Here is a 288,358-nt window from a genome sequence, read left to right as displayed (position 1 = left end):
ACTCATAAAAATGTAACGCTGAGGCCGTGTTCACACGTAGCATAAATGCTGCGTTCTTTCTGCTGCTTTTTTTCTGCAGGTGTGTGCACCACACAACGCAATAACAATCTTCTCTGATTATTACGTGTTTGCTGCGTTTCTTTTATGCATTTTTCCCCTTATTTGATGCGATTTTGGTGCAGATGTGAGTTTTTAATGCTTTTTTAATAGCACAGAAAAGCTTTGATTCTGCACTTAAAAATGCAACAGCATTTTTTTTCAGAAGAAGCCTATAGAGAGAAAATGCACCAAAACTGCAGAGCTCAGCAGCATCTTTATACGCATCCGGGGCGGAGATTTCATGGAATCACATCCACTTTACTTGGACATTTAGACAGTGTTCACATGTAGCGTAAATGATGAGTAATTTCTGCGGCGTTTTTTATACAAAAATTCTGCTGTATTTAACTGTCCAAGCAAAGTGCACAAGGACGCTGCTGAACTGTGCAATTTTGGAATTTTTTCTCTCTCGTTTTCTATGTGGAGCCTAAAAAAATGCATGTAAAAAACTGCAGATACTTCTTTAAGTGCTGAATCAAAGCTTTCCTGTACTATTAGGGTACGTGCCCGCGATCAGGAGCCGCTGTGGGTTTGACGCTACGTATTTATGCAGCGTGTAACCCGCAGTGGCCAGATGTTACAGCATAGTGGATGGTATTTCTAGAAATCCCATGTCCACTATGCGTGCATCTGAAGCTGCGGATCACCCGTGGACACTGATATGCGGTGCGTCTTTCAGGCCGGATCTCTGCTGAGCTCAGGAGCGGTGTCCTGTCACTCACTGAGCGCAGCTCAGGGGCCGCTCGCTGCAGCGGCTCATTCTCCCTGGCTCCTCTGCTGATCGGTCGCATGGATTACAGCGGGGGACTCTTAGGTGAGTATATGGATTTTATATTTTATTCTCATTTTTACAGGTGGACACTGCGGGAGCAGAATACTACTACCCTCATCATTGTCCCTGCTGGCACTGATTGCAGCGCCGGCAGGGAACCATGATGAGGGCAGCGTTCAGCACTCGCGCTTGGGAACAGCGTGAACTGCTGATTCCCAAGCGACGGTACGCATGATCCTGATGCGGCATACGGGCGGCACACGGTTGCCACATGTGTGACACACAGGGACACGGATATCTAATAAATATATGGACCTGTAAAACCGGCCTTACAGTTATTGCTCACTGTACAGTGAGGGTGCTATAAGTACTCCCCGGCACGCTGATTGACAGGCTTCTCTGCACACATACACTTCAGAGCAGGCTGTCAATCAATGTGCATGGGAGTAATTACAGCCACTGCTCCTGCTCACTGTGTAGTGGATGGCTTTAAAATGACGCCATGTGGAAAATGAACATGTTACTTCTTTTAACAGCTTCACGGTTTTCAATCCCTGAAGCAAGTAAAAGAAATTAATAATCTGAGAGCAGCATAATGTAGAGACAGAGACCCTGATTCCAATGATGTGTCATTTACTGAGCAGCTTAGTGTAGTTGTGATAAAATCACTTTTATCAGCAGGAGATGATCACTAGAGGACTAGTAAACCTGCTGCCATATAGTCCTCCACATTCATAAGCTCTGTATAACCAAACCCCCACCACTGATTGTCAGCTTTCTGTCTATGCACAGTGTACACAGGAGCTGCAAATCAATGGTGGGGCTAGGTTAGATCTGCAGCTAAGAAAACAGTGATTTTATCAAAACTGCAGTAAGCAGCCCAGTAACTGATACATCACTAAAGTCTGGGACACTGCCCCTACATCATGCTGCTTTCAGATGGGGCAACAACATCTGGTGACAGATTCCCTTTAATAAAATTTACAAGACAAAATACAGAAAGACCAGCAGCACAAAAAAAATCACAAATAGATCTATTTTCTTTCACAGGCACTAGAAAAAAAGTTCCCTATTTTCCAGGGACTGCCCAGGAATTTACAGATGGTCGTCACTCCTGCCTGAGGCCAATACTGTCGCCTTTCCCACTGGTTTTGCAGATGAACCTGCGATAAAATCATGTGGCCATTTACCAACCTAATAATCAGCGTCAGCGCTGCCGGCCGTTCCCGCACAGACAGCATTTTCTGCATTATATGGCGGTTGTGACACGGCCAGGACGGGGTGACAAATGGCTTCTGCATAAATAAGTGCAGCTCGCACAGATTTCGGCTGCACGGCCCAAATGTAATAAGGTCAATGAACCCCCTTCCCGGCCTTGTACGTACCCAGTATGTCATGGAAGGGAATGACTTCCTGACCTTGGACGTACTGGGTACGTCATGGCAATTTTGTGTGCACGATCGCCACTGGGTGTTCATCTAACATCATAGCTGACACCAGGCTCTCACTGCCAGGCAGTTTAACCCCCTAAATGCTGCGAATGATATCAATCGCAGCATTTAAAAGGCAGGGAGAGGAAGGGGGCTCCCTCTCGTTGCCATGATGACCTGAGGTCGTCATGACGACATCCAGGTGTCATGAAAGGCGTGGGAAAGACTAAGTGCAACATGAAGGGAAGAGGGGGAGGAAGCCCAAACACTAGGGAAAGGGGGAGTGTAGACCCCTATGCAGATCTAATATCACCCTGCCTACCCTACCGGCCCTATATAGGTTCCACACCTATCGCCGAGCAGGACCCTAAACCCTGCATGTCCCTAGAGCTTGGCCCTAGATAGGGAGGGGACGGAGTGAGCACTGGTCAGGCCTCACTACAAACTAAAGACAACAAGGTAAGCAAACACTGGGGATTAACTTAGTTAAGCAGACACCAGAGGAATAACGCCAACAGTCTTCCAAGGGCATCAGAGAAGACGCTAGCCGACTGCTAGTGCTCCAAGCTTATACATAGAAGTATCACCGGCGATTGCTTGGAGAAAACTGAGGGTTTTTAACTCCCATACAAAGGTCTGTCAATCAGCAGCAGGAGGGAGGTAGCGGCTGGGTCTTAAAGGAAGAAGGATTAAGAAGGTGTCTGCAATGCCAAGCGCAGTGACCTTCTACAGCCAGATCCAGAGCGACTGTCTATTCCACCTGACACACCCGTGACACCAGATCACCAGGCTAGCAAGCTTGTTAGACCATGCTCAGTGCATGGTCTAACAAGGTTGTGTGTCAGTGCAAAACTGACAGTTATAATGCATTGCAATGCTCATGCATTGCTATGCTTTATAACAATGATCAGGCACATGAAAGTGAAAGTACCATAGAGGGACTAAGTAAAAAAAAAAATGTAAAAATATTTGTAAAAAAAATCACAAAATAATAATAATAAAATATATACCGGTATATATTGTACCCATAAATTTGTATTTTTTTATGTAAAAAGAAAAAAAGAAACAAAAAAGTACATGTTTGGTTTCACCGGTCCGGAACGACCCGCCCCATAAAAAGGTCATACTAATTAACCACTTGAGTGGACACAATAAAAAAAAATGGGGCAAAAACACAATACTTTTTCATCATACCGCCAAACAAAAAGTGGAATAAAAGGCGATGAAAAAGACGAATGTAAATAAAAATGGTACGATGCAAAAATAATTATTTTTTCTATAAAATAGTTTTGTGTGAAAGCACCAAAACATAAAAAAAAGATATGAATGTGGTATCGCTGTAAACGTACTGACCCGAAGAATAAAGCTACCTTAACAATTTTACCACACGCAGATCGGCATCAATAAAAAAGAAAACAAATCCTGAATTGTTGGTTTTTGTTCATTTTGCCTCCCAAAAATCAGAATAGCAAGTGATCAAAAAATTTTACGTGCCCGAAAATGGTACTAATAAAAACGTCAACTCGTCCCGCAAAAAACAAGCCCTAACATGACTCTGTCAGACAAAATATGAAAAAAATATAGCTCTCAAAATATGGCGATGCAAAGATTAGTTTTTGGAAAAAAAAGCGTCTTTTAGTGTGAGACAGCTGTCAATCATAAAAAAATAATATAAATCTAGTATTGCTGTAATCGCACCGCCCTGAAGAAAAGAGTTGTCTAATCACTTATACCACACAAGGAACGGCTTAAAAAAATAAAACCAAGTCAAGATCGCAGTAAGGCTCGGCTCACATTTATCCTGCGCTCTGCGCTGAGCGCTTACACCGGGGTTTCTGTCTATCAATCCACAAAAAAGCAAGCACCCACTCAGGTCCGTCATCAGTTAACGGAAATATAGGGGGCCTCCATGTTACTGGTAGTGCAAAGGCTCTGGAAAAGCAAAATTGCTCATCGGCCCCCAAAAGAAATTCAGCAAATTCTGTGCTCCCAAATCCCAATGCCCACCTCCCTTTAGTGTGTGTCTAAACCGCAGTTAGCGTCCACGTTTAGCATTTCTGTAGCAATGAGGGAACACCTAATTTACGGGTGCGTGTCTCCAGAAGCATGAGCTGGGCACAACGTACTGTTCACTGCAACGGCAGTGTAGCATCGGCATCTCTGCCCCCTGCTAGGCAGAGACGCCGTCCCCCCAACCGCCGCGGTCCTTCTCCGACGTCTTCCGGCCTGCCTACTGCTGCTGGTGCACGCAGCTTCCCTGGCACTGTGTTTAGGCCGCACACGCGCTCCCTCCCTCTTAAAGGGGCCGCGCACGCTGTCCTAAAAAGTCCCCGACCAATGGCCGGAGGACTTTCTCTTTAAAAGGCACCTCCTCCAATATGGAGGTGCCCGTGCAAGGTTGTTGCTCTGTTATACTTACTTTGCTTCAGCCCTCAGGTCCTCTGCAAGTCAGTCCTGTCCGCCAGTCTGTTCTTCAGTCCAGCCCGACAGTCTGCCTACACTCCAGTCCGCCAGTTTGTCTAAGGGCTCAGCCCGCCTGCTTACCTGGAAGCACCTGCCTGTTACCTGCCGTGCCCGCCAGCCTGCTTACCTGGAAGCACCTGCCGTGCCCGCCTGCTTACCTGGAAGCACCTGCCTGTTACCTGCCGTGTCCGCTTGCCTGCTTACCTGGAAGCACCTGCCTTTACCTGCTGTGCCCGCTTGCCAGCTTACCTGGAAGCACCTGCCTGTTACCTGTTGTGCCCGCCAGCTTGCCTACCCAGAGCACCTGTCTGTCAGCCTGCCTGCCGTGCTCTTCCGGTGTACCGGTCAGTTCCTGCCTTCTGACCCGTGGGAGTCACCTGCTCTCATACAAGGTCGGTCCCAGAGTGGCACCTGGTCCCTCTGCTCGGTCCCTCCATGGTTCACGGAGTCAACTGAGCCGCCGTGCGACCTTGGTCAGGCCGAGTAGATACTTAGTCACGCCCCTCTGGTCCCTCCTTGCACCGCAGCACAGAGGTTCCACCACCCGGATCTGTAACAGTTTGCACGGGCCATGGAACCCGGTGGCTCCCAGGCTCCTTCGCTCTCTGACCTGTACCAGGAGGTTTCTCTTCAGAGATCCCAACAGGAAACTATCCTGACCTACCTGCGGTCTGCCAACTCCCGCCTGGACACGCTGTCCATCCCACCTGTGTCCGTATCGAGCCGAGCGGCACCCGCTCCGGCGGCGCCTCAGCCTACTAGTGTCATGGCATCCGGCCCTGGTCCCCGCCTCTCTGCGCCTCCACGTTTTGGTGGAGACCCCATCTTATGTCGGGGTTTTCTAAACCAGTGCACGCTGCACTTTGAACTCCTGGCACATCAGTTTCCCTCCGACCAGGCCAAGGTGACTACCCGGGAGAGAAGATTTCCTCGTCTCGCTCCTGTATTCCAGAAACCTGCCTCCCAACCAGCAATTCCCCGGGCACGCTCGCCTGAACCCATGCAAATTGACCAGACCAAGATGGTCAAGTCTCGCCAAGAGATGCGTCGAGCCGAGGGGAGCTGCTTCTACTGTGGCAGTAAGGAGCATCTGTTCTGTTCCTGTCCGGTGAAGCCGGGAAACTCCAGTGTCTAGGACCCCTCGGAGAGGTCATCCTAGGCAAGAGTAAATCCTCTCCGTCCTTGACTCTATCCGTTTCTATTTCCAGTGGTGAGACCCGCTTCTTTGAGACCGCCCACCTGGATTCCGGAGCCGCTGGGAATCTCATTTCTCAGGCCCTTGTGGAGCGGTATCAGATTTCTACCAAACGTCTGGCCGAACCATTGGCAGTCGCTTCAGTGGATGGGAGACTCCTTCCGGAGACCATCTTGCTCGTCACAGAGCCAGTAACCCTTCTGGTGGGAATGCTAAACTCGGAGAGGATCTCCTTTCATGTGCTATCCGGACTCTCTCTCTCCCTATTGCTAGGTCTACCCTGGCTACAGAGATATGAACCCGTCTTGAATTGGCGATCTGGTGAGGTGCTCTGTTGGGGGCAGGATTGCCATGAGACCTGCCTGGTTCCTGTTCGTCCGGCTCGAACTCCGTCTTCTCCGGCTAATCTACCTGGTCTGCCGGCACCCTACTGGTCCTATGCGGACGTCTTCGACAAGAAGGAGGCTGAGACTCTACCACCTCATAGGCCGTATGATTGCCCAATCGACCTGGTACCCGGTGCTTCTCCTCCCCACGGGCGTATCTACCCCTTGTCGCGGGCTGAGACCCGGGCCATGTCTGAGTACATTGAGGAGAATCTTGATAGGGGATTCATTCAGAAATCTACTTCCCCGGCTGGAGCAGGATTCTTCTTTGTTAAAAAGAAAGACGGCTCACTACGGCCGTGTATCGACTACAGGGGCCTTAACCAGATTACCATCAAGAATAGGTACCCCCAGCCTCTCATCTCGGAGCTGTTCGACCGCCTTAAAGGCGCGAGGATCTTCACCAAGCTCGATCTTCGTGGGGCGTACAACTTGGTCCGGATCCGCCAGGGAGACGAGTGGAAGACGGCATTCAACACCCAGGACGGTCACTATGAATACCGCATGATGCCCTTTGGTCTCTGTAATGCTCCAGCCGTCTTCCAGGAGCTGGCTAACGACATCTTCCGAGATCTCTTGTATTCTTGTGTAGTGGTGTACCAGGATGATATCTTGGTCTTCTCTCCAGATCTGCCCACACACCGGAGGAATGTTTGTCAGGTTCTGCTAAGTCTCCAGCAGAATCGTCTCTACGCAAAATTTGAGAAATGACTCTTCGAGCAGACTTCCCTTCCGTTCCTGGGATATATTATCTCCTAGACTGGTCTTTGGATGGACCCCGAGAAGGTTTCTGCCATCTTAAAATGGCCCCGACCGGAGGGGTTGAAGGCGATTCAGCGATTCCTGGGCTTCGCAAATTATTACCGCCTCTTCATTCCTCATTTCTCCTCCCGGACTGCTCCCATCTCCGCGCTCACCCGTAAAGGAGCAAATCCCAAGGAATGGACTTCCGAAGCGGAGGAGGCCTTCGTCTCCCTAAAACAAGCCTTCTCCTCCGCCCCTGTGCTGCACCGTCCAGATTGCAACAAGCAGTTCTTCCTGGAGGTTGATGCTTCCTCCTCCGGAGCCGGAGCGGTGCTCACCCACAAATCCCCATCAGGAAGAATGGTAACCTGCGGCTTCTTCTCCAAGCTCTTCTCCTCATCCAAGCGCAACTACTCCATAGGTGATTGTGAGCTGCTTGCCATCAAATTGGCGCTGGAGTGGCGCTACCTGCTGGAAGGGGCTCTGCACCCGGTAATCATCTACACAGACCACAAAAACCTGGCCTATTTACAAAACGCCCAGAGACTCAATCCATGTCAGGCCCGGTGGTCTCTGTTCTTTGCCCGATTCTGCTTTACTCTACATTACCGCCCTGCGGACAAGAACATTAAAACCGATTCTCTATCCCGCTCATTCCTGTCCTCCGACCAAGAGGAGGAGCCTCTGCATATCATCGACCCCTCCAGAGTAATGACTGTGGCCCCGTTTGACCAGTCTCGTCTTCCACCCGGTAAGACTTTTGTAGCTGTTCCGAATCGTAAGAAGGTTCTTATCTAGGGTCATTTGTCCAAACAAGCCGGCCATGCAGGCCAGAGGAAGACTTTCCTGCTCATCGCCCGGCATTACTGGTGGCCCTCTCTATGCAAGGATGATGCGGATTTCGTCACAGCTTGTTCCTTCTGTGCCCGTAACAAAGTTCCCAGGCATCTTCCCGCCGGCCGTTTCTTGCCTTTATCCGTACCTTCCGCCCCGTGGCAACACAAAGCTATGGACTTTATTACGGATCTCCCTGTTTCTAAAATGGCCCACTTCATCCCTCTGCCTGGTCTCCTGTCCGCATCTGCGCTGGCTAAGGACTTCATCCATCACATCTTTCGTCTCCACGGCCTTCCCCTCCACATTGTGTCTGATCGCGGGGTTCAGTTCACTTCGCGCTTCTGGAAAGCTACGTGTAAGCTGCTGGATGTCACTCTGGATTTCTCCTCTGCTTATCATCCCCAGTCCAATGGTCAAGTGGAACGTATCAACCAGGTCCTTACCAGCTTTCTCCGGCATTTCGTCAATGCTTACCATAACGATTGGGTTGAGCTTCTGCCCTGGGCTGAGTTCTCCTATAACAACCATGAGAATGAGTCTTCTTCCAAATCCCCATTCTTTGTGGTCTACAGTTAACACCCCCCGGATTCCATTTCCCGTCTCCGCTTCTGTGGACAATCCTGCCGCGGAGTCTCTGGTCCGCGAATTTTCTACTATTTGGGAAAACACTAGATCCACACTTCTTCTGTCCTCTGAGCGGATGAAGAAACATGCCGATAAGAGATGTCTGGATCCGCCTCAGTTCTGTCCGGGAGACAGGGTCTGGCTCTCCTCCAAACATGTTCGGCTCAAAATACCTTCGTATAAGTTGGGTCCGCGGTTCATCGGTCCGTTTGAGGTTCTCAAGCAAATCAATCCCGTGGCTTACAAGCTAAAACTCCCGGCCACCTTACAGATTCCCAACTCCTTCCACGTATCTCTCCTCAAACCAGTTGTTCTTAATTCTTTTTCTGATGATCCAGGTACCACTCCAGCTCCACTCTCTGCTGAGGACGTCTATGAGGTAGAGAACATTTTGGCCACCAAAAGGGTAAGAGAAAAAAACATTTTTCTGGTGGATTGGAAGGGGTTTGGCCCAGAGGAGAGGTCATGGGAACCCAGGGAGAACATCCATGCCCCTCTTCTTCTTAAAGAATTTCTTGCTGGCCTAAAAAAGAGGGGGCGTAAAGGGGGGGGGGTACTGTAGCATCGGCGTCCCTGCCCCCTGCCAGGCAGAGACGCCGTTCCCCCTACCGCTGTGGTCCTGCTCCGGCGTCTTCCGGCCTCCCTGCCGCTGCTGCTGGTGCACGCAGCTTCCCTCTTAAAGGGGCCGCGCGCGCAGTCCTAAAAAGTCCCCGACCAATGGCCGGAGGACTTTCTCTATAAAAGGCACCTCCTCCAATATGGAGGTGCCCGTGCAAGGTTGTTGCTCTGTTATACTTACTTTGCTTCAACCCTCAGGTTCTCTGCAAGTCAGTCCTGTCCGCCAGTCTGTTCTTCAGTCCAGTCCGCCAGTCTGACTACTTTGCAGCCCAATAGTCTGCCTACACTCCAGTCCGCCAGTCTGTCTATGGGCTCTGCCCGCCTGCTTACCTGGAAGCACCTGCCTGTTACCTGCCATGCCCGCCAGCCAGCTTACCTGGAAGCACCTGCCTGTTACCTGCCGTGCCCGCTTGCCTGCAAGCACCTGCCTTTACCTGCCGTTCCCACTTGCCTGCTTACCTGGAAGCACCTGCCTGTTACCTGTTGTGCCTGCCAGCTTGCCTACCCGGAGCACCTGTCTGGCTATCAGCCGAATCAGCCTGCCTGTCTACCCGGACTACTCATCAGCCTGCCTGCCGTGCTCTTCCGCTGTACCTGTCAGTTCCTGCCTTCTGACCCGTGGGAGTCACCTGCTCTCATACAAGGTCGGTCCCAGAGTGGCACCTGGTCCCTCTGCTCGGTCCCTCCCTGGTTCACGGAGTCGACTGAGCCGCCGTGCGACCTGGGTCAGGCCGAGTAGATACTTAGTCACGCCCATCTGGTCCCTCCTTGCACCGCAGCACAGAGGTTCCACCACCCGGATCCGTAACAGGCAGTTTGCAATTTTCACTCAGTTACATCCACTGCTGCTTGTTTCTGGAAAACACCCATGGAGTCAAAATCCTCAGCACACCTGTAGATAAATTCCCAAAGGGGTATAATTTCCAAAATGGGGTCACTTGAGGGGGGCGATTCTGCTTTTCTAGACCTTAGGGTCTCTGTATATGGAGTCCGCAAACTATTCTAGGAAAATCTGTGCTCCAGACTCCCTCCCGAGTCTTGCCGTGCGGCTAAGCAGTACTGTACAACCACATATGGGGTATTTCTACATTCAACAGAAACTGTGGGACAAATTTTGGTGCCATTTTTACCCATTTTCCTGTGTGAAAATGTAAAATCTGGGGCTAAAATAAACTTTGGTTGTAAAAATGTAATTACGCTTTCTTCACAGCCCAGTGGTGTAAAACTCTATGAGGCACATGTGATGTCAACATGCTCACTGCACCCCTAGATGAATTCATTGAGAGGTGTAGTTTGTAAAATGGGGTCTCTTATGGGGGGTTCTGCTGTTCTGGCACCTCAGGGGCTCTCCCAGTGGGTCATGGCACCCACAAACCATAAAAGTTAAATCTGCACTATAATATGGCGCTCCTTCCCTTCTGAGCTTTGCATTGTGCCTGAAAAGTAGCTCCCGATTACATGTGGGGTATTGGCGTACTCAGGAGAAACTGCACAACAAACTGAGGTCCATTTTTTCCTATTTGCCCTTAGAAAAATTAATAACATTTTAGTGGTAAAAATTTAATTATTATTTCTTCACCGCCCAATGGTGTAAAATTCTATGAGGCACATGTGGTGTCAATATGATCACTGCACCCTTAGATGAATTTATTTAAGGGGTGTAGTTTGTAAAATGAAGTCACTTATAAGGGTTTTATGCTGTTCTGGCACCTCAGGGGCTCTGCCAATGTGACATGGCACCATCAAACCACTCCAGCAAAATCTGCACTACAATATGGTGCTCCTTCCCTTCTGAGCTTTGCACTGTGCCTCAAAAGTAGTTTTCGATCACATATGGGGTGTCGGCGTAATCAGGAGAAATTGCACAACAAATTTTGGGGTCCATTTTCGCCTGCTAAACTTTATTAACTATTTTGTGTGACAAATCTCTCTGATTTAAGGGCTTAAAAATTAAAAGTTTGAAAATTGCAACATTTTCTAAATTTTCGCCAAATTTCCTTTTTTTCCACAAGTAAACACAAGTCATATATAAGAAATTTTACAACCATCATGAAGTACAATATGTCACAAAAAACAGTCTCAGAATCAGGGGGATCCGCTGAAGCGTTCCAGAGTAATTACCTCATAAAGTGACAGTGGTCAGAAAAAAAAAAAAAAAAATTGGCCTGGTCAGAAAGGTGAACACAGCCTTCAGGGGTAAAGGGGTTAAATTGCTGAGAAATCGCAGGAGTCAGTCACGTGACTTGCATTGACATATATGGAAGTGAGATGGGGGTAAGGCTGCGTGCCCACTATGTGTTTTTCAAGTATTTTTGCTGTGGAATTTCCTCAACGAAAACACTTAAAAAACGCTTGGTAATACGTGCCCCATGGTCCCCAATGATAATCCGCATGTGCTGTGCACATGCTGCAGAAATTTCCGCTGCGGATTATCATTGCGGAAAAATCCGCAGCATGTCCATTAATTTTGTGGACACGCAGCATAATTGCCACCATTCGTGGCGACGTAATTGCTCAACCTTTGAGCGTTTTAAGGAACGGGCTCGAGAACTCAAATTAAGGCTGCGTTCACACATTGCGTATTTTCCTGCGTTTTTTTACGCTGCGTATTTTCCTGCTTTTTTTACCTGCGTTTTTTTACGCAGGTAAAAAAAGCACCTCCATTCACACACTGCGTAAAAAAGCGCAGCAAAAAACGCAGTGTGAAAAATGAAGGGTGACATGTGTAATGTCACACTTCATTTCAGTGTGACATGTGTACTGTCTGTGTCTATGCGTCCTGTGTGTCTATGTGTGTGTGTGGATACTCACCTACCCGATGGATGAGAGACGCGTCTGCTCCGTCCCGCGCTTGCAGCATCTGCCGTGAAGCGATCAGCTGACTGTCACGTGACCGGCTTGCAATCAGCTGACCGGAAGCCGGTTACAAGCCGGTTAGCTAACAGCTGATCGGCTCACCGGCAGATGCTGGAAGCGCGGGATTTGAGCGGACCGGACGCCTCTCCCCTGACATCGGGTAGGTGAGTATCCATCCTGCGCCCCCGTAAAAAAGCGATGGAATTACGCAGTGTATGAACACCGCTGCGTAATTCCATCGCTTATAATGGGCACAATAGAGAGAAAGCGCAGGACGCAGCTGCGTAAAGAATTGACATGCCAATTCTTTACGCAGCTGCGCTTTCCCACTGCGTAAAATTACACTGTGTCTGAACGGCAAAGTGAATTTCCCATTCACTTTGCTGGCAGACACAAAGCACATTGCGTATTTTCAAAAAGCGCGCACAAAAAAGCGTGCGAAAATACGCAATGTGTGAACGCAGCCTAAGACTCCTTGAAAGAAGTTATTCAGGGAGAATGATTAAAAAAGCATATAATCATGCCTTAAGAACTGAGAGAAAAGAACTACTGGTCCCCAAGAAGAAGAATAGAGACTAGGATAATTTTGTGAGATTAATTACAGAATACCATGAGGAATGGCAAACAATGTTGGACATATTGAACAAACATTGGGATATTATTCAATCTGATGTCGATCTCAAGAATTGTGTAACACCTCAGGCCCCGTCTGGGTATAGAAAAACTACCTCAGTTTCAAGTCTCCTAGTATCTAGTCACTTCAAGAGAAATAATGTGTCTATAAGAACAAAAGATCCTGGTTTCTTTCCGTGTAAAATGTGTAAGGCATGCCAGATCTTGGTTCCCAAGAAATATTTATAGATGTGTGGCACCCCAGGGGTCTGGTTTCCACAGTAACGGCAATGTTATGTCTGAGAGCAGGTGGGAGGTCTCTTGGTCAGGAATCCTATGCATGCCACACCTCCTGCCCAGTCCTGGGAGGGGAAGAACTTCCCCTAGATAAACCTGGGGCTGAGGCAGGGTTAGAGAGTTCAGAGGGAGAGTTCAGCCAGGAGGGCTGACAGGGAGCTGTGGCTCCGGCTGGGCCCAGCTCCTGGGCCATGCCAGAAGTAGAGACAGAGAAGAGAAGCAGCTATGGGAAGAAACAACAGGAGCTCTGTGGGAGCAGTGTTACAAGGAGTCAGGGGCTGGCAGCTGCAGAGCTCGCCCTGACTGAGAAGATTTCTTACTCGGACCCGGAGTCCGAGGCTGTGGGGACTAACTCCTACCCAGCAGCAGAATCCGTCAGGCAGGGGATTTCAGGTCCTCTGGCCAAGAAACCCGAAGGCACGGTCACACGCATGGGACCAGCACCGCCGTCGTGGAGCGGAAGCTACTAGAAGGCCCCGAGTCACCGGCCATACGGGTGAGCACCACACGGTACACTCAGGGACGTGGGCTACTTATACTCGCCTCTAGCAAGGTAGCCAGAAGAGTACAGTCAGTTTGGGAGGCCTACAACTCCGCCTGGCCAGGGGAGATCCCATCTGCTCAAGGACTGACCAGGCCCCAATCGCTAGCCAGTACTCCGGGAGGGTCTATCGTTGTCACCAGTAAAGACCCTGAACTACACCGTACCGTCTGAGTGGTTCCTGCTACCCCCATCATCCACGTCGGCTGCCCTGAGGCCATACCCCTCCCGTTGGGGGTTATACTATCACGCTGCACAATCCTACCACCGGCCTCAGCGGTCTGCCCTGCAGCAGCAGCTCCTTAGCTGTACTCAACGGGTGGCGTAGTCGTCCAACATCTACCGCTAATACAGCGCCACTTAGTCTGACTCCCTGGGCACGGACCGGATCACCGCCACGAGACTACAACCCTCAAGAGATCCGGCTCCGGGTAAGCTCCCGCATGCGCAACGCAGCGCGACACAGGCCCAGGGGCGCGTCAACTTTTGGCGTAGTCGGCAGGATTTCGTGCCCGCAACCACCGGGTACTGCGTGCCTGAAAAAGACTGTTCAAACTTACCAGTGGTGAAGATTCCCGCCATCCGGCGCCATCTTCAGCCTTCTTCCCGCCATCGGTGAAGATTCCCGCCATCCGGCGCCATTTTCAGCCTTCTTCCCGCCTTCCGTGGAGTTTTCCCGCCGTTGGACGCCATCTTGAAGACGCCGCGCGGGAAGAAGCGGGGCGTGGACTCCAAAAGCGCGCGAGAACTGAAGCCCCGCCTCACGTCCGGACGTTGCGTAAGGTCCTGGAAGGAGCCCAGCAGACGCCGACGTCACAGGAGCGCGACGGAAGGTCCTCAACCCTGACGATCCACTGCGGAGCCGCGGCCTACGGAAGAGGATCATCGCAAGGTAGGCCACGGTCCACTAGGGGGGAGAAGGATGTCGGATACGGAGGAGAGCTTCACCGCTTCAACCCTCGCCAGCGCCACCGCTGTTGCGGTCATGCCTTTCACCATGCCCTATATCCCGGGGGCAGCCTGGCTACCCCAGTACTCAGGGGAGTCACATACCCTGCATGACTTTAGAGAAAAGCTGGATAGCCTCTTCCAGGTGTACCCCCTCACAGAGGAGCAAAAAGTGAGCATCCTGGTGGCCCAATTAACCGGGGCAGCCCAAAGGGAGGTAAAGTCCTGGCCACCTGGGAGGAGGACTGTCGCAGAGATACTAACCCAGCTAACCGAGGAGGAGCTGCAGTACTACCAATACGAGGAAAGCCAAGAGGACCCGGACGGGTCTGAGGACTACCCTCAGGAGGGAGCACAAAGAGGACATAGCTACTGAAGGGAAGTAGCGTGAATAAAGAGCTGTAAATAGTTACCCGTAAGGGTGCAAGGACTGCTGCTAATTAAAATATGGTCCCCGTTGGGATTAGTGAATTGTTCCCCATGTGCCCCTATCTTAAACCAGGCTGAGGACTGTGAGCAGCCATTCCTTATCCCCACTGGCCGAGGACTGAGAGCGGCCATATCCTGTAAATAATTATGTGTTTCTAGTAATTTATGGGAGTCTTTGGTGGATTTACCGGGAATCCTTTGTACATGGTTGGAGCGTAACCCAGGAATGGACTAAAGACTGTTAAGGACTCGGGGCAGGACAGACCCCTACCTGGTTACGTCTCCCTGTTTTGGTGAAATGGACACCTTGCTTTTCTTCAAAGACTGCACCCGGTTGCGGACACGCCGTAACCATCTTTATGTGTTTTTCTTATTGTATTATTATTGTTTATACCTTGTTATGTTTTTCTAAAAATATGTTTAGTCCCGGAGTACTAAATTTCACTAGGGGGGAATGTGGCACCCCAGGGGTCTGGTTTCCACAGTAACGGCAATGTTATGTCTGAGAGCAGGTGGGAGGTCTCTTGGTCAGGAATCCTATGCATGCCACACCTCCTGCCCAGTCCTGGGAGGGGAAGAACTTCCCCTAGATAAACCTGGGGCTGAGGCAGGGTTAGAGAGTTCAGAGGGAGAGTTCAGCCAGGAGGGCTGACAGGGAGCTGTGGCTCCGGCTGGGCCCAGCTCCTGGGCCATGCCAGAAGTAGAGACAGAGAAGAGAAGCAGCTATGGGAAGAAACAACAGGAGCTCTGTGGGAGCAGTGTTACAAGGAGTCAGGGGCTGGCAGCTGCAGAGCTCGCCCTGACTGAGAAGATTTCTTACTCGGACCCGGAGTCCGAGGCTGTGGGGACTAACTCCTACCCAGCAGCAGAATCCGTCAGGCAGGGGATTTCAGGTCCTCTGGCCAAGAAACCCGAAGGCACGGTCACACGCATGGGACCAGCACCGCCGTCGTGGAGCGGAAGCTACTAGAAGGCCCCGAGTCACCGGCCATACGGGTGAGCACCACACGGTACACTCAGGGACGTGGGCTACTTATACTCGCCTCTAGCAAGGTAGCCAGAAGAGTACAGTCAGTTTGGGAGGCCTACAACTCCGCCTGGCCAGGGGAGATCCCATCTGCTCAAGGACTGACCAGGCCCCAATCGCTAGCCAGTACTCCGGGAGGGTCTATCGTTGTCACCAGTAAAGACCCTGAACTACACCGTACCGTCTGAGTGGTTCCTGCTACCCCCATCATCCACGTCGGCTGCCCTGAGGCCATACCCCTCCCGTTGGGGGTTATACTATCACGCTGCACAATCCTACCACCGGCCTCAGCGGTCTGCCCTGCAGCAGCAGCTCCTTAGCTGTACTCAACGGGTGGCGTAGTCGTCCAACATCTACCGCTAATACAGCGCCACTTAGTCTGACTCCCTGGGCACGGACCGGATCACCGCCACGAGACTACAACCCTCAAGAGATCCGGCTCCGGGTAAGCTCCCGCATGCGCAACGCAGCGCGACACAGGCCCAGGGGCGCGTCAGATGCATTTGGGAAAAAGTGTACAATTCACCAACATCTCAATTGTGCCACCAGTGGGGTGGTTTACTGTCTAGAATGTCCATGTGGACTCAAGTACATTGGAAAAACAATGAGAGATTTAAGGACCCGTATAAGAGAACATATCCAAAGTATTGTCAATTATGACAAGGATGAAAAAATGAGTCAGGGACAAAAGAAACTGCTTACGCAAATGCCAATTGCCAGACATTTCAAAAATAAACATCACTTACAGTGGAAGGTGTAACGGGTCTGGGAGGCGGAACCTCTGAGCTACTATACAAGGGGGCGGTCCTTGTAAGGGAGCGGGTGGCGACCAGGCAGGCAGTCACAGCAGGTGACCGGGACAGTCTCTGGAAGAACGGGCAGGAGATCACGGCAAGTGACTGGGGCAGTCTCTGGGTGAACGGGCAGATGGTCACGGCAAGTGACCGGGACAGTCTCTGGGTAAAGGGTTGGTACGACCTGTGGCGGCTGATGGTAGACTTGAGCTCCCAGGTGAGCAGGCGAGAGTCTCTGGATAAACGGGTGGTCACAGCATGTGACGGCGGAGCCTCCAGGAAGACCAACAGACAGGCGGCAGATGAGCGCTCCCAGGTGAGCGGGCGAGAGTCTCTGGATAAGCGGGTGGTCACAGCACGTGACGGCAGAGCCTCCAGGTAGGCTAGCGGACAGGCAGCAGATGAGCGCTCCCAGGTGAGCGGGCAGGAGTCACTGGACAGGCAGGTGGTCACAGCACGTGACGGCGGAGCCTCCAGGTAGGCTAGCAGACAGGTAGCAGATGTGCGCTCCCAGGTGAGCGGACAAGCTGGTCCATAGACAGACTGACAGGAGTAGGAAGGCAGACCGTCGGACCTCAGGCAAGCAGGCAGGTAGCTGAAGTGCGCTCCCAGGTGAGCGGGCAAGCTGGTCCTTAGACAGACTGACAGGAGTTGTAAGGCAGACCGTCGGACCTCAGGCTAGCAGGCAGGTAGCGGAATATCAGGCAGGAATAAGACAGCAAGCTGGCAGGAATCTGGCAGGTATCTGGCAGGTAAACTGGCAACGGGACCTGAGGGCTGAAGCAGAGTAGTGAACAGTGCAACAACATTGCTCGGGCACCTCCATTTTGGAGGAGGTGCCTTATATATGGTGAAGTCCTCCGGCCATTGGCCGGGGACTCCTTAGGACGGCGCGCGCGGCCCCTTTAAGAGGGAGGGAGAGCGCGCGCGCCCTAAGCACAGTGGCGGGGAAGGAGCGCGCGCTGCCAGCAGAGCGGGAGGAGGACGCCGGGCACGGAGCAGGGAGGTGAGGGGAACAGCGTCCCTGCCTAGCAGAGGGCAGGGACGCCGGCGCTACAGAAGGATCTTAAGGGTTGGGCGATCTGTCAGTTAAAATTAGACAGTAGAGGTGGAGATTTAGACTCCATGCTCCTGAAAAGAGAGAGTGAGTGGATTTTCAGGTGTAATTCTGTAAATCCACATGGATTAAATGAGAGCTTCAACTTTGGGTGCTTCTTGTAATTTACAGTTTTGGAGTCCAATGGTCAGTCCATTTTGTCCACAGGAATATGTGGAGAGAAATATATTGTATGTCCCTCGATATGCTGCCTTTGACTCATAAAAGGATTGGCAACATATATTTGAGGGACATACAATTAATATAAAGGATTTTAATAGAATGCTATACCAGTATAATATAGGATCAATTATTTTGTGGTGATAAATTTATATGCTTGGAAATTAGGGTTATGGCTCTGCTCTTCTCTCCCCTTTTTTCTCCCAAGATTGATCTTATGGGAGATTTATTAAATTCCACTATATACTGATGGGGGTTTTAGATGTAATTTCATATAAGAACATTTTCTTCCTGTTTATATAGTGGATCTGATAAGGATAAGTGTTTACATAATTTACAGTTATATGAAAAAGTTTGGGCACCCCTATTAATCTTAAGCTTAATGTTTTCTTAAAATTGGTGTTTTTGCAACAGCTATTTCAGTTTGATATATGTAATAACTGTTGGACACAGTAATGTTTCTGCCTTGAAATGAGGTTTATTGTACTAACAGAAAATGTGCAATCTGCATTCAAACAAAATTTGACAGGTGCATAAGTATGGGCACCCTTATCATTTTCTTGTTTTAAATACTCCTACCTACTTTTTACTGACTTACTAAAGCACTTTTTTTGGTTTTGTAACCTCATTGAGCTTTGAACTTCATAGCCAGGTGTATGCAATCATGAGAAAAGCTACTTAAAGTGGCCACTTGCAAGTTGTTCTCCTGTTTGAATTCCCTCTGAAGAGTGGTATCATGGGCTCCTCAAAACAACTGTCAAATGATCTGAAAACAAAGATTATTCAACATAGTTGCTCAGGGGAAGGATACAAAAAGCTGTCTCAGCAATTTAACCTGTCAGTTTCCACTGTGAGGAACATAGTAAGGAAATGGAAGAACACAGGGACAGTTCTTGTTAAGGCCAGAAGTGGCAGGCCAAGAAAAACATCAGAAAGGCAGAGAAGAAGAATGGTGAGATCAGTCAAGGACAATCCTCAGACCACCTCCAGAGAGCTGCAGCATCAACTTGCTGTAGATGGTGTCACTGTGCATCGGTCAACTATACAACGCACTTTGCACAAGGAGAAGCTGTATGGGAGAGTGATACGAAAGAAGCCGTTTCTGCAAGCACGCCACAAACAGAGTCGGCTGAGGTATGCAAAAGCACATTTGGAGAAGCCAATTTATTTTTGGAAGAAGGTCCTGTGGACTGATGAAACCAAGATTGAGTTGTTTGGTCATACAAAAAGGCGTTATGCATGGCAGCAAAAAAACACAGCATTCCAAGAAAAACACTTGCTACCCACAGTAAAATTTGGTGGAGGTTCCATCATGCTTTGGGGCTGTGTGGCCAATGCCGGCACTGGGAATCTTGTTAAAGTTGAGGGACGCATGGATTCCACTCGGTATCAGCAGATTCTTGACAATAATGTTCAAGAATCAGTGATAAAGTTGAAGTTACGCAGGGGATGGATCTTTCAGCAAGACAATGATCCAAAACACCGCTCCAAATCTACTCAGGCATTCATGCAGAGGAACAATTACAATGTTCTGGAATGGCCATCCCAGTCCCCAGACCTGAATATCATTGAACATCTGTGGGATCATTTGAAGAGGGCTGTCCATGCTCGGCGACCATCAAACTTAACTGAACAGGAATTGTTTTGTAAAGAGGAATGGTCAAAAATACCTTCATCCAGGATCCAGGAACTCATTAAAAGCTACAGGAAGCGAGTAGAGGCTGTTATTTTTGCAAAAGGAGGATCTACTAAATATTAATGTCACTTTTCTGGTGAGGTGCCCATACTTATGCACCTGTCAAATTTTGTTTGAATGCAGATTGCACATTTTCTGTTAGTACAATAAACCTCATTTCAAACTGAAATAGCTGTTGCAAAAACACCAATTTTTATAAAACATTAAGCTTAAGATTAATAGGGGTGCCCAAACTTTTTCATATAACTGTATATACATGGAAAAATCCTTAGGTCCAGATTAGATTGTCATATTGTAGCCATGATCAATGATGTGAGAGATGTGTATGGAAATTGATTGACAATTTGTTTGTTCAATAATATATTCGTATGAGATAATAAATATCTATCTATTTGCTTTCACGCAATTGATTACTACGATGTATGTATATAGGAAAATTGTTCATTCAATTATATTTGTTTCCATTATAAAATGAAACTTTTTGTGCTGAGTAAAATTTGATTGTTCGACCTTTCTTGTCAATCTTGATGGAGAGTATAAACATCCGGAGCTTGAGGCCGACTTTGCCCTTAGAAAAAGCTGATATACCGGCGAAACGCACTTCAGGGACTCTATCCCGTGTTATAATGGTAGTGTTAGGAGGGAATAATGGAATAGCCCTAAGATAGTGTATGCAGCCACGGTGCTTCTATCTAGCAGAGCCGCCGGAGTGCTTTAAGCCATAGCGATCAGCTGCGCGAGTCGGGCACGTCGACCGCATGTGAAGGCAGTGGGATCAGAAGTGTAAGGAATTGTCCGCTACAATACGGACCACTCCTCACCAAGATATCATATCACTGACCGCTCAATGTACAGCAGCTAGGTGATCATCTTTCACCGGCGGCGATCAGCTGTGTCGGCGTGGCAGGCTGACACATGGTATATGCAGCAGCGTTTCTACACTGTACAACCCGCTGCTGCATTGGCCCGTGTCTCGTAACAAACCCATTATAAATTATCAAGCACCCCTATCTGCAATTATAATTACACCATTAATTTACTTAGGTGAGGTTTGAGAGTGGTTTAAGCCTAATACAATTGGGTTCTTCACCTGTGGGCTATATTGTGGCAATCATTTCGCTATTTATCGGACTGGAATGAAAAGGTCTGTTGTTCTATGTGATCCACAGATTATATGATTATTAACGGGGATAAATTCTATCATCTATCCAATGGGAATTCCATGTATAATATATAGCTATAAACCAACTAATCTAGGGACTGGGTTTTAGCATTCCCAATTTGAACTCCAACACACTATTTAACCGGGTCTATCAGTGGGTACCATCTATAAAAACAATATGATGGTTACCCTATATGCATCTGTGGATGCATGAGTAATTGGTACTCACATATTATTTATTTTAATAATTTAATAAAGCATATGTATTTTAAATAATTATATATTCACACCTTCTTTCCTCCTCTTCCCACTTTGATATAATTGCCGCCATTGACTTGCATTGAATCGCTTAATACCCGCATGACTACATGTGCACATGTGGATATTAAGCGATTCAATGTGCGGATGGTACCCGGGTCTGGAGAAGTAGAGACTCTCCTCCAGACCCGGGTACCATAGTACCTGTAAAAAAAAAGAATTTAAAATAAAAAATATACATTATACTCACCTTCCGATGTCCCTTGGTCTCCTTCAGGGGCGGAACTACCGCCCGTGCAGCCGGTTCATTGAACGGGGGCCCCGAGGGAGAGGGGGCCCCTCCAGCCTCCAGCAGGGCCGCCATCAGGGCATGACTGCCCTGACTCCAGTATGGGGCCCGGCCGGTAGGGGCCCCCCTCTTGTGCGTCTCTCTCCTCATGGGGCCCCCGGCCCCATGCTATGCGCCGGGTCCGGGACATTTCAGCGCTGAGCTGCGCTGTTGCAGCAGCGCCTTCATGATTCCCCTGACTTCCGGTCATGTGACGGCGCCGTCACATGGCCGGAAGTCAGGAGAACCTGCTGTCAGCGATTTGGACGAGCGCCAGGATTCTGCAGGGATCGCATGGGGGTAAGTATAACAAGTTTTATTTTTTTTAAAATACAATTAACTAGGAGTGGAGAGATGGGAGAAGCACATGTGTGTGTGTGTGTGTGTGTGTGTGTGTGTGTGTGTGTGTGTGTATGTGTGTGTGTGGGGGGGAGATGGGAGATGCACATGTGTGTGTGTGGGGGGGAGATGGGAGATGCACATGTGTGTGTGTGGGGGGGAGATGGGAGATGCACATGTGTGTGGGGGGGGGAGATGGGAGATGCACATGTGTGTGTGTGTGTGTGTATGTATGTGTGTGTGGGGGGGGGGAGATGGGAGATGCACATGTGTGTGTGTGGGGGGGGAGATGGGAGATGCACATGTGTGTGTGTGGGGGGGGAGATGGGAGATGCACATGTGTGTGTGTGGGGGGGAGATGGGAGATGCACATGTGTGTGTGTGGGGGGGAGATGGGAGATGCACATGTGTGTGTGTGGGGGGGAGATGGGAGATGCACATGTGTGTGTGTGGGGGGGAGATGCACATGTGTGTGTGTGGGGGGGAGATGGGAGATGCACATGTGTGTGTGGGGGGGGGGAGATGGGAGATGCACATGTGTGTGTGTGGGGGGGGAGATGGGAGATGCACATGTGTGTGTGTGGGGGGGGGATGGGAGATGCACATGTGTGTGGGGGGGGGGGAGATGGGAGATGCACGTGTGTGGGGGGGGGAGATGGGAGATGCACATGTGTGGGGGGGAGATGGGAGATGCACATGTGTGGGGGGGGAGATGGGAGATGCACATGTGTGGGGGGGGAGATGGGAGATGCACATGTGTGGGGGGGGAGATGGGAGATGCACATGTGGGGGAGGGGGATGAGAGAGGGGCACATGTGGGGGAGGGGGATGAGAGAGGGGCACATGTGGGGGAGGGGGATGAGAGAGGGGCACATGTGGGGGAGGGGGATGAGAGAGGGGCACATGTGGGGGAGGGGGATGAGAGAGGGGCACATGTGGGGGAGGGGGATGAGAGAGGGGCACATGTGGGGGGGAGGGGGTGAGAGAGGGGCACATGTGGGGGGGAGGGGGTGAGAGAGGGGCACATGGAGGGGGATGAGAGCTGCACATGGGGGAATTGGGAGTAGGGGGATAATGAGCTGCACATAACGAATGTGGGGTGGGGGAGAGTAAATGATAAATGATGATGGGGTGGGGAGAGCACGGACATGATATAATGAATTGGGGCAGGGGGTGCATGTAAATATTAAATGCGGGGAGCAGGAAGTATAGAGTAGGGGGCGTTGCGGATGCAGGAGTGTGACTGGTAACAAATTGGCGGAAAGAGTAGAGGTTCTAATTAAATTATATATTAAGTGCCTATTTACAGTTAATGGGGGCACAGTGGTGGATTACAATTTATATTTGGAATGGTAGGTTGCCTAATAACTAACCATATATTGATGGTGGATGCACGTCTGTATTCAGCTGCGTAATGTAGAAGTTGGGGAATGTGCTCTAGATAACTGTGTTATTTTATGCAGAGACGAGTCCTGGCTGGAAGACGTGATGGCGGTCTGTGCTGGATGAAGGAGAAAAGCGAAGATGAAGGACTTCACCTAGAGACGTCACCGGTGAGTCAGTCTATTACATGTACACTGTGTATAATGTCACTGGTGATCACTGTATTACCTGTACACTGACACTATATACAGAGCTCCTGTGTATAATGTCACTGGTGATCACTGTATTACCTGTACACTGACACTATATACAGAGCTCCTGTGTATAATTTCACTGGTGATCACTGTATTACCTGTACACTGACACTATATACAGAGCTCCTGTGTATAATGTCACTGGTGATCCCTGTATTACCTGTACACTGACACTATATACAGAGCTCCTGTGTATAATGTCACTGATGATCACTGTATTACCTGTACACTATATACAGAGCTCCTGTGTATAATGTCACTGTATTACCTGTACACTGACACTATATACAGAGCTCCTGTGTATAATTTCACTGGTGATCACTAGATTACCTGGACACTTACGTTATACATACCATGTATAGAGCTCCCGTGTATAATGACACTGGTGGTAATATTAGTAATGTAGTGGTAATATGTGGTCTGGTCATGGTGTGGCAGTTTTTCTCCCTTCTGTGTGGTATTATTCGGTCACTATGTTGTGGTAATATGTGGTCTGGTCATGGTGTGGCGGTGTTCCCTGTATGTGGTATTATTGGTCATTTAAAAAAAAAATGTATATGACACATTCCCTTAAAGAAAACTAAATAAAAATATATCTAAAAAGAGTATTGGATATTTTAAGAAAATTTTAATAGGTTAGAGTAGGGCCCGCCCAGAAGAGTCTACCTTATCGTGGTGGCGGCTTTAAAAATCTTTTGGCCAAAACAAAAGCTGATGGCTATGTATGTGGCGCCGTCACATGGCCGAACGTCAGGAGAACCTGGTGGCAGCGACGTGGACGAGCGCCAGGATTCTGCAGGGATTGCATGGGGGTAAGTATAACAAGTTTTATTTTTTTTAAATACAATTAATTAACTAGGAGTGGGGGGAATCAGAGATGCACGGGGGGGATGAGAGATGCACATGGGGGGGGTGAGAGATGCACATGGGGGGGTGAGAGATGCACATGGGGGGGTGAGAGATGCACATGGGGGGGATGAGAGATGCACATGGGGGGATGAGAGATGCACATGGGGGGGATGAGAGATGCACATGGGGGGGATGAGAGATGCACGGGGGGTGAGAGCTGCACATGGGTGGGATGAGAGCTGCACATGGGGGGGTGAGAGATGCACATGGGGAGTTATGTTTACATAACTTTGTTGCCTTATGAAGGGCAGGGGGGGCCCCCCAAAATTTCTTGCACAGGGGCCCACTACAGTCTGTGTCCGCCCCTGGTCTCCTTAGTGATGCGTCCTGGCTCCCCAGCTTTGCGATGGTGTAAAAGGACCTTCCATGACGTCATTTAGTCATGTGACAGGTCAAGCAACCACTGACGTCGGCGGTTGCGTGACCTGTTACATGACTAAATGACATCATGGAAGGTCCTTTTACACTACTGCATGCGTACAAGAGACTGGACGCACAGGAGGAGACCGGGGGCCATCAGAAGGTTGAGTATAATGTGTTTTTTTTTACCATTTTTATTATTTTTTTTAACTATTACTTGGTCACACTATATAAATCCATGCCGTTTGCATGGATTTATATAGTGTGACCAAGATGTCAAGCACTTTCCAAGTGATGCTAAAATTGTTTGGAAAGCGCTTGACAACCCGCATGCGAAATCGCATGTGAAGAACGCTTCACATCTGCTTGTCCCTGGCAGGAAAAACGCATGTACAATCTGCATGTACAATCCGCATGCATTTTTCCTGCCAGGGAGATGCGGAAAAAATCTGCAGCATTTAGCATTTCTGCATCGTGGGCACTAGGCCTAAGGCTATGTGCCCACGATGCAGAAATGCTGCATATTTTTTCCGCTTCTCCCTGGCAGGAAAAACGAATGCGGTTTTTACATGCGTTTTTCCCGCCAGGTAGAAGCGTGTGTCAAGCGTTTTTGCATGCATTTCTGCATGCGGGTTATCAAGCGCTTTTCCAAGCAATTTTAGCATCACTTGGAAAAGTGCTTGACAACTTGTTCACACTATATAAATCCATGCAACCGGCATGGATTTATAGTAGTGTGACCAAGTGAGTTAAAAAAAAAAGAATAAGAATGGTAAAAAATAAAGCTTATACTTACCTTCCGATGTTTTCTCCGCTGTGTCCGGTGTCTTGGGCGGCTCGCGGTGGTGTGAAGGACCTGCAGTGACGTCATGGCAGGTCCTTCACAACACCACGACCCATAGAGCAGACCAGACGGAGGGGAGAAAACACCGGGAGGACATCGGAAGCTAAGTATAATCTTTATTTTAAATTCTTTTTTTTACAGGTTCTATGGTACCTGGGTCTGGAGGAGAGTCTCCTCTTCTCCAAACCCGGGTACCATCCGCACATTGAACCGTGTGATATCCGCATGTACAGATACAGAGATGCGGATGTCACGCTGTCCAATGCAAGTCAATGGCGGCGATTACGCTGCGTGTCCGCAAAATTAATGGTCATGCTGTGGATTTTTCCCACAATGATAATCCGCAGCGGAAATTTCCGGATTATCATTGGGGACCATGGGGCACGTATTACCAAGCGTTTTTTAAGGGTTTTTCGCTGCGGAAATTCCGCGGCATAAAACGCTTGAAAAACGCATAGTGGGCACGCAGCCTAATAACAGGCAGCCAGTGACAGAAATGCCAACACATTAGGAAACAATTGTGTCGGTCTCATTCGCAGGAGGTCGCAATGTGCCGCCATAGAGAATCATTACATGCGATCGTGAAATGTAAACCACAGGTATTGTGTGACCCTGCAACACAGGTCGTGCTAACAAAGGTCCTAATGCCGCAGCTACATCGCAGAGTAATGTGAGTGGAGTCGCAATGCGAACTGCAAGGTAACGGAACACGTCGCAAAAATCCAACTGTTTTGCCTTGTCGCGGAGCCTTGTGGGTGGTGGCGAGCTCCCTCACAAGCACTAAGCACCAGCGCATACAGCGACCTGTGTCCTGAGCAGCGCTGCAGTGGCGCCATCCATCCCGTGGTTCCCATAGCAGCGGCCGACTCGCACAGACGCACAGCAGAACGTCACCGAACGTTAACAGCCTCAGCGCACATTTACCTGTCATTGATACATCTAGAGACCTGTGTGATTGGTTCGGGAACTAGAAAGGGCGGGGTTTATTATTTTGTTCTCCAATGATAACGAAGAGAACTCGGAAGTGCTGGCAGTGGCATCCAATCAGACACCTGCCTGTGAGGCAGCGCTGACAGCTGATGCTGTGTGGAGTGCAGCGTGTGCCGCCTGCTGGTGAGAGCTGCTGACAGCGGCTGACTACGTACAAGGCATATGGCGACCTTAAAGCGGGACTCCAGACTCACCTCCTGGCAGAGCACGCTGTGTGGGGGGCTGGCGGGCGTGCTGAGCCGCTCTGCCACTGCTCCTCTGGACGTGGTGAAGATACTCACGCAAGTGGGGACCTTCCACTCCAGGCAGGGCTTCCTGCGCGCCTTCCCGGTGCTGTACGGGGCGGAGGGCATGAAGGCGTTCTGGAAGGGTAACCTGACCGCCTGTGTGCGCCTGTTCCCCTACAGCGCCGTGCAGCTGGCGGCCTACCAGAGGTAAGTGTAGGGCACTGTGTATAAGGGGGCACAGTGCTGACGCTGCAGGAGACCTGCTCCTCACGTGGGGGGCTGCGTGTTCTCCCACACCCCTCTGTGCATCTGTCTATGTATGCACAGCTGTATCCATCTCTGTGACTAGAGTATAGCTATGTTCACACAGTGCTTTTTTTGCTGCGTTTTTTTTTTCTGCAGGCAAAACCTGCTAGCTTGGCAGTAAAGAAGCAATGTAAAAAAAAAAGCAAAGTTTTTGCTGTGTTGTTTTTTTTAAACTGCGTTTTTGTCAGCTACACTTGTCTCTTTTGCCTGCTGATGACATTTAATACATAAAAAAAAAAACCTGATTCAACTTCATCAGGTTTTGACACCAAACACACAAAGAAACCTGATACCTGCATCTTTTGCTGCATTTTTGCACTACCCGTTACTGTCAATGGGTGAAAAAAACTGAAAATGACATGCTGCATTTTACAAAAACGCGGCTTTTTGACAAAACTTTGTGTGTGTGTGCGCCTGAGATTTCTGAAATCTCGTAGACTTTGCTGGTACTGTAAAACGCAGCTGAAAATTTGCAAAAAAAAACCGCTGCAAAAATGCAACGTGTGAACATGGCCTATATGACGCAGTACATGTGCACATTAACTGCTCTGCCCAGAGGTGGAACTTTCTGGGCCCCAGTCTAAGAGCTCAGTCTTCTCTTTATCATACAGGTGCATCTCACTAAATTAGAATATCATCAAAAAGTTAATTTATTTCAGTTCTTCAATCCAAAAAGTGAAACCCATATTATATAGTTATTACAAACAGAGTGATCTATTTCAAGTGTTTATTTCTGGTAATGTTGATGATTATGGCTTACAGCCAATGAAAACACAAAAGTCATTATCTCAGTAAATTAGAATACTTTATAACAACAGCTTGAAAAAATGTTTTTAAAATCTGAAATGTTGGCCTACTGAAATGTATGTTCAGTAAATGCCCTCAATACTTGGCCGGGCTCCTTTTGCATCAATGCGGCGTGGCATGGAGGCGATCAGCCTGTGGCACTGCTGAGATGTTATGGAAGCCCAGGTTGGTTTGATAGCAGCCTTCAGCTCGTCTGCATTGTTGGGTCTGGTGTCTCTCATCTTCCTCTTAACAATACCCCATAGATTCTCTATAATAGATTCTCTATGGGGTTAAGGTCAGGCGAGTTTGCTGGCCAATCAAGCACAGTGATACTGTTGTTTGTAAACCAGGTATTGGTACTTTTGGCAGTGTGGACAGGTGCCAAGTCCTGCTGGAAAATGAAGTTTCCATCTCTAAAAAGCTTGTCGGCAGAGGGAAGTATGAAGTGCTCTAAAATGTCCTGGTAGATGGCTGCGCTGACTTTGGTCTTGATGAAACACAGTGGACCTACACCAGCAGATGACATGGCTCCCCAAACCATCACTGATTGTGGAAACTTCACACTAGACCTCAAGCAGCTTGGATTGTGGCCTCTCCAGACTCTGGGACCTTGATTTCCAAATGAAAATTGGAACTCTGGGTGCCTTATGGAGTGTGTCAATGACTGCCTTCTGGACATCTGTCAAGTCAGCCGTCTTCCCCAAGATTGTGGAGCCTACTGAAACAGACTAAGGGACCTTTTTAAATGCTTAGGAAGCCTTTGCAAGTGTTTTTTGTTAATTATTTTAGTTTGCTGAGATAATGACTTTTGTGTTTTCATTGGCTGTAAGCCATAATCATCAACATTAACAGAAATAAACACTTGAAATAGATCACTCTGTTTGTAATGACTCTATATAATATGAGTTTCACTTTTTGTATTGAAGAACTTAAATAAATTAACTTTTTGATGATATTCTAATTTAGTGAGATACACCTGTAGATTAGAAATAATCCTGTGTGCTGCAGCATGGAGTATTGTGTGCAGGCCTTGTGCACCGGCCTGAGGTCCAGTGTGTAGAGAGGGCAGGCAGCATTCCAAGTAAAGTGTACAAAAGTGGGGGTACTTTATTAACCCATTAGAGATGGGTCAATGAAGTACCCTTCATTTGGAGTGCTGACTTCTTTATATTTTATACCATACAGTATTTATATCACTGTCATCTTCTGTAGCCTCATGGACCCCCCGACTGCCCCTAAGATTTGGGCTCAGGGAGTGTTACACATCTAGAATAGTTTTCAGCCATATCACTATATTAGCCTTCTGTAGGTTGTGGGGGTCTCTACTTACTGTTGCTGTCAGTGATCTGTAGAGGACTTGGCATAATATTAGTGTTGTGAATATTTTGATAAAACGATTACGCTCTAGCTGAGCATGTGTTCATCACTGTCAGTTCTGTTTATTTCCTCCATGCTCCTGGGTTACTATAGGGCACCCCTCAGTGCCAGGAAGGGAGGACCAGAGCTCACAACACCTCCCTGTCCTCCAATCCTGATCCCGGCTGTATCACATGAGACATCACCCACAGTGTGCCGCTGCCGCCTGCAGGCTGTCTTCTTGGTCTTGTACTGGCATTTTGTTTACTTCGCATGTATTGTGAGTGATTTACAGTGTGAGGAAATACATTGAATCTGCATCTGATCCAAGAACACAACAGCCGAGTGATGAGTGAATCTAGTGCATCTGCATACAACACCGTTTTTTACTGATTTGTCATACAGTAAAAGATTACTGTAAAAATGGTATAACCTCATATTCCTTCCTCTTTTCTGACTGTCTGCTGATTCATGCCCCGCACACCCCAGCAGACTGAATCAGACACCGGCTTAGTTATTGCAGCCAAGTATTTCAGAGAAAACATACTTTAAAATGGCAGCCTGTGATAATGCCACGAGGATACCAATACAAGACTGACAGGTCTCCCCCTCTGGGTGTGGCTGTTGAAGAAACCTGTTGGTCAAAAGGAGAAGCCAGCAGAGACCGGTCCCTTGGATTAGCCATTCAAGTTGCTTCAGTTTTAGGCCACATTCACACGTTCAGTATTTTACATCAGTATTTGTAAGCTAAAACTGGGAGGGGGTGATAAATGCCAAAGTGGTGACATGTTTATTTATATTTATACTTTTCCTCTGATTGTTCCACTCCTGGTTTTGTCTTACAAATATGGAAGTAAAATACTGAACGTGGCCTAAAGGTAAGTTTTCTGTGAAACGCCACATCCATTCAGAGTGAGAAATACACCTCTGCAATAGCTAAGCCGAGCTCTGGGCCACGCTGCCCGTGGTTCAGGCACCATGAGTCAGCTGGCAGGTTCCCAGCTAACCACACAGCCGTGTAGGAGATGGAGCAACCATTTCTTTTGTGGCTCCAAAAAAAAAAAAGAACTTTATTATAATATGCAAATGAGGGAGGTCTGTGCACCCTTGGGCGGAATATTTCAAGTCACACCATGTATCTACATTACCACCATTTCTTCTGTGTTGATTTGACAGTGCTGGCCTGCCCAGAACCAAAGCTTTCTGATGATAAACCTCTGTTATGATTGTACTGTCCCTGTGCAGTAGAGGGCACACATCACTCCTCTCCTCGCTGCTATCACTTCGGCACAGAAGCAAGTGCACACATCACGCTCTCCTCTCTGCTGACAATGTCTGCAGCAAGAAGTGAGCGATCTGTGCACTCCATCCTGCTCAGGGACTGTGCACAGAACGGAGGTTTGTCTTCTTCTGACTGTCCCCGATAGACTTTGATGGGGGGGGGGGGGGGGGGGCAGAAGGATTTGGCATACCCGATTTCGACTGCTGATCCTTTTTTGTTCCACCGCCGGAGATGTCTACTAGCGGCCCTCTCATAGAGACCACAGGAGCGTTCTACCAGCCGAGTGCTCCTGTGTATGGGAGAGTCAGAGAGGGTTGGCCACCAAACCATCGTTTGGCCAGCAGCAATCTAAAGTATATGGGTGGGCTTTACACAACCCTTATTATCTCCGTGAAGCGCATATATTTGTCATCTTAAAAGGAAACTGCCAGTAAGATTAGGCTACTAAAACTAGGGGGTGCTGCTATACTGTATGTTTATAATCATTAATTTACAGATTTTCTGCTCCCATTAAGTAAGATGGGTTACTTGCATTTTTACGCATGAAAAAACTCACCAAAAACTCATTGTGTGAACATAGCCTAAAATCGTCACTCACGGATGTTTACAGTCAAATGGACGGTGCAGCATTGGGATCTAGTCACAGTCCCATGCCCCTAAGAATATGTTCACATGTTGTGTCTTTGCAGTTTTTTTTTTTTTACTGTGTTTTTCTAATTCAAATTTTAAGCTGCGTTTTACAGTACCACAAAGTCTGAGATTTCAGAAACTTCATGCACATACATTTCTCCTGATTTGGCAAACCGCTGAGTTCTTGCAAAATGCAGCATGTCACTCCATTCAGCGTATTTGCAACGTCTTTCACCCATACGCAGGTATCAGGTTTTGCTGCAAAAACCCGAGGAAGTTAAATCATGTTCCGTGTTTTTTTTTTTTTTTTAATGCATTAAACTTTATCAGCATGCACAAGAGACAAAGGTACCCTGACAAAAACTCAGAAAAGCCTACTTTTTGGATGCTTCTTCTTTACTGCCAAGAGAGCAGGTTTTGCCTGTGGAAAAAGAAAATGCAGCCAAAATGCAATGTGTGAACATAGCCTAATGCACCCCCTCAGCTTTGTCCTTTATCCCTGCTAGTATGAGGTGTGTGAGTAGGGAATCTATTAAGCGGAGTAGGTGGGCTAGCAGCAAGGAAACTGATTAGTCCCAGCTGCAGCACCATCCACTTGAATGCAAGGCACAGCGCATGGACTGCACTGTGTGAATTGGCTTCCAGTGCACCATGCACAATAAAGTAAAGCAGTCAGTGAAGCGATCAATCAGCAGTTTTTGGAGGTGCTCAGCAGAAAGCCCATCGTCACATAAATATTTGAATAAGAAGATTGAAACTGCTGCACTCAACAAATAAAATAATTCTTCTACATTGTAGCACGTGCAGGGTGTGTAGTAAGAGCCAGCTGGTGAGTGCAGCCGTTCCAATCTTCTTATTGAAGTATTTAAAAGGAACCTGTCGTGTCAAAAATCGGTATTAACCTGCAGATATGGGGTTAATCTGCAGGTTAATAGCGTTTTAAAGCCGTATGGCTGCCCCTCTATCCTCTAAAGCTCACTGACTGGGCTTCATAAGAGCACCAAGATGTCGGTGATGGCTACTTCACTCGGCCCCCGGCCGCCATTGTATCCCATCAGCATGTTGCATCCATGTCAGGGTACATTGAGGACGATGTACAAGTAAATGCGTCCTCCTCCAAATCGTAACACTTAAATGCGGCTGTCCATAATTTAAAAAAAAAAAGAGTGAAAAAGTTCATAGACTATAAAAGGGACTTGTTTTATACACAAAAGTGGATAGAACGTCGCATAAAACTCAGTTGGATGAATGAGGCCTAACTGGGATTTAGGCTATGTGCACACGGTGCTTTTTTTTTATGCGTATTTTTCCGCGCAGAATTGGCCCCAAAAAGTGTATGCTAATACTTATGCCAGCATTTTCTATCAGAATTTGGAAAATCTGTGCACATGATCAGGAATTTTCCTGACAGTATTTCATGTGCTTTTAAATTGGCAGAACATCAATTCTTCGTGTGTTTTTGTCTGTATTTTTCCTATGTAATGCATTGACAAAAATGCATGGTAAAAACGCGCTGAATTTCAGCAGCGTTTTTGCTGCCAAGAGGTGCAGAAATTTCTGCACAAAATACTGATCGTGCGCACATACCCTTATTTGTAAAGCATCAGTTTCCTAAAGCTGCTTCCAGGGGAAATTGATTTCTTGCAAGAATATAAATTATATGGGCTTGTTCACACTTTGCTTGTTTTTTTTTTCCGTAGCTTTTGCCAAGAAAAACACAGTATTTTGCTATACCAAGTGAATGAGGTTTCTGAAATTTCATGCGCATGCTGCTTACTATTTCCTTACAGATTGGAAGCAGTTTCAAATCTTTAGCACGTCAACTCTTTAATCATTTTAGCAGCATTTTTCACCCATTCAGATCAATAGAACAAGAAAAAAACTTGTATTTTACGCAGCTCTTTTCCTACGAAGACACGTTTGGTGCAGAAATGCCCGCTGCAAATACTTAACGTGTTCACATACCCTAAGGCGGCACAGCTGCCACACCAATGAGGATCAATACATGTGAACATGCGTCTCTACTTAACTTAAATTTTTTTTTCCCCCTCTAGGTTAATTGCACTGTTCATGGATGATTTGGGGCAGATCGCACAATGGCAAGCTATTTTTGCTGGGAGCGTGGCCGGAATGTTGGCGGCTATCGTAATCTACCCGACTGATGTAATCAAGACTCGTCTTATTGTTCAGAACCGCATGGAACCTGTGTATAGAGGCATGATTAATGCTCTATGTTGTGTGTATTATCAGGAAGGATTCCGCTCTCTATATCGAGGGGTTTCCCTTTCGGTTCTTGGTAAGATGTAAAAGCAGAACGACCACTCTTCATTATTTTTATTTTTTTTTTTTAAATACCCTTTCACAGCTGAGATCCATACTTGTTATTTGTGCATTTATCAGGATCAGACTTGTAGAAATCTGACATTGGTCCTAGAACACTTGGCAGTGCCATGTGCATGCACTAGTAAGATGGCATATCGAGTGCTTATGGGCATAAACATTGTGCATTGTGGCTAACCAGACCTATTGCATAACGTTCTAATACAGTTAGGTCCATATATATTTGGACAGACAACATTTTTCTAATTTTGGTTCTAGACATTACCACAATGAATTTTAAACAAAACAATTCAGATGCAGTTGAAGTTCAGACTTTCAGCTTTCATTTGAGGGTATCCACATTAAAATTGGATGAAGGGTTTAGGAGTTTCAGCTCCTTAACATGTGCCACCCTGTTTTTAAAGGGACCAAAAGTAATTGGACAGATTAAATAATTGTAAATAAAATGTTCATTTCTAGTACTTGGTTGAAAACCATTCGTTGGCAATGACTGCCTGAAGTCTTGAACTCATGGACATCACCAGACTCTGTGTTTCCTCCTTTTTGATGCTCAGCCAGGCCTTCACTGCTGTGGTTTTCAGTTGCTGTTTGTTTGTGGGCCTTTCTGTCTGAAGTTTAGTCTTTAACGAGTGAAATGCATGCTCAATTGGGTTGAGATCAGGTGACTGACTTGGCCATTCAAGAATATTCCACTTCTTTGCGTTAATAAACTCCTGGGTTGCTTTGGCTTTGTTTTGGGTCATTGTCCATCTGTAGTATGAAACGACGACCAATCACTTTGGCTGCATTTGGCTGGATCTGAGCACACAGTATGGCTCTGAATACATCAGAATTCATTCGGCTGCTTCTGTCCTGTGTCACATCATCAATAAACACTAGTGACCCAGTGCCACTGGCAGCCATGCATGTCCAAGCCATCACACTGCCTCCGCCGTGTTTTACAGATGATGTGGTATGCTTTGGATCATGAGCTGTACCAACTTTTCTATTTCCATCATTCTGGTAGGGGTTGATCTTGGTTTCATCTGTCCAAAGAATGTTCTTCCAGAACTGTGATGGCTTTTTTAGATGTTTTTTTTTAGCAAAGTCCAGTCTAGCCTTTTTCTTCTTGATGCTTATGAGTGGCTTGCACCGTGCAGTGAACTCTCTGTATTTACTTTCATGCAGTCTTCTCTTTATGGTAGATTTGGATATTGATGCGCCTACCTCCTGGAGAGTGTTGTTCACGTGGTTGACTGTTGTGAAGGGGTTTCTCTTCACCATGGAGATTATTCTGCGATCATCCACCACTGTTGTCTTCCGTGGGCGCCCATGTCTTTTTGCATTGATGAGTTCACCAGTGCTTTCTTTCTTTCTTTCTCAGGATGTACCAAACTGTAGATTTTGCCACTCCTAATATTGTAGCAATTTCTCGGATGGTTTTTTTCTGTTTTTGCTGCTTAAGGATGGCTTGTTTCACCTGCATGGAGAGCTCCTTTGACCGCATGTTTACTTCACACCAAAACCTTCCAAATGCAAGCCCCACACCTCAAATCAACTCCAGGCCTTTTATCTGCTTAATTGAGAATGACATAACGAAGGGATTGCCCACACCTGTCCAGGAAATAGCCTTGGAGTCAATTGTCCAATTACTTTTGGTCCCTTTAAAAACAGGGTGGCATATGTTAAGGAGCTGAAACTCCTAAACCCTTCATCCAATTTTAATGTGGATACCCTCAAATGAAAGCTGAAAGTCTGAACTTCAACTGCATCTGAATTGTTTTGTTTAAAATACATTGTGGTAACGTCTAGAACCAAAATTAGAAAAATGTCTGTCCAAATATATATGGACCTAACTGTATATAATGATCCTGATTTATCAAAGCAAATAATAGCTTGTCATTGTGCAATCTGCCCAAAACTTTGCCTTGGACAGTAATAAAATTGTCTGACTTTCAGCATTTTCATGCCAGTTTCTCCCAGCTTTGTCAAAATGGATGGGGGCATGACGCCACAGCTTGTCTAGTTAATGATGAGCTGTGACGTTCCTTATGCCAATAGGGGACTGGAGTAGCATTTCTGGCATGGTGCACGGAAGTGCACAACACTCTGGTGTCTGATAACCGGCTATAAAATCACTTGTCTTTATGAATCGGGACCATTGTTTTGTAGTATGTGTGTGTTTTCCTCCTCGGATCAAGTGGTCTGTACGGAGCCTTGTCTAATATTGATCCAGGTGTCACATCAAAGATCAAACTCAACAATGCAAGTATATGGGTCTGTGAGAAAAATCAGACGACATTTGGATGACTTCTGAGTGCTATATCTATATATATATATATTTACATTGTTAGATGGTATTTTTTTAATTTTTTTATTTACTTCACATACAATTAAAAAAGCGATGACAATCACTGATTAAACTTGCTCCATTTTCCATGTATAGCTCCAGCTCCAGCTTGCCTACAGTATCAAATACATGTGTAGATCCACATTCATTGTGGTTGATATCCAAACACTATGCAACAGCGCTCTACAAGTAACTTTTAATACTACTGAAGATACACTTGAAGAAAGCTAAACTGTTGTACTTATCTTGTCACAGGCAGGTTAATCTATTATAATTTCAGATGGGACTCTACATTTTACAGACTTGCCTCTATGCCTAAGCCTGGGGAAACACAGGATCCTGCTATACTTTTCTCTAATTAAAACAGTCTGGGAACGACTGGTAGATAACGAGACGCATAGTCAAAGGGGGGGCACACTGCTCCCAATACACAGTGGAAAACTTATAGGAGAAACTCACAAAAGTGTATCTGTGTAGCAGGTGTGATGTCTAAGCCCCAAGGTTTACTGAAATTCCTAGATTGAGAATATCATTACTATAAATTCAGTATTTTACTGTATTGTATTTTTATGTGACTTGTAATTGCTGCAGTAAAAGCATATTGAATGATTGTCTGTTTTAGGAGCTGTTCCATTTTCAGCCGGTCTTTTCTTCATGAATATGAGTTTGGATAAGGTTTGGCAAGAGCCCGGGGTACGTTTATCTGCAGTCCAGAATTTCGTAAATGGATGTCTCGCCGCCGGAGTAGCACAGACGATGTCTTTTCCGTTTGAAACTGTAAAGAGAAAAATGCAGGTAAATTTCTTCTGCTTGAGAATGAAAAATTTTCTGTCCAGATAAACAGCTTGCACAAGTGTTGGCCGGAGTCTGCTCAACGCCGTAATTAAAGGGAGTCTGTCAAAACAGCAGGACTGTTCAAACCAAGCATAGGTACAAGGTCTTACCGTATTGGGGGGGGGGGGGGGGTTAAGAGCACGATCATCTCTGGTGAGGTGCAATCAATATACACTGCTCAAAAAAATAAAGGGAACACTCAAATAACACATCCTAGATCTGAATGAATGAAATATTCTCATTGAATACTTTGTTCTGTACAAAGTTGAATGTGCTGACAACAAAATCACACAAAAATAATCAATGGAAATCAAATTTATTAACCGATGAAGGCCTGGATTTGGAGTTACCCGCAAAATTAAAGTGGAAAAACACACTACAGGCTGATCCAACTTTGATGTAATGTCCTTAAAACAAGTCAAAATGAGGCTCAGTATTGTGTGTGTGTGTGTGTGTGTGTGGCCTCCACGTGCCTGTATGACCTCCCTACAATGCCTGGGCATGCTCCTGATGAGGTTGTGGATGGTCTCCTGTGGGATCTCCTCCCAGACCTGGACTAAAGCATCCGCCAACTCCTGAACAGTCTGTTGTGCAACGTGACGTTGGTGGATGGAGCAAGACATGATGTCCCAGATGTGCTCAATCGGATTCAGGTCTGGAGAACGGCCGGGCCATTCCATAGCTTCAATGCCTTCATCTTTCAGGAACTGCTGACACACTCCAGCCACATGAGGTCTGGCATTGTCCTGCATTAGGAGGAACTCAGGGCCAACCGCATCAGCATATGGTCTCCCAAGGGGTCTGAGGATCTCATCTCGGTACCTAATGGCAGTCAGGCTACCTCTGGCGAGCACATGGAGGGCTGTGCGGCCCTCCAAAGAAATGCCACCCCACACCATTACTGACCCACTGTCAAACCGGTCATGCTGAAGGATGTTGCAGGCAGCAGATAGCTCTCCACGGCGTCTCCAGACTCTGTCACATCTGTCACATGTGCTCAGTGTGAACCTGCTTTCATCTGTGAAGAGCACAGGGCGCCAGTGGTGACTTTGCCAATCCTGGTGTTCTGTGGCAAATGCCAAGCGTCCTGCACGGTGTTGGACTGTGAGCACAACCCCCATCTGTGGACGACGGGCCCTCATACCACCCTCATGGAGTCGGTTTCTAACAGTTTGTGCAGACACATGCACACTTGTGGCCTGCAGGAGGTCATTTTGCTCTGGCAGTGCTCCTCCTGTTCCTCCTTGCACAAAGGCGGAGGTAGCGGTCCTGCTACTGGGTTGTTACCCTCCTACAGCCCCCTCCACGTCTCCTGGTGTACTGGCCTGTTTCCTGGTAGCGCCTCCAACCTCTGGACACTATGCTGACAGACACTGCAAACCTTCTTGCCACAGCTCGCATTGATGTGCCATCCTGGATGAGCTGCACTACCTGAGCAACTTCTGTGGGTTGTAGAGTCCATCTCATGCTACCACGAGTGTGAAAGCACAACCAACATTCAAAAGTGACCAAAACATCAGCCAGAAAGCATTGGTACTGAGATGTGGTCTGTGGTCCCCACCTGCAGAACCACTCCTTTATTGAGGGTGTCTTGATAAGTGGCAATAATTTCCATCTATTGTCTATTCCATTTGCACAACAGCATGTGAAATTGATTGTCAATCAGTGTTGCTTCCTAAGTGGACAGTTTGATTTACTTGGAGTTATATTCTGTTGTTTAAGTGTTCCCTTTATTTTTTTGAGCAGTGTAAATCCCCCTTATATATGTAGATGTATTCATAATCCACCTAAAAACCCTCAATAATAATGGATCTCCCTTCATACAAACCTCCAAAGACCAGAAGGGTACAATAGCCAAGTTACTTGACATATTGTAATTTGACACAAATATATACTAGATTGCAATTAGTGGTGCCATCTGGATGGTTGTATATGGGGGCTATGCTTTCTATTTTTTCACTGTAAGGGTTAAAAAAAAAAAAAAGAATTCAACTGTTTATCAAATTTTTATATTTAAATGTTTTGGTATTTACAGAATATATTTCTTGAAAAAATTGGATATTGCACCCTTATGCTCCTTGTAGGTTTTGATTATGTTGCAGGAGTGAGAATAGCACACAGCAATCGGATATTTTGTTGCTGAAGAGGTGAGCGTATAGATAACACCTTTGGATAGCAGAGACAAGTAGATTGGCGGGTGCCATGATACAGCAGAGTTGAAGGTGAGGATGGGATCTGGAGCAGCAGAGCTGGTAGTGGGATCTGCATAGCACTGGGGTGCAGCTGAGGAGATATTCAGGCACTTGGCTGGACTCCAGGACAGCATGTGATATCGGCGTGCAGCATTACTCGGCATTATATGGTCTTGAATTATGACGTTAAAGGTGCCTGGTGGGATACCGCAGTAACCCAGCACTGAGGGGGCCGGCCTTAAGGGAAGAAGGAAGCGAACCTTGGCTCTGGATCTGGGATAGGTGACTCTCTAGTATTAATACCTTACCATGTGTCAAACGACATCAAGGTGAATAAGAGCAAGACCAGGCCCTGTCAGACGCCCATCCTTGGAAGCTATACAGATGTAACTCTTGGCGCAGAAAGGGGGCCCACAACCGCCCAATATAGTAAAAGTCATGAACAAAGAAATAGTTTAATTTTAAAGAAATTGTCCACTGCTTGGACAACTCCCTGTCATACCCCATGCTTGACCCAGATAAAAAAAAGCTTATACTCCCCTCCTGTGCTGGTGCTGTTCCCGCGGTGTCACCACTCGCTCTCCTCGGGGCCCTTGCGTGTCTGTTGTGACACGTGCCCAATCAGCGCTGGCGTCACTGTCCCCGCTTTCTGTCGAATTGAACGCAAAGAGGTAGTCAGAGATCTGCTGCAGCCCGGACTCCTCTTCATGCTCAATTTGTGCAAAGGCGGCACAGTGAGGCCACCGCCGAATGGCTGGCAGGCTCATGTGTCACAGCAACCGCACGAGAACCCCGGACCGCAAGTGCTGACACCACTGGAATTGCGCCAGCCCAGGAGGGAGTATAGGTTTTTTCTTTATTTTATTTTACCGGGGTCATACATTTAGTTCAAGAAGCGGTTGTCCAAGAAGTAGGCACCCCCTTTAATTTTGCATGGAGTTTAGCAAAAGTAGCAAAGGGGTTTATAATAATTGATAACCACTCGATAAAAGTACGTCAGAGCAAAAAAAGTGGTAAGAGAGGTTAAAACATAACCTTGAATATATATATATATATATATATATATATATATATATATATATATATATATATATATATATATATATATATATATATATATATATATATATATATATATATATATATATATATATATATATATATATAGGTAAAAATAGATGAACAAAAAGTCACTAGGACCTAAAATCAAGTAAGTGCCTTCCAATGGTAGTGAAATGTATATAACTACCCAATGCAAATATATACTCGTTCCAAACAGGAATTGTATGGCATAATACCTAGATATAGCCCACCTGTACCCCGAACAAGATAATGGCAGATAATAGTGGAGCTGTCACTAAAAGCCTCAGCATACATGAACCATGTCAGACAATCAGTGATTTGATGTGAGAGTTCACACTTAACAAATAATACTGGAACAACCTCACCATACACAGTGTCAGTTCACGCTTCTTGCTTAAGACAGCTCACTGTAGTGGGGCATCAACACCTCTTCAGCCACCAACCACATGTGGAACACCACTCCCAACGCGTTTCATCACCTCAGTAACTCGTCAGGGGAGACAAGGGTTTCATTTCCCTTAATGTGATCCTCGGTGTCCGTCGCCAAGCCTAACACAGAGGCGGCGCAACTTACAGATGAACTCGTCATCTTATTTGTATCTGCCCGCGCTCCCTATTCACATGGACGCGTCACTTCCGGTTCCGGCCACCTCACATCTGGCACGTGGAATGCAAGTGCCGGCCGTGACACGCAGGCGTCACATCCGGTGCACGCGTCATGAGTCGCGCACAGGCCAGATGATGCTACATGGGAGTGATCACATCATGTGGGGTAGTGCTGCCCACACGACGATATGGGTGGGACCAAGCAGACATATCATACGGTACCCACCCTCTCTCTAGCCAGGAGGAGTGTCCGTACAAAAACACCACGGGACATGGCTCCGGCTACATGCCACATGCGGCGAAGTATAATTCAACAACGCTACAAATTCCCCAAGTGGTCAATGGTTAAAAAAAAAATCGCCACAAGTTAAGTAAAGTCAGCAGTCATGAAGCACACATCCTACCCAAAAAGAAGTAACACTGGAGGGAACGTAAGAGGCGAGGAAAGAGACAAAGGCAGGGACCACAACTGTAATGGAAAAGAGTGGTAGAGATATAGAGAGCAGGGTCAGTCCGTCCCTAGTAAGGTGCTATCAAATTAGTTCCTACCTACCAGTGGAGGTTGGCACCCTAAAACCTGCGCAGTTGGCGCCCCCACTCCGCAACGGCTTTCCCTACACTCCTCACCCTGTTAATCCCTACACTTATAGGAAAGACCTAAAGGATAATTGTTCATTCAGACCCATTAGTATGGGTGAAAAATGCTGAAGAATTGACATGGTGCAGACTCAAATCTGCTAGGAAAAAGTAAAGAAGGTGTGCATGAGACATCAGGAATCTCATTGCCTTTTCTAGCACTTCGGAAATCCTTGAGGTTTTGTGACAAATCTGTGCATAACAAAAAAAAAACAAAAAACTGCAACATGTGCAAAGACCATTAGGGAGATTCATGTAAACTGTCCTTATCCTCTCTATACCCATGATACCTTTCTAGGGACCAGAAAACATTTTTTTTCCACTGTAGCTTTTTGCTATTAATTTAATTTTAAACTTTATTGCTACATGAGTTAAGATTGAATATAGTCAGCTTGGTATGAAGTGATCTTGTATTACATAGGCAGAATATCTAATATCTGGTCAGTAGTACATGCGATAGATTATGCCTTACTTAATTCCTATGATTTTTGCTTGAGCAGTAAATGTCAGATAGAGGACACATGATGTCGCTGTGACTTCAGGGCTTCAGCTCAGGATATTAATTCGCTAATCCCTGACTGCCCCTAAAGTGACATCATGGCTGGGCAGAGAGCACTAATTGACCACTAGATGGGGCTAGTTGGAAAGTTACGTGTCATTCTGCGTGCCCTTGACAGCTGTTACAGGGACCTTACAGTCAGTGCTTCTTATTCTTGTGCCATGGAGGTGATCCTCATCTTGCTTTGGCACCTGTCTTATTCATGTGTCCGTGGTCAGATCTAGATCTGGTTACTAGTGAAATAAATAGTGGCTGAGAGAAAGTGATTAGACACAAAGGAAAAGAATTTAAAGATACAAATATTAAGTAAATGTATTTCATGGCAAACTTTCATTTTAATCCCTGGGCTAAGATCTCGCTGAACACTAGTGCAGGATATTGCTGTATTTATGTATACGGAAACTCTGGCGAGACCACCCAGTGCACCCTTATAATGTATAGGTGTGTATACATGTGTTACTAATGGTGACGCTGCAGGGGTATCCGGAGTGTACTGCAAATATTGCAATATAAGGAAATCCGTTATGTTCTACTTCTTTGTACGGATGTCTTGATGGATGACGCTTTTGGTCTGCGAGGAAGCGAATAGTGAAGACCATTTGCACAAGGTAAAGTTTACATGCCTGAAATGAGGAGTGAGCTGTGCCCCCTTATCCTCCTGTGAGTGATTCGTATACGTGAACCATAATCCTCTAGAGTGGTGGCCTCTGACATGTGGCTCTCCAGATGTTGGGGAAATGGCAATTCCCAGCAAGCCATGCGTTAAAGAGCCGCACGATGGAGATCAGAGAGGACACCGCTACATTATGCATCCAGGGCGTGCTGACCCTGCACTCGTGACCGCTGTATACAATCAATCGATCAATCAGTGTAGTCACATATGCGTGGTGTTCGCTTGTCATCACTGCTCGTTAATTGTCCTGTGGTTTAATTTTGTTTAGGTTTTTGTCTTTGTTTAATCTAGTTTTAGGTTTTGTTTTTTTTTTTTGTTTGTTTTTTTTTTGTTTTGTTTTTTTTTAAGAAAAATCCTGAACAGCCCTTTCAATGCTTCTTTTGTTTACGCACTTTTAAGGTGAATATCCATCTTGGCGGTTATAATTGGACTGTATGTGGCTCATTGGTGAGGTATCCTTGTGATAAGTCGAGCAGTTTACAAACATTGAGCAGGAGCTCCAAAATTTCACAAGTGTCTGCACGAGCCTCCTGGGAATGTAAACCATTCTGGACTTTGGCCATGACAGTCTATGTATGAATCACCACCCATGCCAAATATATCTCTGCTTGCACAAATGACCAGCATTCATATTCAGTATTAAGCATGTGTGTGCTGGACGTTACACAGTAATACTGTAATTGGGGCACATATCCTTTACCTGGTGAGGTGGGTGATTAGTCTGTTATGAAGGTTTGTAAGCCATTTTCCTAAACCTAGGACCCAATATACTTACCTATTGCCAGAATTTGAGAATTCGCAAGGTCAATTTTTTTTTTCTTTTTTTTTTTTTTTTAATCTAAAATTCTCAAATCTCACTCTGAAGAAATCATGAAAACTACTAGTAGAGCATTCCCCCCTCTTTTACCATGTAGGACCTCCAAAGCCTCCGTCTGAATCTCAGAAAGTAGGTAGACTGACCATGCCGAAAAGCAGAGCCAACTGAGTCCATTTGTGCCCAGTGTGTCTCATTTTACAGAATGGATCCATAGGGGCATTTCTGAAACCCATTTTTCAGGGATTCAGGTGGAAGCCATAAAAGTACAGCTGACTGCAATGTGAGCCTAGTCTTCTAACTGAAAATAGACACACAGCTTGCAGGAACTGCAAGCAGCACTCCTGTCTACATGGGCCAGTATCCCTCGAATTGCTGTGATTCTCAAAGCCAAAGAAATCCCTACATGCTATAAGATGGAGGCTTCTATGAAGTGTGTGCTGCAGTATATATGTGTATGCATGCCTCCATATATATCACATACAGGTCTGGCCTGTCCATCTGACTGAGGCTCGACTTTTACAAAGATATTATTAGTCTTGTCTCTGTAGACGTTTTAGATGGTTCCCTTGCAGCTAAATAGTCATGTTCACCTTTGGTCAGACCGTGTCAGCATGAACCTTACAACCCAGCCAATGTATTGCAAAGTCAATGGAGGTGGAATGCAAAGAGACAAAACAAATGTGTATTGGGTTCATAAGCTGCACAGTAACAATCAGGCCTACAACGATTAAACAATAATTTGTAGAAATGTATTTTTTTCTAAAGCTGCCCGAACGCTTCAAGGACCACTCCTCCAGTGTTTGTTTTGTTACTGCACCTTACATAAGCCTTCGGTGCATGCAGTAAAATACTTCCACATCAAAACTTTTGACAAAACACCTTAATCCTATAGGGGTAAAGCTACGGGATAGAACAGTGCACAAAAACTCTGGATAATATAAAAACAAATGTTTTATTAAAAAATTATTATTTTTTTAAGGCACAGTAAAATCACAAGGTAAAAAAGGCAAGAAATGCTCAATTGAAAATGCATATTGCCTGACAAATCTTGAGGCTTTCCTGCTTTTTTATCTTGTGCACTGATGTATCGTTAATGTGCACGGGGAGATGTCGACCATGCATGTTCGATTTTTGTTCTCCCAGAGATAAAGCACCAGCAGAGATGTCTGACTACTTAGGAACACAACTGTTTGGCCGAGCGAGCACTCCTGTGTATGGGAGAGATGGCTGCCGGCTGAAAGACCAGCCAAAGCATTGTTCGGCCAACAGCCATCCAGTGTGTATGGCCGGCTTAAAACTTTAAAAATGGGATCAGCCACAAACCGGTCAATCGATTGTACGTCAGATTGTTTTGTATGAAACTCTCATCAACCTGCAGGGCTAAACTGGCTGATTAATGACTCTGTTCAATAGGTGGCCAAGCCCTCCGTTATGTTGTGCACCCCTTTTCAATTATTTTGTCATAATTTGTGTTTGTTTAGTGAAGTAACATTATTAGATATTTGTCATAAATGACAATATACAGTAAATATCTCATTAAAAGAGATTTTCTATTATAATAAATAGGTGTCCAACCTCCCAGACCACCAATCATAGGAATGCAGGGAACAGTGCTGGCGCATGGCATTCCTGTGTGTAAATTTCTGTTTGTTTTTCTCACCTCCCCTCTAATGTGCTGCAGGGAGTAGAAGCACAGCCATATTCAAGTAAATGGGGCCAGGTGCAACTCCCTGCACAACCAGGGTCGGGAGTGATTCTGCCTAGAGAAAACGTAACCAGCGGGTCAGATCATGACGTGATAGCATATCCTTGCAATATGCCATCACTTTATAGGATGGGAAAACTCCTTTTTAAATAGCTCCTACCTTAGCAGAATTTCATTTTTTGCGTTGATTTTTAATAATGCAGTTGATAGAAAAAAAAAATTGCCATTAGCAATAGGCTGATGTGCATATAAGCGTTTATTAATAATCGGGAAAATATTTATATCAGACAGATAATTCCTGTAAAATGTATTGTCCAAGGAAGGGCTTCAGGCTAAGCTGGAAAAGACTGTCAAGGTGTGCAATTTTTGTATTGCGCTGATGCGTCTAAACAAAGCAGACAAATGGACTTAAGTGAAAAAAATATAGATATCCTACTATTTTGTGTCTTGATCTCTTATAAAGATGTTTCCATGGTTACAGACTACAAACAAACCCTGTGTGATCTAATATTTGGCAGCCATACTTGGGTTCTACCCCGTATTTTTTTTTTCCTTTAACTCTGTTAAACAATGAAGAAGCCATCAGTTTTTCAAACCAAGACACTCAAAAATACCCTGACATATTTTTGGCCTTGACTGGTATTGTAATGGAGCGTCTACCAAGCAGAAAACATGAGTGTGCCTGAAGAATGGTCCGCTCACTACTTTGAACCATTTGGTGTTTTTGGAAACCTGAAGGGGTTGACATATGAACAGCAAGTCATTTTAACATATAAATGTATATGCCCCCCCCCCCCCCTTCCCTGGAGAAAGGGGTAATCGTGTGGACTCAATGCTATTGGTAAAGTTATTATTTATTTTATTTTTTAAGGCCTCCTATTTGGACATGTTTGACTTACAGCCATTTTCAAATCTGAATTTTTGCTTGTAGGGGTCAGAATGTCGCAGTGCACGACGGACCAGATCTGTTGTATTTGGTCAAATGACTTTCCTTCCTACTTTCTTAGATTTGAAAAATGGCAGCGCCCCTTGATTAAAATTGTAAAAGAGCATGAGTTAATAATTTAAAAAAAAAAAAAGAGTACTTTCTATAAGGCCACGTTCACACATTCAGTATTTTACATCAGTATTTGTAAGCCAAAATCAGCAGTGGAACAATCAGAGGAAAAGTATCATAGAAACACGTCACCACTTCTGCTTTTTAAAATATGCAGCATTTTACAGTACCAGTATAGTGAGTGTTTGTTTTTTTTTTTGTGTTAACCTTCATCTCAACCCACTGCTGCATTTTTAATTTTTTCTGTCTTTGCATTTTTAAATGTGCAGCATGTCAATTTCTGTTGTGGATCTTTTTTGTGTGGATTGTACCCATACATTTTAATGGGGATCTTAGGCATTGTATTGGTGTATATGTGTAATATATAGATCTATCGAATATTATTTTTTTTTTTTTGTGTCTCCACATTAACAAGTGGTAAACATACACAGATTTTTGATGCAGAAAGGCGGCAGCTTTGTTTACACATCCAGCCCCATGTCCACAAAGTGTCAACCTGGCTTCAAAAGTTTATGGGCATCTGATACAGAACAGTTGCTGTTTGTGCATTCACAAGAGTCTGGAAGACGTGTTATCTCCTGCAAACGTTTACCTGTAGAACATATGTGCATCATTCCTGACCTGGTCCATATTAATGCATACAATAACACAGTGGCCCCTCCGCTTCTGTCCATACAGACAGGATTGCACAGACAGCCCAGCAGTGATTGGCAGCTTGGAATGAATTCTTGTCGCCGATTTCATGCCACACCCTAAATGCGTATGATCTTCAGACATGAGAAATATTAACCTTCTGGGTGCATAGTTGCATTTTATTACTGAGCCTCTATTTTGTCATATTAACTAAATAACCTCGGGTTCCAAAAACTGTCAAGGGCCTGCTTTTATGTGAAATTCATATATACAGTTATTTTTTACTTTTCTTTTATATAGTTTGTTTACTGTAAGGGTACAGTCTCCTGCCCCAAAATTGCAGTTGAGCACATCTGTAATAATAATAATCTGCCTCGAACACACTCTTACAAAGCCAGTTGCTCCCACTTGCACCCAAATGGCTTACCGAGTAGCTGCTGGTTGCCCAGACCAATCTATGTGTATATTCATGCCAAGAGCAGACGTTCTATTGGTGCAAGGGGTAAAAGGGCCACTACCACCTCCAAAGCAGATGGAATTGAGTATTATTACGAGCTATTGGACTGAAATGGCCTATATATTCTTCCTCTGGGTCCTCTTCTGCCTGTGTTTGCCACAGACTGGGGCTCACCCAATTTGGGGACCTGGGACAGTCTATAGCCTCCTCCACTGGACATGAAATGGCAGTCAGCCTTACTGTGGTTCAGCTGATCATTTGTCCTGCAGTTATGTCTTCTCACTGTCCCATCCACAAGAGCGCTCTTGTGTTCTCTATAGGTGGACTGCTGTCAAACTTCTGGTGGTGTCTTATCTCAAGAGATCAAAAGGATCTGCCAAAAGAAAAAGGACATGACTGATCCTGATCTCCCCCAACATTCATCTATCGCTGGGGTGGAAGCTCATACATGTTCTCTACCAAATCCATTGATCCTGGTGGGTTTGGCTGATGTTACTCTCATGTATATGGGAGCCTTTTGTCACCATTTTTGTAAGCGGGCCTTTACTGTACGCACTTCTGGTGAGGGCTTGTATTGTTAATTCCCAATCTGTATGTCCTACCATCAAGATGTTCAGCTGGGATTAGGAGAACCATCATTGACACCTATGGCAATCAAGGCCCATGTTAGATCTCTTACATATCTGTCGTACTCTCCTAAAAGCAAACTGGTATGTGATAATAGCACAGGAAACACATGATCGTTATCTGCTCTGAGAACTGATAATGGCTTGGCCTATGGCTTATAAAGCTAAATCTAGTCACAATGGTCTACTTTCCTGCTGACTCTTCACCTTGGTTAGAGTAGGACTACAGAGGTTGTTATGGAGGCCTGTGTGTGTCTGTGCCCTGCTGGGTGTGAACAGGAATTACCTGTTCTGGGTGTAGTAGAAGAAGCTGGTATTTCCATAGAGACTTCAGACAGTACATTGAGGCAGAGCTCTGCGCAGCATTACACTTGTGTATAATCTCTGTATTTCTTAATCAGGCTTATGTCTCAAGCTGGTATTCTGTGAAAAACATGAATGTAAAGTCAGGGCTTGTTTACAATGTCTGACTTGCGGTCATTTAGAAGCCTGTTTCAGGCGGACCGTGCCTCTGATGCGCAGAGAACGATTGCTAATAGATTGTTCCGTGCACATGTTATACAGGACGATGTGCTGCTGAGAACAGTGATTTTTTTTTTTTTTATTTATTTATTTTTTTTAAGTAAGCCTAATTTTATTTTTGCTCATTTGTCAGGTGATCGGCAGCCTATTTACACTGGACGATTATTAGTAACTGCACTTTCCTGGGCGCACGCCTTCCCAATGATCATGCAGTGTAAATGCACCCTCAGTCATCCTTGTTTGTTAGTTCAGTGCAATAACGAATAACTTACTAATCCGATATACTGACAAATTTAAATGGCCATTGGTATAGAAATAGCTGCCTTTTAGAGGGTTATTTTCACCTAGTACATTTATGGGTAATCAATGGGATGTGGGTTATGGCCAAAGCAACTGTATCCAGTAGCGCCCCACTGCAACTGGCAAGATGCACGCTCAAGCAATTTTCATAACTTCCATGCTAATTAATGGTGGGTGCCTTAGGGTGTGTTAACACTATTTTTATTTTTTACGTTTTCAGAACAGAAAATCTTCAGTCAAAATGTGGTGTTTTTTGGAGAGCTTCTGCTCCAAAAACTCAAACTCCATGTAAAAATACCCTTGCATGCTAGGCCACCTCTCCACTTACAGTGGTGTGCCAAAAAGTCCCATTATTAAATTGATGCTGGGAGCCACAGACAGAATCACACAGGATGTGCCAGAAATGTAAAAGATGGGAATACCCGCTTAAGCCGCAAACATGTAAAGTAACTGTACTTTGACCACAACAGATTATTTTAGTTAAAAGTGGCTTTAATTTTGCCAAAATAATTCTAACTGAAAGTTTGCACTGATCTAAAGGGGAAATGTTAAGGTTCCCATACATGTTAGACAGTTGGCTGAACTCCGGACCGGCATATTCTGGCCTCCACCTCTCCTCTGACGGATGATATCTGTGCAGAGAAGGACCCTGGCTGCTGAATTTTAACGGCCAATGCTTTTGTTCTCTCTGGATATAAGACCTTCCTAGCAGTGGCTCTCAAGGATAACTAACGTTCGGGTCATCAGAGTGTTCCTGTGTATTGGGGAGAAAGTTTAGGCGACTACCATCTAATGTGTATGGGGGTCTTTAGATACTGCCCTAGTTGCCTGCAAACATTAGCCATTGATGAGGTGGCAGTGGTAAGCAGAGGGGCAGGAGATTCCCATGAACACAGCAAACTTTTTTTTTTAGGTCAGTTTACACAGACCGACCGGCAGCATGATACAACTGCAGATCGGTAAACTTTTTACTGATTGCTGGTCGTATAAGTGCCAACAGAAAGGCTGCCATAATTCTCGTCAGTGTTTTTCCTATATACACAGTACGATGCGCTGCCGAGAACTATGATTTTTTTATTTTTTTTTTGCATTGCACAAAAGATAATTTCACTCTCCAAATAAGCGTTTTTGCTTGTTCATCAGGTGATGTTTCGGCATCCTGTTTACACAGCAAGATTATCCTGAAACCAATGTTTGTAAGATAATCATGAACGAGCATTGTTAAAGTGTAAATACAGCTTTATAAGAATTAGTCCTCTATATGCTTGTTTGCTGTTGTCCGAATAGCCCAATGTTTTCTATACTATTTGGAATAATACCTACAGGACACTACACTTTCATGACGTTTTGCGTGTTTTCCATTGCTCAAATGCTATCCTTCCTAAATTGATATGCTTCCCACCTACAGTATATATAATTGCATCTTGCATCGTACATTAACTTAGAGATTCCTAAGAAGGAAGTTGCGTAAAGCTTTTAGTTTTTACTTCTTCCCCTTTTTCAGGTTTTGTTGCCATTTTATCAATCAGATTTGCATTAATCTGGCCTAGGTGTCAATCTTTGAATATTGGAAGTTATTTATAATTTAGGAATGTTGAAATCATCGTAAGGATCCATTTACACGGACCAACTGGCAGCTCGATATGACCGCCAATTGGTTAACTTTTGTACCGACCGGCGGTCATTTAAGTCCCTGTTCACACGCAGTAAACTCTGCCCACAGAGCGATGTATACTAGATGGCTCAATGCACTTAGGCTGCCATAGTTCTCGGCAGCACAAATCCTGGTTACACAGGATGATAAGACAACGAGAATGATGATCTTTTGTTCTGCACAAAAAGATTTCTCCCGCTGAACAAGTGTTTTGATCCTTCGTCAGGAGATTAACCTCGCCGTGTAAACAGGCTGCCGATCATCATGATGCAAGCTTTAACAATGCTTGTTCACTATTGTTTTGCAGGTTAAAAGCACCAAATTTTACTTCCGCTGCCCATCATCAGTTGGGTCCATAAAGTTTAAAGCTGACCAATAGTATTATTGTGGTGTTTGCATTGACCCTAAGCTTTTGTTTTTCAGCAATGTAAATATAATTATCTTTGTTATCATAGGCACAAAGCCAGGTCCTTCCTCACTGTGGGGGAGTGGATGTCCACTTCAATGGTGTGCTTGATTGCTTTAGACAAATTGTGAAAACAAAAGGTGTGCTTGGTCTTTGGAGTGGACTGACTGCAAATCTGGTTAAGGTAAACTTCTCATGTTTAATTGTCTCTGTGTGTCCTATTTTACAGAATACAAACCTCTCACTATATGCAGGGGTATTTGGTTTTCCCACATGACAGCTGATAACGTGTGGTCCCTGCAGAGAACTTTGTGATCAGGCTATTGTGAAGGACTCCTTCCTACTAAAAATAAGGAATTGTTCAAAATGGATAAGCCCCAAATTTTAGGGATAATATTTGTCCTAGACAGCGTGATGACCAGGTGTATTTTAAGAGTGCGTTTACACCGGCCAACAAGCTGCCCTTAAAAGGCTGCTGATTTGGCTATATATAAGCCGAACGGCAGCTGTTTAGTAGCCAGATTGTTCAGTGCACATAGAAATCATCATGGCTGCACATTGTCCTATGTAAACAGGAAAAGTGCTGCAGAGAACGATATTCTTAATAAGCTTAAAAATTCACGTGACAAATTAACATTTTGCTCATTCGTTGGTTGATTGGCAGCCTGTTTACACTGGCCAATTATTGGGAATGAGCCTCTTACACAATCTTGTTGCTGATCGACCGGTGTAAATATACCCTTACACTGGCCAACTAATATTCTATGAGTGTTTCTAAGATCAATTGTTTCACTTATCAGCTTGTCTATAGAGACTGTCAATCACCCAACAAATGAGCGTTTCACTTTTAAAGTTTTTTTTTTTTTTTTCCCATTTTCTGGGACTATTTTAATTTTTCCCTATTGGGCTATGAGCTAACAGGCAGGTAGTTGCTACCTACTTGCCTGTTCTGCCCTGTGCCGGCTCAGAGCGATGACGGGACTACTCCTGCTGTAGATTCAACTGCTTCACGTCCACAGAGCGGCTCTTCCTCCTCCCGGCTGCTCTGTTCACGGGATGTCACTGCAGCCATCAGTAGATTGACTGACAGCCAGCTCCCCACAGTTATGCAGTGGGGAGCCTGCTGTCAATTAGCATGGCTTCGGCAGTCACAACCCAAGAACAGAGCAGAGCGGAAGAGAAGCCGCTGCTCTGTCAATATGAGGAATGGTGGCAGGAGTGGTCTGTAACCGTTTTGAGCCGGCAAAGATCGGTGCTGAGCATAACAGGCAGGTAGTGATGCAGGTAGTCACTATCAGTTCTTGGCTCAGAGGAAAAAAATACAATGGTCCCAGATCATCCTTTTTAATAGATGGATATTGTTGGATAGAGCACTTTTTCAGTGTTGTTTGATCATTTTGCGGACTGTGGAGAGCCACATTCTTTCCATTTTGGATATGGATTAAGAAGGGTTATTGTATTTATTGGATAAGTTATAAGGTGCTGGATTTCCGTCTTTGAATGTGTAGAGGGTGAAATTAGCAGGGGACAAAGTTTGTAAACCTAATAGAGGTGTAAAATGCAGTGATTCGTCCATCGCCTACATCTCTCTGCCTATTCTTTGTTTCAGAGCGTCCAGGCAATAGTGTTCTATCATCCATTATCTGCTTGATTAAACTAATAACCTCACAAGATACTGCTCCCATAAATCATAATATCCAGCTTCAAATTTTGGTCAGCTGGCAATGGGATGAAGATAGACTTATTGATTAATTTTGTAAAGGCTGAATTCTAGTCTTGTGCCACTTTTGTGTTCTCCACTAATGCCCACTTTTATCTTTTTTATTGACAGGTTGTTCCTTATTTCGGTTTGATGTTCACCACTTTTGAGTGCAGCAAGCGGTTCTTTCTGTATAGAAATGGTTACACTGTTTCCCCATTAAGTAACCAGCTTATGCCGGGGGTGGACCAGAGCCTCGGACCCCGAGAGCTGGAGGAGCTGCGCAAGTTTTTAAGACATAAGAATTTTTCAAACCGGAATCTTAAAAGTTGAGTTCAGTTGTGAGAAGCCATGAAAAATGCGAAATATATTTATATTTTTGGAGTGGTGGTAAATTTTTACTAGTGTGTATGTAGACGCTGCTATTTATAAAAATTATTGTAAAACTGCACTGTTGATTAGAACGGCTTGTTTGCAATGTTCCCTTCCAATTTGTGTAGGACCAATAATGCATGTCCATTGTGCAATATCAGGTACTGTACATACTGTAGCTAAGAACTATGATTTTTAATCCTACATAACCCCTTTAGGCTAAGATAAAGCACTTTAAAAAAAATTTGGCTTTTAAAGGGAATCTGTTGCCCCCTGGGACTTATCTGACCAACTAATATGGGCATACAGGTTATAGAAATGTAAATCTATACATACCTGTACCCGCACCTGCGCACTTCACTTTTTACAGAAGGCGCACTTGTACTATGCAGACATAGTACTGCAGGGATCTTGTGCGCAGGCACCGGGAAGGCACAGTGACTCACCAGCGCACAGGATCCCTGCAGTACTATTACCAAAGACGGGAGGAAGAAGTGCGCCTTGTGCAAAAAGTGAAGTGCGCAGGATTTGGCCGCCGCAACTGAACGTCACAGGGCCCTGTAAGATGCAGGGGAGGGGGGGATTTCTTCCCGGCCTTAGGACTGGAACACATCAGAAACTTAATGAATAACATGACCTGTAATATGAGGCATACAGGTAGGTATAGATTTACATTTCTATCACCTGTATGCCCATGTTAGAGGTCAGATAAATGCCAGGGGGGACAGATTCACGTTAAGACTGCATTAAAGGCACATGCAGAAACTGGTTTTCCACTGGCCGAAATCTATATCTATATATATCTCTATCACTGTGTGCAGAATTATTAGGCAAATGAGTATTTTGATCACATGATACTTTTTATACATGTTGTCCTACTCCAAGCTGCATAGGCTTGAGAGCCAACTACCAATTAAGTAAATCTGGTGATGTGCATCTCTGTAATGAGGAGGGGTGTTGTCTAATGACATCAACACCCTATATAAGGTGTTCTTAATCATTCGGCAACTTCCTTTCCTTTGGCAAAATGGGTCAGAAGAGAGATTTGACTGGCTCTGAAAAGTCCAAAATTGTGAGATGTCTTGCAGAGGGATGCAGCAGTCTTGAAATTTCCAAACTTTTGAAGCGTGATCACCGAACAATCAAGCGTTTCATGGAAAATAGCCAACAGGGTCGCAAGAAGCGTGTTGGCCAAAAAAGGTGCAAAATAACTGCCCATGAATTGAGGAAAATCAAGCGTGAAGCAGCCAAGATGCCATTCGCCACCAGTTTTTCCATATTTCAGAGCTGCAACGTTACTGGAGTATCAAAAAGCACAAGGTGTGCGATACTCAGGGACATGGCCAAGGTAAGGAAGGCTGAAAATCGACCACCTTTGAACAAGAAACATAAGATAAAACGTCAAGAATGGGCCAAGAAATATCTTAAGACTGATTTTTCAAATGTTTTATGGACTGATGAAATGAGAGTGACTCTTGATGGGCCAGAGCCTGGATCAATAAAGGGCAGAGAGCTCCACTCCGACTCAGACGGCAGCAAGGTTGAGGTGGGGTACTGGTATGGGCTGGTATCATCAAAGATGAACTTGTGGGACCTTTTCAGGTTGAGGATGGAGTGAAGCTCGACTCCCAGACCTACTGCCAGTTTCTGGAAGACAACTTCAAGCAGTGGTACAGGAAGAAGTCGGTATCGTTCAAGAAAAACATGATTTTCATGCAGGACAATGCTCCATCACATGCATCCAACTACTCCACAGCGTGGCTGGCCAGTAAAGGTCTAAAAGAAGAAAAAATAATGACATGGCCCCCTTGTTCACCTGATCTGAACCCCATAGAGAACCTATGGTCCATCATAAAATGTGAGATCTACAGGGAGGGAAAACAGTACACCTCTCGTAACAGTGTCTGGGAGGCTGTGGTGGCTGCTGCATGCAATGTTGATGGAAAACAGATCAAGCAACTGACAGAATCTATGGATGGAAGGCTGTTGAGTGTCATCATAAAGAAAGGTGGCTATATTCATCACTAATTTTTTTGTTTTTGCATGTCAGAAATGTTTATTTCTAAATTTTGTGCACTTATATTGGTTTACCTGGTGAAAATAAACAAGTGAGATGGGATTATATTTGGTTTTTATTAAGTTGTCTAATAATTCTGCACAGTAATAGTTACCTGCACAAACAGATATCCTCCTAAAATAGCCAAATCTAAAAAAAACCCCACTCCAACTTCCAAAAATATTAAGCTTGGATATTTGAGTCTTTTGGGTTGATTGAGAACATAGTTGTTGATCAATAATAAAAATAATCCTCTAAAATACAACTTGCCTAATTCTACACACAGTGTATATATAACTATAGAAATCTGTGGAGAAAAACTCCATAGCAAGAACTTACTGGTTTTAAAAAAGAAAACCACAAAAAAAAGCCATAAACCAAAACAGCCACGTGTGTAAGGATATTCACTAACCACAAACATCTTTCCAACACTCTAAAGTGCCTGTAAATGCTGTGTGAATACAGCCTAAATTGATATGGCTGTATAGTTAGATTAGAAAATAAAAAAGTGCCATCTTCTATATGTCCGATTATGAAACCACTTGCTGTAGTGTAGACCAATTTTAAGCTTTCAGAATAGTTTGTTGTAGATTGCTGAGCTACGGTTACTCTCCATCCCACTATCCAGTTTGGCTACATAGACTGTGCTGTCCCTTCTCCTGACCGGTCTATTTCAGCACATTTAGTTTTCTTAATGAAATCACGATTCTGGGGCCTCCTTTCTTACAACCCTGCATTATGCTGTTCCTCTGTTAGTCCTCATAAATCTGTGTATCTTCCATAATGTGATGTCATGAAGCGGCCATCATATGGACATCTTTTCTGCACCGAGCAGGAATCTGTGAGCATGCCTGCTGGAAGGTTTCATTGTTGCGCTTGGCACTATACTAACACCTCGGCAGTGGACGTCACAATTACACGCGTCATGTGCACTAAGGGGATGTATAGTATTTCCCACTATGGCCACATTCTGTATTTATCCCGTGTTCTCCATTGTGTATATTGTATACTGTGTATAAACTTAGGGCTCGGTCACACGACTGTATTTTCAGTCAGTGCTCTCTGTGGAAAAAAAAAAAAAAAATATATATATATATATATATATATAATATATATATATATATATATATATATATATATATATATATATATATATATATATATATATATATATATATATATATATATATATATATATATATATATATAATATATAATATATAATATATATAATTAATTTATTACGGACAGCACTAGGAATAACAATGAAGCAGGTGAGCAATTTTTCACTGACCAAATCTGCATGTGAAAAAAAAAATTGCAGCATGCACTAGTTTCTTCCATGTGTTGGATGAGACTCCAACTACTCAAGTCTATAGGTGCACAGAAAAGAATCGGACGCCATGTGGAGCCATAGCATAGCATTTGATCTTTTTTTTTTTACGGATACATTGAAATTCTTTAATGTGAAACTGTAAACGATAGCTGCTGCTATAAAAAAAAAATAGATTGTATACAGATGACAAGTGAGAAAGAAATCGTCTGAGTTTTCTGGATGAAACTGACCATTGTTACCATGGTCGTATAATCCTACCCTTATTCTATATGACCTGGGACTATTCTATATTTGTCCTAAGAATACTTTTATATGTTTAAAATCGCCAATTTAATGTACAAATTGTATATGTCCACTAAATCTTTTTCATTGTGTTATGTAAATAACAATTAAATTATTTTCAATAATATTCAGGTTGTTTTATAATGTATAACAGAACAAAGGTTTGGGGATGTTGGATGTAGTGCTAAAAAGTGTAATTTCCCTGAGCAATCTGTCAGCTCACATCTTTCATTTCCAAATCTGCTCTGGGAGAATGAAATCTGGAATCTGACTGCTATGGGCCACGTTGCACTAGGGCCGTTTTCCCCACTTTATATTTTACGATATTGCTTTGCTTGAGTGTTTTTTTTTTTTTTATGTAAAACAAATATATTGGAAAGTTATGCTTGACCAGAAAACTGTACTCATGAAGCCTCCTACATTTTTTTTCCCGGACACCTCAATAGTCAGAAAAGTGGTGGGAAAAACAGTGGCGGATCTAACCTGGTAATATCTTTACAGATTGGGGTCACTCATCTCTTGTTAAGTCCAGGGTTTGTTCCGGACACCTAGTGTCTGGTGCTGAACTCCTAACACTGACTTATCCTGGAAGTCCGTTTTACAGTTTGGGACGAGAGAGATTTTTTTTCTAGCTCCAAAGTTTAGGTCACCATTGACTTCTATTAGTCCAAAGTTCTGGTATCCGAACTGAACTTTGGACTAAAGTTCGGTCGAACATCCACAAGTCCGCTCATCCCTAATCTTTAACCCTCTACCAGTAATGGTGGCCATACACATTAAAGTAGTTTTGCTGGACAACCAGTGTGTGAGTGAATGAATATCTGATGAGCGATTATTACACCAACACATTTTATCCCAAATGTGGCCTTTCCAGTCATTTAACTTGACAATACAAGTTCAGAGAGGCTGTTTTTTTTTTTTTTTTTTTTTTTTTAGAATATTTTCTTTCTAAGGTTGTTTATGGGTGAAATACTTTCGTTCTAATATCTGGAAAAATCTTTCATCTGGCTATCAAGCGCAAAAAAAGAGAAAAAGATTCAGACATGCTGGATCCTTTATCTCCATGTAACAATGCTACTCACTTGGAGCGGGATGAGGTTTCAATTTAAGTCTGGCTGTTTTATTTCAATCCTCGTAAACCACATCACAGGAAACTTAAATACAGCCCTTGTCCGGTACACAGTGAAGTCCATACAATAGTGTGGGGTCACCCGCTTGGGTAAAGCCCCCGTCTCACATAGCGATATCGCTGCTGAGTCACGGTTTTGGTGACTCACCAGCGACCTCACCAGCGATGTCGCTATGTGTGACACTTTGCAACGATCAGGCCCCTGCTGTGAGGTCGCTGATCGTTGCAAAGTGTCCTGGAACATTTTTTGGTCGTTGGCCTCCCGCTGGCCAGCATACATCGCTGTGTGTGACCAGCGGGACCAACGATCTGGCTGGTAACTATGGTAAACATCGGGTTACTAGGGGCACACGCGCACTTAGTAACCCGCTGTTTACCATGGATACCACTCTGCTACGGTGCGCGGAGGTTCCCGCGCACCGTAGCAGAGTGGTATCCATGGTAAACAGCGGGTTACTAGGGGCACACGCGCACTTAGTAACCCGATATTTACCATAGTTACCAGCCTGCTCCTGCTTGCAGCAGGCTGGTAACGGGAGCAGGACATCGTGGAACGATTCTTTCCACGATATCGCTGCTCCCCTGATCGCTGGTGTGCCTGCCTGTTTGACAGCTCACCAGCGATGTATTAGCGATGCAGCAACGATCCCTGACAGGTCGTATCGTTGTCGGGATCGCTGCTGCATCGCTTAGTGTGACGGGGCCCTTAGACTCCGGCTTCTTAGTCCTTTAGCAAGACCATGTGTGAGACAAACAGGCCCCATTTTACAATGTGAACCACACCCACAGGTGGAGATATGGTGAGCAGCCATCCCACCCAACTCTTCAGCTGCTCACATTAAACCTGGCCCGTCATGGCCAATTAACCCCTCTTAGTACTATGTGTACTAGAGCATTATTCCATGTTTACATCACAGAGGACATCCTCCTCTGTGACACCTATCTCCCATCCACTATGTGTCTGGCAGCCTCCTTACATCCCCTAATATTATCTGGCGGGGGAGAGACAGTAGGCCCCCATACACAATAGATTGCTGGCTGAGCCCGCTAATACCTGTGAGTGCAGACAATGTGAGTCTAATGGGTATGATGGCCTATAAATCAGTGTTTAAGGAAGGTTCCACCTCTGGGATCAGCGGTGGTCTGCACAGTGAATACGTTCCCAGGCAAGTCACATAATCGGAGCTATTTTTATGGATTTTCAGGTGTCTATATAAAAATTGAGGGAGTGTAAGGATAGACCATAAAACTAAGTCCCAGAAAAAGCTTTGAGTCAATCTCCACTACTTACTCTAACATTTCGCTTTGTCAGAAGGTTTAGCTCTGCTTTGGCCAGGTAATTAACTTTTTATTTTATAAGTAGTTGGGTTAATGGGGGGGAGGGGGGGGCAAGGAATGTGGAAAAGTTTAGTATTTAATATTTTCAATTGTATTAATCGATCAGACTCTGCTGACTTGTGCGGTTGCACTCTATCTATATAAATGCACAGGACCCTCCAAAAAAGCTTGCATTTATTTTGGGCAACAAACAAATGTTGTTATTCCAATAGACTAACCAGGTGGGCACCATTCACGTAGGAGCTGGTGTACCAGTTGTTGCACACCCAAAAAACATCACGTAATAGACCTGGAAAGGCTGGAGTGCAAAAATGTCAAATGTGCGCTTATGTGTCAGCAAATGGACTAGGCTTATCAATAGGGTTGCACAAAAAAGACACGTGTTCTGTGACGTACACGTGACATACGTATTCTGTGTGTTTCACGGACTGAGCATGTAGACATTATAGTCTACAGGGCTGATCACATCTGCGTCTGGTCACACAGACACACATGGGGAATTTTGATCTGTCACTCAGATCGAAAACAGACAAGTCTATAGGTCCATGAAAAATCACTGACAGCGCTGAGCCGTCCCATGCGATCCATGTGCTGGCAGTTTTTAACATTGTAGTAGATAGGAGATTTGCCCTTTATTTTTTCATAGGAGAAAATTACGGATGAAAATAATTTAAAAAAACAAAACATTGGTGAAACTCGGACCATTTCTTTTTGCGCAACAGCAAAATCACTGACATTTGAATGAGCTCTAAGTCACAGGCTTGGAGTTTTTGCTTTAGCCCTAAAAGGTAGGACCTAAGGGATAAGGCTTGGCTTCCACACATTTTGAGCAGTTCCAGACGGGGACAAATCAAGTCATCAATGTAATTTTTTTTTTTTTTACAGGATCTTCCGAATAATGAGATTTGGCATTCACTGCTGGCTATAGACGTCTCCATTATTTTCCTTCAGTATTCGCTTTGGTACAGGCAGCACTGGAACCTTATTCTATTAAAATTATTTGGCTAGATTCACACATCCGACATTCACAATCCAAGTATGGGCTGTGATTTCCAGAGAACAGGGCTGTGGAGTCTGAGCCCATTTTGGTGAAGTCGGAATAAAACGGACAGACTCCTAAAATATATAATAAATTGGGTTCAGTAGTTCAATGCAGTTTGTGGGGAATATTTTTTCATAAGAATTTGGGAAAGTTATGAAATGTCTTATAAATGTCTGTCCTATTCCTGATCTAAGGGTCTAGACTTTTAGCTGAGATGAATCTGTGCTACAGTAAATTTATCACTTACACATGAGCCATGTATGAGGGAGTTGGAGTTGTGGAGTCAGAGTCATGGAAACTGAGGAGTCGGGGGTTGGCTTACCGACTCCACAGTCCTGCCAGAGGCACCATGGGTCTGCGGACCTAAACCGAGCTGGTGAAGATGAGAAGTTTGGGTCTGTTGAGTGTGTACTCAGACTGATACTCCGATGTTTAAGTTCAGCCTTACTGTGTGGGTATAGACTGCATTGATACTATAATTAGCAGGTCCTCCATTCCTACAATCACCACTACCCCTTGAGAAAGCGTCCTTAGAGGCCGCGAAACGCGCGTCGGGGAATGTCACTGTGACCTGAGGAATGCCTTTGTGACTTCTGTGATCTCTGCCTGACCAGCCTGCCCCCACCATATAAACAGTAAGAGTACCACCCCAAATAATTCGTGTAGAGTACGAAGTATATTTATCTGCTATCTAGTGATTAAGGGGTATGAAGGTATTACCTTACCTCAGCATGGGGATTTTTTTCTAAGTGCCAACATTTTTTTGCAATTTTGCATAATTTATTAAGCACGCAGCACATTATATTGTGGGTCTAGTCTGTCTTGTCACCTTTCTACCAGGCACGCCACTGTGACCCTTTATCTGGCCAGCCTACCTTTCAGCCTGCCAACCCTGGTATGACTACTATCCCCAATAGGCTTTTGAGAGCCATGGATGGACTATATACTTTTTTGTGATTCTGGTCCTAAATACCAAGCAACTGACTACTCTTTATTTACCAACTGGGGTTACGGGTGCATTGCTTCACCTATATGGTTCTTTAAGGAAACCAATATTTTTTTGCAACTTTGCACAATTTTGAATGAGCATTAGCACCTTACAGGGTGGGTCATGGTCGGCTTGGTCGCTTCTATCATTGTTTACCTTGCACTTTATCCTGATGTTTTGGGTTTCTTTTTTTTTAAATGAATCTATCCCTAATAAAATATGTACCATTTTCTAGCCATGATGACTTTTTCTCTTTATAACAAAAGGCATTGATCCTATGTAGCGCACGGTTACGGTCTTGGGCGCTTCTACTGTCAAGGACATACAGTGAAGGAAATAATTATTTGATCCCTTGCTGTTTTTGTAAGTTTGCCCACTGACAAAGACATGGACAGTCTATAATTTTAAGGGTAGGTTAATTTTAACATTGAGAGATAGAATATCCAAAAATAAATCAAGAAAATCACATTGTATAAACTAGATACATTTTTTTGCATTTTGCAGTGAGAAATAAGTATTTGATCCCCTACAAACCATTATGAGTTCTGGCTCCTACAGACCAGTTAAATGCTCCTAATCAACGCGTTACCTGCATTAAAGACAGCTGTCTTACATAGTCACCTGTAGAAAAGACTCCTGTCCACAGACTCAATTAATCAGTCAGACTCTAACCTCTACAACATGGGCAAGACCAAAGAGCTTTCTAAGGATGTCAGGAACAAGATCATAGACCTGCACAAAGCTGTAATGGGCTACAAAACCATAAGTAAGACGCTGGGTGAGAAGGAGACAACTGTTGGTGCAATAGTAAGAAAATGGAAGAAATACAAAATGACTGGCAGTTGACATCGATCTGGGGTCCCATGCAAAATCTCACCTCGTGGGGTATCCTTGATCATGAGGAAGGTGAGAGATCAGCCTAAAACTACACAGGGGAACTTGTTAATCTCAAGGCAGCTGGGACCACAGTCACCAAGAAAGCATTGGTAACACATTACGCCTTAAAGGTTTAAAATCCTGCAGTGCCCGCAAGGTCCTCCTGCACAAGAAGGCACATGTGCAGGCCCATCTGAAGTTTGCCAATGAACACCTGGATGATTCTGTCAGTTATTGGGAGAAGGTGCTGTGGTCAGATGAGACAAAAATTGAGCTCTTTGGCATTAACTCAACTCGCCGTGTTTGGAGGAAGAGAAATGCTACCTATGACCCAAAGAACACTGTCCCCACTGTCAAGCATGGAGGTGGAAACATTATGTTTTGGGGGTGTTTCTCTGCTAAGGGCACAGGACTACTTCACCGCATCAATGGGAGAATGGATGGAGCCATGTACTGTAAAGTCCTGAGTGACAACCTCCTTCCCTCCACCAGGACATTAAAAATGGGTCGTGGCTGGGTCTTCCAGCAAGACAATGACCCAAAACATACAGCCAAGGCAACAAAGGAGTGGCTCAAAAAGAAGCACAGTAAGGTCATGGAGTGGTCTAGCCAGTCTCCAGACCTTAATCCCATAGAAAATGTATGGAGGGCGTTGAAGCTCCGAGTTGCCAAGAGACAGCCTCAAAATCTGAATGATTTAGAGATGATCTGCAAAGAGGAGTGGCCCAAAATTCCTCCTGACATGTGCGCAACCCTCATCATCAACTACAAACAACGTCTGACTGCTGTTCTTGCCAACAAGGGTTTTGCCACCAAGTATTAAGTGTTGTTTGCCAGAGGGATCAAATACTTATTTCTCACTGCAAAATGCAAATACATTTATCTCATTTATACAATGTGATTTTCTTAATTTTTTTTGGGGGGGGGGGATATTCTACCTCTTAATGTTAAAATTAACCTACCCTTAAAATGAGACTGTTCATGTCTTTGTCAGTGGGCAAACTTACAAAAACAGCAAGGGATCAAATACTTATTTCCTTCACTGTATAGGGCATGGAAGGAGGACGCTGGAAAAGTGAGGAACCAAAGATGTCTGAGGAGTAAACACTACACACAAGTTGTGGTGGACTAAGTCTCCATAGCGGTGAAGGACGGGTCAGGGGTGAGGCCCAGGAGTGACATGGCACTGTGTGCTGGTAATACCGGGCTCTGGCTTTATCCGGTAATAGGATAGTAATATTATGTAGTCGCCATGTGGAGGTTACCGGTCCTGGCGTTATCTGGGCCTTGTGTGACATTGCTCTGGGCAGAGTGGTTGTTCTATAATGGTGTAGTGTACAGTAATGGTATTTAGTCACTATGTGGTGGTATAATTGGGCCTCGTATAGTGGTAATATAGGTCCCTGTACAGCGCGCCCCTGTATGTTGGCGATATATGATAGCGGTGAGGGGATAATTACTTTGTATCTGATAATTATATGATTGGCGGTGAGATGTGATCCCATTAGGGGTACAGCCGCTAACCTGCCTCTATACAATGGAGACTACATGAGCGCCGGACTCCATTCATAAGTTCCCCCTCCACCATCAGAGGCGGAGAGGCAGCTCCATGGTTACAACTACGTTACGACCGGGGGGCGGGGGGCTCACTACACATTAACGTGGTCTCCTAGCAACTCGCTCCCTCCCTCTGACGTCACGGCTCCAGCCCCACCCGTCCTTTGCCGGCGGCCCCTCCCCCGCCCTCCTCCCAGCTGCGCGGGCGCCGCACTAGCGCACATTCCAATCCCGGCTCTGCTCTTCGCCCCCCTTCCTAGCTCCGACCAATCAGCGGCGAGAGAGCGCGATCCCCCGCCCTCACCAGAGCATTGCGCGCTATATAAGCCGGCCATTTCGTCGGCTTCCTCCCCAGCCCTCGGAAGCTCAGCAGTTAGAGCCACTCGCCTCTCCATCCAGCGATCAACATGACCGACGCAGCCGTCTCCTTCGCCAAGGACTTCTTGGCCGGCGGTGTGGCCGCTGCCATCTCTAAGACTGCTGTAGCGCCCATTGAGAGAGTCAAGCTGCTGCTGCAAGTAAGGACGAGCCGGGAGCGGGAACTGCGCCGGTGTGTGGGGTGCGCAGTGTGGCGGGACTGCGCGGTGCTCGGCCGGTGATGCCCCGGGAGCTGCGCGGTGCTCGGGACCCTGCAGGTGGCCGCCCTGTGTAATCGCGGCCCTGTGTGATCCCGGTGTCCTTGACTGCCTGGCTGATGACGGGGGTTACGGGCCTGGCTGATGACGGGGTCATTGATTGATTCGGCCACTTGCGGCTGCACAGATTATGTGATCACAATGCGCCACTTCCGCTGTGAGCAAGGTCGCAGCAAGGAGACGAGTGATCAGTGGTAATCCTGCCACTGCCTCACTACTGCGCGCCCTGCAGAGCTCTGAGGCCGCGGACCCCGGGGCTTCTCTGCAGAGCTGGAGGCCGATGGAGGTGACGGCAGCCTCACGGATGGCGCCGGCCTCCTCGCTTGTCCTTCCAGATGGAGGTTGTGTAACGACTTCCCGGGATTCTCCCGGCCCCGCCCCTTCTGTACCACGTGCCTGCTGCCGGCACAATGAGTGACGTCACCAGTGGGGCGCGCGGTCCAGTCCGGTGCAGGGGAGCGGGGCCTGCAGCTGAGGGAGCCGGCCGGCATCACATGGCTGAGTGGAGGGAAAATGTATATTTAACAATGCATAGAAAATAAGCTTTAATGGTGGATACATAAAGGAGGTCACTCATAATTCTAAGCAGGGAGTTATCGAATGTCTGAAAAATTAATGTATGTTTCTCATTCTTCTCAAGAAACCTATCCAATGTCTGGAGGACTGCACCCAAGCTACACAGAGCTCCGCAAACGCCCAAGTCAAATATTTAGTGTAAATTTTTGTACCAAAACCTGTCAGACTTGTGAGGCGTAGAAACATCGCCTGGGGGTCCTCTCACTGCCCGGCGCCCCCTTGTGTATGGCCCGGGGGTCCTCTCACTGCCCGGCGCCCCTTGTGTATGGCCCCGGGGGTCCTCTCACTGCCCGGCGCCCCTTGTGTATGGCCCCGGGGGTCCTCTCACTGCCCGGCGCCCCTTGTGTATGGCCCCGGGGGTCCTCTCACTGCCCGGCGCCCCTTGTGTATGGCCCCGGGGGTCCTCTCACTGCCCGGCGCCCCTTGTGTATGGCCCCGGGGGTCCTCTCACTGCCCGGCGCCCCTTGTGTATGGCCCCGGGGGTCCTCTCACTGCCCGGCGCCCCTTCTATACAAGCTTCCAGCTTTTTACAGGGGTTGTCCACCTCTGCATGTAGTTGAGGGTTTTTGTAGTGGGTCTTCCCTCTACTTCCAAATTCGATGTTCTCTGAAAAGACATAAGATTTCTGCAGCCAGTAATAGAGGTCTTTACAGAAGATGAATGGTTAAAAATTTTTACTTAATTTTACATGCATTTTAGAAGTATTATCCCCCATAGGTGGACAACCCCTTTAAAAAAAAAAAAAAAAAAAAGTGCTGGTTGCTATTGGTTATATTGTGGGGCTTACATCCTGATCTGTAATCGCTAGTTTATGCTGGACAAGGATTTTACAAGTCTCTAATGTGCTTTGTGTCTTCTAGGTCCAACATGCCAGCAAACAGATCACCGCTGACAAGCAATACAAAGGAATCATGGACTGCATTGTCCGTATCCCCAAAGAACAAGGCTTCATTTCCTTCTGGCGTGGTAACCTTGCCAATGTGATCAGATATTTCCCAACCCAGGCCCTGAACTTCGCTTTCAAAGACAAGTACAAGAAGGTCTTCCTGGATGGTGTTGACAAGAGGACCCAGTTCTGGCGTTACTTTGCTGGAAACCTGGCATCTGGTGGTGCTGCTGGGGCTACCTCTCTGTGCTTCGTCTACCCACTTGACTTTGCCAGAACCCGTCTAGCTGCCGATGTTGGCAAAGCTGGTGCTGATAGAGAATTCAACGGTCTTGGCGATTGCTTGGTGAAGATCTTCAGATCCGATGGGCTTAGAGGCTTGTACCAGGGCTTCAATGTGTCTGTCCAGGGCATCATCATTTACAGAGCTGCTTACTTTGGCATCTATGACACAGCTAAAGGTGAGGATTGAGCAGGAGGAGAGGGAAGAAGGTGAAGCCACACACATCTAGACAGACTAAATATTTAACCCTTCTTCTTCAGGTATGCTTCCAGATCCTAAGAACACACACATCGTCGTCAGCTGGATGATTGCCCAGACTGTAACAGCAGTGGCCGGTTTCGCCTCCTACCCATTCGACACAGTCCGCCGTCGTATGATGATGCAGTCTGGAAGGAAAGGAGGTAAGAGCAGCTCTGCTTCCTACTATTCACCTAGTTGGGCAAATCCTTCCCTCTTTAACACTCATAAGGCCGGGTTCAGTCTGTATTTCATGATCTGTACATGGACAGCATTGCCTGGACTTGCCCCAGATCTCCTGAACTGAACTTGACAGCCTCATATGCATCTGAAGCAGTAAGTATAGGGTGGGAAACTCAGTCTAGGCATTGATTTAGGCCCAAGACTGTCGGCAATGGGTTAATACTTGGTTGGATGCTGCCTTACTTTTGCAATCTAGGGGAGTTTGTTTTGAATGTTTATAAAAGTTAAATTTGCAGATTAGTAACTATTTTTTTTCTTTGCAGCTGAGATCATGTACAGCGGCACAATTGACTGCTGGAAGAAGATTGCACGTGATGAAGGTTCAAAGGCTTTCTTCAAGGGTGCATGGTCCAACGTGCTGAGAGGAATGGGTGGTGCTTTTGTGCTAGTATTGTATGATGAGCTGAAGAAATACATCTAAACGTGTCCCGACGTCTGACCTGGCATGCTGTAAAATGTAACATACCCTGAGCGTTCATGGACTTTCTATAAATTTTTTTTGTTTTTGTCAAACACACCTTTTATTTATAAATTGTAACTGGTTATCTTACTGGTTAATGTTTTGGGAACAAATTTGATCTCGCCAGCTTTCCATATTAACATAAATCATTCCCTTATGCCCAGCACTTCCAGTGGAGCCTGCAGCAAACAATCTGTAGTGCACCTATGGCAGTAGATGGGATGACCTGATGGGACTCAATGCTCCTTTATTTTTTATTTCAGTCATTCATGTTTTTAAGTAACTTAGGTTGGAGGAAATAAAAAATACGGAACACTTTCTTGTGTGTTTAATGACTTAAGCTTTTGTTAAGCAGAGCTCCAAATACAGAACAATTTTGCATTGGGTTAATAAAAAATGGAAACTTCAAACCTGTTTTATTTCTAGTTTACCAGTGTAGTCTATCACCTGGGGCTGGATTATCTGGGTTGTGATGCTGACCTTCAAGTATAATCAGCGCATGGTATTTAACCTCGTACTTTGCACTGATGTGTTTTGCTGATATTCAGATTTGAATCTAAGTGCATGAAACTTAAGTACTTTCACATTGCATTTTGTCACACTAGGTGGCCCCGTCAGGGTTTGTGTCCAAATCCTGTTTTGTGGGGAGTTTGTGCATAAGCCCTGATGGGGCCACCTATCTGGTGACAAAGCGCAACGTGGAAGCGCCCCAAGTCCTGCGCTATTCTCCACAGTACAGTGTTCTGTAAGCAAATAACCAACACCTCAAAGTGTTTGTCAGATCTTTGCCTTTATACATAATGTATCTCTTTTAAGTGCTTTTGCAACCTGGATACTTGGATTCTTTTAATCTGAAAGTTGAGCCCTTAAGTGGCAGATAAGTTCCTAAATGGCTGTAATGTGGCTGCATTTTCAGCTTTTCCAGAGTCAGAAGAACTTCATCTATTTAAGATCATCACAAGGCCCCCTCTAGACTGGTTTGTGAATGTGCATTTTGGCATCAGCAAATTGGCCGTATGTCCTGGTTTGACCATTAATTAAATGATCAACAATTTCCTCAATAGTGCACATCAAAAATAAGACTTAAAGAGTAGTGTTGAGCGAGTATGTTCTGTCTGAGTATGCTCGGGCCGAGCTCCGAGTATTTATAGCTGCTCGGTGATATGGTTGAATTGCTCCTGTGTGCATGATTTGCAACTGTTTAACAGTTTTATTACATGTGAGGAATGTGTAAGAAATAGACATTCCTCCCATGTAATAAAACTGTCGTCGCAAATCATGCACATGGGAGCGATTCAACCATATCACCGAGCAGCTATAAATACTCGGAGCTCGGCCCGAGCATACTCAGCGAAAGGGTTAATAGAACATACTCGCTCAACACTATTAAAGAGGTATTTCCATCTCCCAAGATCCTATCCCCAATATGTAGTAGGTATAATATTAGCCAATGCCTCCAATTAGAAATCTAGTTTAGTTTTCTGATTTGCTATGTCTCTTTTCTCGTGTACAGGCATTGCAGGACCTTGGGTATCCATGGTTATGACCACTAGTAACTAGCGAACTGTCACTATATCAGTGGTTGTAAGTATGGATACCTAAGGTCCTGCAATGCCTGCACATGAGGAAAGATTAGTAGCGAATCAGAAAAAAACTACTACATTTCTAATTGGAGGTATTTTTTAATATTACTCCTGCTACAGATTGGGGTAGGATCTTGGAAATGGGAATACTCCTTTAAGTATCGTATCAGAGAAATCTGCTTTGCCAGGATTGATCAGTCATTCTCCAAATTTTCAATTTAGGGCTGACAGATGATAGAATCTCATTAGAAGGTAGGGGCTCTGGTTTTGCTTCCCTTCAACATAGAATCTCATGAGCACCAACTGCCATCTCTGTAATGTAGCTGGCTTCACTGAATACAGATTTTACCCAGATATTGAGAAGTTTGAAAATGGAAGATCAGTCATGGCTAATAAGCAGATTTCTGATTTAATTTTTGTGTATTCATGAAATATTAAAATGATGGTTAAATCTCAAGATATTGTTTGGGTTCAACAACCCAATTGTGTACCTTTTACTGAAGACTTGGTGTCTGACTGTAAGCGTGAAGACTTGGCCTTCATGCTAGAGAAATGTCATATAATTGACTGCTGAGGTATCTGCCTGGGAAGGCTTTCTAAACTAATATGCAATACAGCCACTTATGCCCTGATCGCAGCATGTGAAGGTAGCCTCTAATAGAATACACATTAAACACTATTTCACATTTAGGCCACGACTGGTATTCGGTCAGTGTTCCTCACCTGAGAAAAGGTATAATAGAAACAAGTCACCAATTCTGCATTTATCACCCACTCCTGAGGAAAAATACTGATAGTGGGGCTATGGCCTAACAGTTTAACTCAGCTGAAGACTTTTCATGGGCTAAACTTGCATTGACACAATCCTAAAGGAGTGATCTCGTATTGTTCCACAACTGCAGACATGTTTGGTAACCTAGGCAACAAGCAGTACACAATAGAATAAATCCTTCTATCAAAAGGAATTGCAGACTTGCTGTTTGTTCCAAGCACTTTCCACCTTTACCTGTGTAGGATGAGATGATCACACTAACCCTCATAACTGTGGTTACTGTCTTGTACTTTATGGGCTACTGTGGTAATTACTGGTCACATAACTGTAATGCACCCGTTTATGTAACCTTGGTGGTCCAGTGCTGTAAGTTTATCTAGGATGATGGAAACTGGAAATGGTGATGTGACTTGTTAACAAGCTGCTAAGCTGTAAATATTAGGCTCCCAGTAGCTGTCCTGGCTGCTCAGACAGGGCTACATGTCAGCTTTAAATACCAGGCATACTTGTGTAAGATCCTGACAGCGTCCATGATCTGATCCCCCAGCAGATGGATGTGTCGGTCAACTCTCAAAATAATGGGAAGACTGTGGGGTCATGGGCTGCACTGCTGTCTGGGGAAAAAGAGAATCTACAAAGCAATGTGATCGCTGGTGTGAAATGGAAATGTGCAGATTACAATATTGGCCATTCTCATAATTCTTACAACAAGCCTTTTTTTTTTTGTTGTAAAATTGAAGGCCTTTCATGTGGGCTGAGATCATATCTACAATTTTTTTTTTTCTTGTGCGCAAAGGAAGGGCAAATTTTAATCTGCCTTTGGTCCGTGTGCCATCCTGTTTTTTTTTTTTCTTGTGTAAAAGGAAAGGTTTTTTTTTTTCTTTCTCCAGTGATGATGAATATGCATAGGATTAAAACACGTTTATTAGTCCAAAATTAAAAATTGGCATACTGGCAACCTCCACGTATCTATAGGAGAAACCAACGCGTTTCAGCTAAAGAGCCTTGCTGCATTGTGTGATACGTCCTGGACTCCATGCGATGATCTTTACTCAGACAAGGTGCAACATCATTTGGTGAGCTGACTCTCCTTTCCCTCCCTACATATATTTTTTTCACACCCATTCACATCACAAATTGGACCAAATTTGGACTTTTTTTTTTTTACAGATGTGAGAACAGGTTCATAGACTAAGGTCACATGCACACGTTGAGTATTTGGTGAAGTTTTTTTACATCAGTATTTGTAAGCTAAAACCAGGCGTGGGTGATAAATACAGAAGTGGTGACGTGTTTCTATTCTACTTTTCCTCTGTTCCACTCCTGGTTTTGATTTACAAATACTGATGTAAAATACTGACCGTGTGCATGTGACCTAAAATGGGAACATGTGAAGCTCAGCCGTGTGAATAGGCCCGTACTGTGACCATGGATTGCATTTCAGCAAGTTGCTCCCCTATCCACCAGCCGAGGTCTGCCAGGTGACCCACAGGTCTAATGGTTACATTATACTTCTCGTGCCCAGCATTATTTTACAGCTTTTAGGTTACTGTCTAAATACATATTTGGGGACCGAGTAGTGACATCACAAGGTAGAAATACTCTACGGTACTTCTAGAATAAAGCATATGGCGAATACTCATAAACGTGTGTAAATCAATCTGAAGAGGAGGAAATGAACTGGATATGGGTTTGATCGTTCTTTTATTGACCCAAATGCAGAGAAAGCCTAGTTTGTATTGGGAAGTAATAATCCATATGTTTATGTAATAAAAATAATTGTAAAGGAAGCAGCTCTATTAATTTATATGAAAGTGAGCATTAAAAATAATATGGCAATAATCTGAAAATATAAGAGATTTTAGGAAAGAGAATATGCAGAAGGAAGGAGACACCACGTCAGGGCTGATAAAGCGAAACTTGCTGAGGCCTCCAGTTCTGGCACTTGTAGGCCTGCACCTTGCAGACTGCACAGAGTAGGATATGACCTCTATGAAGCACACAGACATCATGCAGGGCGAGGCTCCTTCTTATTGGCTTGGAAGGTAGCAGCCCAGGAAGTAAGACGTCGCCTGTTAACTCTTCAGTGCCAGACAAACTTTGAGGAAACCTCTGCAGCGTAGGCCACATGACCCACTGCAGCAATCAGATCAGCTGCACATACTGTCAGCTCCTTCCTCCACGTGGAGCAGATTTCATGAACGCCTCCAAGATGAGGGTCACACAATAAGCCGCTTTCGAAAAATGTAAAACAAGCTTGTTAGCTAGCAGAATCTCATTACTGTAAATGCCTAGCAATGCCAGATTATTAAAGATCTGTTTTTCTACAAAAGTTTAATCAACAGTGGAATCATTCATAGACAAATGGTACCGCTAGTTGCAAAGACAGGATCAGGCCCTGCTCATAATGGAGCTTTTATACATTCTGGATCAATGTTTTTACCTGAATATTACACAGACAATACTTGTCAAATAGGGCCAGCTGTTCCAACAGAAAATCAAAGATTTGGGCGCTGGGATCAATGAGTAGTCTACTCATACATTGTATAAAAAAAAGCAAAGTACAGCAGCAGTGCACATTCATTTTATTCACTTACATAGCACCATTATTTCCACAGCACTTTGCAGAAGTTATCATCACTGTCCCCATAGGGATTCACACTCTACATTCCCTATCAGTATGTCTTTTGGAGTATGGGAGGAAACCGGAGACCCCGGGGGAAACCCATGCAAACACGGGGAGAACATACAAACTCTTTGAACTCAGGACACCAGCACTGCAAGGCTACAATGCTACCCACTGAGCCACTGTGCTCCTCATGGCAATCAATTTGAGAAGCTGCCAGCAATGAAACATATTACTCTGCAGAGGAGTTGTAGGATTTTATGGCAGCCATTAGACCATGTGCACACATTGAGTATTTGGTGAGTTTTTTTACATCAGTATTTGTAAACCAAAACCAGGAGTGGGTGATAAATACAGAAGTGGTGACGTGTTTCTATTATACTTTTCTTCTGATTGTTTCTCACCTGGTTTTGGCTTACAAATACTGATGTAAAATACTGACTAAATACTGAACGTGTGAATGTGGCCTTAGGGTTATGGTCACACTAAATATTCCAGAGCTGTTGTGGTTCTGTAGAAGAACGTTCTGGTCCTCACCCTTCTTCACTGATATTTGTATGTTCTATTTAGGCCTCATTCAGACATCAGTGTTTTTCACATATGCAAACAAAATCTACAAGTGTCATCAATGTTTTGGATCCAGTGTGTCATCAGTGATTTTTCACCTTTGGATAAATAAATTACAAAGCTTCTCCTATCTGTGGCATTGTTAATCATGGACAGCACACAGATGATACACTGATGCCAACCGTGCGCTGTCTGTGATTTTCACAGACTTAGATTTGTCTAAGGCTATGTGCCCACGATGCGTTTTTCAAGCGTTTACGCTGCGGAATTTCCGCAGCGTAAACGCCTGGGAAACACTTGGTAAACCTTCCCCCATGGTCTCCAATGCAATTCCGCACTTTCAATGCCCATGATGCGGACTTTTCCACAGCGTTTATGCTGAGCTCAAAAATACGCAGCATGTCCATTAATTTTGCGGAAGCGCAGCGTTTTCGCCGCCATTGACTTGCATTAGAACGCGCCAATTCCGCAAGACTGCATCTGTACTTGTGTAATTGGCGCGTTCTAATGTGCGGATGGTACCCGGGTGTAGAGGAGAGGAGAGTCTCATCCACATCCAGGTACCATTAAAAAAAAGAATAAAATAAAAAATAAAGATTATATTCACCTTCCGACGGCCCTCGGACTCCTCTTCACTTGCTGACAGATCGCGCAGGACTGAAGGACCTGCGCTGACGTCACAGTCATGTGACGGCAGGTCTTTTCAGTACCGCGATCTGACGGCAGCCAGCACAGGAGCGCAGCAAGTCTCGGGGGCCATCGGAAGGTAAGTATTAGTTTATTTTTTTATTTTTAACCACTCTCTCAGGTCACACTATATAAATCAATGCCGGTTGCATGGATTTATATAGTGTGACCTAGTTGTCACAAGCACTTTCCAAGTGATTCTAAAATCGCTTGGAAAGCACTTGTCAACCCGCATGCGGAAATGAAAGTGAAGAACGCTTCACATCTGCATGTCCCTGACAGGAAAAACGCATGTACAATCCGCATGTACAATCCGCATGTACAACCCGCATGTACAATCCGCATGTGTTTTTTCTGCCAGGGAGATGCAGAAACGCTCAGGAAAAAATCCACGGCATTTCTGCATCGTGGGCAAATAGCCTTAGCGTGATTTTTGCACGGATACACGATCTGGAAAAAAAGACTAAGTCGTGAACAACCCCATAGTCTATAATGGGTATGTGAAATGTTGATAACTCCTCATATATAGTAAAGTTCCCTTATTAACAAGACATGTATAAACCTACATTTGGAGCGTGGGAAACCAACAACTGCTATAAATGCTAATATATATATATATATTTACTATTGTTCAATACTAATACAATGAGCAGTGGCGTAAATAGAGTCCTATGGGCCCCGGTGCAAAATTTGGACCTGGTCCACCCACACCCCTCCCACATGTTGGTCAAATGTATGGGCCCTTGTAGCATTCTAAATCCTATAAGGACATACAAATTGCATGCCCTCCCCCTTAATGTAGTAATGTCTCCCATCTTGGGCTCCTTCCAGGTATACAGTACAGACCAAAAGTTTGGACACACCTCATTTAAAGATTTTTAGAGTGTGCAAAGCAGTCATCAAAGCAAAAGGTGGCTACTTTGAAGAACCTAGAATATAAGACATATTTTCAGTTGTTTCACACTTTTTTGTTAAGTATATAATTCCACATGTGTTAATTCATAGTTTTGATGCCTTCAGTGTGAATGTACAATTTTCATAGTGATGAAAATACAGAAAAATCTTTAAATGAGAAGGTGTGTCCAAACTTTTGGTCTGTACTGTATATGTGGCGCCCCTGAGGGTTCGACCACCACAGGGATGCTGCACCTCTCTAATGGGGTGTGGTATCCCTCCTTCGAGGTAAGAACGGTGCAATGATCAGGACCTCACCTCCACATCCAACACCACACTTCTCCCACCAGAGGGGGCTAGTAGGCACTAGGTGCTGCCCATACTGGGAATTGGGAGACTGGGGAACCAAAAGATAGGGGGAACCATGTAGTGGGTGAGGGTGGAGGACTCACATTTAGTTTACACTTAATATTTCATATTTAATACACAGCCATCTTGGCTCTTGGTTCTTTGATTGTGATTTCCCTCCCTGAATGTGGATCCTGTGTGGACCTGCAGCGGATGGGGACACGGCCCTCGTATCCTGGCCTTGGGTTGAGGGGCAGGTTGCAGATAATGAATGTCTCAACCCGGTCAAGGACCATGACCAAGAAGGCCCAGAGCTTAGGAGTGTAGCTCCGCCGCAAAAGGATCCCAGGGGGATGCAGACGGAGCAGTATACGCCACCTGTCCTCACTATTCTGATCTAGTCAGAGGGATTCCGGCTGCAAGAGGGGAACCGGCCCCCGACACCTGACTTTGCTACTCCACGTCCTAGTCAGGGAAGCCCGGCAGGCCCTGAGGATCCCACCGGGTAACGGAAGGAGCGGAGCTGCCACCCGTACCCTGTTTCTGAGCTTAGTCCAGAGGGAGACCCGGCCTATCTACACACACAAATAGGAGAGGTCTCAGTCTGAAGTCTAGAAACACTCTGGTGCGGGGTCCTGATTGAGCACTTGAATTACTCGGAGGTTGTCGGACCCCCGTTCCCTAGTGACCGCAGAACTCCATGAGGAGCAGGGAGAAGCCTTGCAGCTGCACTCTCCACCGTGAGTAAACAACCCTGGAAGTCGACCACTATGGCCTCCGGACTCGTTATTTCTGCACCACACCGCGCAGCACCAGACACCCTACACTACAACTCCCTCCATCCTTCTCTGCCCTGAGGCCCTGCTCCGCCTGTGGGGAGTAGTATCAACGTCGGCTGCCACAACATCCCGCCTCAGAGGACTGCAGCAGCGCTGGTGGCCTTCACCAGGTACCACAGGTGGCGTAGTCGATAGCAACCACTCAACCCTGATAGCCCTTACATCCTTTTTAATGTGACGGCCCTGGGCAGGGAACGGGTCCAGGCCACGGCTGCACCCCAACTTCCATAGGACCCGGCCCCGAGTAACCCCCCATCTTCCCAGGGCAGGGCTGCGAGCGTCACATCACTGGCGTAGTCGGCAGGATTGCGTACCCGCAGCAACGGAAGGAAATTGCCCATTGCTACCGGGTACTGTACGCCTTACACCTTAGACTGTCGTTTCCACTTAAAATGGCGCCCGCCCAGAAGAACAGACGCCATAGTGCATCAGAAAGACAGTCTCCTAACACCTCCTATCGTGGGCCAGGCTCCCACATGGCGCCAAAAGTGCGGACCGCCCCTTCCATCAGAGACTGTCCGCGGGGTAATGCCCGTCAAAATGGATGGGCTGAACGAAGGCGTGCCTGTCAGCCTACCGCCCTGGAGCCGCCGCAAAAAGAGGAGGGAATGGAAAAACAACAAGGTGCGGCCATAGCAGTTGGAGTTTGGCAACCTTCAGGAGCAGACATGGACGCTGCTGGAGCGAAACAATCGGAACCTTCCGAACCCAGCCCAGATTCTTCTCCCGTCAGGAAGCGAGGCGGCACGATCCTCACGTCGGGAGATATTGAATTTCTCCACCAGGAAGCCCCGGGTCTCGTGCGGAGACTGGATAAGGCCCAGAAAGCGGCGTCTGCTGCGTGGCGGGAAGAAATGCTGCTGCGCATCCGGACCCGCCGCCAAGGAGCAGGAGCTCAGGAAGAAGCAGTAACAGAGGTCGCGAGCAGCCCAGAGACGGGTGAGTGTGCTACCCCTGCCCCGGCTGCTGAGCCTACCGTGCCCGTACTGGACCTCATGACCGAGTATCTGCTGCCCAGCGCGGTCACCTGGGAGCAGGTCTTTGCCCCGGAGCTTGAAGCTTCTGCTATCGGCGGGGATCTGCACTGCCGCCCAACTCCTGACTCGGAAGATCCTGAGTCTGCTGGGGTATCCACCGACCCCAACCCGGACTGGTCCGCACTTGCAGAGGACCCGCAGCAGCCCCTGCTGTCACCGCTGCCTGCACCTACAGTCACCTGGCCGGCGGCTGAAGAGTGGGCCTGGGACAAGTAACCCCCCATCTTCCCAGGGCAGGGCTGCGAGCGTCACATATATGTATCCTATCCTGGGCCCATCCTAGTATATATGCCCCCCATCCTAGTATATATGTCCTCCATCCTGGTATGTTCCCCATCCTGGTATACATGTCCCTTACCCTGGTATACATATTCCCCATCCTGGTATATACAGTGGGTACGGAAAGTATTCAGACCCCTTTAAATTTTTCACTCTTTGTTTCATTGCAGCCATTTGGTAAATTCTAAAAAGTTCATTTTTTCTTTCTCATTAAAGTACACTCTGCACCCCATCTTGACTGAACAAAAAAACAGAAATGTAGAAATTTTTGCAAATTTATTAAAAAAGAAAAATTTAAATATCACATGGTCATAAGTATTCAGACCCTTTGCTCAGACACTCATATTTAAGTCACATGCTGTCCATTTCCTTGTGATCCTCCTTGACATGGTTCTACTCCTTCATTGGAGTCCAGCTGTGTTTAATTAAACTGATAGGACTTGATTTGGAAAGGCACACACCTGTCTGTATAAGACCTCACAGCTCACAGTGCATGTCAGACCAAATGAGTATTATGAGATCAAAATAACTGCCCAAGGAGCTCAGAGACAGAATTGTGGCAAGGCACAGATTTGGCCAAGGTTACAAAAGAAATTCTGCATTACTCAAGGTTCCTAAGAGCACAGTGGCCTCCATAATCCTTAAATGGAAGAAGTTTGGGACCACCAGAAGTCTTCCTAGACCTGGCCGCCCAGACAAACTGAGCAATCGTGGGAGAAGAGCCTTGGTGAGAGAGGTAAAGAAGAACCCCAAGATCACTGTGGCTGAGCTCCAGAGATGCAGTAGGGAGATGGGAGAAAGTTCCACAAAGTCAATTATCACTGCAGCCCTCCACCAGTCGGGCCTTTATGGCAGAGTGGCCCGACGGAAGCCTCTCCTCAGTGCAAGACATATGAAAGCCCACATAGAGTTTGCTCAAAAACACATGAAGGACTCCCAGACTATGAGAAATAAGAGTCTCGGGTCTGATGAGACGAAGATAGAACTTTTTGGTGATAATTCTAAGTGGTATGTGTGGAGAAAACCAGGCACGGCTCATCACCTGCCCAATACATTCCCAACAGTGAAACATGGTGGTGGCAGCATCATGTTATGGGGGTGTTTTTCAGCTGCAGGGACAGGACGACTGGTTGCAATTGAAGGAAACATGAATGCGGCCAAGTACAGAGATATCCTGGATGAAAACCTCTTCCAGAGTGCTCTGGACCTCAGACTTAGCCGAAGGTTCACCTTCCAACAAGACAATGACCCTAAGCACACAGCTAAAATAACAAAGGAGTGGCTTCAGAACAACTCTGTGACCATTCTTGACTGGCCCAGCCAGAGCCCTGACCTAAACCCAATTGAGCATCTCTGGAGAGACCTGAAAATGGCTGTCCACCAACGTTCACCATCCAACCTGACGAAACTGGAGAGGATCTGCAAGGAAGAATGGCAGAGGATCCCCAAAACCAGGTGTGAAAAACTTGTTGCATCATTCCCAAGAAGACTCATGGCTGTACTAGCTCAAAAGGGTGCTACTACTCAATACTGAGCAAAGGGTCTGAATACTTATGACCATGTGATATTTCAGTTTTTCTTTTTTAATAAATTTGCAAAAATTTCTACATTTCTGTTCTTTCAGTCCAGATGGGGTGCAGAGTGTACATTAATGAGAAAAAAAATGAACTTTTTAGATTTTACCAAATGGCTGCAATGAAACAAAGAGTGAATTATTTAAAGGGGTCTGAATACTTTCCATACCCACTGTATGTCCCTTATCCTGGGCCCCATCCTGGTTTATATATACCCCATCCTGATATATACGGTATGTCCCTAATCCTAGGCCCCATCCTGGTATATATCCCCCATCCTGGTACATAAGTCCCTAATCCTAGGCCCCATCCTGATATATATCCCCCATCCTGGTATATATGTCCCTTATCCTGGGCTCCTTCCTGGTATATATATCCCCCATCCTGGTATATATGTCCCTAATCCTAGGCCCCATCCTGGTATATATGTCCCTTATCCTGGTATATATATCCCCCATTCTGGTATATATGTCCCTTATCCTGGTATATATACCACCATCATGGTATATATATCCCTTATCCTGGGCCCCATCCTGGTAGATAAATCCCCCATCCTGGTGTGTATGTTCCCCATACTGCTATATGTCCCCCTGTTCTTTAATGCATAGAAAAAAGATAAACAATTATAGGCTTTCTGCCTATGCAGTGTACACAGAAAAAAAAGTGTCATTCAGTGTTGTGGGCGAGGTAATACACAACTCAGCATTCAGAGAACTGCTAGATCTGGGGCAGATAAAACAGATCATGATCAAAACTGCCGCAATTGGCAAAGTAAGTGACACATCGCTGGAATCAGGGTCTCTGACCCTACATTATAATGCTCTCAAATGGGATAGTAAAAATCTGGTGTCACATTCCCCTTAATCTTAAGATTGTACTTTGACCAGACTATTGGTTGTATCATTGTAGCTTGAGATGTATTGAGGCAGTATTATACCCGACTATAAAGGGAATTAGAGTGTATTATGTATTAATTGAATAGCTATGCAGCACATAGGGGAAGCAAACGATGGAGAAAAGTTACGTTTTCTTATGTAGGCCACAAAGTATCCAGTGATAATAATAGTTGTGAATTCTTATATATTGTGCACTTGTATTCATGAATGAGGTCTATGTGGAATAGAGATCAACAGGGTTTCCGTTCCTCAGTGTGAATTATAGTGTCAATGGTACATTTTCTCATGGATGTCACAATCTTAGGGCGTGTGCCTACTGTTTAATGAAGGCAGTTGTAAAGCTCGTCACACATGGTCATGTGCCAAAGTGCAGCCCTGATCATACCCACTTTATTCTGCAATATTTCTATTAATCGCTAACACAGCAAGTTATGACGTGTAATGCAGAAGTGAAAGATCACTCAGGTGTGTCCTCCTGCCATGCAAGGTCATACTGACAGTCAGAGGGCTGATGTCTACAATAAGTGCACTTTGTAGTGTCCGTGTCCTTATTGCTGCTGCTTTCTTGCTATATCTGGATGAAAAGACCTGTTCTACAAGCCGCCTCCAGCCAGGGGCAGGTTTCAACCAGATAGCAGTATACGGGAGCAGCCTGCCCTTCATGAGAAGTTTGAGGACATCTTGCTTGGAAGACACATCCCAGAATACTACATGTAAATGAGCTACTGGGACGGGTTTCGTTTTTTTTTTCTACTGCACAAGTTTAGACTTTTGATTTCTACATGTTTCCAAATTCCTAGAGGAGTACAGAATCCTAATGATCAGTGTAGCTGTGCATCACGTGTATTACACAATGTCACAAACTGAAAGTCCGTTCGGCTGAAGCATACTTCTACCAGGTTGTGCATTCCTGTTCTCATGGTGGAGGTGGCCATTTGTGAGATGATTGTTGTATCTGTAAGATACATATGGAGGTGCTGGTCAGGTTTTTTGTTTTTTTTGCAGTTCGCCATTGGAGGTTGTGACTGCCTCCTTTTCTGACTCTGCACTGCACCCATCAGACCAAGATTGATTTTAATTAGTGCTGGTTTTAACCTGCCCATTTAAAATAGTAGGCTTATAGCCCAAGAGAGGCATGTTTGCCCATTGAAATTGTAGACTTATAGCCCAAGAGAGGCATGTTTAGTAGGATAGTTACCTATCAGTATCAGTGGGAGGTCACCTTGCCGTGGTTAATGGGCATACATGCATTGGCCAATTTATGCTCTAAGAACCTTCATTTTTTGAAAATACACTTTATTTAGCAACAATACAGTTAAGATATTATGTTTTCAGTGTTTGCATATATCTTGGCCCTTACAGAGTGCTGCTGTGTTCTCTTTGAATCTTTGTACCTGTATCTCAGAAACTTCATAGTCTCACTCTCAGTAATACTGGTTCAACCCACAAAACCTTATCAATATGTCATAAACGCTCATGTTGGAAAACCGACTTGAAACATGGCCAAAGTGAACATTCCCCTGCCTACCTTGAATGACCTCTTCCTAAAAATATAATGGATTGAAACAATCTGCCAAAACACTATGCTCCCAAGCACTGTTTTTAGGGGATAAATCTCTACGTACGGCGTTAGATGGAACCAACAGATTTGATTTTCGTGGGACAATCTCATGAACCAGACTGCAAAATTAAAGGTCCTTACCACAAAGAGATTATCCATTTTTGGAAAAAAACTGAGCTCTGACAAAAATCATAAATTATGCAAAAGCTAGTAATAGTCGCAAATTGTGTAATATTTCCGATTTATGGAAAAATGGGCAAATTGTCTCGGCAAGGACATACCCAACATTCTTTTAGACTTTAATAAGCTTTACACCATAAAATGTTGTAAATGCTGGTGCAAATCTGTAAAGGGGTAGATTTTTTTTTTTTTAGAATGGGATATAAAATTCCAGGCTTCATAAATCTGTCTCAATATCGTAGAGAAAATAGAGCATAGCATCCTGTACCATTGCTTGTTGACTGGACACACTATCAAGTACAGGTATATGACACTACTAGACAGTAGACTACGTCCTTGTGCCCATCTGAGAATGGACTCCTTAAACTTGTGGTTCTCTTGATGAAGAAGTCAGTTGGACTGCGAAACGCGTAGAGATTAAACCACATTTCCGATTCTATATCCCTTTCTGGACATTCTCATTCTTTGAGACGTCGGCTGCGCAGCACGGTTGCGTCTGCCAACCAGCGGAGCAGCAGCAGATGGACCCTTGTTTCTGAGTTCTTCAAAGAGTTGTGCTTTCTCACAACTTTACCAGGTGAGCAGGTACCGCAGCACAAAAATACCTGCTGTCTGGTTAACGCCCTATCTTGTCCTTCCAGCCTATAATCGATGGACTGCGTTGGTGATTTTTAAACCGTGGTGTCAGATGAACTCCGTTTATCTCATTGCACTTTATGGCTCCATCTTGGGTTCCTTCTGAATCTCGTCTTTTGGAAATTCAGGCTGATCAAATGACGGAAGGACGAGATCATAATGTGAATGACCCCTAAGGAAGGTCTTACGATTTGTTAGTGAAATCTCCATGTGAAAACTCAGGCTGATAGGAATGTGGTTACCTATGAACGCCACTCCGGCTTCCAAGGACGCAGCTTTATTGACACATCAGCAGTCGTGACTTTGGTAGTTAACTCACAAGTGCTGCAACCTTTGTGCATGGAGCTACTATTCACCATGTAAATAATTTCTCTTTAAGATAGATATTAATTAAGTGAACTTTAAAATGCTAGGTTTAACTCAGAGAATACTTGAAAAATAAAAAAAAATGTGTGACCACTTTTGATTTTAGATGGAAGAAAAAAGGTGCTTATCCCCCAAATAAAACATATAATTTTAAAAGCTGAGAAGGAAGGAAGGAAATCCAGCATCCAAATCTTCGTATAAAATTGATGTTTTATTCAAAATATTAAAAGCACAGAAGTATCATATAACATGCAAAAAGAAGATTGTCACCAAAAATCCTGAAAAAGCAGAGAGGGGTGTGTGTGGGGGGGGGGATTGTTCACTGGCAAAGGGGTTTCAAACCAAAGTTCTTAATCATTGCATACTCAGTAAGTGTGTAAAACGACGTTATATGTCATATATCCTGTGGGCACACATGACTGGAAAGCTCCAATCAGGACTTAAAAACCAACATCATATATAGAAATGAAAAACAGAATAAACAATGCATAGAAAAAACAGTTATTCATAATGGTAAATGAGATCGTGCCCTATATTGTTACCTAATGGTGTTCTGGTATTTAATTTATCTATCTACCACGATTCACGATTGGGGAGACTCCTCCGATGATCTCCTCCTCTATGAGGTTTATTCACTCTTTCAATTCCTATCACCTGAAAAGATGAAGTATCTCCTGCATGTTTTAGAGTAAAACGTTTGTACGGCTGCTGAGCATTTAGATATTAATTTATTAGCCGCATCAGACAGATGGCATCTAATGCATGTTTTTAATGAATTTATTGTGTAGCCAACAAATTGTATTCTACAAATTTGGCATGAAATCAAGTAAACTATAACCGTGGAGTTACAGTTAATGAAATTGTTGATTTTGTATGTTTGTCCCGTTACTAAGGATGAAAAAGACGTAGTGAATTGTACGCGTCTGCAGCAAGCACAAGTAGTGTGTCCGCAGTTTAAAAAACCTGTCTACCTATAGTCCCCAATTTTCTGAAATAAAAAAGATAGTTAAAAATCACCTATGTTGAAGGAGAAAAAAATGGGAATTGTTTAAAGGGATCACAAATATACCTAATTTATTGCTATGGAGAGAAAACACAAAAATCATCATCTTAGTCTATGAGTTACATGAAAGGTAAAGAGAACTAAATGCAACAAACGAAGACATTTAGGCCGGAGTCACACTACATGTCGACAAAATCCTTCCCATTCTCACTGCTGAGAGTTGCATCACTGTTCTCCGTATGGTAAACCATGGGTAATGCGATTGCAATGCAATATTTTCTTGTTCATGTATCCATATGACATCCATATTCAATGCATTTTTTTCTTTGCAACTATTATTCTCCAATCATTTACAGGACCATTTACAGTGTTCTATGCTACAGAATGATAATGTTAAATAATAATGATAATAAAAATCAGACGGCATACGGATGGTCCATGTGGCGTCCGATTTTTTTCTCGCACCCATAGGCTTGCATTGGCGAGTCTCGCACGATAATAATAATACTTTTTTTTTATTTTTATAGCGCCAACATATTCCGCAGCACTTTACTATTTTAGGGGGGACTTATACAAACAATACAGAAAAAGCATTTCTCAAATCAAAAGGAGTGAGGGCCCTGCTTGCAAGCTTTACAGTCTATGAGGAAATGGGGGAGACACAAAAGGTAAAGTATACATATATTGTATAATGAAGCCTTGATATACTAAATAGGATAAATAATAATACATGGACTGGTCACCAGCCAGTATGTGTACAGTCCTGACCGAGGCTATTAAGTACATGGATGGTATGAACCTGAAATTGAAGAAGATTTTAATATGGGGGAAAGCTTGGACGGACAGATAGTGTGTTTAGGCGATACGCCAGTCTAAAGAAATGGGTTTTTAGGGTTCGCTTGAAACTGTGGGTATTGGGAATTAATCGAACTGTCCTGGGAAGTGCATTCCAAAGAATTGGCGCAGCACTCGAGAAATCTTGGAGACGGGAGTGGGAAGTTCGGATTATGGAGGATTTTAGTTTTAAGTCATTGGCGGAACGGAGGGCACGTGTAGGGTGGTAGACTGAGACAAGGGAGGAGATGTAGGGGGGTACTGAATCATGGAGCACTTTGTGGGGAAGCGTGATAAGTTTAAATTGAACTCTATATCGGATGGGTAACCAATGCAATGACTGGCACAGGGAAGAGGCATTGGTGTAGCGGTTGGCAAGGAATATGATCCTGGCTGCTGCGTTAAGGACGGATTGGAGAGGGGAGAGTTTAGTAAGAGGGAGACCGATTAGTAGAGAGTTGCAATAGTCGAGACAAGAATGAATAAGAGCTACAGTAAGAGTTTTTGCCGAGTCAAAGGTGAGAAAAGTCCTGATTCTTGAGATGTTTTTGAGGTGTAGATGGCATGAGCAAGTGAGTGATTTGATGTGAGGAGTGAAGGAAAGATCTGAATCAAAAATGAGACCAAGACAGTGGGCTTGTTGCTGGGGAGTAATGGTTGAGCCACAAACGGAAATGGCAATATCGGGCACAGGTAGGTTAGTGGAGGGAGGAAAGACGAGTAGTTCAGTTTTTGACAGATTCAGTTTTAGGCAGAGGGAGGACATAATGTTAGACACAGCAGAAAGACAATCACTGGTCTTTTGTAGTAATGTAGTGTCCTTGAGGCAAATAGTGCAGAGCATAGTGAGGAGGAGCTGGTGATCATACATGTACAATCACAGCATGCTGCAATTTTGCACGCATGCTGAATACGTCTGAGAAAAAAATGGTGATCTGATCTGCCCCATAGAATAACACTGGGCCGAGTGCTCTGCAATGTTTTATTGCATAGCACTCGGGTGAGTTATACGGTAGTGTACCTTGCACAACTATAAGGTACACACCAAGTCCTTGTTCCGCTCATCACTTCATCAGGGGCTTCCATCTAATAACTGAAAAATAATCCTTTTATGGCGCCCAGACGAAAGAAGCAAATGAAGTTCTGAACAAGGACCAGGACGAGGTGTGAACTTAATATACAACCTACACAGAAGGTGGTGTGAACTTAGCCTGAGTCTTAAAGTACATAATTTGCTTTTATGAGCTATGAGGTTTCCAATAAAAGCTGCCAAAGACTAGCTAAAGTACACTGCTCAAAAAAATAAAGGGAACACTTAAACAACAGAATATAACTCCAAGTAAATCAAACTTCTGTGAAATCAAACTTTCCATTTGGGAAGCAACACTGATTGACAATTAATTACACATGCTGTTGTGAAAATGGAATAGAAAATAGATGGAAATTATTGGCAATTATCAAGATACACTCAATAAAGGAGTGGTTCTGCAGGTGGGGACCACAGACCACATCTCAGTACCAATGCTTTCTGACTGATGTTTTGGACACTTTTGAATGTTGGTTGTGCTTTCACACTCGTGGTAGCATGAGACTGACTCTACAACCCACAGAAGTTGCTCAGGTACTGCAGCTCATCCAGGATGGCACATCAATGTGAGCTGTGGCAAGAAGGTTTGCTGTGTCTGTCAGCGTAGTGTCCAGAGGCTGGAGGCGCTACCAGGAGACAGGCCAGTACACCAGGAGACGTGGAGGGGGCCGTAGGAGGGCAACTACCCAGCAGCAGGACCGCTACCTCCGCCTTTGTGCAAGGAGGAACAGGAGGAGCACTGCCAGAGCCCTGCAAAATGACCTCCAGCAGGCCACAAATATGCATGTGTCTGCACAAATGGTTAGAAACTGACTCCATGACGGTGGTATGAGGGCCCGACGTCCACAGATGGGGGTTGTGCTCACAGCCCAACAACGTGCAGGACGCTTGGCATTTGCCACAGAACACCAGGATTGGTAAAGTCGCCACTGGCGCCCTGTGCTCTTCACAGATGAAAGCAGGTTCACACTGAGCACATGTGACAGACGTGACAGAGTCTGGAGACGCCGTGGAGAGCGATCTGCTGCAACTTCCTTCAGCATGACCGGTTTGGCAGTGGGTCAGTAATGGTGTGGGGTGGCATTTCTTTGGAGAGCCGCACAGCCCTCCATGTGCTCGCCAGAGGTAGCCTGACTGCCATTAGGTACTAAGATGAGATCCTCAGACCCCCCCCTTGTGAGACCATATGCTGGTGCAGTTGGCCCTGGGGTCCTCCTTATGCAGGACAATGCCAGACCTCATGTGGCTGGAGTGTGTCAGCAGTTCTTGCAAGATGAAGGCATTGAAGCTATGGACTGGCCCGCCCGTTCCCCATGCCTGAATGCGATTGAGCACATCTGGGACATCATGTCTCGTTGGACCACAAAACCACAGACTGTCCAGGAGTTGGTTTATGCTTTAGTCCAGGTCTGGGAGGAGATCCCACAGGAGACCATCCGCAATCTCATCAGGAGCATGCCCAGGCATTGTAGGGAGGTCATACAGGCACGTGGAGGCCACACACAATACTGAGCCTTATTTTGACTTGTTTTAAGGACATTACATCAAAGTTGGATCAGCCTGTAGTATGTTTTTCCACTTTAACTTTGGGGGTGACACCAAATCCAGGCCTCCATTGGTTAATACATTTGATTTCCATTGATGATTTTTGTGTGATTTTGTTGTCAGAACATTCAACTTTGTACAGAACAAAGTATTCAATGAGTATATTTCATTCATTCAGATCTATGATGTGTTGTTTGAGTGCTCCCTTTATTTTTTTGAGCAGTGTAGTAAATGAGAAGAATATTGCAGTGAAGAGTAATATGAATGCCAAACATTATAAGAGTGACTCTGAAAGGCAAAGCTATAAAAGAGAATCTGTCACCAGGTTTATGCTGCCTCATCTGATAGCAGCATAAAGTAAGTACACAGATCCTCCCTGATTCTATGGCTACTTTCACACAATTATATTTTTGGTCTGAATGCCGTCCATGGAAAAAAAGGACAACATACAGACAGCACTTGGACCAATGTTATTCAATTCAGATGTTCAGATGACTAACTGTCCATTAGAATAAAAACACAGTATACATTACTCTCTTCCGTATTTCGGATGACATTTGCCTTTTAAAGTCTATGGGTGCGAAAAAAATTCAGATCATCCATATAGCATCTGATTTTTATGAATACATTGTAATTCTTTACATAGGAAACATAGTTTTGATCTTGTAAATTTTATTCAGTGTTGTATGAAAACAAATACAATATGAATGACAATGACAATACAAATGACAAATCGTCTGTTTTTTCTGGTTGATATTAAGATAATTTTCTTTATATGCTCACCTGAACTTAGCCTAATGTTGTATCACTTACTGGGCTTCTTGCTGTAGTTGTGATAAAATTCTGTTATATCTGCTGCAGCTCTGCTAGTCCTCTAAATGATAAGCTTCGGCTACGTAGTATTCGATATTCATCAGCTGTGGCCTTTCACCATTGATTGGCAGGTGTCTGTGTATGCACAGTGTAGCACACAGCTTTCAATCAATAGCTGGGGCCTACACAGAGGTAATCAGAACTGTAGCAGATAACACAGTATTTATACAGCAAGCAGCCCAATAAGTGACCCAGCACTGAAATCAAGGTTTCTGTCCCTATTTTATGTGAACTCAAATGGGGCAGCAGAAAGATGGTGACATATTCTGGAGAACTGCAGCAGACCAACTGCATTAAGTACCAAAATGTTTAGTCGGAATCTAGCAAATACAAGTGATATTCGCTATTTGCTATGTAATCATATGTGCTGGCTGCATCTCTACATTGCGCAGTGCGATTGTATATATTACTTCACTTCCAAGGTCATTCCCAGGCTCCCACAATTCATCATAAATGATAAGTCTTTGGAAGTGAAAGTAAGAATTTACAATAGATATCACGCCCCACTATAAACTACATGATGGATATCTTGTGGATCACGGTGGCAGTCAGGGTTTTCGGATTTGTAGTCCCACAGCTGCCGAATTACCACAAGGTTCTTTAATGAGTCTCACAGCACCACCTGAAGGTTGGGACAATTCACCAAGGTCATGCACACCCAGCAGTCCAGGCTGTAACAAGCTGTTCCAGGCTGTCGTAACCTGTACTTTAACCCTTGGACAACCCAAGAGTTCTCACCGAGTATTAACATTCCTTCTCAGAATTTGCTTTAGAAGTGTGAACTCAGGACAGGAGTTCCAATAGATGGCCGCGCTGTACACCATGTTGCGGCTTCACAAGCGTTTGGCAGATTATGAAACAGACGTTGTAATCATTCACTTTATTGTCACAAAAGGCAAATATTATACATGTTCTGAAAGGCAATGACCAGTGCGATGGCCTATATCACATTTATACCACACATTATTCACACGCTGATATTTACATGCTGCACAAAATACACAATTGTTAAACTCTTTGAATTTACCAGGGTTTTTTTCTGCTTATATTGGAGCGGTAATTGAAGGAAGCCGTGCACAATACAGTAATTGGTAACAATATGACTAGATTATCGATATATGTATGTTTCCAGTGTCGGACAGGAGGAATTGATCCTCGGGGCCCACCCTACAGCAATATTCAAAAACCTGTTAGCTGATATCCCTGTTATACTGGAGGGTTGACTGTAAATCACAGGCGGCTCCTGCACATCTACTGTGCACCACTATAACTGGGATGTACAATTACTGTAGTTTGCATTAAAGAGCTTCTTTGGTTAAAACAAGTTATCACTGATCCATGGGCTCCACAGGACAGGTGATAACATTGATTGTTTAGGTCCGAACATTGGCAAACGCACCTATCGGAAGAATGGGGAAGTTTTATCCCTGTCAGGACACTTATCTCCATTTTAAAATACAGCGGCAGGTGGGATGTCTGACCACAGCTCCATTCATTCTCTTTGGGGCTTCCAGAAAAAAACAGGAACAGCCACTGAGAGAATGAATGGATCAGTGGCCAAGTCGCACATGAGGTCCAGTCTAATGGGGATAAATGCTCCACATTCTACCAGTCAGTGCAGGTCCCAGCATTCAGACCCCCACTAATCAATAATTTATCACTTATCCTGTGGAGAGGTGATTACTTGTTTTCCCTAGAGAACTCCTGTAAGTGCATCTTGTTCCAAGTATTTAATCACAAATGGAAAGAAAGAATCTTTTCATAATTAATATCAAAGAGAACAAATGACCAACATACACAACACAAACCACTATACCAACACCAATAGTACCACATACAAGGGAGACATACCGTCACACCATGACCAGACCACATATTACCACCACATAGTGACCAAATAATACCACATACAAGGGAGAAATACCACCACACCATGACCAGACCATATATTACCATCACATAGTGATCGAATAATACCACATACATGGGAGAAATACCACCACATCTTGACTAAACCACATATTGCCACCACACAGTGACCGAATAATACTACATACAAGGGAGAAGTACCACTACACTGTGACCAGACCAGATATTAACAGCATATAGCATCCAAATAATTCCCCATCATTGCTCTCCCCCACCTCCATCATTGCTCTCCCCCAACCCCATCATTGTTCTCCCCCCACCTCCTCCATCATTGCTTTCCCCCATCCCCATCATTTCTCTCTGCCATCCCCATCATTGCTCTCCCCCACCTCCTCCATCATAGCTTTTCCCCATCCCCATCATTTCTCTCTCCCATCCCCATCATTGCTCTCCCTCACCTTCTCCATCATTGTCATATCACCCCCCACCTTCTCCATCATCATTGCCATGCCATATCTCCCCCCACCTCCTCCATCATCATTGCCATGCTATATCTTCCCCCACCTCATCCATCATCATTGCCATGCCATATCTTCCCCCACCTCCTCCATCATCATTACCATTCCATATCTCCCCCCACCTCCTCCATCATCATTGCCATGCCATATTTCCCCCCACCTCCTCCATCATCATTGCCATGTCTCCCCCACCTACACCATTCATCATTGCCATGCCATATCTCGCCCACCTCCTCCATCATTGCCATATCTCCCCCCACCTCCGCCATCATCATTGCCATGCCATATCTCCCCCACCTCCTCTATCATCATTGCAATATCTCCCCCCACCTCCTCCATCATCATTTCCATGCCATATCTCCCCCACCTCCTTCTGAAGGAGATCATTGCCATATCTCCCCAACCTCCTCCATCATTATTGCCATGCCATATCTCCCCCGCCTCCTCCATCATTGCCATATCTCCCCCCACCTCCGCCATCATCATTGCCATGCCATATCTCCCCCACTTCCTCCATCATCATTGCAATATCTCCCCCCACCTCATCCATCACCATTGCCATGCCACATCTACCCCCACTTCCTCCATCATCATTGCCATATCTCCCCCCACCTCCTCCATCATCATTGCCATATCTCGCCCGCCTCCTCCATCATCATGGCCATGCCATATCTCCCCCACCTTCTCCATCATTGCCATATCTCCCCCCACCTCCGCCATCATCATTGCCATGCCATATCTCCCCCACCTCCTCCATCATCATTGCCATGCCATATCTCCCCCACCTCCTCCATCATCATTGCCATGCCATATCTCCCCCACCTCCTCCATCATCATTGCAATATCTCCCCCCATCTCCTCCATCATCATTGCCATGCCACATCTACGCCACTTCCTCCATCATCATTGCCATATCTCCCCCCACCTTCTCCATCATCATTGCCATATCTCCCCCACCTCCTCCATCACCATGGCCATGCCATATCTCCCCCACCTCCTCCATCAATGCCATATCTCCCCCCACCTCCTCCATCATCATTGCCATGCCATATCTCCCCCACCTCCTCCATCATCATTGCCATGCCATATCTCCCCCCACCTCCTCCATCATCATTGCCATGCCATATCTCCCCCACCTCCTCCATCATCATTGCAATATCTCCCCCCACGTCCTCCATCATCATTGCCATGCCACATCTACACCACTTCCTCCATCATCATTGCCATATCTCCCCCCACCTCCTCCATCATCATTGCCATATCTCCCCCACCTCCTCCATCATCATGGCCATGCCATATCTCTCCCACCTCCTCCATCAATGCCATATCTCCCCCCACCTCCGCCATCATCATTGCCATGCCATATCTCCCCCCACCTCCTCCATCATCATTGCCATGCCATATCTCCCCCACCTCCTCCATCATCATTGCCATATCTCCCCCCACCTCCTCCATCATCATTGCCATGCCATATCTCCCCCACCTCCTCCATCATCATTGCAATATCTCCCCCACCTCCTCCATCATCATTGCCATGCCATATCTCCCCCACCTCCTCCATCATCATTGCAATATCTCCCCCACCTCCTCCATCATCATTGCCATGCCATATCTCCCCCCACCTCCTCCATCATCATTGCCATGCCATATCTCCCCCCACCTCCTCCATCATCATTGCCATGCCATATCTCCCCCACCTCCTCCATCATTATTGCTCTCCCTCATCCCCAGTGTATTAGTTAAAAAAAAAAAAAAAACACTTACCTCGGTCCTCGTTCCCCCACAGCATCCTCGTTGCCAGCAACTTTGATGCCGCGCATCTGTGTCAGGGAGAAAGCGCTGGGCAGGAAGCAGAGGATTGATCCCTCAGCTCCACTGCCATTTTTCTCCTGTCAGTAGCGGAGCTGGAGCGATCGCTCCCTGCCCGCCGCATAAGATGAGGGCAATCTGGCCATGGGCCCCCCTGAAGCCTGGGGGTCCGAGAAACAGGCCAAATTGCCCTCATTATCAGCCGAACTTCAAGGGCCCCCTTGCACCTCAGGGCCTCGTTGCAGGTTCACCGGCGGCCATGTTAACCAGCGGGCCCCTGTGCGTCCTGCTCGGGGGCCCGCCGAGGACCCGGGTCCACCGGAGAATTCTTCAGTGTCCCAGTGCCCCAGTCCGACCCTGTATGTTGCTACCACCATCACTTCTTTCAGCAATACTTAAAGTCAATTAGGAGTCCCATAAGCACAGGCCAAGCGCTTACTCACAGGTCACGATACTCTAAGGCCACGTTCACAAGTTCAGTATTTGGTCAGTATTTTACATCAGTATTTGTAAGCCAAAACCAGGAGTGGAACAATCAGAGGAAAAGCATAATAGAAACACGTCATCACTTATGTATTTATCACCCACTCCTGCTTTAGGCTTACAAATGATGTAAAATACTGACCAAATACTGAACGTGTGAATGTGGCCTAAGGATGACTGCAGATCGCTGATGATCGCTTGTTGGTTCCATAAGCAAATTGCCTCTTCAGAGAAAAAGAGGACTTGAACTCTATAGCGCCACCTATTGGAAGCAGCAATCCTACAAGTCACAATCAACCCTTTGGCTATGTGCCCACGATGCAGAAATGCTCCGGATTTTTCTTCAGCGTTTCTGCATCTCCCTGGCATAAAAAAACGCATGCGGATTGTACATGCGTTTTTCCTGCCAGGGACAAGCGGATGTGAAGCGTTCTTCACTTGCATTTCCGCATGCGGGTTGTCAAGCGCTTTCCAGGCGATTTTAGCATCACTTGCAAAGTGCTTGACAACTTGGTCACACTATATAAATCCATGCAACCGGCATGGATTTTATATAGTGTGACCCCAAAGAATGGTTAAAAATAAAAAAATAAATCTATACTTACCCTCCGATGGCCCCCTGTGTCCTGCTCACTCCGTTCTCCCTTGTCGGCAGCGATGGATTGAAGGACCTAACGACGTCAGACATTAGAACGCGCCAATTACGCAAGTACAGATGCAGTCTTGCGGAATTGGCGCATTCTAATGCAAGTCAATGGCGGCGAAAAAGCAGCACTTCCGCAAAATAATTGGTAGTGCTGCGTTTTTTTCCGCAATGATAATCCGCAGGGGAAATTTCCGCAGCATATACACAGCACATGCGGATTATCATTGGGGGACATGGCAGGCCTTCTAACAAGCGTTTTTTAAGCGTTTCTGCAGCGTTTTTGCCTCCGCGGAAACACTTAAAAAACGCATCGGGGGCACACAGCCTTTAAATAGTCGTGCACTATGACTTAGGATAAAAGCCAAATCAGAATCTCAATTTGCAGACACGGTGTTTCTGGCTGTTGGCCCTCGTCAGTGCAAAGTATGAGATCTGATTTGGCTAGATGAGAGGCTCTGGACTGAGGTCTAAGGGGTAACGTTTCTCCTTGTGTAGAGTGACACACCGGCTCTGGCATGTCAAGGTAAGGAGGCTTATTCGCCGTGCAAAGCATGTCAGGCTTAGTGGTTTCAGACACTTTCAGAAGTACACTGGCTTTATTGCAACACCCACACCTGGGCCGATTCATCAAGACCAGCAATTATCTCATGGGGCATATTGCAGTCACACACTCCTTATTCTTGAATCTGGAGTGCCTGAAAAGTGGGGTGCGCATCTGTGCGCCATGCCAAAAATCTTACTCCAATCCCTGACTGAAGTAAGATTTCTGGCATAAGGAACTCCGCAGCTCATCATGAATTAGACAAACTGTGGGTCTTATCCCTGCCGCGCCCCCATCTTACCCCATTTTGGTTGAGCTAACAGAAACTGGCTTGAAAATGGCAAAAATTGCAAAAATTTACACACAAAAATTGTGAATTTTCAAAGCGATTTATGCCACAATTCTGGTGAAATTGCTTTGATGAATCCGGGACTTGAGGAGTAAAGTTGAACTTAAAGAGGATCTCCTCTACTAAATAAGGTAATGAGCCCAGGGCGGTGTAAGAACCCTACTCATACCAGGAGTGCTGTACGTTCACCAGATTATACTGCAGAAGTTCAGGCTTCACTTTTCGTTATCAGGTTTAGTCACTTTTTTGCCTCTAAGCCTTTTTTGTTGCTAGGATGATGATTAGGCCACGGTCCCACTATCAGTATTTGGTCAGTATTTTTTCTCAGGAGTGGGAGACAAAACCAGGTGAGGAACAATCAGAGAAAAGGTATAATAGAAACAAGTCACCAATTCTTCATTTATTACCCACTCCTGGTTTTGGCTCCCACTGCCAATATTGGTAGTGGGGCTGTGGCCTTAGACCCAGACTGCTGCACTTGCTCTGTCAGCTGGTCTCCCTGCCATTTTTGTGCCCAATTTAAGCCTAAAACAGACACTTTAAAATATGGACCCCAGTCTCACCTACAGACACTTTGGTGTAACAACATCACATTCACACATCCACGTGACAAATCCTAGTGCTGCCCGTTTTTTTCTGGTATAGCACACTGACCCATAGAGTCTCATTGATCTATACACACATGGGGATCCTTGAGACATGGATGTGTGTCACCCCAGAGGGTCTGGTTGCCACAGTTGTAGTAATACCATGTCTGGGAGCAAAACAGGAGTTTCCTGGTCAGGAACACGCAACAAGCAACACCTCCTGCTCCATACCAGAGAGGGGAGGATCCTGCCCTTTATAATTGGGTCTGGAGGCTGGGTTAATTCAGTTCAGTGTCAGGAGTCAAGCAGGACACAGGAGCAAGGAGCTGAGGACTGGAGCTGGCAGAGCTCGTCCTAGCCAAAGTACACACCGAGAACCGAACACCGGAGTCCGAGGCTGTGGGACCCTTCAAGCCCAGCAGAAGAAACCGCACGGCAGGAGATTGCAGGTCTCCTGGCCTACAGAAGCCCGGAGGCTCAGCCACACGAAAGGACCAGTACCGCCACAGAGGAGCGAGGAATACACAAGGTCCGAGTCGCCAGCCATACAGGTGAGCAGCACGTTACACTCAGGGACGTGGGCTACAACACGACTATAAGCGGGATAGCCAAAGAGTACAGTCAGAACGGCAGGCCTACAACTCCACCTGGCCAGGAGAATTCTAGGATTGCTCCCAGACTGACCAGGCCCTCATCCCTAGCAAGTACTCCCGTAGGGGCCTATATAATTACCACCAGTAAAGACCCTAGGACTGCACTGCAAAGGCTCTGTGTCATCATTACTGATCCAGGCACTATCACCACCATCATCTACTCACTCTGCCCTGAAGCTCCACTCTTCCTGTGGGGAGTTACACTATCTTGCTGCACATATCACCAGCTTCAGTGGACTGCTCCGCAGCGGCGGTCCCCAATAACCGCAATCCACAGGTGGCGTAGTCGGACTATTTAAACCAGATACACATAGACTATCTTGGTTTGACCGCCCTGGGTCACGGACCGGGTCACCGCCACGGTGACTACAACCCCCAGCATCTACAAGGCCCGGCTCCGGGTATCCCCCACGGCCCAGGGGGAACGTCAGCTGAAACTAGGAAGACTTTTCACTTTAGAGTTCCATCCGAGTTTCACCTATTTCACACTGACCTTAATGGATAAATAAGAGCTCAGACAGTCTACCTGCTTCAGTTTTTAAAAACAGATGAGAAAAAAAGACGGATGCAAAGAGGGGACAATACGGATAAGAAAAACAATCAATTTTACATGGATATAAAAATAGACAGGGATGTGTGAATGTAGCCTGAGAACAATGCTGTGGTTCCCCATGGATGTAGCCGTGTTGTGCATTTGTACTGCTCACCATGCTGCATATAATCCAGTCCCGGAGAGATTATGTGCTGTTTTGTGGCTTCCAGATGGTTAGTGGCGTTTTAATACAGCATTGGCACCAAGAGGAAAGTACTTTATGGAAATGCATTCATGTATAAAAGGGCTGCAAATAGTAAAAGTGATCCCACACATGCCGATATAGCAAGCTCCAAATATCATTTTTTTCTTTTTTCCCACTTTGTACATATTACAAATTGTATTAAACAATGTAGAACAATAGAAATGAACACTCTTCTCTTCGGCATTTATTTTTACAAATCGTGATGATGGATACACATTATACAGCTGGAGCGGACGCAGACCGAAGTGGGCCCTGTGAATGAACAATATATGAGCCCTTTGCAGTCCAATTGCTCATCATAATGCACAATTCCATCTGCTTTGGAAGTGGTAGTGGCCCCTTTACCACTTGAGCCCCTATGCATCTGCCTAGTTTGCACCAATAATATGTCAGCACCTGATATAAAACAACAAGCAGACCGAAGTTTCACTTTATTGTAATATACATCTCAATTCAAAAGAGGGAGGGCCCGATTCATTAAAGAAACTTTGTCAGCAGGTCTTGATTATGTAATCTGAGCACAGCATGATGTAGGGACAGAGACCCTGATTGCAGTGATGTAACACTTCATTTACTGGATGCAGCAGTTGTGATGGAATTACAGTTTTTTCTGCTTCAGATCTAGCAGAGCTCCAAATGCTGCGCCTTGTATAACCCCGCCCACACCACTGATTGGCAGCTTTCTGTGTACACTGTAAAAGGCAGAAAACTGCTAGGAGCACGAGACAACTAGTCCTCTAGTGATAATTTCCTGTTCATAAAACAGTGATTTTATTGAAACAGTAAAACATAGTCCAGTGACACATAACTGGAATCAGGGTCTCTGCTCCTACATTATAGTGCTCTCAGATTCCATATCAAAAATCTGCTGACAGATTCCTATTAACACTGGTGTTTTGTACTTCAGTCTTGATGAACTATGTGATGGAGTAAGATGCGCTTAATTGATCAGGAAGCATGCGCCTTCTAATGAATTTTGCACAAAAAACTGCAGTTCGCCACTGCTAGAAATGTTACTCCAGCCAGGTGTTATGTCTGGTGTTATTAGCGCCACTTTATTGGTGTAGATAATACTGTATCTTGTCATGCTTCATCCCACCCTAGCTGTGCCCACTTTGGTGTAATTGACTGGGACGGGCATAATCTGCCCACGTCATGACGTTTTTGCACAACTTCGACTTTCATGAATCAGGCCCGATGTGTTATCTTCTGTCAAAAAGTCATTTCTAGGAAAGCGAGTGCATTAATACAGCATACAAAGGGGTGACTGCCCAATTGTTTTCTGTGCCATGAATTTTCTGCAAAATAAATCAAAAATGCTTTTTATTTTCTCCTGTCACCAGTCTTTGACTTTTTAGCATCAAAAGTCACAAATCTTTTTAAAAAGTTACAAAAATTCTCCAAATTGAGAGGGAGATGGAGTAGGATGCACAAAAAGTGTGACATATTTTGTAAAAGTCACATTTTTTTAATTTGTCTAAAACATCTGGATAAGGAAAGTTGTTGAGAAAAAAAATATTAAAAAAAACTTCAAAAGTGGCACAAATACTAAACCAACTAAAAGGGACTCCAGAAAAGTGGAGAAACATCAGTGATGAGTCAGGGCCTTTGTGCGCAGCCATATGGTGCCTCACTGACTGCTTGTGTGGCACCTCGGGCACTAGCCCTCCCTAAGCTTTGGGGTACTCGGAGCCGGGTCAGTGTAGGGGGTTGCGGGAGGGATGCAGTCGTGGCCTAGACCCGGTCCGTGCCCAGGGCTGTCACATAAAAGATATTTGGGCCTTCAAGGATGAGTGGAATTTCGACTACGCCACCTGCGGTTCCTGGTGACGGCCACCAGCGCTGCGTCAGTCCTCTGAGGCCGGTGTTCTAGCAGCTAAGATGGGACGGCTCCCCACAGGCAGAGCAGGCCTCAGGGCAGTGTGAGAAGGAATGGTGGGTGCAGTGCCGCGCAGGAAATAACGAGCTGAGGCGGTGTATGAAGTCATCCGGGGCTTTACTCACTTCAGATGAACTTTCAGCCGCAAAGCTTCTCTCTGCTACACACGGCGTACTGCGGCCACCAGGAAGGGGGTTCAGCACTTCCCAGGTAGATCAGGAGCACCTGTCGAGACCCCTCTGGTGTGTTCCTCTCCTTGGTAAGTTCTCCCACTGAGTCTTCTCCTGACTGTGTGTGGTACGAACGTGGTGTAAGGCTGGGTCCCACTGGATAAACGCAGTTTAAGAGATACAGGTGGCGGCTCCGCTCCGTCCGTATCCCCCTGGGATCCACTAAGCCTCCGGGCTTTTCTGACTGAGACGTGAAGTAACAAAGTCAGATATCGGGGGCTGGCTACCCCTTTTGCAGCAGGAATCCCTCTGGCTAGGCCAGAGTAAAGAATACAGGTGGCAACTCCGCTCCGTCAATATCCCCCTGGGATCCTTTTGCCTGTGGAGCCTATCTCCTCCGCTCTCCTCCAAGGCCTCCTTAGGTCAGGACCTTGACCGGGTAGAGACACTGGTTAACTCTGACCCGCTCCTCGTCTCAAGGCCAGAGTACGAGGACCGCGAACCTTCCGCCAGCTACAGCCTCTTGCTGGACCCTGACAGAAGACCCTCAATCAAAGAACTTAAACTTAAGATGGCCGTAGATTAAATATGAATCAATATGTGTTTCCTAAAAGTGTGCCCTCCACCCTCACCCACTACATGGTTCCCCCTATCTTTGGTTCCTTACATCTCCTCTATCCCGGGCCGGGGCAGCACCCTGGTGCATTTAGGCCCCCTTCAGGACAGGAGTGGTGTAGTGTTGAATGGTGAAGTGGGGTCCTGAGTGATGCTCCATCCTTACCTGGAAGAGGAGATACCACACCTCAGGCTGAGTGCAGTACCCCTGTGGCGACTGAACCCTCAGGGGCGCCACATCCCCCCGGTGAAACACAGCATGTCCGCGGGCTGCAATAGAGTAAAGAGTTGGTACAGACATTTAAATTTTAAAAGTTTTTGTAAACATGAAACAATCTTCCCTTTATGGGAGGTTAGGACACTTTTAACGTTGCATGATATATATATATATATAATATAAATATAGAAAAACATCAAAGAGACTTTATGCACATATGGAAAACATTAAAGAGACATTATGCATGTAGACAGTACTGTAGAAAATACAGTAAAAAGTGTCAGTTCAGCAGCATGAGGGACCTGTCCCAACCCTCAACGTAGGCCCTGGGGTGGCTGCAGGGCATGGAGATCCCGAGTTGGACCTCCAGTAGAGCCACTCCTGACAGGTTTTGCTTCTGAGGTCTGAGGTAAAAGCGGTTTTGTATAAAACCAATAGGGAGCACCTAAATAGATGCAAACTATTTACAAAGTTAGTCTGTCTACGGCTTAGCGTCCGCAGGGACAAATGTCTCTATCAGCTAAATCCGGGTGCAAAAAAGGAATCAAGGAACAGTTCACACAACAGGGAGATGCATCTCCCGGGGCTGCTTAAAAGTGGTATCCCCACCGGGGGAATGGCTCATCTTTCCCGACGGAGCCTGACCGGTCCTCTGTAGGTAGGTGAGTGGAGGCATCCTCCCTGAATACCCTGTGGACATCCAGGGCATACCACCCACGCTCCCCGTGGTGGCGGGTGTAGGACACCAAATCGCCCGGGTAGAGGTTCCGGCCAGGGTGGCCCTGCTCCAGCCGCGGCTCGACGTCCCGCCGGTTGACAAACACGTCCCGGTTGAACTGTGGTCTGCTGATGAAGCCCCATCCTGCCACCTGGTGGAAGCGCAGGATAACGCCTTTTTCCCGGGGGCTTGGACGGGTGGCCTCCGCCTGATGGGTCTGCACTTTGGCAGCCTTGGCGCGCACCTCCAGACTCTCACAGCGGACCCTCTTCTCCCGCCGCTCTTTCTCAAACTGGAGGAGCTCCTTTCGGCATGTCTCCTCCCGCCTCCGCACTTCGGCTTTGGTTTCCCGGGGGAAGCCCATTAGGTCGCCCCCCCCGGTTATACCAGGCAAACTCCTCTGCCGCCGGGCAAGCGACCGGTGGCGCGGGCAGCGAAAGTAACGGTGGTTGCTGCGTGCGCTCTATTGATGCGGCCCAGTCCAGGTTGGGCCAGGTGTTCACCCAAGTAAGCGCAGGCAGTTCCGGCTCGGGAGTCAGGAGGCATAGCAGGTCTCCTGTAGCGGCGGCGGCTTGGGCCTCGGCCTCTGGAGCCAGGAGCTGCTCCCATACGATGGCGCCCGGGGATGGGGGTGCCAGCAGGATATTTAGGAGGGCTTCAGTGCGTCCCTCGCCTGGGATAGGGGTTTCAGTCTTACCCGCACTTGGGCTGCACGGGGCCTCCTGGGCTTCCTCTGCCTGGGCTGGAGCCTCACTTGTCAGGCTAGACGAGCTCTGGCGGCGGGCCCTGATCCTCCGCAACACCTCCTCTCTCCACTCTGCGGCGGACAGTCGCTGGGCCTCTTCGACCCTCCGGGTCTGGTAGATTCCCTCCATAGTGAGGGGGGTAGCAGCAGGTGGGCCAGCGATGGAGGACATCTCCTTTGCTGCCTCCATCTTTGCTGCTGGGTGCGGTCTATTTCTCCCCCTTCTTTTGGGGCGGCTCCAGGGCGGCTGGCTGACAGGCACTCCTTGGGACGTCCCATCAGTCTTGACGGACACTACTATGCGGACTGTCTCTGCTGGAGGGGGCGGTCTGCACTTTTGGCGCCATTGGGGAGCCAGGCCCACGATGGGAGGAATTTGGTTGCTGTTGTTTATGCACATAATGGCGTCCGTTCTTCTTGGGCGGGCGCCACATGAGTGTGAAACGACAGGTTTTTTTTTGTGAAAAGGCGCACAGTACCCGTCGGCAATGGGGATTATTCTTTTCCATTGCTGCAGGCACGTAATCCTGCCGACTACGCCAAGTTGTGGCACCTCGGGCACTAGCCCTCCCTGAGCTTTGGGGTTACTCGGAGCCGGGTCAGTGTAGGGGGTTGCGGGAGGGATGCAGTCGTGGCCTAGACTGCATGCCCAGGGCTGTCACATAAAAGATATTTGGGCCTTCAAGAATGAGTGGAATTTCGACTACGCCACCTGCGGTTCCTGGTGACGGCCACCAGCGCTGCGTCAGTCCTCTGAGGCCGGTGTTCTAGCAGCTAAGATGGGACGGCTCCCCGCAGGCGGAGCAGGCCTCAGGGCAGTGTGAGAAGGAATGGTGGGTGCAGTGCCGCGCAGGAAATAACGAGCTGAGGCGGTGTATGAAGTCATCCGGGTCTTTACTCACTTCAGATGAACTTTCAGCCGCAAAGCTTCTCTCTGCTACACACGGCGTGTAACATACCTGGCGGCGTCCTTGCATAGTGGTCCATCTCCCACTGTGCAAGAGCGCGCACTTGATCTCCAGTCCAGGGTGTCTCTCTGGCTTCCCTCCATGCTGTCTGTTTGCTTCTGTGTCTGCTGCTTATGGACGGCGCCCGATCACTTCCTGCTTTTTGTACCTGCTGCAGGCACACCCTTTGTGCGTCCTCAGCCTATTGCTGTCTGTCACCTGGTATTTAAACCAGCTGCCCCATTAACCCATGCCTGAGCATCTTGCCCTGTCAGTTGGCTTTTGTCTCTGACATGCCAGGTCCTGTCTATGTTACCTGTCTTGCAGTATCTGTTCCCATGTCTGTACTGTGTAGTATCTGTGTACCTTAACCTGCAGTCTGTACTCGTTCCTTGCCTGTTCGTTCCGCCTTCCTGGAGGCTGTATTTCCAGGCCAGTCTGAACACGCTCCTTGCCTGTTCGTCCCACCTCTCTGAGGGCCGTATTCCCAGACCCGCTCCTGTATCCCGCTGCAGTGTCGGTCTCCTCCGTACACTCAGTTCCAGTCTAAACTCTCTCCTATCTTTTACCTGTTTTTTCTCTATGTCCGTTCCTTTCCTTTTTCTGCAGAGTCTGAACTCGTACCTACTCCTGCTCGTTGTCACTGTACTTCCGTTTGTGAGTTTGTGGTCCACTCGCTACTTCTCTGCAAGTACCCTGTGGGTATCTGGTTCTGCCTTTCCCTTCTAGTCTGTTCCATGTGAACAGAGCCCTGTTCCTTCCGCGTCTGCGGTTTTTGCTTTGCTCAGCTCTGTCCGCCGCGTCTGCGGTTTTCGCCTTGCTCAGCTCTGTCCGCCGCGTTTGCGGTTTTCGCTTTGCTCAGCTCTGTCCACCGCGTCTGCGGTTTTCGCTTTGCTCAGCTCTGTCCACCGCGTCTGCGGTTTTCGCTTTGCTCAGCTCTGTCCACTGCGTCTGCGGTTTTCGCTTTGCTCAGCTCTGTCCACCGCATCTGCAGTTTTCGCTTTGCTCAGCTCTGTCCACCGCGTCTGCGGTTTTCGCTTTGCTCAGCTCTGTCCACCGCGTCTGCGGTTTTCGCTTTGCTCAGCTCTGTCCAAGGCGTCTGCGGTTTTCGCTTTGCTCAGCTCTGTCCACCGCGTCTGCGGTTTTCGCTTTGCTCAGCTCTGTCCACCGCGTCTGCGGTTTTCGCTTTGCTCAGCTCTGTCCACCGCGTCTGCGGTTTTCGCTTTGCTCAGCTCTGTCCACCGCGTCTGCGGTTTTCGCTTTGCTCAGCTCTGTCCACCGCGTCTGCGGTTTTCGCTTTGCTCAGCTCTGTCCACCGCGTTTGCGGTTTTCGCTTTGCTCAGCTCTGTCCACCGCGTCTGCGGTTTTCGCTTTGCTCAGCTCTGTCCACCGCGTCTGCGGTTTTCGCTTTGCTCAGCTCTGTCCACCGCGTCTGCGGTTTTTGCTTTGCTCAGCTCTGTCCACCGCATCTGCGGTTTTCGCTTTGCTCAGCTCTGTCCACCGCGTCTGCGGTTTTCGCTTTGCTCAGCTCTGTCCACCGCGTCTGCGGTTTTCGCTTTGCTCAGCTTTGTCCACCGCGTCTGCGGTTTTCGCTTTGCTCAGCTCTGTCCACCGCATCTGCGGTTTTCGCTTTGCTCAGCTCTGTCCACCGCGTCTGCGGTTTTCGCTTTGCTCAGCTCTGTCCACCGCGTCTGCGGTTTTCGCTTTGCTCAGCTCTGTCCACCGCGTCTGCGGTTTTCGCTTTGCTCAGCTCTGTCCACCGCGTCTGCGGTTTTCGCTTTGCTCAGCTCTGTCCACCGCGTCTGCGGTTTTCGCTTTGCTCAGCTCTGTCCACCGCGTCTGCGGTTTTCGCTTTGCTCAGCTCTGTCCACCGCGTCTGCGGTTTTCGCTTTGCTCAGCTCTGTCCACCGCGTCTGCGGTTTTCGCTTTGCTCAGCTCTGTCCACCGCGTCTGCGGTTTTTGCTTTGCTCAGCTCTGTCCACCGCGTCTGCGGTTTTCGCTTTGCTCAGCTCTGTCCACCGCGTCTGCGGTTTTTGCTTTGCTCAGCTCTGTCCACCGCGTCTGCGGTTTTCGCTTTGCTCAGCTCTGTCCACCGCGTCTGCGGTTTTCGCTTTGCTCAGCTCTGTCCACCGCGTCTGCGGTTTTTGCTTTGCTCAGCTCTGTCCACCGCGTCTGCGGTTTTCGCTTTGCTCAGCTCTGTCCACCGCGTCTGCGGTTTCTAATTTGTCTCCCAGTCTGTACTGGACCCTACCCAGCTTGTGCTCTAGTCTGCCTGTTCCTGTATTCCCCGGTGTGGGTCAACAGCCGTGTCCGGAGTCTGACCTGGAGTAGACACTGGTTCCTCTGCTCGGTTCCTCCCTGGTGCACTGGCGTCGTATGCCGTCGTGCGACCTTGGTCGGATCGGGCAGATACTTAGTTACGCCCCTCCAGGCACTCTCCGGTTCATGGCACAGTGGAATCACTACATAAACACGCACACGCCAGTCAGTCCGGGCGTGTGCATTACAGCATGCTCAGGCCATGGTTCCCGTTGAGCCCCACGGCCTTCGCTCTCTGAGAAGTTTTCCAGCGAATACATGCATTAAAATAAATAAATAAAAAAATTTTTTTTCCTTTAGCTGAGTTCCAGGCGAATTACGCACCCGTCCAGATGGATCTATCTGCTCTCGTTCCTGCGGATCCGCTACGTTATTATGGGGATCCAAGACAAAGTCGTGCATTTGTGGAGCAATGCATGCTACACTTCAAGTTCTACCCTCTATGTTTTCCCACCGATCGGGTTAAGGTGGCATTCATTATGTCTTACCTGGCGGGTGATGCCTTGGAATGGATCAACCCCCTATATGAAACACAGGATCTGATCCTCCTGGACCTAATGGCCTTCCTGGTGGCCTTTCTAATGGTCTTTGATTATCCTAACCCGGAGGCTCCTGCTGAAGCTTCACTTCCCAATATCCCGGAGCAGCCCCAATGGGTAATGTGTGTGGGTAGCGCAATAGTCCTCCAGCCCAATGAGACTACTGCCCACCCAGAATCCTCACAGGGTGACTACACTTTCCGGAATACTTCTCCCAACCTCAAGAGGCAGTCCAGACGTGCTAGGCGTAGAGGCAAGCCGTCACGCCAGGGTCTGTCCTCCCTGAGACCTCCTGACCCCAACCTTGAAGTCCCTACTGAAGCTTCATCTCCCTGTATCCCGGAGAAGCCCCAACGGGTAATGTGCATGGGTAGTGCACCAGTTCTCCTGCCCGAAGAGACTTCTGCCCATCCAGACTCCACACAGGAGAACTTCCTGCACCCGGCATCAGATGCTTCACCCACTTTAACCGGTGTGCATGTCCAAGGATGCTCCAAAGCTGTGGTTACCTCAGAGTCTGTGCACCTCTACTACCTGGCGGAGGACCCCCTGTTGCCTCCTGAATCCTCCGGGATACCACTCGATGACAAATGGAGAGAGACTTCTCTACACCCAGTACTTGATACTTTGTCCGCTTCGTCCTGTGTGCCTGACAATGGGTACCCCAAAGTGGTAGTTACCTCCGAGTCTCTACACCCCTCCGACCAGGCGGAGGACCTCCAGTTGTCTCCAGAACCCTTCGGGGTGCTACCTGGTAGCGAAAGGACAGAGACTCTCCTATACTCTGTACCTGATACCTCGCTCGCTTCGTCCAGTGAGTCCAACCTAGTGTACTCCGAAGCAGAGGTTACTCCCGAGTCTCTACACCCCTCCGACCAGGCGGAGGACCTCCAGTTGTCTCCAGAACCCTTCGGGGTGCCACCTGGTGGTGAATGGATAGAGACTTTCCTATATCCTGGATCTGATACCTCGCTTGCTTCGTCCAGTGAGTCCGACCTAGTGTACTCTGAAGCAGAGGTTACCCATGAGTCTCTACACCCCTCTGACCAGGCGGAGGACCTCCAGTTGTCTCCAGAACCCTTCGGGGTGCCACCTGGTGGTGAATGGACAGAGACTTTCCAATACTCGGTACCCGATACCTCACCTGCTTCGTCCAGTGAGTCCGACCTAGTGTACTCTGAAGCAGATGTTTTCCCCGAGCCTCTGCACTCTTCTGACCCGGCAGAGGACCTCCAGTTGTTTCCTGACTCCTCCGGGGTACCACCAGATAACAAAGAGACAGTGACTTTTTTTCACCCTGTACCTGATAACCTGTCTATTTCTTCCTGTGAATTTGACAAGATGTACCTCGAAGCAGAGGTTATCCCCGAGTCTCTACACCCCTCCGACCAGGCCGAGGACCTCCAGTTGTCTCCTGAACCCTTCGGGGTGCTACCTGATAACGAATGTACAGGTACTCTTCTATATTCGGTACCTGATACCTCGCCCGCTTCATCCAGCGAGTCCGACCTAGTGTACTCCGAAGTAGAGGTTACCCCCGAGTCTCTGCACTATTCCGACCCGGCAGAGGACTCCCTGTTGTTTTCTGAATCCTCTTGGGTACCACCAGATAACAAAGTAACAGGGACTTTTCTACACCTTGTACCTGATACCTCGCCCATTTCATCCTGTGAGTTTGACAAGATGTACCCCGAAGCAGAGGTTACCCCCGAGTCTTTGCACTCCTTCAACCCGGCGGAGGACTTCCAGTTGTCTCCTGAACCCTCTGGGGTGCTACCTGATAATAAGTGGAGAGAGACTTTCCTGTGTGCTGTTCCTGGTACTCCACCTGTTTCGTCTGTTGCTGAGGATGGCTGGATAGGAGGTAGCATCCTAGCTACCCAGATGAGACCAGTTTCTCCAGTGGACAGTGGAAGTGATCTACTTGAAGTAAAGGATTGGCCCTCGAATTCCCTGCGGAACATTCTGGCAGGCCTGAAGAAGAGGGGGCGTAAGGGGGGGGGTACTGTAACATACCTGGCGGCGTCCTTGCATAGTGGTCCATCTCCCACTGTGCAAGAGCGCGCACTTGATCTCCAGTCCAGGGTGTCTCTCTGGCTTCCCTCCATGCTGTCTGTTTGCTTCTGTGTCTGCTGCTTATGGACGGCGCCCGATCACTTCCTGCTTTTTGTACCTGCTGCAGGCACACCCTTTGTGCGTCCTCAGCCTATTGCTGTCTGTCACCTGGTATTTAAACCAGCTGCCCCATTAACCCATGCCTGAGCATCTTGCCCTGTCAGTTGGCTTTTGTCTCTGACATGCCAGGTCCTGTCTATGTTACCTGTCTTGCAGTATCTGTTCCCATGTCTGTACTGTGTCCTATCTGTGTACCTTAACCTGCAGTCTGTACTCGTTCCTTGCCTGTTCGTTCCGCCTTCCTGGAGGCTGTATTTCCAGGCCAGTCTGAACACGCTCCTTGCCTGTTCGTCCCGCCTCTCTGGGGGCCGTATTCCCAGACCCGCTCCTGTATCCCGCTGCAGTGTCGGTCTCCTCCGTACACTCAGTTCCAGTCTGAACTCTCTCCTATCTTTTACCTGTTTTTTCTCTATGTCCGTTCCTTTCCTTTTTCTGCAGAGTCTGAACTCGTACCTACTCCTGCTCGTTGTCACTGTACTTCCGTTTGTGAGTTTGTGGTCCACTCGCTACTTCTCTGCAAGTACCCTGTGGGTATCTGGTTCTGCCTTTCCCTTCTAGTCTGTTCCGTGTGAACAGAGCCCTGTTCCTTCCGCGTCTGCGGTTTTTGCTTTGCTCAGCTCTGTCCGCCGCGTCTGCGGTTTTCGCCTTGCTCAGCTCTGTCCGCCGCGTTTGCGGTTTTCGCTTTGCTCAGCTCTGTCCACCGCGTTTGCGGTTTTCGCTTTGCTCAGCTCTGTCCACCGCGTCTGCGGTTTTCGCTTTGCTCAGCTCTGTCCACCGCGTCTGCGGTTTTCGCTTTGCTCAGCTCTGTCCACCGCGTCTGCGGTTTTCGCTTTGCTCAGCTCTGTCCACCGCATCTGCGGTTTTCGCTTTGCTCAGCTCTGTCCACCGCGTCTGCGGTTTTCGCTTTGCTCAGCTCTGTCCACCGCGTCTGCGGTTTTCGCTTTGCTCAGCTCTGTCCACCGCGTCTGCGGTTTTCGCTTTGCTCAGCTCTGTCCACCGCGTCTGCGGTTTTCGCTTTGCTCAGCTCTGTCCACCGCGTCTGCGGTTTTCGCTTTGCTCAGCTCTGTCCACCGCGTCTGCGGTTTTCGCTTTGCTCAGCTCTGTCCACCGCGTCTGCGGTTTTTGCTTTGCTCAGCTCTGTCCACCACGTCTGTGGTTTTCGCTTTGCTCAGCTCTGTCCACCGCGTCTGCGGTTTCGAATTTGTCTCCCAGTCTGTACTGGACCCTACCCAGCTTGTGCTCTAGTCTGCCTGTTCCTGTATTCCCCGGTGTGGGTCAACAGCCGTGTCCGGAGTCTGACCTGGAGTAGACACTGGTTCCTCTGCTCGGTTCCTCCCTGGTGCACTGGCGTCGTATGGCGTCGTGCGACCTTGGTCGGATCGGGCAGATACTTAGTTACGCCCCTCCAGGCACTCTCCGGTTCATGGCACAGTGGAATCACTACATAAACACGCACACGCCAGTCAGTCCGGGCGTGTGCATTACACGGCGTATTGCGGCCACCAGGAAGGGGGTTCAGCACTTCCCAGGTAGATCAAGAGCACCTGTCGAGACCACTCTGGTGTGTGTTCCTCTCCTTGGTAAGTTCTCCCACTGAGTCTTCTCCTGACTGTGTGTGGTACGAACGTGGTGTAAGGCAGAGTCCCACTGTATAAACGCAGTTTAAGAGATACAGGTGGCGGCTCCGCTCCGTCCGTATCCCCCTGGGATCCACTAAGCCTCCGGGCTTTTCTGACTGAGACGTGAAGTAACAAAGTCAGATATCGGGGGCCGGTTACCCCTTTTGCAGCAGGAATCCCTCTGGCTAGGCCAGAGTAAAGAATACAGGTGGCGACTCCGCTCCGTCAATATCCCCCTGGGATTCTTTTGCCTGTGGAGCCTATCTCCTCCGCTCTCCTACAAGGCCTTCTTAGGTCAGGACCTTGACCGGGTAGAGACAGTGGTTAACTCTGACCCGCTCCTCATCTCAAGGCCAGAGTACGAGGACCGCGAACCTTCCGCCAGCTACAGCCTCTTGCTGGACCCTGACAGAAGACCCTCAATCAAAGACCTTGAACTTAAGATGGCCGTAGATTAAATATGAATCAATATGTGTTTCCTAAAAGTGTGTCCTCCACCCTCACCCACTACATGGTTCCCCCTATCTTTGGTTCCCCCCATCTCCTCTATCCCGGGCCGGGGCAGCACCCTGGTGCATTTAGGCCCCCTTCAGGACAGGAGTGGTGTAGTGTTGAATGGTGAAGTGGGGTCCTGTGAGATGCTCCATCCTTACCTGGAAGAGGAGATACCACACCTCTATTTGAGGTGCAGTACCCCTGTGGCGACTGAACCCTCAGGGGCGCCACACTTGCACACCATGGCACCGGATGCGACATACTCCATTTTTTTTCCTTATGAATTCTATTTGAAAAATCAGATGTACACAGAGGTAAAGCATGGACTCATACCAGGTTATGGATCTGTACACTGTGTTCCAAATTATTATGTAAATAATATTTTCTCAGATTTTCCCAAATTACCTATATGAATTGCAGTCATTGTAATTTTCCAGTCAAATAACTGTTAGAGTACAATTGAAAGGTTTTTGTACAAACTGCCTATGATAACAGTATATTTTTAAAAAAATAAAACACTCAAACTGCACTCAAAATGCATGTTCCAAATTATTATGCACAGCAGAGTTTTCAACCTTTTCATTTTAATAAAGAACAAAAAAAATAGTAATTTTTGAAATTATAAGCATTAGCAGGTTATTACAAACTGAAATCAAACAGTTTTCAACTCAAAACTTTATTCTAGGTGATGTAACATTTGCACATAGGACCCCTTGTTTGAAAGGAGCTTCTGAACTCTCTCATTCAATGAATTTGTCAGGTTTTGGATGGTTTCTGCTTCAATTGTTTTACATGAGGACAGAATACCCTCCCAGAGCTGTTGCTTAGATGTGAACTGCCTCCCGCCATCATAGACACTCCTTTTGATGATGCTCCAGAGGTTGTCAATGGGGTTGAGGTCAGGGGAGCATGGGTGCCACACCATAAATTTGTCCCCTTTTATGCCCATAGCAGCCAGAGATGCAGATGTGTTATGTGCAGCATGAGATGGAGCATTATCATGCATGAAATGATCTCGATGGTCCAGATGGATGGAGTGGAGGATGGCTGGTTGATGGACACTCCATGCAAAGACGGCTACGGCGCCAACAAGGAGGAGGTGGAGTAATGTTTTGGGCTGGAATCATGGGGAGAGAGATTGTCAGCCCTTTTAGGATCCCTGAAGGGGTAAAGATGAACTCCATAATGTATGTTGAGTTTCTAAAACAGCACTTCCTTCCATGGTTCAAGAAGAAGAACCGTGCATTCCGCAGCAAGATCATTTTCATGCATGATAATGCCCCGTCTCATGCTGCACATAACACATCTGCATCTCTGGCTGCTATGGGCATAAAAGGGGACAAACTTATGGTGTGGCCCCCATGCTCCCCTGACCTCTACCCCATTCAGAACCTCTGGAGCATCATCAAAAGGAGTGTCTATGATGGCGGGAGGCAGTTCACATCTAAGCAACAGCTCTGGGAGGGTATTCTGTCCTCATGCAAAACAATTGAAGCAGAAACCATCCAAAACCTGACAAATTCAATGGACGAGAGAGTTCAGAAGCTCCTTTCGAACAAGGGGTCCTATGTGCAAATGTAACATCACCTAGAATAAAGTTTTGAGTTGAAAACTGTTTGATTTCAGTTTGTAATAACCTGCTAATGCTTATAATTTCAAAAATGACATTTTTTTTGTTCTTTATTAAAATGAAAAGGTTGAAAACTCTGCTGTGCATAATAATTTGGAACATGCATTTTGAGTGCAGTTTGAGTGTTTTATTTTTTTAAAAATATACTGTTATCATAGGCAGTTTGTGCAAAAACCTTTCAATTGTACTCTAATAGTTATTTGACTGGAAAATTACAATGACTGCAATTCATATAGGTAATTTGGGAAAATCTGAGAAAATATTATTTGCATAATAATTTGGAACACAGTGTAGTATGTGCATGGGTCATCATTATCTTTATTATATCAGTTTATATAATCTATCAAGTAAATGAAATGTTTGTGTTTAAAGAAAAATACCTGTTATCACTTTAGCTAAAAGAAAGAGAACACAAAGAGGAATGAACAGGTCTTCAAAAGCTGAGCTCCTCAATATTTGATGCACTGTTCATCCCCTGATAAGAAACAATCCCCTGTCCCAATTCTATTTTTTGTGGGACTTTTTCTTTTTAGTGCTATTGACACAACAAAAGAATCAAAGTAACAGCAGGATTCAAATAACAAGCTTTCCACCTCCCCCCAATATTGCCATTGTTGCCTCTGTTGTCTTCTGCTGGGGGTTATTATATCCTCTGGATTTGCCAAATTGGAGATCTGCTGCAAACATTGGTTCTCACTATGGTTGACTGTACATGTACTACATGTGATATTTCCCCTGCAGCAGTCAATTGTCAAAAATAGGTCTGTGCTGATAAACGAGCTGCATACTCAGGGTTACGCGGGGCATCAGTGGCCATTTCACGCTGGTGCAATACAGGATTTTCCACCAAGGAAGTAGTAAACTTCAAGAGATTCTTTTATTTTTGCTGACAAGGTTTTTCAGAGCAAATAAGAAACAGGAAACAGAGGTGAACCCAGATTTCTATGTATGAGCCTTTTCTAGTGAATCCAGCAGATTGTTAATTAATATGCAGCTTGAAAGCAACCATGGACTGCAAGTAAATAAGGGCACATAGTCATCATCTATGGCTTTAGGAGTAATTTAAAGAGTTCTTCAGTATTTCTCTTATGCAAAAACAGATAAAAGTTTCCTAGTTTTTCCTATCAAACTGTCAATGATAAATGGAGAGCAGTAGGACGCAGCGAGGACGGCATCTGCTTGCTGTGCGAGTTTGTCACAGATCCAGACACTTGCATGGGTTAGTTTGACCAATGACTCGATCAAATACTGGACTTGGTCCACAAAATATGCTGACATGTGAACAGCCTAATAGACTATTATAGGTATGTGTTGTGTCTGTGAAAAACACAGCAAAAAAACACATATTAAAGGATTGACCACTACTTGTACAACCACTTTTCAATCAATGTGTTTCCCCTCAGTATAATAATAACACCTATACTCACCTCCGGTGCAAGCACCAATTCAGAGATGTCAGCACAGGCTCTTCAGAGTCCCAGGGCTCGCATGACATAACAATCTCCCTGTGGTCAATCAGCACCAGCTTCACCCTCCCCTCCTTTGGACAAATCAAGACATCCAGAGGAAGTCAGAGCTGCTGTTGCTATCTCACCTCCTCCCGAAGTCAATTAATTCCAAAGGAGAGGAGAATGAAGTGGCCGCTGACTGACAACAGGGATTGCGTGACATAACAATGATGATCCAGTGCCGACACTGCTGGAACAGCGCCAGCACCTGAGATGAGTACAAGTGCTATTATTTTACTGGGAGGAAACATAGGAATTGATAAGGGTTGTCTGAGTAGTGGACAACCCCTTTAAATATGGACTTCAGCATGAGGCTTAAAGGGGTTTTCCCACGACCAAAAGTTAATTTTAATCAATAGATCTTGCAATAATAATAACAATTGGATGTGTTTAATAAAATGTTCCTGTGCTGAGATAATCTTATAAATACTTTTTTTCTCTCCCCCTGTCCAGGAGCTGTGGTATGATCAGACCATGTTCCTGTACGGTCAGACACAGCCATTACACAGTACACAGCAGGGGCACATTTATAAGATTATCTCAGCACAGGAACATTTTATTTAAACACATCCAATTGTTATTATTATTGCAAGATCTATTAATTAAAATGAACTTTTGTTTGTGGGAAAACCCCTTTAAGGTCCCCATTCCATCATGACGCTTGTAGTCTGAAAAGGGGTAAGAAACAAGTCCCCACAAAACACAAGCACACTCAGGGGTACCGTTGCAGGGTGTTTTAGGATGCAGAAAGTGATGTTGGCCAAATCCCTTCCTTACAAAATGATTTTCAACTTTTTTTTAAAAAAAAATAATCATTCTTGGCAGCACGTTGTCCCATGTAAACGGGAGGTGTGCTACTGATAACATTATGTGTTATGCGTACAGAACGCTTGTGTGGCTCGGCCGAGTGCTCCTGTGTTCTCTATGAGAAAGCCACTGACTGACACATCGGCCGGCGGCTTATGTTTGGAGAATAATGCGACCAGCAGTCTGACATCGGACATGTCTGATCGGCATTTCTCCCAACAATCGGTGCCTCCATACACATTAGACCATCGGCCGAACCCTTTGATATTGGCAGATTTAGCCAACTTTAGTCTAAAGTGTATGGGGACCTTAAGAGTAAATTTCTCCTGACAATCAAATGTAGATGACTTTATCAAAGTTTTGCTTATCTCTAGTTACTGGATTTGCATTACCATGGCGGGTTACTTCACTCCCAACATACAAGTTACTAATGGAGCAGGAAGAGATATGCAGCTGCCCAGACCCCCCGGTGCCACCTATCTATTGGGGAAACAAAAGCACAATAGAAATCATTCCTGATGGATTTATTGTACTACAGTCCATGACAAAGAGTCTGCAAGATCCACAGCTGGCAACCTCTGAAGCCCACTCTCTTCTTTAGCAACTAAGGACAAACCTATACACATCTTAGCAGTACAGAAGACCACTCCTATGTGTCTCTAATGGTTGTGCAGCCAGTTTTTCATATATTTATCTTTTTTTAACTGCCTTTTACTTTATGTAGAACATTTATGACCCTCATTCATTGCACAGTTTGAGTCACACGTGGGATCCGAATAGATCAGCCATCAGCTTCCTTGCCTCACACAAATTGTGATTACTTTATGACTTATTTATGACTGATTATGATTTCCCTTAATGGAGACCCTGCTATTTCTGTACTTTGCTCATTTTTTTCTTAATCTATCAGGAAAAAATAATATTTATGAGCAAAATGTTTAAGCATAGATATAATAAGTACTTATGTGCCAATACAGCCTTAAAAGTGCCAATGTGGCACCATAATTCAATTTTGACAGAACTGCTCCATGCCGCTGTGCTAGACTACAGGTGCCTCTACCCTGCAAGATAATCCTGAACAACCCTTCTTAAAAATCATTTCACGATTATCTTGCCGTATAATCAGGCTGGCAATCACCTGATGAAGGAGCAAAACGCACGTCCATCAGGTGAAAGAAGGATTAAAAAAATATTGTTCTCGGCAGCGCCTAATCCTGTATAAACAGGACTGACTGGTGCTGCCGAGAATTATGGCAGCCTATCTGTACGGAATGATCTGTTATAAAGATCACTTAGTGCTCATTGTTTGCTATGGTCTGCCTTTGTAAACAGGCTATTAAATTACCACTGATTGGTAAAGGTTTACCAATTGGCAGTCATTTATTGCTGCCCTGTGATCCGCGTAAACGTTTCCTAAATACACCCTGCATTTGGCAGTGCCTTGATGGCTTCCTTTTGAATCCCTAAAAACAAGATTTGGACGTGCCCCTGATGGAGCCATTTGGTACAATGAGACAAATATTCATATGGGGACAAGAGCATAGTCAAATATATCCTTGTGCCAACCTGACAAGACAGACACAACCACAAAGGAGTCCAGGGTCCATGTGAACCCCGTTTGTCTCATTATAAAGAATGGCTTCATTAGGAGCACGTCTGAATACTGTTTTTTAGGGATTCTGACTTAGGCTAGGTGCACACAACAGTATAAAAAATCTGTCCGATTTAAATGCTGAAAAGTGGGATGTTTTCTTACTTGTCATCCGTGCAATCCATTTTTTTACAGCAGCAGCTATTAATCATTTACAAGACCATTTACAGTTTCCTATCTTACAGAATTGCAACGTATCAGTAAAAATCAGTGGCATGTGATTTTTTTTCTCGCACCCATAGACTTGAATGGGTGAGACTCATCCGATTTCAGATTAAATTCTCAGTACACTGAGATTTTTTACACAGACAGATACTGTCAGTGAAGGAAATCGGCCACGTGCATTTCCTCTTTGAATACCATGGGTCAGTGTGCTATCTGAGGACAAATCTGATAGCACTCGTCCGATCTATATGCTTGTGTGCACGAGCCTAAGAGACACCTTTTTTAGTATTACAAAATGCCAAGTGCCACATTTATCCGACTTGTTTGATAGAGAGAAAAGTAAAACGAATCCCCTGGACAACGATGGTCAATTCTGAATGGAATTCTCCATGAATCAGGGCACCCATGCTACAATGGAGTGAGGCATGTCTACTAGTGATGAGCGAGCGTGCTCGTTTAACCCTTTCACCAAGCACGCTCGGGTGCTTTCTTAGTATCTTCGGCGTGCTCGTATATACAGTTCGAGTCCTTGCATCTGCATGATTTATGACTGTTAGTCAGCCTCAAAACATGTGAGGATTCCCTAACAAACAGGCAAGCTCTGCATGTGTTGGGGCTGACTAACAGCCATAAATCATGCAGACGAAGGGACTCAATATACGAGCACGCCGAAGATACTCCTAAAGCACCCGAGCGTGCTTGGCGAAAGGGTTAAAAGAGCACTCTCGCTCATCACTAATGTCTACCTACAAACAATACTTTGGATATGAGAATCAGCCTCAAAGATCTTCCACAAACATCTGATTTTGCTCTGGGAAAATGCAACTGATTGTGGAAATGTAGTAATATATGGAAGACTTGAGTCCGCCAATGCTAAAGCTCGGGACACCGCGAATCATATTTGTTAGACATATCCATATTTAGACATATGGAAAGGTGGGACACACTAAACGAAGGGGCTTTTTCTGTTTTCAACGTTTTTTGTTCCATAGGTTAGCAGAGGTATAAAATAACAATCTGGGCTGGTCTTCACAATCTGGGCTGGTCTTCACAATCTGGGCTGGTCTTCGCCTTCCCCTGCTCTAGTGATTAACTGCAGCAGTGAAGTCATGATTACAGTGCACATCACCGCTGCAGTCAGTCACTGAGCTAAGCAGCTCTTGTCTACATCAATGAACCACCAAGAAACCTGCATATGTTCTGCCAATTTCGTTGTGCGTATAGCTACAGATAGCTCCCACTGTATTCCTATAGTTTGTCTTGAATCGGCAGCAGATATTTTAAAATTCTAAGTTAATGGGGTTATATTAAAACCCAGCTGACATACATTGTACTGTGCATTACTGCAGACCTTCAGTGCGGATTCTGAAACTGAAATTCCACAACATATGTGTGCACCCCATTGTTAAAGTTTAGGGGAAATAAAAAGACATCCCAATTTCTCTGAGATTGGCTGAAATCAGGCCATCAGTGCAGATTTCATAATTAAAGTATATTAATATTTATTTGCATAATATTAAAATAACTTTTTATGTCCCTGGATACCAATTTTAATCTGAAAGCGCATCACTGTCCTATCGCTAAAAGTATACATTTTTTAAAATTAGAGAACTATGACATCTGATAGCTATGTTTAACTCTATAGTGCATGACCCATGACATATATTAATTATTAAAGATGCAGACGGCATATCACTAATGTATTTAATAGGAAAACTGTCTCGTGGAAACTTTGCAGAAACTTGTAGGACGAATGGTGGATATGACCTTAGTGTAGTGAATGTCACAAGGAAATACAGAACTGTAGTAATCACATGACAATAGTTTACCCTCCCTGGTGTCTCCAGCTGGATTTCCATTTATGGTCAGATCACTAGTCAGGAAACGCTTTCTCTACAATCACTTACCTTGGCTTTCAGACCAGGCAGCGCTATCTAAGGTTTGCGTTGACTGACCTCTAGTGGACGGATTAGATATCACACATCGGAATCCACGAAATTGAAATCCGCTGCATCACCAGTGTAGTAATATGTTGAGAGATAAAGATCAGCGGGAAAAAAGTATATTAAAATGCCAGGTTTTTGTCATATAAAAAAAATTATACCATGAAGAATCATTTCAAAATTATTTCTCCCTTTAATTTCAGCCATCATCTATAAATATCCATTCAGAAACACACTGAAATCATTTTGATGGGGGAATCAAAATAAAACTAAAATAATGTGGTTGCTTAAGTACAAGCATCCTCTTATGATTGGGGATCACATTCAACTCATGTGAATAATAGTCCTTACACAGCTGCCATCATTTACATTGATTCTGATTATCCCCATATACAATTTTGCAGTTCTAATACAATATTCCTGACATTTTGAAAGTTGTATTTTACAGCGAAAGCCATGGTCTGTAAACAGCTTACAACACAGCAAGCGGATCTCATTGTTGAATGTTTTCAGTCAGAAGAAGGGTCCAAAAAAATTTCCAAAGCATTAAATACACTGTGAAGATGGTCATTGAGAAATGGCTTAATTTTGGCACAACAGAGACACTGCTTAGAATTGGACGTCCCTCAAAAATTGATGAAAAGACAAGAAGAAAATTGGTACTGGAAACAGCCGAGAGGTCTACAGCAACATTAAAGGAGCTGCAAGAATTTCATGCACTGCATGTGACAACAAACTCCCATATTATTCATATGTCTGGCCTGAGGGGTAGGGTGGTAAGACAGAAGCATTTTATTACAAAAAAAACATCCAAGCCTGGCTATGTTTTGCCAAAACCTACATCAAGTGTTCCAAAAGCATATCGGAAAACGCATTATGATCTGATGAAACAAAGGTTGATCTTTTTGGCCATAATTCCAAAAGGTATGTTTGGCGTAAAGCCAACAATGTGCATCACCAAAAGAACACCATACCCACAGTGAAGCATGATGGAGGCAGCATTATGATTTGGGGCTGTTTTTCAGCAGCTGTAACTGGGGCTATAGTCAAGGTGGGGGGAATTATGATCAATTCCAACTATAAGTAAATTTTGCATCATTAAAAAGAGGAAGTTGTAAAAAAAGCAGTTAGTGCAGTTAGGGAAGGATAGGGAATTTTTAATTCAAGTATATTAGAAAACAGTTTAGATTATGGCATTAAATTGATAGGTATTTAGGATGAAGATTAAGTTGTATTTCAGATCACCCCTTTAAAGTGAGCCTATCAACATAAATCGCCTTTGTATTTTTTTTTTATAATACAGATACAAAAGTTCACACATTTGTAATTATAATGAAACAATCATTAGATGAAGATATTTCCATACCATACGAAGTGCGATCACATGGTATGCAAAGTGCCGACTTTCTGTTAAAAGTTACCTCCCCGTAACCTGATCGGAAGTTCCAGGTATGAATACGACGCTATATCATTCCACAACTTAGGTGATCTATCGGCCCTGAAATACACGATCTTGTAAAACATCACAAGATGTCATTGCTTAGAGCAAAGAGACTTTTAGTGCTGCGATTTTACATTATTAGCATAGTTTTCACTCTGCCTGCATGACACACTGCTCTGTTCTAACAGCATTTCTTATGCTAAGAGAGAGCAATTACTTTTTCAGGCATATGCTGATGGCACTCATTTGTGTAACACTTACCACAATGTGCATGTGAATATTGGTACGTTGTTATCGATTTCAGTAATTCCCTGCATTTTCTCCTGGCAATATAAATATAGGAATCCATTACTGATATTGTGCTTAGAAGACAAGAATTTGTCTGATGGATTAGGCTTTGGGAGGCAGTGACGGGGATCGTATACAAGGGATATATATATCCCCCAGAATGTGTACAGAGATCTATTAAACCCATTGGAGTGCATTGCAGTCACAGACACAGCTGTGGCTGCAATGCAGGAATGAAGGTGAGCATTGACCTGGTCAGGCTATCTGGCCAAGGCAGATTGGTAAAACCCAGCAGGGCCTTCATTTCTTGGAGGAGGTCACAGGAGGCAGTGGGGCGGCCTCCTCCCTCCAACCCGGGTTTTCCAGTGGCTCTTGCCACAGGTCCTTTAAAAACCCTGCACTAAGGATTAGTGTTGTTCAGTGTTGGGACCTGCTAGGAGCATAGCGGGAAAGCTCGGCGAGCATGTGAGTAGCTGAACCCATTCCTGGGAAGGCTCTGCACCTGTCAGGCTCTGCCCCCGGCAACCGTTGTTTATGGACTTGTGTTAACCCGGCTGCGAACCGGAGGACTTTCTATTTTACCTGTGAGTTGCTGAATTAAAGCTGTTTATGTTGGACTTGCTTGGGTCACTGCCTCAGTTACTGCATGGTGTGAACACCGCCGCCTTAAAGCCTGTAGTGGTGTGTTATCCTCTACAACCCTTTGTTATGGTTAATTTTTAATATCTAGATTCATTATTAATTTAGAAAAAACAATTTATATTTTTGCTATGTCTGAAGTCTGCTTGAGTGTTTAAGACATACATTGTGGAATATATGACTAAGATACTGGTTTCCTGTGAAGTCCCTGAGAAGGTTTTACGTTGAGCCAAGGGAAGTGTGTTTGTTACTGATAAGTCTATTTCGGTTTCCTGTTCAGTTGTATGCAACAATCGTATTTCCTTTTTGTCTAGCTAATAAATGTGGTGAGTCTTTGTCGCCACACCAGAAGACTCTACCTGCTGACAATGCATGTCGCATGTATTCTGTCTCTCTTCCTTCATCGATTAAGTATCTTAATTTGAATCTCACTGGCAATGTGAAGACCCTTTGTTGTCTATTCCAAAGTTCTCCTTAAAACAAAGAGGGTCTCCATAACAGTACATGGTGCCTGAAACCTGGGATTGTCACAACCGGACCTCCTCTGGACCCATCAACAAGGATCTCTCTGGAAATTACTGAATATCATTCGCGGTATGTAATCCCTTGTATTACTAATAATTTATTACTATCTAGAGGGCTCCAGGATGGGTAATTGGTGGTCCTAACAAGACAATCATTTTTGAACCCTTGCCAGTGATTGAATTTGTGTCTTATATGTTTCAATGTGGTTTTTAGATGTATAATTGATGATTGAATGACGGTTAAATAATAATGGAATGAAGTGACGAGTAACCAACCTTGCCCAGCGTGTTGGGTTTAGGCACCTCCGCAGTTCTTCTGTATATTTGAGGACTCAGAGGACTCAGAGGATTGTTTTATGTTGTTTGTTTTGTCTATGTCATAAATGTCTGGTATGATATTGTAAACTATGAGGATCCTTGAATGTGGGACTGAATGATTTTTGAATAACCAATAAGGGACTACGGTCTCTGCTTGATAAGGGATCCCGTTATGTGTGTTCCTTCACATGTGGTGGAGAGGAAAATCGGTCCATAAGCGGATCAGGGAAGTGTGATTGCCTATAACAGAGGAATCCTTCACGGTAAGGTAGTACTCTGAGGGTATTGAATACCCCCTCAAGAAAGGGGTAACATAATGCAGTTTTTAGCCCGAATACAGCAGGGTGATTAATATCAGCGATTGTGCAGTGTGCATTTAGTGATTGACGTATTGTTAAGTCGTTTTTGATGAATCAGAATCGTTGTCCTTAGCGTCTGTGTTGCGTTTTGTGTAAGCTCAAGAGAGGGAAAATCATAGTAGTTGAAGTTCTTGCTCAGCCTGTATACCCAGACGGGGAAACATATAGTATAAAAAGTAACACTTATTGCAGATATAACTATCAAGCAGTGCCTTTACAAGGTGTAGAAGGAAAACCTTTGAACTAGGAAATGTTATCTGATCATGTGGAAATAATTGGAATAGTAAGTGGAGCAGTAGGCTTGGTATTGTTATTTCTTTGGTTGTGTGTAAGAATCTCCCTAACTCACAGGGCTGGAAAATCAGGGTGTTCAGAAGGCATATCGGGCCACATGGGATGATCTAGTTTCTGTCATTCTGCAGAAAGGCAGTGACCCCTTACTTATGGAAATTACTCAGATGCTGCCAGGCCAGGAACCGGCCATTAAAAATACATCAGAGTCGGGTCGGGTGTTTATACAAAGGATGCAAAACTGGGCACCGGCAGAGCAGGATGAAAAAACAAGACCTGTTACAAAGCTGTAGTACCGGATAAGGATCAGTCAGTCTCGGAATATGCCTCTGTATTAGAACAAACATGGTTGGATTTTGGATATGAGCATAACGATGATAAGAATCTCAGATTATTGTTGCAGTGTTTTATGAATGGTCTTAAACCTACGGTTCAGACTGCATACGCACTAGTCGCCCGGAGTGGCGCAATATGCAATGGGTTGATTTAAAGGAAATAGCCCGGGGTGCTGAACTAGAAAGCATGTCAAAGAAAAGGGTTAACTTGGCTCCTGTGCAGCCCAGGAAGGGAAGATGGGTGTGGGGGGGGGGGGGGGAGTAACCACCAAGGAGGAAATAGAGATTACAGCAATGTAGAATGTTGGTCTTTCCGGCAAAAAGGACATCTATCCATCAAATGTCCCGCAAAAACAGCCACTGCCTAGCTCCCTCCATAGGAATCTGGCAATCCAGATGTCTTCCTCTGCCCCGTTGCCACCCCCCCCCCCCGGGACCCACACTCACTGTCCCTGTATCCCTGGGGGAGGGACAAACTATTTCATCCATGGTAGACACTGGAGCAGCCAGTACAGTATTAATGCAAGAACATGTTCCAGAAGACATTTTGTCCCCCGACTATGTGACTTGTGAAGGGGTAGAAGGACGACTTACTAAATTACAAATGACTCATCCTCTTGCATGACTCAATTTCAATTGTAACCCAGGTTTTAGTTTCCCCTGATGTACCTTTTAATTTGTTGGGTACAGATGTGGAAAATTGGGGCCTGTATAGAATTCACTCCAAATGGCCCCAAGATGACCATCCCCCTGGATGATGACACATTGTGTAGTCTTCTATCCCTAACAATTCCCACAGTTCTAGACAATACAGACTCTAAACTTCATTCCCATCCTGTTTGGCTTGAGGATATACCCAGTCAATTGTGGGCATGTAGCAAACTTGATGTGGGAAAACTACCCATCCCTCTGGTGACTGTAAAACTTAAACCAGGTGCCCAACCCCCCTGTATAAAGCAGTATCCTTTAAGTGCTGCTCAGGATGTGGCAATACATGAGAATGTCTAGGAGCTCTTAAGAGGTCTAGTTATTCCTATAACCTCCCCATTTAACACTCCCCTTTACCCAGTCAAAATGAAAACCCCACCTGGATAGCCAGTAGCGTATCGTATGGTACATGATCTTAGGGCAGTTAATGCAGTAACTGTAGTGGATACTCCACTTGTACCCAGGTTTAATACTAAAGATGGGACCCAACCCCATACTCTCCTGAATCAGGTCCCCTCCACAGCCACCTGTTTCACAGTGATTGACCTGGCCAATGCTTTTTTCTCTGTCTCCTTGTCCATGGAGTGTACCTCTTATTTTGCCTTCACCCACAGAGGTGCTCAGTATGCACGGGCAGTCCTTCCTCAGGGAGCTGCTAACTCCCCTTCCTTATTTTCCACATCCCTAAAGACTGTACTCGATAACTGGTGCCCCTTTGATTCATCCACCATACTCTTACAATATGTGGATGACCTTCTCCTTTGCTGCACCACTGACCAGATATGCCACAATGAATCTCAATCTCTGCTGATATTCTTAGTAGAAAATGGGTGCAAAGCTTCAAAAGATAAACTCAAATTGTGCAAGTCCACAGTCACTTTCCTTGGGCATTGCCGGTCTCCAGGCATTAAGCATCTCAGCCCAGGGAGGATTGAGGCTATACTAAAAATAACCCTTCCAAGGTCTACCAAGTCCATTCGGGCATTCTTGGGCCTAGTCCAGTACTGCCGTCTCTGGAAACGAAATACCTCTAGTATTATGGCCCCATTGTTCCAGTGCCTCAAAACTGAGCCTTTCACCATTAATTCTGAGGATATTGATGCATTTCTCACCCTCAAGCTCACTCTTTCTGCCTCACCAGTGTAATGCACACGCCCGGACTGACTGGCGTGTGCGTGTTTATGTAGTGATTCCACTGTGCCATGAACCGGAGAGTGCCTGGAGGGGCGTAACTAAGTATCTGCCCGATCCGACCAAGGTCGCACGACGGCATACGACGCCAGTGCACCAGGGAGGAACCGAGCAGAGGAACCAGGGTCTACTCCAGGTCAGACTCCGGACACGGCTGTTGACCCACACCGGGGAATACAGAGACAGGCAGACTAGAGCGCAGGCTGGGTAGGGTCCAGTACAGACTGGGAGACAAATTCGAAACCGCAGACGCGGCGGACAGAGCTGAGCAAAGCGAAAACCGCAGACGCGGTGGACAGAGCTGAGCAAAGCGAAAACCGCAGACGCGGTGGACAGAGCTGAGCAAAGCGAAAACCGCAGACGCGGTGGACAGAGCTGAGCAAAGCGAAAACCGCAGACGCGGTGGACAGAGCTGAGCAAAGTGAAAACCGCAGACGCGGTGGACAAGGCTCTGTTCACACAGAACAGACTAGAAGAGAAAGGCAGAACCAGATACCCACAGGGTACTTGCAGAGAAGTAGCGAGTGGACCACAAACTCACAAACGGAAGTACAGTGACAATGAGCAGGAGTTAGGTACGAGTACAGACTCTGCAGAAAAAGGAAAGGAACGGACATAGAGAAAAAACAGGTAAAAGATAGGAGAGAGTTCAGACTGGAACTGAGTGTACGGAGGAGACCGACACTGCAGCGGGATACAGGAGCGGGTTTGGGAATACGGCCCCCAGAGAGGTGGGACGAACAGGCAAGGAGCGTGTTCAGACTGGCCTGGAAATACAGCCTCCAGGAAGGCGGAACGAACAGACAAGGAACGAGTACAGACTGCAGGTTAAGGTACACAGATAGGACACAGTACAGACATGGAAACAGATACTGCAAGACTGGTAACATAGACAGGACCTGGCATGTCAGAGACAAAAGCCAACTGACAGGGCAAGATGCTCAGGCATCAGTTAATTGGGGCAGCTGGTTTAAATACCAGGTGACAGACAGCAATAGGCTGAGGACGCACAAGGGGTGTGCCTGCAGCAGGTACAAAAAGCAGGAAGTGATCGGGCGCCGCCCTTAAGCAGCAGACACAGAAGCAAACAGACAGCATGGAGGGAAGCCAGAGAGACACGCTGGACTGGAGATCAAGTGCGCGCTCTTGCACAGTGGGAGATGGACCACTATGCAAGGACGCCGCCAGGTATGTTACAGTACCCCCCCCCCCTTACGCCCCCTCTTCTTCAGGCCTGCCAGAATGTTCCGCAGGGAATTCGAGGGCCAATCCTTTACTTCAAGGAGATCACTTCCACTGTCCACTGGAGAAACTGGTCTCATCTGGGTAGCTAGGATGCTACCTCCTATCCAGCCATCCTCAGCAACAGACGAAACGGGTGGAGTACCAGGAACAGCACACAAGGAAGTCTCTCTCCACTTATTATCAGGGAGCACCCCAGAGGGTTCAGGAGACAACTGGAAGTCCTCCGCCGGGTTGGAGGAGTGCAGAGACTCGGGGGTAACCTCTGCTTCGGGGTACATCTTGTCAAACTCACAGGATGAAATGGGCGAGGTATCAGGTACTGAGTATAGGAGAGTACCTGTCCATTCGTTATCAGGTAGCACCCCGAAGGGTTCAGGAGACAACTGGAGCTCCTCCGCCTGGTCGGAGGGGTATAGAGACTCGGGGATAACCTCTGCTTCGGAGTACACTAGGTCGCACTCACTGGAAGAAGCGGCCGAGGTATCAGGTACCGAGTATAGGAGAGTCTCTGTCCATTCGCTATCAGGTAGCACCCCGAAGGGTTCTGGAGACAACTGGAGGTCCTCCGCCCGATCGGAGAGGTGTAGAGACTCGGGAGTAACCTCTGCTTCGGAGTACACTAGGTTGGACTCACTGGACGAAGCGACCGAGGTATCAGGTACCGAGTATAGGAGAGTCTCTGTCCATTCGCTACCAGGTAGCACCCCGAAGGGCTCTGGAGACAACTGGAGGTCCTCCGCCTGGTCGGAGGGGTATAGAGACTCGGGATTAACTACCGCTTTGAGGTACCCATTGTCAGGCTCACAGGACAGAGCGGACGAAGTATCGGGTACCGGGTGTAGGGAAGTCTCTCTCCATTTGTCATCAGGTGGTATCCCGGAAGATTCAGGAGGCAACAGGGGGTCCTCCGCCAGGTAGCAGAGATGCACAGACTCGGAGGTAATCACTGCTTCAGAGGACCCTTGGACAGGCTCACCGGTTAAAGTGGGTGAAGCATCAGATACCGGATGCAGGAAGTCCTCCTGTGTTGATTCTGGGTAGGCAGTAGTCTCTTCAGGCAGGAGAACAGGTGCACTACCCACGCACATTACCCGTCGGGGCTGCTCCGGGATACCGGGAAATGAAGCTTCAGCAGGAGCCTCAAGGTTGGAATCAGGAGGTCTTTGGGAGAACAGACCCTGGCGTGACGGCTTGCCTCTACGCCTAACACGTCTGGACTGCCTCTTGAGATCGTGAGAAGTATTCCGGAGAGCGTAGTCATCCTGTCTGGATTCTGGGTGGGCAGTAGTCTCTTCGGGCAGGAGGACTAGTGCGCTACCCACACACATTACCCGTCGGGGCTGCTCCGGGATATTGGGAAGTGAAGCTTCAGCAGGGGCTTCAGGGTTAGGGTCCTCGAAGACCATACGAAAGGCCACCAGGAAGGCCTGCAGGTCAAGGACGACAGGATCCCATGCTTCCCATAGGGGGGTGACCCATTTCAAGGCATCACCCGCTAGGTAGTCAATCATAAAGGCCACTTTAGCCCAATCGGAAGGAAAATAGAGAGGGTAAGCCTTGAAGTGTAGCATGCATTGCTCCACAAAAGCACGACTCTGTCTTGGATCCCCATAGTAACGTGGCGGATCCGCAGGAACGAGAGCTGGTAGATCCATCTGGACGGGTGCGTAATTCGCCTGGAACTCAGCTAGAGAAAAAAAAATAATTTTATTTATTTTTAATGCACGTATTCGCTGGAAAAAAGTCTCAGAGAGCGAAGGCCGTGGGGCTCAACGGGAACCATGGCCTGAGCATGCTGTAATGCACACGCCCGGACTGACTGGCGTGTGCGTGTTTATGTAGTGATTCCACTGTGCCATGAACCGGAGAGTGCCTGGAGGGGCGTAACTAAGTATCTGCCCGATCCGACCAAGGTCGCACGACGGCATACGACACCAGTGCACCAGGGAGGAACCGAGCAGAGGAACCAGGGTCTACTCCAGTTCAGACTCCGGACACGGCTGTTGACCCACACCGGGGAATACAGAGACAGGCAGACTAGCGCGCAGGCTGGGTAGGGTCCAGTACAGACTGGGAGTCAAATTCGAAACCGCAGACGCGGTGGACAGAGCTGAGCAAAGCGAAAACCGCAGACGCGGTGGACAGAGCTGAGCAAAGCGAAAACCGCAGACGCAGTGGACAGAGCTGAGCAAAGCGAAAACCGCAGACGCGGTGGACAGAGCTGAGCAAAGCGAAAACCGCAGACGCGGTGGACAGAGCTGAGCAAAGCGAAAACCGCAGACGCGGTGGACAGAGCTGAGCAAAGCGAAAACCGCAGACGCGGTGGACAGAGCTGAGCAAAGCGAAAACCGCAGACGCGGTGGACAGAGCTGAGCAAAGCGAAAACCGCAGACGCGGTGGACAGAGCTGAGCAAAGCGAAAACCGCAGACGCGGTGGACAGAGCTGAGCAAAGCAAAAACCGCAGACGCGGTGGACAGAGCTGAGCAAAGCGAAAACCGCAGACGCGGTGGACAGAGCTGAGCAAAGCGAAAACCGCAGACGCGGTGGACAGAACTGAGCAAAGCGAAAACCGCAGACGCGGTGGACAGAGCTGAGCAAAGTGAAAACCGCAGACGCGGTGGACAAGGCTCTGTTCACACAGAACAGACTAGAAGAGAAAGGCAGAACCAGATACCCACAGGGTACTTGCAGAGAAGTAGCGAGTGGACCACAAACTCACAAACGGAAGTACAGTGACAATGAGCAGGAGTTAGGTACGAGTACAGACTCTGCAGAAAAAGGAAAGGAACGGACATAGAGAAAAAACAGGTAAAAGATAGGAGAGAGTTCAGACTGGAACTGAGTGTACGGAGGAGACCGACACTGCAGCGGGATACAGGAGCGGGTCTGGGAATACGGCCCCCAGAGAGGCGGGACGAACAGGCAAGGAGCGTGTTCAGACTGGCCTGGAAATACAGCCTCCAGGAAGGCGGAACGAACAGGCAAGGAACGAGTACAGACTGCAGGTTAAGGTACACAGATAGGACACAGTACAGACACGGAAACAGATACTGCAAGACTGGTAACATAGACAGGACCTGGCATGTCAGAGACAAAAGCCAACTGACAGGGCAAGATGCTCAGACATCAGTTAATTGGGGCAGCTGGTTTAAATACCAGGTGACAGACAGCAATAGGCTGAGGACGCACAAGGGGTGTGCCTGCAGCAGGTACAAAAAGCAGGAAGTGATCGGGCGCCGCCCTTAAGCAGCAGACACAGAAGCAAACAGACAGCATGGAGGGAAGCCAGAGAGACACGCTGGACTGGAGATCAAGTGCGCGCTCTTGCACAGTGGGAGATGGACCACTATGCAAGGACGCCGCCAGGTATGTTACAACCAGCTCTAGGTATACCGAATTATGACAAGTTTTTTACTTTGTACAGCCACGAACAGGCTGGACATGCGTCTGGTGTCCTTACCCAAGAACATGGTGGTAGGCAGCGCCCTCTAGGATATTACTCTGTAACCCTAGATCCAGTCATTATGGGGTCTTCTACTTGTGTTAGAGCTGTGACAGCTGCTTTAGAACTTGTTAAAAAAACAGAGGACATAGTGTTAGGAAGCCCCCTCAAGCTTCAAGTTCCTCATGCTGTATCTGAAATACTTCAACAGGCTCAGACCCGTCACCTCTCAGTATTACGGTTGACAAAATATGAAGTCTCACTCCTTACACCCCCCCATTTAACTATCAAATGCTGTAATGTTCTAAATCCAGCTACACTACTACCAGTGGATTTAGAAAAGGGAGGAAAGTATCAGGATGGGGAAGAGGGAGAGACCATGAGCCAAGATTTGCCCCTGTTTTTCAAATTAGCAGATGAGGAAACTCAAATTGATATGGCACATGAACATGTTTGTCAGGCATTGATGGAAGCTGAAATAAAGGGCTTGGCAAATATTACTGATGTACCACTCACTAACCCCTCTGCTGAGTATTTTGTAGATGGATCCAAAGCTTGGGACAGTGAACAAGGATGATTCATCACCGGGAATGCAGTAGTCCACAATGGTAAGGCAGTGATACAAGAACCACTCCCCTCCAGCTGCTCTGCTCAAGAGGCAGAGCTTAAAGCACTCGCTGCAGCGTGTAATCTGGGAAAAGGTAAAGAAATTAATGTATTTTCTGACTCGCAATATGCTTATGGTGTTGCACATGACTTTGGCGCCATTTGGCGAAGCCGTAATTTCTTGACCTCTGCTGGCAAACCTATAAGGAATGCGCAAGTGGTAGAGCAGCTACTCACAGCACTCACCCTTCCCCGAAGGGCAGCCATAGTCAAAGTGTCAGCACACACTCGGGAACAAACTACCCTGGCAGTAGGGAATGCTTTGGCCGACCAGGCGGCTAAGGAAGCAGCACGATTACCTCTGACAGAGATACTGGCTATTGCAAGTGCGGGAACCCCAGGAGACTCAGAGTCAGGGAGTGCAGGAAGCCCCCTTTCAAATAAGGAGACATCTCCTGCATCGGTCCCAGTGGCCGTGGAACTCGAACTACTGCAGGTCTTCCAGAGCCAGGCTCCTCCCCACGAGCAGAATGCATGGGTCAAAGCGGGCGCCGTACAGTCAGTGTCAGGGGTATGGCAGGTAAACAAAGTATTTGCCTTCCACGCTGCCTGTTCCCCATGATGGTTGCCCTTGCACATTCTCCGGTGTATAACTCAAAGGGTGTTATGTGTGCAGTGGTGCTAAAAAACTGGTGTGCCCCAGGGTTCCCGAATACGGCTGCAAAGTATGTTCAAGAATGTCTAGTTTGTGCAAAACATAACCCTGGTAGACCTATTCGAGTAACCACGAAAATGCACACCAAAACCAGATTACCCATTTCAGAGACTGCAGGTGGACTACATACAGCTACCTAAGGTGGGTAATTATGAATACGCCCTGGTATGCATTGACCTTTTCTCTGGGTGGCCAGAAGCTTGGGCGGTGACTAAAGCAAACACAAAAACTACTGCTAAAAAATTGATCAGTGAGGTGGCTTGTAGATATGGGGTGCCCAAAACTATAGAAAGTGACAGAGGAACCCACTTTACTGGGGAACTAATGAAACAAATCATGGTCACTCTTGGGATAGAACAGGCTTTCCATGTTCCCTATCATCCACAAAGTAGTGGGAAGGTGGAATGTCTCAATGATACCTTGAAACTAAAAATTCAAAAGTGCATGGAAGAAACACACTTGTCCTGGGTAGATTGTTTGCCCCTAGCATTGTATTCAGTGAGGACCGCCCCAAGGGGGAGGAGGAAGCTGTCCCTATATGAAATACTGTTTGGTAGTGTCCCTAAGACAGGGTTGTATTTCCCACAGCAGCTGCAGGCCTCCTATGGTTCTCTCACTGAATATGTTCTGCTGTTGCATAAACATTTGACTGTTACTCATAATCGTGTTCTTTCCTCTATCCCAGACCCCAATTGCCTCAGCGGCACTCACACTTTGATACCAGGAGACTGGGTCGTGGTAAAGAGACATATGAGGAAACCACTGGAGCCCAGATACAGTGAACCATTCCAAGTGCTGTTAACCACTGCCACTTCTGTCAAGCTTCAAGGCAAAGACACTTGGATCCATGCCAGCCATTGTAAAAAGGTTTTGAACCCCAGCAGCAGCAAAGATGATGACCCTGTTTGTTTGGACTATGGTGATAGCAACCGTACCCCTTGCCCTAACTCTCCATGAACTACTTAAAGAGAACTGGGATAACAAACTGATAAAGCATCACCAAGTCTTACTCCAAGACATGAACTCTAATGACCATCCTAAGAACTGTTGGATATGCACCCATAGTCCAATATCCTCCAATACTATGCCTTACTTAGCTATTCCAGTGACTTTGAAAGAAATGTTTTACTTAAGTAACTGCACTTTTCCTATTAGACTAAGAACAACAAAGAAAAAGAGGGTTGTAGGTCTAACTGTAGCTGCTTGGGTGACTGAGCCATGGTTGTTGTGTAACAGGAGTGGTCCGCCTGTAAGTCAGACTGAAATGCCTTGGGCGACCAGTCGTGTCGACCTCTCCTGTTATCCGAACTTTACCTCTTGCAGCTGTATTTAGATAAAATTCAGAGGGTTTCCTTTCTCTACAGCTGACTATTCAGAGTGTAATGGATCTGCTACCACTACTACATAGTGTATAACGGTTGATGCCACTCTCAATCCTAAGTTTCATTGTGTAAATGTCACCTTGCAAAATCTAATATTAGGTTTTACCTCAAATGACATTCAGTTTCAGGGAAAAATTATGGAAAAATTAAGCATCACAGGCCTGCGAAATATAATACCACTTCTCCTATAAACATATATGATGAGATTTACAAGCAAGATATTTGTCGGTGAACGGATTCGTCCCCTTCAAGCTTTTATAGCATGGGGAAGTAGCTGATGAATAAATTGTTTTGTAAAATAATAAAAAGGGAGGAATTGTTATGGTTAATTTTTAATATCTAGATTCATTATTAATTTAGATTTTTTTTTTTTATATTTTTGCTATGTCTGAAGTCTGCTTGAGTTTTTAAGACATACATTGTGGAATATCTGACTAAGATACTGGTTTCCTGTGAAGTCCCTGAGAAGGTTTTATGTTGGGCCAAGGGAAGTGTGTTTGTTAATGATAAGTCTATTTCGGTTTCCTGTTCAGTTGTATGTAACAATCATATTTCCTTTTTGTCTAGCTAATAAATATGGTGAGTCTTTGTTGCCACACCAGAAGACTCTACCTGCTGACAATGCATGTTGCATGTATTCTGTCTCTCTTCCTTCTTCGATTAAGTATCTTAATTTGAATCTCACTGGCAATGTGAAGACCCTTTGTTGTCTATTCCAAAGTTCTCCTTAAAACAAAGAGGGTCTCCATAAAACCTTAAATTGATGTGGTGAATTATTGGCATCTACATGCCTTAATAATTGGGTTTGTTCTTGGCGTAGGTCTTGTTTGGTGAATAAGGCCCACTATTCTGTTATAAGAGTTTTGGTTTATCCTCGAAATAACATGAATTATGCTGTTCCTTTTCCATAGAATTGTCTTGCATCTTAGATATTGGCCTTACTAATAGGTAAAAGAGCTCTGGCAGTATTTTGTATATTATATCTTTGAATACGGTGTTTATTTTTGAAAAGGTGTTTGTTCTATTGATTTATGTTTTTAAGTATATATATTAAAAGCTAATTTTTAACCCTAGTTGCTACACAGAATTTGATTATCTTTGGGTTGCCACATACACAAGTTATAGGTAAGTTATAGTTCAGATTACTATGCAACCCGGATGTTTTTTTCGTCACCAGAGGATGAACTATGTGCTCTTTGATGCAATAGAATGAGAAATATGGTGATTCAAAATCCGCACTGCCAAGTATCCAAAGTACGATCATAGTCGGAGATGTGGTATAATTGCTTTTTATTATGCCAGTGCATTTCAAGGTTTACAAACCTTTTCATCAGGACAAAACCACAGTCTCTTTGAGAAACTCCCTGGTATAGGTCAGCTTATCCAGCCTTTTCTGTTACGGTTTCCATTTTATTTGGGCTACATATTGTATTTTGTTTTAGCTTTTTTGTTCTCTATTTCTTTTATTATGTGCTTTTATGATACAGTTAGCTTTTCTCTACTATTTGTGCTTGCAACGGGAATTGTGTTCATTATTGCTAATGGGGCCATTATCTTAGTGAATTACACCCTTCTCCCGGATTTATGTGTTGTGTAATCTTGCATAATGTTTGGAGTTCTCCCCTGTTAAATGTAAGAAAGCTTTTCTCCATTAAATTAACTTTTCCTATACTTTGCAATGTTAAACACAGACATGGATGCCATCCGTGTGCGGAACGTGTTTTTCACGAACCCATAGACTTGCATTGGCCATGTGCACCCATCCTGCTGGAAAAAAACGACATGTCTCCATGTGTTTTGCACAGACATGTGGTGAAAAAACATGGACTTAATTATATAAATATATAAATTATAATGGGTACATCCTGTATCCATGAAAACAAAAATGGATATAACATGTACGTGCAACACAGATGTCTGAATGAGGCCTTAGGGCTCATTTACAAAACTGTATTTTCCCGAACAAATGGACAGCACTTGGACCTATGCTATTCAATGGGGCAGATGAGCGATTTTTTTAACTGACGAAATCTGCATGTGAAAAAAATCACAGCATGCACTAATTTATTCTGTAAATCGGATGAGACTCTCCAATTCAATGTGTGCGTGAAAAAAATCGGATGCAATATGGAGGCACAGTTTAGCATCCATTTCTACGAATACATTGCAATTGTGTATCATGGGAAAATGTACACACGTGGTCAAAATTGTTGGTACCCCTCGTTTAATGAAAGAAAAACCCACAATGGTCACAGAAATAACTTGAATCTGACAAAAGTAATAATAAATTAAAAATCTATGAAAATGAACAAATGAAAGTCAGACATTGCTTTTCCACCCTGCTTCCACAGAATTTAAAAAAAAATTAAACTCCTGAAATTGGAGTGGACAGAAATGATGGTACCCCTGAAAATAATGTGACAAAAGGGACATGTTAAATCAAGTTGTGTCCGCTAATTAGCATCACAGGTGTCTACAATCTTGTAATCAGTCAGTGGGCCTGTATATAAGGCTACATATACTCACTGTGCTGTTTGGTGACATGGTGTGTACCACACTCAACATGGACCAGAGGAAGCAAAGGAAAGAGTTGTCTCAGGAGATTAGAAAGAAAATTATAGACAAGCATGTTAAAGGTAAAGGTTATAAGACCATCTCCAAGCAGCTTGATGTTCCTGTGACTACATTTGCACATATTATTCAGAAATTTAAGATCCATGGACTGTAGCCAAGGTGGCTGCAGGAGGAAAATTGATGATAAATCAAAGAGACAGATAAATGAATGGTAACAAAAGAGCCCAGGATAACTTCTAAAGAGATTAAAGGTAAACTTCAAGTTCAAGGAACATCGGTGTCAGATCGCACCATCCGTCGTTGTTTGATCCAAAGTGGACTTCATGGGAGACGACCAAGGAGAACACCATTGTTGAAAAAAAATCATAAAAAAGCCAGACTGGAATTTGCCAAACTACATGTTGACAAGCCACAAAGCTTCTGGGAGAATGTCCTATGGACAGATGAGATAAAAATGAAAGTTTTTGGCAAGGCACATCAGCTCTATGTTCACAGACGGAAAAATGAAGCCTATCAAGAACATAACACTGTCCCTACTGTGAAACATATAGGAGGCTCTGTTATGTTCTGGGGCTGCTTTGCTGCATCTGGCACAGGGTGTCTTGAGTCTGAGGTGCAGAAGTCTCATTGACAGTTACAGGAATCGTTTGATTGCAGTGATTGCCTCAAAAGGTTGTTCAACAAAATATTAAGTTAAGAGTACCATTATTTCTGTCCAGGCCTATTTCATGAGTTTAATGTTTAAAAAAATTCTGTGGAAGCAGGGTTGAAAAGCAATGTCTGACTTTCATTTGTTCATTTTCATAGATTTTTTATTTATTATTACTTTTGTCAGATTCAAGTTATTTCTGTGACCATTGTGGGTTTTTTCTTTCATTAAACGAGGGGTACCAACAATTTTGACCATGTGTGGAAATGATTAATAGCTGCTGATGAAAAAAAACAGATTGTATACATACGGCATACGAATGACAAGTGAGAAAAAAATCTTCAAACTTTTCTGGATGAGGCTGTGAATGATTTTTTTATACACTCGCGTAACCCTACTCTTCTAGGACCTTATTAGCTTCTTTTTCAACATTTTCTTTCTATTAGAACATTTACATTACAAACATCTTATCTGGTATGGAGATTTCAACTTTGTTGTTAATGGTAAGCTTGACAGATCGCACTCTGCTCCATTACGTCGTACATGTGCTCAAAAGCCCTCAATTTTTGGCGTTTTTGTAGTCACTTATGCTGGATGATGTCCATCGACAGCACAATGGCCCTTATATAGGCAATTCTTACTATTCCCCAACTTATGGACATTGGACTAGAACTGACTGGATTTTGGCAAACTGCAATTCCATATCATATCTATTATTTGCCATATATACACTGTGTTCCAAATTATTATGCAAATTGGATTTAAGTGTCATAAAGATGAAATTTTTGTTTTTCACATAAACTCATGGATTTTTTGTGTCTCAGGGATCTGTGGATCACTGAAATCAATCTCAAACAACTGTGACAATTAAAGCCCAATTAAAGGAAAACAATTTAAGCAGTAGTTAAGCAGCCACAGGTTTTAAGCAATATGGGCAAGAAAAAGGATCTATCTTCTACCGAAAAGCATCAAATGATGAAAATCAAGTGCAATGGCTTGACCAAGGTATGAAAACATTAGATATTTCACAAAAACCTAAGCGTGATTATCATACTGTGAAGAGATTTGTGGCTGATACTGAGCACAGAAGGGTTTGTGCGGATAAAGGCATAATGAGGAAGGTTTCTGCCAGACAAATTCATTGGATTAGGAGAGCAGCTTCTAAAATACCATTACAAAGCAGCAAACAGGTATTTGAAGCTGCTGGTGCCTCTGTAGTCCCTCAAACCCCAAGGTGTAGGATATTCCTGAGGCTTGTAGTTGTGCATAAAACTACTATTCAGCTACCCCTAAACAGTGCTCATAAGCATAAATGGTTGCAGTGGGCCCAGACATTCATGAAGACTAATTTTAAAACAGTCTTGTTTACTGAAGAGTGCCATGTAACCGTGGATGGTCCAGATGGGATGTGTATGGTTGGTGGATGGATACCATGTCCCAACAAGGCTGCGATGTCAGCAGGGAGATGGCATAGTCATGTTTTTGGGACAGAATCATGTGGAGAGAGCTGGTAGGCCCCATTAAGGTCCCTGAAGGTGTGAAAATTACCTCAGCAAAGTATATAGAGTTTCTGACTAACCACTTTCTTCCATGGTGCAAAAAAGAAAGAACTGTCATCCATTGCAAATTCATTTTCATGCAATGCACCATCTCATGCTGCAAAGTATACCTCTGAGTCATTGGCTGCTATGAACATAAAAGGTGAGAAACTCATAGTGTGGTTACCATCCTCCCCTGACCTAAACCCTATTGAGAACCTGGAGAATCCTTAAGCAAAATATCTATAAAGGTGGGAGGCAGCTCTCATCAAAACAGCAACCCTGGGAGGTTATTCTGACATCTTGCAAAGAAATTCAAGCATAAACTATCCAAAAACTCATAAGTTCAATGGATGCAGGAATTGTGAAGGTGATATCACAGAAGGGGCCCTATGCTGCATGTAACTTGACCTGTTAAGATGTTTTTATTTGAAAAAGCTTTAGATTTCAGTAAATGTGACCTTGTAATGCTGAAAATTAAACACATGATCATTCTCAGTTCTTTACAACCTAAAATATGTCTTTAAACTCTGTTGTGCATAATAAGGTGTAACAGTTCATTGTGAGGGTTTTTTAGCTTTGAAAAAAATACTGTTGTCATTGGGAGGTTTGTCCAATTAAATGTGATGAGGGAAGTTTATTTCAATAGCCTTTTTTATTAAGAAAGAGAGAAGCAAATATCAAGCTGTGTTAGAAGACAAATTGACAAGATTGTCTATTGCTTAAACAAAAGCTGCCATCACAGTATTTGCAGTGGCGAAAATAAGTATTTGATACACTGCTGGTTTTGTAAGTTTTCGCACCTACAAAGAATGGAGAGGTCTGTAATTTTTATCGTAGGTACACTTCACCTGTGAGCGACAGAATCTAAAACTAAAATCCAGAAAATCACATTGTATGATTTTTACTTAATTAATTTGAATTCTATTGCATGAAATAAGTATTTGATACAACAGAAAAACAGAACTTAATATTTGGTGCAGAAACCTTTGTTTGCAATTACAGAGGTCAGACGTTTCTTGTAGTTCTTGACCAAGTTTGCACACACTGCAGGTGGGATTTTGGTCCACTCCTCCATACAGATCTTCTCCAGATCTTTAAGATTTCAGGTCTGTCGCTGGGCAACATTGAGTTTCAGCTCCCTCAAATATTTTCTATTGGGTTCAGGTCTGTAGACTGACTAGGCCTCTCCAGGACCTTGAGATGCTTCTTACAGAGTTACGGAGCCACTCCTTAGTTGCTCTGGCTGTATGTTTTGGGGTCATTGACATGCTGGAAGACTTAGTCATGACCCATCTTCAATGCTCACGATACATGACCCAATCCATCCACCCTTCAATATGGTGCAGTGGTCCTGTCCCTTTGCAGAAAAGCGTCCCCAAAGTATGATGTTTCCCCCACCATGCTTCACAGTTGGGTCGGTGTTCTTGGGGTTGTACTCATCCTTCTTCCTCCAAATACAGCGAGTCGATTTGATACCAAAAAATTATATTTTGGTCTCATCTGACCACATGACCTTCTCCCATGCCTCCCCTGAATCAGCCAGATGGTCATTGGCGAACTTCAAATAGACCTGCACATGTGCTGGCAAGAGTAGAGGGACCTTGCATGCCCTGCAGGATTTTAATCCATGACGGCTTAGTGTTGTTATGATCTGCAACAAGAACTAAGGAAAGATAGGGGAAAGCTGTCCCTACAGTAAGACTAAGCTGAATCCCTATGATGTAGTGGGCTGCCTGTTCCTAGTGAACAGACCCGCCTTCGTCCTCGGCTAGTCTGAACGAAGACCTATAGAATTAAGGGAGGGATCCCTAAAAGAACTAAGGACTGGGACAAAAATGGGACACCTCCTAAACAGAAATTGTTGTAGAACACAAAAGACAAACTGACAAAAAGTACTAGAGGTCCCAGAGGACCAAGCAAACTGACAGAGATAGGCACCGAAGCACCAGGCTAGCAAATGTTAGAACTCTCCTGTTAGGTTTTTTCTATTTTGCTGGTCACATGACTTTTTTGCCTATTTAATCCTGCTCCGCCCTTCTGGCCATGCTGGCCTTCATTGTAATTTCTACTCTTAAGCTAGCCAGGTGCTTTGTAACCTTTCTCAGTCAGTTTTGCTAGGTCTTTTGACCTTTATGTTCTATGTTGTGTGTTTGTCTTTTTACTGCTCCAATTTCTGCTAGGAGGTGTCCATCTTTCTCCCAGTCCCTAGTTCTTGTAGGGATCCCTCCCTCACATCTATAGGTCTTCGTTCAGACTAGCTGAGGACTTTAGCGGGTCTGATCGCAGTATCAGGTTCCCTGTTACATCGTAGGGATCTAGCTTAGTTCTATTGTAGGGACAGATCTCCTGTCTTTCCTTAGCGCTTGTAGCCTATCATAACAGTAAGTCCAGCCCAAAAAATCTCTAAGGAAAGACCTCCAGTTTCCATCATGGTGTCGGTTCAGGATTTGGCTCAACGCCTGCAGGGACTCTCTCTGGAGGTGGCCGAGCTCCAACAACACGTGAGTAGCTGTTCTAGAGCGCATTTTGTGGAGCCAAAGGTACGATTGCCTGATTTATTTTTTGGTGAACAACAAGATTTTTTTTCCTTTAAAAATGCTTGTTTATTGTATTTTCGTTTGAGACCCAGATCCTCACTTTTGCGCAAAGAACCTCAGGGATGGGCCTTTTCTCTTCAACCTAGTGATCCATGCTTTAGATCAGTGGATACTTTTTTTTTCTGCTTTGGGGTTGTTGTATGATGATCCTGATCGTGTCTCATCAGCTGAGACGGAATTGAGACTTTTGAGGCAGGGATCAGGTAATGTGGAAAATTATTGTACTCACTTCCGTCGGTGGTCTGCTCAGGTGAGGTGGAACGATTCAGCTCTGAAAAGTTTATTTCTTGCTGGGCTAGGTGAAAGGGTTAAGGATCTGCTTATTGCTTATCCTACACCTGGAAACTTGCAGGAGGCAATGCAATTAGCTATACGGGTGGACAGGAGACTGCGTGCAAGGGTTAATGAGAGTAAATTCTTTGCCATGTCAGCTCCTAGTCTTGAGAGGGTCTGTACTGACATTGGAGAGCCGATGGAGATTGAGGCGATGTCACCCCGCTCTCAGGAAAAAGACCGCAGGTTTTCTGAAGGTTTGTGCTTTTATTGTGGAAAATCTGACCATTTCATTAAGAACTGTGTGCTTCGTATGAACAAAGAAAAAAAAAAAAAGATCAGTTACGCCCGTATAGCCTGTTTAAACGCTAAGGGGGTATTTCTTTCTGCTACTACTGCAGCTCAGGAAGAATTAATTGAATTTCGGGTATTTGTGGATTGTGGTTCTACTCTGAATGTGATTGATGGGGGATTCTTGGAAAAACTTAAATTAAAACCCAAACCTTTGTCATCCCCTATTGCCGTGGTTTCTGTCGATGGCTCTCCCTTGAAATGTGTTAATCACAAGGTTTATGAATTTCCCCTCACTATTAATGGTATTCACCAAGAAAATTTGGATTTGGTAGTATTAAATAATTTGCCTTCTCCAGTAATTTTGGGGTTACCCTGGTTAAAATTGCACAATCCTGTACTGGATTGGTCTACTAATGAAATTAAGTCCTGGAGCCCTAAGTGTTATGACAAGTGTTGTAACGGGCGCATTGCTGCTGTGGATAAAGGGGAATTACCTGTACCTATTCAGGATTTTTGGAAAGTTTTTTCTGAGGAGGAGTCGCAAATTTTGCCTCCCCATAGAGACTATGATTGTACCATTGAATTTGTCCCTGGAGCGACTCTTCCTAAAAGTTGTTTATTTAATCTTACTATTCTTGAGAGAAAGGCTTTGGAGGAATACATACAGACGAGCTTGGCCGCCGGTCATATCAGACCCTCTAAGTCACCTGTGGCTGTTGGATTTTTTTTTGTTAAAAAAAAGGACGGCGGTTTACGTCCTTGTCTGGACTTTCGCGAGATTAATAAAATTACTGTACGTAATCCCTACCCACTGCCATTGATTCCTGATTTGTTTAACCAGTTAGTGGGGGCCAAGTGGTTCTCTAAAATTGATCTCCGGGGGGCATACAATTTCTTGCGCATGAAGGAGGGTGATGAATGGAAGACTGCTTTTAACACTCCTGTGGGTCATTTTGAGAATCTGGTTATGCCTTTTGGTCTTACCAATGCACCATCATTTTTTCAGAATCTTATTAATGACATCCTTAGACCTTTGATCGGCAAAAATGTGGTTGTGTATTTGGATGACATTTTGACTTATTCGCCTGATCTGGAGTCTCATTGGCGGAGCGTACGTGAGGTATTACAGTTATTAATTGACAATTCGCTTTTTGCTAAACTAGAGAAATGTGAGTTCGCTGTACAGAGAATTATTTTTTTGGGCTACATTATCTCCAGCGAGGGCTTTGAGATGGACCCGGTGAAAGTTCAAGCTGTGCAGGAATGGCCTAGGCCTATTGGTTTGAAATCGATACAGAGGTTTTTGGGTTTCGCCAATTATTACAGAAAATTCATTAAAAAATTTTCTATTATTGTTAAACCACTGACCGATCTCACCAGGAAAGGTGCTAATACGGTTCAGTGGACTACTGAGGCCATTGAAGCATTTGTGTATCTCAAGGAGAGGTTCAGCTCTGCCCCCATCCTTATGCAGCCTGATGTGACTAAGCCGTTTTTTGTTGAGGTTGATGCTTCTTCTGTGGGGGTCGGTGCGGTGTTGTCTCAGGAAATCAAGGATGGAGTACATCCCTGTGCCTTTTTTTCAAAAAAAATTTCTGAGACTGAACTTAATTACGATATTGGTAATCGGGAATTGCTGGCTATTAAACTCGCATTTGAACACTGGCGTCATCTCTTGGAAGGTGCTGAATTTCCCATTCAGGTTTTCACTGATCATAAAATTCTGATCTATCTTGATGCTGCCAAGCGCTTGAATGCCCATCAGGCTAGGTGGGCACTTTTTTTTTCGCGGTTTAATTTTTCCGTTACTTACATCCCGGGTACCAAGAATGTTAAAGCTGATGCGTTGTCTCGCAGCTTTTCTCCCATGGTCGGTGCTGAGGAGGAGGAGAGCATTTTACAAGAAGGTGTTGTGATTGCTGCATTGGACTCCGTTTTGGAAGATGAGATTCTTAAAGCACAGGAGAATGCCCCATCTAACACTCCCCATGGGAGGTTGTTTGTGCCTAGGACCTTTAGGAGAGATTTGTTTGTTGAGTGTCATGAGTCTCGGTTGGCAGGTCATCCAGGAATTTCTGAGACCAAGAGACTTGTGGGTCGCAGTTTTTGGTGGCCTGGATGGCAGAGGGAAGTCATTAAGTGGGTGCGTCAATGTACTGTGTGTGTTAGATCTAAGTCTTCTCATGCTCCTGCTGCGGGGTTGCTTTGCCCTCTGGAGGTTCCTAGTGCACCTTGGACACATCTGGCTATGGACTTTATTACTGACCTTCCCTCCTCTGAGGGTTTCACGGTCATCTGGGTGGTCGTGGACCGTTTTAGCAAGATGTGTCACTTGGTTCCCTTCATCAAACTGCCCTGCGCTAAGACACTCGCTAAGGCTTTTGTCAAGGAAATTGTCAGACTCCATGGTGTTCCTACTGACATTGTTTCTGATAGGGGACCTCAGTTCGTGGCTCGTTTTTGGCGTGCCTTTTGTGACAGGTTGGGAGTTCATTTGTCGTTTTCATCTGGATATCATCCTGAGTCTAATGGCCAGACAGAAAGGAAGAATCAGGATGTTGAGCAGTTCTTGCATTGTTTTGTGGCAGACAATCAAGAGGGGTGGTCTGAGTTTCTGCCGCTTGCTGAATTTGCTCTTAACAACCATACATCCTCTTCTGCTGGGTGTTCGCCTTTTTTTTGTTGTTCTGGGAGACATCTGTCTTTTGGGTCATTCTCCAAATTGGTATCGGCTGTGCCTGAGGAGGAGAATTTTTCCGGTGATTTGGAGAGAGTTTGGACGGATGTGCGTGGTAATCTTCAGGAGGCTAACAAAAAATCTAAGAGGTACTTTGACAGGAAACGTCAAGAGGTTTTGTTTACGGTTGGTGACTGTTAGAACCTTGCTCTTAGGTTTTTTCCTTTGCTGGTCACATGACCTTGTTGGCCTATTTAATCCTGCTCCGCCCTTCTGGCTTTGCTGGACTTCATTGTATAACTACTTTCTAGCTAGCCTGTGCTCTGTATCTAACTCTGTTAGTTTGCTTGGTCTACGGACCTCAGTGTTCTATATATTTTGTTTGTTTGTCTGTCTGCTACTATTTCTGTTAGGAGGTGTCCCATTTTCCTCCCAGTCCTTAGTACTTGTAGGGATTCCTTCCCCACATCTATAGGTCTCCGTACAGACTAGCTTAGGACTTTAGCAGGTCTGATCGCAGGATCAGGTCCCCTGTTACATCGTAGGGATAAAGCTGAGTTCTATCGTAGGGACAGATCTCCTCTCTTTCCTTAGCTCTGGTAGCAGAACATAACAGTAAGTCCAGCCTGCAAATTCTCTAAGGAAAGATTTTTCTGTTCCATCATGGTGTCGGTTCAGGATTTGGCTCATCGCCTGCAGGGACTCTCTCTGGAGGTGGCCGAGCTCCGTCAGCACGTGAGTAACTGTCCTGGAGCACATTTCTTGGAGCCTAAGGTATGTTTGCCGGATTTATTTTTTGGTGAACACCGAGAATTTTTTTCATTTAAAAATGCTTGCTTATTGTATTTTCGTTTGAGACCCAAGTCCTCTGGGGATGAATCCCAGCGCATAGGGTTCATAATGTCACTTTTGCGCAAAGAGCCTCAGGAGTGGGCCTTTTCTTTGCAACCTAGTGATACATGCTTCAGATCAGTGGATAGTTTTTTTTCTGCTTTGGGGCTATTATATGATGATCCTGACCGTGTCGCATCAGCTGAGACTGAGTTGAGACGTTTGAAACAGGGATCAGGTAATGTGGAAAAATATTGTACTCATTTCCGTCGTTGGTCTACTCAAACAGGGTGGAACGATTCTGCTCTGAAAAGTCTATTTCTTGCTGGGCTCAATGAAAGGGTTAAAGGCCTGCTAATTGCTTATCCTACACCTGAAGATTTGCAACAGGCTATGCAATTAGCTATACGGGTGGATAGGAGACTGCGTGCAAGGGTTAATGAGAGCAAATCCTCTGCTATGTCAGTTTCTGGTTATGAGAATGTGTGTACTAACAGTGGTGAACTGATGGAGATTGGATCGGTGGCACCTCGCTCTCAAGAAAAAGATCGCAGATTTTCTGAAGGCTTGTGTTTCTATTGCGGAAAATCTGGTCATTTGATTAAAGGCTGTGAGCTTCGTATGAAGAAAGAAAAAAAAATGGTCAGTCATGCCCGTATTGCCTGTTTAAATTCCAAGGGTGTATTTTTAGCTGCTTCCACGATTGCTCAGGAAAAATTAATGGAATTTCGGGTGTTTGTTGATTGTGGGTCTACTCTGAATGTAATTGATGGGGGATTCTTGGAAAGACTCAATTTAAAACCCGAACCTTTATCATCCCCCATTGCTGTGGTTTCTGTGGATGGTTCCCCTTTGAAGAATATTACTCTCAAGGTCTGTGAATTTCCTCTCACTATTAATGGTGTTCACCATGAGAAATTGGATTTGGTAGTTTTGAATAACTTGCCTTCTCCAGTAATATTGGGATTGCCCTGGTTAAAATTTCACAATCCTGTACTGGATTGGTCTACCAGTGAAATTAAATCCTGGAGCCATAAATGTTATGACAAGTGTTGTAACGGGCGTATCGCAGCTTTGGATAGGGGAGAATTGCCTGTTCCTATTCAGGATTTTTGGAGAGTTTTTTCTGAGAAGGAATCGCAGGTTTTGCCTCCCCATAGAGACTATGATTGTTCTATTGAATTTGTCCCTGGAGCGACTCTTCCTAAAAGTCGTTTATTTAACCTTACTATTCATGAGAGGAAAGCTTTGGAGGAATACATACAGACAAGTTTGGCCGTCGGTCACATTAGGCCCTCTAAATCTCCTGTGGCGGTTGGATTTTTTTTTGTAAAAAAAAAGGACGGCGGTTTACGTCCTTGTCTGGATTTTCGTGAGATTAACAAAATTACTGTACGCAATCCTTACCCACTGCCATTGATTCCTGATCTGTTTAACCAGTTAATGGGGGCCAAGTGGTTCTCTAAAATTGACCTTAAGGGGGCATACAATCTGTTGCGCATGAAGGAGGGTGACGAATGGAAGACTGCTTTTAACACTCCTGTGGGTCATTTTGAGAATCTGGTTATGCCTTTTGGTCTTACTAATGCTCCTGCATTTTTTCAGAATCTTATTAATGACATCCTTAGACCTTTGATCGGCAAAAATGTGGTTGTGTATTTGGATGACATTTTGATTTATTCGCCGGATCTGGAGTCTCATTGGCGGAGCGTACGTGAGGTATTACAGTTGTTAATGGACAATTCGCTTTTTGCTAAGCTGGAGAAATGTGAGTTCGCTGTACAGAGAATTAGTTTTTTGGGTTACATTATCTCCAGCGAAGGTTTTGAGATGGACCCAGTTAAAGTTCAAGCTGTACAGGAATGGCCTAGGCCTATTGGTTTGAAATCGATACAGAGGTTTTTAGGTTTCGCCAATTATTACAGAAAATTCATAATAATTTTTTCTAGTATTGTCAAACCTCTGACCGATCTCACCAGGAAAGGTGCTGATGCGGTTCAGTGGTCTTCTGAGGCCATTGAAGCTTTTGTGTATCTCAAGGAGAGGTTCACCTCTGCTCCCATCCTTATGCAGCCTGATGTGACTAAGCCGTTTTTGGTTGAGGTTGATGCTTCCTCTGTGGGGGTTGGCGCAGTATTGTCTCAGGATAACGGGGATGGATTACATCCCTGTGCCTTTTTTTCAAAAAATTTTTCGGAGACTGAACTGAATTACGATATTGGTAATCTGGAATTATTGGCTATTAAACTCGCATTTGAACACTGGCGCCACTTCTTGGAAGGTGCGGAATTTCCCGTTCAGGTTCTTACGGATCATAAAAATCTGATTTATCTTGATGCTGCCAAGCGCCTGAATGCCCGTCAGGCTAGGTGGGCACTGTTTTTCTCGCGGTTTAATTTCTCCGTTACTTACATCCCTGGTACTAAGAATGTTAAGGCAGATGCCTTGTCTCGCAGTTTTTCTCCCATAGTCGGTGCTGAGAAAGAGGAGAACATTTTACAAGAAGGTGTTGTGATAGCTGCTTTGGACTCCGTTTTGGAAGATGAGATTCTTAAAGCACAGGAGAATGCCCCATCTAACACTCCTCATGGGAGGTTGTTTGTGCCTGGGACCTTTAGGAGAGATTTGTTTGTTGAGTGTCACGAATCTCGGTTGGCAGGTCATCCCGGAATCTCTGAGACCAAGAGACTGGTGGGTCGCAGTTTTTGGTGGCCTGGATGGCAGAAGGAAGTCATTAAGTGGGTGCGTCAATGTACTATATGTGCTAGATCTAAGTCCTCACATACTCCTGCTGCGGGGTTGCTTTGTCCTTTGGAGGTTCCCAGTGCTCCTTGGACACATTTGGCTATGGACTTTATAACTGACCTTCCCCCCTCTGAGGGTTTTACTGTCATCTGGGTGGTCGTGGACCGTTTTAGCAAGATGTGTCACTTGGTTCCCTTCGTCAAACTGCCCTGCGCTAAAACTCTCGCTAAGGCCTTTGTCAAGGAAATTGTCAGACTTCATGGCGTTCCTACTGACATTGTTTCTGATAGGGGTCCTCAGTTCGTGGCTCGTTTTTGGCGTGCCTTTTGTGACAGGTTGGGAGTTCATTTGTCGTTCTCGTCCGGATATCATCCTGAATCTAATGGCCAGACAGAAAGGAAAAACCAGGATGTTGAGCAGTTCTTGCGTTGTTTTGTGGCAGACAATCAAGAGGGGTGGTCTGAGTTTCTGCCACTTGCTGAATTTGCTCTGAACAATCATACATCTTCTTCTGCTGGTTGTTCGCCTTTTTTTTGTTGTTCTGGGAGACATCCGTCGTTTGGGTCGTTCTCCAAGTTGGGATCTGCCGTGCCTGAGGAGGAGAATTTTTCCGGTGATTTGGAGAGAGTTTGGATGGATGTGCGTGGTAATCTTCAGGAGGCCAACAGAAAATCTAAAGACTACTTTGATAGGAAACGACAGGAGGTTTTGTTCGCTGTTGGTGACATGGTTTGGTTGTCCTCTAGGAATCTGCGGTTGAGGATTCCTTCTAAGAAATTGGGTCCCAAGTTTGTAGGGCCCTTTAAGGTGCTTCAGGTTGTCAACCAATCTGCTGTTAGGTTGGAGGTTCCTACCTCCTGGAGAATTAATCCGGTATTTCATGTCTCTCTGTTAAAAAAAGCTGTTGTGTCGGATGGTGACGCCTCTGCCTCTGTTCCTCCGGTGGTGGAGGACGGGGAATATGAAATTTCTCGCATCCTTAACTCTAGACGGTATAGAGGTAGTTTGCAGTATCTTGTGGCCTGGAAAGGTTTCGGACCCGAGGATAACTCTTGGGTGAGGTCAGATGATGTTTCCGCGTCCAGACTTATCAGAGCGTTTCACAGGAGATTTCCTGATAAGCCTGGTCCTAGGGGATCCGGAGGATCCTCTTAGAAGGGGGGGTACTGTTAGAACCTTGCTCTTAGGTTTTTTCCTTTGCTGGTCACATGACCTTGTTGGCCTATTTAATCCTGCTCCGCCCTTCTGGCTTTGCTGGACTTCATTGTATAACTACTTTCTAGCTAGCCTGTGCTCTGTATCTAACTCTGTTAGTTTGCTTGGTCTACGGACCTCAGTGTTCTATATATTTTGTTTGTTTGTCTGTCTGCTACTATTTCTGTTAGGAGGTGTCCCATTTTCCTCCCAGTCCTTAGTACTTGTAGGGATTCCTTCCCCACATCTATAGGTCTCCGTACAGACTAGCTTAGGACTTTAGCAGGTCTGATCGCAGGATCAGGTCCCCTGTTACATCGTAGGGATATAGCTGAGTTCTATCGTAGGGACAGATCTCCTCTCTTTCCTTAGCTCTGGTAGCAGAACATAACAGTGACATGGTTTGGTTGTCCTGTAAGAATCTGGGATTCCTTCTAAAAAATTGGGTCCCAAGTTTGTAGGGCCCTTTAAGGTGCTTCAGGTAGTTAACTAATCTGCTGTTAGGTTGGAGGTTCCTACCTCCTGGAAGATTAATCCGGTGTTTCATGTTTCTCTATTGAAAAAAGCTGATGTATCAGATAGAGACGCCACTGCCACTGTTCCTCCGGTGGTGGAGAACGGGGAATATGAAATTTCCCGCATCCTTAATTCTAGACGGTATAGGGGGAGTTTGCAGTATCTCGTCGCTTGGAAGGGTTTCGGTCCCGAGGATAACTCATGGGTGAGGGCGGATGATGTTTCTGCTTCCAGACTTGTCAGAGCGTTTCACAAGAGGTTTCCTGATAAGCCTGGGCCTAGGGGATCCGGAGGATCCTCATAGAAGAGGGGGTACTGTTAGAACTCTCCTGTTAGGTTTTTTCTATTTTGCTGGTCACATGACCTTTTTTGCCTATTTAATCCTGCTCCACCCTTCTGGCCATGCTGGACTTCATTGTAATTTCTACTCTTAAGCTAGCCAGGTGCTTTGTAACCTTTCTCAGTCAGTTTTGCTAGGTCTTTTGACCTTTATGTTCTATGTTGTGTGTTTGTCTTTTTACTGCTACAATTTCTGCTAGGAGGTGTCCATCTGTCTCCCAGTCCCTAGTTCTTGTAGGGATCCCTCTCTCACATCTATAGGTCTTCGTTCAGACTAGCTGAGGACTTTAGCGGGTCTGATCGCAGGATCAGGTTCCCCGTTACATCGTAGGGATCTAGCTTAGTTCTATTGTAGGGACAGATCTCCTGTCTTTCCTTAGTGCTTGTAGCCTATCATAACAGCAAAACAGTCAAACAAGACTGAAGTCCAGCTAAGCCAGAAGGGCGGAGCTGTAATATATAAGCAGATGGTCACGTGACCGCAAAACACAAGACAGAAAAAACTAACAGGAGGGTTCTAACAAGTGTATTACTAACGGTAATGTTTGAGACTGTGGTCCCAGCTCTCTTCAGGTCATTGACCAGGTCCTCCCGTGTAGTTCTGGGCTGATTCCTGACCTTTCTCAGAATCATCCTTACCCCACGAGGCGAGATCTTGCGTGGAGCCCCAGACTGAAAAAGATTGACAGTCATCTTGTGTTTCTTCTATTTTCTAATAATTGCGCCAACAGTTGTTGCCTTCTCACCAAGCTGTTTGCCTCTTGTTCTGTAGCCAATCCCAGCCTTGTGCAAGTCTACAATTTTGTCCCTGGTGTCCTTAGACAGCTCTTTGTTCTTGGCCATGGTGGAGAAGTTGGAGTGTAATTGATTGAGTGTGCGGACAGGTGTCTTTTATACAGGTAACAAGTTCAAACAGGTGCAATTAATACAGGTAATGAGTGCAGAGTAGGAGGGATTCTTAAAGAAAAACTAACAGGTCTGTGAGAGACAGAATTCTTGCTGGTTGGTAGGTGATCAAATACTTATTTAATTCAATAAAATGCAATTTAATTATTTAAAAATCATACAATGTGATTTTCTGGATTTTCTTTCTAGATTCTGTCTCTCACAGGTGAAGTGTACCTACGATAAAAATTACAGACCTCTCCATTCTTTGTAAGTGGAAAAACTTGCAAAATCGGCAGTGTATCAAATACTTATTTTCCCCACTGTATATACTGCTAGAAAAGATACCAAGCTACAGCTCAATGCCATTTTCTCCATCCGTATAGAAAAAACACTTCGCTGGACTGAGGCTCTCTATTTTAAACGGGCAAATAAAACTCATAGGGTGCTGGCCCGTTTGTTGTGGGCTAGAAAGTCTATTATGCAAGTTCATAAAATAGAGATAAAACCAGGTTCAATCACCCCTCTCCCAACTAGTATATAAAGTCTTTTGAGTTTTACTCCAAGCTATACACTCAACCGTCAAGTCAATCTAATAATCTCTCTCCCAAGCCTCAGCATGCCACAGACCTCATAAATGCTCCAATTACTGTAGAAGATACTATAAAGGCTCTTAAGTTGGGCAAAGTTCCTGGACCTCATCACCTATTTAGTTCCAAATAAACTGCATGCCATTTACCCAGACATTTCTCCCTTGTTCTTTAGGGGTTGTTCAAGTAGGGGTACAATGTCTCACAGTTGGTGGTCATGTCTGATAATTTCAAGCTTGTGGAGCATTGTCATTTCTCTTATTGAAGAGGTGATGGATTGTCGATGACCTAAACTACCAAGTGTTAAATCAGACAATATACCAAATCCCTCCTTTAATCTGACGCAGCTCAACTTTTTCACAATTATAATTCACATTGCTTTTAAACGGAGATCACCAAACCTCCAATTTAGTATTTTTATTTCCCTTATAACATTATGCTCAGCGAAAGAATATCAGTGATAAAATCAGAAAGCGTGGATCTTTGTGAGAGAGTCAGCTCTCCTTGGATGGCCTCCTCCCATTCTTCTGACATTCTTTATTATATATCGCTGTAAAGATATGTAAGTATATATATATTTTTGGCATCTTTGTTAATGTAAATGTGAGATTTTTTTCTATTTTCTTTTTCCCAATGAACCAATAATCTCTCTGTTCATTCACAATTGTGTTTTTGAATTCTACTGTTTAAAGCTGTAATAACATTTGTTTGATACTAAACATGGCATTATCAATACTTACCAAATCCAATGCTCATCTCCAGTAAGATCATTCATGCAGATGGAAAGCTCCACTCACATAATTAACCCTTTCCCGCTAGTAACTCTAAGCCCTCCTTCCATTTCAATAGCCTACAAGCTACTAAAACTATCTTTATATAGGATTACCTTGTTTCCATCTGGGCCACTGTGTAGCTGCTATATATCTGCTGACTGTTAATAAACACAGTCAGAGGACTAACTCTCTGATAGCTCTAATGAGATGTAACAGGTAGTGTGAGACACACAAAACTGGAGGACTGACGTAATGATAGCTCCATCATAGAATGTCCTGACGCCCCAGCATTAATCTCTAAAGCAAGACCCTGTATGTGGACTGCAGAAGTTGTCTGTCAGTGTAGAAGGGACCTGGAAATTTGGGGGCAGGCATTGGCAAACCAGTGTGGAATTAAAAAGCACCGGAAGTCTGCCCAGTCGGACAGCCTGCCAGTCCAAGCCTGATGAAAACTACAAATCTGCAGCACAGCCTAATTCAGGAGCTGATTGCAGCAGAAACCATTGATGATTTAAAAAAAGTACTTAGAACCTTTTTTAGAAGAAAATTACATAAATACTTATGTAAATGTAAAAAATGTTGATACTGATAATGAATACTTTAGGTCAGGATGGAAAATTATTCTATTTGAGAACAAATTGGTTAATGCATTATGGCTGCATCTACATCCCATTCCTATTATTTTCCCCCTCTTGATTTTTTTCAATGGTATAGAGTATGTAACTGCATAACAATATTACTTTTTGTTCAATAGAGTTGAATAAGGACATTTTTTGCGAAGCAAGCTCTAGTTCTTATTGATACCATTTTGGGGTCGTATGACTTTCTAATCTCTATTTTAGTCTATATTTTTAGGAGACATGATAAAAAGAACAGCGATTCTGCCATTTCCTTTTTTCTGTTTTGGTGTTGACCATATGGGATAAATATATATTTTTTAATTTTATCAGTTTGAACAGTTATGCACTCAGCAATAGTGTTGAGCCACCCCCGTAGTGTTCGAGTTCGGTTCGGTTCGTCGAACACCCGTGTGTTCGCCGAACTGTTCGTCGAACTGTTCGTCGAACACCTTCGAACACTGTTAAAACCAATGGCAGGCAAACAAAAACACATAGAAACACATAGAAAACACCTTCAAAGGTGTCCAAAAGCTGACAAACTGCTCAGAAGACATAACTAACACATGGAAAAGTGACAAGTACATATAGTCATGCGAAAATAAAAGAGGTGGAGGAGTAAAAGGAGGGGGAGACACAGATATAGGCATGCCATGCCCTTCTAAAATCCAAAAAGTGAGAAGCCGACACTGCCAGTCCGCTCCTGCCCGTGCCACCTCCGTGTCGCCGGGTTTGTGCCAGAGCCGCGGTGAACCCTGATGGCCAGCCCCCCTCTCCCAATACTGGTGCCTGTCCGCTGGTGGGTCGAGCGAGCCCCCCTGTGGTGGAGGCAGCTCTAAGCTTTTTAATTTAAATTGTCTCTCTAATTTGAATGAATACACTTTAAATCCATTTACAAGGATCTATTGGAGGGCAAGTCTCATGCCAGCAGCCGCGTAATTCCAGCTCCAGTAGCGTCCACTAAAGCTGCTGCAGTTAAAAAGCTTTTATAAGGATCGAGCTCGGCTGTCCACCGCAAGGCATCCTACTGCCAGTCCCAGCCCCTATGCCTTGGGGTGCCTCCTGATGCTCTTCACTAAGTATCCCATGGTCCCGAAGCATTTCCTTTGAAAAAATTAAGTGTCTAAACTACAGGTGGTGTAGCTTGCTTAACAGCCGGGATAATCCGCTGACTAACAGACACTGCTACTAGGCACAAAGTATTTCCTGGGCTAGATGCAGCTAAAAATTTGTAATTAGATACTCTCGTTGGATGCTGAGAAAGCATTCCATAGAGTCTCCTGGCACACCATATATGATTCTCTTAAAAAGCTTGGGGTAGGGGTCTAGGGGACCCTTTTATAGCCAAAATCACGGCCCTGTATCACAATACGTCACCTAGGCTGAAGATAAATGGAACTGTAGCACCCTGAGGGCTCGGTTGCTACAGACGTATTGCACCTCACCCAGAGGTGTGATATCTCACTCTCAGGTAAGGATGGAGTGTGGATCAGGACCCGACACCTGCATGCATTACACCACATTGCCGTGGGGCAGGGCGACCAATATGCCCCTGAGATGGGCACGACAGTCCCTGTCCCTGGCTGGAGTGGGGGGAGGGAACACTGAGGAAGGGGAACCCTGTAGTGCAGGAGCAGGGAGGAAGCAGTTCCTGGGTGCATTGAGAAGGGAGTATAAAAGGTGGGCACCATCTTAGTTCAGTGCAGAGAAGTCTGAGCAGAAGTGGCAGGGAGCAGGGGCTCTGCATGAGCTCTGCTCCGGAGGCGGGCCTAGTAACAGAGGCCCAGGCCTGGAAGAGGGAGAAGGAAGGAAGAGGAGCGGAGAAGGCTCCAGGAACGAGGAATGAAGGGATCCCAGGGGTGCGGACGGGCGAGTCGCCACCGCACGCCCGAATCCACCTGCGTGGAGGGGTCAGGCCAAAGGGGGAGACCGGTCCCCGAACTAGTGGAGGCAGGAAACGACCCTCAGCTAGAAACCGGAGGCTCTGACATTTTATGTGGCGCAGCCCCTCGCTACACCCGCTAGGAAGGCACCACATAGGGTCAGGGAAACTGGCGCCAAGTTTACCAAGAGGAGGCCCGAGGCAGCCGGACAGAAGTGTTGGTAAGAAAGGCCAGACAAAGGACACACAAAGGGGGTCCTGTGAAGTGCTCCAAAGTTATCTGGGAGTTGTCTGAGCCCCTCACCTGGTGAGCACAGTACGACGTGGGCAGCCGTTACCTGCAGACGTGGTCTGGATAATAAGAACTGTGAGTAAAGGCCCTGAACTGCATCACTGACTCCGTGTCGTTACTGCTGCTGCCCTGCACCATCACCCCCATCCTCCGCATACACTGCCCTGAGGCTATACTCCTCCCGTGGGGAGTTATGCTACGCTCTGCTGCACCCACAACACCAGCCTCAGCGGTCTGCCCTGTAGCGGCGGTTCACTCTGACCGCAATCCACGGGTGGCGTAGTCGGACATTTAAACATCAAAACCACATAAATAGTTCCGCCACTGGTTTGACCGCCCTGAGCCACGGAACCGGGTCGCCGCCACGAAGACTACAACCACCAGCATCCACCAAAAAGGGTCCGGCTCCGGGTGTCCCAAGGCCCAGGGGGTGCGTCAGAACATTTTCATCACCTTTCACAATCACCAATGGGACAAGGCAGGGATGTCCTCTGTCCCCTCTCTTATACATCCTAGTGACGGAGCACCTGCTCTCATCAATTCGCCATAACCCCAATATTAGGTGGATTGAGGTGGGAGGCACCGAGTACAAGTGCTCTCTATTTGCTGATGATGTCCTAGTATATATCACTCAATCACATATATCCATCCCTGCTGTTATGGCTGAAATAGATCACTTTGTTACATGGTCAAATTTTAAAATCAATGCAGCGAAGTCTGAGGCCCTCGATGTCTCCCTCCCCAAATCCATATAGGATTCCATCCAGTCCAACTTTCCCTTTGCCTGGCCCTCACAGGGTATCAAATACTTAGGAATTCCTATTCATAGAGACCTCTCCCATCTATGTTATCTTAATTTTGGGCCCTTTATTGAACAACTCCATACAGACCACGGTTGGCAAGTTAGAACAGTAAGATTCACTACGTGAACCGTTGGTGTTTTGTGGAAAAGCACATGTACACTGCGTTCCAAATTATTATGCAAAAAGTGTTTAGGAGTGATAAGGGAAGAATTTGTTTGTTTGTCAGTTAAACTCATTGATGGTGATGTGTGTCAGGGCTCTTTATATCACTGTAAGCAATTGCAGACACCTTTGCTAATTAGTTTGGCAGGTGTGTCCAATGAAAGGCAAGACTACTTAAGAAGGCTCTCTCACATTATTAAGCAGCCTACATTTTCTGCCAAAATGGGAAAGAAAAAGGATGTGTCGGCTGCTGAGAAGCAACAAATTGTGGAGTGTTTAGGTCAAGGCATGACTACAATCAACATTGTGCGATGATCAGGATGAAGTGTCTTGGCAATCAAGAAGTATGTAGCTGATTCACAGTACACACGTGTGCGTGCTGATAAGGGCAAATTGAGGACTCTTTCCTACAGGCAATTACGTCAGGTTGAAAGAGCAGCGGCAAAAAAGCCTTGTCATAGCAGCAGACAAGTTTTTGAAGCTGCTTGTGCCTCCAACGTCCCCCGAACAACAAGATGCAGGGTCCTTCAGAGGTTTGCAGCTGTGCATACGCCATCCTGTCGACCTCCTCTATCCACTTCACACAAGCAGAAACGGCTCCAGTGGGCCAAACATTACATGAAGACTGATTTCAAAACAGTTTTGTTCACGGATGAGTGCCGTGCAGCGCTCGATGGTCCAGATGGATGGAGTGGAGGATGGCTGGTTGATGGACACCCCACGCAAACACGGCTACAGCGCCAACAAGGAGGAGGTGGAGTAATGTTTTGGGCTGGAATCATGGGGAGAGAGATTGTCGGCCCCTTTAGGATCCCTGAAGGCGCTAAAGATGAACTCCATAATGTATGTGGATTTTCTCAAACAGCACTTCCTGCCATGGTTCAAGAAGAAGAACCGTGTATTTCACAGCAAGATCATTTTTCTGCATGATAATGCACCATCTCATGCTGCACATAAAACATCTGCATCTCTGGCTGATATGGGCATAAAAGGGGACAAACTTATGGTGTGACCCCCATGCTCCCCTGACCTCTACCCCATTCAGAACCTTTGGAGCATCATTAAAAGGAGTGTCTATGATGGCGGGAGGCAGTTCACATCTAAGCAACAGCTCTGGGAGGGTATTCTGTCCTCATGCAAAACAATTGAAGCAGAAACCATCCAAAACCTGACAAATTCAATGGACGAGAGAGTTCAGAAGCTCCTTTCGAACAAGGGGTCCTATGTGAAAATGTAACATCACCTAGAATAAAGTTTTGAGTTGAAAACTGTTTGATTTCAGTTTCTAACAACCTGCTAATGCTTATAATTTCAAAAATGACCATTTTTTTGGTCTTTATTAAAATGAAAAGGTTGATCGAAAAGTTTGGGGGATCTAAGAGTGTGGCAATCCAGTAGTCATGATTACTTCGAATTCTGACAATATGAGGGTCATGCTGCAGGTAGTGCAGCAAGAAGGCACTTATGTGTCTTGCGCATCTCGGAGCCCCAAAATTATTTTCCGGGCTAGATGCAGCTAAAAATTATTTTTAATTTTAAATCTGGTGAAGCTTTAGTATAGATGGCCTAATAGGATCAGTGCTGCACACTGCTACAAAGCCCAAATTATTTTCCAGCCAAGATACAGATAAACATGATTAGTAATTTGAAAGCTTAAAACGGTTGGTAGGGTGATTTTAACCAATCATCAAGCTTTTACTCTCCCCAGGATGACACAGGAGTAGAAAAGTCGTTTCGGATCCATGATTTGTTCATCTTTATGAACGTGAGTCTGTCTACATTATCAGTGGAGAGCCGCGTGCGCTTATCTGTCAGCAAACCACCAGCAGCGCTGAACACACGTTCAGACAGAACGCTGGCTGCGGGGCATGACAAGATCTCCAAGGCATAAGTGGCTAGCTCCGGCCATTTATCCAGATTGGAAGCCCAAAAAGAGCAAGGGTCCAGTGACACAGTCGTGGCTTCAATGTTTACTTGGAGATACTCCTGTACCATCGTCTCTAGGCGTTGACTATGTGTCAGACTTCTTGTCTCCTGTGGCCTTGCAAAGGATGGGCTAAAAAAGTGGTGAAATGATTCCGCAAAATTGATGTTACCAGCAGATACTGTGGTTCTGTTACGGTTTGAGTGCTGAACACTTGACGGTCCCACGGTTGGCAAGTTGGAACTGTGAGATTCACTACGTGCACCACTGGTATTTTGTGGAAAAGCACATGTAAGATTCTGCAACAGTCTCTGCTGATACTCCTGCATGCGTGCATCCCTTTCTATGGCAGGAATAATTTCTGCAAATTTACTTTTGTACCGGGGATCTAACAGTGTGGCAACCCAGTAGTCAGGATTATTTCTAATTCTCACAATTCGAGGGTCATGTTGCAGGTAGTGCAGCAAGAAGGCACTCATGTGTGTTGCGCATCCAGGAGCACCAAGTCCCTGTTGTGTTGGTGGCGAGGTAACAATCATGCTTCCTTCCTCTGTCCTCTCCCCCCAACCTCGCACAACAGAAATGTGATCAAGGTCTCCCTCATCTGAGTCTTCCATCAGTTCGTCCTCCACTTCTTCCTGGGCTCCTGCACCTTCCTCACTAGTTTGGCTGCTACCATGCGCCCTGGTAAAACCATCTCCCCCACCCTCACATGCCTGCCGCCTTGGTGCTGCCGACCGTCTGGACCTTGCAGATGTTAGCCCTTCCGCATACAACTCCTCCTCCTCTACTTCCTCCACCTCCTCTTGTGCCACCACCTGACTCCGAATTCTGTTTAACATGTGCTCCAGCATGTAAATCACCGGAATAGTCATGCTGATAATGGCATCGTCAGCACTAAACATCTTCGTCGCCATTTCAAAACTGTGCAGAAGGGTGCATAGGTCCCTGATCTGAGACCACTCCTCCAGCGTGATTTGCCCCACCCTGAATCTCATTGGCCCAGGCTATACGTCAGAACGTATTGCACCAGGGCTTGTCGGTGCTGCCACAGTCGCTGCAACATGTGCAGAGTTGAATTCCACCGGGTAGGCACATCGCATTTTAGCCGGTGAAGTGGCAGGCCCAACGACTTCTGTAGAGATGTAAGTCGCTGAGCTGCGGGATGCGAACGGCGGAAGTGAGCACACAGCGACCGTGCCCTCTGCAGAAGGCCATCTAGTCTGGGATAGTGGGCTAAAAATTGCTGGACAACCAGGTTCAACACGTGAGCCATACAAGGCACGTGTGTGACATTGCCCCGGCGAAGGGCCGCACCCAGGTTTGCAGCATTGTCGCACACGGCCTTCCCTGGTTTCAGGTCCAGTGGAGACAACCATTCATGAAATTGGTTCTCCAGAGCTGACCACAACTCCTCAGCTGTGTGACTCACATTTCCCAGACATTTCAATGTAAAAACCGCCTGATGACGTTGAGCCCTACTGCCAGCATAGTAAGGAGGTGTGCAGGATCCCTTCTGCGCAGTTAGAAAGCTTGTGGCATGACCAGACAGGCTTTGGGTGCAGGTGGAAGACCGAGAGGAGGTTGAGGAGGCAGAAGCAGTGGAGGAACTTTGACATAAAGAGGATTGACGCACAACTCGTGGGGACGGCAAGACTTGGACAGCAGCCCCTTGTCCTGCTGTCACCATAGTTACCCAGTGCCCAGTCAGCGACATGTAACGCCCCTGTCCATGCCTACTCGTCCAAGTGTCTGTGGTGAAATGCACCCTGTCACACACAGAGTTTCTCAAAGAAGCGGTGATGTTGTGTGCGACATGCTGGTGGAGCGCAGGCACACCTTTCTTTGAGAAGTAGTGCCGACTGGGCATCTGGTACTGGGGCACTGCGACGGACATAAGGTCTCGAAAATCCTCTGTGTCCACCAGGCGGAAAGGCAGCATTTCTTTAGCCAAGAGCTTGCAGATGGTGAAATTCAACCTCTTAGCTTTCTCATGGCTAGGAGGAAATGGTCTTTTACTTGTCCACATCTGAGGGACCGAGGGCTGGCTATTGTGCTTAGACGGGGTTGATAAGGGTGTCCCCGGCAAACTGCCGGTCTGTGAGGAAGATGCAGGCGGACATGTTAGGTTGCCTTGATCCAAAGGTGGTGCTATCGATGTCGGACAGCGCTCAACACCAGCTGGTGTTCCCACCTCCAAAGAAAATGATGACCTGCCAATCACGCTGGCTCTTGCGGGTAAAGAGGTGGCAGGTCTGCGCCCCAAAACAGGTGTGACTGCTGTCCCCCCAGTCACAGAGGATGAAGAGGCCGCGGATGCACAAGATATGGCAGACGGTGGTTGGCCCGGCCGGCTAGGCCGCATTGTAGCACACTGAGCTTCCCACTGCAACTTATGCTTCATGTCCATGTGCCGGTTCATGCATGAAGTACTCAAACTATGTATTTTTTGGCCTCTACTTAGCTTTTGCTGACAAATGTTACAGATAACACAAGTTGGGTCATCTTTATCGATCTGAAAAAATGCCCAGGCTATGCAAGGCTTAGCACCCATGCGACCTGAAGAGCCACCACGACTTGTGGTGAGAGGCAGAGTTGTGTTTGAGGATGCAGTTGTTGACGTGCTTCCAGTACTACGTCTCTGTCCAGGAAGGCGCAACCTGACCTCGTCGTCACTAGCATCTTCCTCCACCTCCTCTGCTGACCTCATCTCTTGGCTGACTGTGGGTTGACAGTAAGTGGGATCTCCAACCTCATCATCATCACCCTGTGCGTTATCACACCCGTCGTCCTCAGAGCCAACCTGTTCCTGCCCTGACAAAAAACTAAAGTTGTCGCTCCAATCAGGTATTTGAGTCTTATCATCGTCTTCCTCATTGTCTCCACCAACAGGAGTTACAGTTTGGGAATGAGGGTCTACATTATGGTCAGAACCTTCTGCGTCTGGTCCTGGATCCGACTCATAAAGATTCTGGGCATCAGTGCAGATCATTTCCTCGTCTGGATTCACAGAAGCGCTGGAGTCGACCTCTGATTCCCAGGCTATAGTATGAGTAAACAGCTCTGCAGACTCAACCATCTGTTCTACCTCATACTCAGACGGGCAGCTGGAGATTTGGGAGCTGTGAGGAAGCAAGTGCGATTGGGGTGATACCTTTGAGGACTGGAGTATTTGTGATGTTGAAGTTGATGTGGAGGAGAGCCCACTTAAAGGAGCACTTGATATCCGTTGAAGCACCTGCTGTTTTTGTGCCTCATCTGGAATTTGTAGCGATTGGCGTGGCCGTAAGAAAGGGATCTTATCACATTGTCCGCTAAAAGAAGTAGACATTTTAGTTTGGCTGGAAGATGGTCTTTCTTCTGCAGATGTTACTGTTGCTTTAACACCTACCCCACGGACACAACCTTTTTTCCCCTTCCCAACACGCCTATTCCCCTTTCCACCAGCAGCAGGCCTTTTTCCACTCATTTTGGTGGTTAACTAATTCACAACTCTGGAGTTGTTTGCACAAAAAAACAATGGATGGTAACCGAGCAGAGCTGAGTGGCCAAACTGTGGTATTAGGCCAAAACTATTGGCTGGGTTAGATGCAGAAAAAAATTATATTCAATTTGCAACCTGATGGAGGTCAGTATAGATGGACTAATACAACAAGTCCCACACACAGCTAGAAGCCCAATATTTTTTCAGAGGTAGATGCAGAAAAAAATATATTCAGTTTGCAACCTGATGGAGGTCAGTATAGATGGACTAATACAACAAGTCCCACACACAGCTAGAAGCCCAATATTTTTTCAGAGGTAGATGCAGAAAAAAATATATTCAGTTTGCAACCTGATGGAGGTCAGTATAGATGGACTAATACAACAAGTCCCACACACAGCTAGAAGCCCAATATTTTTTCAGAGGTAGATGCAGAAAAAAATATATTCAGTTTGCAACCTGATGGAGGTCAGTATAGATGGACTAATACAACAAGTCCCACACACAGCTAGAAGCCCAATATTTTTTCAGAGGTAGATGCAGAAAAAAATATATTCAGTTTGCAACCTGATGGAGGTCAGTATAGATGGACTAATACAACAAGTCCCACACACAGCTAGAAGCCCAATATTTTTTCAGAGGTAGATGCAGAAAAAAATATATTCAGTTTGCAACCTGATGGAGGTCAGTATAGATGGACTAATACAACAAGTCCCACACACAGCTAGAAGCCCAATATTTTTTCAGAGGTAGATGCAGAAAAAAATATATTCAGTTTGCAACCTGATGGAGGTCAGTATAGATGGACTAATACAACAAGTCCCACACACAGCTAGAAGCCCAAATATTTTTTCAGAGGTACTGTAGATGCAGATAAAAATTATTTTTAATTTGCAACCTGATGGAGGTCAGTATAGATGGACTAATAGAGAAAGTCCGACACACTGCTAGAAGGCCAAATATTTTTTCAGAGCTAGATGCAGAAAAAAATTATATTCAGTTTGCAACCTGATGGAGGTCTGTATAGATGGATTAATAGAACAAGACCCACACACAGCTAGAAGCCCAATATTTTTTCAGAGATAGATGCAGAAAAAAATATATTCAGTTTGCAACCTGATGGAGGTCAGTATAGATGGACTAATACAACAAGTCTCACACACAGCTAGAAGCCCAATATTTTTTCAGAGGTAGATGCAGAAAAAAATATATTCAGTTTGCAACCTGATGGAGGTCAGTATAGATGGACTAATACAACAAGTCCCACACACAGCTAGAAGCCCAATATTTTTTCAGAGGTAGATGCAGAAAAAAATATATTCAGTTTGTAACCTGATGGAGGTCAGTATAGATGGACTAATACAACAAGTCCCACACACAGCTAGAAGCCCAATATTTTTTCAGAGGTAGATGCAGAAAAAAATATATTCAGTTTGCAACCTGATGGAGGTCAGTATAGATGGACTAATACAACAAGTCCCACACACAGCTAGAAGCCCAAATATTTTTTCAGAGGTACTGTAGATGCAGATAAAAATTATTTTTAATTTGCAACCTGATGGAGGTCAGTATAGATGGACTAATAGAGAAAGTCCAACACACTGCTAGAAGGCCAAATATTTTTTCAGAGCTAGATGCAGAAAAAAATTATATTCAGTTTGCAACCTGATGGAGGTCAGTATAGATGGACTAACAGAGAAAGTCCCACACACTGCTAGAAGGCCAAATATTTTTTCAGAGCTGGATGCATACAAAAAATTATTTTGAATTTGCAACCTGATCGAGGTCAGTATATGTGGACTAATAGAACAAGTCCCACACACTGCTAGAAGGCCAAATATTTTTTCAGAGCTAGATGCAGAAAAAAATTATATTCAGTTTGCAACCTGATGGAGGTCTGTATAGATGGATTAATAGAACAAGACCCACACACAGCTAGAAGCCCAATATTTTTTCAGAGGTAGATGCAGAAAAAAATATATTCAATTTGCAACCTGATGGAGGTCAGTATAGATGGACTAATACAACAAGTCCCACACACAGCTAGAAGCCCAATATTTTTTCAGAGGTAGATGCAGAAAAAAATATATTCAGTTTGCAACCTGATGGAGGTCAGTATAGATGGACTAATACAACAAGTCCCACACACAGCTAGAAGCCCAATATTTTTTCAGAGGTAGATGCAGAAAAAAATATATTCAGTTTGCAACCTGATGGAGGTCAGTATAGATGGACTAATACAACAAGTCCCACACACAGCTAGAAGCCCAATATTTTTTCAGAGGTAGATGCAGAAAAAAATATATTCAGTTTGCAACCTGATGGAGGTCAGTATAGATGGACTAATACAACAAGTCCCACACACAGCTAGAAGCCCAATATTTTTTCAGAGGTAGATGCAGAAAAAAATATATTCAGTTTGCAACCTGATGGAGGTCAGTATAGATGGACTAATACAACAAGTCCCACACACAGCTAGAAGCCCAAATATTTTTTCAGAGGTACTGTAGATGCAGATAAAAATTATTTTTAATTTGCAACCTGATGGAGGTCAGTATAGATGGACTAATAGAGAAAGTCCGACACACTGCTAGAAGGCCAAATATTTTTTCAGAGCTAGATGCAGAAAAAAATTATATTCAGTTTGCAACCTGATGGAGGTCAGTATAGATGGACTAACAGAGAAAGTCCCACACACTGCTAGAAGGCCAAATATTTTTTCAGAGCTAGATGCATACAAAAAAATTATTTTGAATTTGCAACCTGATCGAGGTCAGTATAGGTGGACTAATAGAACAAGTCCCACACACTGCTAGAAGGCCAAATATTTTTTCAGAGCTAGATGCAGAAAAAAATTATATTCAGTTTGCAACCTGATGGAGGTCTGTATAGATGGATTAATAGAACAAGACCCACACACAGCTAGAAGCCCAATATTTTTTCAGAGGTAGATGCAGAAAAAAATATATTCAGTTTGCAACCTGATGGAGGTCAGTATAGATGGACTAATACAACAAGTCCCACACACAGCTAGAAGCCCAATATTTTTTCAGAGGTAGATGCAGAAAAAAATATATTCAGTTTGCAACCTGATGGAGGTCAGTATAGATGGACTAATACAACAAGTCCCACACACAGCTAGAAGCCCAATATTTTTTCAGAGGTAGATGCAGAAAAAAATATATTCAGTTTGCAACCTGATGGAGGTCAGTATAGATGGACTAATACAACAAGTCCCACACACAGCTAGAAGCCCAAATATTTTTTCAGAGGTACTGTAGATGCAGATAAAAATTATTTTTAATTTGCAACCTGATGGAGGTCAGTATAGATGGACTAATAGAGAAAGTCCCACACACTGCTAGAAGGCCAAATATTTTTTCAGAGCTAGATGCAGAAAAAAATTATATTCAGTTTGCAACCTGATGGAGGTCAGTATAGATGGACTAATAGAATGATGCTATGCCCAAAAGATTTTACTTCACTTGGTGCAGTAAAAAAATTGGTATTCTATACACAGGTGGTATATCTTGCAACACAGATAGGCTACTCCACTGACTAACACACTCTACAATAGGCCAAAAAGGATTAGCTTTGCTAGATTCAGCCAAATGCTGTGAAAAAAACTTGCACAGCACTGGCACAGACCTGCCTGGCAAAAACTGATAGGAACTGATGTAACCTAGTCCTGAAAAGGACTCCAATTACAATTAGTCTTTACTCCCACAATCTATCTATTTAAGAGTACAGACCTCCCTGATAAAAGTCGTAGGAAATGCTGTAACCTAGTCCTTAAAAGGACTGCAATCACAACTATTCCCTACTCCCAAGCTATCTGTATATTTGTGCGAAAATTGGCTTGAAATTAACAAGGTATAGCACACACAGCAACAGCGGTGCCGTCTAACACGCAGCTGCAGCAGTGAGAAAATGGTGCGGACGGGGAAAATGGCTTGGTCTTATAGGGCAAGGACATGTGACATACACTGCCAATGACACATGCCCTTGCTTGTGTGAAAAAAAGCAGTTCGCTCCGTGTGTGCGCTGCTGATAGGCTGACAGATTGCACCTCCCCACTGCAAATGCGGGAAAGAGAAAAAAAAATGGAGATCTTCATTGTTCCTGCAGAGATCCATCCCCTGCCCCTCCCCCCACCCCGCTGTACACTCAAACTGCGTATTAACATTAATTTTCATCATTACTGAGAAAAAATCCAGTTATGATTTTGGTGCACGAACAGTTATCGAACATAACCTCGAACAGCCGAATTTTTCTCAAATTGTTCGTGTTCGCCGAATGGCTCAAACACCGCCCAAAACAGCTCGAATTTGAGATTGGCGAACAGTTTGAGTAGAACAACGCTCATCTCTACTCAGCAATACTCAATATCATCATTTTTTATTTGTAGGTCTCACTATGATGAGGCAACTATACATTGTACCCATACATACTACCATACAGTACCATTAGAAGCATCACATATCCCCAAAACAAAAGCCTCAAATAAGAAACTCATCTTTCTTAATACATTTAAAAGCAAACATATAAAAATAAAACATATAAAAGTAATATAGAGACGACACAGGATCACAGACGTACAGTGTGAAAAGATGCAAAAACTGGCGATTGATTACCAATGACTATAACAAATTTTTGACACCCACAAGTAAAAATGTAATACTTTGATGATTCAATCCGAGGGCATTATGTAACATGACTTTTAGGATAATGTAAATAAAAATCACAAACATTTTTCAAAAACAAGTGAATATAAGTATTAACATGAAAATTGAAAACACCACAAGCCGTTCAAGAGAAAAATAAAAGGAATATTGTCTTTTTTGGTTTTCATGAAATTAGTCATTTTTTACAGTCAACGCAATACCTTACGGTACAATTACCACAAATTGGGGTCTCGCACTCTTCGCACATAAATTTTGTTTTCATGTCCTTCTTCCTAGGACACCTGCCACACCTCACTTGTCTATCTAGTTGTCGTTTTCTTGGTGTAGGCAACTGTTTCTGAAGAATTCGGGCAATGTTCTGCCGCAACTCGCGTGAAAGTCGATTGTGTAGCATCCTAACATTGAGGTAGGGTTCTGACAGACCTCTGGCAAGAGACTTTACAAAGTCAAGGCGACTGTTCTTTGGATTCTCTGGATAAGATGAAAAGAGTACGTATGCATTCACAAGGCTGATGTTCAAGATGGAGTAGAAGATTGCAAGCGGCCATCGTCTACTACGTCGACTAGTTGAGTAAAGCATGCACTTTTCATCCAGAGCATCAACACCTCCTTTTGTTGTATTGTAAAATTCAATGATTTCTGGCTTGCCAGATTCTAGGTCGATGCTTTTCGCATGATGCATGGATGAAATCAAAATTACCGCTTTGTTTTTTTTTGGGACGTAGGAAACTAAGGTCAAGTGCACGAACAAACAGAAACTCAGTTATAAATTTGTGCAAAAATAAAGAAGTTTTCAAAATTTGAAAATGTGTAAAAAAGAATTACATGAGTGGTGATGTGGGGTTCAGCAAGGCCAAGACAGCACTTAGCGACAGCTAGCTCTGTTATGCGTGGCCAGAAGAGAGAGGCCTTGACGACATCCTGTTGACAAGGAAATGGATGGAAGTTAGTGAGACACGTATCCTCATACCAGCATTTTTCAATGAATGGCAGCTGACAAAAATTCCCTGGGGTGTGGCAAACCCCACCTCACCAGTTAATGAGGCATCTTGTAAATGGCTCAATAACTGCTGCTTTCGCCATGAATGCTCATTTTGTGGAGGCTCCCATCCAATGTCAAAGTGTTTTAAGAAACAGAATCAGGGCCAACAGAATAATTTCAGAGACAGTAATGCAAAAAGCAGCGACTCCAGTGATGTTGCAAAAAATGCTACTGTGGTTAGACATTTACCCAGATCGGTTGAGCAGTAACTTAATTTTTTGCATTTTTTCAAGAGGTTTTTTTGTTTCACCATTTCAAGGTTCTGGTTGTGATGTAGTTAATAATTTGCCTTCTATAATAAAATTGTATGATGTAGCTAAAGAAAAAATATATAAAGAAATTGAATCTGGTAGAGTAGCTGGTCCTTTTGATTCTCCCCCGTTTGCTAATTTTAGGATTTCTCCACTTGGAGTAGTTCCAAAAAAAGATCCGGGAGCATATAGGTTAATTCACCATCTTTATTATCCTCACTGCTCATCCTTAAATGATTCAGTGGATAAGAAATTATGCTCAGTAAAGTATGCTTCTTTTGATGAGGCTATTGACATGCTCAGGTCATTTGGAAAAGGTGCCCTTATGGCTAAGTCAGATATTAAATCTGCATGTAGGTTACTCCCGGTAGATCCTAACGGTTTTAATTCTCTCGGTTTTTGTTTAGAAAATCAATATTTTTTGATAAATGCCTGCCCATGGGTTTTTCTCTCTTTTGCTTTTATTTTGAGAGTTTTTCATCGTTTTTACATCGGGTCGTTCAATACGGTATTTTAGGGGGTGGGATTTTACACTACTTGGACGATTTTTTGTTTCTAGGCCCACATAATACCAATGGTTGTATCAAGTTACTGGAGAGAATTTTTGCTATCTGCAATGATTTTGGTATCCCATTAGCTAATGAGAAGACGGTATATCCTTGTACGTCTCTTGAGTTTTTGAGTATTCTAATAGACTCGGATAACATACAATGCTGCCTACTCTTGGATAAAATCTCTAAACTCTGCAGCGCTATAGTAACCTGCATTGATAAGGAAAAGGTTACTTTAAAGGAATTGCAGTCCCTACTGGGAATGCTGAACTTTGCTCTGAGAATTATTCCAATGGGTAGTGTTTTTTCCAGATGCTTGTATGAAGCCACAGCGGGACCTACTTCTCCAGGCTCTCATATTAGGCTCTCCTCCGATGCCAAAAAGGAACTGAGGATTTGGCTGAGTTTCCTCTCTAACTTTAATGGCCGGACTTGTTGGCAGAGCGCCTTTCTATCTGCTGATAGCATACCATTATAATTTTTTGCAGATAAGGAATAAGGTTTTGGAGTATTATTCCTCTCACATTGGGCAGCTGAATTCTGGCCTCAGATATGGTCTTCCAAACGAGTCACTTTAAACCAGACGGTTCTGGATTTATTTTCAATCTATGTAGCCATTTACATTTGGGGCTCATTAATTCAGAATTCAAGTATTTTAATTTTCTCGGATAATCAGCGTTTAGTTTTCTCGCTGAATACATTATCGTCAAAAAATAAATGGGTTTCTAGGATTTTGAGAGCTTTTGTTTTATTATGCTTGAAGCTCAATTTATGGATGAAAGCGTCCTCCTATTCGCTTAGCAAGGAACCAATAATCTCTTAATTTATTTGTCATCGCCAGTGGTCAGAATTTATCCAAAGGGTGCCGGAAGCAGACGTGACAGGAACATGTTGCCCACCTCAGCTATGGGATTTGATTTGGGCTTGATATCGTATTTCATTGAAAAGTCCTTAGCCAACAGAACATGGACCGACTATTCGGTAGCATGGCATAAATGGATAATTTTTTGCACTAGAAATAATTTTAATTACGGTGAATCTCATCCTGATTCAGACTTAAAATTTGCTGATCATTTGATTGAAATGGGTCTATCCTATTCAGAGCTTTCAAAAACATTGGTGGGGGTGTCATTTTTTCTTAAATTAGCTGGAAAGACTCCTTTGTCAGGCTTATTTCCAGCTAAACAATTTCTGAAGGGCTTTAGGAAGAATAATTTAACTCCGGACAATAGGCGTCCTATTTCCTTTTCCTTGCTTAAGGAGATGTGCGTAGCTCTTTACTCGGTATCTTCAGATGTAATTGAAGCGTGCTTATTTAATACAGCATTTTCTTTAGCATTTTTTGCTGCATTACACGTAGGAGAGATAGTTTCATACAAAAAAACAGTACCTTCCGGTCAGTTTATTGAGGATGTCAAGGTACTTGATAATAGCATCTACTTGTTTATTAGACATTCAAAAACTGACCAACTAGGCAGAGGGTCGTCAATCAGACTGAACGCCATAACAGATTCTTCCATTTGTCCCGTAAACAATATTAAAAAATGGCTGACACCAAGGATTCAAGGCCCTGGTGCTTTGTTCACCCATGCTAATGGCTTCCCTGCCACAGTTTTTCAGTTTAATGCGGTACTTAAAAGATGTTTGAATAAGATTGGGAAATCTAATTTGAGGATTTCTTCCCACTCCTTTCGTATAGGAGCTGCAACTGAGGCGTCCCGATTGAGTTTACGCGACGAGCGGATTATGAAATTGGGCAGATGGGAATCGAACAGATTTAGATTGTATGTTCGTCCAAATCTATACAGTCATTAATGTTTGAAGTCATCTTTTAGGTCCGATCGTTATATGGATACTTGTCGTTTCACCTTTCTTCAACTGAAGTCTCGGTTTGAAGTGGATGAAGTGGAAAAACTAGCTAGATGAAATGAGGATTTTAGTTTTAAAGTGACCATACCCTGACTTAATTGTTTTTCACCTTGGGGGGAATGATCTCAGAAAGATGAACACATTGGATCTATTATCATTTATGCGGAGGGATCTTTCTTTACTAAAGACTGAATTTTACCATTCATGGTTTTTTTTTTCCAAGATTATTCCCAGATTAATGTGGACATCCTGCAACCTTTGTTTTATGGAAAGAATCAGGAAGATGGTTTAACAGGAGCATGGAAAAATATATGCTTTTCTTAAACGGTTTTTCATTCAGACATATAGACCTGGAAGGCTTTACTCCAGGATTATACCATAGGGATCTAGTTCATTTATCAGATATTGGTTTAGACATTTTTAATTTAGACTTAGGGTATGTGCCCACGCTGCGGAAATGAAGCAGAAATTTTCTGCTTCATTTCTGCATGTCCTCTCCTGGATAAACGCATGCGGAATTCCGCACGCGTTTATCGTGAGTTTATCGTGCGATTTCCACATGCGGAATTGCCTTGCGTTTTTTATTGCGCTGAAAAGGCAATTCTGCTTGCAGAAACGCAAAATTAATGAACATGCTGCGGATTTTTCCCCGCAGCAAAAACGCTGCGGAAAAATCCGCAGCATGGGCATTGAACTTGCGTAATCACATTGGGGACCATGGGGGGCGGATAACATAGCGTTTCACAAGTGTTTACGCTGCGGAAATTCCGCAGCATATCCGCTTGAAAAACGCTACGTGGGCACATACCCTTAGGCTATGTGCCCACGATGCAGAAATGCTCTGGATTTTTCCTGAATGTTTCTGCATCTCCCTGGCAGAAAAAACGCATGCGGACTGTACATGTGTTTTCCTGCCAGGGACATGCAGGTGTGAAGCATTCTTCACATGCATTTCCGCATGCGGGTTGACAAGCGCTTTCCAAGCGATTTTAGCATCACTTGGAAAGTGCTTGACAACTTGGTCACACTATATAAATCCATGCAAACGGCATGGATTTATAGAGTGTGACCGAGAATGTTAAAAAATAAAAAAATAAATCTATACTTACCTTCTGATGGCCCCCGCAGTCTTGATTCGCTCCGTCCTGGCTTGCCGGCAGCTCGCGGGACACTGAAGGACCTGCCGACGTCAGTGGTCGCGTGACCCATCACATGACTAAATGATGTCACCGCAGGTCCTTCAGTCCACTGCGATCTGCCGGCAAGCGAAGACAAGGAGACCGGGGGCCATCAGAAGGTAAATATAATATTTATTTTTTATTTTATTCTTTTTTTTACAGTTTCTATGGTAGCCGGGTCCGGAGGAGAGTCTCCTGTCCTCCACAATCGGGTACCATCCGTACATTGAAACGCTTGGATTCCGCATGTACATATACAGTGATGCGGAATCCAAGCGTTCCAATGCAAGTCAATGGCGGCGAAAACGCAGAGCTTCCGCAAAATAATTGGTAGTGCTGCGTTTTTTTCCGCAATGATAAATCGCAGCGGAAATTTCCGCGGCATGTGCATAGCACATGCGGATTATCATTGGGGAACATGGCAGGCCTTCTATCATGCGTTTTTTAAGCGTTTCTGCAGCGTTTTTGCCGCTGCGGAAACGCTTAAAAAACGCATCGTGGGTATACAGCCTTACAGTCTATTATTGGGAAATAGATGTGTTGATTTTTAGGGGGCCATTCCTCTTCGAGGTCTGGCTAGTGGGAAAATCGCCCAGTGACTGCTGGGTGGATTGGAATTATTTAATGGTAAATTAATTATTTATTTGTTGGTTATTAATTGTAGCGTCGGCGTCTCTGCCTCCTGTCAGGCAGAGATGCCGTTCACCTCACCGCCGCGGTCCTGGTCCGGCATCCTCCTGCTACCCTGCTCCTGCTGTTGTGCGCGCAGCTTTCCGGGCACTGTGCTTAGGGCCGCACACGCCTAAAGAGTCCCCGGCCAATGGCCGGAGGACCACTCCTATATAAAGCATCGCCTCCAAAATGGAGGTGCCTGTGCAAGGTTGTTGTTTGTGTGCTAACACTCTCCTCAGCCCTCAGGTTCCAGTGCCCATCAGCCTGTCTATCAGCCGTGCCTGCCAGCCTGTCTGTCAGCCGTGCCCGCCTGCTTGCCTACCCGGATCACCCGTCTGGCTACCTGCCGTGCCCGCCTGCTTGCCAACCCGGATCACCCGTCAGGCTAACTCCCGTGCTCTCCCGCTGTACCTGTCAGCTTCAGCCATCTGACCCGTGGGAGTCGCCTGCTCTCACACAAAGTTGGTCCCAGAGTGGCACCTGGTCCACCTGCCCGGTCACTCCTTGGTTCACGCAGTCGACTAAGCCACCGTGCGACCAGGGTCGGTCCGAGTAGGCACTTAGTTACGCTCCTCTGGTCCCTCCTTGCATCCCGCCAGAGAGGTTCCACCACCCGGATCCGTAACAGTTTGCACAGGCCATGGAACCCGGTGGCTCCCAGGCTCCTTCCCTCTCTGACCTGTACCAAGAGGTCTCTCGTCAGAGATTCCAACAGGATATTATCCTGTCCTATCTGCGGACAGTTAACTCCCGCCTGGACGCGCTGTCCACCCCGACTGTGTCCGCCTCTAACCGAGCGGCACCCGCTCCGTCGGCACCTCAACGCAGGGGCACTGTGGCACCCGGCTTTGGACCCCGGCTCTCTGCGCCTCCACGTTTTGGTGTTGACCCCGTCCTATGTCGTGGGGCTTCATAAATCAGTGCATGCTGCACTTTGAACTCCTGGCACACCAGTTCACCTCCAACTGGGCCAAGGTGGCATTCATGATGTCTCACCTCACCGGAGAGGCGTTGGCGTGGCTTAACCCTCTGTGGGAGAGAGGGGATCCTATGGTGTCCGATCTTCAGGCTTTCCTCGCGACCTTCCGGAAGGTGTTCGATGAGACCGGACCAAAATCTTCTACTGCTCCTCACTTCTCAGACTCCGCCAAGGGAGTCTCACTGTGGGCCAGTATGCCGTACGTTTCCGAACCCTCACATCTGAACTTGCCTGGAACAATGAGGTCCTGGTGTCCACCTTTTGGCAGGGCCTTTCTGGACGGATCAAGGATGAGCTAGCCAGTCGTGACATACCTCCCTCTCTAGACGACCTGGTGTCATTAGCTATCCAGATTGACATCCATTTCCTGTAACGCGCTAAGGAGATGACTCGTCAGAGGAAACCTCCGCGCCTCACTCCCATCCTCCAAAGTCCAGTCTCGCAACCTGCATTCCCACGAGTGTCTTCTACAGAGCCGATGCAAATTGACCAAGTCAAGATGGTCAAGTCTCCAGGAGACCCGTCGTGCCGAGGGGAGTTGCTTCTATTGTGGCAATATTGAGCATCAGATCCGCTCTTGCCCAGTGAGACCGGGAAACTCCAGTGTCTAGGACCGCTCGGAGAGGTCGTCCTAAGTAAGAGTTCTTCCTCTCCGCACTTGACTCTGTCCGTTTCCGTTACCAGTGGTGAGACCCGCTTCTTCGAGACTGCCCATCTGGATTCCGGAGCCGCTGGGAATCTCATCCAACAGGCCGTTGTGGAGCATTTTCAGATTCCTACCCTACGTCTGGCGGACCCTTTAGCAGTTTCCTCTGTGGATGGAAAGCTTCTCCCTGAAACCATCTTGTTGGTCACTGAGCCGGTAACTCTTTAGGTGGGAATGCTGCACTCGGAGAAGATCTCCTTTTACGTACTGTCCGGTCTCTCTCATCCCATCTTGCTTGGCCTGCCTTGGTTACAGAGACATGAGCCAGTCCTGAATTGGAGCTCGGGAGAGGTGCTCCGTTAGGGTCAGGAATGCCATAAGACCAGTCTGGTTCCAGTTTATCCTGCTCGACCCCCGTCTATTCTGGCTAACCTACCTGGCTTGCCAGCACCCTACTGGTCCTATGCGATGTTTTTGATAAAAAAGGAGGCAGAGACACTACCACCTCATAGGCCGTATGATTGCCCCATCGACCTAATACCTAGTGCTTCACCTCCTCGCGTGCGAATCTACCCCTTGTCGCTCACCGAGACCCGTGCCATGTCTGAATATATTGAAGAAAATCTTGCTAGGGGATTTATCCAGAAATCCAACTCTCCATCTGGAGCAGGATTCTTCTTCGTCTATATATCGACTATAGGGGCCTAAACCAGATTACCATCATGAATAAGTACCCCCTGCCTCTCATCTCGGAGCTGTTTGACCGCCTAAAGGGCGCAAAGGTCTTCACTAAGCTCGACTTGTGTGGGGCATACAATCTGGTCCGGATCCGCCAGGGAGACGAGTGGAAAATGGCATTCAACACCCGGGATGGTCACTACGAGTACCGCATGATGCCTTTCGGTCTCTGTAATGCTCCAGCCGTCTTCCAGGAGTTGGTAAACGATATCTTTCGAGATCTCCTGTATTCCTGCGTCATGGTGTACCTGGACGATATCTTGGTGTTCTCCCCTGATCTGCCCTCTCACTGGAGGGATGTTCGTCAGGTACTGCTGAGGCTCCGGAAGAATCGCCTGTATGCTAAGTACGAGAAATGCCTCTTTGAGCAGACCTCCCTGCCATTTCTGGGGTATATCATCTCGGAGACCGGACTGCGGATGGATCCTAAGAAGGTGTCTGCCATCATAAAGTGGCCCCGACCTGAGGGGTTGAAGGCTATTCAGTGTTTTTTGGGATTCGCTAACTATTACCGCCTCTTCATTCCTCATTTCTCCTCCCGGACAGCTCCCATCTCTGCTCTTACCCGTAAGGGAGCAAATCCCAGGGAGTGGTCTCCCGAGGCAGAGAATGCCTTTATCCAGTTTGCGTTTAGTTGGACCATCATTTATTTTTAAAGAGGACAATGACCCCAAACCCCAAACACACCTCCAGGTTGTGTAAGGGCAGATGACCTGGCCTCCACAGTCACCAGACCTGAACCCAATCGAGATGGTTTGGGGTGAGCTGGACCTCAGAGTGAAGGCAAAAGGGCCAACAACTGCTAAGCATTTCTGGGAACTCCTTCAAGATTGTTGGAAGACCATTTCCGGTGGCTACCTTTTGAAGCTCATCAAGAGAATGCCAAGAGTGTGCAAAGCAGTCATCAAAGCAAAAGGTGGCTACTTTGAAGAACCTAGAATATAAGACATATTTTCAGTTGTTTCACACTTTTTTGTTAAGTATATAATTCCACATGTATTAATTCATAGTTTTGATGCCTTCAGTGTGAATGTACAATTTTCATATTCATGAAAATACAGAAAAATCTTTAAATGAGAAGGTGTGTTCAAACTTTTGGTCTGTACTGTATTTCTCTTCGGTATCTGTGACCATGGCTTGCCCCCCCCTAGTTTTGATCCTGGGTACGCCCATGACCTCCTCCAAAATGGAGGTGCCTGTGCAAGGTTGTTGTTTGTGTGCTAACACTCTCCTCAGCCCTCAGGTTCCAGTGCCCACCAGCTTGTCTATCAGCCGTGACCGCCAGATTGTCTATCAGCCGTGCCGGCCAGCCTGTCTATCAGCCGTGCCCGCCAGCCTGTCTGTCAGCCTTGCCCGCCAGCCTGTCTGTCAGCCATGCCCGCCTGCCAGTCTACCCGGATCACCTAGTGCTTTCTTCAGGCAGCACATTATTTACTTACCTACATTCGTTCCCGTGCATGTGTGCTCTTGCTCTGGCGGAATCCTTGACTCATTGTGTTGCTGTCACGTGCGGCGCACATGGGCCTGCGTCATCGCCGGGGCGGAGCACCATGACATTAGCGATTCTGATTGGTATATCATCATACATAAGGTGTCCCCCTTCCCTAAGACAGCCATGCCTCCTGACAAAGCCGTTCCCGGCGAAACGCGCGTCGAGGCTTCTACATAACCCCAGAACTTCTTCCACACCGCCACTCACCTTCCCTGCATGGCCCAAGGTAATGGAGTTATAATACAACTTACTTTGAACTGATAGCGTGATGTGCATGTGCCTCTTGCACATGCAACCCTTAGTCTAATTGACTCATTCACAGAATGTACCCACTTTTAGACTATAGTCCATCACTATATATTTAAATCTTTATCATTGGATTGTATACTGTCTATAGGGAGAGCTATCATATGATATATCACTCCAGTGCCCATTGATGGAATACTTTCTCCATGATCTCCTGATGAGGGGCCGTCTGTTTGGGTTTATTTTTGAATTTTTATATTAATAGCCATGAGACATATACATATGTCATCATGGTCCTTCTTTAATTAATTTTCTTATATTTTGTGGCTGGCTGAAAAGGTTAACAATCATTACTTATTGATTGTTACATAAGGGATATAAGTCTCTTTGCAGGGTTCTTCCATCCTACCCTGTTTTTCTTCTCTAGCTGTCCTCCCCCTCTCTGTAACTCCTCCCCCATCATTTACTTATTTATATTTGAGAGTAATACATTTTTTGTATAATTAATATTTTTCAATAACGTTAATATTTTTACGATTAAATCCCGTTTGGTGTTGTTTTGGAGATAACCTATAGGTATATGGAGGGATTTGTAACCCAACTCAGTGGTCCTCGTTTTTGTACATTAATCTTTTCTCCAAATACTTCTTCTTTTGGTTGTATTGTCTTTATAGGGTTAACAGACCATTTATTGTATGGTTGGTTGATAGGTTTTCATACCCGGATCACCTGTCTGGTCACCTGCCGTGTCCTTCTGCTTGCCTACCTGGATCACCCGTCTGGCTACCTGCCGTGCCCGCCTGCTTGCCAACCCACATCACCCGTCAGGCAACCTGCCGCGCTCTCCCGCTGTACCTGTCAGCTTCAGCCATCTGACCCGTGGGAGTGGCCTGCTCTCACACAAGGTTGGTCCCAGAGTGGCACCTGGTCCACCTGTCCGGTCCCTCCTTGATTCACGGAGTCGACTAAGCCACCGTGCGACCAGGGTCGGTCCGAATAGGCACTTAGTTACGCCCCTCTGGTCCCTCCTTGCATCCCAGTGACGCGCCCCCTGGGCCTGTGTTGTGCAGGGAATAGCCGGAGCCGGATCGCTGGGGGTTGTAGTCTCCGTGGTGTTGAGGTCAATTCAGTGGCAGGGTGGTCAATTCAGTGGCAGTCTTATTAGTGTGATAATAGTCCGACTACGCCACCCGGGAATTGCGGTCAGTGGGGACCGCCGCTGCAAGGCAGACCGCTGAGGCGGTGTTGTGTGTGCAGCTAAGAATGGGATAACTCCCCATGGGAGGAGTATAGCCTCAGGGCAGTTAGTGTGGATAATGGGAGTGATGGTGCACGAGCGCAGCAGGAATAACTCAGAGTCCGTGCAGTGCAGTTCAGGGTCTTTACTGATGTTATAAAGCAGACCCTCCCGGGAGTACTGGCTAGCAGTAGAGGCCTGGTCAGTCTGAGAGCTAGCAGGATCTCCCCTGGCCAGGTGGAGTTGTAGGCCTCCCCGTCTATCTGTACTCTTTCCTGGCTACCTTGCTTTGTGCGGGTAGAAGTAGCCCACGTCCCGGAGTATACTGTGTGGTGCTCACCCTTACGGCCGGTGACTTGGGGCCTTCTGTTAGCCTCCGCTCCACGATGGCGGTGCTGGTCCCTTGCTTGTGACCGTGCCTCCGGGCTTCTCTGGCCAGAGGACATGGAATCCCCTGCCGGTTGGATTCTGCTGCTGGACCTGGATGTCCCCACAGCCTCGGACTCCGTGTCCGGGTTTAGAGTCTTCAGCCAAGGCGAGCTATCTAGCTTCCAGCCCCTGGCACTCGCTCCTGCTCCTACAGAGCTCCTAGGTCTTCCTTTCCCTGTGTCTGCTGTCCTCCAGACCCGACTGCGTCTCTGTCTGGGACTTCACTCTCTAATCCCGCCCCAGACCCAGTTTTAAGGTCAGATTCCTCCCCTCCCAGGTCTGAGCGGGCGGTGTTGCATGCTTAGGGCTCTTGACCAGAGAAACCTCCCACTTGCTCTCAGACATAATATTTCTATTACTGTGGCAACCAGACCCCTGGGGTGCCACACCAGCACAGAGGTTCCATGACCCAAATTCATGCTGGAGATGTTTTCACATTGCCCATCACTCCAACACGAATTTCACACGTGCTCCCTCATCACTCCCTGATGAAGCACGTGTGAAACACACGTCGGAGTGAGGGGCGGTGTGAACACTTGCGGTGTCTTATATAATAAATTGACATGGATTTAATCTATTATGTTATTCTTAATTTATTATCCCAAGTAGTTTCTGGTTTATCCATAATTATGTGTCTATTTGGGTTGTGCTGAATTGCACTCATTATTGATTGTATTTTTGGGATATATTCTTCCTATCATAGGTTCCAGCTATAGATTATAATGGGTATGAATTTTATCCGTGAAAAAAACGGTCGTGTGAATGAGGCAGCACACAATGGCATTTCTGTGCATTTTATGTTTAAGGTTGAGTTTCCAGGAGATGTTTTTTACCTGTCAGCCAAGTCCACATCACAAACCCACAATTTACGGAGAATTGTCACAATTTCACAATGAGATTTCCAGAGGTGAAACGCATTATTTGATATTTTATCTGTAAAAATCGTGTAGTTAAAAACTACATCACAATATGGAGCGCATCAGAATGTCTCAAGAAAACAAGCCCAAATTGCAAAGTCTATTTGTTTGTATATACAGGAAATGTAGGACAACAAAAATACAAATGTCCACATATGTTAAATAAAAAAAAGAACAAACTGTGCGTGTCTTTTTTGCATAACAAGTACATGGAAAAAAAAGTGCGACTAAAATTTCCGCCGTCACATAATACACAGAGTTCACTAATTATAGCATGCAGGCTGCACACAATGACAGGAATAATGCTAATTCTGGATACAAAGTAAATCTTAACCTCCTCCATAGTTAGGTCGCTCCAGCGCCACCTTCTGGTAATGACATAGCATTTTTTAAAAATGAAACTGTTCCTGAGCACACGTCAGTAATGTCTCTCTTTGAATGGATAGAGAAGTCTTTAGGTTTTCTCTGCAATCTAGTCCTGTATATTGTGATTGTGCTGTTTTATAATGAAGAACGAGAGCCCCGGCACATTCAGGGGGGAGTACGTAAAGAAAGCAGTGAGAATAATGTACAGTCTGGGAGAGGAACACCCAACACAGGGGTAAGTGCAGCTGTTTGTGGGGTCTTGTGTTACCATACTGTGTGTCTGGGAGAAAGGCTGATGACCGTCTGTAGAAGAAGAATCTGAAGAATGAGTATTTAATGTTCAACAATATAAAGTCATACGTTTTATCAGTACCGTGTCAACTCTCAGCCTTATAAAAGTGGCAGATCCAGTTTGTGTACAGCAAAAGCAACGCAATATCTGTACATACCTGAAACTCCACTTACTTAGTCATATGGAAGCGATTTAGGGGAAACGGAGTTAGTCTTCTTTCCACTGATTAATGACACATTTTCTGCAATCACTTGATACAGTTATCATGGGGTTTGCTGAGATTTTGTGTTGAGAGCTGTGAACATTCCCTATACAATTTTGTAAATCATTGTTCTCACAATTACTAAAGAAGTTGCTCTAGAATTGTGCCACATTTTTTGCTAAATTACTGGCACAAAGGGGTCAATTCTTTATTGTATTTTTATGTCACTTTTCTGTTTTTGCCTTTTTTGACTGATTTTGTTCTTGGACCAAATTTATCTGAACGGGCGTATAACGAGTGATAAATCATAGACGCCATTTTTTTTCAATCTTTTGCGACTTTTTACAACCCCTGGCAAAAATTATGGAATCACTGGGCTCGGAGGATGTTCATTCGGTTGTTTAATGTTGTTGAAAAAAAGCAGATTACGGACATGGCACAGAACTAAAGTCATTTCAAACGGCAACTTTAGAGCTTTAAGAAACACTAAAAGAAATCAAGATTAAAAATGTGGTACTCAGTAAGGGTAATTTTTTTCAGACCAAGCTGAGGGAAAAAATTATGGAATCACTCAATTCTGAGGAAAAAAATATGCAATCGTGAAAAACAAACACACAAAAGAACACTACAGTCATGGCCAAAAGTATTGAGAATGAGACAAATACAAATTTTTCCAAAGTTTACTGCTTCATTTTTTGTAATGGCAATTTGCATATACTCCTGAATGTCAAAGAGTGATCAGCTTAACAGCAATTACTGTACTTGCAAAGTCAATATTTGCCCAGAAAATGAACTTTAACCCCCAAAACACATTTCAACATCATTGCAGTCCTGCCTTAAAAGGAGCAGCTAACATCGTTTTTATTGATTGATCCATTAACACAGGTGTGGGTGTTGATGAGGACAGGGCTGGCGATCAATCAGTCATGATTAAGTAAGAATGACATCACTGGACACTTTAAAAGGAGGCTGGTTCTTGGTATCATTGTTTCTCTTCAGTTAACCATGGTTATCTCTAAAGAAACACGTGCAGCCATCATTGCACTGCACAAAAATGGCCTAACAGGGAAGAGTATCGCAGCTACAAAGATTGCACCTCTGTCAACAATCTATCGCATCATCAAGAACTTCAAAGAGAGAGCTTCCATTGTTGTCAAAAAGGCTCCAGGGCGCCCAAGAAAGACCAGCAAGCGCCAGGACCGTATCTTGAAACTGTTTCAGCTGCGGGATCGGACTACCAGCAGTGCCGAGCTTGCTCAGGAATGGCAGCAGGCTGGTGTGAGTGCTTCTGCACGCACTGTGAGGCGGAGACTCTTTGAGCAAGGGCTGGTTTCAAGGAGGGCAGCAAAGAAGCCACTTCTCTCCAGAAAAAACATCAGGGACCGACTGATATTCTGCAAAAGGTACAGGGAGTGGACTGCTGAGGACTGGGGCAAAGTCATTTTCTCTGATGAATCCCCTTTTCGATTGTTTGGGACAAATGGAAAACAGCTTATTCGGAGAAGAAGAGGTGAGCGCTACCACCAGTCTTGTCTCATGCCAACTGTAAAGCATCCTGAAACCATTCATGTGTGGGGTTGCTTCTCAGCCAAGGGAATCGGCTCACTCACAGTCTTGCCTAAAAACACAGCCATGAATAAAGAATGGTACCAGAATGTCCTCCAAGAGCAACTTCTCCCAACCGTCCAAGAGCAGTTTGGCGCCCAACAATGCCTTTTCCAGCATGATGGAGCACCTTGCCATAAAGCAAAGGTGATAACTAAATGGCTCATGGAACAAAACATAGAGATTTTGGGTCCATGGCCTGGAAACTCTCCAGATCTTAATCCCATTGAGAACTTGTGGTCAATCATCAAGAGACGGGTGGACAAACAAAAACCAACAAATTCTGGCAAAATGCAAGCATTGATTATGCAAGAATGGACTGCTATCAGTCAGGATTTGGTCCAAAAGTTGATAGAGAGCATGCCAGGGAGAATTACAGAGGTCTTGAAGAAGAAGGGGCAACACTGCAAATATTGACTTGCTGCATTAACTGATTCTAACTGTCAATATAACCTATTGGTACTCATAATATGATTGCAATTATATTTCTGTATGTGATATAAACATCAGATAAACACTAATAAAAACCAGAGGCCAGCAGATCATGTGAAAATATAATTTTGGTGTCATTCTCAAAACTTTTGGCCATGACTGTACAATGCATCATTAGTATTTTGTTGCACCACCTCTGGCTTTAATAACAGCTTGCAGTCTTTTAGGCATGGACTTAATGAGTGACAAACAGTACTCTTCATCAATCTAGCTCCAACTTTCTCTGATTGCTGTTGCCAGATCAGCTTTGCAGGTTGAAGCCTTGTCATGGACCATTTTCTTCAACTTCCACCAAAGATTTTCAATTGGATTTAGATCCGGACTATTTGCAGGCCATGACATTGACCTTATGTGTCTTCTTTCAAGGAATGTTTTCACAGTTTTTGCTCTATGGCAGGATGCATTATCATCTTGAAAAATGATGTCATCATCCCCAAACACCCTTTCAATTGATGGGCTAAGAAAACTGTCCAAAATATCAATGTAAACTTGCGCATTTATTGAAGATGTAATGACAGCCATCTCCCCGGTGCCTTTACCTGACATGCAGCCCCATATCATCAATGACTGTGGAAATTACATGTTCTCTTCATGCAGTCATCTTTATAAATCTCATTGGAACGGCACCAAACAAAAGTTCCAGCATCATCACCTTGCCCAATGCAGATTCGCGATTCATCACTGAATATGACTTTCATCCAGTCATCCACAGTCCATGATTGCTTTTCCTTAGCCCATTGTAACCTTGTTTTTTTCTGTTTAGGTGTTAATGATGGCTTATGTTTAGCTTTTCTGTATGTAAATCCCATTTCCTTTAGGCGGTTTCTTACAGTTCCGTCACAGACATTGACTCCAGTTTCCTCCCATTCGTTCCTCATTTGTTTTGTTGTGCATTTCCTGTTTTGGAGACATATTGCTTTAAGTTTCCGGTCTTGATGCTTTGATGTCTTCCTTGGTCTACCAGCATGTTTGCCTTTAACAACCTTCCCATGTTGTTTGTATTTTGTCCAGATTTTAGACACAGCTGACTGTGAACAACCAACATCTTTTGCAACATTGCGTGATTTACCTTCTTTTAAGAGTTTGATAATCCTCTCCTTTGTTTCAATTGACATCTCCCGTGTTGGAGCCATGATTCATGTCAGTCCACTTGGTGCAACAGCTCTCCAAGGAGTGATCACTCGTTTTTAGATGCAGACTAACGAGCAGATCTAATTTGATGCAGGTGTTAGTTTTGGAAATTAAAATTTACAGGGTGATTCCATATTTTTTTCCTCAGAATTGAGTGATTCCATAACTTTTTCCCTCTGCTTGGTCTGAAAAAAATTACCCTTACTGAGTACCACATTTTTAATCTTGATTTCTTTTAGTGTTTCTTAAAGCCCTAAAGTTGCCATTTGAAATGACTTTAGTTTTGTGCCATGTCTGTGATCTGCTTTTTTCAACAACATTAAACAACTGAATGAACATCCTCCGAGCCCGGTGATTCCATAATTTTTGCCTGGGGTTGTAGACTAAGTTCTCAAAGTGCAAAAATCTGATGTCTTTCAGCACTTGTTCACACGCTGCATTAGTTTCTGCACATTATTTCTTGCATTTTATTGTAGCAGCAAAATAAATAAGATTTCTAAAATCTCATTCATACAGTGCATTTTTTTTAATGCCGAAGTACCTTTTTCTCAATATTTTCAGCAATATATACTGCTGAGGGTATCACTACTCGACCTCCGCTGCTAGAGGTCCACAACAAATATGTTCCATGGGAAGTTAGCTTTAGGGCTCATGCAGACGAGCAAATAAATCGGACGTGTGCTATCCAATTTTTTTGAACGGACAACACACTGCTCCATATTATTCAATAGTGTGGTTCAGATGAATGATTTTTCTCTCTGTCCGAGAGAAAAAAAATCGCAGCATGCACTACCTTTCTTCAGAGTCTCGGTTGAGACATACCCAATAAAATTTATGATTAAAAAAAAATAGATCCCACACAGGACATCTACGTTGCATCCGATTTTTTTATACATTTCTATTATAAACCCTAAGAGACTGTATTTGATCATGTAGATTTTTTAATGTAGATGTTTGAAAACGGATCTCACACGAAAGTCACACGGAGGTAAAAAAGACGGACACATGGATGAAAATCAGATAAAAATCGTCTGAGTTTTCTGGACGAAACAGGGACAATTTTTCATACACTCATGCAGGGTCGGACGGGCCCACTGGGACACCGGAGAATCCTCCGGTGGGCCCCGGGGCCTTGGCGGGCCAACGAGCAGGATGTAGAGGGGGCCCGCTGGTTTCAACTGAATGTGCGTCCTCAGACACACATTCAGTTGGAATGTATTGCCCCATCGCAATAGGCTGCCCACCTAACAGAGGCCGGTGTCTGATGTGTGTGCGCCCAACGCAGGCAGCGAATGACAGTGACAGTGCCAGATCATGACATCAGTGTCATGTGGCACCTGCAATGGACGCACTCACGTCAGCCGCTGGCCACTGCTAGATCAGTGGCCATTTTAACATGAGCACGCCGGATCTAAGAAGAGAATGCCACACAGCGCCTGGAGCGCAAGCAATTAAGAAGGATTTTTTTTTACACTTCTGTCACTGTGGATGCGGCATGATGCTGGGGCCAGGCCAAGGGACATAGGGGGCAGAACCAGGGCCAAGGGACCTAGGAGGCACAGCCAGGGCCAGTGGACATAGGGGGCCAGGATGGGTCACATTATTAAATAAACAGGATGAGGGACTTAACGGGAACCTGACAGATCCCCCATGCCCTCCAACGCAGCAACATTCACTTATTTATGAGTAAATTCCCTGCCTAACCAGCCCTGGATACTGTTTTTCTATAAAAATAAGGTTTAAAAAAAAGCTATCCAGGGCTGGTTAGGCGAGGAATTTACTGATAAATAAGTGAATGCTGCTGGGTCAGAGGACATGGGGGACCTGACAGGTTCCCTTTAATTACTGTATGGGTGCCAGAATGAGGAACATACATTATTAGTTTATTGTGGCAAGTAGGGGATATTATTACTGCTGTAATATAATTTACTTTTTAGGAGACAGTTTTCCATGGGAGGAAACCAAAGGGGAGTCCTGTTACTATGCAGGGTGGCACTATGTCACTGTTTTTCTTCCTCTGGCATAGTGAAGAAGTCGGGGAAAAAGTGGGGAATGTGAACTAGGAGATCAGATATAAATGACTGTTATTTTCTGCAGAGACAAGTCCCGGCAGGGAGAAGTGATGGCGGTCTGTGCCAGATGAAGAACACTATATACAGAGCTCATGTGTATAATGTCACTGGTGATCACTGTATTACCTGTACACTGACACTATATACAGAGCTCCTGTGTATAATGTCACTGGTGATCACTGTATTACCTGTACACTGGCACTATATACAATGTCACTGGTGATCACTGTATTACCTGTACACTTACACTATATACAGAGCTCCTGTGTGTAATGTCACTGGTGATCCCTGTATTACCTGTACACTATATACAGAGCTCCTGTGTATAATGTCACTGGTGATCACTGTATTACCTGTACACTGACACTATACACTATACTGTAAACTATACACTCCTGTGTATAATGTCATGTAATAATAGTTTTGTTAGTATTGTAGTTCTTATTCAAAATAAGTATGGTATTATTTGGTCACTATGTGGTGGTAATATGTGATCTGGCCATGGTGTGATGGTATTTTTCCCTTGTATGTGGTATTATTTGGTCACTATGTGGGGGTAATATGTAATCTGGTCACGGTGTGGCGATATTTCACCCTTGTATGTGGTATTATTATAACTTCTTTTAACCAAAGAAGCCCTTTAATGCAAACTACCGTAATTGTACATCTCAGTTATGGTGGCACACAGTAGATGTGCAGGAGCCGCCTTCGTTTTACAGTTGACGCTCCATTATAACTGGGATAATGGCTAACAAATATTTGCATATAGCTCTAAGGTCAATTCCCCCTGCAGGCCGCGGACACCCCAGTCCGACCCTGTACTCATGTGCCATCCGTATTCATACATCTACAGTAAAACATGTACAATATTGCATACATTTTCCCAGCTTTATATTAGAAATGTATCTGTAAAAATCAGATGCTACACGGAGCATGTGAGATGTGTGAGATCCGACTTTTTATGTACCCATAGACTTGAATTGGTGAATATCATCCGATATAGTCAGAAAAGTAATGTATGCTGCAATTTTTTTTTCACAAACAGTCGCACCGAGAAAAAAATCATTAATCTGAACAGCCCTATTGAATAACGGGGGTCAGTGTGCTGTCCGTGTGCTTTACCAACAAAGATCATACAGCACACGTCAGATTTACACGCTTTTCTGCATGAGCTATTAGAGTGAACATTTGCAAGATCCCATCAATAAGCATTAAAATGTGACATGTTAGTCTTCAACTGCACAACAACAAAAAATAGACAGTTTTTTTGCTCCACTAAGGTACTGGAATATAACTGCACAAAATGTTGAGACTTTTTAAAAATATAAATTATGCTAAAATATCTGAAAATAGCTAACCACGCCTACATTGACAACCTGGAAAGAAAATTAGCAAAGAGCTTTAAAAAGGTGCAAAAAAGTCACAAAACAGATAATAAATTAGTCCAAAAAAATCAGAAAAAAAATTCATACCAAAAAACAAGTGCAAAGGCAATGAGGATTTAGCATCAAAGTTTGATGCACTGCAGAGCCGGCTGTCAGTTAGTGCCGGGGCCTGGTTACAGCCGCCGCTCGTTATGTACTGAGCAGCGACTGTAGCTGAGCCATCACCCCTCTGACTCTGAGGAATAATTTTCTTTCCGGTAGCCGGGCTTTCAGTGCAGCGGCCGCACGGCTTTAGACCACTGTTAATCTGTAGATTAACCCCATATCTGCAGGCTTATAGCCTTGATAGGGAAAAAGAAGCATTGAAGAAATTCATGAGTGTATAGAAAAACTTTAGGTAAAGTGCTTGGAAACTATTGCCTTTTTTACAAGCCTCAAAAAAAATTTCACCAGAAAACTATAAAAGAAAGACTAAAATTTGTTATCTGAAGTTTTTGTTTCCTGGAGTCCATACGCAGCACAGTATGGGGTTAAGGTTACTTCCCTGATACAACAGAAGTGACAATTAATTAGCAATTATTAGCATCTAGAATGGCTACCACTATATAAGGTCTTTTGAATAGACTAGCATTGAGTTAGTATGCAGCAATAACAATTATTGGGGGAGAATCCTGTACTCCAGGAAAAGAAAATTTCAGGTAACAAATTTTATTCTTTCCTGGACATCCTATGGCAACAAAGTATAGGAGACTTAATACTCAATAAAAAAGAAAAAAGAAAAGGGGGGGGGGGTGGATAAGGAGCAGCTTTCTCTAACACTATCTTGCTGAAGGCTGAGCTCACTGTCATTTCTAGTCTATAATGTTTAAGGTAGGTAGACAGTGTTGACCACATTACAGCTTTGCATATTTGAGCCATAGGAATATAGGTGGATTCTGCCCAAGATACATAGTAACATAGGTTGAATAAAGACCTAGGTCCATCAAGTTCCACCTTCCTTCCCCAATTGTACTCCCTACACTAACACTACACTAATTTACTAACTAACTGGGATGCTGCTGTGGAGCATGTAGAATGTACCTTAACACTACGAGGTTGAAGTTCTTCCTGCTTGTAGCAAAGGATGTTTGAAGAGAGAAACTTCCCTGGATTTTTGGCCCTTATTATTCCTTTGAAATTGAAGAAAAAAATGCTCATCCATCTTAAATTCATCAGCAAGAAGGGTCAATGAGATTCAGGTTTTGTTCTGCAAAGAGCCCCATCTCCAAGACTTGGGCAATTGTTTAGTTCTTCGCACCATGCCAGGTTTCCTCCCAAAAGTCTGCATTTCTGTTCATAGGATCTTACAAAAGGGAAGAGTCATCAGAGGGAAATATAGACTTCCTAGCCAGTTTGGTCACTGCTAGATTTAACTCTGGGGGAGTTTCCAACTGTTCAACAAAAGAGGGAGCTAATCTGTAGACAGTCCTAAATCTAGCACCAGGGTCAGACTTCTCATCAGTCTTATTTCAATCCACAGTTTCAATGAGTGATGAAATGGAAAGGATCTATTTTCAGATTTAGGAAAATAATATAAGGCCTCCCTTTTTGGTTTTCCCCCAATATCTTTGTCTGATTCTACTGTAGACTTGACGGACTTTATTAGCTTATGTACATTCTCCTTGTGAAACAAATAATAGTCCTCAGAAATTCCTAAATCAAAACCATTGGAAAAGTCAGAATCTGAAAGATCTATGACCGAAGAAGTTGCTGGAGACAGAGTATTTCTTCCTGATTTTTATTTCCTTCCTTTGCCAGTCTTGGTCTCATTAAACATTTCCAAGCATTGGAAACAAAACTAGAATAAATAATGCTTAGATTCAGAATGAAATTCATCTTCTCAATTTGATGAATTGCAGCTATAGCATAATTCTTATGTGCAGTCATCATGGAGAGGTTGTTGGCAAGACGCACTAGCTCTATCTTAGACTTTCTTTTTCTCTAAGCAGAAATGGGAGAAGACTAAGACATCTCCAATGAATACCAACTATAAGTATTAGCCTATACACAAGATATAGAACACTACTGTATATAACAGAAAGTTTATCCCCTTTACTGCTAGGAAGCAACACCAATCAAAGGCATATGCCTCCAATTCAATGTGTGTGTGAAAAAAATCGGATGCTATATGCAGGCACAGTTTAGCATCTGTTTCTACAAATACATTGCAATTGTGTAACATGGGAAAATGTACACGCGTGGTCATAATTGTTGGTACCCCTCGTTTAATGAAAGAAAAACCCACAATGGTCACAGAAATAACTTGAATCTGACAAAAGTAATAATGAATTAAAAATCTATGAAAATGAACAAATGAAAGTCAGACATTGCTTTTCAACCCTGCTTCCACAGAATTAAAAAAAAATTTAACTCATGACATAGGCCTGGGCAGAAATGATGGTACTCCTGAAAATAATATGACAAAAGGGACATGTTAAATCAAGTTGTGTCCACTAATTAGCATCACAGGTGTCTACAATCTTGTAATCAGTCAGTGGGCCTATATATAGGGCTACAGATACTCATTGTGCTGTTTAGTGACATGGGTGTGTACCACACTCAACATAGACCAGGGGAAGCAAAGGAAAGAGTTGTCTCAGGAGATTAGAAAGAAAATTATAGACAAGCATGTTAAAGGTAAAGGTTATAAGACCATCTCCAAGCAGCTTGATGTTCCTGTGACTACAGTTGCACATATTATTCAGAAATTTAAGATCCATGGGACTGTAGCCAACCTCCCTGGACGTGGCCACAGGAGGAAAATTGAGGACAAATCAAAGAGACGTATAATACGAATGGTAACAAAAGAGCCCAGGAAAACTTCTAAAGAGATTAAAGGTGAACTTCAAGCTCAAGGAACATCAGTGTCAGATCGCACCATCCGTCGTTGTTTGATCCAAAGTGGACTTCATGGGAGATGACCAAGGAGCACACCATTGTTGAAAAAAAATCATAAAAAAGCCAGACTGGAATTTGCCAAACTACATGTTGACAAGCCACAAAGCTTCTGGGAGAATGTCCTATGGACAGATGAGACAAAAATGAAAGTTTTTGGCAAGGCACATCAGCTCTATGTTCACAGACGGAAAAATTAAGCATATCAAGAAAAGAACACTGTCCCTACTGTGAAACATGGTGGAGGCTCTGTTATGTTCTGGGGCTGCTTTGCTGCATCGGGCACAGGGTGTCTTGAATCTGTGCAAGGTACAATGAAATCTCAAGCCTATCAAGGGATTCTAGAGAGAAATGTGCTGCCCAGTGTCAGAAAGCTTGGTCTCAGTCGCAGGTAATGGGTCTTGCAACAGGATAAGGACCCAAAACACACAGCTAAAAACACCCAAGAATGGCTAAGAGGAAAACATTGGACTATTCTGAAGTGGCCTTCTATGAGCCCTGACCTAAATCTTATTGAGCATCTTTGGAAAGAGCTGAAACATGCCGTCTGGAAAAGGCAACCTTCAAACACGAGACAACTGGAGCAGCTTGGTCATGAGGAGTGGGCCAAAATACCTGTCGAGAGGTGCAGAAGTCTCATTGACAGTTACAGGAATCGTTTGATTGCAGTGATTGCCTCAAAAGGTTGTTCAACAAAATATTAAGTTAAGGGTACCATCATTTCTGTCCAGGCCTATTTCATGAGTTTCATTTTTTTTTTTAATTCTGTGGAAGCCGAAAAGCAATGTCTGACTTTCATTAGTTCATTTTCATAGATGTTTAATTTATTATTACTTTTGTCAGAGTCAAGTTATTTCTGTGACCATTGTGGGTTTTTCTTTCATTAAACGAGGGGTACCAACAATTTTGACCACGTGTGTATTTTAGCCCATCATATACTGATGCAAACAAATCTCACATCAACAGACAACAGATGACAAAAATGGGGATTGTCCTGTACTCTCATTGGTGGACAGTGAGCCCGGCTGCCTGATAGAGTGTCGACATGGCGTGCTGTATGAGTGGAAGTTGCACAAGATTCTCACAAACTCGCACAGACGCGATTTCTGAACATCAAAACTCTGCTGATGATTGACCCGCCCGGAAGAATGCCTCATTGAAGAGTACGTCACCGCGAACCTTGTGCATGTGTCACCGGCCCACCATGTACAGGAAATACGCTCACAAGAAGAAAATGACAGTAGCTGCACTATTATGTTGCGTAGGCCATGACAGAAATCACTTTCAGTCAGCGTGAGCAAGCAACCATTTACCAACAACCTTGCCAAGCACCATAAATCCGACCAGTCAACAACTGTCTAACAGTTTTAGCAGAGAGTTGAACATTAATTAATAAGGCACACATGTCTACATCTGCAATATGTTTTCACCCACAAGCATAAAAATATTTTGGCCAGATAGTAAGTACTATGTATCTTATCCAAAACACTGGTCCAATTTTTAAAATTGCCCAATTATTTTCCTTATTTTTAAACTTTTTTTTTTAACTAATCCATATTATAATTGTTTAAATAGGAAAGAGAAGATACAGTTGACTTCAGTCCGACAAGTGACCTGACGAAATCTCTGGAGAAAGGTATTTTATCTTTTTGCTTAATATCACCTATGTAATTGTAAGTATTTTAGTTGAATTTCGTTTTTTTATTCCATTTGAAGAACTCTTGAAATATGATATTGATGCCATTTTATGAGAGTAAAAAATCCAGCCCCTAAACCAATAAACATTTCTGAGACCATTTGTCAAATATGGCCAAAATATTGATGTGTATGGGCAAATTACGGTAATATGTATCTCTATTTTTACAATCTTTGTGAGATCTATCAATCTTCAATCTGTATTGAAAGCAACTGTAGAAGCCAAGAACTTTTATCGTGAAGTTCAAATGTTATAATTAGATGTTGTTGCATCTACGACACAAATGTGGTGTACTTTAAAGGGTAACTATTAGACATGAGTGGATCAGGCAAAATTCAAATTCTCCTGTTAGTGCAGATATTATCGGAAAATTTGATTTATGGAGAAGTTTTTCTCCTCAAATATATTGTCCCTTATTGTGCTCCAGGGTCTCTCCTGACCCAAGAGCATAATAAATGTTTTTTGTAGAAAATTTTAAAAATCCTTATACTCACCTCATTGCTCACCTCTCCGGTCCTCTTCGCATCTTCTGATTGCCGCCGTGAATTATAAAATCCCCGGCATCTGCGCAAGGACAAGAAAGGTCATAATGTCACAAGGGAGATTTCAGCCCTTTCAGCGGCTATCAGAAGATGCAACAAGGACTGGACGAGTAATGATGAGGAGCGGAAGGGCAGGAGAAATGAGCAGTAAGGTGAGTGTAAGTATTTTTTTCATTATTGCTTTATCCTTTTGATGACCCTGCATGGTTCAGAAAAATGGCGGTCGCAATTTTGTTGAATCCCTGTCGAAGCAAATTACAAAAGTTTGCATTTGGCCGAATGCAGATTTTTATAAAATTTGAGTAGAAGTCAATTCCACTCGAATATATTCACCCATCTCTAGTAATTTTACTTTGAAGTAACTTTACAGACTAATCTGTATATGTACATGAGGATTAAGAGTATTCCTGGTCATATATCTTGAACTCTTCATTTTCACCAGTTTTCCCTACAGCAGGCTCTCTCTTAATTGGCAGTTGACTCAGAGCTGGTGGAAGGAGACTAACTGCTATGGTGTTTCCCATACACAGCACACAGTGAGGGATTCCTGCTCTTCATTCCTTATTTAGTACACAATGACTTGTGTGGCTTGAATGGGCTAAATCAGGGGAAAAATACTTGGTTATTTCTTTTCTACTTTTTTTATGCACTATCTGGCTTTATGGGGAATAGGGAAACTTCTTTTATATAATGATGACTGTCATTGGCTACCACCACAAGCCTCTTGCATACATGTATGAATCAATATATTTTTCACTTTTTACACGGATACATACTTATATGAGCTGATATATTCCTGCTTTGCTCCAAGGCCACTGTTTTATCTGTTGTTCGTGTTTTGTACTCCCTATTGTATTATGGCGGTGTTGTATGCTGTTGTATACATTTTATCTTGTAAATTATTAAAAACTGAACTAACTTTTATGTATAAATGGTAGTCTGTGGCTCCATCTTCTGATGTGCAATGTGTAGCTGCTGTTACGTCAGTAGCAGTGGTTAATTGGCAGTAACTGATGACACTAAGGTATTTGTGAGATGCCCAAATCTAATCGAGATCATGTGTCATAGATGTTATTTTTGAATAGTAGTGTCAAAAGAAGTAGTATTTTTCAGAGCAAAATATTATTTTTGCATCACTGACCCCCAGTGCAAATAAGCAATATCTTTTCTCGTACTGGGAGGTAGACTCGACTTCTGTATACCTACGTAATCCAGTGATAAAAGCAATTCCTAAAGTGCAAATGTAGCAAAAAGCATAAGACAAAATATAAAAAGGTGGTTTCACTGTAATTCTATCCATTCTGAGAATAACAATTTTTTTATATCACAAAGCGAATTCTGTAAAAAGAAAATAATAATGGTGGAATTAGTTATTTTCACATCCTCCCTATAAAAAAATACAATTAATTAAAGTTATAAAATACATTCTATGTACCCCAAAAGGGTGCCATTTAAATATTTAACTTACCCTGCAAAAAAAATCTCTCTTTCTCTGTTTTTTTTTTGCCCTTAATGGATTAATTTAATATTGGGATCAGGAGAAAAATGAAAGATTATTTTTAATTTTGGACTTCTAAGGTGAGGCCTATGCAATATTCTATAGGTCTTCTTTGGTTGTCATACATACAGCTGCGCTATTTTCATTGACCCAAATTGACAATCTTGTCTCAGAGAATAGATATTTAAAAAAAGCAATTTGTAGAGCTTTTACCATACAGTTTATATGTGAATATAATTTTTTTTTTTTTTGTGGGAGGGGGGCATCATGTGCCTTGTCTGACAGCTAAAGAAAATATGAGAGATCCATCCTAACAAGTAAAGAAACCCTGAATTAGTGGTATACATAGAAAATCCCATTACAAAAATAGTAAATAAAAGAAAGTTTGTTTGTAAAATATGACCCTATAACTTTCATAAAAATAAGGTTTGTGGAAGTCATTACAAAAAGAGAAATGTCAAAGCTGTGACCATGATGAATGCCACTCGTAGCAGTGCCTGCCCAGCTCACTTCTTGTACTTGTCTGTTTGCAGTATCGGAGGTCATCTACCAGAAGTTTATTTTAGACTGGCATAGTCCACCTGAGACATTACAGAATCAGCCTCTTTATAAGGAGATTAACTCTGGATTACAGAACGTCTTCTTTAATATCAAAAGCAGAGCGCGTCCCTTGGAGGAATATGAAATAATCATATCTGTCGCTACTAGGTTGATTGCTCATTTTCAAAAGAAGAAAAAGAAAAAGGTAACTTACAGGTAAGAATAAAGATTGGTCACAGGTTGTTGTAAATATTCCCCTTCAGCTCGCGGAGATATTCCTCTGAAAAATGACATCGCCTTCCATCCTGACTATGAATTATATACTGTAGTTCACCATTATCTATGAAAGTTTCACTTTGATGAAATTTAAAGGGGTTGTCCACTACTAGGTCAACACCTTCTCATCCTGAATGTTTGCCCCCGTTAAAATAAAAAGACCTATACTCATCTCCCGTGCCGGTGCGTTCCAGCGTTGTCGGTACTTGCATTCCTGGGGCTCACGTGAGTTACGTCATGTGAGCCCTGCGTCCTCATCCTCATACCTAATCAAGAGGAATGGGAGAGCTGCGGCTGGCCGCTCACTTCTTCTTCATTACTTATACGTCCGAAGGCGGGGGCAGTGACGCCAGCACTGATTGGGCGCAGGGCTCACGTGACAACTTCACATGACATGGGAAATAAGTATAGGTGTTTTTATTTTAACAGGGAAAACATTCAGGATGAAAAGATATTGTCCTAGTAGTGGACGACCCCTTTAAGAAACCCAAGTTATGCAACATATAACTTCTACAAACTGGAGGAGTAAACTGGGCCACAATCACTGCTGTATAGAAAACGTCATTATGTTCCAAGACTTTATACATATGAAATACAAAGGGGTTTGGATACATAATATGAATAACGATAAAAACAAGAAAGTACAACTAGCATAGTAACATAGTTTCTAAGGTTGAAGGAAGACTAAGTCCATCTAGTTCAACCCATAGCCTAACATGTTGATCCTGAGGAAGGCAAAAAAAAACATGTGGCAAACACTAAGCTCCACATTGGGGAAAAAAATTCCAATCAGACTAGTTCCCTGGATCAACGCCCTATCAAGGAATGAGCTAATGGAGTGACAAGCTGGTACAGAAAAAGACGGACCTGGTCTTGCATTCTGCAAAAGAAATGGAAAAGGGGCAGTAGTTTAATAATATTTGTGTAGTGACATTGGGGTTATCGGTTTCTGAAGAGTTCAGTTAACAGTTTGCTTTAGAAAGGTTAGATAGTGGAGCAGAATAATTTGGGGTAGTAAGATTTAGAATATGAGGGATGCAAAAGAGAAAGTTGGAGACAACAGTGGAAGGACCAGCCAAGAGGAGAGCAGAGAAGAGGGTGTGGTTGGTACCAAAAATTTAGTGTGAGTTTCAGGAGGCTAGGACAGAGATGTATGGGGGGGCAGGTAGAGGACAGACTTGTTTGTCATTGGCAGCATTTATTATTCCCGTGGCAATTGGTAGCCACTATCCAGTGATGGAACTGGCAGAGGAGAGGCATTAGAAGAATGACAAGAGAGATAAACTTGACGTCATGGTTGAGGATGGATTGGAAGGGAGTGTCAAAGTGCATTTAGACTGGTCAATTTTGGCCCATTAGCGAGCGCCAATTTACTACTGTATGTATTTATCACTGTATGTACAAGTTGATTATCACTCGCTTACTGACATGTCTTCATAGGCCAATGAGTAACGACGGGAACAGAATGTTCATTTTTATGAAAATTTTGTCCCCAAACAGCATCATGTTGTCGGCACACAAGGCAATGTGCTGCCGATACATAATCTAATCACCCGACGAATGAGAGTTTAGCTCGTTCGTCGGGTTCTTGCCTACATATTTACACGGGTCAGTAATCGGAAACAAGCAATCTTACAAACACTTGCTCACCGCTTGGTCCATCTAAATGCACCTTTAGAGGAAAAGACACAGAAAAGGATGTTTCAGGTGAGACATTATTATTAAAGAGTAACTAAACTTTTTTTTTTTTTATTATTGACCATACTTTGCAAAGTTCTGAATTTTTATAATAAAATCCATTACCTTATTTTGCTTTTTTCTAACTCCATGCTGAAAGTGCTGGCTTGTCTGCGTCGTTCATTCTGTCTTAGTAACTGATTGCAGTTGCAGGTCTAGCAAAGATCTGTATTCAGAGAGTGAGGTTATCTGCTCCCATCCATGCTCAGACACTGTTACTTTATTTATTTTTGAAAAGATACATAATCTGATTGGCTGCTATGGTCAACTACCCCCTTTTTATTTGCACTTGTTTTGATAAATGTACCCCACTTGCTTTATTCCCTTTAATTAATTTAAAGACTAAACAAAATAAAAAGTGTATCCCTTCAGCTTGTATTTACATAACAAAACATATTCTGTTTTCACTTTTTGCAGATTTAAAACACGTCAAGAAGAAGTTGATTTTCTTAGAAAACACACTGAACGTCTTCTAGACTATTGGCTACCAGAATCAATGAAGAGATCCCAACCTCTTTATGTCTTCCTAACTGAAATTCTTTCAGTAAATGGTAATATTTTGCACAATACTCTTAAGAGATCCTAAAAAAATTGTTTAATTCTGCATCTTTTTTTTATGGAAATAAAAACACTGTTGCATGCCACACTTTTTTGCTGTGAAAAATGAAGGACACCTCGGCAGAACCTGACAGACCCAATCAAAAGGCAGTGAGATCTTTCCGGGATTAATGGCGTCCATGGTGCAATGGAGGTTACACAATATCAGGAACCATCTCTCAGCGTGGCAGGTTACAATACAATATTGGGGCACTGAGCTTGGTAGTTACACTACTCGATGGTGACCTAGAATTTGGAGGTTACTGACATTATAAGAAACAGTTTCTAAGAAGTAGAGCAGGCAGCATCCACCATCAACAAACTCCAGTAGTTTGGGTAGTTATCACCGAACACCTCGTAGTAGGTCACACCCTGCACTGTGTCTCGTGGAGTATGAACAGTCTGTAATGTTTGGGACACAACTGCACCTTGGAGACACACAAATGTCTGGCTGGTCTCGCTGAGGCAGGCCACATTATTCTTTGCAGTTTCAGATCATTGAAGGCTTAACGTCCAGGCCATAATGATTACTTCTGAAAGTTAACCCCGAACAGTTCTTTTCAATTGCCACTTGCTTTTTTTCTTAAAGAGGTTGTCCACCACTTTAGCATTGAAGACCTATCCTTAGGATAAGCCATCAATGTCTCATCTGTCGGGGTCCGACACTCGGCACTCCCACAAATCAGCTGTTATCGGTGTCGGCGGCCGGAAATACTCACCGATTTGAATAGGAGGTGGATGTGTAGTACCCTGCCTCTCACACTGTCAGAAGATGGCCAGCTTCATAAGTGAGTATTTCTGGCCGGCCGCCACCGACACGATAACACCTGATTGGTGGAGGTGCCGGGTGTTGGACCCCGACCGATCAGACATTAATGGCCTATCCTAAGGATAGGTCATCAAAGCTAAAGTGGTGGACAAACTTTTTAAGTCATAGAAGTCAGTCACACATCAATGAAAAAGTCCAAAATATATCCAGGCTTTACACTCAGACTACAGAGTTAATGCTGTTTATTAGAGTCCACGGTTGGTGTCACATTTCATTTCTGCTGAGCAGGTTATTCTTCTATATATTGTTATCTGTCATTGCTGGGAACAGTGTCTACTATGTTAACTTCTCATCCTGCAGTATTGAAATACATGCAAACCAAAGACCCACAATGGAGACTACCTATCAGCAAAAATAAGCTTTTATTGAAAAATTTAATTATATATATGAGTTTATTTGTTATACCTAGGTCCTGACTTTCAAAGAAGTCAGAGCCTATCTAAAAACTTTAATAATCTTTTTATTTATATAGTGCCAACATATTCTGCAGCGCTTTACAATTCAGACAATTTACAGACATTATGGGCACTGTCCCCATCGGGACTCACCTTCTAAATTCCCTATCAGTATATCTTTGCAGTGTGGGAGGAAACCGGAAAACTCAGAGGAAACCCACACAAAAATGGGGAGAGCATACAAACTCCTTGCAGATGTTGTCCTTGGTGGGATTTGAACCCAGGACCCCAGCGCTGCAAGGCTGCAGTGCTAACCACTGAGCCACCCTGCTGCCCTTTTGATTTATTCAACTATCTTTCAGTAGAAGTGTGCTGCCAACTTGTGGATGTTACGGCTTCTCATTGATCCCTCCGCACCACGCACGCTTCTAATGCACTTGTGCAGGTAGAAGAAACAGGCAGCGCGCTGAAGGACAAAGTTTTACTACATTAGTAGATTTTTCAGTACCGCTCCGCAACTCTTCACTGTCCGTGACTGTCACGCTGCTCTCTGCTCTAATCAATGTGTTTTTACACTCATTAGACCACGCTGAAAACTCTTTCCTGAACAGAGCACACATTATCATTTTTTCTCACCAGGGACAGTTGGAAGGCAAGAAGGTTGGTGTGGTCAATCACTGCAGATCAGTTTAAATGGACTCTGTCAGCACAGAATGACTCTTCAAACGAAGTCCCGGCGCCCGATGCATCATGGCGCAGACAGTCATTTATATACACCTTCCCACCTACTTGTTCTCCATCCCCTCTTCTTTGATTGGCAACTCTGGTTCAAGAGAAGGGTGAATATAGATGAAAAACAAGCAGATGGGGAGGTGTATTTAAATGTTTGGCCTCGCCATGATGCACTGAGTGCCTGTACTTGGTTTGAGCAGATATTGTACATGGACTGAGTCCCTTTAAGGCATCAAACACAGTACCTGCCCAGGGTCAATGATTTAGGTCAGGAAGTTTTTCCACTTTTGAAGTTACCTCACCGCTGAGAAGGAGCGGTCTGTAAACACTCACTATGTTCAGAGCCGCCACTTCCTTCACGTGTCTCTGTTCCAGCAGTCCCAAGGACTGGGTTAAGTAACCAACAAACTCATCTGGTGTCTGGCTGCACTCACACACGTTAATAAATTACCGGCTTCCTATACTGCTCACGAGGCAAAATCACTCCCTTGTTTTACTCTCTGGAAAAGAGTTTGCACAGTACCACACCTTGTACACCTGCGACCAAAACCAGACTGCATACCCAGCATGTACATTTATATGCCTTTCCTTTAAGGAAAAGGTTAAACAGTACATAAATAATACATGTCTTCCCAGCAGACTATACATATGAGTGCCACTGTTAGGCATTTCACACCAGGTCCGCCATAGCTCACATCTAAGGGAACATAATGCATAACAAAACATATAAGAAAACATAACATGAAAAAAACATATAAGAAAACATAACGTAAAATATAATATCACTCACACAGCTCAAGGATATATCTTCTTGTAAGTGGTTGTAGAGATACTTCTCTGTGTTCTTATCCCTTACAAGCTTAGGAGTATGTAAACAGGTATAAGACTACTTAACAAGCACAAAACTAAATATGAAGGGGTTGTATGAGATTATAAAAACATGACTGCTTCATTTACAAAGCATAGCTGGAGATTAACTAATCCAAATGTGCCTAAAACTGCTGAACACTGTCACAATTCCTCCGCTCAGTGTGTCTTGGACGCGGTGACTGACAGCTCAGTCGTCCAATCTGGCGCAGGGGCGTGCTGAGCTGTTTGGTTTTTTGATGGACAGCACAACCGTCCAATCTGAGTTTGGGAGGAGCTGAGCTTCCTACAGGTGTTCCCTGTTCCAGGTGATTACCCATAGCTGAGCTGTCGGTCCCAGATCTCTGCAATAGATGAGGAATACGGTGGTTCAGAATCCTCGCTGCCGAAAGTCTAAAAGTATGAAGCGGTTTGCCTTGTATTTCTGTTCTCTGTTTATTGATCTATCGCTGCCTTACCTTGGACTTCGTTCTGACCATCCGTTTGCCTAGCCCCTTTGCTGTGATCCGCTATTTTCCTGGTATTGTTACTTAGGACTGTGACCTGAATTTGCCTTTGCCTTTCCCCTTTAGTTTACTATGTGCGCTCTTGAACCTGGATCGTTTGATGACCCTGTTCATGAGTAGTGACTAATGCCATATGCATACAGTGCTGGCCAAAAGTTTTGGCACCCCTGCAATTCTATCAGATAATACTCAGTTTCTTCCTGAAAATGATTGCAATCACAAATTCTTTGGTATTATTCTCTTCATTTAATTTGCTTGCAAGGAAAAAACACAGAAGAGAATGAAGCAAAAATCAATCAAATCATTGATCATTTCACACAAAACTCCAAAAATGGGCCAGACAAAAGTATTGGCACCCTCAGCCTAATACTTGGTTGCACAACCTTTAGCCAAAATAACTGCAAACAACCGCTTCCGGTAACCATCAATGAGTTTCTTACAATGCTCTGCTGGAATTGTAGACCATTCTTCTTTGGCAAACTGCTCCAGGTCCCTGATATTTGAAGCGTGCCTTCTCCAAACTGCCATTTTGAGATCTCTCCACAGGTGTTCTATGGGATTCAGGTCTGGACTCATTGCTGGCCACCTTAGAAGTCTCCAGTGCTTTCTCTCAAACCATTTTATAGTGCTTTTGGAAGTGTGTTTTGGGTCATTGTCCTGCTGGAAGACCCATGACCTCTGAGGGAGACCCAGCTTTCTCACACTGGGCCCTACATTATGCTGCAAAATTTGTTGGTAGTCTTCAGACTTCATAATGCCATGCACACGGTCAAGCAGTCCAGTGCCAGAGGCAGCAAAGCAACCCCAAAACATCAGGGAACCTCCGCCATGTTTGACTGTCGGGACCGTGTTCTTTTCTTTGAATGCCTCTTTTTTTTTCCTGTACACACTATGTTGATGCTTTTTGCCAAAAAGCTCTACTTTTGTCTCATCTGACCAGAGAACATTCTTCCAAAACGTTTTAGGCTTTCTCAGGTAAGTTTTGGCAAACTCCAGCCTGGCTTTTTTATGTCCCGGGGTAAGAAGTGGGGTCTTCCTGGGTATCCTACCATACAGTCCCTTTTCATTCAGACGCCGACGGATAGTACTGGTTGACACTGTTGTACCCTCGGACTGCAGGGCAGCTTGAACTTGTTTGGATGTTAGTCGAGGTTCTTTATCCACCATCAGCACAATCTTGCGTTGAAATCTCTCGTCAATTTTTCTTTTCCATCCACATCTAGGGAGGTTAGCCACAGTGCCATGGGCTTTAAACTTCTTGATGACACTGCGCACGGAAGACACAGGAACATTCAGGTCTTTGGAGATGGACTTGTAGCCTTCAGATTGCTCATGCTTCCTCACAATTTGGTTTCTCAAGTCCTCAGACAGTTCTTTGGTCTTCTTTCTTTTCTCCATGCTCAATGTGGTACACACAAGGACACAGGACAGAGGTTGAGTCAACTTTAATCCATGTTAACTGGCTGCAAGTGTGATTTAGTTATTGCCAACACCTGTTAGGTGCCACAGGTAAGTTACTGGTGCTGTTAATTACATGAATTAGAGAAGCATCACATGATTTTTCAAACAGTGCCAATACTTTTGTCCACCCCCTTTTTTAGGTTTGGTGTGGAATTATATCCAATTTGGCTTTAGGACAATTCTTTTTGCGTTTTTTTCATTGAAGACAAATTAAATGAAGAGAATAATACCAAAGAATTTGTGATTGCAATCATTTTCAGGAAGAAACTGAGTATTATCTGACAGAATTGCAGGGGTGCCAATACTTTTGGCCAACACTGTAACTTGTACTACATTTATGTGTTTTAGACACTTTTTTGCCTTACTCAACAAGGGAGTGTGGCTAAGCTCAAAATGGTGTTTGTCTTGAATAGCCACATTATGCCCCAACATTGTAAAAATATGTAAAATCATTGCCTCTCTGCAGTGGTCACACAGATTGACATGCATGTGCTCAGCTGCTGTAATAGTACAGATTTCATGTGCCAACAGCCAGTAACTGGAAATACCGAGGAGAGTGGGGGACCAGGAACCACCAGAATCATCATGATAGTAAATAAGTATGACTGCTTTTTCTATTTGATGACATTCTAAGTAGCTTTCGGAGGGTTATTTTTGACTTGGCAATACCTTACAGTTTAAGGTTCTGTAATGCAAATTATCTATACATTATTGACATTAAACAACTAAATTCCAATATTTTTTGGATCATAGGGTTGTACCAATTACTAGAAGCATATAAAAATAAAAAGAGGTTTTTTTTATTATCAAAAAATGAGTAAAGCACCAGAATTCAGCACCATTACATCATATTCAACATAATAAATGTGGACTAAACTACCATACTTGACTTTCAGGGGTCATGCCTACTTTTCTCCTAACTTTCTAGATTTGGTTGCAATCTTTACAGCTATAATATTGTAAAAAGTCAAAACCTGCTAAATTTTATTATCACATTTTAGAGTTGCAGTAAATGCCAAAACCTGGCAAACACTTACTTAAAGGGAATCTGTCACTAGGTTTTTGCTACCTCCTCTGAGAGCAGCATGATAAGGGGCAGAGACCCTGATACCGGCAGTGTGTCACTTACTAGGCTGCTTGCTGCAATTTTGATACAATGACTGTTTTCTCTGCTACAGATCTAGCAGTTTTCTGAATGCGGAGGTCGGTATAACCCCACCCACACCAATGATTGGCAGCTTTCTGTGTACACTGTGCATAGGCAGAAATCCCACAATCAGTGGTGTTAACGAGGTTATACAGAGCTCATGAATACTGAGGACTACCTGGCAGCAGGTTTACTTGTCCTCTACTTGGCTGTTTGTAAAACAGTGATTTTATCCAAAACTACAGCAAGTAGCCCAGTAAGTGATACATCACCGAATCAGGGTCTCTGTCTCTACATTATATGTTCTCAAATTAGGTGGCAAAAAACAGGTAACAGATTCCCTTTAATAAATGTGGAATAATTAGAGATGGGCAAATGTATTCAAGTGGAATTGAATTCTACTTTAATATTACAAAAATCTGTATTTAGGAGTAAATATGGATTTTTTTTGTAATTCTCTCCACTGAATTCAGCAAAATGGCCGCCAGCAAAAATAAACACACTTCACTGTTCACCTTTCCAGCCATTGCCTCTGCTCCCTTCCTGCTGACCTTCACACCTGTTTCACGTTGCATGTCTGGCCTGATGTTCACTCTAGGCCATATGTGTCAATCTCTGGCCCGCGGGATGATTATATTTTTCCCATGACGCTGGCACATGCCCTCTGCCACCCCATCCAGCATTGCACTTTCAACTGTATTGGCATCCTGGATGCCGATACAGTTGAAAGCAATGATGTAAGAGGGGAGCTGTCTGATTCCTCCCCCATCATTCTCCCTCTGCATCTGACAGTCTCAGCGCAGCGGGCGTGATGATGTCACTATTTCGCGCCCACTTTGCCAAGTAGTAAAGAGTTTCCGAGCGCTCGCTGCCACGACTGGAGCAGTGAGGGAATGAGGAGAGTATTTTTTTTTTTTAATATGTGGCCCATTTTTCTGTATGTAGGACTATGTGGGGCCCATTATACTGTATGTAGGACTATGTGGGGCCCATTATACTGTATGGAGAACTATGTGGGGCCCATTATTGTGTATGGAGGACTATGTGGGGCCCATTATCCTGTATGGAGGACTATGTGGGGCCCATTATCCTGTATGTAGGACTATGTGGGGCCCATTATCCTGTATGTAGGACTATGTGGGGCCCATTATCCTGTATGTAGGACTATGTGGGGTCCATTATACTGTATGGAGGACTATGTGGGGTCCATTATACTGTATGGAGGACTATGTGGGGCCCATTTTTGTGTATGGAGGACTATGTGGGGCCCATTATACTGTATGGATGACTATGTGAGGCCCATTTTTGTGTATGGAGGACTATGTGGGGCCCATTATGCTGCATACTGGTTGGCCCGCAAATTTGTCCAGGTTTTTCATTTGGGCTCTCAGTGTGTTTGAGTTTGACACCCCTAGAGTCTAGGCCATTGCTCCCCACCGCAATCAGGCACCTAAGATCATTGGGCAATTCCAATTTCTCAGGAAAATCCACATGAATTGGGGAATTCAAATTTTGTCAGATTGGCTCATCCCTATGACTAATGGGTTTTATATACAGTGACTGTGCTGGCTTTACAATTTTGTTTAAAGTTTCAAAGTCTAAAAAAAAAACAAGTAACTGGTTTTAACTTTTTACATTTCTTTACACTTTTTTTCAGTCTTCGAACGAACTATCAACACTTTTTCTGAGCCTACGTTTATAAATGAAGCAATATTGTTGTTGAATGATAACCCGGCTGCTCAGCAGAAAAAAGTTTCCGGCAGATATGATAAGAAGAATGAATCTAATATGGTCATGGGAAGCGATAATATCATATACAGTAACAGTTGTGACTATCAGTCCGATACCTCTATAGGAGCAGAGGCACCGGGCACAATGTAAGTATACTGCAACAGTTGCTAAAGAGGCTATCCCCTAATTCAGGGTTCCCCAACTCCAGTCCTCAAGGCCCACCAACAGGTCATGTTTTCAGGATTTCCTTAGTATTGCACAGGTGATGGAATTATTGCCTGTGCAGGTGATGCAATTATCACCTGTGTAATACTAAGGAAATCCTGAAAACATGACCTGTTGGTGGGCCTTGAGGACTGGAGTTGGGGAACCCTGCCCTAATTTATTAGTGTATTTCTCTGCTAGATATGAGCCACATAAAATGATCCCATGTGTAGATATTATGATGATATCCTAATTATGGCAAACAAACAAAGCAGCACACTGCAACGCTAAGTATGTGAACATGAAATATATGAAATTTGAATTGCATTACTGCTGTAGAAAATAGAAATAACTGAGAAACCTTAGCGCACAAATTGGCCAATTCATGTGTACCTGGTAGCCAGGTTAAGGCGTTTCTCATTATACCAGGAACCTGCCTGTGTGAACTCCTCTCTAAAAGACAAAAGTCTGCTTGTGTGTGGGAAGGCAAGATACTGCTGCAATTAAAACCACCTGTGGCCTAGAGTCGCAGTGCTCAGTCAAAGCTTATACATAGAAACATGAAAAAACTGATCAGCACTTCCAAAACAAGAAATAGGTGTGAACAGGTGCTTACTAGGAGCAGCCACCTCCATATAACTAACAAACGAAGTAGCACACTGTAACGCTAAGTATGCGAACATGAAATATATGAAATATGAATAGCATTACTGCTGTAGAAAATAGAAATAACTGAGAAATCTTAGACATAAATTGGCCAATACATGGAAACAGAAAAAATGTTTCTATTTTCTAGAGCAGTAATGCTATTCAAATGTCATATATTTCATGTCCTCATACTTAGCGTTGCTGTGTGCTGCTTTGTTTGTTAGTTATATATGGAGGTAGCTGCTCCTAGTAAGCTCCTTTATTAAAAAAATGTCTACAATTGAGGACGTTTTTTTTTCTCATCAAATATAATGATGAACCTTTTCATATGGAAACGAACTTAAAGGGGTTGTCCACCAAACAAAGTACATTTTAATTAATAGATCTTAGAATAAAATAAACACATAATCACAAAGGGGGCATACTGGAATAATATAATATGTTAGAGCAGTTAAAAGCATATGGCCTAATGGCCTAATTTAAATATGTAGTACAAAGGATAAAAAAAACTTGAATTAATGAATAATACAAATAATAAAGTATGATGCCAACAAAAGTGCCTTCCAAACACAATATGATACCCCCCACAGTGAATTCCTCCACAGTACCCTCCACACACACACATGGTATGATGACACTACTGTACCCTTCAGCAAAGTATGATGCCACAACTGTGATCTCCACATCCTTCCACAAAGTATAATGGGCCCTGCATAGTCCTCCACACAGTATAATGACCTCACATAGTCCTCCATACAGTATAATGGACCCCACATAGTCCTCCATATAGTATAATGGGCTCACATAGTCCTCCATACAGTATAATGACCTCACATAGTCCCCCATACAGAATAATAGGCCCCCGCATAGTCCTCCATACAGTATAATAAACTCCACATAGTTCTCTATACAGTATAATGGGCCCCACATAGTCCTCCATATGGTATAATGGGCCCCACATAGTCCTCCATACAGTATAATGGCCCCACATAGTCCTCCATACAGAAGAAAAAACCCCACATAGTCCTCCATACAGAATAATAGGCCCCCGCATAGTCCTCCATACAGTATAATAAACTCCACATAGTCCTCCATACAGTATAATGGGCCCCACATAGTCCTCCATATGGTATAATGGGCCCCACATAGTCCTCCATACAGTATAATGGCCCCACATAGTCCTCCATACAGAATAAAAAACCCCACATAGTCCTCCATACAGAATAAAAAACCCCACATAGTCCTCCATACAGTATAATGACCTCACATAGTCCTCCATACAGTATAATGGACCCCACATAGTCCTCCATACAGTATAATGGACCCCACATAGTCCTCCACACAGTATAATGACCTCACAGTCCTCCATACAGTATAATGGCCCCACTTAGTCCTCCATACAGTATAATGGCCCCACATAGTCCTCCATACAGAATAATAAACCCCACATAGTGCTACATACAGTATAATGGGCTCCACATAGTCCTCCATACAGTATAATGGGCCCCACATAGTCCGCCATACAGTATAATGGCTCCACATAGTCCTCCATACAGAATAATAAACCCGACATAGTTCTCCATACAGTATAATGGGCCCCACATAGTTCTCCATACAGTATAATGGTCCCACATAGTCCTCCATACAGTATAATGGTCCCACATAGTCCTCCATACAGTATAATGCCAAACATAGTCCTCTATACAGAATAATGGGCCCCACATAGTCCTCCATACAGTATAATGGCCACACATAGTCCTCCATACAGTATAATGGCCTCATATAGTTCTCCATACAGAATACTGAGCCGCTCACCTCTCCTCATTCCCCCGCTGCTCCGGTCTCGGCAGCGAGCGTTCTGAAGCACTTCACTGCTTGGCATAGCGGGCATGAAATAGTGGCGTCGTCGTGCCTGCTGCGCTGAAACGTCAGACGCAGAGGGATAATGATGAAGGAGGAAGCGTCAGCTGACAATCCCTCTTCCATCACTGCCTTCAACTGTATCGGTATCTTGGTCTTAATATTTTCTTATATTTGTATTTATTCCAGAAAAAAAGAAAAGAAGGGGCTTAAAAAAATGTTGAAAGGTAAAAGAATCTCTTTGTTTATGATATTATGAAATGTATTCACCTTATGTAGGTCTCCTGTGATTTTCGTTTAGGTTCATTTGTGGGCAATCCCCTATACGCAAACCTCCGCAGCCACTTTATAGGGAGAGATCCCATGTTTTTAACTAAAACAGAGCTGCCTCATTATGTACACAACAATTAGCGATCATTAACAGCGACCATGATGTTACCGATCGGTGGCGGCTGTGTATATAATGTACACTGATCTCTACCATCATGCATGTTTCAATACTAGAGACCTGACTGTTTTTGAAAGTTTTCAAATAGATTTTTTTCAGTGATGTAAAATAAAACTCCTGGGCAAAATCCGTAACAAGGTCCTGAAACTAGCATGCATAATCTATAATACAGATCTCCACATATGGGGTACAGGGACTTTTGGGCCACTTCAGGAAGCTGCACCCCCTACACTGTCTGTTGATATATGGCTCATTTGTTTCGTCAATAAGGGGCAATACTGGCTTCATTTTTTTGAAACCGATAGCCTTGTGTGATACTTCATTACCTTTATATTCATAATGGGAATAAGGTTCTTTAAGTTTTTTCACCCTATGTTTTGCTTTATGTAGGGCTGTTTACGAGAGATAAACCAAAAACAACAAAGTCAAAGAGTGCGATTAAGTTCCGATCATTAAATTCTGATAGTGATTCTACGGACGGGGTAAGTAGCCAATCCATTTTTTATACTAATATGTGTTTTCATTTCACATTTTTCCTATTGAAAGGTCTAGGGTGAGAAATGGGCCATTTTGTACTTATGTTGTTCTATGTACTTAACAGGTTTAGCAGCATTTATGTACAGTTCTCGGTATCATAGAAATGTTTCCTTTGGCCTAACACACACATGTCAAACTCTGTCCTGTGGGCCAAATCTTGAGCGCAGGGTGATTATATTTGGCCTGCAAAACCAGGACCACCACCCCTATGTGTGGCTATTATTCTGTATGGAGGACTATGTGTGGCTATTATTCTGTATGGAGGACTATGTGGGCTATTATTCTGTATGGAGGACTATGTGGGACCCATTATCCTGTACGGAGGACTATGTGGGGCTATTATTCTGTTATTCTGTATGGAGGACTATGTGGGGCCCATTATTCTGTATGGAGGACTATGTGGGGCCCATTATTCTGTATGGAGGACTATGTGGGGCCATTATACTGTATGGAGGACTATGTGGGCCCATTATTCTGTATGGAGGACTATGTGGGGCCATTATACTGTATGGAGGACTATGTGGGGCCATTATACTGTATAGAGGACTATGTGGTGCCATTATTCTGTATGGAGGACTACGTGGGGCCATTATACTGTATGGAGGACTACGTGGGGCCCATTATTCTGTATACTGGTTGACCAGTGACTTTGTCCAAGTTTTTCATTTTGGCCCTTTGTGTGTTTGAATTTGACATACCTGGCTAACAGGAAGAAGTTTTTGGAATCATGGAGGACTACGTGGGAACCATTATTCTGTATGAAGGGCTATGTAGGGCCATTATTCTGTTTGGAGGACTATGTGGTGCCCATTATTCTGTATGGAGGGCTATGTGGGGCCATTATACTGTATGGAGGACTATGTGGGGCCATTATTTTGTATGGAGGACAATGTGGGGCCCATTATTCTGTATGGAGGGCTATGTGGGGCCCATTATTCTGTATGGAGGACTATGTGGAGCCATTATTCTGTATGGAGGACAATGTGGGGCCCATTATTCTGTATGGAGGGCTATGTGGGGCCCATTATACTGTATGGAGGACTATGTGGGGCCCATTATTCTGTATGGAGGGCTATGTGGGGCCCGTTATTCTGTATCGAGGACTATGTGGGGTCCATTATACTGTTTGGAGGACTATGTGGTGCCCATTCTGTATGGAGGACTATGTGGAGCCATTATTCTGTATGGAGGACAATGTGGGGCCCATTATTCTGTATGGAGGGCTATGTGGGGCCATTATACTGTATGGAGGACTACGTGGGGTCCATTATACTGTTTGGAGGACTATGTGGTGCCCATTCTATATGGAGGACTATGTGGAGCCATTATTCTGTATGGAGGACAATGTGGGGCCCATTATTCTGTATGGAGGGCTATGTGGGGCCATTATACTGTATGGAGGACTATGTGGGGCCATTATTCTGTATGGAGGACTACGTGGGGCCCATTGTTCTGTATGGAGGACTACGTGGGGCCCATTATTCTGTATGGAGGACTACGTGGGGCCCATTATTCTGTATGGAGGACTACGTGGGTCCCATTATTCTGTATGGAGGACTACGTGGGGCCCATTATTCTGTATACTGGTTGACCCGCAACTTTGTCCAAGTTTTTCATTTTGGCCCTCTGTGTGTTTGAATTTTACATCCCTGGCTAACAGGAAGAAGTTTTTGGAATCAGAGTATTTCATAGCCTGAATACTAATCCAATATAAATGAATAAAAATGGCAATACCACAATTTGCTGACACACTGGTGTTTTTAGCCATACTAAACTCATGCATCCTGTACTTTCAGGATATTCACATGTAAATTAGCAGCAATGAGCAGACTCTGGCCCTTTCTTCTGTATTAAAGCATCTAATGAGCGGGCGCAAAGGTCATTGTGTAGGGAGGGAGAGCAGGGTCAGCTGTGACATTATCTCTTATGTTTGGTGGATCCTTTGTTATCAGCTGTGCATAGAGGTGTTTCCTGTCCTTGCCTGTGGTGATGATGAGACTCTTGAAAAGTTTTCCATAATGAAGTTTTAGTCTTAAATATCCCCGATGGCCAGTGTGAAAATTGCAAGATTTTTATTATTTACATTCAAATTGTGATATATACAGTACAGACCAAAAGTTTGGACACACCTTCTCATTTAAAGATTTTTCTGTATTTTCATGACTATGAAAATTGTACATTCACACTGAAGGCATCAAAACTATGAATTAACACATGTGGAATTATATACTTAACATAAAAGTGTGAAGCAACTGAAAATATGTCTTATATTCTAGGTTCTTCAAAGTAGCCACCTTTTGCTTTGATGACTGCTTTGCACACTCTTGGCATTCTCTTGATGAGCTTCAAGAGGTAGTCACCGGAAATGGTCTTCCAACAATCTTGAAGGAGTTCCCAGAGATGCTTAGCACTTGTTGGCCCTTTTGCCTTCACTCTGCGGTCCAGCTCACCCCAAACCATCTCGATTGGGTTCAGGTCTGGTGACTGTGGAGGCCAGGTCATCTGGCGTAGCACCCCATCACTCTCCGTCTTGGTCAAATAGCCCTTACACAGCCTGGAGGTGTGTTTGGGGTCATTGTCCTGTTGAAAAATAAATGATGGTCCAACTAAACGCAAACCGGATGGAATAGCATGCCGCTGCAAGATGCTGTGGTAGCCATGCTGGTTCAGTATGCCTTCAATTTTGAATAAATCCCCAACAGTGTCACCAGTAAAGCACCCCCACACCATCACACCTCCTCCTCCATGCTTCACGGTGGGAACCAGGCATGTAGAGTGACGCGCCCCTGGGCCGTGGGGTACTCGGTGCCCTGCCGGTCATTACTCGGGGATATGTCACAGTGGCAGTGACCCGGTCCGTGACCCAGGGCAGTCATTCAATAGGGGAATATTTACAGGGGATTTATGTACAAAGTTCGTGACGCCACCTGTGGTATGCGGCTAAAGGGAGCCGCCGCTGCGGAGCAGGTCCTCTGGAGCTGATGTTAGTGCAGCAAAGCTGGTGTGGCTCTCCACAGGTAGAGCTTAGCTCCAGGGCAGTGTAGATGTTATAGGTTGTGCTGGTGATGCTGGGCGTTGTAGTGCAGGGGTGATGGCGCAGATAATAATCACAGAGACAGTGGGGTGCAGTCTTCTGAGTTTACTCACAGTTCTTAAGTTCCTCAGGTTACAGGTTCCGGACTTCAACCTCCCACGTCAGGCTGCGCTTACTCAGGGAGGGGTTCAGTCCACCCTCAGATATCTCCGGAGTACTTAACGGGACCCCCTTCTGGGTCCTCTCTCTGGCCGTCTCCCTGCACCTCATACTTAGTGTCCCAATCCGGTACCTGCGGGCCTTGTCGGGCGACATCTGTTCCGTCCCCTGGGTCCTCTATAGCTACCTTCTTGGTGAGACTGATATGGACTGTTGGCTGCAGGACTTGAAATACTGCAGCCTCCGGTTTCTAGTTGAGACATAAAGTCTTCTGCTAGTTGAGGGACCGGTCCCCTTTGTGTGGCCTGACCCCTCTACCTCCTGGTAGATTCGGGCGTACGGGTGGCCTCCAGCACTGCCCGTATCCCTGGGGTCCCTTCTTCCGTTCCTGGAGCCCTTCCTGCTCCCTCTCCTCTTTCTTCAGTCCTGGGCCTCTCCTCAGGCCCTCTGCCTGAGCAGAACTCCTGCAGAGCCCTGCTCCACTCCTCTCACTGTAGACTGTTCTCACTCACTGCTCACTGTTCTGATCTCACTAAACAAGATGGCTTCTCTATATATACCTTCCTCTCATGTGCTCCCCCAAGCTACCTCCTCCACCCACACCCACTACATAGCACCTCCCCTCAGCTAGGGACCCAGGACTGTGCTCTCCCTTAGGAGCAATCTCGCCCTACCTCCACTGCGGGTATGTGTTGGATGCAGGTGTTAGGGTCCCGTGCTGTACTCCTTCCTTACCTGAGAGTGAGATACCACACCTCTGGGTGAGATGCAGTACCTCTGTGGCGACCGAACCCTCAGGGGAGCCACATACCCCCCTGTTAAAACACAGCACGTCCGCGGGCTGGAATAGAGTAAAAACAGGGTATTTTACAGACATGCAGTTTTTAGAATGCATTCGCATAGAAGACATTAAACAAACGTTTTCTTCCGTTTATGGGAGGCACATTACTTCAATGTTACTGATTTCTTTATCAAAACATTATAAGACCTTTTTAAAGAACATCTTTCTTTATACTTATAAAACATTCTTCTTATAAAACATTTTTCATATAAAACATTCTTTAACAGGTTACAGCACGATCTGCAACCGGGTGTCCTTTTTCTTTATTAAGGTGCAAACTAGCAAACTTGAGCATAAGGGACCCACCCGAAAACCCTCAACGTAGGCCCTGGGCGTGGCTGCAGGGCATGGATGATCCAGGTGTTGGACCACGTCTTCGGCCACGCCAAACGGGTTTTTGTTCTGAGGTCAGCTTTGTACAGTAAGGTCCATATATATTTGGACAGAGACAACATTTTTCTAATTTTGGTTCTAGACATTACCACAATTAATTTTAAACAAAACAATTCAGATGCAGTTGAAGTTCAGACTTTCAGCTTTCATTTGAGGGTTTCCACATTAAAATTGGATGAAGGGTTTAGGAGTTTCAGCTCCTTAACATGTGCCACCCTGTTTTTAAAGGGACCAAAAGTAATTGGACAGATTAAATAAAATGTTCATTTCTAGTACTTGGTTGAAAACCCTTTGTTGGCAGTGACTGCCTGAAGTCTTGAACTCATGGACATCACCAGACGCTGTGTTTCCTCCTTTTTGATGCTCTGCCAGGCCTTCACTGCGGTGGTTTTCAGTTGCTGTTTGTTTGTGGGCCTTTCTGTCTGAAGTTTAGTCTTTAACAAGTGAAATGCATGCTCTATTGGGTTGAGATCAGGTGACTGACTTGGCCATTCAAGAATATTCCACTTCTTTGCTTTAATAAACTCCTGGGTTGCTTTGGCTTTATGTTTTGGGTCATTGTCCATCTGTAGTATGAAACAACGACCAATCAGTTTGGCTGCATTTGACTGGATCTGAGCACACAGTATGGCTCTGAATACATCAGAATTCATTCGGCTGCTTCTGTCCTGTGTCACATCATCAATAAACACTAGTGACCCAGTGCCACTGGCAGCCATGCATGCTCAAGCCATCACACTGCCTCCGCTGTGTTTTACAGATGATGTGGTATGCTTTGGATCATGAGCTGTACCACGCCTTTGCCATACTTTTCTCTTTCCATCATTCTGGTAGAGGTTGATCTTGGTTTCATCTGTCCAAAGAATGTTCTTCCAGAACTGTGCTGGCTTTTTTAGATGTTTTTTAGCAAAGTCCAGTCTAGCCTTTTTATTCTTGATGCTTATGAGTGGCTTGCACCGTGCAGTGAACCCTCTGTATTTACTTTCATGCAGTCTTCTCTTTATGGTAGATTTGGATATTGATGCGCCTACCTCCTGGAGAGTGTTGTTCACTTGTTTGGCTGTTGTGAAGGGGTTTCTCTTCACCATGGAGATTATTCTGCGATCATCCACCACTGTTGTCTTCCGTGGGCACCCAGGTCTTTTTGCATTGATGAGTTCACCAGTACTTTCTTTCTTTCTTTCTCAGGATGTACCAAACTGTAGATTTTGCCACTCCTAATATTGTAGCAATTTCTCGGATGGGTTTTTTCTGTTTTTGCAGCTTAACCCTAGAACGCATGACCATAAAAATCTACTTTTTCACATACCTGGGGCCTTTTAGGCCCGTGTGCAAGTAACATGGAATAACTAAAAAAAAATGACAAACAACTATATACCTGAGGAATACCTAGAGTTTCAAAATTCTAACTAAAGTAATCTTGCAGAAAATAGAAAACAATTAACAGGGCGGGCCTGCGAGGTCCCAGGTATGCGTTCTAGGGTTAAGGATGGCTTGTTTCACCTGCATGGAGAGCTCCTTTGACCGCAAATTCAAGCACCACACCTCAAATCAACTCCAGGCCTTTTATCTGCTTAATTGAGAATGACATAATGAAGGGATTGCCCACACCTGTCCATGAAATAGCCTTGGAGTCAATTGTCCAATTACTTTTGGTCCCTTTAAAAACAGGGTGGCACATGTTAAGGAGCTGAAACTCCTAAACCCTTCATCCAATTTTAATGTGGATACCCTCAAATGAAAGCTGAAAGTCTGAACTTCAACTGCATCTGAATTGTTTTGCTTAAAATTCATTGTGGTAATGTCTAGAACCAAAATTAGAAAAATGTTGTCTTTGTCCAAATATATACAGTGGTGGCTAAAAGTACTGGCACCCCTGCAATTCTGTCAGATAATGCTCAGTTTCTTCCTGAAAATGATTGCAATCACAAATTATTTGGTATTATGATCTTCATTTAATTTGTCTTCAATGAAAAAAGCACAAAATTAATTGTCCTAAAGCCAAATTGGATATAATTCCACACCAAACCTAAAAAAGGGGGTGGACAAAAGTATTGTCACTGTTTGAAAAATCATGTGATGCTTCTCTAATTCGTGTAATTAACAGCACCTGTAACTTACCTGTGGCAGCTAACAGGTGTTGGCAATAACTAAATCATACTTGCAGCCAGTTAACATGGATTAAAGTTGACTCAACCTCTGTCCTGTGTCCTTGTGTGTACCACATTGAGCATGGAGAAAAGAAAGAAGACCAAAGAACTGTCTGAGGACTTGAGAAACCAAATTGTGAGGAAGCATGAGCAATCTCAAGGCTACAAGTCTATCTCCAAAGACCTGAATGTTCCTGTGTCTTCCGTGCGCAGTGTCATCAAGAAGTTTAAAGCCCATGGCACTGTGGCTAACCTCCCTAGATGTGGACGGAAAAGAAAAATTGACGAGAGATTTCAACGCAAGATTGTGCGGATGGTGGATAAAGAACCTCGACTAACATCCAAACAAGTTCAAGCTGCCCTGCAGTCCGAGGGTACAACAGTGTCAACCCGTACTATCCATCGGCGTCTGAATGAAAAGGGACTGTATGGTAGGATACCCAGGAAGACCCCACTTCTTACCCCGAGACATAAAAAAGCCAGGCTGGAGGTTGCCAAAACTTACCTGAGAAAGCCTAAAACGTTTTGGAAGAATGTTCTCTGGTCAGATGAGACAAAAGTAGAGCTTTTGGGGAAAAAGCATCAACATAGAGTGTACAGGAAAAAAAAAGAGGCTTTCAAAGAAAAGAACACGGTCCCTACAGTCAAACATGGCAGAGGTTCCCTGATGTTTTGGGGTTGCTTTGCTGCCTCTGGCACTGGACTGCTTGACCGTGTGCATGGCATTATGAAGTCTGAAGACTACCAACAAATTTTGCAGCATAATGTAGGGCCCAGTGTGAGAAAGCTGGGTCTCCCGTAGAGGTCATGGATCTTCCAGCAGGACAATGACCCAAAATACACTTCCAAAAGCACTATAAAATGGTTTGAGAGAAAGCACTGGAGACTTCTAAGGTGGTCAGCAATGAGTCCAGACCTGAATCCCATAGAACACCTGTGGAGAGATCTCAAAATGGCAGTTTGCAGAAGGCACGCTTCAAATATCAGGGACCTGGAGCAGTTTGCCAAAGAAGGATGGTCTATAATTCCAGCAGAGCATTGTAAGAAACTCATTGATGGTTACCGGAAGCGGTTGTTCGCAGTTATTTTGGCTAAAGGTTGTGCAACCGAGTATTAGGCTGAGGGTGCCAATACTTTTGTCTGGCCCATTTTTGGAGTTTTGTGTGAAATGATCAATGATTTGATTTTTGCTTCATTCTCTTTTGTGTTTTTTCCTTGCAAGCAAATTAAATGAAGAGAATAATACCAAAGAATTTGTGATTGCAATCATTTTCAGGAAGAAACTGAGTATTATCTGACAGAATTGCAGGGGTGCCAATACTTTTGGCCACCACTGTATGGACCTAACTGTATATATAAAACCAATAAGGGGCACTTGAAGAAGCGCAACTATTTACAATGGCGAGTTTTTTGGTTATTCACCGTGCATAACCTGGTAGTCTTTTTAAACGGGTAACTAGAAAACTTTAAAGGCACACAATTTTTAACTTTTTAGACTGGCAGGGCTGTACCCTTCCAGTTAACTATAAACAGTTTAAACAGTTTAACAGGGATGCTCCCTCCGGGGGAACTCCTGGTTTCTGCAGGCTGACCCAGCCGGGCCTTCAGCCTGGGGCTGCGGGGCATGTCTCTTTGCCTTGCCACGCGGTATACTTGGAGGGCATACCAGCCGCGCTCACCCTTGTGACGGGTAAATGTGACGTAGTCACCTGGATAGAGGTTCCGGCCGGGATGCCCCTGTTGGAGGTGGGGTTCCACATCCCGCCGGTTCACGAACACATCCCTGTCGGTGTGCGGTTCCCTCACAAAGCCCCACCCCGCGTCCAGATCGAATTTGACAACTATCCCCTGCAGACGGGGACTAGGGGTGGTAGCTCTGGCTTGGCGGGCCCGAGTTTTGGCCACCATGTTCCGGGCCTCCATCCTTTCCCACCGCACTTGTCGGTCGTGATGTTCCCTCTCCAGCTGCAGGAGCTCCCTCCTGCAGTGCTCTTCCCTCCGGAGGGCCTGGACCTGCGTCTCCCACGGGAACCCCATGAGGTCCCCTTCCCGGTTATCCCACCGGAACTCTTCTCCTCCTGGGCAGGTAACCGGGGGTGCAGGCGCAGGTGCTAGCGGGGGTCCTTGCTGGTCCTCATATCGGGGGGACAAGTCATAGGCAGTGTTTCCGTAGATCCACTCGGGCGCGGGGGCAGGTGGCTCCGGTAGGGGGCCGAGGAGCAAATCGGCGGAGCAAGCGCCCGGGTGCGGGGTTTCCGCCAGGGGGTCTGGGAGCCAGTCTGAGAAGCAGGTGTCCGGGACGGGAGATTCCGCCTGGAGACCGGGCAGCGGATCGGCAGAGCAGGCGTCCGGGGTTGGAGGTTCCGCCAGGGGGGCCCAGGGGTAGGTGGGTGGAGCAGGCGCCCGGGATCGGAGGTTCCACCGGGGAGCCCAGGAGCAGGCTAGCACTCTCAGCGCCCGGGACAGGGAGTCTTTCCTTACCTGCTCCCGCGGCTGCGCTTGTGCCGTCCTCTGCCTCCTGGCTCCGTTCAGGTTCCTCCCGGGCTGGGGGGCTGCTAGTGGAGTGCAGCGCTGGCTGCTGCCGGATCATCAACTTCTCCAGCAGCTCCTTTCTCCGGCCGGCAATGGCGTCCTGCTGGGCCCTCTCCATTCTCCGGCCCAGCTCCTGGATTTCCGCCTGGAGGAATTCAGTATCCTCCAGGAATAGCTCTGCCATGGCCTCCTCCAAGGTAAGAGGCCTTGCCGCCTGTTTCAGGCCAAGGATGGGAGCTGGCTCCTGACTCTCCATCTTGCCCTCCGGGCGCGGTCTGTCTGGACTCCTGGAGACTCCGCCCTGTCTCCCAGGTTTCTTCTCTCCCCTCCCCTTTCGGGGGCGGTTCCATGGCAACTTGCTGTCGGACACACTTTGGGGCGTCCCCCCCAGCTTGACAGACACGTCCACATACATGGTCACTGTTGCTCTGGGCGGGCCTCGCTTTTGGCGCCATTCTGGAACCCGGCCCATGATGGGAGGCGGTTTCTTGTTGTCGTTTGGCACGCACATAATGGCGCCCGTTCTTCTGGGGTGGGCGCCACATTCAGTATATAACAGTCTCTAGGCGCACAATACCCGGTGATAACGGGTGGGCTCATATCCTGTTCGTGACGCCAAAAATGACGCGCCCCCTGTGCCGTGGGGTACTCGGTGCCGGGCCGGTCGTTACTCGGGGATATGTCACAGTGGCGGTGACCCGGTCCATGACCCAGGGCAGTCATTCAATAGGGGAATATTTACAGGGGATTTATGTACAAAGCTCGTGACGCCACCTGTGGTATGCGGCTAAAGGGAGCCGCCGCTGCGGAGCAGGTCCTCTGGAGCTGATGTTAGTGCAGCAAAGCTGGTGTGGCTCTCCACAGGTAGAGCTTAGCTCCAGGGCAGAGTAGATGGTATAGGTTGTGCTGGGCGTTGTAGTGCAGGTGGTGATGGCGCAGACAATAATCACAGAGACAGTGGGGTGCAGTCTTCCGAGTTTACTCACAGTTCTTAAGTTCCTCAGGTTACAGGTTCCGGACTTCAACCTCCCATGTCGTGCTGTGCTTACTCAGGGAGGGGTTCTGTCCACCCTCAGATATCTCTGGAGTACTTAACGGGACTCCCCTCTGGGTCCTCTCTCTGGCCGTCTCCCTGCACCTCATACCTAGTGTCCCAATCCGGTACCTGCGGGCCTTGTCGGGCGACGTCTGTTCCGTCCCCTGGGTCCTCTATAGCTACCTTCTTGGTGAGACTGATATGGACTGTTGGCTGCAGGACTTGAAATACTGCAGCCTCTGGTTTCTAGTTGAGACATAGACCCCTCCACCTCCTGGTAGATTCGGGCGTACGGGTGGCCTCCAGCACTGCCCGAACCCCTGGGGTCCCTTCTTCCGTTCCTGGAGCCCTTCCTGCTCCCTCTTCTCTTTCTTCAGTCCTGGGCCTCTCCTCAGGGCCCTCTGCCTGAGCAGAACTCCTGCAGAGCCCTGCTCCACTCCTCTCACTGTAGACTGTTCTCACTCACTGCTCACTGTTCTGATCTCACTAAACAAGATGGCTTCTCTATATATACCTTCCTCTCATGAGCTCCCCCAAGCAACCTCCTCCACCCACACCCACTACATAGCTCCTCCCCTCAGCTAGGGACCCAGGACTGTGCTCTCCCTTAGGAGCAATCTCGCCCTACCCCCACTGCGGGTATGTGTTGGGTGCAGGTGTTAGGGTCCCGAGCTGTACTCCTTCCTTACCTGAGAGTGAGATACCACACCTCTGGATGAGATGCAGTACCTCTGTGGCGACCGAACCCTCAGGGGCGCCACAAGAGTCCATCCGTTCACCTTTTCTGCGTCGCACAAAGACACGGTGGTTGGAACCAAAGATTTCAAATTTGGACTCATCAGACCAAAGCACAGATTTCCACTAGTCTAATGTCCATTCCTTGTGTTCTTTAGCCCAAACAAGTCTCTTCTGCTTGTTGCCTGTCCTTAGCAGTGGTTTCCTAGCAGCTATTTTACCATGAAGGTCTGCTGCACAAAGTCTCCTCTTAACAGTTGTTGAAGAGATGTGTCTGCTGCTAGAACTCTGTGTGGCATTGACCTGGTCTCTAATCTGAGATGCTGTTAACCTGCGATTTCTGAGGCTGGTGACTCGGATAAACTTATCCTCAGAAGCAGAGGTGACTCTTGGTCTTCCTTTCCTGGGGCTGTCCTCATGTGAGCCAGTTTCTTTGTAGTGCTTGATGGTTTTTGCAACTGCACTTGGGGACACTTTCAAAGTTTTCCCAATTTTTCGGACTGACTGACCTTCATTTCTTAAAGTAATGATGGCCACTCGTTTTTCTTTACTTATTTCTTGCCATAATACAAATTCTAACAGTCTATTCAGTAGGACTATCAGCTGTGTATCCACCAGACTTCTGCACAACACAACTGATGGTCCCAACCCCATTTATAAGGCAAGAAATCCCACTTACTAAACCTGACAGGGCACACCTGTGAAGTGAAAACCATTTCCGGTGACTACCTCTTGAAGCTCATCAAGAGAATGCCAAGAGTGTGCAAAGCAGTCATCAAAGCAAAAGGTGGCTACTTTGAAGAACCTAGAATATAAGACATATTTTCAGTTGTTTCACACTTTTTTGTTAAGTATATAATTCCACATGTGTTAATTCATAGTTTTGATACCTTCAGTGTGAATGTGCAATTTTCATAGTCATGAAAATACAGAAAAATCTTTAAATGAGAAGGTGTGTCCAAACTTTTGGTCTGTACTGTATAAAAAATATTTTATAAAAAAACAAACAAAATAACTTTGCATTTAACACAGAAGTCACAGTTTATTAACCGCTTCCCGACCGCCCACTGTAGATAAACGTCCCCGCTGCCCGGGCTCTGTGCAGCGCGGACGTTTAAAAACGGTGGGTGGTCCCGCAGCACTCAGGACCCCCAGGGTCCTGCAAGTGCTGCGGGAGCGGTGCAGATGCGATAGCTCTGACAGGGAACATCATCGGGACCTGATTGGATCAGGTCCCAGTGATGTTAATCCTTTGCTATTTTCTATATGCCGCGATCTATAGTGATCGCGGCATATAGAAGACAGCAGGAGGAGAGGGGGTCTTCCACTTACCTCTCCGACGGCCCCCTTATACCTTCCAGGACCTGACGTTGCTATGGCAGCTGGAGGTCACATGACCGCCTCCAGATCTGCCATATATGGTGTCCTGCCTGGCTCAGCCTGCAGCTGAAGACAGGCAGGAGACTGACTGTGAAACAGTCAGGGAAGATCTCATGTAATGTAATACATGTATATTACATTACATGAGATCAGTGATCAGAAAAATAAAAATTAATGTCCCATACAGGGACTAAGTAAAAATGTAAAAAAAAGTAAAAAAAAATGTTTCTAAACTGTTAAAAAAAATTACAAAATAAATAAAAATAAATAAATAAAATATGAAACCGATAAATCCGTATATTTATGCAAATATAAAAAAAGTACACATATTTGATATCACCGCGTCCGAAACAACCCGAGCTATAAAACTGTCACACTAATTAACTCCTTCTGTGCACACTGTAATAAAAATAAATAAAAAACGAAGCAAAAAACTATGCTTTTTCCTCATATCGCCAAACAAAAAGTGGAAAAAAATGCGATCAAAAAGCAAAATGGAAATAAAAATGGTACCACTGAAAACGTCATCTTGTTCCATAAAAAACAAGCCACCATACAGCTCCATCAGCCGAAAAATAAAAAAGTTACACCTCTCAGAATAAAGCAATGCAAAAAAATTTTTTTTCTATAAAATGGTTTTATTGTGTAAAAGCGCCAAAACATAAAAAAATATACAGTAAGTGTAGTATCGCTGTAAACGTACTGACCCGAAGAATAACGCTGCCTGATCACTTTTACCACACGCAGAACGGCATAAAAAAAAACTCAAAAAACAATTCCTGAATTGTTGATTTTTGTTAATTTTACCTCCCAAAAAACGGAATAGAAAACGATCAAAAAATGTTACGTGCCCAAAAATGGTACCAATAAAAATGTCAACTCGTCCCGCAAAAAACAAGCCGTCACATGACACTGTCGGCCAAAATCTGGAAAAATTATAGCTCTCAAAATATGGCGATGCAAAAACTAGATTTTGCAAAAAAAAGCGTCTTTTAGTGTGTGCCAGCTGTGAGTCATAAAAACCCGATATAAATCTGGTATCTCTGTAATCGCACCAGCCCGAAGAATAAAGTAATCTAATCAGTTATATCACACTAGGAACGGCGTAAAAAATAAATAAAACCAATTCTTCACCTGCTACTGATTAGTTTATTATGTCTCCCAAAGATCGCAGTAAGGCGCAGAGCCTTACATTTATCCTGCGCTCTGCGCTGAGCACTTACCCCAGAGTTTCCGTGTAAATCTCTGAAATATGTGATTCAGCCGGAACCCATGACGGAAGATTACCTGTAATGAGGCAGATATAGGCACTGTGGATACCGTCTGGCCTGGGATCCCACGGTGTCATTTGTTTTAGGCGTGCATAAAAGTGCGGTTGGCCACAGTTTTGTGCACTTCTGAAAAAAAGGACACCGCTAAACAGAGGCCAGACGGAGTCCAGAGTAACTCTGCAACCTCATTACAGTGAATGGATCCCGCAGGGGTTTCATCTGAATTACATCACTTGGAAATTTAGATGGAAACCCCGATGTAAGTGCTCAGCCTAGAGCGCCGGATAAATGTTACGTAAAATGTTCCCAATAAAAGCTTCAACTCAGTCCTCAAAAAAAGCTAGTCCCCACTCAGGTCCGTCATCTGTTAAAAATATAAGGGACTTCCAAGTTACTGGTAGCAGAAAGGCTCTGGAAAAGCAAAATGGTCCTTGCCTCCCAAAAGAAATTCAGAAAATTTTGTGCTCCCAAATCCAAATGCCTATTCTACAATAATTTGTTCTCCAATTGTCAAATAGCACTCCGTCCCCCCCAGATCTCGGCGTATGGCTGAGCGGTACAATACAGCCACATATGGGGTATTGACACTTTTAGATGAAATTGTGTGACACATTTCGGCACCATTTTTACCCATTGCCCTGTGTGAAAATGTAAAATCTGATGGTAAAACATTTTTTTGTGGTAAAAATATAATTATGCTTTTTTCACTGCCCAATGGTATAAATTTAAAAATTAAAAAATACTCACTACTTCCCTAGATGAATTCCTTGAGAGGTGTAGTTTACAAAATGGGGTCACTTGTGGGGGTTTCTGCTGTTTCGGCATGTCAGCGACTCTTCAAATGTGACATGGTGTCTGCAACCTATCCCAGCCAACATAGCGCTCCTTTCTCTTCCGAACCCTGCCGTACACCAAAGCAGTGGTTTTCTCCCACATATGGGGTATCAGCGTACTCAGGAGAAATTGTACAACAAATTTCATGGTGCAATTTCTCCTGTTATCCTTATGATAATGCAAAATTAGGGAATGAAAAACATTTTTTGTGGGAAAAATGTGAAAATTTTATTTTTACGGCTCAATATTATAAACTTCTGTGAAGCGGCTGGGGGTGCAAGGTGCTCACCACACATCTAGATAAGTTTCCTAAGGGGTCTAGTTTCCAAAATGGTGTCACTTGTGGGGGTTTCCACTGTTTAGGCACATCAGGGGCTCCCCAAATGCAACATGGCATCCGCTAATTATTCAAAAAATTTTACATTCAAAAAGTCAAATGGCGCTCCTTCCCTTCCAAACCTTGCCGTGCGCCCAAACAGTGGTTTGCCTCCACATATGGGGTATCAGCGTGTTCAGGAGAAATTGCACAACAAATTTCATGGTGCAATTTTTCCTATTACCCTTATGATAATGCAAAATTAAGGGATGAAAAACGTTTTTGTGGGAAAAATGTGAAAATTTTATTTTTACAGCTCAATATTATAAACTTCTGTGAAGCACCTTGGGGTTCAAGGTGCTCACCACACATCTAGATAAGTTCCCTAAGGGGTCTAGTTTCCAAAATGGTGTCACTTATGGGGGGTTTCCACTGTTTAGGAACATCAGGAGCTCTCCAAACGCAACATGGCGTCTGTTAATTATTCAGACAAATTTTACATTAAAAAAGTCTAATGGCGCTCCTTCCCTTCCGAACCCTGCAGTGCGCCCAAACAGTGGTTTTCCCTCACATATGGGATATCAGCGCGCTCAAGAGAAATTGCACAAAATATTTTGGGGTCCATTTTTCCTGTTACCCCTGTGAAAATAAAAAAAATTGGGTCTAAAGTAACATTTTTGTGAAAAAAGTTAAATGTTAATTTTTTTCTTCCACATTCCAAAAATTCCTGTGAAGCACCTGAAGGGCTAATAAAGTTCTTGAATGTGGTTTTGAGCACCTTGAGGGGTGCAGTTTTTAGAATGGTGTCACTTTTGGGTATTTTCTGTCATAAAGACCCCTCAAAGTGACTTCAAATATGATGTGGTCCCTAAAAAAATGTTTTTGTAAATTTTGTTGGAAAAATGAGAAATCGCTGGTCAACTTTTAACCCTTATAGCTCCCTAACAAAAAAAAATTTTGGTTCCAAAATTATGCTGATGTAAAGTAGACATGTGGGAAATGTGTTAGAACCTTGCTCTTAGGTTTTTTCCTTTGCTGGTCACATGACCTTGTTGGCCTATTTAATCCTGCTCCGCCCTTCTGGCTTTGCTGGACTTCATTGTATAACTACTTTCTAGCTAGCCTGTGCTCTGTATCTAACTCTGTTAGTTTGCTTGGTCTACGGACCTCTATGTTCTATATATTTTGTTTGTTCGTCTGTCTGCTACTATTTCTGTTAGGAGGTGTCCCATTTTCCTCCCAGTCCTTAGTACTTGTAGGGATTCCTTCCCCACATCTATAGGTCTCCGTACAGACTAGCTTAGGACTTTAGCAGGTCTGATCGCAGGATCAGGTTCCCTGTTACATCGTAGGGATTCAGCTGAGTTCTATCGTAGGGACAGATCTCCTCTCTTTCCTTAGCTCTGGTAGCAGAACATAACAGTAAGTCCAGCCTGCAAATTCTCTAAGGAAAGATTTTTCTGTTCCATCATGGTGTCGGTTCAGGATTTGGCTCATCGCCTGCAGGGACTCCCTCTGGAGGTGGCCGAGCTCGGTCAGCACGTGAGTAACTGTCCTGGAGCACATTTCTTGGAGCCTAAGGTATGTTTACCGGATTTATTTTTTGGTGAATACCGAGAATTTTTTTCATTTAAAAATGCTTGCTTATTGTATTTTCGTTTGAGACCCAAGTCCTCTGGGGATGAATCCCAGCGCATAGGGTTCATAATGTCACTTTTGCGCAAAGAGCCTCAGGAGTGGGCCTTTTCTTTGCAACCTAGTGATACATGCTTCAGATCAGTGGATAGTTTTTTTTCTGCTTTGGGACTATTATATGATGATCCTGACCGTGTCGCATCAGCTGAGACTGAGTTGAGACGTTTGAAACAGGGATCAGGTAATGTGGAAAAATATTGTACTCATTTCCGTCGATGGTCTACTCAAACAGGGTGGAACGATTCTGCTCTGAAAAGTCTATTTCTTGCTGGGCTCAATGAAAGGGTTAAAGACCTGCTAATTGCTTATCCTACACCTGAAGATTTGCAACAGGCTATGCAATTAGCTATACGGGTGGATAGGAGACTGCGTGCAAGGGTTAATGAGAGCAAATCCTCTGCTATGTCAGTTTCTGGTTAAGAGAATATGTGTACTAACAGTGGTGAACCGATGGAGATTGGATCGGTGGCACCTCGCTCTCAAGATAAAGACCGTAGATTTTCTGAAGGCTTGTGTTTCTATTGCGGAAAATCTGGTCATTTGATTAAAGGCTGTGAGCTTCGTATGAAGAAAGAAAAAAAAATGGTCAGTCATGCCCGTATTGCCTGTTTAAATTCCAAGGGTGTATTTTTAGCTGCTTCCACGATTGCTCAGGAAAAATTAATGGAATTTCGGGTGTTTGTTGATTGTGGGTCTACTCTGAATGTAATTGATGGGGGATTCTTGGAAAGACTCAATTTAAAACCCGAACCTTTATCATCCCCCATTGCTGTGGTTTCTGTGGATGGTTCCCCTTTGAAGAATATTACTCTCAAGGTCTGTGAATTTCCTCTCACTATTAATGGTGTTCACCATGAGAAATTGGATTTGGTAGTTTTGAATAACTTGCCTTCTCCAGTAATATTGGGATTGCCCTGGTTAAAATTTCACAATCCTGTACTGGATTGGTCTACCAGTGAAATTAAATCCTGGAGCCATAAATGTTATGACAAGTGTTGTAACGGGCGTATTGCAGCTTTGGATAGGGGAGAACTGCCTGTTCCTATTCAGGATTTTTGGAGAGTTTTTTCTGAGAAGGAATTGCAGGTTTTGCCTCCCCATAGAGACTATGATTGTTCTATTGAATTTGTCCCTGGAGCGACTCTTCCTAAAAGTCGTTTATTTAACCTTACTATTCCTGAGAGGAAGGCTTTGGAGGAATACATACAGACAAGTTTGGCCGCCGGTCACATTAGGCCCTCTAAGTCTCCTGTGGCGGTTGGATTTTTTTTTGTAAAAAAAAAGGACGGCGGTTTACGTCCTTGTCTGGATTTTCGTGAGATTAACAAAATTACTGTACGCAATCCTTACCCACTGCCATTGATTCCTGATCTGTTTAACCAGTTAATGGGGGCCAAGTGGTTCTCTAAAATTGACCTTAAGGGGGCATACAATCTGTTGCGCATGAAGGAGGGTGACGAATGGAAGACTGCTTTTAACACTCCTGTGGGTCATTTTGAGAACCTGGTTATGCCTTTTGGTCTTACTAATGCTCCTGCATTTTTTCAGAATCTTATTAATGACATCCTTAGACCTTTGATCGGCAAAAATGTGGTTGTGTATTTGGATGACATTTTGATTTATTCGCCGGATCTGGAGTCTCATTGGCGGAGCGTACGTGAGGTATTACAGTTATTAATGGACAATTCGCTTTTTGCTAAGCTGGAGAAATGTGAGTTCGCTGTACAGAGAATTAGTTTTTTGGGCTACATTATCTCCAGCGAGGGCTTTGAGATGGACCCTGTGAAGGTTCAGGCGGTTCAGGAATGGCCTAGGCCTATTGGTTTGAAATCGATACAGAGGTTTTTAGGTTTCGCCAATTATTACAGAAAATTCATAAAAAATTTTTCTAGTATTGTCAAACCTCTGACCGATCTCACCAGGAAAGGTGCTGATGCGGTTCAGTGGTCTTCTGAGGCCATTGAAGCTTTTGTGTATCTCAAGGAGAGGTTCACCTCTGCTCCCATCCTTATGCAGCCTGATGTGACTAAGCCGTTTTTGGTTGAGGTTGATGCTTCCTCTGTGGGGGTTGGCGCAGTATTGTCTCAGGATAACGGGGATGGATTACATCCCTGTGCCTTTTTTTCAAAAAAATTTTCGGAGACTGAACTGAATTACGATATTGGTAATCGGGAATTATTGGCTATTAAACTCGCATTTGAACACTGGCGCCACTTCTTGGAAGGTGCGGAATTTCCCGTTCAGGTTCTTACGGATCATAAAAATCTGATATATCTTGATGCTGCCAAGCGCCTGAATGCCCGTCAGGCTAGGTGGGCACTGTTTTTCTCGCAGTTTAATTTCTCCGTTACTTACATCCCTGGTACTAAGAATGTTAAGGCGGATGCCTTGTCTCGCAGTTTTTCTCCCATAGTCGGTGCTGAGAAAGAGGAGAACATTTTACAAGAAGGTGTTGTGATAGCTGCTTTGGACTCCGTTTTGGAAGATGAGATTCTTAAAGCACAGGAGAATGCCCCATCTAACACTCCTCATGGGAGGTTGTTTGTGCCTGGGACCTTTAGGAGAGATTTGTTTGTTGAGTGTCACGAATCTCGGTTGGCAGGTCATCCCGGAATCTCTGAGACCAAGAGACTGGTGGGTCGCAGTTTTTGGTGGCCTGGATGGCAGAAGGAAGTCATTAAGTGGGTGCGTCAATGTACTATATGTGCTAGATCTAAGTCCTCACATACTCCTGCTGCGGGGTTGCTTTGTCCTTTGGAGGTTCCCAGTGCTCCTTGGACACATTTGGCTATGGACTTTATAACTGACCTTCCCCCCTCTGAGGGTTTTACTGTCATCTGGGTGGTCGTGGACCGTTTTAGCAAGATGTGTCACTTGGTTCCCTTCGTCAAACTGCCCTGCGCTAAAACTCTCGCTAAGGCCTTTGTCAAGGAAATTGTCAGACTTCATGGCGTTCCTACTGACATTGTTTCTGATAGGGGTCCTCAGTTAGTGGCTCGTTTTTGGCGTGCCTTTTGTGACAGGTTGGGAGTTCATTTGTCGTTCTCGTCCGGATATCATCCTGAATCTAATGGCCAGACAGAAAGGAAAAACCAGGATGTTGAGCAGTTCTTGCGTTGTTTTGTGGCAGACAATCAAGAGGGGTGGTCTGAGTTTCTGCCACTTGCTGAATTTGCTCTGAACAATCATACATCTTCTTCTGCTGGTTGTTCGCCTTTTTTTTGTTGTTCTGGGAGACATCCGTCGTTTGGGTCGTTCTCCAAGTTGGGATCTGCCGTGCCTGAGGAGGAGAATTTTTCCGGTGATTTGGAGAGAGTTTGGACGGATGTGCGTGGTAATCTTCAGGAGGCCAACAGAAAATCCAAAGACTACTTTGATAGGAAACGACAGGAGGTTTTGTTCGCTGTTGGTGACATGGTTTGGTTGTCCTCTAGGAATCTGCGGTTGAGGATTCCTTCTAAGAAATTGGGTCCCAAGTTTGTAGGGCCCTTTAAGGTGCTTCAGGTTGTCAACCAATCTGCTGTTAGGTTGGAGGTTCCTACCTCCTGGAGAATTAATCCGGTATTTCATGTCTCTCTGTTAAAAAAAGCTGTTGTGTCGGATGGTGACGCCTCTGCCTCTGTTCCTCCGGTGGTGGAGGACGGGGAATATGAAATTTCTCGCATCCTTAACTCTAGACGGTATAGAGGTAGTTTGCAGTATCTTGTGGCCTGGAAAGGTTTCGGACCCGAGGATAACTCTTGGGTGAGGTCAGATGATGTTTCCGCGTCCAGACTTATCAGAGCGTTTCACAGGAGATTTCCTGATAAGCCTGGTCCTAGGGGATCCGGAGGATCCTCTTAGAAGGGGGGGTACTGTTAGAACCTTGCTCTTAGGTTTTTTCCTTTGCTGGTCACATGACCTTGTTGGCCTATTTAATCCTGCTCCGCCCTTCTGGCTTTGCTGGACTTCATTGTATAACTACTTTCTAGCTAGCCTGTGCTCTGTATCTAACTCTGTTAGTTTGCTTGGTCTACGGACCTCTATATTCTATATATTTTGTTTGTTCGTCTGTCTGCTACTATTTCTGTTAGGAGGTGTCCCATTTTCCTCCCAGTCCTTAGTACTTGTAGGGATTCCTTCCCCACATCTATAGGTCTCCGTACAGACTAGCTTAGGACTTTAGCAGGTCTGATCGCAGGATCAGGTTCCCTGTTACATCGTAGGGATTCAGCTGAGTTCTATCGTAGGGACAGATCTCCTCTCTTTCCTTAGCTCTGGTAGCAGAACATAACAAAATGTTGTTTATTAACTATTTTGTGTGACATATCTCTCTGATTTAAGGGCATGAAAATTCAAAGTTTGAAAATTGCAAAATTTTCAAAATTTTTGCCAAATTTCCGATTTTTTTCACAAATAAACGCCAGTGATATCGAATAAATTTTACCACTATCATGAAGTACAATATGTCACGAAAAAACAATCTCAGAATCAGGGGGATCCGTTGAAGCGTTCCAGAGTAATTACTTCATAAAGTGACAGTGGTCAGAATTGAAAAAATTGGCCTGGTCACGAAGGCAAAAACAGGCTCTGGTGCGAAGTGGTTAATAGGTAATTTTCTGATGATACATTCTCTTTAATTTTGTGCTGAGGTGCTCAATTGTATGTTTAAAGATGTTTTTGTATCAATTAGAAAGCTCCCCCAAATACAAAAAGAAGAAGTTTATATTATACAGTATATACCTCAGTTACTTTGCTGTTGGCTGGAACCAAAGAGCCCAAAGCCATAGAAAACTCCTTTATTATGTGTGTTGATTAATACTTACTATCTTGGCATATAAAGTTGGTAGGACGTCTGTAGGAGTTGTTGCCAGATTGCTTGTCCTCATTCAGGAATATTTTGGATTTCCTTTGCACTTTCCAGGGTATAGTCCCTTGAAGTTGAAATTTAGTAACTACTGTTTTTGGTGTATGGAGGTATGTGTGGTGCCCCTCATTTACCTCTTCATTTATGGCAGGATTTTTTGGCCCCATTTTATTGTAAGTGTTTACTATGTTTGTTCTTAATGCAATAGCTATTATATGTTTTTTATCCTTTTATTTTATTAATAAAATATTTGTCGTGGCATTGTCTCACCTTATGTAAGCTAGGAGCTGAATAAGGTATATCTCGCTACAATAAATATACAGTTCAACTGATCATATTATATGGCTGTAGCACTGCTGTCTCACTGTGTGATGTTTGCGTTCTTTATTAATTTATATCCAGGGCTCCTATGATGACAATGAAGCCTCCGATGATGACAATGAGGGATCCGATGATGGCAGTAATGTCTCCTATGATAACAGCGAAGATGGTAACGCTTCACCTATATCCATTATTGACACTGCTCTTCAGAAGTGGCGACAGAATAACTGGACTGCTAAAGTTTCCGAGGTATTTGACAAATTAAATAAATGTTTCCTGTGGCCTGGGATGGGGCATGTATTGCCAGCTGTGACTTTCTCAACTCTCATCATGTGTTTTCCAAACTTTTTATAAAAATGGGGCAGGAGGCTCCAAATGGTAACGGCTACAATACTTACCTTTTAAAAAGGCCCAACCACACCTTTTCCCTCCCCGTTGACTCTTGTTTACATCACCATACTGTATTGACTGTTCACCATGTGACTGCTTCAGCCAGTTTCTGGCACAGGATCAGGAATACCAGGTGCAGGTAGGCATTTTAAGAACGATACCTTTTGTTATTTTAGCTCACCTGTCATATTTAAAGGGATTATCCAGGATTATATTCGTTTTTTGGCTCATAGTAAAAAAAAAACAATAACAGGCAAGTATTTGCTAACTACCTACCTGTTCTATCCGACGCCGGCTCAGAGCGGTCATTGACCACTCCTGCCAGTGATTCAGCTGCTCCATGTCAACAGAGCAGCTCTTCTTCTTCTGGGCTTCTCTGTTGACAGGGCGTAACTGCTAACGTCATCCTGATTGACAGTGGCTCCCTGCAGTTAGGCAGCAGGGAGGCGGCTGCCAATTATCATGACATCAGCAGTCACTCCCTGCTAGCGCAGCAGGGTGGTAAAGAGGCTGTTGCTCTATCGACATGACGCCAGCAGAAGCCGCGGAATCACCGGCAGGAGAGGTCAGTGACCGCTCTGTGCCGGCAGAGATCTGCGCTAAGCAGAAAAGACAGGGTGTTAGTAACTACCAGCTCGTTAGACCCATAGTGAAAAAATTTGTATAGCCCTGGATAATCCCTTTAAGTAAAAGTCAGACAACCCTATGATGGGAGAAATATTTTTAAGCTTGTCAAAGTGAATAATTTACTTTCTCAGCTTTTTTTAATTCTTTTTTTTTCCATTTATTAAATAGGTCAAATATTAAAGTTACGTTTGCAACTTTTAAAATTTTTATGAAATTCTGAGGAGATTTGAATGCAATGATATATTACCTTTTTTTGCTGATTGTTAATGTACTATTATAATATTATATAAAACATATAAAATGTATTTCTACCTTTCTTTTAGAGCCTTGTAAAAAAAGAAGATGAATATGTGATTTTTGTATATGATAAGAGTGCACCAGATCCTGTCCTCTGGAATACTAAAAGACGCAATGAAGACTTTAAATTAATATATGAAAAAATATGCCAGGTAACACTGTTTATTATTTTTTTCCTAGAAAACACATAATCTTGATAGTGTTATACTTTGTGTTTATGTAGTTATATATTAAGTCTATTCATTGTCATCTACTGATGGAGCAATATGCCTTTGAATTGTGAGTGGTAAAAAATAGAAATTTTGTATGTCATAAATTGCACCAACCCACAGAAAAAGTTAAAATGTCAAATGGAATGCATGGTGAATGCCTTAAAAACTAGAAAAAAATTGTTCCAAATTTATTGTTTTGGTTTTTTTTTGGACCCTATTTAACCCAAAATTGTACCAGTGGAAACTACAGAAAAAATAGAAAATTTTATGTGTGTCAGTGCATGGCAACAAAAGAAAATATTTTTTTATAAAGGTATTTTATTTTTGCCATAGTAGTAAAACGAAAGACTATATAAATTTGGTATTCTTGTATCAGATAAATGTAAACTGTCAATTATACTGAATAGTAAACAATGTTTAAAGAAGTAAAATATGCAGAATAGCTGTTTTTTAATAGTTCCACCTCTCTAAAAGTGGAATAAAAGGTTATGTAAAATATGTGCAACAAAAGGGTACCAATAAAAACTGCAGCTTGCCCTGCAAAGAAAATAAGTCCTTACAGATTTTCATTGATGGAAAAAATTTAAAGCTACTACTTCTAGAATATGCTGATACAAATACACATGATCTTTTCTCATATGTGCATTTAGACCACAGAAGTACTAAAACATAAGAAAAAATATTGACATTTGGTATGACTATAATCATAATAACCACAGCAGAAAGCTACCACTTTATTTGTTCAGCACAGTTAATAGATTAAATTGCAGGAAAAAAACAAACAAATAAAGGTAAAACTACTGTACTTAAAGGGGTTGTCCATTCTTCTGATAAAAGTCTGCAGTCTATGTGACAGCAGATTTCTGAATCTTCAAAGCATGCGCACTGCATGCTGTCTGGATTCTACGGTGTCGGCGGCAAGGGGGGGTCACATGCACTCAAGTATGCAATTTGCATACTTCACACATTCCGACTAGACGTGTGCAGCCTCGCTCAATACAAGTGAATTAGTCTTGTTGGATTGTTGCCAGAAGTCTGCAAATCGCATATTTGAGGTCACTTGACTGCATGCCGTTGCCACCGACACTGAAGAATCCTGACAGTGTGTGTACCGCACGCTGTGAGGATTCCAAAGTCTGCAGTCACATAGACTGATGGCAGACTTTTAGCAGAAGACAACTGCTGTGGCCGGAAGAGCTCAGTTGTGGAGCTGCACAGCACAGCAATGTCAACCCTATAGTGGCCGCGGCTACTCTCCAGTTGACGGAGCTGAGCAGCCAGCACCGAGAACACGGCCCTACCCCAACCTATCAGATATTTATGATATATCCTATGGATAGGCTATCAATGTCAAAGTACCGGACAACCTCTTTATGGGGCTTCCTCAACTCATATGTTTATGTTTCAAAATGCCACATGCCATAAATTTCTGATTTGGAATCCAAAGTGCTATTACTAGTACATGTACCATTCACATCAGTGTCTGTCCCCAGTGGGGCTTGCAATCTAGTTTCCCTATTCTAGACATACACATACACGTTTCATAGGAAGCCATTTAACCTATCCATATGTTTTTGGAGTGGGGATTGGATCCCAGGACCATAATTCTGTAAGGCAAAATCCCTATATTCATAATAGCAGACTACATGCCAAATTCTATAAATTACCAGTGTCTATAAGAATGATTTTTGGTCTCAGATAAGAAAGATCTGTATTTTTTGTCTCATAAATGACATTGAAAAAATGTTTCATTTTTTGTTTCCCAGAAACATACTGATTTCCCAAAGTTTACAAATTCAGATGCTATCGGAGGATCCATAAGGGATGACAGTTCATTTTTCCACTCAATAGGCACAACTCCAGATAAGTTTATAAATGTGAGTAATTGAAATGTTACAATAAAGAATATCCAAATAGACTCTTCAAAAGGGAGAGGACTTTATCTCTAGTACCACCTATTGGGTGTAACAATCCTAAAAGTCAAAATAGACCCTTTAACGATATTTGCCACATGACTTAGGGTAAGAAGCTAAACCAGAAACTCCATTTGCAGACACATGTTTCAGGGTGTTGCCTCTCTTCAGTGAAAATCAGAAGATCTGATTTGGCAAGGTGAGAGGGAGACTTCTCCCCATCAGAGACCACTCACCTAGCCAAATGCTCCTGAGCAGGCACAAGATTTGCAGCAAATTGTGAGTGACCTGGTGATAGGATTAGGCAAATCTGAGACATTCTACCATACATATAATGTGTTGGAGTGTACAGGAACTGCAGGCTTATGCTTTGGAGGGAATATCTTATGCAGTCAGTCTATAACATTATGTTCACTATTATAGTTTTTCTGTGTGACTATAGTTCCTCTCTATACTGTAATGTATGACTTCTTAGTGGTTTGTGTTCAGTTCCTTCTTGTAATCCTCCATATTTTGATTATGCAGCTAATGGTCACTGGATGTCCCAGATAAACCAGTCCATTCTCCCACAATGTCATACGTGTCAAACTCCGGCCCCTGGGCCAAATCTGGCACGCAGGGTGGTTATATTTGGCCGGCGACACCCGAACCGCCACCCCTATTTGAGACCCATTATTCTGTATGGAGGGCTATGTGGGTTCATTATTCTCTATAGAGGACAATGTGTGGCCTTTTATTCTGTATGGATGACTATGGATGGCCCATTATTCTGTATGGAGGACTATGGGTGGACCATTATTCTGTATGGAAGACTATGGGGGGGCCAGTATTTTGTATACTGGTTGGCCCACGACTTTGTCAAAGTTTTTCATTTTGGCCCTCTGTGTGTTTAAGATTGACATCCCTGGTCTAAGTGCTCATGATTCTGCTGAAAGCTGAAGTCTACAACACAAAATACACATATGCAGAGTTACTTTTCGTGAACATGATTTTTGCAGCAGATGGTATTAGACACTGTTACTGTACACTGAAAGCGTTGCTGAAAGACTGGCCCTTTCATACTGTAGTGCTATAGAGGCTACATATAGCCCAAGGAAACCTTTGCGCCCCCCTAGCACACAGGTCCCGGCTTAGACTGCAGCTCCTGCAACCCATTGTACTTATGCCCCTCTTTGCTAATGAAACAAGGCTTGTAGATATAAAGCTTACAGCCTGAATACACTTGGTCTTATAAAATCTGGCAATGCATAGTCGGACTCCTACAATGCTGACTATTCAGAAAGGGTTATAGAGTAATTCTGTGATATATTTGCAGGGTGGGGTGATGAATTTCATAATGTATACAGAATCTATGGTTAGATCCTGTGACATCCTCTTTAAACTTTATATTTAATTACTTTTTCCTTTTTTTGGACCTTTCTTTTTCAGGAACTGTTGGAACTTATCAAAGTATTCCAGGATACAGAGATTGTGTTTTTCTTCTCACCTTTTGACTATGAAGATGATGTAAAAGAAATTCTAGAAGATCTTCCATGCAGTGAGGTAAGCGAGAGAGATCGAAGGATAGCAAGAAGATTCACCAATTTATGGGCAAGAACCGATGAATAAAATGCAGAGGGCTTCAAGCAGGAGACGGTGATTGGAGTGGGGCTTATGTCCAAAATGTATATGTAAAAGGGAACTTGTTACATTAAACATCTTGCCTGATCTGGAATATTGGCAGTGTGTTATAGAGCAGAAGGAGCTGAGCAGTTGATACATACCGTATTGTTCGGACTATAAGACGCACCGGACCATAAGACGCACCTAGGTTTTAGAGAAGGAAAATAAAAAAATAAAAATGTAAGCAAAAAATGTGGTCATGATGCACTTTTAAGGGGGAGGGGGTCTTCAGCTGACACTGGTATAGGGGTAATGTCCCCCAATTCTGACAATATTCCCCATCCTGGTATATATGCCCCCCCTTCCTTTTATACGTGGTCCCCATCCCCATCCTGGTATGCCTGGCATCCCTCCATCCTAGTATGCATGGTACCCCTCATCCCTGTCCTGGTATGCATGGCACCCCTCATCCCTGTCCTGGTATGCATGGTACCCCTAATCCCTATCCTGGTATGCATGGCACCCCTAATCCCTATCCTGGTATGCATGGCACCCCTAATCCCTGTCCTGGTATGCTTGGCACCCCTCATCCCTATCCTGATATGCATGGCACCCATCATCCCTATCCTGGTATGCATGGCACCCCTCATCCCTGTCCTGGTATGCATGGCACCTCATCCCTGTCCTGGTATGCATGGCACCCCTCATCCCTATCCTGGTATGCATGGCACCCCTAATCCCTGTCCTGGTATGCTTGGCACCACTAATCCCTGTCCTGGTATGCATGACACCCCTAACCCCTGTCCTGGTATGCATGGCACCCCTAATCCCTGTCCTGGTATGCATGGCACCCCTAATCCCTGTCCTGGTATGCATGGCACCCCTAATCCCTGTCCTGGTATGCTTGGCATCCTTAATCCCTGTCATGGTATGCATGGCACCCCTAATCCCTGTCCTGGTATGCATGGCACCCCTAATCCCTGTCCTGGTATGCATGGCACCTCTAATCCCTGTCCTAGTATGCATGGTCCCCGTAATCGCCATCATGCTGCACATTTCAAAAAAATAAACACTCCTACTCACCTTTCTTCTCTCCTCCAGCGCTGCGTCCGGTCTGCCTGCACTGATCTCTCCATGTGAGCCGCGCATGAAGTCACTGCCATGCGCGGCTCACAAGGAGAGATCAGCTGCCGGAAGTCACTGCTCCCCCCGCCGGGTCTGTGTGTGCAGGGAGCAGTGACTTCACTCTCCTTCATAGCCGACACACAGCGGAGCCGCGCTGCGGCTGCTGCTGCTGCCGGCTATCTCCTGTGCCCACTCATTAAAGGGTATTGTAGCACCCTGAGGATTCGGCTGCTACAGGGGTATTGCACCTCAACCCAGAGGTGTGATATTCCACTCCCGGGTAAGGATGGAGTGTGGAACTGAGCTCAGTCAGCTGCATGCACTACACACATCCCATTTCCGGAGGGCAGACCAACGGTACTCCCACTTAGAAATGTGCAGGTACGATCGAGTCTGTCCTTGGCTGGAGTGGGAGGGGGGTGGTACATCCCAGTAGTGTAGGGGCAGATAGGGGGAGCAGCCTGGGTAAAGGTAGGAGCTCATTGGGTGCTGGTCACCTGAGCTCACACATAGAGGGAGTATATAAGGTGGGTACCATCTAAGATCAGGGTCAGTCTGTCAGTCTTTTGTCAGAGCAAAGCAGAGGAAGAGAGCAGAGGAGAAGAGCAGCTCCAAGGCCCAGAGAGAGAGAGGAGAAAGAAAGACCCAGAGGGGGAGAAAGAAGGAACTCTGAGACCCCAAATATAATCACAGGGTGAAGAGTTGGCAACAGGGTACCGGATCCCAAACTGGTGGGGGCTACAGCATACCTCAGCCAGAGACCGGAGGCCGTGGGCAGCATCTGCCACGGCCACCCACTAAATCCACCCGGAAGGCAGACCACGCATAGGGTCAGGGAACCCAGAGGCAAGGGTTCGCCAACAAGAGGCCCGAGGGAGCCGGACTTAGGTGGATCCCTGGTGGGGAAGGCCAGAGACGAGGACAGGACAGAAAGGGAGCTCAGAACCACGCTCCAGAACTACTTGGGGGTTGGCCGAGTCCAGGACCTGGTGGACGCAGCGCGGCTCGGGTGGTCACTCAAGGCCGGAGTGACCGGTACAAGAACAGCAGTAAGTAAAGAACCCTGAACTGCACAACCCGACTCTGACTCTCATTACCATCTTCCCTGCACTTCCACAACCACCATCCTCTGCACCTGACCCCCTGAGGCTATACCCCTCCCGTTGGGGGTTATACTACCTAAGCTGCACAAACACCATCAGCCTCAGCGGACCTTGCTGCAGCGGCGGCCGTAGTGACCGCAATTCAACGGGTGGCGTAGTCGACATAAAGAACTTTAGTAACATCAGTAAGGACTGCCACACACTGAGCTTGACACCCTGGGCACGGACCGGGTCACAGCCACTCGGAGACTACAACCCCCATCTGATCCGGCTCCGGGTATTCCCCTAAAGAATATGGCCCAGGGGGCGCGTCAACTTTGGCGTAGTCGGCAGGATCTCGTGCCCGCAACAACCGGGTACTGCGTGCCTGAAGAAAAGAACAAGTTTACCTCAAAAAGAAGTCTCCTGCCGGTCCCGGAGGGTCCCCGCCATCGGACTCCATCACAGATCGATTCCCGCCGGTTGTCTGCCATTAACAGCTTTTTCCCGCCATCTGCAGAGTTTCCCGCCACTGGGAGACGATTCCCGCCATTTCCAAAGGTTTCCCGCCTTGGAAGAGCGGACGCCATTATGGGCGTGCCAGAGGGTGGTAAGAGGCCGCCTCCCATCGTGGGCCAGGACCGAACATGGCGCCAAAAGTGGAAACCGCCCCCACCAACAGAGACTGTGATGCTAGAGGTGTCTGTCAGCGTGAAAGAACTGCCCCTGGAGCTGACAATCACCAAGTGGCCCCGGGACCGCCCTCGAAGTGGGAGGACTGAGAAGAAGAGAGCAAAGATGGGTGTCGCCTGGAGCAGTCTGGAGAGAGCGCACCCGGAGACAAGAAGCCTGGAGCAGAGTCCAGAAAGAGCCTACCCGGAGATGGAGGGAGAGCCAGGCAGCACCGACCCAGTGGTCAGGAGCCTGATGCGAGCTGCCACTCCAGGCAGCACCGACCCAGTGGTCAGGAGCCTGTTGCCGGTCGCCACTCCAGAAGGCCTGCTGGAGACAACGAGAAGAGAGCAGAGCAGCACCGACCCGTTGGTCAGGAGCCTGCTAGAAGCAACGACCCCACTAGGCTTAGTGGAGGTCTTGGCACAGCTCCCCCGAGATCGGGAGTGTGCGCAGACTGCGCTGGAGGGCCTCGCACGGAGGATGGCCCGGGTGCAGCGAGAGACGTTGGCGGAGTGGAGCCGAGAGATGGCCCAGCAGACAAGAACCCGTCAGCGGAGCACGCCACCCGAGACGAGGAGACAGACCGCCTCTGAGGATGGCGCAGGAGGACTGAAGGCCGGAGACGGCGCCGAGAAGGGAGCCGAACGAAAGGAGGCAGGTAAAGGGGACGTCTCTACCCCAAACCGGGAAACCGCGTACCTGCCCCAGCTCCCCGTCGCAGAGCCCGAAGTACCCCCTGCCGTGCCCGTAACCGCAACGTCACCGCCACAGACTAGGCCTCAACCGGAAGCCGCAGCCGCGACCCCTGTGACGTCACACGCCTCGACCCCGAGCGTGACCAAGCAGGAAGTACCACCAGCCTGGTCGCAAGGCCTAGTACCCCCGGGCGCCGCAATACCAACAGCGCCCCCTACCTCCGCGGAGCCACCGGCCTGGTCGCAGGGCCAAGTAGCCCAGGGCGCCGCCGTCCTTACGGTGCCCTTCACTTTTCAGGTGCCCCAGGCCTGGCCGCAAGGCCTGGGCAACCCGGGCGCCACCACCACCGCGCCCATAAAACCAAAAGTGCCGCATTTGGGAGAAGATCTGTTCGCCCAACATACGTGCCCGGATGGGCAGCCCTTTATATGGCCACCGGAGTTTCACCATCCCCGACTCCGGAAAGAGAGACCCCTAGACGAACCCCTGATTCCGGTTCCAAAGCCCGTAAAAAGGACCTCGCCCCCGCTAGAGGAGGCACAGTTTGAGTGGGACCCCACCGGAGAAGATCTCATGGGGTTCACTCAGGAGACTCGGGCAGCTGCAGCGGAGCGTGCAGAGTGCTGCCGGCAACAGCTCGAGGTCTTCGAGAGGGAGCGGAGAGAGAGGCGGGTCCGGGAACAACAAGCCCAAATAAAGAGCGCGGAGCAGAAGAGCCGGGCCAGGAGGAGTCCCCGTGCAGCTCATGGTCCCCCTTCCACCGGGACTGTGATCAAGTTTAATATGCAGCACGGGTGGGGCTTCATCCGAGATCACCGCACCCCAGGCGACGTCTTCGTGACAAGAAGAGACGTTGAGTCCCACCTACCGGAGGGACACAGAGGTCGTGACCTGTATGTAGGGGACGAGGTCACCTTCACCCGGCACAAGTGTGCCAAAGGACCCTACGCCCTCCATGTGCATCGCCTGACGGAGGAGGAGCTGCGGTGTGAGGAGGAGCAAGAGGACCCGGACGGGTCTGAAGTCAAAGTTAATCACAAAGAAAGAGCAGGAGGACGTCGTCGTTGAGGACGGCAGAGTAGAAGCTGTATATAGTTGCCCGTCGGGGCACAGTGAACTGTTGCTGCTAATATAGTCCCCGTTGGGACCAGAGAACCCGTATTTCCCTTAATCCCACTGACCGAGGACTGAGAGCGGTCGTCCCTTCCTAATACCTGGCCGAGGACTGAGAGCGGCCATACCTTCCCTTTGTATATAGTTGCGCTTCCTAAAGCGCCCCCTACCGGTTTTATAGGAAACTGTTTTCTTCAAGAGACTGTAGCACTTTACCCGGTCACAAGTTGCACCGTGACCGGAGGTACCAGAAGACAAGAATGTTTCTAATGAAAAGTTTTTATGAAAAGTTTTATATGATGTTTTATTATGTTGTTTATGCAAAAATTGTATGTTTTGGTGTTGTTTATATCTTACAGCCCGAGGACGTGCTGTGATTTACCAGGGGGGAATGTAGCACCCTGAGGATTCGGCTGCTACAGGGGTATTGCACCTCAACCCAGAGGTGTGATATTCCACTCCCGGGTAAGGATGGAGTGTGGAACTGAGCTCAGTCAGCTGCATGCACTACACACATCCCATTTCCGGAGGGCAGACCAACGGTACTCCCACTTAGAAATGTGCAGGTACGATCGAGTCTGTCCTTGGCTGGAGTGGGAGGGGGGTGGTACATCCCAGTAGTGTAGGGGCAGATAGGGGGAGCAGCCTGGGTAAAGGTAGGAGCTCATTGGGTGCTGGTCACCTGAGCTCACACATAGAGGGAGTATATAAGGTGGGTACCATCTAAGATCAGGGTCAGTCTGTCAGTCTTTTGTCAGAGCAAAGCAGAGGAAGAGAGCAGAGGAGAAGAGCAGCTCCAAGGCCCAGAGAGAGAGAGGAGAAAGAAAGACCCAGAGGGGGAGAAAGAAGGAACTCTGAGACCCCAAATATAATCACAGGGTGAAGAGTTGGCAACAGGGTACCGGATCCCAAACTGGTGGGGGCTACAGCATACCTCAGCCAGAGACCGGAGGCCGTGGGCAGCATCTGCCACGGCCACCCACTAAATCCACCCGGAAGGCAGACCACGCATAGGGTCAGGGAACCCAGAGGCAAGGGTTCGCCAACAAGAGGCCCGAGGGAGCCGGACTTAGGTGGATCCCTGGTGGGGAAGGCCAGAGACGAGGACAGGACAGAAAGGGAGCTCAGAACCACGCTCCAGAACTACTTGGGGGTTGGCCGAGTCCAGGACCTGGTGGACGCAGCGCGGCTCGGGTGGTCACTCAAGGCCGGAGTGACCGGTACAAGAACAGCAGTAAGTAAAGAACCCTGAACTGCACAACCCGACTCTGACTCTCATTACCATCTTCCCTGCACTTCCACAACCACCATCCTCTGCACCTGACCCCCTGAGGCTATACCCCTCCCGTTGGGGGTTATACTACCTAAGCTGCACAAACACCATCAGCCTCAGCGGACCTTGCTGCAGCGGCGGCCGTAGTGACCGCAATTCAACGGGTGGCGTAGTCGACATAAAGAACTTTAGTAACATCAGTAAGGACTGCCACACACTGAGCTTGACACCCTGGGCACGGACCGGGTCACAGCCACTCGGAGACTACAACCCCCATCTGATCCGGCTCCGGGTATTCCCCTAAAGAATATGGCCCAGGGGGCGCGTCAGTATGAATATTCACCCCCTCCCCACGACCATGGGCATGGAGAGAGGTTGAATATTCATGCCCTTTAACAGCGGGCACAGGAGATAGCTGGCAGCAGCAGGAGCTGCAGCGCAGCTACACTGTATACCGCTATTAAGGAGCATGAATATTCAGTGCTCCCCTCGCCCCATGGGCGTGGGGAGCAGTGAATATTCATTTTCTTTAGCAGCGGGGACAGTGTAGGCTGCAGCGGGCGGCTCCTAGCTCCTGTGCCCCGCTCCTCCACCGATACCGCTCCCCCACACCACACAAAAATATACACCCTCCCCAACATTCGGACTATAAGATGCACCCCCCATTTTCCTCCAAAATTTTGGAGGAAAAAAGTGCGTCTTATAGTCCGAAAAATACGGTAGTTTTATAGTTGTGGGAAAATATTCTGTGTTGATTACAATCCCTGCACATTCTATGCTTAGAAGTCCAGTGGGCAGTCTACTTTTAGAATACACGCTAGTCTTCTGAGCACTGTTTGGTCCTATACAGATGGTTGTCGGCCCGATCTTATCTTCTGCCATCAATGTCAATAAACAGTGGATACAAAATGTCTACAAACCCCTGTTAAAATGCCAGATTTTTGTCATGTAAAAAAAATCATACGAAAAAGAATCATTTCAGAACTTTCTGCTCCTGTACAAATCCATTGAGAAACAAACTGAAATCATTTTGAGGGGAAAATAAAAATATTAAAACTAAAATAATGTGGTTGCATAAGTGTGAACAGCTTCTTATAATTGGGGATGTGGTTGTGTTCAGAATTAGCCAATCACATATACATTCATGATAAATAGAAGTCAGTGCACAGCCACCATCATTTAAAGGGATTCTGATTAACCCCATATAAAGTTTAGCTTTTCTGTGCCTAGTTATTACAAGCTCCATTGTGCAGCCAGAACAGAGCAGATTACAGGAAAGTTGATTTTTGCTAGAAACCAGCTAACAGATCAATGATGTAAACATATTCTTGCAGCTATGTTGATGTAGATGACAGAAGATAAAACATTTTAAGATGTTATTGTGTTACACACAGGACTAGAGATGAGCGAACCCGAGCTGTAAAGTTAGGGGTTAGTACCAGACACCTAGTGTTCTCCTGGAAGTCCATTTTACAGTTCGGGGAGGAGAGAGAGAAAGACATTTTGGATCCCCATTGGTTCCTATGGGGTTCGGATTCATGTTCACGTTTGGGTACAGTTCTGTGAATATCGCCGGCACCTCCCTCTGGCACACAGCAGGTATTTATACACCCATGCCAGGGTGTTAATTAGCCAGAGGAAGGTAGCCACTAGGTCTTAGAGAGACAGCTTCAAGAAGTTGTCTGTAATTGTGACGCCTCTTCTCGGAAGCCCTGGTCTTTACCCTGGGAGATGGGGGACTCGGAGTCGGGTCCTATGATGGAGAGATGGGGTGCAGCCGTGGCCAGGACCCGACCCGTGCTCAGGGCCGTCACATTAAAAGGATGGTGTGGGCTTATCCGGGTTGAGTGGCTGATTTCCGACTACGCCACCTGTGGCACCTGGTGAAGGCCACCAGCGCCGCTGCAGTCCGCTGAGGCATGGTGTTATGGCGGCCATAGTTATTACTACTCCCCACAGGCGGAGCAAGGCCTCAGGGCAGAGGGACAGGATGGAGGGGGTAGTAGTAGAGGAGAACGGGCGCCGCGTCGTGCGGTATAGCGCAGAATAAACAGTCCGGAGGCCATAGGGGTGAACTTCCAAGGCTTTACTCACTTTAGAGATGGCAGAAGGAAGGCGACTCACTGCTCCCCACGGAGTCCTGCGGTCACCAGGGACGGGGGTCCGACAACCTCCGAGTACGTCCAGCGTTCAATCGGGACCCTGTACCAGAGTGTTCCTGAACTACAGACCGAATCCTTTCCTGTCCGTGTGTGTAGATAGGCCGGGTCTCCCTCTGAGCTCCTCTCAGAACAAGGGTACGGGTGGCAGCTCCGCTCCTTCCGATACCCGGTGGGATCCTCTGGGCCTACCGGGCTTTCCCGACCAGGATATGGAGTAGCAAGGTCGGGTGTCGGGGGCCGGTACCCCTCTTGCAGCCGGACTCCCTCTGAATATATCAGCATGGCGAGGACAGGTGGCGTACACCGCTCCGTCTGCATCCTGCCTGGGATCCATTTGCTGTGGAGCCACACTCTTAAGCTTCGGGCCTTCTTGGTCCTGGTCCTCTACCGGGTTGAGACATTCCTGGTCTACAACCTGCCCCTCAACCCAAGGCCAGGGTACGAGGGCTGTGTCTCCGACCTCTGCAGGCCCACACAGGGTCCACGATCAGGGTGGGAGATCACGACCAAAGTACAAAGGGCTCAAAGGGTGGTTGTAAATGGCTTCACATCCAGCTGGATGAATGTCTCAAGTGGGGTACCACAGGGCTCCGTCCTGGGACCTGTATTGTTCAACATCTTTATCAATGATTTAGATGAAGGAATTGAGGGTAAACTGATTAAATTTGCTGATGACACAAAGCTAGGAGGGATAGCTAATACTAGAGAAGAGAGAGAGAGGATTCAAAAAGACCTAAATAAACTGGAGCAGTGGGCAGCAACCAACAGAATGGTTTTTAACAGGGAAAAATACAAAGTACTACATCTGGGCAATAAAAATGAAAAAAGCATATACAGAATGGGAGGAATAGAGCTAAGCAACAGTACATGTGAAAAAGACTTAGGTATACTAATAGATCATAGACTGAACATGAGTCAACAGTGTGAACATGAGTCAACAGTGTGATGCAGCAGCAAAAAAGGCAAATACAATTCTGGGATGTATTAACAGAAGCATACAGTCTAGATCACGTGAAGTCATTATCGGACTTTACTCCTCTTTGGTCAGACCTCATCTGGAATACTGTGTACAGTTTTGGGCACCACATTTTAAAAAAGACATAGACAAACTGGAGCAAGTTCAGAGAAGAGCGACCAGAATGGTGACTGGTCTGCAAACCATGTCCTATGAGGAACGGTTGCAGGATTTGGGAATGTTTAGCTTGCAAAAAAGAAGACTGAGAGAAGACTTAATAGCTGTCTACAAATATGTCAAGGGCTGTCACATTGTAGAAGGATCATCTTTATTCTCATTTGCACAAGGAAAGACTAGAAGCAATGGGATGAAACTAAATGGGAGGAGACACAGATTAGATATTAGAAAAAACTTTTTGACAGTGAGGGTGATCAATGAGTGGAACAGGCTGCCACGAGAGGTGGTGAGTTCCCCTTCAATGGACGTCTTCAAACAGAGGCTGGACAGACATCTGTTTGAGATGATTTAGTGAATCCTGCTTTGAGCAGGGGGTTGGACCAGATGACCCAGGAGGTCCCTTCCAACTCTACATTCTATGATTCTATGATACAGTGAAAGAACGATCAAAGAACCAAAACCAAAGATGGCTTTTTATTAAATATGAAATTTACAGTGTCACTAAATTGTGAGTCCTCCACCCTCACCCACTAACTGGTTCCACTAACTCTTGGTTCCCCAGTCTCCCTGTAACCAGGAAGGCAGCACCTAGTGCATTCTAGCCCCCTCTGGTGGAGAAATGTGGTGTTGGATCCAAAGGTTGGGTCGCGACCATCACACTGTTCTTACCTCAGAGGAGGAACACTACACTCCATTAGAGAAGTGCAGCATCCCTGTGGCGGTCGAACCCTCAGGGGCGCCACATAATGCCAAACGAAGAGATCTCCTGCAACCAACTGTAGGGAGACTGTCTATCACTTCTGACACACCCTTGACATTAAGAGATTAACCCTTGCACTGCCAGCAAGGAAAAAACCTACACTGTTTAATAAGATGGAGAAGTACTTCTGATCAGTGCAGGAGTTCATGAAACCAGACGCCGCGTTCTTATGCCCCCTCTCTGTCGCGGTATCCCGTGACACTAGATATAGATGAGGCGCAGATAGAACTGAAGGAAGACACAAAGATACAAGAAAATAATCTTTATTTTGGGCTTAGTCTGTATCTTAACTATAAATATACTTCTATAGCACTTTGTGAAAAATAAAGGGATTATGGGAACAACCCTTTAAGCTTTGATGAAATTTTGAGTGTGTGATAAAAAAATAACAGGTCAGCTTGTTGTATTAAGTTCCATGTAAAAAATATTGCATAGTAAAGGGCTAATAATAGTTATCATAGGTGTTTCCTAGAATTGAAAAAAACTGCTTTTTGTCCCAGAAGCAACGGCAGTCTTGTCCATTCTCCTAAAAGTAAATTGAACTGAGCTTCAGTACAAGATTTGGCCTGTGAAAAAGATTCATGCAGTTTAATGGTTATCATTATGTGAACATAAAAAATGGTGGAAACAATTATCCTTGTTATATCAAATATCCTACAATGTATACAACGTATTCACCCAAAAAACACACTTTTCATTTAATAAAAATTTAGGAGGAACATAACAGTGAGCTGACCACCACCGATGATGAATCCAGTGGAGACTCTAGTAATAGCGGAAAGGATCATGATTACCCCAAGATTGCATTTAGATCTTTTGGTGAAGAAACTGATGAGGAGCGATCCAATGAGGGTTTGTATCTAATAGCTAGGTTCATAACTACCATAATAAACATAGCACCTTCCCCCTCATTCTTATACTTCGCTATAGACCACCATAATATTTTTATAATGCCCTTCTCCTTTTTTTTCTTAACAAATCAGTGGCCATCGTCTTTCTAGGGTAAGCATTGATGTAGATGTTGATTTCTAAATGTAAATATAAAACTAAACTTTTGGGAAATTGAAAGTGATACTTTTGGCACAAACCAAAAATACAGCTTCAGCATTGAAAGTTTTGGATGTTTTCTAGCAGTCCACTATGTATTCAGATCCCGGGTGGTGTCATGTAGTGTGTCCTTTCTTATATAATTGGTAATTACAACCATGGCTCAGGATCTGTGTGTGCCAGCAGACTGCCTGCCCCGGCTTGCGGGTCTGTTGTGGTTCTCCTTTAACAGAAACCACATAAGCGAGACTTTGAAACTACAGTAAAAGCTTCATCTCCAGGCAATAGCTACAGTACATCAACAGTTTTGCCAGCAGTATCTACAGGTCTTAAGAAAAGTAATATAAAATATAAATGTTACAAAACAAAAAAACACTAATCATAAATGATGATGAATAACTGAACTCGATTTTTACCCTTCTACAGTTGAAGATAAAAAAGATGTATCCAGCAATCTTCTGGACACATCAGAACAAGAAAGCAAGGTACTAAAAGTCAGGTTTTATCTTTTATCAAACTTTTATTTATTGTTTTATTCTCCTGTTGATATTAAGATGGTTGTGAAGTTGAAACTTCCCCCTTCTGTTAAAACCTTCCTGACTGATCGCTGTTTTAGGGTACTCTATGTCTAAAGGCCACATAAGACTAACGTTGGCCAAACCAGCTGATATCAGCAGGCTCGGCCAACAGTCTAATGTGTATTTGGGCCTCCCGACTCTCTCCCAACAAAGGATGTCAAAGGAGATAAGGATCCGGCATGTCCGATCATTTAATTCTCGGCGAGATAAGCCAACAAGTCACACATCTTCTCGGAGAATGTTTTTTGGACATATGAGACCAAACTAAAGCTTTTTGGCATCATATCAGCTCTATGTTCACTGGTACAAAAATGAAGTATCCAAAGAAAAGAACATTATACCTACTGTGAAACATGGAGGAGGCTCAGTTTTGTTTTGAAAAGTAAACAATGGTGCAGCGGTCTCAGGGAGCGCCAAAGGAATACTGGACAATTTAGTAGATGTCAACCGACTTTTATTCTTCCTCCAATACCACTGCCACAACGCGTTTCAACGGTCTAAGCCGTCTTCATCAGGTGGGGTCCACCTGATGGAGCCAGTATATGTTATTGCTAAATGAATGTCAGGAGGTGAAATGAATGAAGCCCTGTGTAGGTTTGTTCAGTTTGCCCATGGATGCATTAAATATGACTTATCCATGGGTTGTACCATTCAATGGTGCAGACAGAATTAGATACACTGACATAAGAATAGTATGGAAGAACAATGCATGTATCTCCATCTATAAGACATTTATAATGTCTCAGGCGAAAATACTACTTTAAATTATACAAATTTAGCACCAAAAGACCCCATCTTGCATTTGTTGATTTATTTTTCATTCTAATTTTTCACCTTTTGCAGTGTTACTTGTTCTGCATTATCTAATACATGAATTAATATGGTTTTAGTGCTAATATGGCTAAAGTATTAAGACTTTATATGCAGACCTATTGTAATCATATGCTATGTTTTCAATTAAGTAACTTCCTAAAGTATACTCTGTTTCTTTATTGTGCAGTCCAAAAATGATGAATCCACCATAGGCAACGAAAGTGATTCTAAGGACTTTTATCAACCAGATGGTAAATGGCAACGATGGAAGAGAAAACAGAAAAGTATTTAATTGGTTACTTATAGCATTACATTACATTCATTACATTACATTACATTCATTACAAGCAAGAAGTCTAAGGCTGAGTTCACATATAGAGTAATCATCCGTTTTAAATGGATCCATTAAACGAAAAAACTGATACATTTAAAAAAAAAACATCTGTCACTTGCGCAAAAAAATGTAGTTAAATACCTTTTAAAAATCTCTAAGCTCCCCTGATTGTGCAGCTCTTTTCCTTTTTTGCGCTGCAGAGAGAATCACATTTGTAGCTTTTGGGGCACTTTGGAGACTTGTTTCTTCACAGTCTTCTCTGGGGGTATCTCCCTTTTAGATGCTACCAATCACATCTCATCAGTGTCTGAGACTGATAGATCAGTTGCTGAGCAGAGATTGGCAGTGTCTGGGAGAGAGGGGTGAAAAAGCACGCCCGCAGAGAAGACTCTGAAGAATGCTGCCTTCACTCTTGCAATACATAGAGGGACATTCTCAACAAATTTAGCTTCAAAATCTGCATTTAATTCATGTGGATTTTGATGTGGAAATGCTGCATAAACTCTGTTGATACACAGCAAATGCAAAGCGGAAAATCCACATCAAATCCACACTGTGTGCGTGTGCCTTAAGGCTAAGGTGAAAACACATTGGATTTTCTGAAATGTATTCGCTTGCAGAAAGCCTACTGCATTTTACAGAGCCAGTAAAGTGCATGACATTTTACTGTAACTGGAACCTGACAGGTGATGCATGCTATCCGATCCTCGGGCAGCATGCATCAGGCACTGGCTGGATGAATTCACCCAGGTATGTTTGAGTATGAAACCTTGCAGCATTTCAGAAAAAAAACACAATTTAAAAGCCGCCGGGGACCGCACGGGAATCTAGTCAAACAGGCGGGTCCCTTGTGGCTTCTCCCTGCCAGCGGCCAGTAACAGTCAAGTCTTTCATTATACATTACGCAGGGTTAGACCTGTCTCTCCAGTGGAGCGGGCCGGGAGAAGCCGCTGGGGACCCGCCGGTCTGACTAGTCTCCTGTGCAACTTGATCCCCAGCAGCTTTTAATGTATGTTTTTCTCTTAAATTTTTTAGATTAAAAAATAACTGGCAGAAATCTTCCAGGCAGTGTCCGATACATGCTGCCCGTGAATCAGGATGCATGTATCTGACTCGCCCCCTGGGCCGTGGGGCACCCAGGACCGGACTTCAGGGCAATGCTGGGAGTAGTAGTGGCGACCCGGTCCCGTGGCTCAGGGTGGCCAGACCAATATTGTGGCAGTCTCTGTATCAGTATAATGCAATGTCCGACTACGCCACCCGTGGATTGCGGTCAATAAGAACCGCCGCTGCTGGACCGACCTCTGAGGCTGATGTTGTGAGAGCAGCAGAGTGTAGTATAACTCCCCACGGGAGGAGTTTAGCCTCAGGGTAGTGAGTGTGGATGATGGGAGTGATGGTGCACAGGCGCAGCAGGAACGACTCAGAGGCTTTGCAGTGCAGTTCAGGGTCTTTACTGATGATGATAAGGCAGACCCTCCTGGGAGTACTGGCTAGAATAAGAGGCCTGGTCAGTCTGTGAGCAAACTGGAGTTCCCCTGGCCAGGTGGAGTTGTAGGCCTCCCCGTCTATCTGCACTCTTCCTGGCTACCTTGCTGTAAGAGAGAGGAAGTAGCCCATGTCCCTGAGTGTACTGTGTGGTGCTCACCCGTATGGCTGGTGACTTGGGGCCTTCTGATAGCCCCCGCTCCTCGATGTCGGTGCTGGTCCCTTGCTCGTGACTGAGCCTCCGGGCTTCTATGGCCAGAGGACCTGAAATCCCCTGCCGGCGGGTTTCTGCTGCTGGGTATATATAAGTCCCCACAGCCTCGGACTCCTGTGTCTGGTTCTTGGCGTCTTCTGCCAGGACGAACTCCGCTTAGCTCAAGTCCCTGTCTTCAGCTTCTGCTCCTACAGAGCTCCTCGCTGTTACTTTCCCTGTGTCTAGAACAAACTCCAGGCTCTGACTGACTAACCCCGCCCCAGATCCAGTTTATATAGGGCAGGTTTCTCCCCTATCTGGTCTGGGACAGGAGGTGTTGCTTATTCAAGGGCTCCTGACCAGGGAACCTCCCACTTGCTCTTAGACGTAATATTTCTATCACTGTGGCAACCAGACCCCTGGGGTGCCACATTCCCCCCTAGTGAAATTTAGTACTCCGGGACTAAACACATTTTTGAAACATAATATAACAGGGTATAAACAATAACAGGAAAAGTACATTTTGTATTGATGGTCACGGCATTTCCGTAACCGGGTGTCCATATCACCCAAGGTGAAGTTTTAGAACGGAATAGGGGACCTGTCCAAAGCAAACCCCAAACGTTGGCCCTGGGCGTGGCTGCAAGGCAAAGCTAATTTCTTTGGACCACACGGGGGCCACGCCAGACAGGTTTTTCTTCCGTGGCCGTCTTCGCAAGAGGCACCAAGTGCAACTATTTACAATGTAGTTCCGGTTATTCAGCGTCCATAACCTGTCAGTCCATGAACTAGGAAAACTAGAAAGACATAATTAATAACCAGGTAACAAAACATCAAACATTTTCAACTTTTACGTATATGTACAGGTAGATATATACTTGGCGTTAGATTCTCCAGCGAGCGGGCATCTGTCCTCTAGTGCTCCTGGTGGACCTACATAACCCACTTTCTGGCTCTGCACTACAGGGTGTAGGAGGTGTTGCGGGTAGGCCTGGCAGTTTCCTGCGTACTCTTTGGCTTACTAGGGGCACGGCAGGCTCACTACTCGCAGAGGGTTGATTCTCCTGGGCTGCTGGTATGGATTCTTCTGCCTCCTGGGCCGGCTGCTCTTCTGACACTCCCTGTTCTTCTGTAGGCCCTTGAGGGGCTGGCTGGAGAAAGGTGAGGACGGGTACCACGACTGCGTTGTTGATTTGAGTCCAGGACCGGGGAAAGTCTCCGAGTATGGTACTGATCATTTCTTCCCTTTCCTCTACGGGTTGAGGGTTCTCTTGATCTTCGTCAGGGCTTTGCAGCTGCTCGGGACACTTTTTCAGGTGGTCTCTGGAGACAATGGCTGTGGTCTCTCCTCCATCCTTACTGATTACACAGACTTTTGGATTATCATGACTTGAAGGCAGTACTGTGTATGGGTCTTTTTCCCACTGGTCGTCCAACTTGTGGAGCCGCCTCTTTCTCTTCAAGACCTGCTCTCCAGGTACCAGGGGAGCAGCAGGAGCATGCTGGTTATAAGCCTTCTCTTGCCTTTCTCTTGCTTGAGACAGACTTCGCTCGACGCTCTCCTGTACTTTCCGATGCTGCTGCTGCCGTTCTGTATCCCAGTCTGTCTCTGGCAAGATGTCCTCAGGTGTCAGGGCTCCCATATCCAGGTCAATAGGCAGCTTACCAGGTCTTGCTCTCATTAGGTAAGCCGGGGTACAGTTGGTGGAACCTACGGGGATGTGATTATACAAGTCCACCAGATCAGGCAGTTTTTCAGGCCACAGACTGCGTTCTTCCAGGGGCAACGTTTTTAGAAAGTCTATCACCACTTGGTTCATTTTCTCACATAGTCCGTTGGTCTGAGGGTGATAGGGCGTTGTTCTTATCTTCCTGCAGCCATACTGATTGCAGAACTCTTGGAAGACCTCCGCTTCGAAGGCTGGTCCTTGGTCCGCCAGCACTCACCACGTGTCCCAGGTACTGCACCTTTAGTTTCAGGAGGTGACACTTGGAGGGTTTCACCTTTAGGCTGTAGCTTGCCAGGGCGTCAAACACTTCTGCCAGGTGTTTCAGATGGTCCTCGTAGGTTTTGGAATAAACGATGACATCGTCCAGGTATAACAGGACCATCTCGAAATTCTGGTGTCCCAGACAGCATTCCATCAACCGCTGGAAGGTTCCTGGTGCGTTGCAGAGCCCGGACGGCATACAGTTGAATTCGCTGAGACCCATCGGGGTGGTGAATGCAGTCTTCTCCTTGTCTGCCTCTGCTACAGGAACCTGCCAGTACCTGCTAGTAAGATCCAAAGTGGAGAAGAAGTTAGCAGATTTTAATGCAGCTAAAGATTCTTCTATTCTAGGTAACGGGTACGCATCTTTGTGTGTGATACGGTTGACCTTTCTGTAGTCTACACACATTCTCATTGTGTTGTCCTTCTTTTTCACTAGAACTAGTGGAGCATCCCAGGGGCTACAGCTGTCCCTGATTACCCCAGCCTCCTTCATGTCCCGCAACATCCCCTTTGCATGCTGATATTGTGCAGGGGGTACAGGTCGGTATCTTTCCTTTATGGGTGGATGGTCTCCTGTGGGGATGTGATGTTCTACCCCCTTTACTCGCCCGAAGTCTAGCGGGTGTTTACTAAAGACTCTTTCGTACTCCTGAACCACCCGGTAGACTCCCTGTTTTTGGTGTGAGGGAGTGGAGTCAGTACCCAAATGTAGTTGCTGACACCAGTCCTCCATTTGTTTCTTAGAGCCGTTACCTTCCTCTGGTTGAGATGGAGGCAAGGGTTCCATGGCCCTTACAGAATTTTGGTTTATGGTGAACAATTTGGCTAGCGTGGCATACCGGGGCAGGTATACTTCTCTCTCCCCGATATTTATGATGCGGACAGGTACCCTCCCATGGCGTACATCGACCACACCCCGTGCTGTCAAAATGGTGGGCCTACTGTCTGAGTAAACAGGTTCCACCATTGCTTGGTAGTCTCTACCTCTTAGACCAATAGCTGCCCGGCACCAGATCATCATCTCACTTTTCGGGGGCATGGCAATAGGGAACGGGTCACACATTCTCACGCTACCAATCTCACCACCAGATAGTTCCACTTGTTACCGTTTCATCAGTGCCCGGATCTCTTTTTGGAGAACACGCTGCTGGCTGGAACTGGTGTTCTTGGCAACCTGCTGTAAAATGAGAATTATCTCTGCAAGACAATTTTCAATCACGTTAGTTCCCAAGGTTATTTTAGGGTGACTCTCATGACGGTCAATGTCCACAATAATCAGTCCTTGTGCCGCCAGTTCGACTTTACCGATCTTAATGGTCACCTCTTTGAATCCCACCTGCAGCACGGGCTGACCATTGCTGGCGATGATACTTAGGTCGTCATCTGGGTAGCGGGTTATGTCTGAGTCATTCCAATACCGCTTAAAGAGCACATAAGGGATGGTAGTTACCTGTGACCTGGTGTCTAGTAGGGCACTCATTGGAATGCCATCCAGTACCACAGGCAAGACTGGATGCCCCCCTACATATTTATCACGCCAGTTTGAGGGGCCTGATGATCTTATGCCTGGGGGTTGGCCCTCTGCCCCAGGTTGTGCCCGTTTAAATGACAGTACCTTGCCATATGTCCGGGTTGATTGCAGCGGCGGCAAATGGGTTGCCCGTCCTCGTTGTATCTGTCGCTGGGTCTTCCTCTGGATGTTGGGATCCTCCTCTGTCGACGCCACGGGACGTCCTCCGGTCCGGACGCCAGCTGGATCTTTCCTGGAGGAGAGACCTGTAAAGACTGCACAGTTCTGGTTAGCGCGGCTACGCTTTTAGTCAGCTCTTGGACCTGATAGTGCAGGTCTGTAGCCGGGTTGTTGTCCAAAGCCTGCGCACCAGCTCCTACAGAGTCTGTAGACAAGGGCGCCGCCTCCTAATGATAGGTAATAGCAGGGCGCCGGTGGGTTACAGCGCTACCCGGTGCCGGTTCTCGGAGAACCCGGATGGCCCTGTCTTTGAACTTTGCAAAGTCTAAACCAGGGTTCTGCAAGGCCATTGCACGTAACTGGGTTCGGTGGGCGTTGGACAGCAGACCCTCAATGAATTGCTCAGTTAACAGTTCATCTGCATTCCGCACACTGTCAGGGTCTGCCTGTTTAATGGCTCCCAGGGCCTCTTGCAAACTCAAAGCATAGTCTTTTATACTGTCTTGGGCCTACTGCTTGCACCCATAAAATCTCATTTTGATCTCGGCTGAGGTGCGGGTATCAAAAGTGTCCTTCAGGCGGGCCAAGATCTCCTTTACGGTCTCCTTGTCCCAGACTGACCAGGACTTTACTTCACGCTGGGCTGCGCCGGTTAACTGGCCTATCAATATGCTCACTTTCTGTCCCACCGTCAGGGGGTATACTTTAAATAGGCTGTACAGTCTCTCTTTAAAGTCGTTTAGGGTATGCGACTCCCCTGAGTATTGGGGCAGCCAGGCGGCTCCGTGGATGTATGGCATTGTGATCGGCATTACTGCGGCAGTGGCCGCGCTGGTGGTAGAGGGTCCCTCCGTGTCCGTCATCTTCCTCCCCCCTAGTTAAGTGTGGCCTACCTTCCGTCGATCCTCTTCCGTAGGCCGCGGCTCCGCTGGTGCTGCGTCGCGTCCTGGTGACATCAGCGTCGCTCTCTCTCCTTCCAGGACCTTGCGCAGCGTTGGTGCGTAGGGCGGGGCTGTTTGAACGTCCACACCCCTCTTCTTCCCACGCGGTGTCCCGAAGATGACGCCCGATGGCGGGAAAGCGGCTGAGGATGGCGGGAAACGGCTGAAGATGGCGGGAATCGGCTCCGGACGGCGGGAAAACTCTTTTTCAGGTAAGTATGAAGTCCTTTTCAGGCACGCAATACCCATTTGTGGCGGGTTGGTCACAATCCTGCCGACTATGCCAAAAAGCTGACTCGCCCCCTGGGCCGTGGGGCACCCGGGACCGGACTTCAGGGCAATGCTGGGAGTAGTAGTGGCGACCCGGTCCCGTGGCTCAGGGTGGCCAGACCAATATTGTGGCAGTCTCTGTATCAGTATAATGCAATGTCCGACTACGCCACCCGTGGATTGCGGTCAATAAGAACCGCCGCTGCTGGACCGACCTCTGAGGCTGATGTTGTGAGAGCAGCAGAGTGTAGTATAACTCCCCACGGGAGGAGTTTAGCCTCAGGGTAGTGAGTGTGGATGATGGGAGTGATGGTGCACGGGCGCAGCAGGAACGACTCAGAGGCTTTGCAGTGCAGTTCAGGGTCTTTACTGATGATAAGGTTGACCCTCCCGGGAGTACTGGCTAGCATAAGAGGCCTGGTCTGTCTGTGAGCAAACTGGAGTTCCCCTGGCCAGGTGGAGTTGTAGGCTTCCCCGTCTATCTGCACTCTTCCTGGCTACCTTGCTGTAAGCGAGTGGAAGTAGCCCACGTCCCTGAGTGTACCGTGTGGTGCTCACCCGTATGGCTGGTGACTTGGGGCCTTCTGATAGCCCCCGCTCCTCGATGGTGGTGCTGGTCCCTTGCTCGTGACTGAGCCTCCGGGCTTCTATGGCCAGAGGACCTGAAATCCCCTGCCGGCGGGTTTCTGCTGCTGGGTATATATAAGTCCCCACAGCCTCGGACTCCTGTGTCCGGTTCTTGGCGTCTTCTGCCAGGACGAACTCCGCTTAGCTCAAGTCCCTGTCTTCAGCTCCTGCTCCTACAGAGCTCCTCGCTGTTACTTTCCCTGTGTCTGGAACAAACTCCAGGCTCTGACTGACTAACCCCGCCCCATATCCAGTTTATATAGGGCAGGTTCCTCCCCTATCTGGTCTGGGACAGGAGGTGTTGCATGTTCAAGGGCTCCTGGCCAGGGAACCTCCCACTTGCTCTCAGACGTAATATTTCTATCACTGTGGCAACCAGACCCCTGGGGTGCCACATATCAGCTGTCAGGTTTCCTTTAAAGGGAACCTGTCACAAGGTTTGACCAATATGAGATACGGCCACTACTTTTCAGCCCTCATATACAGCATTGTATAATGCTGTATATAAACCCCCAATCTGACGTGCAAGACAAGCAAAAGAGCTTTTATTATACTCACCTGGGGGGCGGTCCGGTACAATGGGTGTCACTTGTCTTGGTCTGGCGCCTCCCTTCTTCTTTTGATGCCGTTCTCCTTCTTGCTTCATGTGGATGACGCGTCGCTATAAGCTTTCCCGACACCTGCGCACTGCAGTACTTTGCTCTGCCCTCATCAGGGCAGAGAAGTACACCTGGGCAGGAGTGCGATCCGGGGACACTGTGTGGATGACGTAGGGACGCGTCATCCACACGAAGCAAGAAGGAGAATGGCATCAAAAGAAGAAGGGAGGCGCCAGACCAAGATGAGCGATACCCCTCAGACCCGACCGCCCCCCAGGTAAGTATAATAAAAGCTCTTTTTCTTTTCTCGCAGGTCGGATCGGTGGCTTATATACAGCATTATAGAATGCTGTATATGAGGGCTGAAAGGTGGTGGCAGTATATCATATCGGTCAAAACTGGTGACAGGTTCCCTTTAAGGGGGTTTTCCCACGAACAAAAGTTCATTTTAAAAATTGGCTTTGTCTGTGCATGGAACATGGTCTGATCATACCACATCTCCTGGGCAGGGGAGGAAGCAAAAGATTATACAGACAGGACAGCACGGGATCGCAGAGGATTTATTTTGTGAGGTAAAACATTTCACTGCCTGTTTTTAAACAATATTTTACCTCAGAAAATGAATCCTCTGCGATCCCGTGCTGTCCTGTCTGTATACTCTTTTGCTTCCTCCCCTGCCCAGGAGATGTGGTATGATCAGACCATGTCCCTGTATGGTCAGACACAGCCATTGTTTAAATTGAACTTTTGTTCGTGGGAAAACCCCTTTAAGAAACCTCATGCACATGCTACAAAATATACAGTGGGTACGGAAAGTATTCAGACCTTTTTAAATTTTTCACTCTTTGTTTCATCTGAATACTTATGACCATGTGATATTTCAGTTTTTCTTTTTTAATAAATTTGCAAAAATTTCTACATTTCTGTTTTTTTCAGTCAAGATGGGTGCAGAGTGTACTCTAATGAGAAAAAAAAATTAACTTTTAAGAATTTACCAAATGGCTGCAATGAAACAAAGAGTGAAAAATTTAAAGGGGTCTGAATACTTTCCGTACCCACTGTATCTACAGCGTAAATTGTGGGTTTGCGATCCACAGTATGTCATCTTATGCTGCTGATGTAGATGTGAGTTTCACCTTTCTTTTTGTAAAGGGTAAAATGTGCACATTCCCACACCTTGATATCCACAGTGGTAAAGACCTTTCCGCTGCCGGAGGTTCACAATGAATATGTTCCAAGAGATAATAATAGCTGTAATACCTGTGCTGGTAAATGCAGTTATACAAATTAACTTCTCATTTTTCATATTATTTACCAGGTAAAAGTGCTTCTCCGAATAAGCAAAAGGACAAGTCCAGCACCAGTACAAGTAGTGATGAGGTAGGTTAGGCTGTCTGCTAATTTTTTTCCCATTGTTGATAGAATTGTCAAACTGACATACTCTCTTTTTTAGGCCACGTTCACATGTTCAGTATTCAGTCAGTATTTTACATCAGTATTTGTAAGCCAAAACCAGGAGTGGGTGATAAATACAGAAGTGGTGATGTGTTTCTATTATACTTTTCCTCTGATTGTTCCACTCCTGATTTTGGCTTACAAATACTAATGTAAAATACTGACCAAATACTGAACGTGTGAATGTGGCCTTAATGTAAGACTTTGCAGCAATCAGCAAATGGCGACTAATGCAGCCGCTCATACTTCGGCAATCAGCAGATTTTGCCGGATAAGTTCCCATCAGCTATACATTTTCCTGTGGGCAGTTCTGGTCTACCACAGTGAGAGTCCTACTCCTTAGCACAAGGGCTTATAGTCAGGGGTTATCTATATAAGAGAAACCACTTATTGACTACTACCTGTGCTTATCTTCCTATACTATCAAGGAATAATCTAGAAAAGCGATTGATTTGAGATCACCTTGCAAAGGCATATTTGCAAAATGGTTCAATTATTATAAGTTTTCCTATTGTTTTGATATGAATTTCCTATCTTTATAGGGTCAGAAAGGTTTAGACGTGATCGACCAGAACATTACACAAACTACGGAACAAAAGGAGCAGAAACTACAGAAGACCGTCCTTAATGTTATCTATCAATTAGTCGATGAAGTTTTAACAGGTACCGCACATTGTATAGAAGTCATCCTTCCATGTTGTACATAGATTTCTACAGAACTAGTGGCTGGGTTTAGGATTAGCATTAGAATTAGAATTAGTTTGATGACATATGACTAAAACATAAAGGGACAGACATTTTTCGGGTATGTGCACACAACTTATTTTTTAGGTGGGTGAACACCACAAGGTTTACAAGAGGAAAAAACTTCCTGAAATGCCAACATTTTTTTTCTTAAGCGCCTTTCATTTTTTTTTTTTTTTTGAGTGCTTCTTCAACGTTTTTGGCCGCTGGTGTTATCTTTTAGCCTTCCCATTGCTTGTTTTGTAAAGTATAGATTTTCAGAGCAAATAACCCCTGCCATCTTTGCAAACCTAAAGCGGTTAAAAGGCGCTCAAAAACCACCTGAACATATAAACAGCAATTCATTTTTTATATAGAAATAAATATGTTCATTCTTTTGAGTATTTAGATGGCGCTCTTTCAGGCAGGTTTTGGAGTGGAACCACCTGAAAAAAACACTGTGTGCACCTACCCTCAGGCGTTTGCTTGAAAAACTGGGGGCACATTTTTTATTCAGTTTCATGTGACTTAAAGAGTTATTGACAAAAAATCAAGTTTTCCACTGCCTACCATAGGAAAGGGAATCACTTTCTGATAGCTGGGGGTCCAACCACTGGGACCCCCTATGTCCCCGGAATTGGAGCTCTGGATCCCTGAGATTGGGGCTCTGCAGCTCCATCCTGAGTGGAGCAGAGATGCGCATGCATCAGTGGGACTGACGGAAGAAGCTGAGTGCAATTTAGGATGGGACAGTAGAGTCCTGTTCACAGGGTTTCCGAGCCCCAATATTGGGATCGATGGGGATCCCAGTGGTCGGATGCCCATCCATCATCAAGTTATCCAATATGAATAAGGTATAACTTGATTTTTTAGGAATAACCCTATATTTTACTTCCATTTTGGTTATAGTGGGTTACACTTATTATTTTAATTAATCTGCAAGAGCAGCTACTTGTTAAGATTGGCGCACCATGTGAGCAATGCTGCCTTATTTCTATCTGTGGCCAGATTAACATCCTGCCAATGAATCTGAAAGCTAAGAAAGACATCAGGCCTTGAAATAAAGTCTCTAAAAAAGTTCATAAATGAATCCTGAAGAGCACATCGCTAAAGCTCTATTCACTTTTTCCGAACATATTTGTCACAGGGGCTTTGTAAATAGTGGGTGCAAAGGAAAGGTGTATCAGATCAATCAATCAATCAGATCAATCAGATTCCTCCTCTTATTTCCCTGAGACCATGTGAAATAGCAAAGCCTAAATCTGACTGGTTACTTTGGACAATTACTCAACTTTTTCTTTCTGCTAGTTCTGTTTAGTCAATATCCAATATCTTTAAAAAGGCTTCTGGGTTTAGAATATTCATGGCTTAACATTAGGATAGTCCATGAATATTATACCTGCAGAGTTCTGACTCTCAAGACCCCCAATGATCAGCTGTTTTGCAGCGATCCCACAAGCACAGTGGTCCCTTCAGCCTCTTCAATGTCTATATAGTGCCATCTACCTGGACACCATCTAGTTGGTAGCAGCGGTGAATGATATTGCTGTGATGTCCCACTTACCCTTCCTAATAAGCAGATGACAAGAGTGATACAGAGCGATGTAAATATTGAAGAGTCTTGCACAAGCGCCGCAGCCTCCTCAAACAGTTGGTTAGCCGGAGTGCAGAGAGTCGGACTCCCACTAATGTACCAAAGGGAAAAATGGTGGTGTGCTGCGCTGCTGGTGAAGAATTCACAGAATACAGATGAATAGAAATGGACTGTAGTTTATTCCCAATGCGTTTCTAGCTCGAACCGACCTCTTCTTCAGGGTAACCACAATAAAGATCTTCCCCTGAGGAAAAGGTCCTTTCGACCTAGAAACGCGTTGGGAATAAACTACAATCCATTTCTATTCATCTGTATCCTGTGAATTATTCACCAGCAGTGCAGCACACCACCATTTCTCCCAGCAGCACCTAGGGTATTGCTATCTAAGGTTATTCACTTGCTGTAGTTTCACAGCATCACAAGGTGAGCGCAAAAAACTGCAATAAAACAACATGCTATTTGCTTAATGCCCTATGTGTTCTTTTTGTCAATCCCTAGTCTATTGAACTCCCATTAATGTAGGATTGATGGCCTATCCTAATGATTGCTCATCAATATTCTGGTCCTGGAAATCCTTTTAATAAATCTGCCTCCTTATCTCCGAGAATGTAGCTGGATACTGTGTTAAAAGATATACAGTTCTGTTCACATCTCCTTTCATAGAAGGTGGGATGTCCAAAGTATATCTCCAGTAGAAGGCTGTGATGAATGACTCTTAACAGGCATCCATTGTCATACGTCGCTCACTTGGAAATTATATACTTTACTGTATCCCTCTGTGTTGGAAAGTGAAGCTGACTATGCTTTCCTATACATGATATTGACTCATAATGTCCAGTTTTATGCCAAATGGACACTCTTCTGGCATATGCTGGCTGCATGTGACCAAATGTGTATGTTATCTATATGTTATCTCATTACAAGACAAACCTACAACTGTATTCACAAAACGAGATTTGAATAGAGCCTTATGGCCCCATGCATATTAGACTAAGGTCATCCAAATCCATCGATATTGGCATTGGCAGGATTGGCTGATAGTCTAATGGACATGGGGGACTCCCGATTCTCCCCTGACAGATTATATCTGAAGATAAGGATCTGGTATATCCAATTTCCAGCAGGCGTTGCTTTCATTCTTTCAGAGATAAGTCGTTACTAGGCGTCTTCCATGACGAACACAAAAGTTCCTGGAAAAGCGAGCGCTCCTGTGTATGGAGGGTCTTGTCAGCTGAACAATCTTTCTGCCGACAGCTGTCTATTGTGTATTGAAGACTTTATTCTTGTGTTGTCAGCAGTTTTAGGTGATGTCTTATAGCTGTTATACCTAACTAATAATTATTACCCATTTTAGGTGGTGTCATTAGTTTCCTGCACAGAATTGGGTAAGTACATTCTTCATTGTCTATGCGAACATCTTGGCATCTACCCACTTTTCAGTATTAAAAATAAGAGAAGGGTCATCAGCAGTAATCATAGTATGGCCGGGGTCCCACTAGCGAATCACATCCGATGCGATAGTGATATGCTAATGACATTCTGCTTCTGCTCTGCTGCCAGGGGGAGCCAAACGTCATTGCTCCGTGCTGCGATCCTCGTGCATGGAGAGGATCGCAGCACAGCTGCGGAGGGGATGGAGAAATCAATTTCTCCATCTCCTCTGTTGCTGGCATCGGCGGAAATCGCACTGCACTTGGGTGTTATCCGAGTGCAATGAGATGTTTCACACGCATCCATAGATTATATGTGTGCGTGCGATCCGAATGCAGCATGCTGCGATTTTTTTTCCAGCCCGATCGCAATCCGATCGATGCTGGAAAAATAAACGCAACTTAGCACACACTCATAGGATTAAATTGGTCCGAATGCAATCCAATTTTTTATCAGATTGCATTAGTCTAATTTAATCGCAAGTGAGAGCAAGCCCTATATCCAATCTCAGCAGATCTTACCAATGCTGGAGCAGGACATGTATGCTCAGTGGCTTAATATGTGATGTTTGGTTTCAGAGAAGCCTTTCTTAAAAAAGCTTGTCCAGCAGATAGATATTGATGTTATATTCTTGGTATAGCTCATCAATATTCGAAAGCAGGCACCCCCATGACCAACTGCAGGTGCAAATTACCAAAGTGTTTGGGGGTTAAAGATAGATATTTATGAAGGACATTTTAGGTATCGGACAACCCCTTTAACTTTCAGCTGGCAATCTTCATTTCTTATTTCATTTTTAGACATCTGATATGCACTTTGCTCCTAGATTTCGGTTCCTCTTGTGGGTTGACTCTCCCAGTAATACATGCTGAATGTGAGGGCTGTGAATCTAGAACACTGATGCCTTCACTAGCCATCATGTGATACCATAGCCTGTATGAGGGATCTTCATGTGCCGACAGATACTGATGCTGATGAATGTCTGATTCCCTTTTCACTCCCCATAATTTCTCCCTCTATGCGCTCATACACTGCCATTCCCCACATCCTCCTTCCCTCTGCGCACATGTATGTGCTCATCTTCCTATCTACTCTCAGTACAGCCTGTACGATCTGCAATTCTTGATGACTTGTTCCTTTTTTGTCTCCATATTATTATCTCCCATTTACATCCTCACACCCCTGTCTGCTGCTATGTGTAACACTGAGAGAAGGGAGGGGAAAGTGGAGAGAGCAGACATAGTCAGGAGCAGGGCTGCAGAAGTGGTTGGACAGTCAGGACTCTACAGCTGAAAATTAGGACTCTACAGTGAGGACTCTACAACTGAAAACTAGGACTCTACAGTCAGGACTCTACAACTGAAAACTAAGACTCTACAGTCAGCACTCTACAACTGAACACTAAGACTCTACAGTCAGCACTCTACAACTGAAAACTAGGACTCTTCAACTGAAAACTAGGACTCTTCAACTGAAAACTAAGACTCTACAGTCAGGACTCTACAACAGCAAAATAGGACTCTACAGTCAGGACTCTACAAGAGCAAACTAGGACTCTACAGTCAGGACTCTACAACTGAAAAATAGGACTCTACAGTCAGGACTCTACAACTGAAAACTAGGACTCTACAGTCTGGACTCTTTAACTGAAAACTAGAACTCTACAGTCAGGATTCTACAACTGAAAACTAGGACTCTACAGTCAGGACTCTTCAACTGAAAACTAGAACTCTACAGTCAGGACTCTTCAACTGAAAACTAGGACTCTACAATCTGGACTCTTCGACTGAAAACTAGGACTCTACAGTCAGGACTCTACAACTGAAAAATAGGCCTCTACAGTCTGGACTTTTCAACTGAAAACTAGGACTCTACAACTGAAAACTAGGACTCTACAGTCTGGACTCTTCAACTGAAAACTGACTCTACCATCAGGACTCTTCAACTGAAAACTAGGACTCTACAGTCTGGACTCTTCAACTGAAAAATAGGACTCTACAGTCAGGACTCTACAACTGAAAACTAGGACTCTACAGTCAGGACTCTACAACTGAAAACTAAGACTCTACAGTCAGGACTCTACAACTGAACACTAAGACTCTACAGTCAGCACTCTACAACTGAAAACTAGGACTCTACAACTGAAAACTAGGACTCTACAGTCTGGACTCTTCAACTGAAAACTAGGACTCTACAGTCAGGACTCTTCAACTGAAAACTAGGACTCTACAGTATGGACTCTTCAACTGAAAACTAAGACACTACAGTCAGGACTCTACAACAGCAAAATAGGACTCTACAGTCAGGACTCTACAAGAGCAAAATAGGACTCCACAGTCAGGACTCTACAACTGAAAACTAGGACTCTACAGTCTGGACTCTTTAACTGAAAAATAGGACTCTACAGTCAAGACTCTACAACTGAAAACTAGGACTCTTCAACTGAAAACTAGGACTCTTCAACTGAAAACTAGGACTCTACAGTATAGACTCTTCAACTGAAAACTAAGACTCTACAGTCAGGACTCTACAACAGCAAAATAGGACTCTACAGTCGGGACTCTACAAGAGCAAACTAGGACTCTACAGTCAGGACTCTACAACTGAAAAATAGGACTCTACAGTCAGGACTCTACAACTGAAAACTAGGACTCTACAGTCTGGACTCTTCAACTGAAAACTAGAACTCTACAATCTGGACTCTTCGACTGAAAACTAGGACTCTACAGTCAGGACTCTACAACTGAAAAATAGGCCTCTACAGTCTGGACTTTTCAACTGAAAACTAGGACTCTACAACTGAAAACTAGGACTCTACAGTCTGGACTCTTCAACTGAAAACTGACTCTACCATCAGGACTCTTCAACTGAAAACTAGGACTCTACAGTCTGGTCTCTTCAACTGAAAACTATGACTCTACAGTCAGGACTATACAACTGAAAACTAGGACTCTACAGTCTGGACTCTTCAACTGAAAACTAGAACTCTATAGTCAGGACTATACAACTGAAAACTAGGACTCTACAGTCTGGACTCTTCAACTGAAAACTAGAACTCTATAGTCAGGACTCTACAACTGAAAACTAGGACTCTACAGTCTGGACTCTTCAACTGAAAACTAGAACTCTACAGTCAGGACTCTTCAACTGAAAACTAGAACTCTACAATCTGGACTCTTCGACTGAAAACTAGGACTCTACAGTCAGGACTCTACAACTGAAAAATAGGCCTCTACAGTCTGGACTTTTCAACTGAAAACTAGGACTCTACAACTGAAAACTAGGACTCTACAGTCTGGACTCTTCAACTGAAAACTGACTCTACCATCAGGACTCTTCAACTGAAAACTAGGACTCTACAGTCTGGTCTCTTCAACTGAAAACTATGACTCTACAGTCAGGACTATACAACTGAAAACTAGGACTCTACAGTCTGGACTCTTCAACTGAAAACTAGAACTCTATAGTCAGGACTATACAACTGAAAACTAGGACTCTACAGTCTGGACTCTTCAACTGAAAACTAGAACTCTATAGTCAGGACTCTACAACTGAAAACTAGGACTCTACAGTCTGGACTCTTCAACTGAAAACTAGAACTCTACAGTCAGGATTCTACAACTGAAAACTAGGACTCTACAGTCAGGACTCTTCAACTGAAAACTAGAACTCTACAGTCAGGACTCTTCAACTGAAAACTAGGACTCTACAACTGAAAACTAGGACTCTACAGTCTGGACTCTTCAACTGAAAACTGACTCTACCATCAGGACTCTTCAACTGAAAACTAGGACTCTACAGTCTGGTCTCTTCAACTGAAAACTATGACTCTACAGTCAGGACTATACAACTGAAAACTAGGACTCTACAGTCTGGACTCTTCAACTGAAAACTAGAACTCTATAGTCAGGACTCTTCAACTGAAAACTAGGACTCTACAGTCTGGACTCTTCAACTGAAAACTAGAACTCTATAGTCAGGACTCTACAACTGAAAACTAGGACTCTACAGTCTGGACTCTTCAACTGAAAACTAGAACTCTACAGTCAGGATTCTACAACTGAAAACTAGGACTCTACAGTCAGGACTCTTCAACTGAAAACTAGAACTCTACAGTCAGGACTCTTCAACTGAAAACTAGGACTCTACAATCTGGACTCTTCAACTGAAAACTAGGACTCTACAATCTGGACTCTTCAACTGAAAACTAGGACTCTACAGTCAGGACTCTACAACTGAAAAATAGGACTACAGTCAGGACTCTTCAACTGAAAAATAGGACTCTACAACTGAAAAATAGGACTCTACAGTCAGGACTCTTCAACTGAAAACTAGGACTCTACAGTCAGGACTCTACAACTGAAAACTAGGACTCTACAGTCAGGACTCTTCAACTGAAAAATAGGACTCTACAGTCAGGACTCTACAACTGAAAACTATGACTCTACAGTCTGGACTCTTCAACTGAAAACTAGGACTCTACAGTCTGGACTTTTGAACTGAAAACTAGGACTCTACACTCAGGACTCTACAACTGAAAACTATGACTCTACAGTCAGGACTCTTCAACTGAAAACTAGGACTCTACAGTCTGGACTCTTCAACTGAAAACTAGGACTCTACAGTCAGGACTATACAACTGAAAACTAGGACTCTACACTCAGGACTCTACAACTGAAAACTAGGACTCTACAGTCTGGACTTTTCAACTGAAAACTAGGACTCTACAACAGCAAAATAGAACAGAACTTTTAATAAGAGTATAGAAAAATACATAATAATAAAAGGAAAAATTAAAGCAAACCTCCCGCATTGGCGCTGTTCCTGTGATTTCAGCACCGGGTCTACCCGGAGCTTGTGTATCATTTTTATTCATTGTGAGCACTGTGGCAAAACAGCAACTGCTAATGGCCTGCAACTTTCACAATTCCTTTGGACATCTAAAGTTCATCTGAAGGAAGTGTGAGCAAAGCAGCCCATCAGCAACCGCAACAACAGCATCAAGCAATGCCCTGGGAGACCTGCCGCCGACATCACTGGAACAGCGTCAGTGCGGGAGGTGAGTATCTGTTATTATTTTACACTGGGGAATACAGTTGTCTGAGTAGTGGACAACCCCTTTAACTTCCTTAGTGACTACACCTATAGCTGAGATGTTGTAAGATTGCTTCTGATCCTATAAATGGTACAAGCAGACCTTTGTAAAAATATTAGCATTTACAATACAACGTTTTAATCTGGGCAATGACCTTGACTGCTAATATTCTCAAAGTCTACAGGCCATTTGCAGAGATAGGAACACGCTTAAATTGCTCATTTTCTTATGGTGTTAGGCCTCATTCAGACCTTCATGTTGCACGTACGTGTTCTATTTTACGGATACAACAAGTACCCATTGTAGTCTATGGGGCTGTTTACATGTCTGTTTTTTACCGGCAGCACGGATGAAAAGTGCCAATACAAATATATGGGTCCGTGAAAAACACGTACAGTACAACGATGGCATCCGTGCAAAATATAGGAGAAGCTTTGTTAATTTATTTATTTATCCCTACGTGAAAAACACTGATGATATAGGGACCAAATACTGATGACACACTGATGACACAGGGACCAAATACTGATGACACACAGATCCAAAACACTGATGACACACTGATGACACAGGGACCAAATACTAATGACAGAGGGACCAAATACTGATGACACACTGATGACAGAGGAACCAAATACTGATGAAACAGATCCAAAACACTGATGACACACTGATGACACAGGGACCAAATACTGATGACACACAGATCCAAAACACTGATGATACACTGATGACACAGGGACCAAATACTAATGACAGAGGGACCAAATACTGATGACACACTGATGACAGAGGAACCAAATACTGATGAAACAGATCCAAAACACTGATGACACAGGGAACAAATACTGATGACACACAGATCCAAAACACTGATGACACACTGATGACACAGGGACCAAATACTAATGACAGAGGGACCAAATACTGATGACACACTGATGACACAGGGACCAAATACTGATGACACACAGATCCAAAACACTGATGACACACTGATGACACAGGGACCAAATACTAATGACAGAGGGACCAAATACTGATGACACACTGATGACAGAGGAACCAAATACTGATGAAACAGATCCAAAACACTGATGACACACTGATGACACAGGGACCAAATACTGATGACACACAGATCCAAAACACTGATGATACACTGATGACACAGGGACCAAATACTAATGACAGAGGGACCAAATACTGATGACACACTGATGACAGAGGAACCAAATACTGATGAAACAGATCCAAAACACTGATGACACAGGGAACAAATACTGATGACACACAGATCCAAAACACTGATGACACACTGATGACACAGGGACCAAATACTAATGACAGAGGGACCAAATACTGATGACACACTGATGACAGAGGAACCAAATACTGATGAAACAGATCCAAAACACTGATGACACAGGGAACAAATACTGATGACACACAGATCCAAAACACTGATGACACACTGATGACACAGGGACCAAATACTAATGACAGAGGGACCAAATACTGATGACACACTGATGACAGAGGAACCAAATACTGATGAAACAGATCCAAAACACTGATGACACACTGATGACACAGGGAACAAATACTGATGACAGAGGGACCAAATACTGATGACACACTGATGACAGAGGAACCAAATACTGATGAAACAGATCCAAAACACTGATGACACACTGATGACACAGGGACCAAATACTGATGACACACAGATCCAAAACACTGATGATACACTGATGACACAGGGACCAAATACTAATGACAGAGGGACCAAATACTGATGACACACTGATGACAGAGGAACCAAATACTGATGAAACAGATCCAAAACACTGATGACACAGGGAACAAATACTGATGACACACAGATCCAAAACACTGATGACACACTGATGACACAGGGACCAAATACTAATGACAGAGGGACCAAATACTGATGACACACTGATGACAGAGGAACCAAATACTGATGAAACAGATCCAAAACACTGATGACACACTGATGACACAGGGACCAAATACTGATGACACACAGATCCAAAACACTGATGACACACTGATGACACAGGGACCAAATACTAATGACAGAGGGACCAAATACTGATGACACACTGATGACAGAGGAACCAAATACTGATGAAACAGATCCAAAACACTGATGACACACTGATGACACAGGGACCAAATACTAATGACAGAGGGACCAAATACTGATGACACACTGATGACAGAGGAACCAAATACTGATGAAACAGATCCAAAACACTGATGACACACTGATGACACAGGGAACAAATACTGATGACAGAGGGACCAAATACTGATGACACACTGATAACAGAATGACCAAATACTGATGACACACTGATGACACAGGGACTAAATACTGATGACACAGATCCAAAACACTGATGACACAGGGACCAAATACTGATGACACAGATCCAAAACACTGATGACACAGGGACTAAATACTGATGACACAGGGACCAAATACCGATGACACACAGATCCAAAACACTGATGACACACTGATGACACAGGGACTAAATACTGATGACACACCAATCTAAAACACTAATGACATACTGATGACACAGGGACTAAATACTGATGACACAGATCCAAAACACTGACACACTGAAGACAGAGGGACCGAATACTGATGAGACACAGATCCAAAACACTGATTACACACTGATGACACAGGAACCAAATACTGATGACACACTGATGACACAGGGACTAAATACTGATGACACAGATCCAAAACACTGACACACTGATGACAGAGGGACCGAATACTGATGAGACACAGATCCAAAACACTGATTACACACTGATGACACAGGAACCAAATACTGATGACACACAGATCCAAAACACTGATGATACTCTGATTACAGGGACCAATCACTAATGACACAGGGACCATTTTTTTGCATATGTGAAAAACACTGACATCTGAATGAGGCCTTATACTGTAATTCTTGACCAGTAATGTTCATGAGTTAATAACTTTAACAAAACTTTTCACAACTCCAGAATTTATGTTTTCTTCTCTTTTTCTAAGCATCATGAAGAAATATAGTAAATATATACTAAACCATATACCTAACATGTATGCAGAGGAACTGATTATATGGTGCTTAAATCAAGTTGCTGAGCTGCTAATGTCTGAATTTCGTCCACAAGAGCTGACACCAAGTGAGCTACAGGCTAAGGCACTAGATGTCTTAAAAAATAAAGTTCAAGGTACGTTGCACCAGTAATATTTAAACAATATTACTGTTTTCCAAAAGAACACAATTAAAGTCCTTTAGTTTTCATCTTCTGTCAAGTGAAATTCTTAATTATATAAATTTATGTAAAAATTATTTAAAATGGCTTTGTCAGGCTCCCAAGTGTCATATCTACTTAGCCTCTGATTACATCCACTTAGCCGTACAATTACACATTTATGGACACTATTGGTGCCCATTTGACCCTATTGGGTTTTTGTCATTGTCTCTGGCATTTTAATAGCACAAGCTAAACATTCAGTGATTTTTGTTCTGCCCCAAATGATGGAATCACCTTTTGAGGCTTAAAAGCATTAATTGTGCAGCATAATGGAAGGACATGTTCAGTTCCTACCCAGATTTCCACCAAGATTTGTGGAGGTGGAAAAATAAGACTAATCTAAGCTAAATCTAACTCCTGGCCTCCTGCAGGACTTGTGACCAATTGTTTGGTGAAGATCGTTCTTAATGAGAACAATTTGAAGGCATCACATCAGGCTCTACAAGACCAACTTGCAAACAAAGAAACCCTATATGTAAGTAACTGTATATATTATATTTAAAAACAGATGTAATAATCATGTTGTATATGATCCCAATATTCCTTACAATGTTTATAATTATTTGCGGCTCTAATGCAAAACTTTTTATAAACTTTAGTCTCTAATTGTCTCATTCTGAGTTTGTTTATAAAGGATTTATATAAAATTCCACCCTAGATCATGTTGTGTTCATATATTTTTCAAACATCAAATAAAATTATGTAATTCGTTAGCTCCGTCTGTTTGGATGAACACTTGAACCTCAGTAGGCGATATGGTGCACTTAAAAGGACCTGTCTTTTTAAAGCGAAATAATAAGAAAAAAAGGTTTACCTAACACATGAATAGAAAGTATCAGCTGAAAGATTTTAGCTGAGATGTTTAGAACAGATATATCAGTATTTTACATCCTTCCCGTTGGGGCAAATTTTAGATTTTGTGTTGTCATTTTTCTCTCCTTTCTGAAACGAGCGTATAAAAATCATTTCCTATGTTAAAGAATTGCAATGTATCCTTAAAAATCTGAGCTGTACTGTTGATCCATATGGGATCCGATTTTCTTTTTAAACACTCAAACACTTAAATAGGCCTGATTCATCCAAAATACAGAAGAGTCCAGTGCGTGCTTTGATTTTTTTTCACACATCCAGTCTGTGTCAAAAAACGTATCCTAAGCCCAATTAAATAAGATTGGTCCCAGTGCTGGTTGTGTGAGGTCAGTTTTTTCAGACATCACTCGAAAATAAGCTCGTGTGAACGTAACTTACGAGCCATAATTATTTATATTTTTCCATCAACATAGCTGAATGAGGGTTTATTTATTGCGGGACGAGTGGCATCATTCACATTATCATATAATGTGCTAAAAATAGTAAAAAATTATTAAATGTGAGGTGACATGGTGAAAAACATAATACTATCATTGTTGCTCAGGTTTTGTTTCTACGGCCTTCTCTTTATGGTAAAAATGACCTGGTATGGTAAATTGAATTCTGTGGGTCAGCGCTATTACTATGCTACCCAATGTATGTATTTTTTTTCAGCTTTTAAAGAATTCATACATTTAAGAACAAAGTTTGGTTAGCCTTGCCATTTTTTTGAAACTCAGATCTTTTTGAATTTTTCTTCAATGGTGTTGCGTGAGAGCTTGTTTTTGCAGGTGGAGCTGTAGTTTTTATTGGTGTCTTTACCACAGTACCATGGGGTACATACAACTCTTTGATAGTTTTTTATTCCATATTTTTTATTTCTCGCCTAATACTTTGTGAGTGAAAACAATGTATGCTTTAAAAGATCTTTGGACTTTTATGGATGTGGTGATACAACAATATATATTTATTTATTTGTTTACTTTATTTTTTAGAATATGTAAACTGAGATAATTTGGTCTTTTTTTAAGTAATTGCAAACATACTGTAAATTTTTACATATTTTTTAGTCCTCCTAGAAGAGTATTGAAGAATTGCAGTATATTGACAAATGAACGACTTCATTACTCTCCTTTCTCCCAAGAAAGCACCTGCTCCATATACCTGTCTCTGACATATGAGATACATGCATGTCACATATCTGGAATGGGTTAACCATATTTTGCAGGATAGGACATGTTACATGTCTTGTAGTCCCTTATTTGTTCATGGGACAGGAGGGATTTTTATAGGTATTCCCCGAACACATCACATCTTACTTGCTGGCCCCATTCCTATTTCCTTGTAGGAATGTAGTCCTGTATGCCAAAGTACACAAAACCTATTACCATACCCTCTTTTATTCTTTGCTGGGATTATTAGGCTTTTTTGTACACTGAGCTTATATAGTGTTTTCTCTATTTTCAGGGTCTTCTGGAGGATCTTACAAAGATTATCACTAATGACCATCACTAATAATACATTGTACAGAGGCATAATATTATATATTACAGTATATACTGTAGTGGCGGACACAGACAGAAGAGACCCCTGTGCAAGAACAATATATGGATCCTTTGAAGTCAAATACCTCATCATAAAGCACAATTTCACTGGCTTTGGAGCTGGAAATGGGCCCCCTTAGCTCTTGGTCCACTGTGCGGCTGCACATGTTGCACCAATGGTGCATCCACCCCTGATGCTATGCCTGAAGTTATAACACCCTGTTACAAAAGGGAATACCTTTAATCTAGAGTTGTGCAATTCGATTAGCGCTGCCCTAGTTCAGCATCCAGTCCGGTCCTCCATTGCAGCTGGTCTTCGCTTCTGCGCGCAGCAACCTGGGCCTGGCACACTTGGCACCTCTGGCTTTAATTTGGCCTCACGACGTCATGATGTCATGTGTGGCTTAATCACTATGCCCCGTGATGTCATAATGTGCAAAGCGCATAACATTGAGCGGCCTAGTAAGTGCAAGAGATAGCCTGGATGATGGGCTCAGAAGTTAAGACCGGCTACCACACGGGCCTGGACTGGATGCTGGACCATGGGAGTGCGATTTGCTCATCGACTTGAATCTCCTTTTCCTGACTGTTTACATTTAATGTTTACATGTATAAATATGATAAGGCATAGTTATCACCCATGGGAATAAATATACTATACCAGCAGGGCAAAATTGTCTGTTTGTATCAGTTTAAAAGTCGATCAAACCCACAAACAATGACAGCGTTTTATACACCCCTGTACATTAAACAAAACATGCCAAACATGCATGAGTAGTGGGTTTTGCACATATATAAGTTTATCACCTATCCACAAAATTGATAATAAATATATCACTTATCCTACATGATTCATTTCAGCAGAATTGATGGTTTAGTAATCTGAGTCAGAGTCACAGAAGCCTCCACAATACTGCTCCATTCATGCAGTGGACTTTGAAACCGTTCTTGTCAGCAATGAGAGTCCAGCAGTCAGATGCCAAATGATCATACAGGTGCATCTCACTAAATTAGAATATCATCAAAAAGTTAATTTATTTCAGTTCTTCAATACAAAAAGTGAAACTCATATATTATATAGAGTCATTACAAACAGAGTGATCTATTTCAGGTGTTTATTTCTGTTAATGTTGATGATTATGTCTTACAGCCAATGAAAACACAAGTCATTATCTCAGTAAATTAAAATACTTTATAACACCAGCTTGAAAAATGTTTTTAAAATCCGATATGTTGGACTACTGAAATGTATGTTCAGTAAATGCCCTCAATACTTGGTCGGGGCTCCTTTTGCATCAATTACTGCATCAATGCAGCGTGGCATGGAGGCGATCAGCCTGTGGCACTGCTGAGGTGTTGTGGAAGCCCAGGTTGCTTTGATAGCAGCCTTCAGCTCGTCTGCATTGTTGGGTCTGGTGTCTCTCATCTTCCTCTTGACAATACCCCATAGATTCTCTATAATAGATTCTCTATGGGGTTAAGGTCAGACGAGTTTGCTGCCAATCAAGCACAGTGATACTGTTGTTTTTAAACCAGGTATTGGTACTTTTGGCAGTGTGGACAGGAGCCAAGTCCTCCTGGAGAACGAAATTTCCATCTCCAAAAAGCTTGTCGGCAGAGGGAAGCATGAAGTGCTCTAAAATTTCCAGGTAGACTGCTGCGCTGACTTTGGTCTTGATAAAACAGACCTGGACCTACACCAGCAGATGACATGGCTCCCCAAACCATCACTGATTGTGGAAACTTCACACTAGACCTCAAGCAGCTTGGATTGTGTCCTCTCCATTCTTCCTCCAGACTCTGGGACCTTGATTTCCAAATGAAAATTGGAACTCTGGGAACTTGCGGAGTGTGTCAATGACTGCCTTCTGGACATCTGTCAAGTCAGCAGTGTTCCCCATGACTGTGGAGCCTACTGAAACAGACGAAGTGACCTTTTTAAACGATTAAGAAGCCTTTGCAGGTGTTTTTGTTAATTATTTTAATTTACTGAGATAATGGCTTTTGTGTTTTAATTGGCTGTAAGCCATAATCATCTATTCTAATTTAGTGAGATGCACCTGTATATTTATCATGTATCCTGTTGTGAAGACATTGGATCTTCCGTGGGCAGAACACTACTCAGACAGAACAGGGTGAGGGTAAAACAGCATGGCAATATTTTATCGAACCACCAAACGGACAATAAACACATAGAATATTCCCAGCAAATGCCCAAGATGGTACAACATTACACAGTCTCACCCTTCCGCTCTGCCCACTGAGAATAGAGCAGCTGTGACTTTTGGACTTCCAGGGCCAACTACCTTAACCAATGGCCCCCAGCTTTTGGCGGGCCCCCACAGAGAGGAGGTAGCGGTAAGCTTAAGAAGCTAGCAGTCCATCGAGGTACAGTGGGTGCGGAAAGTACTCAGACCCCTTTAAATTTTTCACTCTTTGTTTCATTGCAGCCATTTGGTAAATTCTAAAAAGTTCATTTTTTATCTCATTAACCCCTTTACAGCCTGTGGCATATTAGTACGCACTAGGCTGTCACCCCCTGTTCAGCGCGGGCTCCGGCGCTAAGCCCACACTGAACCGGGCACATGTCAGCTGATTCTTACAGCTGACATGTGCCCGCAACAGCAGCGGGTGGAATCGTGATCCACCCACGGCTGTTAACATGTTAAATGCCGCTGTCAATCTCTGACAGCGGTATTTAACATCGCCCTGTGCCGGAAGCGCGTCACTTACCCCGCCCATCGATGACCCCGTCACGTGGTCGAGGGTCACTGATTGGTGGGCTGACAACCCTGGGTCTGCAGCAGACCCCAGTGGTTGTCATGTGCTGATCGCTATGAGCGCCATCTAGTGGTCGGCGCTCATAGCACAGGAGCATTTCTGCTACATAGAGGTGATCTGCTCATCACCTCTATGAGCAGAGGCGATCAGACAAGTGCTGCTTCTAGTCTCCTATGGAGACTATAGAAGCATGCAAAAAATGAAAAAAAATGTTTTTAAAAATATAAAAAAGTTTAAATCACCCCCCTTTAACCCCATTCAAAATAAAATAATAATAATAAAAAAAAAACTACATACACATATTTGGTATCGCTGCGTTCAGAATCGCACGATCTATCAAAATAAAAAAATAATTAATCGGATCAGTAAACGGCGTAATGAGAAAAAAATTCTAAACGCCAGAATTACTTTTCTTGGTCGCTGCAACATTGCAATAAAATGCAATAACTGGCGATCAAAACATCGGATCTACCCCAAAATGGTATGAATAAAAACTTCAGCTCAGCGCGCAAAAAATAAGCCCTCACCCGGCCCCAGATCCCAAAAAATGGAGACAGTACGGGTCTTGGAAAATGGCGACTTTTTTTTTTTTAGCAAACTTTGGAATTTTTTTTCACCACTTAAATAAAAAAAAAACTATACATGTTTGGTATCTACGAACTCGTAATGACCTGGAGAATAAGAATGGGAGGTCAGTTTTAGCATTCAGTGAACGTGGTAAAATAATATTTTAAAAAAATCTGTGGTATTGCACTTTTTTTGCAATTTCACCGCGCTTGGAATTTTCCAGTTTTCCCGTACAAGGTATGGTAAAACCAGTAATGTCGTTCAAAAGTATAACTCATCCCGCAAAAAATAAGCCCTCACACGGCCATATTGACCAAGAAATAAAAACGCTATGGGTCTGGGAACAAGTGGAGCAAAAAACGAAAATGCAAAAACGGAAAATCCCAGGGTCCTTAAGGGGTTAAAGTACACTCTGCACCCCATCTTGACTGAAAAAAACAGAACAGAAATGTAGAAATTTTTGCTAATTTATTAAAAAAGAAAAACTGAAATATCACATGGTCATAAGTATTCAGACCCTTTGCTCAGTAATGAGTAGAAGCACCCTTTTGAGCTAGTACAGCCATGAGTCTTCTTGGGAATGATGCAACAAGTTTTTCTTACCTGGATTTGGGGATTCTCTGCCATTCTTCCATGCAGATCCTCTCCAGTTCCGTCAGGTTGGATGGTGAACGTTGGTGGACAGCCATTTTCAGGTCTAGCTGGGCCAGTCAAGAATGGCCACATAATTGTTCTGAAGCCACTCCTTTTGTTATTTTAGCTGTGTGCTTAGGGTCATTGTCTTGTTGGAAGGTGAACCTTCAGCCAAGTCTGAGGTCCAGAGCACTCTGGAAGAGGTTTTCATCCAGGATATCTCTGTACTTGGCGGCATTCATGTTTCCTTCAATTGCAACCAGTTTTCCTGTCCCTGCAGCTGAAAAACAACCCCATAGCATGATGCTGCCACCACCATGTTTCACTGTTGGGAATGTATTGGGCAGGTGATGAGCAGTGCCTGGTTTTCTCCACATAGACCGCTTAGTGATGAGCAAGCAAGTAGTCGTTGCTCGGGTCGAGCACATTGGAATACTCGGGTGCTCGACCCGAGCAAGAGCCCAATGTAAGTCTATGGGAAACACGAGCATTTTTCAGGTGGCTCCACCCGGCCATCTGCAGAGGGCCTAAAAATTGCCCAAATCGATGGGAACAGTGCTCAAATGACATGGGAACAGCATGGGGAAGACCCCTGGAAGCATTTCTGACTCCCAGGTCACTGCCTAAAAGTGTCCCTACCCCATTCCTTGGAATGCAAGCGCAAGTATGCAGCCAGCCACCCACCAACCCACAGGCAGCAATACTATACTGCCAAATTTTTGACAGCTGCTTGCACTTGAAATGTGGCCTTTTAGGCTCGTGGAGGCGGAGGCTTTTCATAACCTCATGCCGGCGGCGGCCAGGTGTCCATACTCAGTCCCCAGCCGCCACTGTTTCTCCCAGTGTCGTCTCCGCCTTCCACAAGCACCGGTCCCACAACATTACCCGTGCCCTCCCTAGTGCACTTACTGGGAAGGATCGCCTAACCACAAACACGTGAACAGGTGAATGTGGAATGTGGCCAGGGACGGCAAGGAGCCAGTCCACAGCTTTTTTTGCTGAGTTGTATTTCACCACAGCCATATTCTTTAGCCTGGTGAATGGACTTGGGAACCCGTATCTACTCCGGCTGTCATTTCTCCGTCACCAGGTCCATTGTCACACACAACCATGCCTGGCTGTATGTTCAGTGGTGAGAGCCACAGATCAAGCTGCTGTGTTACAGCTTTCAACAACTCTGCAGCGCTGGGAGGTTTGTCACCTAAGCATTAAGCATGTTATCTTCAGCACAGCCTGTTGCCGCTTGGCCAAGGCAGTGCTGCAGTGCTTTCAGCTTGTGACTGATGTAGTCATTTCGGAGATGGAGGAGGAGGTGCAGGAGCTGAACAATGTGATTACATTGAGGTTACATTGGCGACTCTGTTTTTATACTAAAGAAAGATCCTACTGTTTTTTTTTTTACGTTATTTTTTAAGGCAAATGCATTCAACGGGAAATGTCATTTTAACATTTCACAACCTTATCTGGCAATGTGTGTGACACATCATCAGACACATCCTGTTTCATTGATGATGGAGGGACTCTGAAAGACACATAGAGGAGGGCCACAGTAACGAGTACGACATGTTCCCATTAGAAAGGAGAGGGTCTGCTATACAGTTATAGGGTATGCAGTGAGTCCAACGGCTGACCAAATTTAGGAAAAACCCCACTAAGAAATTAAAGACACATAGAGCAGAGCCACAGTAACGACAAATTCCCATTAGAAAGGAGAGAGTCTGCTATACAGTTATAGGGTATGCAGTAAGTCCAACAGCTGACCAAATTTAGGAAAACACCACTAAGAAATTAAGACACATAGAGCAGGGCCACAGTAGCGACAAATTCCCATTAGAAAGGAGAGAGTCTGCTATACAGTTATAGGGTATGCAGTGAGTCTAACGGCTGACCAAATTTAGGAAAAACCCCACTAACAATTTAAAGAGACATAGAGCAGGGCCACAATAACGACAAATTCCCATTAGAAAGGAGAGAGTCTCCCATAGTGTTGGCCTATGCAGTGAATGCAAGGGCTGCCAAAAATTTGGAGGCACTTCAATGCCCCTTGGAAGAGACGTGGAGGAGGGCCTCATAAAAAAATGTTCCCATTAGAAAGGAGCTGCCCTCCTATACTTGTAATGCCCATGCACTCAGTGTATGGGCTGACAAATATTTACCCCTGGGGGGTATACATGAACATACTGTATAAAAAATTTTTTTTACGTGCATCATAAACACCCTTTAAATAAATTATGTGGGTGTTGCATCACGGACCACGGTCACCCTGGTGATATGGTGGTGGAAGATGAGGAGAAGGAGGAGGACAAGAGCAAATAGCCGAAATCAGGAAGCGTATACCCATGTCTGGGTGTGAAAAGGTGCATGGGAATACACCTCCCAAGAAAAGACACTGGATTTGAGTTTATGTTACGCTGCTATCATTCGGTGATGTTGAGAAGTCTGGTCCAATCCAGCCCTTGTTGATTTTAATAAGAGTCAGCCTGTCAGCATTTTCAGTTGACAGGCGGATGCGCTTAGCAGTTATAATTCCACCAGCGGCACTAAAAACCCGCTCTGATAAAACGCTGGCGGCAGGGCAGGCCAGGACCTCCAAGGCACAGAGAGCCAGTTCATTCCACGTATCCAGCTTGGATATCCAATAATTATAAGGCACAGAGGAATCACGGAGGTCGTTGGTGTGGTCGGCAAGGTGCTCCCTCAGCATCTTCCCAAACTTTGCACTCCTTGTTAGAGTACCCCGCGACAAACTTCCGTGTCCTCACCAAGAGGATGACTGACCATGCTCTCCTCCTCCTCTCTGTTCTCTAGCCATCCACGCTGAACAGACGGTATGCAGCTGTGCAGGTAGTACCGTCTATAGTGCATGAAACTAGCTCCTGTCCTTCCTCCTCTTCCTCATTGTCACCCAATCCACGTTGGGATGAGATGAGGCTGGGCTGTGTGTAATCACCCTGTATGGTTCCTTGCTCCATCTCATCGTGCTCTGCCTGCAATGCTTGCTCTTTGATTGTGAGCAGAGAGCATTTCAGAAGACAGGGAAGCGGGATGGTGACGCTAATTATGGCATCATCACCGCTCACCATCTTGGTGGAGTCCTCAAAGTTTTGGAGGATGGTACATATGTCTGACATCCATGTCCACTCCTGAGGTCTTATGTGTGGAGTCTGAACTGAATACCGACGGCCTTGTTGATGCTGGTACTCAACAACTGGCCTCTTCTGCTCACAAATCCTTCCCAACATCTGCAGCGTAGAGTTCCAACGAGTGGGGCTATAACACACCAGTCTGTGAGCCAGAAGCTGCAAACGCTGCTGAAACACGGTAAGGATAGTGACAGTACTCAAATGACATGGGGACAGCATGGGGATCGCCCCAGGAAGCATTTCTGACCACCAGGTCACTGCTGTCAACAACGTGGTCAGAGGTATTAAGCCACTTTTACGGGCTCACAATAAAACGTTCAAAAACGAAACAGAAACGGTTTTCCTGTGAAATATGTTGAGGAACCAAAAACAAAAATACTCCTCCACACTGCCTAAAAGTGTGCCCATCAGAAGTGATCCTTGCCGCATCAGAAGATGCAGACTTGCAACTATCCCCGTGCAAGTCCTTATCCCAGGGCAGTGTTCAATTGTACCTCCCCCATTCCTTGCAATGCAAGCGCAAGTATGCAGCCTGCTACCCACCCACCCCCAGTCTGCAATACCATACTGCTTGCTTGCACTTGAAATTGGGCCTTTTAGGCATGTGGAGGTGGAATCTGGCCACCACGTCATGGCTGCGTCGGCGGCCTGGTTTCCATGCTCAGTCCCCAGCCGCCCAGCGGCCGGGTGTCCACGCTTGGTCCCCAGCCGCCAGGGGGCGGCCGGGTGTCCATACTCAGTCCCCAGCCGCCCCTATTTGAAGGACAGCCTAGCCACAAACACGTGGACAAGTGAATGTGGCCAGGGATGGTCCATCTGACTGACGCCTTCACACTGGGTTAATATTGTGGAAGCTGGGACACAGTTGGACACTGGGATGCAACACGTCCTCCAGATAATAAAGGATTGCAGGTCCTGGGTCAATCAGGCTTCAACACAAAGTTCAGAAGGTAGACAGCAGCAGTGGTCGGCCTCCTACACAACGAGTAAATTATTCATGATCATGAGGCCATCCATCTCCTTAGCTTTCTGTTCCTTGGAATGCAAGCGCATGTATGTAGTAGCGGCTAGGCCTGAGGTGGTCAGCGTTTTGGCGCATATCTAACCTCCTCCAAAGATTGCTGGATGTTTTCCTGCTACTATCCCAGTTCTATGACTCCCATTAAAACAAAGCTTCAGGTGATGAATGATGGATGAGGTGGTGGCAAAGGAGAAAGAGCAGGAGGAACAGGGACCATTCACATCAATGTCAGGCCAGTCAACCACACATGTCTTGTAGGATATGTTTCAGTACCAAAAGGAGCGGTTCGGCTACACAGTTATAGGGCATACAGTGAGTGCAATGCCTACCAAAAATTTCGAGGCACTCCAATGCACCTTGGAAGTGACATGGAGGTCAGAGGGCCTTAACTAAACCATTTTTTCCATTTATAGCAACTGGGTCTCCTCTACATTGTTGGCCTAAGCAGTGAATGGAAGGATTTCCAAAAATTATGAGGAACTGCAATGCCCCTTGAAACAGATGTGGATTACAGCGTACTAAAAACCTTCTACCCATTACTGGGGAGTGGGTCTCCCTTAGTGTTCACCTATGCATTGAAAAGCAAAAACTGACTAAAATTAGGAGGAAATGCAATGCCCATTGGAAGAGTCGTGGAGGTTAGAGGTGATTAAAAACAACATTTCAATGCCCCTTGGAAGAGCTGTGGAGTTCAGAGTGGTTTAACAAGATGGTTTTAATGCCCCTTGGAAGAGACGTGGAGGTCACAGTAGCTTAACAAGACAGTTTTAATGCCCCTTGGAAGAGTGGTGGAGGTCGCAGTGGAATAAAAAGACAATATCAATGCCCCTTGGAAGAGTGGTGGAGGTCACAGTAGCTTAATAAGACAGTTTTAATGCCCCTTGGAAGAGACGTGGAGGTCACAGTAGTTTAACAAGACAGTTTTAATGCCCCTTGTAAGAGTGGTGGAGGTCACAGTAGCTTAACAAGACTGTTTTAATGCCCCATGGAAGAGTGGTGGAGGTCACAGTAGCTTAACAAGACGCTTTTAATGCCCCTTGAAAGAGACGTGGAGTTCAGAGTGGTTTAACAAGACGGTTTTAATGCCCCTTGGAAGAGACGTGGAGGTCACAGTAGCTTAACAAGACAGTTTTAATGCCCCTTGGAAGAGTAATGGAGGTCACAGTAGCTTAACAAGACGGTTTTAATGTCCCTTGGAAGAGACGTGGAGTTCAGAGTGGTTTAACGAGACGGTTTTAATGCCCCTTGGAAGAGACGTGGAGGTCACAGTAGCTTAACAAGACAGTTTTAATGCCTCTTGGAAGAGTGGTGGAGGTCACAGTAGCTTAACAAGACGGTTTTAATGCCCCTTGGAAGAGTGGTGGAGGTCACAGTAGCTTAACAAGACGGTTTTAATGCCCCTTGGAAGAGACGTGGAGGTCACAGTAGCTTAACAAGACAGTTTTAATTCCCCTTGGAAGAGTGGTGGAGGTCACAGTAGCTTAACAAGATGGTTTTAATGCCCCTTGGAAGAGTGGTGGAGGTCACAGTAGCTTAACAAGATGGTTTTAATGCCCCTTGGAAGAGATGTGGAGGTCACAGTAGCTTAACAAGACAGTTTTAATGCCCCTTGGAAGAGTGGTGGAGGTCACAGTAGCTTAACAAGACGGTTTTAATGCCCCTTGGAAGAGTGGTGGAGGTCACAGTAGCTTAACAAGACGGTTTTATTGCCCCTTGGAAGAGATGTGGAGGTCACAGTAGCTTAACAAGACAGTTTTAATTCCCCTTGGAAGAGTGGTGGAAGTCACAGTAGCTTAACACGATGGTTTTAATGCCCCTTGGAAGAGTGGTGGAGGTCACAGTAGCTTAACAAGATGGTTTTAATGCCCCTTGGAAGAGACGTGGAGGTCACAGTAGCTTAACAAAACAGTTTTAATGCCCCTTGGAAGAGTGATGGAGGTCACAGTAGCTTAACAAGACAGTTTTAATGCCCCTAGGAGGAGTGGTGGAGGTCACAGTAGCTTAACAAGATGGTTTTAATGCCCCTTGGAAGAGACATGGAGGTCACAGTAGCTTAACAAGACAGTTTTAATGCCCCTTGGAAGAGACGTGGAGTTCAGAGGGGTTTAACAAGACAGTTTTAATGCCCCTTGGAAGAGTGGTGGAGGTCACAGTAGCTTAACAAGACAGTTTTAATGCCCCTTGGAAGAGACATGGAGGTCACAGTAGCTTAACAAGACAGTTTTGATGCCCCTTGGAAGAGACGTGGAGGTCACAGTAGCTTAACAAGACAGTTTTAATGCCCCTTGGAAGAGTGGTGGAGGTCACAGTAGCTTAACAAGACAGTTTTAATGCCCCTTGGAAGAGTGGTGGAGGTCACAGTGGCTTAACAAGACAGTTTTAATGCCTCTTGGAAGAGTGGTGGAGGTCACAGTAGCTTAACAAGACGGCTTTAATGCCCCTTGGAAGAGTGGTGGAGGTCACAGTAGCTTAACAAGAAGGTTTTAATGCCCCTTGGAAGAGACGTGGAGTTCAGTGTGGTTTAACAAGACAGTTTTAATGCCCCTTGGAAGAGACGTGGAGGTCACAGTAGCTTAACAAGACAGTTTTAATGCCCCTTGGAAGAGTGGTGGAGGTCGCAGTGGAATAAAAAGACAATATCAATGCCCCTTGGAAGAGTGGTGGAGGTCACAGTAGCTTAACAAGACGGTTTTAATGCCCCTTGGAAGAGATGTGGAGGTCACAGTAGCTTAACAAGACAGTTTTAATGCCGCTTGGAAGAGTGGTGGAGGTCACAGTAGCTTAACAAGACGGTTTTAATGCCCCTAGGAAGAGTGGTGGGGATCACAGTAGCTTAACAAGACGGTTTTACTGCCCCTTGGAAGAGACGTGGAGGTCACAATAACTTAACAAGACGGTTTTAATGCACCTTGGAAGAGACATGGAGGTCAGAGTGGTTTAACAAGACGGTTTTAATGCCCCTTGGAAGAGTGGTGGAGGTCACAGTAGCTTAACAAGACAGTTTTAATGCCCCTAGGAAGAATGGTGGAGGTCACAGTAGCTTAACAAGACGGTTTTAATGGCCCTTGGAAGAGACGTGGCGGTCACAGTAACTTAACAAGATGGTTTTAATGCTCCTTGGAAGAGATGTGGAGGTCACAGTAGCTTAACAAGACGGTTTTAATGCCCCTTGGAAGAGACGTGGAGGTCAGAGTGGTTTAACAAGACGGTTTTAATGCCCCTTGGAAGAGACGTAGAGTTCAGAGTAGATTAACAAAACGGTTTTCATGCCCCTTACAAGAGCCATACAGTACAACATATTAAAAACATTATTACCATTATTGGGGAGTGGGTCTCCCATAGTCTTTGCCTATGCCTTCCAAGCAAAAGCTGCCAAATATTAGGACGGAGGAACTTGCAATGCTGGCAAACAAGAGCCATGCAGTGCAGCATATTCAAAACATTATTCCCAGTATTGGGGAGTGGGTCTCCCATAGTCTTTGCCTATGCCTTCCAAGCAAAAGCTGCCAAAAATTAGGACGGAGGAACTTGCAATGCTGGCAAACAAGAGCCATGCAGTACAGCATATTAAAAACATTATTCCCATTATTGGGGAGTGGGTCTCCCATAGTCTTAGCCTATGCCTTCCAAGCAAAAGCTGCCAAAAATTAGGACGGAGAAACTTGCAATGCTGGCAAACAAGAGCCATGCAGTACAGCATATTCAAAACATTATTCCCATCATTGGGGAGTGGGTCTCCCATAGTCTTTGCCTATGCTTTCAAAGCAAAAGCTGCCAAAAATTAGCACGGAGGAACTTGCAATGCTGGCAAACAAGAGCCATGCAGTACAGCATATTAAAAACATTATTCCCATTATTGGGGAGTGGGTCTCCCTTAGTCTTTGCCTATGCCTTCCAAGCAAAAGCTGCCAAAAATTAGGACGGAGGAACTTGCAATGCCCCTTACAAGAGCCATGCAGTACAGCATATTAAAAACATTATTCCCATTATTGGGGAGTGGGTCTCCCATAGTCTTTGTCTATGCCTTCCAAGCAAAAGCTGCCAAAAATTAGGACGGAGGAACTTGCTATGCTGGCAAACAAGAGCCATGCAGTACAGCATATTAAAAACATTATTCCCATTATTGGGGAGTGGGTCTCACATAGTCTTTGCCTATGCTTTCCAAGCAAAAGCTGCCAAAAAGTAGGACGGAGGAACTTGCAATGCTGGCAAAACGGACTACGGTCACCCTGGTGGTATAGTGGTGGTGGAGGCTGAGGATAAGGAGAAGAGCAAAATACAGCCGAAATGAGGAAGCGTATACCCATGTGAGGGTGTAAAGTGGTGCATGGGAATACACCTCCCGAAATAACACAGTGGATTTGACTTTGTTACTCTGCTGTCATTTGGTGGTGATGAGAAGTCTGGCCCAATCCAGCCCTTGTTCATTTTGATAAGGGTCAGCTTGTCAGCATTGTCAGCTGACAGGCGAGTGCGCTTTTCAGTTATAATTCCCCCAGCGGCACTAAAAACACACTCCGATAACACGCTAGCGGCAGGGCAGGCCAGGACCTCCAAGGCGTACAGAGCGAGTTCATTCCAAGTGTCCAGCTTGGATACCCAATAATTAAAAGGCACAGAGAAATCATGGAGGACGCTGGTACAGTCGGCAAGGTACTCCCTCACCATCTTTTGAAACTTTCCACTCCTTGTGAGAGTACCCCGCGCCTCAGTGCCTGTAAGCTGGGAGGGTCTCAGAAAACTGTCCCAGAACGTTGACAGTGTTCCCCTGCCTCTGCTGGATTGGAGTTGCGTCTCTCTCGCCTGTACGCCTTGGTTGGGCAACGAACTGTGACCTCTGCCGCTAGAGGGTTCAGATGGGAATTTTTCTAACAGTTCTGCAGCAAGGGCCTTCTGGTACTGCCCCATTTTTGTAGACCTCCCCACCTCAGGAATAAGAGAGTGAAAGTTCTTGTAGCTGGGGTCTAAAAGTGTCACCAACCAGTAATGACTGTCACCCAACATTTTGACAACGCGAGGGTAATGGTTAAGGCAGCGTAACATAAAGTCAGCCATGCGTGCCAGACTGGTAACGGGCAAGACTTCCGTGTCCTCACCAAGATGATGACTAACCATGCTCTCCTCCTCCTCCCACCTGTCCTCAGGCCAGACACGCTGAACCGACGGTATGACAGTTGTACAGGTACTACCGTCTACAGCGCATGATACAAGCTCCTGTTCTTCCTCATCCTCCTCCTCCTCTCCCTCATTGTCCCCCAATGCACGTTGGGATGAGATGAGGCTGGACTGTGTGTAATCGCCCGTTACAGCTTCTTGATCTATCTCATCATACTCTGGCTACAATGCCTCCTCTTTAATTCTCTGCAGAGAGCGTTGCAAAAGACAGACAAGTGGGATGCTGACGCTAATGATGGCGTCATCGCCACTCACCATCTTGGTGGACTCCTCAAAGTTTGTCAGGATGGTACATATGTCAGACATCCAGGTCCACTCCTGAGGTCTTATGTGTGGAGTCTGACCTGAATATCGACGGCCTTGTTGCAGCTGGTACTCCACAACTGCTCTCTTCTGCTCACAAATCCTTTGCAACATGTGGAGGGTAGAGTTCCAACGTGTGGGGACATCACACACCAGTTGGTGTGCCGGAAGCTGCAAACGCTGCTGCAACACAGCAAGGGCGGCGGAAGCTGTAGCCGACTTCCGAAAATGAGCTGACAGGCGGTGTACTTTGACGAGCAGATCTGACAACTCGGGGTACGATTTAAGAAACCGCTGAACCACGAGGTTAAGCACATGAGCCAGGCATGGTACGTGTGTGATCTCGCCTCGCCTCAGAGCCGCCACCAGGTTACAGTTATTGTCACACACGACCATGCCTGGATGTAGGTTCAGCGGTCTCAGCCACAGATCTGCGTGCTCTTTCACAGCTGTCCACAACTCTCAAGCAGTATGAGGTTTATCACCTAAGCTTCTGAGTTTCAGCACAGCCTGTTGCCGCTTGGCTGAGGCAGTACTGCAGTGCTTCCAGCTTGTAACTGATGTGGTGATATCTGAGATGGAGGCTGAACATGAGGAGCAGGAGGATGTTGCGCAGGAGCTGTACACTGTGGGGGCAACTCTGACTGACATAGGGCCCGCAATCCTCAGTGTGGGGAGGATCTGTTCCATCCCAAGGTCCGACTGAGTCCCGGCTTCCACTATGTTTACCCAGTGTGCTCTCAGGGAGATGTACCGTCCCTGGCCACAAGCACTTGTCCACGTGTCCATTGTCAGGTGGACTCTCCCAGTAACTGCGTTGTTGAGGGCACGGCAGATGTTTTGGAACACGTGCTTGTGTAGTGCGGGGATGGCACACCGGGCAAAATAGTGTCGGCTGGGGACAGAGTACCGAGGGACGGCCACCGCCATAAGGTTGCGGAAGGATTCCGTATCCACCAGCCTAAAAGGCAGCATTTCCAACGCAAGCAGTCATGAAATGTGCGAATTTAGGACTGTGGCCTGTGGGGCGTTGGCTGCGAATTTGCGCTTTCGTTCAAAGGTCTGGGATATGGACAATTGAACGCTGCGGTGGGACGTGGACGTTGATGCTGTTTCTTGAGAAACTGCCATAACAAGTGAAGACTGAGAGGAGGGGGCATCTTTGCATGCAGTATGGACAGGGGAATGCCTTGCACGCACAACAAGGGGTTCTCTTACACGCACAACAGCGGAAGAAGCAGTGGTGACACCCACTGACACTGGTCGTGGACCCTGGGGTTCGCCCCACAAAGTTGGGTGCTTTGCTGACATGTGCCTGATCATGCTGGTGGTGGTCAGGCTGATAGTTTTGTCACCCCTGCTGATGCTGGCATGGCAGGTGGTACAAATGGCCTTTTTGGGGTTATCAGCAGAGTCTTTAAAAAAATTCCAGACTCTGGAAGACCTACCGGTTGTACTGGTAACGTCCCTTGTGTTGGTGTTACGGGGAACTGTTGCCCGCCTTCTGTGTGCGGCCACCACACTGCTTCTTCCTGCCTGTTGGGGTACTCTGCCCCCTCCCCCCCTGTGTGCTGCTGGCCTCGCTCTGCGTGTCCTCCTGCCACGTTGGGTCAGTTACTAGATCATCCACCACCTCCTCCTCTTCCACTTGCGCACCACGATCCTCCTCCTCCACTTCGTGGCAATTGTGTCTCGTCATCGTCCACCTCTTGTGACAAATTGCCAGCGTCGCCTTCCTGTGGCTGTGGCTGTTCAAATATTTGGGCATCGCTACATGGGATCTCCTCTTCCACCACTTCAAGAGGAGCAGGCGAGGGGCACAAATATGGAAATGGACCAATGAACAGCTCTTCAGAGTGTCCAACTGTGGGATCAGTTGCTGTCTGACGACACTCGGCATGGTGGGAGGAAGGAGCATCAGGGTGAGGAGGAGTATGCGGTCGAGACTCACGGCTACTAAAACTTGACCGTGTGGAAGACAGACCGGAGGTGGTGGTGCCCAGGTAACTGGAAGTATTATCTGCTATCCAATTAATAACCTGTTCACACTACTCAGTTCGCAATACTGGTGCTGTAGTGTGCTTCCCTAGTAATTCGGTCAAGAAGTGGGAGCGAGAAGATGTGACTGTTGGTTGTGGCACATTTTCACCTTGGCCACGGCCCCGTCCTCTACACGCACCATCACCAGAACGTCCAGTTCCACGTCCCTTGCCACGCGCCTTGCCCATTGTAAATGAAGTAAAATAGCTTACACTCGCACGATCAATGGAAAAAGGGTAATAAAAAGGAGATTAGAACCATGGAAGAGGAAAACGACAGTTCTATTTCTCTGGCCTACACCAGAATCTTTTAAACAGATATATTTGTGTCTGAACTGTCAGGGAGACACTATTACTGTTTTTTTTTACGGAAAAAAAGGCCAAAAGCAGGATAATACTGAGATTTAAACCATGGAACTGCAAAACCACAGTTCTATTTCTCTGGCCTACACCAGAATCTTTTAAACAGATATATTTGTGTCTGAACAGTCAGCGAGACACTATTACTGTTTTTTTTATGGAAAAAAGGCCAAAAGCAGGATAATACAGAGATTTGACCAGTGGAACTGCAAAACCACAGTTATAATTATCTGGCCTACACCAGAATCTTTTAAACAGATATATTTGTTTCTGAACAGTCAGGGAGACACTATTACTGTTTTTTTTTACGGAAAAAAGGCCAAAAGCAGGATAATACAGAGATTTGAACCGTGGAACTGCAAAACCACAGTTCTAGTTATCTCGCCTACACCAGAATCTTTTAAACAGATATATTTGTGTCTGAACAGTCAGGGGGACACTATTACCGTTTGTTTTTTTACGGAAAAAAGGCCAAAAGCTGCATAATACTGAGATTTGAACTGTGGAACTGCAAAACCACAGTTCTAGTTATCTGGCCTACACCAGACTGTTTTAAACAGATATATTTGTGTCTGAATAGTCACAGACACACTCAATTTTTTTTTCGTGGGGGGGGGGAATACCAAAAGGTTAATAAGACGCGTATTTGTACAGTCTGACTGAGGGAAAAAAAAATACAGGATTTAGATGAAAAAAATAAGGATTTTTCCTGGCCCCTGAGACCTGGGGATAAGTCTAGCAATTTGACCAGCAGGAGCACACAGGACTGTAATGCAGTGTTTGTTGGTATAACCACTGCGTCTCCTATACAGCCTGCCTGCCTGATATCTGGGATGGATATTAGTCCTGAGAAGGACTGTTTGATTTGGCAGGCTTTAGAGACCCTACACTACCTATTTCACACTATATATCTCCCCCTAACTCAGCAGCACTGACCCTACACTGTCTGATCCCGGGCAACTGAGTCCAAGATGGCGGCGCCTGGTTTTAAATACTCAAGGTGACGCTGTGCGGCCAGCTAATCACTGTAATGCCCACAAACAACATGGCTGCGGCATTACAGTGACTGGCTGGCAATCCCTGCATGTTCATTGGCTCTGTAAAGAGTGCCAAACGTGCAGGGCGGAGACCCGAGCTCCCACCCGAGTAACCCGGAAATGCTCGGTGCTCGCCGAACATCCCGAGTAGTGAGATGCTCGGGCGAGTACCGAGCAGTGTCGAGCATGCTCGTTCAACACTAATAATAATCTTTGGTGCTAGTCTCATGTCTGTGACTTTTGGCTTTGACTAAACTGTATTGATACAATCAATCATTTGTGGATCACGTGTTTTTAGTAGGTTTCTGCTGCGAAAACGCATTAAAAACGACCAATTTTCCGCATCTAAGAGAAATTAACATGTTGCGGATTTCAAGCATGCACAGCCAGGCGGTTTATGCTGCTTAAAAAAAAATCACATATTTCTATAAATCCCATGTACTTAGCTGAAACCATAAGACGTTTCTTATGCAGCGTATATGTGCAGCATCAATAAACCACCAAAAACTCATTGTGGGAAGTTAAAGCGGGGCTGTCGTTTTTTTTTCTATTGCATAAATCAATAGTGCACATGAAAATAAGCAACTTTGTAATATATCAGTCATTATCAAAATTCACAATTCTGCGGTAAAATCTGTATTCAATGAAGCCAGGAGATGGCAGGTGCTACTGATAATAATGAATGATTGAGCCATCTTCTTCTAATTGATAAAATAAAAAAAAATTTGGTTCATTGGCACCTAGGTCCAGTGTAAGATCAAAGGAGTTAAAATAAGTGCTTTACGCCAGAGAATGGAAAGTTCATTTATTCCGTAAAACAGAACTTTGAAAAAGTTGGCCTCTGAACGATTGAAACGCGTTGCTGAAAATGTCCTAGTAACAGCTATTCAATTGCACCTGTACCTCAGTTTTATTTATTCATTCCTTCATTTTTGGATGGAGTAATTTTTATGATTTTTTTCTAATAATAATAAGTTGCAATTTTAAAATTTTTCTGTTTCCTTGGATCCTGGAGCTGGATACCTTTTTGGTTTCTTCATTCCATAAAACAGACAGGATAGATTCCAGGACCGGGGACATCGTTACAGGATGGGGGACATTATTTCAGGATGGGGGACATTATTATAGGAAGGGGCCAGGATGGGGGACATTATTATACAAAGGGGCCCAGGATGAGGTACACTATTACAGGAAGGAAACCAGGATGGGGGACATTATTTCAGGAAGGGGCCCAGGATGAAGGACGTTATTACAGGAAGGGGCCCAGAATTGGGGGCATTATTACAGGAAGGAAACCAGGATTGGGGACATTATAATATGAAGGGTCCCAGGATGAGGGTCATTATTATAGGAAGGGGCCAGGATGGGGGACATTATTATATGAAGGGTCCCAGGATGGGGGAGATTATTATAGAAAGAAAACCAGGATTGAAGACAATATTTCAGGATGGGGAAATTATTATACAAAGGGGCCCAGGGTGGGGGACAGGGTCTAATACATCTGGTCAACATGGTGGTGGAGGCCCTGGTCCAAATGTTGCACCAGGGCCCATAGGACTCTAGTTATGTCACTGTGAGGAACCAAGGCACCAGCTATACGACTGTTTTCCATATTTTTAGTAAAATGTTCACTGGTCCCTCTTAAGGTAATGAGAGAAAAGGTAAAAGCTATCAGCCCTGAGAAGACATGATTACCACTGCTACTAATAAGGACAATCAGATTACAGGCATATGTCGTCTGGAGGCAGTGGTAGTGATCTGCCTCCATCTGTCAATCTTCATGGACTGGAGAGCAGGTGGAGAGCACCTTATCATTACTTATTCATCAGCAGACCCTCGAATTTCACCAGAGGTCCTTCCATCACAAAACACAACAAGCTTCATGGAAGCCATAGCTATTCAGTCCAAGGACATAATATCATGGACTTTACTGGATGACGTGTTGTAAATATCTGCATTTTGCATTTACTCCTTTCAGAGAGCAGAGTTCATCTGTTTCGCGCTTGTACCTAGCTGCTGTCAGTAGAGTCTGTGCTGTGGAAGTGTTGTGCAATCACTAAGTATGAAGGGTCATATTTCTGCATTAAGTAGATGCCTACCGAAATATCACAGCCAGTGTATAGAAATAGGAGACATACAAATACATGCAAACTGAGGTGACCCCGCAGATCATATGTGATTACTCTACCAAAGAAGATGCTAACAAATTTACCTACAAGTGCAGGGCTTGTATTGAAGTAGAAGCTGATGGTTATCTATCGGCACAAAGAAGTTTTCGTCGTAATAATTTTTAAGCCCGTAGAATACGTCTGCCACAGGATCTGAATAGTCATTGATTAAAGGGATTGTCCGGTGAATGACCATTCAGATTGTGCATCTTATGTCTCCTCGATATAGGAGAGTGTATCCTATGTCAGTATGTGATCACAGAAAACTCTCTCCGGAGTCAAGCACAGAGCCGGCCCGGAGGCATACCTCCCATACTGGGGACCAGGGGGGCGAGAACTGAGGATTTGGGCATCTGTTATAAGGATATTAGTGAATTACTATTTTTGTTGCAGAGAACTTGTCAGGTCCCCTAAGTGTCCGAGATCACTTGTATAGTGTTATATATGTGACAGCCACTATGCTAATGAGCTCTTTTAAAGAAGCACTCACATCAACATTTTTATCCTCTTAATATATTGCAATCAACATATTATATAGCACTATGTACTTACAATTGCTCATTTTCCCTTTCTACCCAGCTAATTCTTCTCTTTTCCATTAGGTCTATGACATCACGTGATTAAAAATTGGCTAGCTGAATCCTTCAGGAGGTCAATTTTCCCTGTATGACTCATTAGTCACTGCAAAAAGTCAATGGCAGGGGGAGGAGGGAGCAGCTGGGTCAGAAGTTGAAGAGGGGAATGATACATGCAGGGACAAGAGACTTCCTGTTTCTACATAGAGCAGAGAAAAGAGAAGAATTAGCTGGGTAGAAAGGCAAAATGAGCAATTGTAAGTACACAGAGCTATATAATATGATGATTACAATATATTAAGAGGACAAAAACTTTGATGGGAGGAGGAGGAGTGCTTCTATGTTTAAAAAAATAAAGCTTTTTAATGTGCTGTTCGTTAATTGGGAGGTGCTCAGAGTGCAGGAAGAATTAAGACTATGGCAGTGAGACACAGTGTGGAGCAGGGCAGAAAGTGAGGTAAGAAGCCAGAGCTCTGTGAGGATTGCCTGACAATCACTGCCCCACCCCCTACTCATAATTCTGTGTCAGTGTGTTTGTACCGCGCACGTCTTATGTCAGCACTTGCCCAGCTCCCGTACGGTGCTTTTCTCTGCTAGACACTACAGACAAAAGAAAAAAACACCTTATTTTTTTGGACTATCTGTGAATTTATGGCTGGTTGGCAACCGAGTATCCACAGGATGAGCAGCAGCTTGTATGTGGCACCCCAGGGGTCTGGTTTCCACAGTAACGGCAGTGTTATGTCTGAGAGCAGGTGGGAGGTCTCTTGGTCAGGAATCCTATGCATGCCACACCTCCTGCCCAGTCCTGGGAGGGGAAGGACTTCCTCAATATAAACCTGGGGCTGAGGCAGGGTTAGAGAGTTGAGAGGGAGAGTTCAGCCAGGAGGGCTGACAGGGAGCTGTGGCTCCGGCTGGGCCCAGCTCCTGGGCCATGCCAGAAGTAGAGAAGAGAAGCAGCATAGGAAGAAACAACAGGAGCTCTGTGGGAGCAGTGTTACAAAGAGTCAGGGGCTGGCAGCTGCAGAGCTCGCCCTGACTGAGAAGATTTCTTACCGGACCCGGAGTCCGAGGCTGTGGGGACTAACTCCTACCCAGCAGCAGAATCCGTCAGGCAGGGGATTTCAGGTCCTCTGGCCAAGAAACCCGAAGGCACGGTCACACGCATGGGACCAGCACCGCCGTCGTGGAGCGGAAGCTACTAGAAGGCCCCGAGTCACCGGCCATACGGGTGAGCACCACACGGTACACTCAGGGGCGTGGGCTACTTATACTCGCTTCTAGCAAGGTAGCCAGAAGAGTATCGTTAGTTTGGGAGGCCTACAACTCCGCCTGGCCAGGGGAGATCCCATCTGCTCAAGGACTGACCAGGCCCCAACCGCTAGCCAGTACTCCGGGAGGGTCTATCCTTGTCACCAGTAAAGACCCTGAACTACACCGCATCGTCTCTGAGTGGTTCCTGCTACCCCCATCATCCACGTCGGCTGCCCTGAGGCCATACCCCTCCCGTTGGGGGTTATACCATCCCCGCTGCACCATCCTTCCACCGGCCTCAGCGGTCTGCCCTGCAGCGGCAGCTCCAAAGCTGCATTCAACGGGTGGCGTAGTCATCCAACATCCACTGCTAATAGACCGCCACTTAGTTTGACTCCCTGGGCACGGACCGGGTCACCGCCACGAGACTACAACCCTCAAAAGATCCGGCTCCGGGTAAGCTCCCGCGTGCGCAACGCAGCGCGACACAGGCCCAGGGGCGCGTCATGTACATAGGTCCAGTTTCCCACTGGTGGACACAGATAGAAAAGGGTCCCTGTGCACAACAATATTTGGGCCCTTTGTAACCCAAGAGCTCCTAAAAATGCAAAATTGCAACTGCTTTGGAGGCAGAAATGGGCCCGTTACCTCTTGGGCCCCTACGTGGCCGCACAGGTTTCACCAATGATATGTCCACCCCGGGTTTCAGTCCACTAGGAGCAGGTGATCTCGAGACCAGACTCTGAAGTGCCCCATCAGGATGGAGCGAAGCTGAGAACAGTGCTAGTGCGCAGATTCTTCTGTCAGTCCCATAGACAATCTATCGTCAGGATCAGTGAGGGTCCTAGTTGTCGGACCACCACCAATCTACAAGTTATTGCCTATGCAGTGCTTGTGTGATAACTTTATATATGGAGCTTGTAAAGGGAATGTCGCGGCTTATGATATAGATGACCGTATGATGTAGATCACTGTATGATATAGATCACTGCATGATGTAGATCACCGTATGATGTAGATCACTGCATGATGTAGATCACCGTATGATGTAGATCACTGCATGATGTAGATCACCGTATGATGTAGATCACTGCATGATGTAGATCACCGTATGATGTAGATCACTGCATGATGTAGATCACCGTATGATGTAGATTGCCGTATGATGTAGATCGCCGTATGATGTAGATAACCATATGATGTAGATCACCGTATGATGTAGATCGCCGTATGATGTAGATCACCGTATGATGTAGATGACCGTACAGTGGTGGCCAAAAGTATTGGCATCCCTGCAATTCTGTCAGATAATACTCAGTTTCTTCCTGAAAATGATTGCAATCACAAATTCTTTGGTCTTATTATCTTCATTTAATTTGCTTGCAAGGAAAAAACACAAAAGAGAATGAAGCAAAAATCAAATCATTGATCATTTCACACAAAACTCCCAAAATGGGCCAGACAAAAGTATTGGCACCCTCGGCCTAATACTTGGTTGCACAACCTTTAGCCAAAATAACTGCGAACAACCGCTTCCGGTAACCATCAATGAGTTTCTTACAATGCTCTGCTGGAATTGTAGACCATTCTTCTTTGGCAAACTGCTCCAGGTCCCTGATATTTGAAGGGTGCCTTCTCCAAACTGCCATTTTGAGATCTCTCCACAGGTGTTCTATGGGATTCAGGTCTGGACTCATTGCTGGCCACCTTAGAAGTCTCCAGTGCTTTCTCTCAAACCATTTTATAGTGCTTTTGGAAGTGTGTTTTGGGTCATTGTCCTGCTGGAAGACCCATGACCTCTGAGGGAGACCCAGCTTTCTCACACTGGGCCCTACATTATGCTGCAAAATTTGTTGGTAGTCTTCAGACTTCATAATGCCATGCACATGGTCAAGCAGTCCAGTGCCAGAGGCAGCAAAGCAACCCCAAAACATCAGGGAACCTCCACCATGTTTGACTGTAGGGACCATGTTCTTTTCTTTGAATGCCTCTTTTTTTTTCCTGTACACTCTATGTTGATGCTTTTTCCCAAAAATCTGTACTTTTGTCTCATCTGACCAGAGAACATTCTTCCAAAACGTTTTAGGCTTTCTCAGGTAAGTTTTGGCAAACTCCAGCCTAGCTTTTTTATGTCTCGGGGTAAGAAGTGGAGTCTTCCTGGGTATCCTATGTAAGGCAGCGCTAGTCATCATAATGGGGGATACTCGCTGCACCGGGTCA

General features: G+C 45.0%; 3 protein-coding genes across 6 annotated transcripts; all 3 read left to right on the top strand.

Moving 5' to 3' along the window:
• The first annotated feature begins 26,514 nt into the window (after positions 1 to 26,514).
• Positions 26,515 to 56,362, top strand: SLC25A43 (solute carrier family 25 member 43). Its single transcript, XM_073641170.1, has 5 exons — positions 26,515 to 26,905; positions 33,116 to 33,357; positions 36,353 to 36,525; positions 50,540 to 50,674; positions 52,322 to 56,362. The coding sequence occupies exons 1-5, from the start codon at positions 26,634 to 26,636 to the stop codon at positions 52,520 to 52,522; spliced, it is 1,023 nt and encodes a 340-aa protein (XP_073497271.1). The 5' UTR covers positions 26,515 to 26,633; the 3' UTR covers positions 52,523 to 56,362.
• Positions 56,363 to 63,490: 7,128 nt separating this feature from the next.
• On the top strand, positions 63,491 to 66,800 carry SLC25A5 (solute carrier family 25 member 5). The gene is made up of 4 exons (XM_073641169.1): positions 63,491 to 63,683; positions 65,237 to 65,723; positions 65,806 to 65,946; positions 66,289 to 66,800. The coding sequence occupies exons 1-4, from the start codon at positions 63,573 to 63,575 to the stop codon at positions 66,444 to 66,446; spliced, it is 897 nt and encodes a 298-aa protein (XP_073497270.1). The 5' UTR covers positions 63,491 to 63,572; the 3' UTR covers positions 66,447 to 66,800.
• A 63,043-nt stretch (positions 66,801 to 129,843) lies between these two features.
• Positions 129,844 to 265,748, top strand: LOC141154771 (uncharacterized). 4 transcript variants are annotated; one of them, XM_073641167.1, is made up of 21 exons: positions 129,844 to 129,924; positions 132,599 to 132,779; positions 185,180 to 185,240; positions 187,874 to 188,096; positions 190,311 to 190,444; positions 198,085 to 198,304; positions 201,060 to 201,097; positions 201,709 to 201,800; positions 223,480 to 223,647; positions 224,739 to 224,864; positions 226,691 to 226,801; positions 228,266 to 228,379; positions 239,171 to 239,309; positions 239,931 to 239,989; positions 241,083 to 241,179; positions 250,350 to 250,411; positions 251,029 to 251,149; positions 254,158 to 254,188; positions 262,421 to 262,602; positions 263,061 to 263,164; positions 265,006 to 265,748. In XM_073641167.1, exons 2-21 carry the CDS (start codon positions 132,705 to 132,707, stop codon positions 265,051 to 265,053), a joined length of 2,205 nt encoding a protein of 734 aa, XP_073497268.1. In that variant the 5' UTR covers positions 129,844 to 129,924; positions 132,599 to 132,704; the 3' UTR covers positions 265,054 to 265,748. The 4 variants fall into 4 exon arrangements, with proteins under 4 accessions (XP_073497268.1, XP_073497267.1, XP_073497266.1 ...); XM_073641166.1 differs by lacking the exons at positions 129,844 to 129,924; positions 132,599 to 132,779 and adding an exon at positions 173,502 to 173,726 and having other exon boundaries at positions 241,083 to 241,146; XM_073641165.1 differs by lacking the exons at positions 129,844 to 129,924; positions 132,599 to 132,779 and adding an exon at positions 173,502 to 173,726.
• Positions 265,749 to 288,358: the final 22,610 nt, after the last annotated feature.

Source organism: Phyllobates terribilis, unplaced genomic scaffold (assembly GCF_046119375.1).
Source record: "Phyllobates terribilis strain yellow unplaced genomic scaffold, ASM4611937v1 Scaffold_7__3_contigs__length_470593459, whole genome shotgun sequence".
Taxonomy (NCBI): domain Eukaryota; kingdom Metazoa; phylum Chordata; class Amphibia; order Anura; family Dendrobatidae; genus Phyllobates; species Phyllobates terribilis.
The sequence above is the reverse complement of the archived record's forward strand: the minus strand, read 5'-3'. Positions and strand labels throughout refer to the sequence as shown.

What these genes read in the sequence shown, in the direction of transcription:
- SLC25A43 (XM_073641170.1), top strand. Translation starts at nt 26,634, where the DNA reads ATGGCGACCTTAAAGCGGGACTCCAGACTCACCTCCTGGCAGAGCACG. An exon ending in CTGTAAAGAGAAAAATGCAG is followed by an intron (nt 36,526 to 50,539) that starts GTAAATTTCTTC and finishes TTGTTATCATAG; the next exon opens with GCACAAAGCCAGGTCCTTCC. An exon ending in TGACTGCAAATCTGGTTAAG is followed by an intron (nt 50,675 to 52,321) that starts GTAAACTTCTCA and finishes TTTTATTGACAG; the next exon opens with GTTGTTCCTTATTTCGGTTT.
- LOC141154771 (XM_073641165.1), top strand. Translation starts at nt 173,550, where the DNA reads ATGTCTCTCTTTGAATGGATAGAGAAGTCTTTAGGTTTTCTCTGCAAT. An exon ending in TGAAATTCTTTCAGTAAATG is followed by an intron (nt 190,445 to 198,084) that starts GTAATATTTTGC and finishes ACTTTTTTTCAG; the next exon opens with TCTTCGAACGAACTATCAAC. An exon ending in CTCCAGATAAGTTTATAAAT is followed by an intron (nt 226,802 to 228,265) that starts GTGAGTAATTGA and finishes TTTCTTTTTCAG; the next exon opens with GAACTGTTGGAACTTATCAA.
- SLC25A5 (XM_073641169.1), top strand. Translation starts at nt 63,573, where the DNA reads ATGACCGACGCAGCCGTCTCCTTCGCCAAGGACTTCTTGGCCGGCGGT. An exon ending in GAGTCAAGCTGCTGCTGCAA is followed by an intron (nt 63,684 to 65,236) that starts GTAAGGACGAGC and finishes TGTGTCTTCTAG; the next exon opens with GTCCAACATGCCAGCAAACA. An exon ending in CATCTATGACACAGCTAAAG is followed by an intron (nt 65,724 to 65,805) that starts GTGAGGATTGAG and finishes CTTCTTCTTCAG; the next exon opens with GTATGCTTCCAGATCCTAAG.